General features: G+C 44.8%; 6 protein-coding genes across 6 annotated transcripts; 1 reads left to right on the top strand and 5 right to left on the bottom strand.

Moving 5' to 3' along the window:
* Positions 1–59,041: 59,041 nt before the first annotated feature.
* Positions 59,042–207,963, bottom strand: CACNA1I (calcium voltage-gated channel subunit alpha1 I; the record flags this gene model as incomplete). The annotated part of the gene is made up of 36 exons (XM_079549293.1): positions 59,042–59,737; positions 61,629–61,825; positions 62,676–62,841; positions 63,196–63,312; positions 67,445–67,591; positions 68,216–68,554; positions 69,032–69,153; positions 69,725–69,803; positions 73,254–73,324; positions 73,770–73,903; positions 74,470–74,579; positions 76,168–76,319; positions 77,390–77,582; positions 78,469–78,558; positions 79,011–79,136; positions 80,190–80,316; positions 80,641–80,825; positions 81,727–81,795; positions 82,622–82,745; positions 83,658–83,758; positions 84,609–85,025; positions 86,770–86,972; positions 88,655–88,745; positions 89,167–89,322; positions 89,794–89,911; positions 90,883–91,068; positions 91,651–91,802; positions 99,013–99,416; positions 100,793–101,099; positions 106,785–106,877; positions 107,538–107,853; positions 109,720–109,879; positions 123,969–124,066; positions 140,011–140,144; positions 140,704–140,815; positions 207,683–207,963. 36 exons carry the CDS (start codon positions 207,961–207,963, stop codon positions 59,042–59,044), a joined length of 6,573 nt encoding a protein of 2,190 aa, XP_079405419.1.
* Positions 207,964–238,834: 30,871 nt separating this feature from the next.
* Positions 238,835–240,605, top strand: RPS19BP1 (ribosomal protein S19 binding protein 1; the record flags this gene model as incomplete). The annotated part of the gene is made up of 4 exons (XM_079543394.1): positions 238,835–238,883; positions 238,961–239,101; positions 239,286–239,383; positions 240,345–240,605. 4 exons carry the CDS (start codon positions 238,835–238,837, stop codon positions 240,477–240,479), a joined length of 423 nt encoding a protein of 140 aa, XP_079399520.1. The 3' UTR covers positions 240,480–240,605.
* A 6,383-nt stretch (positions 240,606–246,988) lies between these two features.
* ATF4 (activating transcription factor 4) lies at positions 246,989–248,680 on the bottom strand (the record flags this gene model as incomplete). The annotated part of the gene is made up of 2 exons (XM_079538860.1): positions 246,989–247,923; positions 248,467–248,680. 2 exons carry the CDS (start codon positions 248,678–248,680, stop codon positions 247,073–247,075), a joined length of 1,065 nt encoding a protein of 354 aa, XP_079394986.1. The 3' UTR covers positions 246,989–247,072.
* Positions 248,681–261,997: 13,317 nt separating this feature from the next.
* Positions 261,998–266,743, bottom strand: MIEF1 (mitochondrial elongation factor 1; the record flags this gene model as incomplete). Its single annotated transcript, XM_079546118.1, has 4 exons — positions 261,998–262,804; positions 263,909–264,171; positions 266,300–266,480; positions 266,600–266,743. The coding sequence occupies 4 exons, from the start codon at positions 266,741–266,743 to the stop codon at positions 261,998–262,000; spliced, it is 1,395 nt and encodes a 464-aa protein (XP_079402244.1).
* Positions 266,744–267,691: 948 nt separating this feature from the next.
* On the bottom strand, positions 267,692–267,904 carry MIURF (mitochondrial elongation factor 1 upstream open reading frame; the record flags this gene model as incomplete). The annotated part of the gene is made up of 1 exon (XM_079546548.1): positions 267,692–267,904. The coding sequence occupies one exon, from the start codon at positions 267,902–267,904 to the stop codon at positions 267,692–267,694; it is 213 nt and encodes a 70-aa protein (XP_079402674.1).
* Positions 267,905–280,773: 12,869 nt separating this feature from the next.
* On the bottom strand, positions 280,774–284,231 carry MGAT3 (beta-1,4-mannosyl-glycoprotein 4-beta-N-acetylglucosaminyltransferase; the record flags this gene model as incomplete). The annotated part of the gene is made up of 2 exons (XM_079549461.1): positions 280,774–282,283; positions 284,167–284,231. 2 exons carry the CDS (start codon positions 284,229–284,231, stop codon positions 280,774–280,776), a joined length of 1,575 nt encoding a protein of 524 aa, XP_079405587.1.
* Between the last annotated feature and the right edge of the window lie 4,127 nt (positions 284,232–288,358).

Below are 288,358 nucleotides of genomic sequence, written 5' to 3'. Positions count from 1 at the left end.
CCACAGAGCAAATAGATAAAAAGGCTATAAAATAGTTAGCTATATTGTCCTTTCATGATCATACTGGAACACCCACAATGGAACTTACAGCAGAAATACCATATATTCCATAGAAACTGCAGAGAGGAGCTTTTATTGCGTATAAACTAAAACAATCAGAGCACTAAAATTAACTTTCTAGGCTTTTAAGCGTATTTGGGATAATTAACCACTTCAACTAATGAGGACTGTGGGTTTTGCATGTCGAAGTGAGTATCTTTTATGGTGTGTTGGCATAATACATATTCAGAGGTGTATTCTGCAGAGCAAATTGTCTTGGTCCCTGTTCCAGCAAAGCAAGAATCCAAAATGGGTGCTCACATAACCTCAGATAATTTTGGGAATGCTCTGCTCTGTTGTACAGCTTTCTGCTGAACTGGACTCTGCAGTGAGGAATTCTATGAGGGCTTGCTGCCTTCTGCAAGAAAGACCTTGTGATTCAGGACACTGATGGTGTATATGGAAAAAGATCACTTCCAAAGAGCACAGTTTGAAGTAGCCAACAAAAAAACACATACACACCAAATAACAGCAGCATCTTGTCATTTTCTTCCCTTTTTTTCTTTAATGTTTTTCTTAGGAATGTAAATTTCTCTCAGGAAATCACAATCTTAAAAATCTGTGATTAGTTTTTCGGCTATTCCCTACTCTCCTGCTTTTCTCCCTGCTTTATGGAGCAAGTGTCAGATGTAATGTAGCAATAATGCTCCCCTTAAAGTAATAAGCAGATGTGGGGGAAGGGATGCTGATCCTGGCTTGCTGGGTGTTCACTCGTCTGTATAATTTTCACATAAATGAGCAAAACAACCCAGCTTCTCATATTCACATCTCCCCTGTTAAAAATGGAAGCAAGTTTCAGACATTGGGAATATAAACACAGAAGGCAGCAGGTAAAAACAGGAGGGCTATGCTGAACTGTGAATCTGTCTGGCTTTGTCAATTATCGTGAAGAGTTATAAAATCTGTTAGCATTCAACTCCAGACATTGGCAGTTGGCATTGCAGTTAATGGACTGAATGATGCCTCAGAGGCATTTTCTACCCGATTAACTCCAGGAAATTTAACACCTGTGTAAAAAGACACCACCCCAAATAATTAAAAAAATATATTTCTCAGCAGAACATTTTTCCAAGGCAGCATCCATGCTGCACTGAAACCCGCTTTTCCCAGCATCTGGGTGAGCAGCCTTGACTCAAGACAAGTTCTTGACAGCACCGCTCTGAAATCACCAAGGGTAAATTTTATGGATAACAGTGCTGTATTTATAATGGAAGAGTTGATGGATATCTAACAGATTTATTTTCATCATCATTCAATTTCCCCACCTTCACAGTAACTAACAAATAGCGAGCAGCTGGTGCTAGCAATGAAATGCTCCAAATGTGCTCTCAGGGGCAGATTTTTGGGCCCAAATATCTGAAATAAACATAGCAATTTTGTCTGCCATCTCATTCTTCTGGTTTAAATGCTGCCAAAATTTGGACTTCACCATGACTTGCCAAATTTCTGTCATTTTTCTAAGTACAAGGGGCCATGGTAGTTTATTCCAGATGTCATCTCTAAGCAAGTGGAAGAAAAGAGAGTTATCAGGAGTAGTCAGTGTGGATTCACCAAGGGGAAATCATGGTTGGCCAGCCCGGTAGCCTTCTATGTCACCACTGATAGTCTAGATGAGGAGATAGCAGTAGATGTTGCTTACCCTGACTTCAGCAAAGTTTTTTACATTGTCTCCTTCTTTGGAGATATAACCTGCCTGGAAGTTTTCCTATGTAGTTTATTGTAGGGAACTTGCTTTAGGAGGAGGTTGGAATAGATGACTTCCAGCAGCCTCTTCCAGACCTTAAGGTTCTGTGATTCTGTTTCTTGCCTGGCATCCACTGACAAGAATCAGAATTCTATCAAAGCAAACACACAAACTGACATTTAAAAATTACTTTAGAGGTAAAACTGTGCCATCTGAACACTAAAGCTTTTTCTGGGTCCTCCACATGATCTGTAAAGCGTGACATGCAGCTCAGACTACTTCAGGACAGCTCTCACTGGGACATTTTAGTACACTGAGGTGGAGCTCATTTTATCTCATGTTGTAAGACTGCACTGATCCCAGGTCCCAGTGAGACACCCCTTTTGAATTGTGCCGTGCATTCACATTTAATACTCTTACATCATCAGTAATCCTGTTTAAATCAACCAGATGCTACCTAGCATGAATAAATATATCACAATTTGACTTAGCAACATACATAGGAGATTAGGCTACTTGGCTAAATTGGTTCTGACATCTGACTACCAGTCAGCAGAAATGAAGCCCTGAGAAAGCATCTTTTGTAAAATGCTGTGTGATATGCAGAATTACTTTTATCAGTAGTGACTAAATGCATAAAATATCATAAAACTGTGTGGCTATTCCAGTGTAAAACTCTGTACTACCCTAAAGTTATGCTGGATGCCTGGCTGTGCACAAAGGAGACTATTTTAGAACAAGTTAATTGGTATGTGAATCATCAGTGTTTTTTATCTGTCAAGTGTATTAAATATTTCACCTAGCTAGTTAAAATGTTTAATTTGGAAACTGATTTATACATAAATATAATACCATGCATATTTCTCAAGATATGCTCATATTTACTATGTGCTGAAAGATTGCAGAGTATTATGGAACCTACGGTCTTTAAGGTAAGGTGACTACACCATAGCTCTTCCATTAGGACACAGGGAAGGACGCTGATATGACCTATACTGAAACTGAGAATAAAAAAAAAAAAAAAATCCATGAAATTATCAAGCAACAACCTATTCCTTAGAGTTTACAGTAGAGAAGACAGACCATGGCTGGATCTGCATTCAGCTGTTGGGTAAATGAGATCTCCAGCAATTGAATTTCAGCGCAACAGGAGAAGAGAAAAATGAAAAGAAGAAGAAAATCTGCATCTGTCCTCAGAGGAGTACTTCTTAAACAAAATGTAACCAGTTGTGACTCCACACTGCGTGATTCCGAGGACATATTTTCCAGTCAAGGCAACTAATTCTTTGTGCACCCACGAGGGGAGCAATGTGTCCGCAGACATTTTATGATATCTTGGGGGGAAATGGAGTGCAGCCTCATCTCTTATTCCTACCTTCCTGTGATGATTATTTCAGTGGGCTCTGCGAAGAGCTGCTGTAACTGGTTTGCCTCCTTGAATCCAAATCTTCTCCTATAAATTGTGTCCCCGTTTTTCAAAGAAGTTTGGAAATTACACACGCAAATATATTGTTTTAAGAACATTTTTGTGTTATGGTAATATTCTCCCATATTCTTGCCAAATTTCTTCTCTTATTAGTATCAGCAGCATCCACAACAACCCAACTCTTCCCTCTGCTCAGCAAGCTGCATTCTCAGTGGTTGATGAAACCTGGTATGGATAAAGAGTAAACCTTATTAGCGATGTCCACATGTGCTGTGCAAGGGCTTGTACATGATCTATAGCACTGAAGGAAGACATGCAATCTGATTACAAAAGAGGATTTTGTAAAAGGTTCATCTCTATGGTTGCTCAGTCAACATAGGCAAAGCTTGCACATCTTTTTTTTTTTAATGGTTTGAGATAAAACCTGCTTTCGTCCATTCTGATTTCCATGCATACTCCACAGGAATTTAGGAAAGTAGAGCTTTCCAACTCATTGCAGTTCTCTCCTTTATCTACTTTTTCATGCTTTATAATACTAATAGCATTAAGAAGGCATTTGAACTGTTTCAACTCACTGTCTAATTAAATACCACTGCAAGATACTAACTCCTCTGAAACTGCAGTAGTTACTCAGGCACAATACTGCACAATGTTATGACATTTTGCACTGTTCTAAAAATAGGGAGCTGCTGTACATTCTCATAATATGATGGCAGCAGGAGAACAGCTGACTTCTTAGCTATAAGAGCATTAATCTGCATTCTTTCGGAAGCTAAGGGCCTGAATCTTATTGATGGTAGCATTACTTTAAGGCAACATAAGGAGGTTTTTAAGTGTTTGGACACCACTGCATTGTTTAATTCCCAGTTTTGCTTCCTGTTTTGCGTTCCCCAGTTGTCCAACCTGGGTTCCATCTGGAGCCAAAACCACAAGCTTTCCTTTTTAAGGAAGTCTGAGCACACTTCAGATGTGGCTGTGGACCATGTTTAGAGCAGCCCATTCTAACACATCACAGAATCATCATAGAAGGGGTTAGATTGAAAAGGAACTCAAAGATCGTCCAGTTCCAATCCCCTGCCATGGGCAGGGTTGCCAACCAGTAAATCAGGTACTAGATCACTTTGCCCAGGACTCTATTCAGCCTGGCCTTGAACACCTCCAGGGATGTGGCAATCCTGATGGTCCTTCATGGTATGGCCTACAGTACACATGAAGTACTTTCAGCAACAGCTATAAAAACTATAAAAATTCTGGCAAACTGAGTATTGGCCTTGATATTATATGATCACCTAGCTTTATTAAAAAAATTTAAGTGCTGCTTAATATCCAAGCTCTTTGCAGCTTGGTTCATAGGCAAATACCAATATATGAGCACCTTCTCACAAAACTGAATCTGATAGGCACAGGGATGCCAATGTGATATGCAGACATCTCCTTCCCCATCACAGAAGAGATTACCTGACCTTCCTTTAAAACAGTGCCAAACATTTTAGAGAACAAGAATTCTTAATGAAAGCAACTATAGACAAAAAAATATCAGATGCTTGCATTTCTGTAACATTCTATGATAAAGCAGTGGCTTTTGATACCTCTCTGCTCACTCATTCTTCTTTGCATCTTGTCCTGTTCAAGCCACACTTCTGCTAATGCTTGTCTTCCCCTTTGTCCTATTCTAGAAATATATGGCCTGGCCACATTCTGAAGCTCCCTAGATCAAGGAGGTTTGGACCATAGCAGGCTTACTGTGTAACCGTGCTACAGGAAGAGAAAGATGTTCAGCTATCCTTCATGTCATCAGAGTGAGAATGAATGCCGTCTGCTACCACACACTTGGCAAACTCCAGATACTGAAGCAAAAGCTGAGAAGTTTAGGTTTGATACAGAGATGAGAGCCTCTTCTAAAATGGAACCTCAGGTTTGTTTGTAATACCTGCTCCAACATTTTCCATAAGGGACTTGTGGAGAGGCACAGATCACAAGGAGAGGCACAGATTGCAATGCCAGTACCCAGTTGTCTTTCATAGTTTTAGGTTTACCCTGTAGCAAGTGGGCCATCCCTGGCCTCTACTACTTGTCTCCAGTCACATCTGCAGTTATTGCCTGCTGGAGTGTAATGTCAGTTGAAATTACTGGAGATAGCCCAGGAAGAAGTCCAGCAGATGGAGGTATGGGAGCCCTTGGGGCACCATTCTTCATTTGAGCTCACTTCCACAGAAGCATCTTTTTACTGGGAGGAGCCAGTGTAATCTCTGGCAGTAGCTTTCCAGCTCCAGATCAGCCAGAACAATCAAGACCTAATTCATCTGCCTCACCACTTGTATCACAGCAGATAAGTACCCTGAAGTCTTCCCAAGTGTGTGGCCGAAGCGGCTTTATTCTGACTGTAAGTGGTTTATCATTTCTTTCTCTCCCACAGATACTTGTGTCTAACCAACGGTTATAGTTAAAGAAGTAAAAAACTCCCAAACATCAGACCTTGATAAATTCTTGGATGCTTCTCAAGACTGCAGAAACAAATTGCCACAAAGCCCAGAAGCTCATGATGATTGTCGCAGTACTGAGGATTTTTATAGCCAATTTTTCATAGTAAGCTCCCTTAGCAATCAGCAATACAAAAAGCAAGGTGCTAACCACGGGGTTAACTGAACATTATCTTCTAACATCTTCCACATTTTCATTCTGATTCTGCCTCTGATAGATCAAATACTGTCACTGTAGGAACACGCTCCTAGTTTGCTTGAGACCAACGTGTCTGGTCCGGTGTGTCAAGGGAGATGAAATCCAAGTCTACGTGAGATAAATCATTCACTACAATTCAATATAGGAACAGGTGTCTGAGGTTACTGTCAGAATTCCATCATTCAGAGAACATGAGAATAATTGTACAGAGTTAGACAGAAGGTTCCACTAGTTCACTATCCTCTGTTCAGTAACAGAAGAACAGAAGTACCGCTTTATGAAAGGCTACAAGAAGTGAAAAAAGTTATGGGTGATCTTTTGATACAACCTTCTAGATTCATGACGTGTTACACTTACAAGAATATGACATAAAGGGTGTGCGTAGGCCACATTCAGCAGCCACACATGTATTTATTCCATGAAAACTTGGTCTGCTTTTGAATCCCTGTCTATTCCTGGCTTCATCAAAATGCTGTGGCACTAAGTTTCACAATTATATGTTGTGCAGAAAAGAATTGCTTTCAGTTTGCATTAAAACTAATTTATCATAGCTTATAAATTCAGTGGGTGCCCTTTAGCTCTTGTGCTGTGAGAAATAACAAGTAGTCATTTCCTATTCACTTTTTCTGCACTACACATCTTTTATAGATCTGCATAATAGCTCCTCCTTTTTTTCAAGCTAAAGAAACCATTTTGTACTCGTGAGTGATTCCATACCTTAAGACACACTTGCTGTCCTTCTCCATAATCTTTCTAGTTCTTTGCAGTAGTCAAGGTGAAAATGCACCATGAATTTATATAGTAGTACGACATCATTTTCTGACTTGTGTAACTCTTAGCATTCCCTTTGCCTTTTTCACCTCTGTGCAACAACGAGCTGATGTTTTCATTTGTATGAGACAATCACAAGATGTCTTTTGCAAGCACTAATGTCTAACAAAATCCATCATGGAATGCCAGAGGACACAGGAAAGATGAAGTTACTTAAGGTCTGAAAGAAGGACTGTGAGAATTCTAGCAGGTTAATTCACAACACCAATGCATTACTTTTCCAGTAAACTGAATTGATTTCCTTAAGTCATCTTTCTACAGAGCCTTTGTTGCATCACTGAAAGTTCTTGTACTGTGATATAGCAGTAATGGGGTAGGTGAGCACTGGGTCAGGATCAGATGAATCAGACACACGTGTATTCAGCTAAGTAATTTTGAATCTGTCTCTAGGAGTTCAGGATCTAAGGACAGAGTGGGAAATCATATCTTCATCAGTTTTAAAGGTAGGAACTTGCAAACCTCGTTGAAAAGAACTCTTTTACTGGTAGTCATAAAGTTTTGTATTGTAATTGTCCATCACAAACTGATGTTCCTTTATGGCTGGGTTGAAAATGATGAACAAGGGCAGAGGGGGAAGATTAGACAAGAAAAAGAAATCAGGGTGGAAAAGGTTTCAGGAAGAGACTGTTATACCAGCATATGATGATGAAGATCTTTTGGACAAATTGTTAATATGATATTCCAAATATGCATTATAACATTAAATATATGCAGGTAGGGTGCCTAATTAGCTGCTCTGTAACAAGATTTAAACATTTCTTGATATTTAATGCACAAACAGAAGTCTGAAGCATATTTTATTGGAAAAGTAATGCCCAAACAATACAGAGCATAAGTGAACAAAATCATAATGCTGCCTAAGCTGCCACGGCAAGCCATGAAACATATATTTTTAAGTATTTGGAGATGCTCATTGATTTAGCATATAATCTCCCATTTCACTCCATAAAGCAGGTCTCAGAAGACAAGCTATTTCCACTGTAATTAATACTTCATTTTACATAGTAATAGTATAGTAGGGTTGTTTTTTTTTTTTTTTAAGTGATTAAGGATGTGCATTCTGCCTAGATTTAAAACGACAGCAATAATTCAATAGCCTATAAAAAGGAAGAAGGGTAGGGGGAACAGAGCTATGTGCAGAAACATGAGGTTAGAGTTGGTTTGTCTCCTCAAGCCTGAAGAGAATGAGATCAGCCTTAGTGGGCAACTAGAAAGGCTTCAGTAAGGAGAACAGAAATAATGCAAGGAAAGTTTTGGTACAATAGAGAAATGCAAACACTGTTCAGGTAGATCTGAAAAGAGACTTCCAGCAGACATATGCAAGATTAAGCAGAACAAACTACAACATTAAGTTCTAACAGTTCAACTGCTGCCAGACGCATCAGTCTAAGTGAAGGCAATGCTACTTAATAGACCGCAGTGTACTTCACAACTCTTGACAACAGCTTCACTTCTTGACAAGATCTTGGAAAGAAGAACTGAAATTGCAGCAAGATGTGCTGAACAAGGGAGATAACATTGCTATTGATCTTCATTGTTTACTTTTGCACCTGGCTTTGCAGCTTTTTTTTTCTGCACCATTAAAAAGCTCTGAGAAACATTTTGCTGGCCCTAAGAAATTATCACTTCAAGGGAAAGAAGTTTTTGAATTAAGACCTGGAGCACCTAGCAACTATGAAGATACAGTAGAGGAAAAATGTAGACATTGGGCAAAGTATCAGTTAATAATTTCTACTGTTCATATTGTTACAACATCATTTCTTTTGATTGGCTATGTACAAAAGCTTTGCCCTAAGGCAGATCTTAAACACAATGCTGTTTCAATCCCAAACATTGTTAATTTACCTTCTTCAATCTTTCATAAAACTGCAGTCTCCTTCAGCTTTTCTTCTTCCAACTAATCCTGATACGATCACTAGGCATGGCTATTAGAATGACGCGTACTGACTAGAGCCTGATTCTCATTTAGAAACAAAACAAAAAAGCCAGCCATTGTCTCAGTCTGGAGTTGGACCTAAACAAATAATTCTAGAAACCCGAGAATTGTCTGTCAGGTTTTTTTTTTTTTTTTCCAGTCATTTTTTATGTCAAAGTTCTGTATTTTCTATGTGAAATGAAACAGAGAAATGCTGAAAGGATCTCCAAGTAATTCTGGCCTATTTTTTGGAATCTGAGAGGAAGGGGGTAAACAAACATCAATCAAATTCTTGGATGCTTACATGAATTTAATGACCAAGACTTTAAAGTCGGGCCAGCTCTGAGCAGCCCAAGAGCAATTGGACTTCTGTAATATGCTCTTTGTTGGGAGACAAAAAGGAACAGACACAGATATGAGTAATTCTTCTTTGTCTGTCTAGTTTTCTTATTGTTGTCATAATTATCTTGAAGAAAGATAAACAAAGAAGAGAGAAGCATGAATTTTGTGGCATTTCCTGAAGATCTGTGTTTAAACTTTCATCCTGTGCTTCATCAAGGAACTGCTTCCAACTTCTACATGTCTGTTGCTGTTAACCCACCCACATAGCAATCCTATAAGATCATACACATTTATGTCACTCACAGTTAGTGCTACCAGCCGTATGTCAATCACAGTTCCTCCCTATCTACCCTGGGTGGCTGTCAATCTGTTATCAGGGCAGAATCTCTTTAAGCGGTTCTGAGAATTTCATCATATCTTTCATCATGACTGCAGTACAGAAATATCCTTTGCTAATAACAGGTGTTAGCAGGAGATGCAATTAAGCTTGTCCTGACATGCTTGGATGTTATTCAGCATTGTATTTCAACTGTATTTCTTCCTATCATCCTCCTCTAAGAAAGTTACTGTTATTGTGGTATAGCAAAAAGCTTTAGTTCTCTGTTCAACGGCTTTTCTCAGTGCACTGATAAACGTAAACCATTTGAAAAACCAGCATCCTGCTGTAATTTTAAAGGTTTTCTGCAAAAGGGAGATAAGCATCTCAAACATTACATGCTTGGATACTAGCTTTGTGTGCTATCAGCAGTATGCAAGCAGAGAAGCCATCTATCAGTTTCTGGTTTCTCCCTGAGTATCTAGCCAACTTTAAGGGGAAGTTGGCTAAAATTTCACTTTACAAAAGTCAGTATAAAGAGACAGATGTCACTGGGCAATACCGACTCAGTTCATGCAAAGAACTGGCTACATTTGGAAGAGTGGAGAGATACAGAACGTATCCCACGTGTCCCCAGGTGTGGATCATTGATCTATGCCAAAGCTTCCATACCTGGAAAGGCACTGAAAGGCACATAAGTTATGAATTTCCTAGCAAAGGATGTGTACAAGAGTCTCCACTCCTCTGCTTAAGATGTTTTGTTTGTGGCTGCATACTGCTTCTTCTCAGGTCTAGATGCATTTGGCCCTTTTGTCACTTATTACACAATAGTGCCACATAGCTCATTTGATTTAATTCTGAAGTATCTTAACATGAAAGATATGATAAAATACAAAATGTTAGATGCACAGTCAAGAGAAATAAAAGTGATAACTGGATAAAAGATATCCCTTCTTAGAATAAGTTTTCAGTAACAGCGATGGAAATGCAGTGCAAGGTTTTTTTGTTGTTGTCCTGTTCTATGAGCAAAATTTGGTCTAAGAGTGACAGTTGCCCTTTAGTAGACCAGGTCCACTAAAGAGGTCCATTATGTTTCAGTAACAATCAAAGAATTATGCAAGAGCTCCTTACAGGGTTCTGTTGTCTTGCAGGAAAAGCACAGAGCAGCAGCTGCAGTAGTTGCAGTATAAGCCCTAGTGGTATTACAGCCTGCAGCAGAGGAAATATTGTAGTCTTCCCTTCGTCCTGTAGCAAATAAGGGAAAAAAGCATTCATTTGTGTTTGTTATTGAATATCTGCTTCTAATCACCTCGATTTCTCATGGTCACACAAGCAGTTACCTGTGATATTAAGCATTTTAAAAAATACTGGTGCTTGGGCCAGCAGGTCCATTATGCACCAATATCAATCAAAAAGGTTGCAATTTATAACCACCTGGCCCTTCTTCCTCCAACTTAAATCAAATGGGGAAAAAAAATCCAACATCTTAACGATCAGAGTGGCTCATAAATGAATATTCAGTCCCCCATTTATCATTTCTATGTTTCTTTTTCATCAGGACTTGAAGTGAAGATGAGCTGATCCCCACCATCACCACTTCACCATCACCCTGTTTTGCCAGAAAGTCTGCAGATGAATGGCGACCGGTGGATAAGAATGCTGCCGGCCATGTCTGGAGCTGAAGTATGATGTTTAAAGTGTGCACAGTTTGAGCACAGCATACATCCTGGTTAACACAGGACCTTTGCCTTCTTGAAGTTTATCAAAATAAATCTGATTTGAAAGTTATTGCATAATAAATATTAGTACATAAAGCAAAACAGGCCCTACTTTATATACTAAGATATGCATTTAAAAGTGAAGTCCACCAGGAAGAACTATCATAAGCAGAGATTCTAGAAGAGGTTTGGTTTGATTCAGGCAACGATTCACAAGTTCAGATATAATATCCATCTGTATATGTTAAATCCTTCCTATTGAACCCCCTTTTTCTTCTAACTCATGGTACTTAAGTCCCACAACAGCTCTGCTGCGTACAGATTATTACTCCCTTAGGTTGTTCATAAGCATCCTTCATTTTACCATCTAATTACTAACAAAAATAGAGAAAATATAGTGGATTACCGAATTCAGCCTCTACAGACATTCAGTACTATAAGGGGGAGGCACAATTTCATTAGATACTGAAAGCAGGTTAGGAAGGGTACTTAGCAGGGGAACATTTTAGGAAGCAGACGGGAGTAGGAAGAGAGGAAGACAGGGTGGAAAAATAGAAATGAGGATCAGATACAAGTGATGTGAGAGGAGAGTACAGGCCAGGAAACCTGAAAACAAAACTCTTGCTAGTATTTTTCAGATGCATTTTGCATAATGAAGGCAATCCTTGAAACTGAGTTTTCTGTATATTGATTTCTAGCAGCTGACATGAGCTTAAAATATCTTTTTATGTAGGAGAAGTTCAGCTTCCCCCCAATATGTTCTGTGCTTTCCTTCCTTCTATCTCACTGGGACTAAAATCAGCTTCTTGAGGACAGTCCACCTCTTCCTCCTGCTGCGTTGTCTCCCACACCTCCAGAGAGAGCCCTCTCTAACGTCACCTCTGATGTCACTAGCAGAGGGCTAAGGCCGTAAATAAAAGGCATGAGGTAACAGAATTAGAATGGGAACAAGTGAACTAGCAAGAAACCAAGAGACTATTTTCAAGGCAATGCCTGTCTCCTTAGAGATGAAAAATGAGGAGGAGTCAGATGAAGGAAATCTGAGTGATTAAAAAGTGAATTGGTTTTCTGATTTTTTTTTTTTTTAATGTATTCAGTGAGATTTCAGCAACTCTTTACATTCATAATGAAGACATGGAACTGAAGACGTGAAATTGAAGATTTAGTCTGACTGTAAAATTGTATTTAGGTATGCATGTAAGAAATGCATACAGAAGAATATTCCTGTTGAATTTTATTCCTTGCATTTGATTACAAAAACATTAGGGAATGTGTTACTATTAATTGTGCATATAAAACAGACTATAAATTTCTTTCTAAAAGCCTTTAAAAAGCCCTAGGTGTGGTGGCAATGCTACATTGGTGAGAAGGTTCATTTTTACTCCTGTTAATGCAATATGCCTCCACAGAATCTGCTGCAGTAAAAGTCAATTAAAGAACCAAAAGAACAGAAAGGCTTAACTATAGATACAAGACTGCAGTCCCTTTGCATTTTTCCTGATGATAGAAATAATTGTATCCTTTCCAAAAGCCTCTAATAAGCTTGAGGCTGGCACACCTACAAATGCAAGGTCTATTCCATGACCCCTGGGGTGACAACAGAAACCTTCTAACACGGCCTTAGCAAACAACTACATCAAAATGCAGTGAATTTAATGTGGTGAATTGTCTGTTTTCTAGATTGTTACCTGTCTCAGTTACTGTTAATTTGGATATATCATGTGCCTGTTTTTACTCTCAAAACATGTAAGAAAAGTATAGCATAGAATCTAGTCAGAAGAAGGAATTGAACATCAACAATCTATGAAATATGTATATATTTAATGTATACTACATAAGCAATTTTGGATGATCTGCATTAATTATACCTCCACATGTTGGTATCTTTGTATCAACTGAACCACATATCATCAGTCATGCCTTACTGGTTATACAATCAGCATCTAGACAGCAAACAACTCCTATCTAACTGCTAAGTAAGATTCACTTGGCAATAATCTGGAATCATTCAAGACATCGTCTTCTCTCAAATGCTTGTTACTGCCTTTTAGGTGAGCATTAGTGCCTGTTCATTTGAACCCTGTAAGGTAAAACATACGAATGCTCTTTACATTCTTCAGTGTGAAACCAGCTTGTTCATTTAAGCACACGATGAAGGTGCTTTGAAGCAACTTAGTTGAGTTATAATTGTCCATACTTGGAATGTAAAGTGGTATTTTTAAGTTCCTGGCAAGAGCAAGATTTCTTAACGTAAAAACTTGCATTTTAAAATGCTGTTATAACTAGGTTATTGTTCTTGATTTTATATCCCATACTTTAGAACAGGACACATGGAAAAAAGATATACATTTTTACCATCACATTAGTAAAGCAAGAGCAATAGGAAAAGGGCCAGTGACAAGGAAATGCATTTTTAAAAATAATCACTTGTAGTAGCACTTAGAGCCTCCTCTGAGGTCTTCATTTTGCTGTGAGTTATGATTTAAAAGCAGTCTTTTGAAGAGCTTAATTTTGTTTTGTGAGAAGACAACAGGTAAATCAGACGTGGTGGAAGGGAGCAAGTGATACAGCCCTGATTAGCTTAATAAGCAGCAGAATTGCCTGCAGCTGCCTCAGCTGCACTTGCTTGAATTGCAGCTTAGCAGCAAGTACTTCAGTTTTAGAAACAAGAACACTACAAACAAGACTACTTTTTCATCCAGACTTTTCCTGCTGACAAAATGGTGGAACACAAATTGTGCTCTCAGTTAAGGCCATCTCAGCTCTGCAGAAGCAGCACTCCCCACCCCAACCTTATTTGTGCAGTCTAGCAAACACCATGTGTTTTCTACTTGCAAACCCAATTTCAGCGCTTCTCAGCACCTCACCTATATCCCTTAACAACAGAGAAAAGGTATACTTCAATTTTTAATAAGCAGCAGCAACCTGAAATCGGTGCAAGCTGCTTAGCTCTAGATAAAGCAACAGCATTTAAACCACAGTTAAACCCCTAAAGAGAGAATGACAGAGAATTGGGAGTGCATCCAAAATCCTGCCACATTTGTCTCTCATGATATATACAGTAAGCAAGGTATGTCATATGCAACCAAAGAAATGTTCATCTTGATTCCTCGCTCTCTTTTTTTCTTTGAAAACAAAGATAATGCTGCTGTTCAGTTCCCCATGCTGAAGATGTGGCTGCCTGCAGTGCTTTGCAGTAAAACTGGAGGACAGCTGAAGATAGTTTTTGACTGAAGCCATCTTATTTCCACGTGGTAACACTAGAAACAGATGAAGAAACTTCACAGAATCCTTTGAGTTGGAAAGGACCGTTAAAGGCCATCAGATCCAACTCCCCTGCAGTGAAGAGGGGCACCTACAGCTCAATCAGGGCGCTCAGAGCCCCTCCAGCCTGAACTTAGATGTCTCAAGTTGGGAATCCACCACCTCTCTGCACAAACTGTGCCAGTGCATTACTAACTCTTACTGTAAAAAACTTTTCCTTATGTATATATATATACAATCAAAATCTCCCCTCTATTAGTTTGAAACCATTTCCCCTTGTCCTATCCCAACAGACCGTGCTTCCCTTTTAGACACTGAAAGGCTGCTCTCAGGTCTCACCAGAGCCTTCTCTTCCCCACGTTGAACAGCCCCAGCTTTCCCAGCCTGTCCTCACAGGGAGGTGCTCCATCTCTTGGATCATATTTGTGGCCCTCAGTGTATTCCTGGCCTTTCTCTAGCAGCAGGCACAGTCCAAAAGCGTTCCCACATGCAGGTTCCTCTGTCTTAATACCTGCAGAGCTATAACAGAGCACCTGGATGTTACTTCTTTTAAACTGCCCTGTCACTAAAAGAGGCTGCAGGCACCAGGATCAGCCCAGAGGCATGGCAGAGGGTTTGTATCTTTTCATTGTTTGTGGTTAAAGAGGAGACTTCTCTGCCTCTAAATTTTTTTTCAGCATCTTCAGACACCGCTCTGTCAAAATAGCCCTGAGTTTGCCAGTAGGCATCTCTGAATGAACAGACATAAACCACAGGCCTTGGAACAGAGACCTATGGAGATGCAGTGAGAAGTCATTCTCTCATCTACATTTATAGCTGTGATTTTTTCATACATTGGTACACTAAAGAAGCGATTCTCTGTTTAAATATAGTATTTCCATCCACTGCAGGTAAGAGTAAGTCAGGCCAGACCAGTCAGACCTGCAACAGAATCATAGAATATCCCCAGTTAGAAGAGACCCATAAGGACCATCAACTCCAACTCCTGGCTCTACACAGGACCATATTTCTGAGAGTGTTGTCCAGATGCTCCCTGAACTCCAGCAGCTTGGTCCCTCTGGTGCAGACCCTGTCCCTGACCTCCAGCCACCCCTCCCCTGACAGCTCCATGCCGTTCCCCTGAGCCCCGTCGCTGTCACACACAGCAGAGCTCAGCGCTGCCCCTCCGCTCCCTGTGAGGAGCTGCAGCCACCATCAGGCCTCCCCTCAGCTGCTCTGCTCTGCGCTGAGCAAACCAGGAGAGCTCAGCCATCGCTCATACCTCTTCCTCTCTAGGCCCTTCTCCATCCTTGTATCCTGCTCAGACAAATATGAGTGAATTATGGTAGAACACTGGTCTGGTCTTCCAAGCTTTCTGCAATAGCAGAAAATTCGATGCCTAAGTGTCGCCTGATCAAGATGCACCTGAGAGACTGCATGCTGATGTGCATGAATCAGACAGTTCAGTAGCTGTTTATGTTTGGCACAGGGCTTAGAGGTTCCTGGGATTGCTACATGTTCCCCTGGGAGTTCACCAAGCTGAATAAAAGCTTTTACAGTCCTACAAAAGACTATTTTGAACAACATGATGTTTTTCATCTCTGGGATACATATCTAGAGCAACCTGACCTCTCTGCTTCAAGCCAGTCTGCTACTTTCTCCTCTACAGATTTAGTAATCTGATAATCTAAATGTACTTACTTATTTGACCACGTTCATTTACGTGGTTATGCTCTGGTTTTCTGTTCTTCTTTTAAAAGAACGAGGCAGGGATTTAATAAAAGCTTTTGCTTTATTGCGACTATGTGTGGCATTTGAGTATGTCCCCTATCCCTATAATTTTTTAAATTACTTTTCCTAGCTTATGAGACATTAAAGTGGTGAAGTCTCTTCAGATGGTGGGTACCAAGTTCCTTGTCTATTAGTGCCAAAGCTGCTCATCACTTTGGGAGCAAGAAACAAGTTTCAGACACTCAGAACATAACTAGCACACTGTACTGCAGTAACGCAGCAATAACAGGATGGCATAAAGCAAGATTATTTTGCTTTTAGCCTTCTGTGCTCCCTCACAGGCATCCAGCTCATTTTTGAGCTATATCAGAATGATTTCTATGGTTTAGCTTTCCTTGATGTCAAAGCAGCAGATGAGCAATTAAATTTTTTTTTTACTTCATTTTGGAAATGAAGAAAGGCAAGTAAACCCTTCAGCTACATTACAGGCAGTTTTTGCAAGCAAAGTAGTCAGATCTATTTCTGTTGAGATAAAACAGAATGTATTTCTTCAGAGATGCAGCAACAAAAACAGAAAATAAGTGATTTTTAATCATTAACCGCCTGGCAGCATAACAGCCGAGCATCCCATCCTCAGAGCCAGGGCCCAAAGAGGGTTTTGGATCCCATCTGCAGCACCCTGGTGCTCTGACAAAGCCTCTCCTCAGATGCTCTTTTAGTAACCCTGTTTGTCTTAAAAAAAAAAAAAAAAAAAGCCACAGAAACGACTGACGGGGAATGCTTCACAGCACAAAAACTGAGCCAAGCCTTTGCTTAGTGCTAACAGGCTCAACTGATGTGTTGAGCACACAGATCTGGGTTGCAGTAAGCATTCATTTGTCCTACTGACTTCCTGTGAGGGTTCGGTGTCTGCAATGGGGCGCGATGCTGGGAGCACACACGGGGTGTGATGCTGCACCATCCATAAGCAGAAAGCTACAACTTGGCTCACCTGGCAATGCATAGCTATACCTCTTGAGGATCAGAGCTTGTCAAGAAAGCGATCAAAAGCAGCAAATAAACCCAAATATAAGTACCAGTGAGATTTGCCTCTGATCTTTGTCTCAGAGAACTTTGCGACACAAACAAGCCATCAGGGCAGGCCCAGCTCCTAAAATATATTTGACACCGAATGCCACGTCACCACTAGCTAAGGTTCTTACAGTTGCAGCAGCTTTAAATTATTGAATGTGACTAAATCCCATTCTCATCCCCCCTGAAATGGGCTGACATTAGGTTTGTGTGAACAGCTGTTTCAGTAAGCAGAACAAAAGCATTTTCCTTTGTCTGATCCAAACCAAGTTTGGGTTTTTTTTCCTCCAATTTTTAGAAAGTCTGTACAACCCAAAACATTTATTTTCTTGTTTCCTGCATCCTCAGCCAAAAATAAAGAAAAAGAAACAAAGGTCTATGAACCTGACCAAAACCAAAATAAAGCAGCAGATGACCAAAAAGGCAGGAGCAGCAGTTTTTAAAATCTGTTGCCTAAAGGTACCTACTTCTTAAGGGAATGTTTAGAGGAGATCGAGATGTGACTATCACTATAAATACTTCTCACTTTGAACTAAAAGTTTAACTGTTCATGACAATACAGGTATTCTATTTCCCAAATGAGCACCTAGCAATTAGTCCCCAGTCTTTGGTTTGATGAATATTTTAATTTTCCCATACCAAGAAGAAAAGGTACAACAGGAAGTCTGGAAGTAAGTTGGTGTGCCAACCTCAATCTCTCAGAGCCTTTCCCTTTGTCCACAGGGCTTTCCCTTAGCTTGGTAGTCAGGAGAAGTAGATTTAGGTCTTCTCAGTTGGCATCATAGCTTAGAATCATCAGATCACCATGATTTAGTGTTTAGAGTTTCAAAGCCTGCACAAGTGGTTGGCTTCCAGCGGTGTGAACAGTCTGACTTGTTCCAGTTCTCAGATACCATGGTAATAAGAACCTCTTTATGATGGTACCCATCCCTGTGCCCAGTAGATAGCTTTTCACAGTCGGGGTGCTGAAGCAGCGATTTACTTTGGGCAGCAGTTCCTTATTTTAGCATTGCAAGGAGCTTTTTGTTGAGGCCCAGGCGGGCAGCTCTGAAGGAGTTGTGAGGGGTCTCTGCTGAAGCTCTGCTTGATCTCTGCAGTGATTACAGGGCTGAGTGTTGTGCTAGCAGTTGGGACCGTGCCAGGAGTAAAGCTAACGGAAGAGGTGATGGCAACATAGTAGCCCGAGGGAAGGAGGCAACATTGCTGAAGTCCTCAGCCGGGGAAGTGAGGGCACCGTGTGGGTGAGATGGCGGAGTTCTTTTTGCAAGCACTTTCACACTCCCGGCTTGTGATAAACAAATGAACCTATGTTTCTTACAAGCAAGGTACATGTGAACGTACTTTAAAATAGCATCTGAGGCTTCACGTGTGGCTGGGAGCCGACAAGGTCTGCACTGCATGCAGACAGCTGCCAGCACTTGGTAGGACTCTGATAGCAACTGCTCTGCTCTCACTTCTGAGCACTGCACACATCATAGCAGTGAGTCCACTCTGCTCCTCCTCAGCCTCTGCTTTCAGAGATGGTCTTTCCTAAGCTAGCAGAAGAAGATGCCCTCTAATTTATCAAGAGCTCTTGCATCCCATCAGAACAACTTCATATTCTCATTTACTTGGTTCTTGCACACAGGGGAGGGTATTGCTTGGAGAAGTCGAACATGTTCAGATCATTAGATTATTTTTTTCCAGCAACTGCAAAACCCACCACTTACAGATTCTATATACCCCCACATTCTGTTACAAAGGATATGCTCACCACTATACTTTTTTTTTTCCTTTTACTGCCTATGGTCATTTTCAAACACTTTACGTTTCTGGCTTTGTGCACCTGCATCTAACTGAACCAAATACAATCTGATTGGATTGTCCACTAATCATCTGCTGCAGCACTGTCTAACAAGTCCCAGGGAGATAAAAGCTCTTCTCTCATTTTAATACTTACACTGAGTACACTTTGCCAAAATCAAACTCCCACAAAATGATGGAACTTGTAAGAATCATGACCATTCTTCTAAGTGCAAAGGAATATATTGGTTTATTTGTGGGCTGGTTTTTTTTTTTTTTTTTTTTTTTTTTTTTTCCCCACAGCCAAAATGCCAGATTGGTTTTTTTACATTCTTCTGATATCTTCTTGTAGAACTGAATTTTCTAGATCAGTACCAACCTTTTCTGAGCAATGAAACATTAACTTCATGACTACCCACTGCATGCATAAAGACTGTAACAGAGCAGTTACTACTCCAGTGTTCCATAGATGTATACTCAAGGTTGCTCTCTCAAACCACATAAAATGACAAGTTGAGCATATCATGCATAAGCTGTTTTATGGGCTGCAAAACATCCGCCCAACAAATAATTCTCTTTCTAACCATTTGGCTTCTCTTATGGCCATCTCTTTTTCGTGGTGAAGCTATATCACCACCTGATTCTTCACGAAGGTCATCAGGAGAGAGTATGAAATAAAAACATGGTTTTTCTCATCAAACCACTTGCAATCTATTCTAAGATCCCTCATACATTCTGTCCTTGTTGAACATAATACCTTTCAAGACTCTGTTACATGGTTGCATGACTGAGTCTTACTGTTAACTGAAAAATATTTTGCACATCTCATACTTCATACCCAGACTCTGTCTGAAAATAAAGGTCTATTCTCATTGCCTTCCATTTTCTGGCATCCACTCCTAGCAGCAGAAAGTTTCTGTTTAAATCTTTTCTAACTCTCTTCCTTAAGTCAAGAAAGAAGGAAAGAAAGAAGGAAAGAAGGAAAGAAGGAAAGAAGGAAGAAGAAAGAAGGAAAGAAGGAAAGAAGGAAGAAGGAAAGAAGGAAAGAAGGAAAGAGGAAAGAAGGAAAGAAGGAAAGAAGGAAAGAAGAAAGAAGGAAGAGAGAAAGAGAGAAAGAGAGAAAGAGAGAAGAGAGAAAGAGAGAAAGAGAGAAAGAGAGAAAGAGAGAAAGAGAGAAAGAGAGAAAGAGAGAAAGAAAGAGAGAAAGAGAGAGAGAGAGAGAGAAAGAGAGAAAGAGAGAAAGAGAGAAAGAGAGAAAGAGAGAAAGAGAGAAAGAGAGAAAGAGAGGAAAGAGAGAAAGAGAGAAAGAGAGAAAGAGAGAAAGAGAGAAAGAAAGAAAGAAAGAAAGAAAGAAAGAAGAAAGAAAGAAAGAAAGAAAGAAAGAAAGAAAGAAAGAAAGAAAGAAAGAAAGAAGAAGAAAGAAAGAAAGAAAGAAAGAAAGAAAGAAAGAAAGAAAGAAAGAAAGAAAGAAAGAAAGATATCTGAAGAGGCTTTTAACTACAATTTTTTTTTTCCATATGGGCTATTTTAAATTTTCATTTAACTCAGAACTTCAGTACTATTGTTGCTCAGCAATCATTCAGAGTCTGCTTGCCTGACAGAGGTCTGTTCCTCAATCTCTGATTAGAGCTGCATATGCTGAGCTGCTGCACAAGAAAAGCAAGCTAATTGTTTCCGGTGGTTAGGTCAGAGCTTAACTTGCAAGAAAATTGGGTCAAAAGGCATCAAGAAAAGTGATAGAGTACTTTGCCCATCCTCAAACTCTCACCACAAGTTTCAATCACTCAACTCAAACACATTGAGCGCCAATACCTCCAGCTTCATGCACATATTGAAACACAGCTTTTATTCTTTCTTCAAAGACTTAAAAGACAAAATGAGCAGTAAACTCCTCCCTCACCAATCCCCAACTCTAGCATTTTAAAACCAGTTGTATAAGTATTTTCTTTCTTTCTTCCTTTCATTTTTAAACCATTAAAAGAGGGAATAAATGGACCCTATTTTTTATTATTATTATTATTTTTTAACAACAGTCTGCAATCAGCAACTCACTCTTACAAGGTTGCATGCTACATTACTCTCTGCAGTACTGGTCTCTGGGACAGGATCAGGCTATATCCCATTGACGATGGTGCAGTCCGGACCCTCAAGATCAGGGACCACTCTGCATCCTTCCTCAAGCCTGGCCATGCAAAAAGACAAGGCACATTGGCTCTTATCCCAATACACAACTGAGAAGGGGGTAGGGACAGAAGAGACAGGATTACAAACTACAATATTTCTTAATACTTTCACATCAGACTTGCTGGCCTATGTATGGAATGCATGGCAACAGCCCCCATACCCTTCTAGGTGCCAAAGTTCAGGAGGGTGGTGGAGCTCCTGTATGGAATCTGCAGCCAGCTCCTCATGCACAATCTGTTTTACTTTCAGGAGGTTTGAAGAGCTTCTTGGAGCAACAGAAATTTGGCTGATATCATATTTGCCTGCTTAACTCTCCTGTGTCCTCTGATATTAAAGGGAATGAGTGTTCAGAGAGAGAGAAATGTGGAAGAGAGGGGAAGGAGATAAGTAAAGGATAGAAGCGATATTTCCTGGCATGATGTATATGGGAGAAGTTTAAGTGAGTAAACCAGTATGTACATTACAGCAGTAACTATTTTATCACTAGCATGAGAACAGAAGTCCAGTGAAGAATGAGTCGCCCAAAACACAAGAGAAGAAAAGGATCTGGACCTATGACATTTCTTGACAGAGATCTGCTTTATAGGAGTTAAACTCATCAGCTTCACATCAGGTTCCAATGTGTGAAAGCCAGAGGATACTACCTAAAGAATACATGTTTTTATCTAATTGGCTGACCTTTAGATGTGTTTTTTACTGAAGCTGGTAGTATGAGAATCCTGAGTGAAGATGCTTCCCCAAATGTAAGGTTTTTCAAGATCCATAGATCTACACAGACATTTCATTTTTCCATTACTGGCACAGTATTATTGCCTCATCTTTCTGTAGCTGGTGGAAGAAAAAGGAAGAGGGAAGAAATAAAGATATCTTTCTTAAATGAGGTATCTGGAAGAACAAATGCAGTCACTGTCCAAGGACACAACCTATCTGCCTTTACCTCAGTTCATTAAGCAGTTCAAATCTCCCCACTGTATCAACTGTTCAGTACTACAAGCAGTTACTACACCGGACTTTCTATTATCTCTGAGCTCTATTTCTTCGAGCAACATAGTTATGGCTAATCTTTTTTTCATTTGCACATTTTCAAATCAAGAGATAAATTTAAACTTTTTGAAATCCCTTGTCATGCTTGCTGACTCTGTTTAGTAATCTTTAATGGGATATGGCATATCAGGCTACAGAAGAAATTGCTTATACAGAAAATCTCAAAAAAAAAAAAAAAATCCCCAGCTTTCTGTAAGAAAGCTACAGTTAGCAGTGCACAAAGAGCAATGCAGTATATGCTTACAACAAGAAGCTCAAGAACATCAGTAGTCAAGAAGAAAAAGGTAGGACAGATCTGTCTAAGCCGCAGTACCTGTTAGGTAGCATCAGCTCATTCTGCTCAGAATTGTATTACGGTTATTGGAAGAAACTGCACCTCTGGATCACCTAGAGCAATTTCTCACACAGCAAATAATGCTACAGCCCCATACAGAGCCCCTTCTAGTACTACTAAGGTGCCCTTAATATGGATGAAGCCATAAGTCACATGCAATTCTGTATGTTGTTCTTCAGTAGCACAAGAATCCCATGCGCACACCCAAATTGTCCAGCAGAAGATGCCATTCGATACTGCAGTGGTGTATGCAGTGAAATGGCACATCCCAGGTGGGGAGCTGCCAATGGAAGATCCAAGAAACTCCTTGCGTTTGGATCTTCTGCACACTGGTAATGATGGAAAACTTTCATGTAGTGGGGTTGCTGCCTTGTCAGAAACCTGCCATGGAAAATTGACCAAAAGAAACTAAGAAGGAGGGGAGCCGCATTAACAGACTTTCACTATCACTTAAAGAAAGCAAGGAAAAATATTACCATATGCTATGCAGTTCCTGAATTTCTACAGATGGTACTTACCTTCTGTTGTGTAACTGAAGGAAAAATGGGTTTTACTCAATTCTTACACGGGGCCTACAGTTTTTGCACACTTTCTGTGTAATCCATACTGGCACACTTACTCTTCTCAATTTACTATACTTTCTCTGTATAGCTCCCTGCTGCACAATGTTTTACACTCATCAGAGAGAGACAGCAGGATGTTGTGGGGGCACCTTCTGGAGACAAACACAACCTTTCATTCTTTTTATTCAGGCTGTTTACAAAGACTCTTACTCCAAGATTTCCATGCATGGTGGAAACCTCTCTCTACCTTTCCATGGCTCTCAGTTTCCAAACAATCACATTTAAGACCATTTGGTGCCAGCAGCTGACTTTTAGCACTGCTCAGTGAACATGCTGAATTGATGCGGGATGAGCGGGTGGAATGTTTTCTACTGTTGTACTTTCTTATGAGAAAATAGAACTAATCTGGTGATATTAACAGTTGTGCTGTCACGGGTATGGCCGCAGCGATAAAGAATAAATTCAGTCTTGACAAGATCTTCATCAGCAACAGCAACACTGCTCGTTAGATTTCATAGCATACACACTTCAACTACATTTTGTGCATCTGTGGTACTGTCAACAGTTTAGGATTAGATATATATACACACATACACACACTGTCTTTGACTTCAAGCTTCGATGGTTGTGGTTCAGTTTATAAACAAACAGGATCCCAAATCTTGACATTTTAACTCTTTGCTAATGCATAATCGTCAATACTCTAACTGGGACCTAGTGTGCTAATGAGAGTTGCTCCATTAAGAACAACAGTATCATCATCAGAATTACTTCTTTGCAAGAGGCTATGTAAAATCAATTTTACTGGCTGATTTTAGCTCATTATTTTCAGGCTATGATGGGCATTTGTTTTCATGCCAAATGCTTCTATAAATCACCTGTATTATGATGTATTAAAGCATTTTAATTTGATAGTCAGTGGTAAAAGCAGCCAGATAAACAAGTTTCCATTCTACTCTACAGCACGCTAATTAGCAAGAAGATTGTGGTACATTTCTTTCTTCCCCTCCCTCCCCCCCCCCCCCTTTTTTTAAAAAAAAAAAACTAATGTTGGAATGATGAAGCCTATAAGAAAGATTTTGTGTTAATCCTGGATACTGTGTCTCCAGGCACCTGTTAGCCCCCATATACAGCCAATCCTCAGGGCTAGCTGTGGATGGAAGAAGAAATGTGCCACTTTACAAATACTGTCAGCAAGAACCTTGGAATTATCTTCTAAAGGGACAAAAATAAGACAAAAAGATGAAATCTTCCTATTGTGTTGTAATTCACTCAAATATTTTCCTTGCAAATGTTAAGGCTACTGTCCAAGGGGGCAGCAGAAAATATTGCCTTCCAGAAATTGTATAAAGCATATTCTCTCAGCCCATTGGCACATACAAATCTTAACACGAACTCGCTCAGGGGAAAAATTAGCTCTCAATGACTTTGACTTTCTGCTGGGATGCAGCTGGCATATTCTTCAGCTGACCTACAGTCATTCAGCCAGGTACCAACAAGTAGCATAGGTGCCAGTAAGGATTATAGCAAAGTTACACTTCTTAAAGTTCCTGGGCAGGTTCATTGCTCTTTTTCTCTGATACAAAATAGAATTGAATCGGCTGTCATCTCTGTTGTCTGATCAAGACTTGTTTGTTTCACAAGATCACAAGATGATGAATCACAATAAGATATGAGGCCTACATTTAAGAGCTGCAGATTAATTTTCAGCAATTTGGTCCCTTGAGTTGACTTCCTAGGACATCAATCAAAATACCCTAGCCAATGACATGCATGTCTCTGCTGATTAGATCTCCTACAGACATACATGAGAAAATCCTTTTTGGGCAAATCATACACTATATTAGAACACTATGAAGACAATATTGTTTTAGCAGTTAAATAAATTTTTTTTAAAAATCATAGAATAGCTTGGATTGGAAGGGATCCTAAAAATCATCCAGTTCCACCTGCCCATACTACGGGCAGGGCTGCCATCCACCAGCTCAGTTGCCCAGGGCCCCATCCAACCTGGCCTTGAATATCTCCAGGGATGGGGCACTCACAGCTTTCTGGGCAGCCTGTGCCTGTGCATTACCACACTCTGCATAAAGAATTTCTTCCTAACATCTAACTCCAAACATTAAACTTAAATCTCCTCTTGTTTAGTTTTAAACCACTCCTCCTTGTCCTATCACTATCAGACCATGTTTAAAAAAATATATTAAAAAAAAAAAAAAAAATCGGTCTACCTTCTATTTACAAGCTCCCTTTAAGTACTGAGAGGCTACAATGAGATCTTCCCAAAGCCTTCTCTTCTCCAGGATAAAAAGGGCAATGTGATTCACAAAAGACTTTTATCCCAGGATACTTAATTGTCCTACAGACAGCACCAGTCCTATTGCTGAACTCAGTTATTTTTTCTCTTTTTTTTTTTTTTTTTTTTTTTTTTGCCAGCTGGTATGGTAAATAAACTTTATCCATTGTTTTGTGGTTTAGCTACTTTTGGCATAAAAGACACATAGATTCTATCAAAAAGATCGCCTGGGAGCATCCTCATCCAGCATAAGTGGGTAAAGCGTTTTCCTCACATTGACAGCTGCATGCTGATACTGGATTTTAAAGACCGATTTCAATATTTATAAAGTATTAAAAAAACAGCAGTCAAAATTTAAAACTTGTTTTTCAGATATGTTCCACCACTCATATTTCATAGCTGTTTGATCAATTTATTGCTGTTCTTACTGAGCTACTGAGAGTTAAACAGGATTCACTTAGCTATATCTTCTAAGCTGTATTTACAGCTTGGTCATGACACAGATGCTCATTATCATCATGGATGTGAGCTTTGCACACTGCTGTCCTGTCTCAGATGGAATGGAGTAACTCAGTTACAAGATGAGAATCTCCATTCTCTATAAATACAGTCCATGTAACAATAGAATTAGACATTCTAATCAATGAGAATTTCATTATCTTAAACAGAGATGTTTTATCATATTTTTTTATTCAGTAATCAAAGAAAATCTCTGGGAGCGCTAGGTCTCGATTCCACCAGAATTCATGGAAAATGCTTTTTATTTTTTGCTGTAGCACCTCGTTTCAGAGTGAACTGCGAGGGCTGACATGATAAACTGCTCCTATTGCGCTCATGTCACCAGCACTTAATTTTATCTCATTGATTTATATTGAGGAACTGTAACAATTACCTGAGCACAATGTTTCCCATGTTGGTATGGGCAGGTTTGAAAGTGGTGTGTTCTCCGCTGCACTATTTCCTATTTTTCAGTTTATGCTTTCATCAATATCACTACTTGTAGGTAACTTTCTGGAAGCAGAGCTCTTCCTTAGCCCATATGGCATCCCATTTTGAGCCTTTCTAACCTCACTGAGTTGTCCCATAGCTGATGAGACTTGATTTATATGGCTTCATTAGGCAAGGAGATAGTCTTCATGTACTTTACCTACCCGAGCCCGAAGATGCAATGCCTTCAATTATTAACCATATGAAATTTTAATTCAATATCCTATTCTGGTGGGTACTATACCCATTTACCAGCAAATTCTCACAAAACTCTATTAATGATATTGGCATTGGATCAAGTCAGGACTAAAGGATTTTTTATCTTATCTAATTTTTTTATCTTCATCTCGTGCATTATATTTGGCTCTTCCCACATGGGACCCGTGTCTCAGGCTGGCAGTCTGTTTTGTAGCTTTGTTCCAGTCACACATTTCACACCACATAAACACCTAAGCGATCCAAGCACGTGTCAGCAGAGAACTCAGTGCCACCTGCATTCACTTAGTTTTAAGAAACGAGTGCTTAACAGATACTGTGTGCATAGCAGGGAGGGAGTGACATCACTAGAACAGTACCATATGGTTTATCAGCAGGTCAAGCTTCATGCTCTGATCATCACATTCATAATTCCACAACATTAAATTACAAAGTGGTCATATCAAATGAGGGGATGACACTCCTCCAAATTTAAGATCTGAGAATACAGAGACTATTCAAAATGCATAAAATAAGCATACAGTTAAGATCATATTCCTGATTAAAGTAGGTTAATAGTTAAAGTTTACAGAAAAGCAACCCCTTCACTCCATTTAAGTAGATCAGAATGACTGCCCTATAAATTTTGTTACCAAATAATCTTCTGTGGCTGATTCAGTACCAGAGTAAGAAGATTGTAACTTTCTGATTGTTGATGTTCTATTAATAGAAAAGAAATTTAGATTTAGCAACTTATACTTATGTGCAATTTGCTATAGTGATTGCAATTTGCTATTCATTGCAGTTTCCTTAAATTATTCTAAAGAACTACTTGATATCAGTCAGTTTTCCCCCAGTTGTGGCACAGCACAGCTGCAGCAGTCACTCTGGGAGCCTCAACTCTTCCTTCTCTATAAATGCAAAGCTGTTTAACAAGATCGCTATTTAAGATTCTTAAAGAAACTAACCTGCCATGGGACAAATGCCCTCAAGTGAGTATGTAACAGGTAAGAGATAGGAATTAAAGGTGTTGGGTTTTTTGTTTTTTTTTTTTCTTCCTTTTTTTTTTTCCTTCAGTAGGATGTCACTAATAACATCCCTTAAGAAATCTGTTTGGGGACATGCTTAACATACTCTAGAAAAAGAACATGCCATGAGATGACAAACTTTGCTGAGGATCCTACAGGAATCATATTAAAAGATGACCACACGCATTTTCTGGAAAACTGAAGAAAACGATTATAAAGGCAGTATAGGTCACCCACAGGGAAAAACAACAACTTTACCTCCAAGCCATTATTTTTGAGGTGGCAATGAACACTTGGGAATAAGGCATTGCAACAGATCTGTGAGAGTATCAGCTCAGTCATCAAAAAACACGTGGAATGGCATTCCAATTAGGAAAAGAAGTAAGCACCAATGTAGATCATTATGCAACTGTATACATTTATGGTGTGCACACATTTCAAGCACTGCATCATGTTCTGGTGGAGGGTCTGGAGCATGAGTCTTACAGGGAGCAGCTGAGGGAACCAGGATTGTTCAGTCTGGAAAACAGGGGGCTCAGGGAAGAACTCATCACTTTCTACAATGACATAAAGGAAGGTTGTGGCAAGGTTGGGGTTGGCCACTTCTCCCAGGTAACAGCAATAAGACAACAGGGAATAGCCTCAAGTTGCGCCAGGGGAGGTTCAGGTTGGATGTTATGGAAAACAACTCAGAAAAATAAGTGCTGCAGTGGCACAGGCTGCCTAGGGAGGTGGTACAGTCAGCATCCCTGCAGGTGTTCCAGAACTATGTGGATGTGGTACTGGGGATATGTTTAGTGGGCATGGTGGGGATGGGCTGATATTTGGACTAGGTGATCTTAGAGGCCTTTCCCAAGCTTAATGATTCTGTGATTCTATGTCTTCCTGACCCCATCCCCCAGAACCATACAACTGAACGAGTATAAGTGGAGAGAAGCATCAGACTGCCCCAAAAATCATAGATAAAATGTTAGGAATGCATATGACTTGAATACAAAAGCAAAGAAACAAGTGGACTGGCAGATAAAAGTAAATAAGATTAACCAAAGTGTAACTGAACTGTGGAGCCTTGTGCCAGAGGATATTACAAAGGCCAGAAGCAAAAAGTGACTGAACTGACATAGTATCTATGCAGTATCATCATACGTAAGAGCATCATTATAGCCAAAGAAAGCCCTGAGTAGGAATCATGCAGGCAAGTCTATCTGGTTTGTCACTTCTGATGTTCTGGTGGCACAATCCTACTTGGTACAGCGCACTGAAACACCCAACCATCAATTTATATGTCAATCACTACAATTATGACACATTCCCCCACCTCCATCTGAGATATATCCCCTTTCTGAGACATTATTTTCGTTTGCTGCTTTGCAGGTGCTGCTTCCTGCCTTTCAGATGCAAACCAAACTACTTCACAAAACTGGGGGCTTGAACAGGAAAGGAGATGATACTGCCTCAAACCCTGCTTCCTGCAGTACCCTGACACTTCCGTCCACAAAATTATCAGGTGCGAGCACACCAAAAGCCACAAGTCATCTCGCTTGATCCTCAGTTACTAGCAGCATTCAAACATCAAAGTCAGAGCTTCATCCACCAAGATGTGAAGCTTCTGTGAAGGCCATCTACCTCATACCTACAATCAGTGCCTTTCAGCCCTTGGAAAACACCTAAGCAATGAAATTTTGAAGCTGACCTCTTCCACTTGTGATAGCAGATCTCTCTCCTTCTCCAAAGAGAAATGAGTTTACATTCTCCATGCAATGTGTATTCAGCCCCAAGCAGGCTGCCAAATGCTTACTGAACATGAGTCTTGCGTAGCTCAGGTAGGCACATCAGTGCACATCAAACTGAAGGAATATCAGCATAACTTTGTGCTGCTGACAATTCCTACTGTCACTCCAGGTGAGAGCAATATGAATATGTTCAGCTGCTTCAGAGTTCAGATCCTCCAGTTTGTTGTAATTTAAGTCATTGTATTCAACGGTGCATTTTAACAACAAAGGCTAGAAATCTAATAATGAAAACAAGTAACCATCATCCTGAAATGGACATTTCAAGATCAGGCAACACATCTGTACATGTCCACTTACACTGGTTTCAGACACAGCCAGAGGCTTTAACTGATTACAATACCCCAAACTCTCCAGTTACCCATAAAACTGGACTAATTTAATCAGGGACACAACAAGTTTTTCCTTGATGCAGCCTCCTCTGTTTCTCCTTTCCATTCAAACTTAAACTTATTTCTAGACAATAAATGGGTCTTAGCTTACAAAACTGCCATTTGTGATTTACTCCTTCAGGTAGGACCATAGTCAGAGAGCTGCATTTATGCCGAGATGAAAACTGATTGTTTCGGTAGCTGAGCTGAAGAAGTGACTCTCACTTTCACCTTTGCTGCATCGTTGCATTGTTCACTACTGGGAAATGGGGGTGGCATTCAGAACAGCCACTCTGCTGAAAGATGTTGCTATGGGGTAAGTTTCTGCATTCTGTCCACAGGTGTTCTGCAGCGTGTAGAAAAGAGTTTCAGAGCATCCTAGAGTGAATAAATACTCTATAGTTGCTGGAAGATGCACCTCATGCCAACTGAGAGTAAAAAAGAAAATACTAAACTTTTTGAGAATAAAAGAGAAGGCACTACCATGGAACTACTAACCTGAGAAGCCACTGCCTCAAACAAAAGCAGTTAAAATAGTGTTGTTGTTGTAAGAATACTATAATTTTAAAACAATACAACAAAAATAACTGCATCTTATCTGCATTCTCATGTGAGTTGGAACTGTGCTTCTTATACACCGCTATCCCACATCACCATGTGACACACAAGCGGCAGATCACTGCTCATAAAGACTCTCTGCTGGGAAAGAGGAGCCATAAAACTTTTCTAAAGAAGACATCAGCACATTCCTCCACAGACAGGGAATATGCCAGTTCCAGACACATTCCTGCATTCCAAAGGAGGAATATATTGAACTATAATAAATGGCTGCAGGGTTATTTCAAACCAGCATAATGAATGAGCTCAGAGACTGAGAAATCCCCTCCCGGCCCTAGGAAGCAGAGGAAGAATATGAAGCTGACATTCCCATTTGTGCAGTCAGTCCTCAGTGTGATCTTATCATTGGGTTGGAGGCAGTGCTCACAGGAGTGGCATAGATGGAACTTGGAGGAAGAGGGGGAGTGAAGAGCACATGTGAATTTTGCAGCTGGTAGCTGCTCTGGCTGTATCATAGGATCATTAAGGTTGGAAAAGACCTCTAAGATCATCTAAGTCCAACCATACACCTACCACCAATATTGCTCACTGCGAATCTGTGCCTAGATATGTTGCTGTTTATCTTGCAGTGGTTGGGTATGTGCTTTCTGGTACACAGATCACACCTGGAGCAGCACGGCACTATGACAGGTAGGGTCACATTGCACTCAGGTTTTCTGAGGATGTATTTATCTGCAGGTGAGTGGCTGTTCTGGAAAACAGAACCCAAACCCTCAGTAAAGCTGTAGGCAGCTCTGCTGACAGCATCTTTTTTCTCTCTCATCTCTCCTTCCCTGCTAGGATACCCCCAGGCTTCCCTCCTTAGAGATGGATGTTGCACCACTCTCCAGTGACAGTTCCTCAGGCCCACAGCTGTCACCATTCAAGGAGCAGGTCTTCCTCTCTCAAGTAATACACTGCCACTCTACATGTGTCCTGTCAGGTTGTTAAAATCAGTTTGAATCACAAAACTTTCACAGGAGCCTGCAAAGCACAGAGCCAGGTTAGGCTTCACCTTTCCAGAAGAGGTACCCAAATGTTGCTCTTTGCTTCAGGCCAACATTTTCCCCCTTTCCTTATCCCTGGGCTCTGGCTTGACTGGCACCACAGTTTTCACTGCTGCTACCACTCTGTTACTACTTTTTGCAATATAAAATGATTTTAAGTTAAAGCTCAACATCTTAAATTTATTCTTCATGTCAAAACCTCAGCTTTAGTTTAGACAAGCTTCTAGTCCGCAATTTAAACACATTTTCCACTTATAGTCATAGAACAACACTACAGATAAGTGAGTGGTACTTGCAGGGGAAAGCTTATCATTTTTTAAAGATCTTAGTTTAAAATAAACAGTAATGTTCAGTCCCATACATACCAGAGTGCATGACAGCTTTATACTACAGCACTGCCTGGAGTCTTGAAGTTTGGTACATACCCCAGCATATACAGTTGGATATGAGTCCTTACTCATTTTAAATTAAGCTTTTACACTGACCTTTGCCAGAGCATACAAAGACTTCCCAGAAAAGCATCATGAAGCCTCATTATTTCCTTATTTTTGTTCCCACATCCCCTACCCCCACTATTACCTATGTAGATTGGTCAAACTTCTAAAATTTGCTCAATTTAGGTAGGAATCAGGTCAACAATAATTTGTATCAGATACCTATTAGCATACCCACTAGCAAATACCTGCTGTAAATAATTTTTCCTCTTATTTCAGAGCAACTATTTCTGGCCTGAATATTTACTGTTTAAAACATCCATAGTTTCAGACATTTGATTTTGGACAAAGATATTTAACTATGTTCATGCTGTTTTCCATAAACTCTTTAGTAATTCTTAAATGAAGCCAGCACAGAAAGGATTCAGCACTTTTCCATCTATCTGGCCTTCTGTGAAGTACAGGTACATTGAGTATGTCTCGAAAAGCTATTTTAATGAGGCAAATTTGCTCTGTACTCACTGCTAAAACAAGGATTCACCTTAAACTTTTGTTTTATGAAGTCTTGGTAAAAATGCTGATTTCTGTCTTTTTCATGATTCAACCACTTTTAGATTTTAGATTCAACCACTCCCATGACATCAGCTTCTCTTTACTTGTCTCCTCTCCTGATTCAGTTGTCCCAGCAGACTGATCATCCCTTCATTACTCCTGCTATACATTCTTCACATTTATGTTCAGCTCAGTTCTCCTCTTTCATTTCATTCTAAGAGCTCAAATAGAAGGTCATAATCAGATTCCAGGCAAATTCATTCAAGCGTACTTCTATCCACTTGCAGTTTTCAGGATGACTACATGAGCCTTTGTTTACAATTTTATTCTCTTCTAATCTATATCAGAGAATGCTTAGAGTTGGAAGGGACCTTTGAAGGTCATCTAGTCCAACTCCCCTGCAATGAACAGGGATATCCATAGCTAGATTAGAATGCTCAGAGGTCTAGCCTGGCCATGAAAGCCTCCGGGGATGGGGCATTCACCATCTCCCTGGGCAACCTGTTCCAGTGCCCCACCACCGTCACGGGAAAAGACTTTTTCTTTATATCTAAGGAACCTTGGAACCTTCCTTAAATCCATGTCACACAAGCCATCAGATTTCATTTATGATGTTCAAGTTACTATAATCTAACACCAAGTTTTCAGTTCCTTTCTTGAAAATACATTTTCTGCATCTTAATGTTTTCTTACTATTTAAACTCTTAGCACGACCCACTGTTCAAGAGTGTAATCCTTAAGAACTCACCACATATATAAAATAAAGCACTTATGCTGTCCTGTTGCCTGAGTATTGCTAAGGAGTCTGCATTTTCATCTGTATTTGCATCTGTGGGCTGTCCCTGCATGTCCCAATCTTCTCATTTTCTCATAAATAGGAAAATAAATATGTCTTAACAAGAAAACATTAGGGTAGTAATAGGGAAATACATAAAGGGATGGTATGAAGATAGCCCATGAGCAGCTATAGGAAATAGTAGGCAAGAAGTGGAAAATTTATGATCAAGTCCTGAAAAAGAATAAATTGAAATATCTATATATTTTTTATCACATCATATTATATTGCAGAGAGAAAACAAAAAACACTGCCGTAAACCAGGGAATGTTCTATGCAATACAAAATCTGATTTATAACAATTCTAAACAAGTGCCCACTTTTCTAAGCGATAGACTTCTTAAAACATTATTTTACAATTTGCTTCTCATACCACAGACTAAACACAGTCCAGAGCAGCCTGTTTAACAGCCTGCAGCCTCTACAATCTACCGTCCTTCTACAGCAATCAGAAATTTTCCTCTTGGCAGCTTGCCAGTACATGTTCTGCATACCTCCATAAAACAGCTAGCAGTTTCTTCCCTGGCTATCAGACCAATACAGAATAGACAGTTTTTCCATTATGCTCAGAAGGGTCCTGTTGCAAGGGCAAAGCACAGATGTGGTGATTTCCAACCACTCTTAGGAACTGTCCAGCGCCTAATGAAGCCCTGCAACAGACCCAATCCTATTTTGCTCCCCTATCACAGAGATGATGAACTAGAACTAGCTAGCAACTAAAATATATGATTCAACTTATTCATACTAGCAAAGTCCAGATGCACTCATAAATTCATCTTAACAATCCTATGAATAACAGAAAGAAATCTCCCTGAAGTTCCCAGGATGTTCTCACTTTTAGAATATCTTCTGAGCACATATTTATGACGTGGTCTGTGTAGAGTCTCAGTTGGAATTTAAGACTTCTCCTTAGATAGGTTCCTAAATACAAGCAAACTGACTTTCAGTAAAGCAGAATGCATGCACGGCATGCCAGACCACCCAAACCCATCTCCTTCTTAGCACATGGCATTTGAAAAATGGAGTCAAGCAGAGAGCAGCAAAGAAAAGAATTTGATCCCTCCAGCATAGAGGGCCAATCTGATTATGATTCAGACAGGTTGGACTGAGATGAATGGTTGACTCATATCCCTAAAAATACTAGTGCACTGAAGAAAACAGAGACTGCAGTTCACATGGCATCTTTCAATTTAAGCTAATATTTAACTGATCAGCAAGATGTAGAGGAACTAAGGGCTCATGTGCACCACCTAGCAGAGACAGCACAAGAGAAGTTCTGAAGGCTTCCTGACTTCTTCTGTGGTACATTTGTTTGTGGCAAGTCTTTACAAGTAAGAAGCCCTCCTGCACTTTAACCACAACTCTAGAATATTTTATTTAACATAGAAGTCCTCCCTGCAGTTCTGTTGAAAGTATATTTAATTCCCTGTCATAACTGTCACATAATATTGCTGAGAGCTAGATGAATTTAGCCTTAGAAACAGCAAAGTTCTAGCTACGGTTCAAATATAATTTGTATAGCTGTTTAAGTAATTTAGGATCTATTTGGAGAAGATCAGTCTGTATGTAATATTACAAAAATGTGGCACCTCCCATCCCCTCAAAAATTGGTAGCAATTTCAATCCCAAAGTGTCCTTTTCAAATAATATTTAATATCAAGAGGTGCCAGCCACACTTAAAACAGCACAACATTATTTTATATAATCTCTGGGTCTATTACACAATATTCCATACTCAATATACAACCTGCCTTGCTAAAGGATGCTCCATATACCAAGAAGGGAAAGGAGATCAACAAAAGGTTAACACAAATATGTGTCAGTGTGGAAAGAACAGGCTGATGGGTTTAATGGCACTGAAGAATACACAGTGATAACAGAAGTTTGACTGGAGAAGCTGAGAACTGGAAATATAAGGGGATATGCCAATAATAGTCTTGATGCGGCTGATTTCAAGTGGCGGTTTAAGCACTGTCTGATAATGGACTAATGGGAGAATAAGTGACTGGTGAGGGTTGTTTGGAAGGCAACACACAGAGAGAGAGGATGGATTGGCCCTGATCGTCATGCTTCAGTGAAAGAGACAACTACTGTTAATCAGAATCTGTCTGGCAGTGATGAATATATTACAGTCCACTGTGGGCACATGTCCTTCTCCCCTCTGTCCACCCAGAGGAGCAGCTGAAAGCTTCCACTGTGATTGCTGCTCACAAGTTGTCTGCAAATTTTTGCATCGACAAGATACACCCCTCCCTATGGAAGGTTTGTCTGCTGAGAATATGGCTTTGCATTCCCTAACCAGAAAGGTATCCAAAATCAATCCAAGTAACCCCCATCAAAAGGGTAGCATAAAAAGAACTGACAGTGTAACAAAGTTATAAACAAAGCTGATGAGCAAACAAGCACAAAGAAAATTAGCCCAATGCTGGCCCTTCATCCTCACTTAAGGTAATGAGCCAACGGTTGTTCTGCAAGAAGCACAGGCAGCCTTTTCTCCCACTGTGCAGTTTTCACTCTGATCTTAAACTCCTGGCAAATATTTTTGTTCAGTGTTAATCTTTCCCTGTGACCCAATTTCCACCTCCCCCACAATTTGGGGTATTTTGGCAGATACCTGTAATTTTTATGAATTAACGTAAATGTCAGGAAGGAAAGCTGTTCTTCCCATCGCTCTCAAAGAGCTGGAAATAAAATCCAACGTCTAAGGTTATAAAGCTCAACGCTTCACTTCAGAACATTGGTAAAACAAGTTCACTCAGCAGCTCCACATTACAAATGTTTCCAGAAGAATTACTGAATTCCCTGAAACCAATTCAAAAAACAGCACAAGCTATATCCCAATATCATTTTTTTTCAGATGCTTTTCCCATAGCAGCTGCATAGCAGCCTGCACGCTCATTTTAGCACCAGTCTTCATGCTTTGTACTTTTTCAGATAGATTTGTAACTGTAGAAGTCTTAAAACAGTTTTTAAAGGCAAGCTGAACCATATCACGCTGACCCCAAACCCAAGGCCTGGGAAAGGAAACAATTTAGTAGTTGGACGTGCAACTTCACACATACTCTTAGGAATCCGATAGGGCAGAGTTAACTCTTTCTCATTGCCCCGTTTTCTTTTTCAGTTTCTTCTCCCACCATGAGGAATTATCTTTGTCCACTTCTGCAAGCCATTCATTGCTTTTCCCAGTTTGACAAAGCCAACTTGACTGCTTGTACCCTTATAGGCAGCATAGTTTTCCCAGTATGAGCACACCCTGGCCTCCATAGCAGCTCTCTTCTGATGCTTGTGAAAAGTTCATGTGGCCCTTTTTTATGTGAGAAATGAGAAAAGAGAGCAACAGGGAAAAGAGAAAAAGCAAAAGGCAAACATCTCTCCACTGTGATGGGACAGAAGGGCACAGGCAAGAATTTCACTTCTGCAACTTATTTTGAGGTATCATTTCCCTTTCGCTTCTCAGCATAGCACACAGTTCACGTGCAGACCTTGAGCTGAAGCTCCCAGAGGAGCTGACTTCCTGAAGATCCCCCAGGTCACTATAAAGAGGTAAATTATTACAGCAGGGAGACAAATTCTTTATATATATCTTCTAAGAGCGGAAGAATTGGACTCAGTGATCCTTGTGAGACCGTTCCAACTCAAGATATTCTATGGTTTCATTAATTTTTTTTTAAATGCGTTTTGAAGTTCTCTTTTAATACGTTGAGCTACAAACTTCTTAAAAACTCAGCAAGTCTGCAATACTGAATGTGCATTTCTAATCTCTAGATTAATTACGTTAATGATCTAGGCAAGCTAATCTCCTCTAACTCAGACAAATTAGTATTTCCATGCGGCTCATTAATCCCCAGCTCTTCATTTTAAGACACACTGCTTCATAGGACCAATGAATGTGAAGAAAAATAATAATAAAAAAAAGCTTGCCAGGAATATCTCAGGCTGGAAGGGCTGAGAACAGCAGAAGAATGGCCTGAAATTTATCTAAACATATACAGAGGCATTTTGTAGACTCTCCACCTTCCATTTATTCCCTCCTTTTAAAATAGCCCAGGATATCATAGAATCATTAAGGTTGGAAAAGATCTTTAAGACCATCTAGTCCCACCATTCACCTACCACCAATATTGCCCACTAAACCATGTTCTTAAATACTACATCTGCCCTTTCTTGCATATATCCAGGGACTCCACCATCTCCCTGGACAGCCTGTGCCAGCGCATCACCACTCTTTATGAGGAGAAATTCTTCCTTATATCCAATCTACTAAACAATATGATTTTCTCTACTCCCTCTGAAACCAGAATTCCAAAATTAAGGAACAGCCATGTATGGAATGTTTTGCCATACATGCTATCGCCATCTGGACAAAGGAGGAAGGAATCAAAGCATCTGCAAGTCTGGTACAATTCCACTTTAGGCAGTACGAAATCTACAATCCAGATAAATTACATGTGATAATTTTCAGTGCTTATATATAATCACACACAAAGTCCCTAACAAAACAAGGAATGGTTCTGGTCATTGTACTTTGGGATCCAGCCCGGGGATCATCTCCCTTCCCTCACAGTCACTCCCAATTTGGAGTGATTTTTCTGTTCTTACCAGGTATTTGATCCCCAAGGCCCGAAACCCTCAGTGTAGGTGCCACTACTCACAAATCAATTGATACCGTCACATATTGTATTGATTCCTGTAGTGCCTTGGAGCAGCAGTCTGAAAAATGCCAATTTCAATTACTAAACAAAACAGGAGATTTATTTGTGATTATACGACACGAGGAAGATTACCACCAACGACATTCTGGGGAAAAAAGAAATCAAATGTCCTCACTTCAATAAAGATGCACAAGTCTGTAACAGGTACTCAATGCATTCAGCTACATCTTTTCTTTTTCCAAACGGAAGTACTTGCTTTTATTTATGTACATATTAATTAGCTCCACTGAGATATATAAATTATGTGCACACACAAACATGCCATTGTACCACAGGAAAATACTCCTCAATGCGATTCAGACCCATGAGAGAAATGTGACAGGGAGATTTTTGAGTGTATTTTCCTTGACTCTCCTGTGCTGCACAAATGTTATGAATTCCACCTGGATCCTTTTAAGGTCCTCCCTAGCTGTTGTGTCCAAACTTTTCATTGGTATTATTGAATTTAGTCTAACAAAACACTTGCAAGTGGGAACAATATCTCATTGTAGATATAGAGAGAGGAGCTGAAGGGATAAGTGCAAGAAGCCACAAAAATGATTGAAGAGATGCAACTCCTGCCTACGAAAACAGGCTGAGAAAGCTGGGGCTGCTGGAGAAGAGAAGGTTCTGGGGAGACCTGAGAGTGGCCTTTCAGTATCTGAAGGTGGTCTGTAAGTAAGAAGGGGACAGGCTCTTTAGTGGGGTCTGTTGGGATAGGAAAAGGAGAAGTAGTTTCAAACTAGAAGAGAAGAGATTTAGACTGGATATAAGGAAAAAGGTAGCAAGGCACTGGAACAGATTGTCCCAAGATGTGGTGGATGCTCTGTGCTTGAATCCATTCAGGGTCAGGCTAGACTGTGAGCATCTTAATCTAGCTTAGGTGTCCCTGTTCATCATTGCAGGAGAGTTTATGGAGGCAGACAGAGAAGCCCATGTGGACTCTGGATGGCTTTGACTCAGATCTTCCACAGTAGGGATGTCACAAGTGAAGGTGGTCCATCCAGTACTGCCTCAGTTGTCAAGAACTTGCTATTGCCAATGGGATCTCGTGTCATCCTAATACTTTTCCACTGCATGCATGTAACATACAGTGACATGTGACACTGTTTTTGTGACACACAGAAACACATGACAGTACACAGCACTTTGCTACAAGAAATGCCACACTGTTTTATGACATGCAAGAACATGTATGTAACACACAACAATAAGCTACGTTGTTTTTATAACCTTTTCATCTCTCCAGGTCATTACTGCCAGCGAGTTGGCACTTAATGATAATAAACTCTGTACAAACATCTGCCACAGAGAATCAGAGAGACATTAGATAGAATCACAAAGGTTGGAAAAGACCTCCACGATCCTCTAGTCCAACCATCCACCTACAACTGCTGGGTGAGAACAGGTAATAATTTGAATTGTTTGAGGTTAATTGCTAGACAATAATACATGTCATCATTACTATGGTTGTTATATGCCTTGTCAATGGTATTACAGTAAGAATCACCCAGACTAAAGAAGAAAGAGTTCTGATGGAAGCAGAACTAATTTCAGCAAGCTGTAATCCACCACCATGCATCATCCCTTTCACACTGAAGGACTGAATAACAGAATGGTGTCGAAAGTCATGGACTAAATTAACTCCATGGACAATTTACTGGGCCTCCCACTGGGAGGGGGAAGGGAAATAAGACTGCTTGGTGTTAAGCTGCTTGCTGGGTTAAACCACACCACCACGCTGGAAGAAACATACTATCACATGCAGTCAGGTGAACTTACTCAGAGCTGAAGTAAGACAAAGGGGAAAAAAAAATAATCATTAGGGTGGTGTATGAATCTGAGCCCAGTACCACCAAGCCAGACTAGGAGACCCAGCTGCACTCCCTGATGCTACCAGGCTGAGGAAGCCCTTTCTCTTGAGACTTCCAGTCACAGGAAAAGGCAGTGCCTGCTTAAATCCAGAAAGTAAAACATTTCTGTATTATGGGAAGGTTTGCCCACAGGAAAATCAATTTGAACCCCAGACGACAGAACTGCCTGTGCAGTATCAGGAGCAAGGGCAATGCTGTTATCCTTCATGTCCACATGACTCTCACATTAGGACCTCCAGTCTCAGGGCAAGATAAAGAATAAAACTGAATGCTAATACTCTAAATGAAGTGAAAAATCATTTAAAAAAAAAAAAAAAAAATCAACTTTTTTTTTTTTCCTTGCCCTGCTGGCCTTCTCCTTCCCTCAGTAATGCAGCAGGACATGCTGAAGGCTAGGTGCTTCCTGACAACCAGTGACATCATTTACAATTCCATAGCACATTTCAGACTAATGGATGTGAAAGGAGACTTTAAACTATCCTTTGCAGAGAAATTCCTATGCCTGTTTTATGATAAAACACTGCGTCACAGAAGTATCACATGGTAGCTTCATGACAAGCAAAGATGAGTATCAAAGGTAGTTGCATGGAGACTTCTGGTGGGGTTTCTCACATTGGTTCTGGCTGGAACAAAAAATCCAGCATCTTCCCCATTCTTAGGAGGGATGGCACAGAAGGCTCAATAGATAGAGGTTTTTGTATCTCAGAAGATGGTATGTCCTAGAGCCAAAATCATAACAAGAAACTGGAAAAACTGGAATTAGTTGCAAATCAAAAAGAAATGAGTTCCACTTACGGGGTCAGTCCTCACCATGACCTACCATAACCTATGTCTTTCCTCCAGCACTCTCTCATCAGGCTCATAATGACTTCGGATGAAATCCCAGCCAAGCTCAAGGCAACGTGTCTGGATGCAGAGGGCTAATCCTCTGCCGACACAAACTGACAAGATGCCATTGAGGCTGATGAAGCGCTATCAATTTACAACAGCCGAAGATATGTCACATAAGGTAATCAGACTTCAAAAGAAATGTGATGGCAAGAGTCCTAAACATTTCCAAAACACTGTGCTGTCAGAATAGATCTCAGAGTACAAAGCCCTACTTTGAGAAGTTGTCAGAGACCCAGATGGGTTGCTGATTTTATCCTGCCTGGAACATTGTGCATCCACCTTTCACCCCTTTCCTGTTATTACTAATTTATTTATTTATTTTTAATTGTACCTTAAGACCCCGAGAGAAGTCTCTGATATTTTGCCAGCCCCAAAGCTTAGCTTAGAACAGGACAAATACTTTGCTGAGCTTTTTCCTCCCTAACTCCTTGTTGCTACGTTGCTTTATCGTTATGCCTGTAAAGTGTGGAGTTTCAAAAGAGAAAAACAACCTACAAGAGGCAATTAATAATAATATATGCCAGCACTCTCCAAACTGTTCACAACACTTCCTTCAACAAAGCATTGAGACAGAACAACAGCAAAAGCTGCTAAATAGCATGCAACAAAGCTACACCCATGGAAAGGTAAAATAATCTTCATTTTTCAGGATCTTTTATCCAAAGTACTTTTCAAACATATGCACGTCATATAGGGATCATTCATCCAACACTGAAATATAGCTACTTTCACATCAGAACTAAGTTATATAACAGCACATAATAAGTATAGCAGAGTCAGAGAGAGGAAAACGAAGGGTAACTGTTCTAGTTGAATCACCCAGCAAGTGCTAAGTCAGCAGAATACTACTTTCTCTAGGTGAGATTTAGTGGAACATTCAGCACTGCTTTCAAACTCATGTGGAAGACATTACAGTATTGCTAACAATTAAGCCCCTGGGTTTATGGCTAAATGAAAATCCAGTACCTTTGGTAACAAAATACCTCTGCCACAGTGTGAGAGGGCTCAAGTATTACCTAGTGAGCCATCAGCTTTCATTCTTGAATTACGTGTACTTCCTCAAAAGTCTCCCAGCTGAGCATCAGTCAGTGACACATAGTAAAGCTGAATATTTCTCACTGATCGTAGACCAGGCACTAGCCTCATTCTCACACTTCTCTTAGGCCAGGAGCACTCAGTGTTGTTTCTGAGGTAGGTCAGTCAGGCCACAGGATGTTCTCATGTTTACACTAAGGACTGATGGAAATTAAGTCCCTCATATGTCAGTGGGATTGCACAGAGAAGGGAGAGACTGTATTTCTGTCTGTGAACCACACTAACCAGTTAGGACACAAAATCCCCCCTATCAGCTGGAGCATCAAAACTCATGCAGAAGTAGCTGGGAAGCCTGCATCCAAAAACCAGATCTAATTGTCAATTATTTGTATAGATGCCTACTGCCACATCCTACACTCAAAATGCACGTGAGGCAGGACCCTTGCTGCTAAGTGTACCCACATTGCTTGTAAGTACCTAGTTCTCATTTGTTTGCATCATAGCAAACCTCTGAAAAAAAACTTTTGAATGGCCAGAAATTTCTGGTGACGGATTATAAGGGGAAGTCAGTTTTGCTCAAAGGCTTCACCAAGGTCAGGTCCTGCCTCACCAACCTAATGGCCTATGATGGCATGACTGTGTCAGGGGATAAGGAAAGAGCTTCTGATGTCATCTATCTGGAATTCAGTAAGGTCATTGACATGATACTGTGTAACATCCTCCTCTCCAAACTGGAAAAATACAGATTTGACATGCTGCCTGTTTGACAGACAAGAAGCTGACTGTGAGATTGTATCCAGAGAACAGTGGTCAGTGGATCAATGTCTGAATGGAGATCAGGGGCAAGTAGTATCCCTCAAAGGTCAGTACTGGAACCAATGCTCTTCAATATCTTCATGTACATCAACAGTGAGATTGTGTGCACCCTCAACAAATTTGCAGATCACAGCATTTTGTGTTGCTATCAGCACACCTGAGAGGTGGGATGCCATCCAGACACAGCCAGAGATGCTTGAGCAGTAGCTTAAGAGAATCTCATGAAGTGCAAAATAAAGCCAAGTGCATGGCCTGGCACTTGGACTGTGGCAACTCGCACTACTAGTAAGGTTGGGGGATGTAAAGATGGAGCACAGCCCTCCTGAAAAGGACTTGGAGTCACTGGTGGATGACAAATGGACATGAGCCAGCAATTTGCTCTCACAGCCCAGAGAGCTAACCATGTCCTGGGCTGCATCCAAAGCATATGGTCAGCAGGGAGAGGAGTTGGACGAGATGGCCTTTAGAAGGTCACTTCCAGCTCAGTTTTATGACTCTATGAATAATCCTTCACAGCACTGGAACCACAGCTTCTCTCATAGGTAGTCCCATGCCTCTCTATACCTCCAGAAAGCTTAGAAAGTAGCAGGAGCAAAGCCACCAATTTAAACCCTTTTCCACTCAACTTCAGGTGCTCTGACTAGCTACTACCCACTGCTCCTCTTGGCAACAGCTTCATTCAGAAAGAATTACCAAGAGGTAATATAGGTCCAAGATAAGCACTGGTCTCTGTTAATCTCATACCAACTATCACTATAAAGCATGGTAACAAACAGGATTCAGCTTTCTGTACTGTGTCCGGCTACAAAACATATGGCTTTCTGGACCAGAAGGCAGCCTAGGCTCCAAAGAGAAGGTATTTGTGGCCTGGCGTGGTTCATAGGACTGCCAAGTGTGATCTGCCTTTTGCCTCTACTAGATGATGGTCAAACAGAACAGTTTGTGTCCTGCTGCCAGAGAGAACTGCACAGAAATCTGTAATGGTGAGAAGAAAAAGGGGTACCATCATTCTTTCTCTTCATTGCCCCACCCTCTGCTCCCCAGACAAATGACCAAACAACTACAGTATCACCACACCTACAGCTGATGAGAGCCAGCCTGGCTGTAGATGCACCTCCTGCTGAAGCAATATCACCTTCTGTCTCCTTCATCTGTCCTTGCCTCTTCCAAACCCACAGCAGTTAGAAGAAGGTTGCAGGCAGATGTGCCTTCTTATCTTTGCAGTCTGTTTTTCTTTCTTATTCGCACATATATCTGTTTTCTGTGGTCTAAAATATCTGGGGATATTGTTTTAACCTGTAGCCAAAGCAGATCTGACTAGTATGAATTCACCTTTGAAGAATAAATAGGAACACGGGAAGGCTTTGGAATCAAAGCTATTGCAATCAAAGACTCAACATCTCAGCTTTGTCTAGAGAGAGCTGATCTGGAGATGAGAGCCCTTGCAATTTGAGAAAAGATAGTATTAACCAACTACTGCATGCCTCTTTCAACTCCTATTCCTCTTAATTTCTCATCTCCACATGGCTTTTGTATTCCTAAAAGCCATCTCCTTCCAAGCTATTTAGTGCAACACACCAGCCTGAACACAGGCAATACTTTGCCAAACCAGAGAGATTACTGGGACGGACCCTCACCAGTCAGTCAGCACCAGCTGATAAGAAATAATTCAATACAGTCTATTCTACAGAGTCTGACCCTGAGACACTAATCCAGAGGCTAATAAAACAGTAATCCTCTGCTGATCCTCAGGCTCCATTTCCCCTGCTCAGCCCATCACTGCTCCTGGCTAGATCAGCCCTTGCCACCCTCAATCTCCCCTCTCCTCTACCTCACTCTCTCCTCACCGGTGCAAGACTGGACCTACTTTTTGGACCATCCTCATCTGTTCATATTGTTACTTGCACCTTGCCTCCTGAGTGGCTGCTATCCCTAAGCACAGGGTATGTCTCTGGATTTTTGTTTTGGAATTGAGTTTGTCTCTAAACCATTCCCAGTGCCTCCTCCTCAGTTGCTCAGACCCACCGAATGGTACAGAATGGTATATATACAAATGAGCTGGTGAGAGGCCCTGGTTACAACATGACAGACTACATTTAGACTCCCAGGAGTTTGCTCATTTGGAATGAGAAGCCGTAAGTCATATCACAATCATCAGACACTCAGGTTTACTTGATCTTCCTGTACACATCACTGAGAGCTACAGGTAAAAATGGAGCAAGGGAAGTGGACTTCTTTACTCCAATTTCTAAGACAAAGCAGCACTTGAAAAGAGCTGTTTCTTATCACATCCAGATTCATGGAGGACAGTGGAGCTGCAGTAGTGTCCCTAACTGTGGAATTGCTATTTAAAGAGGATTCCCCCAAGGGTCTGTCTTGGGACCGGTGCTCTTTAACATCTTTATTAATGACATCGATGAGGGAATTGAGTGCACCCTCAGCAAGTTTGCTGACGACACCAAGCTGAGCGGTGCGGTTGATACGGTGGAAGGAAGGGATGCCATTCAGAGGGACCTCGACAGGCTGGAAAGCTGGGCTCGGGTGAACCTAATGAGGTTCAACACGGCAAAGTGCAAGGTTTTGCATTTGGGCCGGAAGAACCCCAGGCACCCGTACATGCTGGGAGGAGTGGTCCCTGAGAGCAGCTCGGCAGAGAAGGACCTCGGGGTCCTGATGGACGAGAGACTTAACATGAGCCAGCAGTACGCTCTGGCAGCTCGAAAGGCAAATGGGATCCTGGGCTCCATCAGGAGAGGGGTGGTCAGCAGGGACAGGGAAGTGATTGTCCCTCTCTACTCGGCTCTTGTGAGGCCCCATCTGGAGTACTGTGTCCAGGTGTGGAGCCTTCAGTACAAGACAGACATAGAGATTTTGGAAAGGGTCCAGAGGAGGGCGACTAAGATGATCAGGGGGCTGGAGCACCTCCCCTATGAGGACAGGCTGAGGGAGTTGGGCTTGTTCAGCCTGGAGAAGAGAAGGCTGCAGGGTGACCTCATTGCAGCCTATCAATACCTGAAGGGAACCTACACCCAGGAGGGGAGTAAACTCTTCAAAAGGGCTGACAATAGCAGGACTAGGGGAAATGGATCCAAGTTGAAGGAGGGAAGATTTAGGTTGGACCTTAGGGGGAAGTTCTTTACAAGGAGAGTGGTTAGGCCCTGGAACGGGCTGCCCAGGGAGGTTGTGGATGCCCCGTCCTTGGACGTGTTCAAGGCCAGGTTGGACGGGGTCCTGGGCAACCTGATCTAAATGTGTATGTTTGGTGGCCCTGCTAGGCAGGGGGGTTGGAACTACATTATCCTAGAGGTCCCTTCCAACCCGGGTGATTCTGTGTGTGTAAAAGGCTGACTATGATCTTCATTTTCAGTCCAATATCTGACCAATATCTGTTCCTACTGCCTTTCATCCTCCCTAGTCTCCACATACCAAGGAAAATGGTTGCACTCTAAGTGCTTACAGTTTGGAGTGCTTCTGTTGCTTCTTCCCCTGTAAGAGGGAATAAAAAAGCAAAAGCACAGAAGTTCTTAAGCAGCAGGATTGCCTCAAAGATACATGAAATATCTAAAGCCACATCATATCTATGTATAATATAAATGCTAATAATAAAACCCCATCTAAAAGCCTCCATTGCACAGTGAGGTTTTTCATTGCCACCCATTAATGGTCACAAGCACCCGATTCTGGAGGGAGCCCAGCTGCTGGGCACAAAACTCCCTGCACCAGACCTTACCCTGACCCAAGGGGCAAAGCACAACCAAGCACACACATGCATCCTTCTTCATTCAGTTCTATGGGAGAAAAAAAAAATCTTAGGGTGAGGAAAAGAGGAAGACACAGCATTGTCCGGCCGTCTTTGCTGAGGATGCAGCACCACTCCCAACCAACTCCTGTCCTCCTCCCATCAGGGGGTTCACAGGGAATGTGTCAGCAGGATAAGGACATGACATATCCCCGATGGCCTAGCATTGGCTCCAGGAGGAATCTTAGTGATCGGAATAAACTCTGGAGTGCAGACACTTGCTAAGAAGGGACATCACCACATCTTGTGGCTCTTGCTAAATAAAATGCTAGAATGCTCCTTGCCCCAAATTGTTGTCTATTTGTTATGCAGTGACTGACAATCTGCATATAAACCCTGCAGATACAAAGGATCCTAAAGCAGGTGGGCAATTTTGCATCCTTTCTACATACCACCATTTCCTTCTGTCCTACAACCAGAAGAATTCATCACCCCCCTCTCTTTCCTGCCAAGTACACAGGAACCTTGCTGCTCTATCCGCATTGCTTCTGGCTACCTGTTGGCTCTGGACATGACGAATCTGTATCTGATGGACAGGTCACAAGAGGTCGGTCGATGAAATCACATTGCTGCATCAAGATCTGCAGATGTGAAAGCAAGGCTGCAACCTCTTCTGACCCTATTACCCTCACCTCATTGGGGAAACCTAACCTGTGACAGCCATCCTGTATCTAACTTCTCCCCTAGAGATAGCTTCTGTCCTTAAGCAGCTGGCTAATTCATTTGAGATTACAATCACAGACACAGCATATGCTTGCTGTAGCCATGCCTCTCTGTGCTCTTTACAAAGCCCAGGCAGCATGAGGATGCAGCACACGGAGGCAATGAAGGGGACAGAGAGGGGAATGATATCTGAGTGCTGACTGGGCTGTCCTCCTGGTGAAGGACAATGACAAGCCAGGATTCACTGTTTGCAGCTGCTCCCATTTAACTGCTTATGATGACTATTTACAGAAGGAGAATAATGAAATTATCTGTTCAGGTTTTTTTTTTTTTTCTTTTTTCTTTTTTTTTTTTTTCAGCACGCTCTCTTTCAGAGGAGAGGCCTGTGACAGCCACCCAGAGTGCCTCCAGCCCTCTCTTTACACCCAACTGCCAGAATCACTGAGTTTGTATGTACACACACACACTTTTCCATCTCAGTACTGATGTGAAGAAGGCTAAGAAGGCAGATGGGAGGCATGGGAACAGGTTGTCCAGAGAAGTGGATGTGCCATCCCTGGAGAGATGGAAGTCAGGCTGGAGGGGCTCTGAGCACCATGATTTACCTATAAGTGTCCCTGTTCATTGCAGGGGAGTTGGACCAGTTGGCCCTCAAGGGTTCCTTCAAACTCAAACGATTCTATGATTCCATGCTGCTATGTCAAAGACTGATGAAGATCCTGATGAATGCTGTATCAGTTTTGGTGACCTATCACTGGCAGATGCCAAATGAAGCACTGTTAGACTGCTCCCAAACCTCAACACAGTGTTTATGACTCAGTGTGCAGCTGATCTGGACTGACCTGCAGCATACTTAAGACCAAGAGGCTACCCCCTGCAGGCAGCTGCTATCTGACACTTCATCATCACCAGGCAAACCAAAATTCCCAAAGGCTGAGCAATAAGTCTGCCTTGACTTCATGCTTACACCTGGCTTTGGCTACGAGAAGGAACCACAGCTTCACCAGCCTCATCTCATTGACACTGAGATGTGGCACAGCTGAAACAGAACTTGGCCAGATGGGATGCTCAGGAGAAAAAGACATTTCCTACCTTGCTGCTTTCTTCACCTTGGGAAGAAGAGCAATAAATAAATAAATAAATAAAATTCACTTTGCTCCTCCCCTCGTAAAGCTCTTTATTCTTCCTTGCTTGCTCAGGTCACACAGAATCATGCCCCAGTCCCCAGCCTATGTTTGCCAATGCTTTAGAACAGGCCTCAAGGGGGAAGTCAAACAGCCTGTACTGTTGAGTACCATTGTTTGGAGAAAACAGGCAAGCTTGCTTTGTTGAGCAATCTCATTGGGCTGTAGCAACCTGCAGGTTTGTTCTGTTCTCAGGGGAAGGTTGGTACTGGATGATGTTTATGTCCCTTCTAACCCAAGCCATTCTGTGAGTCTATATTTGGGGTTTGGGAGGAGCAGATGAAGCAGCTGCTCTGCTATTTTAGTTTTTCACCAACTTCTGGGTTCGAAGAGCCTTACTCCCAGGGTTATCTTCTCTCCCATCAGAGGGCATCAGTAACTCTCCAGCAGGCTCAGAAGAATACAGCTGCTTTAAGCTCCCGTCCTTAAAGCTAGCAAGCGAATCCCTTTGTTCTCTAGTCAGCCCTGGATATCATGCGTCATTTTTTCCACCATCTCCTCCAGTTCTGGAGTCATCTTGTGAGTGTTGTGTGCAGCCACTGATGGATGCTGATGGCTGTGGGTGGGAGAATGTCTGAGCATGATGATGACCCCTTCTCAGAGGTCAGTAGCTTAGAAGCATTTTCCTTGACAAAGTGTACAAGAGAGTGGTACAAACACAGGATTGTACCTGTTAGCCAGTTCATTTCCCTTACCTCCATCCAAGTGAGTGGGAGAGAGCTGTCTGCTTGCATTGAAGTGGCTGCACTGTTGACGAACTGCATGCCAGCAATGAGTTCACTTTGGGAAAAGCATGAAGTGCAGCAGGGCAGCTGAGACCCTTTTAAAACACACTTGTCTTTTGGTAATCACAGTAATAAGATCTCTGGTGGGAAAATCCTACCTAATAAAAAGTTCAGTAAGTCCAAGGAGATATTGAAAGCTAGACAGGACTAATTGGTGAAAACCAGAGACTTACTCACTGCCCATCAATATGTTAGCCTGTGATATTCCTGACAGAAGAACATAACCCCAAGCTCCAGAGTCATTGCTACAGGAGGATGGGGTGAAACTGGTGGGGGGTAGCACTACACTCTCTTCAGAAGGAAAGGGAGAAAGGAAATACATCAGCTATTTCTACAAGGGCAATTGCAAGGAACTGCCTGAAGTCCTGTAATCAGTAAGACTGGTCAGCCTCTGGTTCCATAAAAAGCATTTCCACCAGGAGATCCAAGCAAATTGAAAAGATGGTTTTAACAGGCGAATGTGCAGACAAGTGTGAGCAGTAACACAGGAGTAAGGCAGGATGCCAGGAAAGCACTTGCACATGATGCAGGGCAAGCTAAGAGACAGCTTTGGCTGCAGAGTACAAGGCAGGAGAGATGCGGGGACTTCTGAGCAGTTGCTCAAATAGGACCATATGTATTCCTTGCCAATAGAGGTGCACTCAGAGCAACTATTAAAAACATGGAAACTACCCCTGCACTTCAGCTGCTCAGGTCAGGAGACGTCACTGCTGCTTGGAGGAATTTTGGGGGAATGCTACCTCTCTTTCCGCAAGGAGCGCTACCACACAAACCCCAGTAAACAGGAAGGATTCACAGCATATTTTAGGGGCATGGAGCCATTGGTGCTCAATATCTCTAGCACTAAGCCCAAGACTCAAAATAACAAATGCAGGTCATCAAATGCATGAAAATGGTCGCAAGATTTAACTCTGGGCCTATAGCCCAGGAGTACCCATCCCTAAACCCAGCTAAGACACAGAGAAATTAAGATGCAACACTGGGCAATGAGACTGCCAGTTCAACCCCCCACTCCCCCTCCTCCTGAGTGCTACACAGGAAGATGAGCAAATTTACCTTTCACTCCTTCCTCCACTAACTGTCTTATCACCATAGCAACTGTAATCCTAGGTCATGCTGCTAGGAAATAAATAAATAAATAAAACGCAGCACAAATGAAGATACACACTATCACCAAACACAGCCTTGGTGGTGGAATCTAATTTCCATTAGAGACATAACAGTGGTTTTGCATAATTATACATATATTAATGCCCAACATGCCCATCTTCAGTTAAAATTCATGAATTCAGTTCTAAATAAAAAGCATTGCTCATTGCAGATTTTTTTTTTTAATTTAAAAAAAAAAAGGGGGGGGGGGGGAAACATTTCCTAAAGCTCAAGTTGCACTCGCATCGCAGTTTCTTAATCCTGAGATTAACGAAGAGAGCAAAATGTAATGATTGAGTCAGTTTTCAAGTAGGAACATCACATAAAACACACCAGGAGAGTTTGCTGCTTTCACAAAACAAAGGCAAGAAAGGGATAGTATGGAAGTCAGTAGATGCTGGAACATACCTGGGATTGAAACCCAAAGGAGGATGTCTCTCTGCTTCTCCCGTTGGTGCTTTTGGTGAAAGCAGTGCCACAGCATCACACAGAGGAGCAACATACCTTTGCAAGTGGCTGAGCACCGGTCTGGCTGTCAGCAGCATTCACAGGAGAAGATTTGTTTATTTACTCAGACAGAAACATGCAGGTAACAGTCAATGAAATTCTGAAGAACAAAGAAACTCTTTTTTTCTCCTTTTTTTATCTACTTCTACCTCCAGCTTCCATCAGTTCTCGCTAACTGTGAACTACCTTGGCCTGACAGCCAATTCCCCCTCTTTATTACCAAGTTTTCAGGTGGGTGTTCCTTGACTAACGAGGCATCCTTGGTTCTGGATAAATCCCACCTTTCTTACTTCTTGCTGCCACCATAAGTGATAGGGATCTGAGTTCTTAGAGGCATCAGGGCTTCAGAGCAAGCGCCTCAGGTTTCAGCCATGCACACAGCTCTAAGGGTGCTCTCAAAGACCTGATATTAGAATCATAGACTATCCTGTGTTGAAAGGGACCCCCCAGGGACCATCGAGTCCCACTCCTGGCTCCACACAGGACCACCCCAAACCCAAACCTTCTCTCTGAGGGTGTTGCTTAAATGCCCCTTGAATTCCAGCAGGCGCAGTGCTGCGTCCACTGCCCTGGGCAGCCCGTTCCATGCCCACCGCCCTCTGGTGCAGACCCTGTCAGTCACCCCCAGCCGCCCCTCCCCTGACAGCTCCATGCCGTTCCCCTGAGCCCCGTCGCTGTCACACACAGCAGAGCTCAGCGCTGCCCCTCCGCTCCCTGTGAGGAGCTGCAGCCGCCATCAGGCTTCCCTTTAGCTCCTCTGCTCTGCGCTGAGCAAACCAGGGGAGCTCAGCCACTCCTCACAGTTCTCGCCCTCCAGGCCCTTCTCCATTTGTAGCCCTTTTTTGGACACTTTCTAATAGTTTTTGTCTTGTTTATGTTGTGGTGCCAAAAATGTGTCAAAAATATATGTGTATATACCTTGTAGCCCATACTTGGCAAAGCCGGCTCTTCCATAACTGTGCTGCACCTGATCTATGTACACAACGCAACTCTGACCTGCCCAGAGGTACATGGGAAGTGCATGGTCTCTTTCTCAAGACTCTAAAGTAACATATATTAGTCCCACCAGCAGCAGACGTAGCAGAAATGAAGCTGGAAGTGGATGGTGGGATTAAAGAAGAAAGGGACTCGTGACTGATCCCCTCCCAGCCCTTATGTTCACCCATAAAGCCACATTCACAAGCTCAGGAGTTAGTGGCAGAAGGAGAGAGGCATGTAGGGAAGACTTAGGATAAACTCAATGGGCAGGCTGAAGAAAAGTTCCAAGGGAGCTTGTCTCTGTTCCAGCATTGCAATCAACCCCTTTCCCTCACATCAGCTCCCACACCTTTGATAGCAGCTCTGTATCTCAGGGATGTCTTGTTACCTTGCTGTGGCTCTCACAGTGCCTATCCTCTCAGGATGGTGACAGTGGCAGGAAGCTGTAGCTTTGCTGGGGACCATACAGGATGGTCTTCATCCTTCAGACATAAGTACTGAGCTGCCCCAAGAAGAGCAGAGCAGCAAGAACTGATGTGAAATGGCCTCTCCTTCTCTTGGGGGAAGAAACCACAACAGGGGGACATTTCAGCCTGTTGTTGAAGCAAAGGCTCTCCCACCACCCGCTCTCATGCATTCATTTCTCTCTCCTGCACACACTGATTAAAACCACACTCATTGCAAGTGTCTCGGATCAAGCACCTGGTCCTTTAATTGCTGCAATGAAGGGGACGGATGGAGGAGATTCTGAGGCCAGCAAAGCAGAAAATTAGCATTTAGTGTGAAAATGATACCACTGCATCATCACCAGTGCAAAGCAAACAACACAACTGGACAGGCTGCCTCCTTCCCACCCTACGTACACATTCACAGGCTGATGGGTGCTGCACCCATGGGGGTGCTGCACCCATGGGGCTGCTGCCAGGGACTTGGTGAGCCATCAGGACTGGTGATGAATCAGATTTATATACTCACTTCTGAGATAATTCTCCCTCAAATGTCAAAAGTGCCACTTTAGCTGCCGCATTGATTCCTGCAGGGTTTACAGAGCAGGAAAATGCAGCAGCAGCCAGCAGGAGGCTGGAGGGAAGAAACCCGTACCTGCAGGGTGTCCCTCGGGGCAAATCAGCCCAGTCTCAAGCCAGGAGCCAGATCTTCACCTCCTCCAGACCCTTAACTAGCTTTCCCCATCATTAGTGCAAATTCCCCTCAGGCCTTTCCACCTTTTTTGTTATGCAGGCTGTATTTTTGCCTGGCTGGACACAAATAAACATTACGGCACTGTGTCCATCCAAGCACGAAAGGGAGGGCTGCTTTCCAGGCAGCATGGGATGGAGCCATCAGCCCCAGCCCCAGGTGGAGGCAATGGCTCTGTAACGGGCAGCAAGCAATACAGCCTTGTTGGTTACTTCTATTTTATTTTATTTTAATTTTCTAATTTATTTCCTATGTCTGAGCTTAATATAACAGCAGAAACTAATCAGTGGCCAACTGTGATTAAGAGTCTTTCACATGTTATTAACTTTGTGCTCAATGGGAGGTCATTTTTAAAGATTTGCAAGAAAGATAAGTGTACCTGTAGGTGTGCATGCGTGGGGAATATGTAAGTAGAGAAAACACACACAAAAGCAGAACTTTTATCCAGGCCACCCCTTGACATTCCTCTTGACTCTTTCTTAGAAATACCTATTATTATCCAGTATGTGTTTAGCAGATTGTATCTTGAAACAAACCCCCTCACAAGGCTCAGAGGTGGGAGAAGTGTGTAAATGGGAGCATAAATTAACTGTGACATCTTAATTGAGAGGAGAAATGGGGTCATCTGCTTTCATGGCTATCAACCCAGCAAGGATTAGAAGCTGCTAAAGGTGACAGTGGTTGTTTTAGAGGAAAGCTCACCTGGCACTTCATATCTAAAGCTTTGGTAGTTCAAGGGCAAGGCTTATCGTGAGGACTGGCAGGTGATAAAGATAAGTCCCAGTGCACATGTCATGTACTTTAGGTTCTTCCATAATGCTTCCCCTTGTATGTGGGCTGAAGTGTGTGCTGGCCTCTAGGAAAATTGGAACAGCCTGCCCAAAGAAGCTGTGGGTGCCCCATCCCTGGAGGTGCTCAAGGCCAGGTTGGAAGGGGTCCTGAGCAGCTGGAGATAATGGGTGGCAGCCCTGCCCAAGGCAGGGGGATGGAAATGGGTGGGCATTAAAGTCCTCTCCAACCCAATCCATTCTATGATTCTATTAAAATGTCCTTGGAAATGCATCGATGCAGAGCATGTACCTTGCCGTTTGTGTGATCCCACCACCTGCACAAGCTAAAGGGAAGAACCCAGATTGCTGAGACAGTTGCTTGAGCAGAAGAGGTATGCTGCAGAGTGATGGCTGGGCTGCTGGGTTTGATGCGAGTGAGAACTTTTCACCTGTACACTGAGCACATCTGCTTTGGAAGTGGCGGGGAGGCATAAATATTGAATATCACATTGCCAGCTCTTGTTCAAAGTGTGTCAGGATTCTAGTAGAAATAAACATGGGCCTTGGAAATATGCAGAAGGGAAAAGTGCTAGAGAAGAAATATATTTATCTAAATGAGAGGGAAGAAATGAATAATAATTCAAAGATACTGAGATACTGAGCTCCTACTGCAAACCAGCAAGGAACAAAAATAACATGGAAAAACTGAGAAGTAAGGCACATCTCATTAAAAAAAAAATGTATTCATGAAGACCAGAAAAAAGAATATTTGGAAATTTAAATCACATGCAGACAAACTGATCTGGATGGCATACATCCAGGGGCCTGCCTTTGCAAAACACTGAATACCTCCTACAAGGTGTGCTGCACGTTTTGTACTGCAGCCTACCAGAAAATCAGCAGGATTTAATCTGCCTCTTCTCTGTGCAGTTCTGGTGATGAGAACAAGCAAAGTGAAGCTGCTTTACCACCACCTCTTCATAATAAAATTTTCAGTTTTCTGTTGGCAATTGGAAGCACATTGGCCAAAAATAACTCTCTGCTTCAAACCATTGCAACTACACCTTTTGCTCTCATTGTGAGTGTAGAGGACACTTGCTGTGATGCCTTACAGATGTCTCACTGGAAGAGAAGTCAAAACATAGAATCACAGAATTGTTAAGGTTGGAAATGACCTCTAAGATCATCTAGTCCAACAATCAACCTATCTCCCTGACCATTCTAAGCCATGTCATTCAATGTGACATCTGCCCCTTTCTTGAACACCTCCACCTGGGTCACTTGACAGTAACTCCACCACCTCCCTGGGCAGCCTGTCCCAGTACCTCATCAAACACACAGCATTGCTGACTTTTGGCGAAAAGTAACTGTGCACACTGATCAATGCTTCTCACATTTTTAAGCTAATGGTGGCTGGGATGAGGAAGACAGATGAAGATGGAGGAGCCAGGAGTAACTCCAGCAGTACACCATGTTCGTGTAGCAGCTCTGGGAAAGAGTCTCTTAGAAAAAATATTGAATGCTGGTGCATTTTTCATGAGCAGGTTGGAGCAGATGAGGAGTTTAGGTGAAAGAAGAGGTGGGAACCACTCTGTATGGGTGCTGCTTTACAGCTGCAATGAACTACACTGGGCTGAACTGAAGGATGTGTCAAGAAGTTCATGACAGGTGTTCTCCAGGGGTAGGTAGTGGGGCCCACCCTCTTTAATACTGATGATCTGGGTGAGGGGGTTGAGTGCATCCGCAATAAGTTTGCAGATGACACCATGTTGGGAGGAAGTATTCATCTGTCTGAGGGTAGGATGGCCCTACAGAGGGACCTACATAGGCTACATCAGTGGGCTGATGACATTATATGGGCGTCAACAAGACCAAGTGCTACGTCCTGCATTTTGATCACAATTCCTTACAGCACTACAGCCTGTAGCAGAGGAAAAGGATCTGGGGGTGTTAGTTGACAGCCAGCTGTACACGAGGCAGCAGTGTTCCCACGTGGCCAAAAAACGGCATGGTGGTAATGGGCTGATGGTTGGACTAGATGATCTTAGATGTCTTTTCCAACCTTAACGATTCTATGATTCTAAGGCAAAATATACACAGAGGGCTTAGCAAAAATGATGAACTGGATGGCAAGGTAAGATAAAAACAGTGAAATGCATCTAGTTTGGCAATGCAGAAGCTGAAGAAGGACACAGCAGAAGTATGTGAGCATAAGGAAGAACATTGCATCAGAGTGAGGAAGTGCTTTTGGTAGCAAATGGAGGGAAGGGTATGAAGGTGGTGTGGCAGTAGGACAAAAAGGAGTGATCTTGGGCTGGTGACAGCAGTGAGCATCGAAACAGAAGCTGCTGCAAAGTGGTCCCTGCTGGGAAGTGGGAGTATGGGAGTCTGGGCAGATCCTAGACTGCCATCAGGTGTTGTCTGGAATGTGGGCAGGTAATGATGGAGGTTTTCGCAGGTGCTGACAGCTGGGCAGACCTGGGAAATGCAGGAGAGAAAGCTTGCAGCCCACCCCACCACAGGAAGCCCAGCAGATACATGAGGCTCTTGCTGGGTGTTATCATCCTGTGTCCTCCTCCTTAAGAAGGATGGATGTTTCCTCCTTCTTCTTCAAGCAGTTGGTAAATAATTAAAAGAGAGAGACAAAATATTCTCTAAAGATAACCCAGACTTCTGTTTCCATGGCAACCTCCTCCCAAAGCCAGAAGCCTTCTGCTCAAGTCATATGGCTCAGGTTGAAAGTCCTTGCAGGGAGGCAGTCTGTGGCACGACCCCAACAGGAGGTGAAAGGGAGGCCTCATGGGGCACAGGACTGCCATGGTCCCCAAACAATAGTGAAGCAAAGATTTCCCCTTGCAAGTCACTTCCAGAGGGCACTGAGAATAAATGGAGATAACATCCTGAGGGCTGTAAGTCACTCCACGAGGCCACCACCTCATGGGTACCCTTCCCACTGTGACACGAAGGCATGGAGCTGTTGCCCTGGAATAGTAGAAGGGTCCACATTATAGTGAGTGACAGTGGTGTAGATACTCAAGTACCTTTGCAAAACAAATGGAGGGATTCTGCAGAGAAAGCAGATTATTTGAGCTCTTCTGAGGAGGAATTGAAGCCTTCAGCCTGGCCACCCATCTGTCCTTCTTGCTGCTTGCTCACGTTGAGGTGATGAGAGCAACCAGGTGAACAAAGGCCTGCAGAGACTTGCTGAGACGTGTCTCAGCATCACCTGCATCTTCAGTGGGGCTTTATTCCCTTTAATGAGGGAAGAGAGCCATTGGGGTGACCTCTTTCTGGGGTGTGACACCTCTTCCCTCCCAACTATCTTGAGTTGGAGCTTAGTAACATTTTAGGTCACTTCCATCTAAGCCAATCTAAGCCATTCTATGATTCTGTGTGCCTCATCTCTCCTCTCTGCCTCTGGGGGAGTGGGCAGGGGTGACTCACTCAAAGAACGACGAGTGCAAAAAAGGCATTTAAAGACCCTTATTATTGCTTTAATAAATCTAGACCAGCAATCTTTCTGCAGGGAGAAGGACCTGGGCTCTCCTGTCTTCTGCCCACAGGTCTGACCTCCCCACAGTCAGTGTGCACGCTTGTAAGACAACAAATTCTCCTTTCAGATAATAAGTCAAGTCCACGTAGCAATGATCCTTTTCCTTTCTGCTGTTTGTCCCATTCGATGTGATACTATTTACGATTCCAGTTTGTAAGATGCAGCAGCAGCTTAGTAATCAGACAGGTAATGATAAAACCAGAAAGTCTGCGGTGTTGCCACCCACTCTCTGCAATGCCTCAAATGCCAGCAAGGAGAGCTTTGCGGTAGCAGCCCTCTTTATCTGGTGGAAAAAAAGGGACGGGAAGTCTTTATGCCCCCCTCCTAGGTGGCTTCTGATGCCCTTTCCTACCTACCCACAAACCTGGGCAGGGTATAAAACCAGGGGAGATGCAGGCTGGCCCCAGCAAAGGAGGAGATGTGTGCGGTCACATTGCTGGAAAGGGAGCAGTGGCCTCGGAGATCCTTCTGCAGCCACGTGGGAGAGAATCACATCTGTTGGACTGAATCCTGGGTCCTGAGGCAGGACTTGGTTTAAGGAGTCGATCTGCCTTCAAGCCACCCCGCAGCATACAGATGGCGCCCTGTGATGTAGGACAAGGCGAGCCATAGCACCCTCCTTCTTCCTCTCCCCTTCTCACCACGAAGTGAGCCAGCCAGTACACAACACACACGAGCACCCTCACATCTGCCACACCACATACACACACACATACACACAGCTGGTGTTCTCTGCTCCTCACATCTGCAGTTGTTTGCTGAGCAGGGGTCTGGTCCCAGCAACACCATTGCAAAATGCCAGACGATGGAGGTGACGCTGGAGAAAAAGCAGAGCTGACACTGAGCCAAGGATGCTCTCGTAGGGTCTTCTTGCTGGGACTCGGGGCAGGGTTGGTATCCAGCCAGAGGGCCCACTACCATTTATGTTGAAGCCCTCTTTGCTTTTATTCGTCCTTTTTAAAATTCTAGTTTTTGTCTTCTTTATATATATATATATATGTATATATATATAGCTATAGATACAAAAATAATAGGTATCTCTAGAGATGGTTTTTGCACCTTTGGGCTTCTAAAAGAAAATATCACAATTACTGCAAATGAATGGGAAAAGTACAATTTCCCCTCCTTTTTTTTTCACCCCCCCCCCCCTCCTGCTCCAGATTTCCCTGTAACCCTTGCAATTCTTTTCTTTTGGAACAAAATGAAAAGCAGAAAACCAACAAAACAGCCACAGAAATACACTACAGCCACAGAAATACACTGTGGAGCTCACATCCTCTCCACCCATGAACATGCCTGCTGTGCTCTTGCACTCCCTTCAAAGTCAGGCTTTTCACCTCTGTTTGTTTCCTGTACTCCACAGCTGTTTTTCACCTGCTGTAAATCAGTAGCAAATCCCCTTTCAGCCAGAGCACCACTGCTCTGCACCACCAGAAGAGCACAATCACTGTTTGCCCAATTTATACTAGACCTGAAGACCCGCCCCACAGTTTTTAAAATTTAAAATGGAAGCATGAATAAGAAGAAAGTTCCCAGAAACAGACGAGGCAAGCTCCAGGTAACCTTCCCTTGCTGCTTACCCCACTTCCCTCCATCCCACCCCACTCTCCCACCCTCTTTAGTTCTGCATAGCACCTCCTTCAGCTCCCATTCGCTTGGTCCTCCTTAGCACTTTCTGAAATTCATAATCTCTCTGTAAAAAAAATAAATAAATCGATCTCTCTCTATATATGTATATGTATATGTATATAACTAAATGGCTGACAGGCAGTGGTTGCCTGGCCGGAGGGTCCCATCCCTCCCAGCCCCATGGCCTTTTCTTGTTGCTGTAGTCTCTGCAGTGATGGTCCAGGTCTTGCCCTAGGGCAGGACTGTTCCCGTATTGCTTGCATTCTCCCACGCCTCTGAGGTACGGTACCAGAGTATTTATTCTATATATATATATATATTTATGTATATATATATATTTATAATTTTTTGTTTGCCTGGTTCTTTTTCCCCCAAATCCTTTGGAATCGCTGCTGGGAAGCAACTGCCAAAATGTGCTCCCCATGCCGGTGGCCAAAGACTCCGCACACCCCACACCCAGAGACCCTCATCTGTTCCTCTTGCTGACCCCATCGCCCAGCTCGGACGGCAGCAGGGAGCCGCATTCCCCTGTCCCCAGTCTGCTGGGGCCGTCGGGCTCTGCTCCTTGCACTGGCGGAGGGGTGTCCTTGCAGAAGTCCGTCACCCAGGAGGGCATGGAGAGGAAGCCCTTGGGGTCAACGGTGTAGAAGGGCTTGGTGTGGTGGGCAGCAGGACGGCGGAGCGAAGGGCTGGCGTGGAGGCTGCTGGTGCTGCTGCACTTCTTCCCCAGTGTCAGCCCTGGCGGCGGGGGCGAGAAAAGGGAGGTCAGCGAGAGGCTGCTGAGGGTCTCCGAGGGCTCGCTGTTGTTGCCTCCGCCCCGCAAACTGCTTCCTGCCCCCTCCTCATCCGAAGGGTCCATGGAGTCATGGTGGGTGCAACCAGGGCTGGTGCTCCCACCACTGCTGTGGCTGCGCTGGTGCCGACGGATGCTGCGCAGGGTGAAGAGCCCCCGGCCCCGTAGGCTGCGGCGACGGGAAGTGGGGGACAGGGGAGCTGCCAGGGGTCTTTGGTCGCCAGCAGCCGGCATGGGGCACAGGGCCACTGGGAGGTCCAGGGTACACTGGGGAGAATCACTGAGGTTGAGACTGTCCTCCAGTGTGGTCTGCAGGCTGCCCGCCGAGCTGCTGCTCCGACTGTCCAGTGATGTGTCGCTCTCAGGAGCCTGGGGGGTGAAAGCATACCATGTTCAGATGGGAAGAGTAGCAAGACAGTGTATTTTTTTAAAGTGATTTAAGGTATGAAAATAAACTCTAGTTCTTCTCTCACTCTCCTCTGGTGGGAATGGCAACTGTAATCCAACTGAAACCTGCTCCAAAGCCAAGGATGTTCCCTTCTGGGGGAGGAAACTTTCTATATTTTGAGCTTTGATTCCATAGAATCACAGAATCATGGAATATCCTGAGTTGGAAAGGACGCCTAAGGATCACCAATTCCAACTCCGGGCTCCATACAGGACCACCAGAAAAATCAGACCCTATGGCTGAGAGCATTTTTCATGCCTGTTGAACTTCTGCAAACTCAATGCCATGACCACCTGTTCCATGTCTACCACCCTCTCATTCTGCTCCAGGATGAACCTTCTCCTCTCCCCTAAAATGCTCCACCAGAGGGAAGGGATGCTGGGTCTGTGAGCTCTGGTGTCAGTCCAGGAGGCAGCGGGACCACTTTGGTGTCCATGTGAACCTGCCACATGGACAGGCTGCAGGCACATCAAAATCGTCAGCTGGCCAGAAAGCAGATAGGCTTCTGTGGAAACCTCAGGAAGCCTCCTCTCATTAAAAAGAATCAGAAATATTTTGGGAGAGAAAAGAGATTCTTCTGACTAGCACAAGCAGCAGTGGCTGTATTTAGGGGAGAAAACTCAAATCTCCTTTCAGGAGAAAGGGAAAATTACCCTAATGTCCTTGTGACAGTACTTAGTTACTTAACCCACACTTCATCATATTCTTAGGAAAGTGGTCTGCATCATGAGATTTGCATGGGCCCACCTCTCAAGCCTGTGCAGGTCCTTGTGGATGGCATTCCTTCCCCCCAGCATATTGACTGCACTGCTCACATTGGTGTCATCTGATTTCCTGAACCATAGCTATTCTATACAGTCTGTCTCACATAATAGGAAGTTTACCAGTTTCTCCTTTACAACGGCTCAGCACTTTTCCTTCAGTGCCATGCAATCTCCAGAGATCTTTTTCTTCACGTCTAAACTTATATGAGAAGTTTCAACACCACAACAAATCAATGGCCTCAGCTCAAGGCTAAATTTATCCCTGGTGAATTCATACACATTTGTATTGTGCTAAGAGTGTCTGTCACACAGAACTGGATAACACATAATTTTATTGTATAGCTCGTCTGGAATAGAGTGTCCCTGGGAACAGGAATTGTTCGTGGGGTGAGTTCCAAGAACAATAAGAGGGATCACCAATGGACTCCATTCTCTGTCTCCTCTGCAATTCAGAGACACTTCCTCATCTTCCATTCTCATTTTCCATCTTCCCTCAATGCTTTTCTTCTTCTCAATGAGAAATAGATGCCTTTTCAGAGAGAGTGTCTTTCTGAGGTGCAAGAGCTAAGTGGCAAGGGGAGAACAGAGCTCAGAGACAGTGTGGATGTGATCCAGAGCCACAGCACCAGGAGAAACCGAGGTGGTTGTGTGGCTGCCATCTCCCTGGCTCACACAGTGGCTGCTGTGCATGCAGGTGGCTGTAGTGCACTTGGTGCATGGGGCCCAGGGACGAGCTAAAACGTGATGTGATTCCATATTTACATGGTGCTAGCTGCAGCTGTCAGACTGCTTTTTGATCCAAAGCAGAAGAGCATGTAATTTCAGGGGGTAGAGCTATACAACCTTCTTTGCTGTACAAAATTATCTCCTCCCCACCCCTCCTACACACTGTGGTTCCCTGTGCTCCTCCAAGTCAGATCAGAGTCACCCAGCCCCTGTCCACAGCTGGCCTCTCTTCTTTGTCTGCCTTCCTCCCTATTCAGTCCTCTATTTTTGCATGTGATGTGGAAATCAAGGTTTCCAAGCAGAAGTAAGTAGGGTTCCTCACCTGGTGAAGAAGTGAACAGTTCACGCTCGGAGATCTCAGTGATGCCCATGAGCCTTGCAGAGAGATCTTAGGAAGGTTATGTGCACACGAGACCTTCTCAGGCCCTGTCTGGGCAGCAGAGATGGCTGGGTGGAAAAATTCTGCTGGTACAGATAACAGAGGGCACGATGTACCTGGAGAAAAGGGGCTGGGAGGGACTGAGAAAACACCAAAATAAATAGGGAAGAGAACACAAACAGAAAAAAAAAAAGTTCAGGAGTCCTCCACCTTAATTTGGTGCCTTTGCTGCTGTTACACCAAGGGTCCTGCAAGTCCAGTGTATAGAGGATATCTGACAACACACACTCCTGGCCAAGAAGCCTCAGTCTAGAGTTCACACAATGAATCAGCACTTTCTGCACAATAGCAAAAACCTGCACCAGACCCTACAGATCCAACACAGCTCAGAGCCGTAAAGCAACAGCCCAGCTTGCCTCTCTTGTTGCTGCTCTTAGAGAGAAAAGCTGAGCCATAAGGCTTTGATTCAGCCAGATATCATTGCCAGAGGGCTTTCATTCCAGATCCTGCAAAGCAGGGGATGAAGGGAGATAAATAAACTGGTGGCTTAAGAAACTCTGCTCAGGAGTGGAACAGTGGGACTTCCACAAAGGGCAGATGTCTTATATGTTCCCTTCGGCTTTATTCAAGGAGCTTGGTCTCATGGGATAGCAATAATTTACCCTGCAGAGTGAACAACGGTTACCCAGCTTGCAAGTCACTGAAACCTGTGTCCCTTCATCTCTTTGACACTCTGCTCTGACAACAAGCAGGTGCACTACTGCAAATAGGAAGCAAGTCTTTCATGATGCTTCACACTGGCAAGTCTGAAGGAGTGTATAAGATCTAGCAGCTGAAGAAGGAAATGATCTTCACTCCCGAGGACTGGTGAACTGAAAGTGAATTCTTTGTTAGTGTAACCCTGCCTCACATTACCTCCATTCCTTGCAGGAGGAAGGCAGATAAGCTGAACCAATCCACACAAACCTGGGGAATGCTAGCTGTTCTCACCTTTGGTACCTTCATGCTTTAGCCAAGACTGAACTGAGTTGAAAGGAGTCTTCTCTATTTCACACAGGTAACTGTCTGGGTTTGTGGAGCCATCTGTGCTGGATATTGGAAGCAAGCATTCCCCTAAATCTCCTGCCTCAGTGGAGTCAGGGCTGTCCTGGCCGTCCTGGAAAAATAAAATAAAATAAAATAAAGACAAAATCTGGTGAAATTTAATGGCAAATCACAGAGCAGACTTGTCAGGAAATGAATGTCTCTTAAGGTTCCTATGAATTAGCTAAAACATGCTCATATTTCACACTCAAATCCTTTAAATTTAGGGTCATTCAAAGGCAGTTATTAATAGTGATGAAGAGAACATTCAAAAACATACATCCATTTTTTCTCTTCTATGGAGAAGCTCTTGAAAAGTGACCAACATTTATATTCCTCAGCAGGGACATACGTATGAACACAGAGCACTTCCGAGGAGCAGGGACAGAAATACCGTGCAACATGCCTATGAACACCTGAGGCTAACCTTGGTCTCCTTAGGACTCAGCTGAGAAGTGCTGCGATTATCTGATTCATCTCCTAGAAGGATGGAAGAGGACTTGTCTGAATTGAGGGATAATGCTTCCATTTCAGCCAGCTGGACCTGCAGGAAGGGAAGGAGCTGTCATTGGATGTCTAGAGTCCACATTTCAAGCAGTCACGCTGTTTATGAAGGATAAGTAAAAGCCTGTAGGCCCAAGATGAATTTTATGTTATATTCCTTGGATACAACTGGTTCTGCCTAACCCAGATTTGGGCTGGACAGAAGAATCCACTTTCTAAGGAAGCAGAACACAGAATCTGCAAGCAGCCCATCTCCAGTCCATGCTCCCCTAATGCCAGTATTGTAGAAAGGAGTCCCGAATCTGTCCCAGGGCTCCCTCAGGTTGGTGACAAAGCAGTCTGCTCTATAGAGAGATGAGGAATAGACCCGTCTCTGAAGGTGCCAAGGACAGCCCTCTTCAACACAAAGATGCTTTCATTCCAGGGATAGTCATGCCTCTTGCAGTCCATGCCAATATCATGCTTTTTGTATTCTCTTACCTTCATCACTGAAATCCCACCTCCCTCCAGCTTCCCTGCATCTTCTATTTCATCTCTAACCTACTCAGCTAACACCACCCTCCCTCCTGTTCTCCATCCCTAAATTAACCCCGCCAGCCCACCCTGTACTACTGCTCTCTTGATTTCTGAAACCAAGTCTGACTACTGTATCTTTCTCATCCATGAAACTCATCTTTGCTCTAGCCCTGTGCCTGAGCTTTCTCCATCATTTGGCCTGTGTCACAGCACACACACCCTGCTCCCACCTTTCCTGCAAGCTTACAATTCCCCTCTGCCAGACCTTGTCTTACAATTCTCCTTTTTCTAGTAGCCTAAGTAGCCGCTCTATTCATCCTGTGCTCAACTTACTAGATTATTTTAGTGGTCTTTTCCAACCTTAATGATTCTCTGACTTTCTGTAGCTGGTCTCTGGAGTCCTATCAGTTCCCACCACCAGCACCTGACTGAACAGCTATATTCCAGGTTGTCTCAGTCAAGAGAGATTTCTTTCTGGGCAGTAATATTGTCCTTCCCTGTGTTTTTGTTTGCAAGAACTGGGTACAGCTTCTATGCCGTAAGAGCAGGTGGAATATTTGTAGACATGACTCTTTTGAGCTGGGAGTTTAATGGCTTGTGCCAATGCCAGAGACTGGAAGAGTCTCCATCCTTGGATAAGGCACTTGGAATAAACAGAAGGGAAAAACTGAGCTGGATTTAAATAAAGGGCACAAACAGCATCCACATTTGGGATGTTATTCTGACTCTCAAACGTGGTGTCACTCAACCATGTAGAAAGCTCAAAGTAACCAATGCTTGATGCTTGAGGTGCATACACACACCAGAGAACTCACAAGGATGTTATGTCAAGCACACTACACAGCCACCAGTCAGCAATTAATTGTGTATAGAAACACCATCTTCATCCAGTCCCATTTAAGGTGCATACTCATCCATTACTTGCACAAGTGCTTGTTACAGCAGAACAGCCTTACATCTTGTAGAAATGCGAATTTGAAATGTGACAACATGTGTGACTCCCTTCTCCATCCATAAAAAAGGGTTTCAACAAAAGCCAGAATTTGGCTATTCTTCACTGAACTGCTTGCTCACAATTTCTGTCCACCTTGGGATCTACACAAAAAGCACAATCAACAGAGTCATGAGCAGATCAACTGTGTGTGTGGGAACACTGTTCACTGCTGCTCACTGGCTAAATACACCATCAGCCACTGATACACGCATCTAACTGTCAACCAGCCCGAAAGTGAAAGGACAGAAATGACAGAAGAAGAGGTTAGTCATATTCTGTTATGTTCTTGTAGCTTCCATTCCTGGAGAATATTGAAAAATACTCTTAACTAAAGATGAAGAGAAAAAAAAAAAAAGTGAAACAAATGGCAGTGCAAGGCTAATGGGATGTTCAGTAGAAGCATGAATTGCCTGGGACACCAACCACAGGCACTGAACCACGTGCACATATCCCTTAGAAAATAACTCATTGCAGGTATAAGCTATCTTTTAAACAGAGCCATGATTAGGAAAATCCTTAACAGTCCAAATAATTGGTCTGAAAATAAGAGGCCAGCAGTTTAACTCAGAAAGACACTGAGCACTTTGTACTCCACACAGTACAAAGCTTAACACATATTAAAATCTTGAGCATATGTTTAAGTGTTGTATTCATCCACTCTGCTCAGCATCTTCTCGGATTAAACTACAAATGAAATGGAAAAAAAAAAACCTTTCTACTGATAATGCGATCACTTTCACAAAGGCGAAGCTAAGGTGATTTGGTGCACAGCCAACATCCTGTTTTGTTAAAAAACATGTACTGAAAAAGACAACATAAAAACAGTACAATTCCATGTGCACAGTGTATCTTCTGGCAGTGTACAACTGGTACTAACGCACAACTCTGCTTATGTTGATGCACCTGAGTATCCTCTGATTAATTAATGACTGTGTATTGCTGGTGTTAGTGCTGGGCTCAAGTCTAACTGTGATTTTCTGTTGGAATTTCCTCACTGGTTTTCACACTATGAAATACAAAGAGAAGATCACGATCAACCTATGACTTAAAATCCTCACCTTTCACTTTGATTCATATAATGAGAAATAAAATAACTACTCTTCACTACTGACATTATTCCTATGGATATAGATAATTTCATTTAAATTCCACATTTTAGATACAGTGAAATATCAATTTAGAAAATCAATTTATGGCTCTGTAATAACCATTAGAAAATTTGAACTAAGAATAATTATTTGGTAATGATTTTTCTGTTAAACTCTTTGCTGTGGGTTGCATTTGGAGATTTTGCCATCCAATTTCCTTGCTGGGATGGTAAGAAAATTGATGTTGCCTTAATTCCCAAGCAGGAATACTGAAGACTATCTGGAAGGTTTTCAAATGCAGCAAACTGGCTGCAAATGACTTGATTTGAGGGCAATCATTCTGGAATACCTTTAGAAGACTTATTTTTCTGAGAAGGCTGAGCATCAACTGCTGAATATAAGGACTTATATAAAGCACTGGAAAGCGGAATGATTTGAAAACAGTTATTTGACAGTATTAATGCAGTGTCCATGGGTAAAGTGTTGCAGTACTGGGAAACTACAGCTATTTTTTCATTTTGATACCTCCAAATGGAAGCTACTTGGATAAGTAGATAGCTGAAAGACTGAAAAAATGTAAAACATCAGAACTAGGGGTCCAAAGCCAAATGAAATATTACCATCTTCACATGTGGATATCTACCAGTAAGAGCTCTCCTCTCAACTCTCCTGGTTTCCTTACAAGCAAGAGCAATGTATCAAGTTAGTTATGGGGAAGGAGATGGTGTAGACAGCTGTTGATGTAGTGATATACTGACAGATGAGAACAGCTACTGATATGAGACTAATCATGACTATAGTACTTAAATATAACAAACTGATTTCAGAGAAAAAAATAATTATATTTCTCACCTAACATCTCCCAGGCTACTTTGCTCTGAAGTTTTATAACATGAAAAGACAAATTGCTTATGAAGTGGTTCTCCAAAGCATCTACAGTCCTGCTCTTAGCAGCAACCCATTTGTCAACTAACAGGTTCTACACCAGAAAAGAGGATCTAAAACTTTCTCAGTGGGCTCATTTCTGTTTAGTTTTTTTTTTTATATCAAACTCATTAACCAGTTTTAATCACAAACCAATCCTGGCTCACAGACAGTAACTCTACTCAATAAAGCATGTAAGCATGTGCTTAGCTCACTCTCCTCAACGGGGAATAAGCAAACATATGCTTCAAATGAAGATGCAACATGCTAGAATCTTCCAGAGTTGTCTCCAAGTGCTAGTACCGGAGTGTGAACCTTCCAGTTCTTTCTACACCGTGAGCTCCAACCTCTGCTCTTCTTGCAGAACTGAACACAATGTTGTCTTCACCTACATCTCAGTCAGTCCCTCCTGACCTACACCATGGCACATCTCAGATTTCTACCACCTCAAACATACCCCATGGCTAAGGAGGGCAGGCTCATACCAAAGGCAGTCTCAGCGGCACATGATAGATGACAAACACAGGCCAAGCCCTCTGCCTACACAAACTACAGCCAGGAGCACACACTGGATATCCTGCGGGCATGTGAATGTGGATGTGCAGGTCTTGGGGAAAGAGTCCCCTCACGCATCCTCGTACGCAGGTTACCTCTTGCTTGTCATGGTTACACTTCTCGCACATGGCCGGCGAGGAGTAATGATGGAAGACGGAGCCCGATAGGTTATCGATGATCATTAACTCCCCGTCGAAGGAGTCCTTAATAATTAAAGAGACACTGTCCAGCCATAAGTTCTCCTAGGGGACAAGAAGGGGGGGAGGATGGGAGAAATCATTTTAAGAATGCCGAGCTTTTGTTTCAAAGTTCCTTGTGAATTTGGGGCTGGATTCTCCACCCTGACTCATCTGGAGCAGTACCTTGTTCTGCAGGTACCTGCACAGGGTCACAGGGGGACCATTTGCTCCTTAGGGTGTGTAACGGTGCCAAAATCCAATGCAAAAAAGAAGGATAGACTGCCTTCACTCACTGTCAGCACAGCACAGCCCAGCACTGCTCACACCTCCATTCCAGCTCTGCTGATGTGCTTCACTCCATCTGCCATTTCCCCTTCTCTTTTCTCCTGAGCTTCCCTCTCAAATTTGCTCTTAATACAGCTTCAGCTAATCTGCTCCATCCCTCCTCTGCTGACCCTCAGGATCCTATGCTTATGACGCCAGTGAACTGCCGAGCAGTGCTACAGGACCTGCTGCTATTACATCCTTGCCTCTTCACAATGCTACCAACTCAAAAGTCTACTGCTAAAATCAAGCCTCTCACCCTGAAGTGGAAGAGTCTGCTAAGCCCTCAATCATCTAGGCCCCCTGGCTTCTCCCCACAGCCGCTTGTTGCAGTCTGGTTGGTAAGCTCAAAGGTGTACCCACCTGGGCAGGAGAGTAGCATCTCGTGCACATACGTCCTTCAGGTTCTGTTCTCCCACCACCGCTTCCGGTTCCTGCTCCTTTTCCCTGCCTTGATTTGGAGGAGCCTGACTTGCGGGAGCACAGTCCATGCGCAAATTCCAGCTCAATCTCAGCATCCATTTCTGCATCCTCCTGGGCTTCCTTGTTGCTGTCATCCAGATGTTTCATGAGAACAGCTACCACCACATTGATGAGGACAAACTGGGCTGTGAGCACAAAGCTGACAAAGTACAGTGGGGAGATGAACTGCAGGTTGCTGAGGCAGCTCCGGTCATCGTGGCTGCAGTCGCGTAAGGTATCCTTGAGAGGAAGTTGGTTTTGAGAGGGAATGATGAAAGGAAGGAAGGACTAAAGTAAGAATGCAAGCTTGGCTGATCTTTCTGTCAAAAAACACCAATGCCACTGGAAAGAACAGAGCAATGGTTCTATCACTCCACAGCCTCTAGAATCATGAAGTCCTCAAAGAATCAAGGACATTATCTGATCATGGGATGCAACTTGTGCTTTCTGCTTCAGAGCAAGTATGCCCAAAGGTCTACAGAATTAAATCTTCAGACCATTGCATTTTTCTGCCACTGTGGCCCCAGGTGTGTGAACTGATGCTGTGCAGTTCTGCCTGCGCACATCACACTCAAACATACCATATAGTTGCAAAGAACTTTCCTTCTGTCTGGCAACTCAGTTCCTATGCTGCTCTCCCTTTCCAACCAAAGCACCGAGCACTGCTGATCTGAGCTCTGGTCAGAATTTCTCACACGACCCCTAAGGCCCAGTTACCTTCATGATTCCGTTCCAGTTGTCTCCCGTGGACACCTGGAAGAGTGTGAGGAAGGCCATCCCAAAGTTCTCAAAGGTAGCATGACGGCTCATGCCCTCGCAGGGGTTCTCATCATTGCATACTGTAAGAACGGGGATCACAGCTATTAATGGGGGCACACCACATGCTCTGAGATCAACAGCAGGAGCTGGGGAAGGGGACTTCAGGCTCCTCAAAACCTGGAGGCCTAAGTTAATGGCCTCAGTACCATGCCAAACAGCGGGCTGTTGCCCAACAACACTTGACTGCTGTACAGCAGTGCAAAAAATCACTACTGGTGGTGTAACTCTGGGTTGCTCTGGATGACTTTCCCAACATGTCACTGTGTTGCCTTTCTCCATGATCAATATTTCACGGCAAGAGACATGAGTAAGCTTTACCTGACTTCTTTCGTAGCCTTAGAGCATTACCAAAGAATACAGTGAAGAAAAACTGAAGGTTTAAGAATGAAAGAAATACTAGAAACTACTTTTGTTCTTTTAAGCTGTTAGAACAATCATATTTTAGAAAGAAATTCTGCTTATGTCAAATTCACAAAAAGGAGAATGAAGGACAATGAATAATTCAGTCCCTTTATTGAACGAGTACTGAGCTTGAAAAAACTCCCAGCAGATCTGTAGTTCACACCAGAGCACAGGCTGCTTCAGACTTACCCAGTTTTCCAAAGAGCTCCACTCCTAGAGCAGCATAGATGAAAAAGAGGAGCATGAAAAGCAGTCCAAGGTTCCCCACCTGAAAGCAAACAGCACAGTCAGCCTACCTCATCAGGTAAGCATGAACAGGCAAGCGTGAATCGTATGCACACTAGTTTCTGTACTCCAAAGCCAGGAGAGTAGAGCAACAAATTCTCAGGGTACAAATGCAACAAAACAATTGCTCAGTAACCTTGGAAATCACCAGCGACTACCAGTGACTATGCCATCCATGGAACAACAGCTGCCAGCACATACAAAGGATGCTGTTTCTAGCCAGTACTGACGAAAGTGTACAACTGCTGGTCAGGTGAATGCAGGCATATTAGAGCAGGAGCTCAGAGAAATGAACCCATTTTGACTAAGTGAGAGTGAAACTATGGATTACAGCACACAGACGAGCTGCAGTGCTACATGCCCCATCAAGCTGCCTAAATTCCCCAAAGTTATGCTTGAAGCAGAGCTCCAGAGAGATGGGGACACAGATACAACCCTCCATATGTGGAGGGCTGAGCAGGGCTTGGGGAGGGAGATGGGAAAGAAGATGGATAAAAAGCCTCTTTTAAATTGTGTGGAGAGAAGAGAAGGAGAAGAGACTACAAAAGAGTGAAGAGCACCGCTTTTTCAGTATCCTGTGAAAAATGGGGCAAAGCCTGATTTCTGGGCTTCCAGCATTTGCATTTTATAAACTCCACAATGGGAGGATTGCTGCTCCATGGTACACAGAAGTAGCACCAACAATGTGTGCGCTGCCTCCACATCCTCACTTTCCCAAATCACTGCTCTGCCTCTGAATCTCCTGCATCCCAGCATGTGCGGCACATGAATTATATGTGGAGAGCAGTTTTAAAAGTGGCAGGCTGAAAATGCTAGTAACAATTAGCACACCGCTGGTGGGGCAAAGGGAGGTGGGGAATTAAGGACCTGATATTCAGTGTTTTTCGAAACCTGAGTAGTATCTGACCCGAATGCTTGTGAGTGCATATGGTAGCTGGGCCTTTATTAGGATTATCTACTTCAGGAACCTAATTTAGTCACTGCAACTGCTGTGAAATCCAAATTCAGGCAAGAAATGAATGATTCAGCACACCCACTCCTCTGGGCTGCCAGATTCTGGCTCCCTACACATGCGGTGGAAGGAATTATTTCTGATGACTAAATTGGACACCATAGTAAATGCTCTGAACACACACCTTTGTGTCTGTGTCTATAGGGCATTAAAAGAAAGGAGGCTAATAAAATTTAGCTAAGGACTAAATTTCCAAAGGGCTCCAAAATTAAAGCTCTATTCAGTATTAAGAATTGTTGCAGTATAACAGAGAAAGGAAGAGAATTGGAACAGGACAACTGGAGATGCCTTATATGCCATTAGCAAGCCAAAATCCCCGGTGTGAGTCTGTGCTTTAGGAACACAAAGAGAAAGGCTGAGATGAGGAAAAAGCACAAGGGAAAGAACAGCTTATTTTAAACTGCTTCTCTTGGCAAAGCCAATAAATCTTGGAGAATAATATTACAGATAATTCAATTGTCCCCTGAAGACTCAGTGTGTAAAATATGGAGACAAAATGCAATTTTTAACAGTGAAAGTGGGGGATTTTAGCCCTGCTTTGTGTGCAGATTTTGACACAGGTTTAACTATGGAGTGATTTTTGATCTATTGGTTATATAACTTTATTAAGTGAAAGCAAGCCATTACAGAAGGAAGCAAAAGCCAGTCAATAGGAACTGGATTGGTCATAGGCTTGATACTAGGTAGCACTTTTCACATTTACCTTCTAGGGAACACCTAGAGCCAGACCTTCAGACATATGTTTGTGAAGGAGGTCATGGCAGATATTAATGACCTCCAAAAGACAGATCATCTTGGTTAGCAAAGGGTCTGGAGGTGACTGTGAGGAAGAAAAGCAAGAATCTGTAAAGCGTGGAAGAATATCCTTGTGGTTTGTGGCTCAGAGCAGGGTTTGAACTGAGGTCCCAGCTTCAGTCTTTGCCATCCTGAGCAAAACCCTTCAATGTCTGATGACTCTGCTTCTCTGCTATGATTCTTCTTTGGATCTGGAGACCTGCTCTATTTCAGATCCTTGCCAGAACTAAACAGTAGTTGTGGCTCCTGGAATGGAGAAGAGGAACTGCATTGAGCCAGTCTAGGGCAGCGTAGACAGAACTAATAAACTTTAGGGGCACCAAGCTGCCTCCAACAAGAACACTTCAATTTTAACATTGTTCAATGCATCTCAGTTCCAAACTACCCTGGATGACAAAGGATGCTGTTATACAGCCTAGATGTGACTTATATCATTAACATTATACAAAAATACAAATTATTACTGTAAAATAAAAAAGATTGGAAATCAGACAGTGCTCAGGATTCAGGAAAGATCACAGAATTTCCCCTGGCTTTCATACTATGGGTTTCCTCTAATTCAGATTGACATCACTGTCTGCCACTAACATCAGAGGTAAACTCCTTGTGTAACTACTCATGCTGTTTCCAGATTGATTCTCAGCTCCTTGCCACTCATGGAGACTGGCACATTAGCTGATAAAGCAACTGACAAACCCCCGTACATTTTGATATCACACAAGATAGCTGCCTGCTCAGGGCCTGCCAGGGAAATATCTGATGTGTGATCAGTAGGGAAATTTGGTACCATTACTGCTTGCTTAACAATTCTCTCTCAAGGATCCCCAAGGAAAGGGAATAGTCTCCCAGGTCACTTCTCCGTCACAAAGGATCCTCTCACTAGGCTCGATGCCTATGTAAAGTCAGCATCTCATTCAGGAACAGCTGCTGCTCACAGCTCATGGAATCCTTCTGTCTAGCTGTCTTGTGGTAGACACTTAACCGCCGGCTGCGTGAGCCACAACAGAGCGCGTCACTGCTTCTCATACATGACAGGCTCAGAATTGTGAAGGGATCCAGGAGGAGAAAGGAAGAAAAGAAAGCAGGAACGGGGAGGCACTGGCTAAGAAAAACAGTGACGGGAATGCACGTGAGAGAGAGAAGGGAATAGGGGGAACATGCAGGGAAGGGTGAGAAGGACAGAGACCTGTGTTCCTCCTGAAATGGCTGCCAGTTGCTCTCCCTTTCTTTTGGAGAAGGGAGAGAAGAGCTGGGGACTAGCAACAAACTAGCTGGGGACAGACACTAGCTAGACATGGTGGGAAGAATCCTGCCCTTACCCTGGATCAAGATTTATTTCATTCACCCACTGGCAAACTGGGATGTGAGGTAAGCTGTATTCCCATGACTTAACACTAAAACTTGGGCATCCCTTTCAGGCAGGTACGTGTACACCACAGTAAACCCAGAATCACAGAATCACCTAGGTTGAAAAAGACCTCTAAGTTCATCTAGTCCAACTGTCCACCTATCACCAATGTTGCCCACTAAAGGGCATCGCCTTTGAGAAACCAAGAGAATTGACCGTTTGGGAAAGAAAAAAAAAGGTGCAGAAAGAGAGTCTTGGGGGAAGCTTGTGGGTTTTACCTGTGGTAAGGCTTGAACGACTGTATCCAGCAGTGCTCGCATTCCAGTGGCCATCTTCAATAGCTTCAGGACTGCCACAAGAAACACATGAGAAATGTCACTCAAACTCAGCTCAGAAGATTCATCCTTTTGCATACCTACTAATGGCAGTAGAACAAGACAGAAGCCTTGATTTCCTTCGCCCTTGAAAAATTGAAATGTACCCCTTGTCCCCACATTCCCACATCTTTGCAATTTACATTCCCAGTTCCTTCTCCTCCAGTCTATCTACTCCTTCCTAAACACGCTATTTCTGCCACCCATGCCTATCAGGCTTCTGCTTTACCCAGACACATTCTGGCCAAGATTCCTCTTTCTCCAAGCAATGTGTATCACAATTACTCCTTTCTATTCTCTGCTTCCAGGGCTGAGGACAGCAGGAGTGTGTGCCTCTACAGCCACTGCTCAGTGAGTCACTGCTCTGGGTCCCACCCCATGGCCACCTCCATCCCTGCCTCCTGCCTGTGCCTCTCTCACCACGGGCGATGCGCAGCACTCTCATGATCCTGATGATAGTGGGGTTAATTGGGAGAGCCGCATTGATTTCAATCTCTTCCAATGTAATGCCCATGACAGACAGCAGCACAATGGCCAGATCTAGCTGGTTCCACCTTAAGAAGAAAAAATCAAAGAGAATACAGGAAGACAGAGGTTTTCCACTTCCCTGACAAATAATGTGAATTGTTTTCACTTTATCCTAAACGTATAAATCCAAGGCCCCACTCTGAGTCAGTCTGTATGGGCTTTTGCAGACAAACAGATTCACTCTGCACACAGCCTGAGCAGCCAGAGGCAAACCAGCCTGATCTGAAAGCATGGAGCTGTGTTACTATGGTGCTATGCTTTGACTAATGGGCTCAGCTTTTTATGGCCTCACTACCTCATATCAGCTTCATTATATACGTTCTGCTTCAGCATGTTCCCAGTTTGCCTCAAGGGCAGGAAAAAACTGGCTGTTTCTAAGCCCACCTACTTTGCTTTCTAGCCTAACTAGCAGATGCCAACACAGAGGCAGTTCTTGGACAAACCTTATTGTTGCCCAGGCACTGCAGTTCTCCTGTGCAGAACTAGGAGATAGTTGGGACTGCTACTACATTCCAGATAGGGATTCATCCTTGAGGTCTCCTCCCAATGCCCAGCTGTCCCACAGAAATGTTTTACACAACCCTTTGCTCACCTGTCCTTGAAGAACCGACGTAGACCAAAGGCCACCAGCTTGAGAACTGCCTCCAACACAAACACAGTGGTGAACAGGTAGTTACAGTATTTAAGAGCGGTCTCCAGGGACTGTCAGCAGAAAGAAAGAGTGGAAGAATTGAGGCAAAAGCAACAATAAGTTCATAACCTGTGGGGTCTCTCTTGAGTGCCAGTGATTTGTTACAGGATGGGGAAGATGCCCCATGCTCCCTATACTTGAACATGGAGGTCTCCTACTGAAGGCAACCATCAGCAAGCCCTTCCACCCCATGTTGTTCTGGGGATCAGGTATTGCTCCTTCCTCCTACACTTCTCAGCATAATGGGAAGAAGGTGGCTATTGCAAGGAGATTCCACTGAAGTTTCATCAGCCTCCTCTTCAGCCAATAGCCCACGTCATCTGGATGCCACCACGTTAATGGCATTGGCCTAGCTACGGGCAAGGAGCGAGGCAGGAAGGTTGTTGCTTCAGTCATGTATAAATGCCATCTCTAACGGGGGGAAACTCCTGCGTGCCTTGTTCTGGGACAGACACGAGTCATCACTCAGCTGTGAGTTTCTCCGCCACCAGGGACTGGTGTGACCAATGGGCAGCACTGGTGGCACCTCGTAATGGCATGGTTCGAAGCAGTTGGACAGGATTTATAAGCAGAGCCTGACTGTGTTACAGGGGAAGGAGCTGAGGAGTTAGAAAGGTCCAGTGACTTGTTCTGACACAAGCAAAGGTCTGACACAAGGGTGGAAACAGATAAGGGCTGGAAGCTCCTGCAAAGCAAAACTGGGCACCACTAGGAGCGAGACAAAAGGTGGGCAAGAAACAGAGGAAATAGGCAACATATCTGAATGATAACAGACAGATTCAGTTCCTGACCTACCTTAGACAGCATTTGTTCAGAAGTGTCATCTAAACTACGAGTCTCCTCAAAAGAAAACTGAAATGCCATTGGGCAAATATCATAATGAATGCTTTGTCTACATATAAAGGCAAAAAGCATCTCTGATATAAGCAGAATGCTTCTATTTTATCAGAAACATCTAGAGCTTTGCCAACAACACTCAGTGGTTCCTGGTCTTCTCCAGCCAAAGTAAAAAACTCCTTTAGCTCACCATGTCCTTTGCTGGGAATCACACCCCTGAAGCTGAGAGAGGCTCTTTTCAGAGGCTTTACCCCTTCAGCTCCTCTTACAGGAAAGAGGTAGCTGGGTGACCACACAACCAGCCAATCCAGTCCTCGCATCTCAGATCATATGGCAGGAAAACTGGAATTTCATTTTGAAATCTGATGCAAAGCCTGAAGCTCCCAAGAGCACTGCTGCTTCCACCACACCTCTTGTTAGGGTCCAGGAAAACATACCAAGTGGACTAGGCAGCTAAATTTGGGTGACCCACTTATCTCATTAATAATGTAAAGCACAGAGACCTAATTATACAAAGCTTTCTAGGGACCCTTCTCTTGCTTATATACCTAATCTCTCTTCATTTCAGGTGATTACAGATCTCTAAGTGGGGCTGCCTTTCTAAGCACATACCAAATTCCTCACATATCTCTGCCTACTATATTAACTCTTGCAACACATCAACAGTATTTTTAGACACAAGCATCCTACCTCTTCTGGTAGACAGTGAGCATTAGAGAGCTGTAGCAAAAGAGCATAATTACTCTCCACGATCTCACTCACCACAGGTTGGTTGTAGTGCTCCAAGGACATGGTGACCACGTTGAGGCAGATGATGAAAGTGATGAAGATGTCCAGATAGTGGCTCGTGCAGACCGAATGGATTAGGAGGCGTATGGGGCAGTAGGTAGCATAGTACGGCAAACGCTGCGCCTCTTCAGTGGAAAGAGGGAGATGGGGAGAGTTAGGAGGAAATTGGAAGAAAGAGAGAGATGGGTAAGAAACACTGAGGAAGAAGCAGGCATAAAAGGGGTGATAAATGTTAAAGTCAAGGGAATGAAGGCGGGAGAGAGAAAGGACAGAAAAGCATAGGTAAAAGAGGGCATAAGAGAAAAATGAATCACAAAAAAAAGAGGAAAGTAGAAGGGGGGAGAAAAATAAATGGAATAAAGAAAAGAAAATCAATGCTTGAAATCTGTCAGTCTATGTTTTGTGGGAATGGTGCTAAATCAGCATTTCATGCCTCAACAAATTAAGATCATAAATGATAAAAGGGAGCAGATGGTTCCAGGAGAGGCCCCAGGGTGTCACAAGAGAGAGGTAAAACTGGAGCAGAGGAAGGGAAAGCATGCCTATGGGCAGTGAATGGAAGAAAACCATCAGTCTGGGGTAGTAGGGAAGATATCTAGGGGCAAGTATGCTTTTGCAATTTTTGTTTAAAAGTAATACAGAAGAGAACAGATAAACCAGGGAGAGGGCTTACTTCACTTTAGAGAGCCTGGGACCCCAAGAAGTGACACTGCAACACTAAAAGAAAGAGCCAGGAACAAAACACAAGTGTCTTCCTCTTTTTTTTCCTCTCTCTTTTCTTGAAATTTTGGTTTAAACACAAAGTATAACTTCAGTCTTCTCCCTAACACTAGCTGAGGTTGCATGAAGCCCAGGAGGTCTACTGAACTATGTATGTCCTGTGCTGACAGTGCATACCAACATGTACACAGATATATTTTTGGTGCACCTTATTTCCCCGGGGGCTGGATGCTAAAACCTCATGGCTTCCCCAGCACCATAGCTTCCCAACAGACTTCATCAGCCACCCCCTCTTCCCCAGACCACTGGTGTGGTGCATAGCCGGGTGGCAGTGACGCAGGGAGGAAGGCTCAGAGCACGGCCAAAAGCGATGCATTTTAGAGACCGGCCCATCAGGAAAGAAAAAGAAGAGGAGAAGGTTTTTCTCAGAAAACCTTGGCCTACGAACCAACCAAACACTTAGGCTGTGCCTTACTCCTTCGCTTCTTCTCCAGTCGCCGCAGGCGCTTCTCCTCTCGCCGGCGGGCCTCCTCAGCCTCCTGGTGCTGTCGGCACTTGTGGAAGTTCTCCACCACTACCCCCACAAACATGTTGAGCACGAAGAAGCTGACAATGAGGAGGAAGGAGATGAAGTAGAGGAGCATCCAGGGGTTGTTGTTGGTCACTGGCTGGAGGAGAACAGAAAGGCTGTGATCAGATGGGTGCTGGTACAGAAATGATAGGGATGGGTACCGCCATGATGACTGGCTGCTGAGAAGGTGGGGTGGGATTATGAAAATGAGAGGAGTGGGATGGGAAGAGCAAGATCTATGGACAGTAGTGCATTTTGTGCAGAATTTCAGAGGTAAATAGAGCATCAAATCCAAGGTTCAGGCCCACGGCTGTGCAGCCAAAGGTAGGTGCCTAAACCAGCACTATCAAGGTCATAGCCTTAGCAATGGAGGAATGGTGTTATAGCAGGCAGCAGCCCAACAGTCTCTTCTTATGGGGTATTAAAGCAACCATCTGTGGTCCAGAAGGGAGCCAGCATGTTCAGAAACGCATATGGCATTATTGCTCTGCTGTTATAAAGACTGCCATGTGATCCAGACTGGTTAGAGGGGTGAGAATTACCACAGACACTACATGGTCATAGAATCATTAAGGTTGGAAAGATCATCTAGTGTAACCATCAGTCCATGCCTGTGGCCACTATAATCCACGTCCCTCAGTGCCACATCCACATGGTTCTGGAACACCTCCAGGAATGGTGACTCCACCACCTCCCTGGGCAGCCTGTGCCACTGCAGCACTGGTCTTTATGAAAAGAAATTTTTCCTGACATCCAACTTGAGGCCATTACATTACAAGTGCAGTCACAGCTGCACTTCACTGTATGGACTTGGCACAGCCTGGACCACTTGCAATGGGAAGAGCGAGGGATTGAGAAGGGCCCTAAAAGGAGAACCTGGCTAGAGGGAGGTGTCCAAAGCAGGATATTAGAGTACACTCTCACCTTACTAGCTACTAGCTGCAGGAAGTGAAAAAGGTCTTTTTGCAAGGATGTATTCATACCTGCTGGTCAACAGCCACAGCATCTAGTCCATTATACATAATGTTGACCCAGCCATCCTTGGAAGCCAGAACAAAGAGAGACATCAGGGCCTGCAATAAAAAAGCAAAGCAGATGTGGAGCAGGTGCATCTGGCAGACTGGGAAAAATAAGCGAGTTTTTACGCTCTAACACACACAGTGTTGAAGTACTCTTTCTGCCCGTGTCTCTGCACACATCAAAACCTGTTCCTTTCAGTGAGGAAGAGGGGGGCGGGGAAGGGATAGGAAGCCAGATCAACCAGAGGGGAGAGGTCACGAAGAACATCTGCTTCACAGCATGAGCTAAACAATAAAATCAAGCTCTCTGCTGCCACCCTTTTCTTTCCCCACTACCTGTACACATCATCTTGTTATTAAACCACCAGCAACAGGCTCTACATGGATACACATACCAAATAACTGCTTTTCCTAGCCCTAAGATCAGGCTTTTCAGGCACTCAGAGAGGTACATACAGGAGGAGAGCTGAGTTCCCATCAGAGATGTGGGCTGCAGGCACACTCACCTGTCCCAGGTTGTCGAAGTTGTACTTGTGGTGCACCCACTTGTAGTTGGCAGCCATGCAGTCAGACCGGTTGGTGATGTTCCTGATGTCAACCCCTAGGCAGTGGTAGAACTTGCCCTTGAAGAGCTGTGGAAGGGGAGCAACTCCATCAGTTCCTTTCCCTCCAGGGCTCACCATGCATCTGGGATGTGCAGAAGCTCCCAAGGAAGTAGGTGGGCTGCAGGGTTCCCTCGAGGAGAGGTATGAGGGAACACCAGTGCATTATACAGCACTGGTTGATACACTGGTAAGGAGATAGGGCCGATCCTGCAAATTCACATCTGGCTTTTCATCTTACTGTACTGCTCCAGGCAGAAGTGACTGTAAGTCCTTGCTATCTGACAGCTGTTAGGGCAGTATTCTGGGGATCCAATTAAGCCATTAGCCTAATAATCTTCTATTCAGCCACTAAGAGCAATCACCCCTCCCTGTCTCCCAGTTACCAAGAAAGCTGATGGGAAAGAAAATCATCTGTGGGTAAAGAACCAGAAAATACATCCCCTGCTTCTCAGATACTATTTTTTTTCGCAAAGCTGCACTGCTCTATCTCTCTGCCCAGGGCTCCCTTCTCCATATGGAAGGTATTGGATTGTGCATTTGTACAGATGCATAAGAGCAGACTAAGTATAGCGCATTCCCTGAGATGTAAGTAACGCCCACACCCTCGCTCCTCTCACCAAAAATAAAGAGAATTAAATAAAAAAATAAAAGGAGGATGTGGGTGGACTTAGGGTTGATAGCAAGGGGGAGGAATGGAGCTGGCTGGAGGCAGAGTTCCTGCAAGTAGGAATGGAGCTGCTTGTCCTTGCTGTGTGGCATGGATGTGTCCAGTGAGCCAGCTCTGGGCTCTTCCTGTAACACTGACCCAAACCCTGACCCGATCCTGCCAGGCATGCATAAGTATTAACTCCTGTCTTGCACATTCAGCAATGTTTGCACTCATTGAAGAGCTGGAAGCACTTGCCAAAGGCCATGGGGACACTTCAGAGGGAGACATCTCATGGGGCTGAGCAGCTGCAGAAGTTTCCCAGCTTGCCTGCTCTTCCTGTTCAGTTTGCTGTGCCTGTTGTAGCTGGGGGTACAGGTGCCCATGGTAGGTATGGGAGTACCAGGGCTGTTTGAGGGCAATAGGAATCCTACCTGTACACCCAGGATGCCAAAGATGATGAAGAAAGCGCAGCAGATGAGGACAATGTTTCCTATGGGCTTGAGGGAAGAAATGAGTGTCTCCACCACCAGTTTGAGGCCAGGGGCTCGGCTGATGACTCTGGAAGGAAAGAAAAGGGAAGAGTGACAGACAGACAGAGCAGGAGTGTTTGGCCACAGATGAGCATTTTCAGCAGCAGAGGGCCCCTGCTCTCCCTGTGCAGTGGCCTGTCATGGGGAAACACTCCTACCAGGGCTCCAAATCCTCTTTTATCCCATGGGTTGGATGTCTGATGAAATATCTCCATGGTCAGAGCCATACGACTAAGGTCTGTGGATTGTCAAAGGCCACCCTTTGACCATTACAGTGGGGTCTGAATCCAGGACCCTTCCTGGGGGGACCAGTAAGAAGGAGGAATAGAACAGAACGTGGTAGGACTCTGACCGGAGTGGCCGTAAGGTGCGCAGTAGCCGAAGGACCCGCAGCACCCCTAGGATTTTGGCACCACCAGCAGAAGCCACTGAGACCACAATGTCGATGAGAGACACGAAGACCAAGAAGCCATCCAGGACATTCCAGCTGCTGCGGAGATAAGCTTGATCCCCAAAATACAGGCCTAGAGAGACCACCTGCAAGAGAAGGAAGAGGATGGGGTCTAAGTTGGTCCTCCATGTTGCTTGATAGAGGACATCCACAGAAGAGGGGAAGACTGTTGAATGCTTATCCCCTCCTTGCTCCTAATGGAGCAGCAAGGACTCATTCTGAATCCTATAATCAGTCTCATCACCTTTTCCTTTTGAATGGAAGGTTATGAAGGAAAACGTCCAAAGTGGTGGCACCAAACATTAGAAAAAACAAGGCCAAACTCTGGAGTAGCATTTCACTATGATTGCCATGGTGTCTTCTCACCTCTTCTTGCGCCCCTGAGCAACAGAACTCTGTAGAGGATGTTCCAATATCACATACCTCCCAGTACAGAGATTAATTTTGTTTTAAGAGCTAGAACCAGGAACTAAAACCCATACTCTGGCTCCTGAAACAATCTAAAAATCACATCAGTAGTTTAGGAATGAATTTTAGGGAGTTCTGTGTCAGGCTTCTAGTTTTGAGACTTACTTTCCCCAGTATTTAGTCTCTTTCCTCACCACAAGCGGATTAGCCAGATTTCTCTATTGTTGCAGTGACACCTATTGAATAATTATCTCAGCTAATGGCAATTCATTAATATCATTGTAATTACTCCCTCTCTTGCTCCAGGAGGAAGGGAATGGATTTTTGATATTATTACAGAATCCATAGCTGGAGTCTAGCTATTCCTCCCAGACACCTAGATCCCTTTGGTTTTAAAGCTCAGGTTAAGCATCTCCTCCATGCACAACCAGAGGGGACTTAACTCCCCTTTACCAAAGCAGGGAGAAGGACTGGGACATCGAAAAAATGAGAGATTTTGGAAAAGTGCCGAGCAAACATGAGCCATGGTATTCCTGACACTGGAGAGAGGCTCTGAGCCATTCATTTCCATTAACTTACCTTCAGTGTCATCTCAGCTACAAAAATTGCTGTGAAAATGTAGTTGGACACAGTGAGAAAGATTCTCTCCTAGAAAAAAAAAAAACAAAAACGAGAGAGAGAATGGCTTTAAATGTATCTTGACTTCTTGTTATTCCATGAGGCCCCTGTGGTGAACTTGATATCTTTTTCTTTCCTGTGAAGGGTCTGAAGGTTGGAAGAATAAAAGAAGCACTCCCGGCAAAGGTCAGCACTGACAGCTTTGGGCTCACAAGCCTCAGCTCTATCCTACACCACAGCTGGCACAGGATGCCATACAGCTCTTGTGAATAGGATTTGCAATGCAAAATACAAATCTGGTTCCTAGGTGCTTGCTGCCTCACTCTGCTGTGCTGCTCAGTCCTGATCTACTGCGCTGCCCTGGGACTCCTTCCCAAAGAGCTGCTGAACACTGACTGACTGCTGAAGGGTGTGTAAGTGCCACAGAGTTGAGGGGTCAACTAAGGAAGAGATACAAAAGAAGTCACTTGTCTGCTCAGTCTCCTTTTTGACACGCCAGTCTGAGCCATCTTCAAAATAGCTCAAAAGCAGCATACGTGATGACATACTGCACGTGAAAGGTACTTCCTTTATTTCCCAATCCCTGACCATTTGGCAAACCATCTCTTAACCATGGGACTCCATCACTCCCCAGAAGGGAACAAACTTGGATTACCCTATTATAAAGGAGATTGACACATTATAAGACCCTGCAGGGGAAGAATATATGATGTAAATAGCTAATGCATGGACATTTGAATAGATGGAGTTATGTTTAATGCTAAGTTATGTCCAAAGGCCATTATAGTACCAGGAGTGCCTACACACCTCTGTCAGACATTGTGTTAAAAGGTAGATGGGAGGAAACAGTGCTCACCGTGCTTCTGTGTTCAATCTGTGGTCTCTCCAGTGCAATGGTGATGCAATTCAGGAAGATGAAGGCCAACACAACGTAGTCAAAGAGTTTGTGAGCAATGATGGTTTGGCAGAGGAGGCGAAACCTGCAAAAGAGTTCCAGTAGGTACCTGTACCTCGGGCAGAGAGAGGTTAGAAGCTAGAAGCATGGAAAATTGAGTGCTTGATAATGAGTTTCTGGTGTAGCAAACCCTTCCAGATTCACACTAGGACAATGAGGCCACATCTTGAAAGCTGAGGAGGGGCAGGTAATTTGGCTGTTATGGAGAACACAACTCTGCCTGCTCTGAAAGACAGAGTGTCCAGGTGTCACATGGAGCAAAGAGTTCTCCTCCATGGGCTGTAACAAAATTCCCTATTCCTCAAGAGGTGATGGCACATTGTTAAGAATGCTATTGGCTGGGGTATGTGGGCATTTTCTCCTGCTGGGAACACCCTCTAAGTGGGAAGAATATATCTCTAAATACGTGTGGGTTTTTTTTTTGTTTTGTTTTTATATGTGTGTTTGTTTGTTGTTGCTGCTGTTATTTTTCTTTTCCAGCAAAAAGATTTCTAATGTTGCCCTAAAGGGTGTGATATTGCTGATAAGTTGGCAGTAGGACTGAAAATGGAATGGAGAGGATGTCCTGGTACCAAGGGAGAAAATATCTGTGTTATGGACTCATTAATAATATATTCCTTCTCCTTTTTGGTTTAATGTCAGTATTCCCTGCCTCACTTTGCTATAAATATTTATAATTACACAAAAGAAAAACAGGATGTTCCGAAGGGAAGGAAAAGCACAATAGGCATTTAGGATTCTCGTCCTCTCTCTCACCTGCAGAATCAAGGAAGAGAAATGTTGTTTGACTGTAGAAGGAGAGACGAGGAAGAAGAAATGCATTCCCGGATGCTGAGTTCAAAGTTACAATCTAACGTCCAGCTCAGGGAAAGCAAATGGCACAGCAACAAAATCTGTCCCATCTTCTCAACCCTTTTGCTGAAAAAACTGCACAAACCTGTTTTGTGGAGAGAAGAGATATATGGACCAGTCTTCCCGTAACTCACACCAGTCTGGCTTATAGACTTCCATCATCTTCCGGATGCGAAAACACAGGCTCTGGAGGGATGTAGGAGAAGCAAGTGTCACTGGTTGACTTCTCGTTGCCTAACAGAGGCACTCTCACTTTCTCATGTGATCCCCAAGTACCACTATCAGGTGCTCCTCCCCATGTGTGCTACCTGCCTTTCTTTAGCACCTGGATGAGGGAATGGACCCAAAGAACAACAAGACACTATAGAGGAGGTAGTACTTCTTTGCCAGGTCCTGTTCACCTCTCACCTTCACATTTCCTCCTCGCATCATTAAAAAAAAAAAACTGCTGGTCTCCTATTTACGGGTGGATGTTACCCCAAATAGGGTCACTGGCTCTATTACATGAGTATGATGTTTCCTCAATACCTCAGCTGAATAAGAGGCAAGGACAGAATGGTCTTCTGCTGCCACCTGGACTCAGAGTTGATTTAATTTCATATGCACTGTCTTCCACCCTTCGATATGCTCACAGATTGGGTATGGCAGTCTCCCAGGCTGGCACAGAACAACACACTTGCCTTTTCTTTTATGCATCTATTTCCAAAGCAAAGCCCTTCCTTTTCACAAAGCCTGACCTTTTCTAAGCTGTGACAACCACTGGCTGCAGTACTCTGAAATAACAGCCCTCAAATGCCTATGCATCATCTCTACTCTCTTCCCACCATCTATCTGCACGACTGCCTTGTGGGCAGCCTGACAATGCAGTGTGGGCTTGTCTGGACCCACCTACATTCAGTGACATCCTCCACCTGTACTTACAGCACTTCTGCAAGCTCTCCCATCCATATGGCAGGGAGACTGAAACTTGAGGACAGAATTGGGGTTTCCCACAGCACTGCATTGTAACTCCAGGTTCCCCACACCAAGTACTTACATAGTCTATCTCTTCATCATCCTCTCCCCGTTCCTTGCGGTTGTTCATTTTTGGGAAGATCTCTTTCGCAATACTGGGCATTTTGCCGTTGCAGTCTTGATGTTCACTGCCCCCTGATGTTGTCCCTGGCCTACAGGTCCCTCTGTGGCCAGATGGGATGGAGGCCAACTCTAGTAGGTCACAGGAGTCTTTGTTGTCCAGAGAGAGCGTCCGGCGGTGGTGAAACACTCTCTCTGCTCCATCCAGCTCCCTATCTCCTGCCCTGTGCCTCTCCCCAGACAGGAGGGACTCATGCTCAGCAGAGGGAGGTTTGTGCTTCAGGCTGTGTCCTCGTGCCAGGCTGTTCCAGCTGGAACGACGGCTCCCCCAGGCCCCACTGCGGCCCCAGGCACCGTAGTGGGAACTGCGAGAGCTGGACTGTAAGAGAGTGGGTTGGGACTCAGCCACACAGAATTAGGGAGGGAAGGCACTGCTTTGTGGCAGACATCAGATATCCCCCCAGGGGTCCTAAGCCATGTGCACCCTTTTTTACCCCTCAAAGAAGATGCATAGTCGGAATGTAGCTGTAATTGCTATAAATCTAACAACAAATTAACAATGAGCTAGCAGGGGTGTTGGCTGTGATCACTTTATAGCACCATCTGTGTGCAAGGCACTTAAAGGGAAGGTAAATAATAAAGCCAAAGGCCAGATGCCTGATGTTGTTACTTATATCAGCACAAAGCAAGAATAAAGATTTCCAAAAATCTGATTGGCAGCATTTTACACAGCCCTAGGGTAAAGAATAACACAAGGTACAGGGAGATGGATAATCTGACACAACACCTTTGAGCACAGTCTTCATAAAAAGAAGAAATGAGAGAAACAGGCTTGTTGGTTACAGTCTAGTTCAACAACATCAGCAAGTTACCATGTAGTACATGGCTGTCAGCTCTCCCTTTTTAGAAATAACAGGGGCATGAATGCTTCCACTATCAATGCACCTCCTTCAAAACCCATGTGTGGTAGTGTGTAGGGGTCACAGAAGCTTATGTTACAAGGTGGGCAGGTTTGAGATGTGTTGGCTGGACAGTTAGCAGTGTTTGGAGAAGCACTGGGGGACAGCAGGACCTGATATGAGTAAGTTCCAAGCCAAGATTTCTCTATTCATTGTAACAAAAGGTTCCAGAAAATGCATCCATTATGGGACTCTGAAGTTCTGGCAGCACCTGGACCTCTCTATGCTTTCAGCTCACTCAGGGTGTGACTTTTTGTACTGAGCAAGAGAACAAAACATAGAATCACAGAATCATAGAATTCTGGAATCCTTATAGTTGGAAGGGATATTTAAAGGTCATCTAGACCAAGTATCTTGCAAAGAACGGAGACATCCATAGCTAGATCACATTGCCTACAACCTGGCTAGCCTAGTCTTGACAGTCTCCAGGGGCAGGACATCCACCATGTCTCTGGGCAACCTGTTCCAGTGCCTCACCACCCTCACTGTAAAAGTCTTCTTCTTTATATCTAACCTAAATCTCCTGTATTTTAGTTTGAAACCATTTTGCCTTGTCCTATCACAACAAACCCTATGAAAGAGTCTGTTCCCTTCTTTCCTGGTGCTCTCCTTTAGACACATCCACAGCTAGATCAGCTTGCCCAGAGCCTAGTCTCCCTAAAAGAAAAGCTCTGTCCCCATAGTGTTCCCCATCTCTCACCAGAAGAATATAAAAGCTGTAACCTACACTCAATGGAATACTGATCAATAACCTGCAAATATAGGTCAATAAGGTCAATAGATCACTCAGAGGTTGGTGAAGCAGTGGCACAGGCTGCCCAGAGAACTTCTGGATGCCTCATCCCTGAAGGTGTTCAAGGCCAGATTGGATGGGGTCCTGGGCAATCTAATCAAGAGGCTGGCAACCCTGCCCATGGCAAGGGGCTTGGAACTAGATGATCTTTGAAGTCCTTTCCAACTCAAGCCATTCTATGATTGACTGATTGATCTAATCTGGAAATACAGATGAATTATGTGAACTGTCTTCCTATGGGCAGGCAATGAGGTTGTATTACAAGCTTATAGCAGCAATGCAATTCTTCATAGTAATCCAACAGATGATGAGAGAAAGGCCCTTGCACTTCAAAAGAAGGGCATGACAGATGTTCCTACTCAGTCACTCACCAAAGATCGCTGATCATAAGTCATTCTCCCCAGGGACATCACACTGCTCTTCCGGGAGCCAACAGCAACACGGATCTGGTCAGGCTGCAGGGAGTTGCGTGAGGAGTTGGAAACTCCCCCAGCAGCTACTGGGGCATTGGAAGAGGGCAGGGATGGGTCCAAGTGGCCATTTGGTGTCACAGAAATTGCACAAAGCTTGGGATCTGGATGGAAAGAGGGAAAAAGAGGGAAAAAGAAGGAGGTTGGTTCCTCACCACCCAGTGATTGTTCCAACATCCAAACTGTTGAGCATGTTAGCAGCTAACAGCGTGTTAACTGTTTAGCATCAGTCATCATTCATTCCTTTTGATTTAGAGTGCAGTGGCAAAAATAATGCAATCTAGCAAGACTCTGAAATGTTCTCTTCGGTCTCCAAAACTGGCTGTGGCTCTCCTGGAGCCTAGATGGTTGAGCAGAGTGCTGGTCAGGAAGAAAGGCAGAACAGAACAGCCTGTCCTACACTGGGCCTCTTCAAATGACTGATCATTGACCATGAAGATTCAGGGCATCTTTGAGGGCTGTGTTTGCTGCTGTGAAAAACCACTGACATTTGTCAAGATGGACGGAAAGGATGGGATGCTGGCTTTTAACACCTGAAGGGACTGGAGCAATCATTTTTGTTTGATCTATTGCATAATGGAGGTCACATACCATTGCCTGCACTCAGCGCCACTGTTGTGAGTACACCAACAGACTCTGCAACCTTTCTTCTTTCTGCCCTTTTAGGAGTTTAGCTGCCTACACTCAAGATAAGCCCTGGCACAGTGTAGCTATGCAACTCAGGATCATACTGCTATGAAAAAATCTAAATTGTGAGAATAGGCTGTGACAAGCAAGCCTGCAGTCGCTGCTCCTCACCACAGAAGATACATTCAAGCTCAGACCCATGCCTATGATCCTTGCCTATGATCCTTGCCTGGGTTATGCTGCAAATATGCTTCTGCCTGTCCTTACACCTTATGGATACTGACCTTGTCTTGCTGATTGAGCTTGTTGACTCCCTGTTGACTTCCATGGCAGACTGTGAACCACTATTAGAATCCAGATACCATCAGCAGACCTGCCATGCTCACGTGTCCAAGTCTTATGCCTTTGTTGGTGTGGTTCCTGTCCTGCCAACTTGGTTGCTTCCCCCAGCTCCTGACTCACTATTCATACTCTTGCTGCTCCCTGCCACCAAGTCCTGCCTGAAGTATAATACCTTTTGCAGAAAGACCTGCAGTATTCAAGGGGTGGAAAACTTACCCAGCAGTTTGTGGGTAGACTGTTCCAACAGTTAATTATCCTTCCTTAAAAATATGTGGCTTTTTGCAGTCTGAGTTTGTCTAGCTTCAGCTTCCAACCTTTACAATCTCATTACGCTTTTTTCTGCTCAATTAAAGAGCCATCTACCATCAAAAATCTCTCCTTATGGCCGGCATTTACAGAGTATGTGATCAAGTTACTTCTCCAGTTTCTCTAAGCTTCATTAGCCTCACACTATGAGGCAGGGCTTCCAGATTCGCCTGAATCCTTTTTAATGTGTTGGTATCCCCTTCCAAATGGGGCCTCCAGATCTGGACATGGTGTTCCTGAAATGGTGCCCCCAAAGCTGAGCAGGAGTGCCATCTTCTCACTCCTCTTTGCTGTTTTTAGGCACTCAAAAACTGCTCCCTTTAGCTGTCACTTTTCTCAGGATGCCAGTGCAGCTCCAAAATTTCCACATGTAACACCACAAACATTAAGTTCAAAATGAAAGTAAGGTCTACCTTGGAGGTGGGAGCCAATTTTCTGCCAAATCTGCTTTCAGACTTCCCACTAAGCAGCAATGGGATATGGGCAAATGAGATAGTTTGAGCTATCATACCTGAGCCTTCCTGGATCTCTTGGAACTGATCTAACTCTTCCATGTTTGACGAACTCTGATCTTCTTCTGAGTATGATCGGTTGGCATCACCCTGTAACACACAAATCAAGAAAATAGGAACTCAAACAGAAAAGGCCATTTTTTCTTGTATTTCATTGTCGCCAATCTTCCTTGGCAGTCATGCATTACCATGACCACCAGGGAGTCCAGCATGACCTGTGATGGCTGAGATACTGCATTCTTGCTTTAGGAGATGGAAAGGACCCACTGTAACTGGTGTAGCATGAGATGGAAATTGTGAATTCCCTTCCGGACAGTTTGTCTCTTTCACTGCAAGTATTAATACTGTCATCTGTATTTTTAAAGAAGCCCACCCTGAACTTAAGAAGGAGAACAGCAGAGGTGTGATACTTTGGGAGTCCTTCGCTCCACTACCCACCAAGTATCTCAGAGGTCCCTTTTAAGCACCTCTCTTCCTTCTCTCCATGGGATTATCATTGTTGATGACTTACCTCAGCCTGAAACCCCTCCACGAGGATGGCCACCAGCAGATTGAAGAGCACGTAATTGCCAAATGTCATAAGAGCCACAAAGTAAAGGGATGCCCATGGTGACGTGGAGGCCATGCCATTATAGAGCACAACATTCCAGTCCTCCTGGGTTAATATCTGCAACCAGGAGCAGAAATTATGTAAACATGAAAGAAGAATACAAAGAGGATTCCCAAAAAGGACACTGGAAGCATACACTTTAGAGCACATTAGGCCTTTTAACTTCCGCATAATCACACAGCTACTGCCCATTGCTATTGTCCAGTATATTGATACTGCCCCAGTAATGCTAGCTGAGCAAAAAGAAACAAGAACAAATATGAGGGCAGCCATATTACGGGTGACAGTTTTAAGCACAGGTTTTGTTGCTCCAACAGAAGTGACCTTTGCAAACTTCCTATTAGGAAAGAAGGAGCCTCTCTGTCTGAGAGACACCAGTCACTAAGTTACAATATACAATTGCTCTTCCTTTGATGTCGCATACTAAAGCCTTCAGTGCCATCAGAAATTAAGGAATAATCCACAATGAGAAAAAAAAAACTCATGATCCTGGTGATTGCTTTTTCCACCCATGAAAAACAAACTCACCTGAAAGACAGTGACAATGGCCCACAGCAGGGAGTCAAAATTTTTCCGATCAGGAATTGTATCACCTGTATCCGTTCTCAGGCTGAACTTGCAACCAAAGATGTGCATTCCCAAGATACTGTTGGGACAGGAATAGGAATTGGTGCCAAATTTAAATATCTCTGCCATCACAATCAACTTGTCAGAGTGACACTCCATGGCGATTAATCATAGAATTATTTGAGATGGAAGAGACTCTTAAAGGCCATCTAGTCCAAATTCCCTGCAACGAACAGGGACATCTACAGCTGATCAGATTGCTCAGAGCCCCTCCAATCTGACCTTGGATGTCTCCAGGGATGAGGCATCCACCACCTCTCTAGGCAACATGTTCCAGTGCTTCACCAACATTATAAAAAAAACTTTTTTCCTCATATTCAATCTAAATCTGCCATTTTTTAGTTTGAAAGCAATTGCCCTTGTCCTATCCCAACAGACCTTGCTAAAGAGTCTATCTCGTTCTTTCTTATAGGCCCTTCTTTCTTACATAGCACACAGGTGTTAGAACAACACAGACAGACCACTGGGACTTATCCATAAAGAAAGCTATGTGTTGCAACCCTATAGCTTATCACAAAACCTCACTTCGTATCTGCACCGCCTCAGAGCCCACTTAACGCCTTCAGACCTGCTTTCTCCATCATTCTCATTTGCCCTCATTTGTCTTCATCTCCCTACTACTGCATCCATAAAGTCCACTGACAAATTTTCTTGGGTGCTTCCTCTAACCCTTCTGCCAATCAGCTTCCAGCCTGAGGTCTTCCTGCAGATACTACTGATTGCCAAGAGACATCACCTGTCCTGCAATGGGACATTACATTCAGCACACACATTTGGTGGCAGCATTTCTCCACCTCACCATAACAAGTCTTCAGCTACTGAAACCAATTTAGGAGAGCAAGAGCCTCAACCTCTTGAGCAAATGTCTGCCAATGCTCCCCAAGCCTAGAGCCATAGACAAGATGAGCCACGTGCTCACACACTGATGCTCACAGCAAAATGAACTGTGCAGTGCCTCCTCAAAACACTGCAAGCCAACTGCCTCCTCACCTGAAAATGAAGATGAAAAGCATGAGAAGCATGCAGAAGGTGGCTACGTTGTCCATAGTCTTCATCAGCACCACGAGCTGGCGGCGCAATGCAGGCATGAAACGTACCAATTTCAGCACACGCAGGAGACGGAATGTCCTCAGCACTGAGAGGCCCCCATCCGACTGACCAATGATCTCCCAGATGCTATGGCCAAGAAAGGCCCAGGGAGCAAGAGGAACAAAATGAAGAAGAAGTGAACAAACAGCAGGGAGAGAATAACAATTCTGATCCAAGTTATCAGCTCGGCATTGGCAGCATGTGTATGCAGGTCAGAGGGAAAATTTGTTTGAACAACATACAATTAGAAATATATACTACTGGTTTGCACTTATGTGTAGAAAGCGGCATTTCTACTTTCTTGAATGAGGGAAGGATTTCAGAACTAAGACCCAGCAAGACAGGTCCTTCCACCACACATTAAACTTCTGTAATATCCTTCATTTGTGTAGTCTGAAAAATATTTTGCAACCAATATTTGTTGTGGACTTGCAAGACAATCATGATGGCTTCCATCCAACATAAGTAAAAGTGAGGGACAGAAGCACTCAGAATTGTCAAAAGTATTGGGAATACAGTCTCTCAATCCTTTGCCTTATGTATCAGCTCATGCCCTTATTTTTCTGTTAAAGCTGCTAACTTTTTTTTGAAAAGGCACATGAAAACATGCAAACTTTGTGGTGCTCTCTACTATATGTATTTCAGTTGATACCCAAGACCCCTTATCACCTGATGATGACGATGATACTGTCAAAGATATTGTAGGGGTTGCGAAGGTAATCAAAGAGACCAAAAGCAGCAAGTTTCAGGATCATCTCCAGGGCAAACATGCTTGTAAAGACAACGTTGCTGATCTCCAAGATGTTGGTCAATTCCTCTGGCTGGGGAGAAGGCAAATTCAGAGTCAGAACTGAAAGAGCCCTGAAACTGTGGTAAATAAAATGCCACCATTCCCATTCCCAGGGGACAGGCTCGGTAGTGAACTGTGAAGAACCATGAGTGAGATAGAAGTGAGGCTGGGCAGAGTCGCCTTTCTGTTCCAATTCTTTCCCACATTTACTACCCTCATCACAGATATTATGTCCCTAACAAATTAGTTTGCAGCAGTTAGGGAACTATGCAGCCATTCACATGAACCAACTTCTTCCACATCCTATTCTAAGCCCTGATTAAAGGCTGTGTCACTGTGTGAAAAGAACTTTGGTATTTTTAAAGCAGGGCAAAAGTGGCTGATCTGTAGGTGGTCTCTTCCACCAAAGCTTTCTGCATATGTGGCACAATTTTTTATTTTTTTATTTTTTTTGAAAAGAATGTCAGAACACAGTTTCCCATTCTCCTCTAAACCTCACTGTCCCTTTTCTGCTTTTTTTTTCCTTTTCCTTCCTCATCTTCTCTCCCCTAGCTCCTCATTAAATCCTTGGTATGTATTAGTTTCCTGGTCTTGTTTCAATAATTACCTAAGTGAATATCAAACTGTATGAGTAACAGCAAGGCCCACAGTGCTAACACCTACCTATAAAGGATAGGAACGGCAAGACAAAATGAGGAAAAGAGTGTAAGAGGAGAAAAACAGATGTACACGATGGAAATCTTCAGAGATGACACAAAATTACTGTGTTGAAAAAAGAGAAAGGAAAAGAGAAAAAAAACCAAAACAAAAACACATAACCTGTCCCTACCCCTACCCCAGGCATTTTCTTCTGATGGATCTCTGACACATCTTTCAGCCCTTGTGAAACATTCTTCTCCAGCAGAGAATGATGTGTTTGTGCGTAAGGGAGAAAGTGTTTTAATGACTCCATCAGTGAAACAAGTCTGAGCAAATTAAATTACTCCTTCTTTTGTTTTCTGAATTAATGACTTTTTCTTCACCGTGTGCAGCCCTGGAAACTTCCCTGACAAGTTTAGCAAAGGGTCTACAGCGTTTCCTCAGCAATGAAATACTGTTTTAGGAGACAGAGTCTGCATCGATGTCATTCATGAGGGACGCCACGTTGTTGCTGTCCTGCTGTGTGAAATAAAGGCATTCCCTATGCTGAATTTGGGATAGAAAAAGCACCTCTCAGCAAAAGTTGAGGTCTGAACTCCTCCTCAGAGCTCCTCTGGTCTGATTTTCCATGTTTACCTTGGGGCAGGTCTTTCACAGCCCATAGAAGGTTACATATTTGATGTTAACCTACAATGCCACTGAACCCAAGATCCATGCCTCTGTGGTAGCGAACAGAAGTCTCTCTCTGTTTTGTTATCATAAAATCATAGAATCATTAAGGTTGCAAAGACCATTAAGATCATCTAGTCCTACTATCAACCTGTGCCTGGGACTGCTTTAGACCATGTCACTAAGTCCAACATCTACACTTCTCCATGCCAAAATCATGGCCAAAGACTGATCTTCTCCTTCACAGTGGTCTGAGCTATGCCTGGACATCAGGACACTGTTTTAATCATCACCTTCTGGTTTTGGGTCAGAACCTCCCCCAAAATATGGAGATTGCTCAGGGAGGACCCCTCAGAACAATAAATCTCTCTGTTCTTCTCCCATACGAATAAATAGATTGGAAAGTGCTTCTCACAGTGATGTTGTGTCTACCCTGCGTCCATTGGTAATTTCATGCACTCTTCAGTGCAGATTTAATTGAAATATTCCATTTCTTTAAAAAAAAAAAAAAGAAAGAAAAAAAAAAAAGGAGATAGCTCAATTTATACCCATAATTACATTTGAATAACAAAACCATCATGAAAATGAAGAAGAGAGGAAGGGAGATAAGAATGATGAGAGAGGAAGAATGAACAAGTGCGCAAGGGAAGGGAGAGATGAAGATCACTTTACCGAGAGCCAGGCAGTAATGACACCAGCTGGGAACATGAGGCCCATATGCTAAGCAGAGATGCCAATTTCAGCCTGATTATGTCGGTGAGAATGAGGAATGCGAAAAAGCAACAGGCTACAATGGTGGATTATCCTTCTCTGCTGTCCATGCTTTCTCTCCTGTGCTGTCGTAGGGAGCAACTGATGTTTGAAAAGCCATGCTTGCATCTCACTTACGGAAAAGGTCACCTGTTCTCCCGTCTCTCCTTCCCTCCCTGACATCTGTTTCTCTAGTCAAGTCTCCACCTGTTAATCTTTCTTCTAATGGGCTATCAATCAGACCCAGAAAAGCATCCTTCCTAGATAGAGGCGCAGGAAGAACAGGGCAGGAAAAGAAAGGAAAGAGAGAGACACAGGCAGCAAAAAGAAACTACAAAATGAGAAGGAAAAAAATAGCATAATGGGCTCCAAAAAGAAGGAAAGAAGACGCTGTTAAAAACGAAGTAGGAAAGAAATACCAGCTAGGGAGGGAAGAGCAACACAAAAGAAAGACACTCAGGAAAAAGAAGGGAAAAAGTGAGAAGAGCCAGCTGGAGAGGCACAAGGCAACACACACACAGGCAACAGGCAGATCCTGCACTGCAGCCATTTCTAGAGATAGAGATAAATAGGCAGAGTGAAAAAGCCATCAGCTAGGAGCTGGGGCTGCGTTCTGCGCAGGTATGCTTTCACATCTAGGTCAGCATGGTCAAGAATGACAGTGGATGCTGCTGAAGTGGGAGACTCTGGCCAGAGAAATGTGAACTTGATGAAGAGGGCAAGTGGACAGGAAAAAAACAGGAGAAAAACGTCATTATCTGACAGCAGCCAGAAAGGTGTACATTATGGGAAAGGCTGAGAACATGCAGACCGCCCTGCAAGAGTTTATTCTACCCAGGAATAAATTGGCAACTGTCCTAAAAACAAAAGAGTAATTGATGTGATCTATGTAAACCAGCCCTACCAAACTCCACCTGCATGTCACCGCCTTTGAGAACATGAGAGAGAAAAATACATACACAGATCTCCCCATTCTGTCCATTTCTGACAATCAGAAGAGTCACATAAATCAGCTATGAAACATACCGGCTAGCTTTTACTTTCCCTATCACCACCCCACAACCAGATAGAATTTCATAATATTTTGTTATTCCCTAGTTTTACAAGACTGAAGTGATGTGGCTTCATCCAGCACCCTGGAGAGACTGTTCCGCCATTTACTAAATGTCAGCATGATGAGCTGGCTTGGACACTTGCTGAATGTTTCTGACAAGCAGCAAATAGCAAAAAGAGAAGCAATAAGTGTAAAATATGAAGTAGTGGATCCAATAAATGCTGGTATAAAGGGAAATCATGCAGGCTAAAGGATATGAAGGTGTCAGTACATGAGGCTGGTTTAACTGGAAAACAAGTGATAGTTTCCTGATCCACACCTCATAAAGTATTGCTCTGATGCACAAAGGAATACTGGAAGTTGACACAACAGGAGGGAAATCAAGTTTCTCTGTAATTGTCTTAATGGCTACTAATGGCAAAGATGTGCAAGTCCAACAGGCTTAAAGAAATATATGAGAAAGGAGCCTGAGACATACAGCTGGGAACAGCCTTTCATCCTTGTGCTGAATAAGGAGAAAAGCGAGCTGCACCAGATCCTCTGAGAATACCAACAAAAATTAAGGCTATTTAAAGGATCCTTCTGGACAGTCACAAGCAGCTAATGTCTTGATTTTCTACACCGGATTTTAAAAAGCAATTCTTCCGAGCAGAAGCAGATCTGAAGAACTGCAAAAAGCATTTCAAGCAGGACTATGCTTGGAATGATGGATTTTTGCCTGTGCCATGTCCCAGCAATATCTGACGACCTAATACTAAGGGTATTGTATGTTATAATGCACACTGATGGATTTGTATAAACTAATCTGTTTACAAGTGATAACTTGTGATAAGCTTAAGGATTAAGAATGAGTCATAGCAATGCAGTTTGTTGATTTCCCTCACAAGAAATGTATACGGAGATAGGAAGGTGCCTTGGCCACACAAGCAGAATGACAGAAAAGACTTGATGGATGAGCCCAATTTTAAGGTGATTTGGATGCTGAGGTTAAGTTTCCTGGCATAAAACAAACAGACAAAGCAAAACAAACAAAAACAACCACCAGACCAAGCCAAAACAAAACACAGTAAAAGCACTCTGTAAATATATATATATATAAAAAAACTGTAACAGAATTGCAGAATGGTGGAAGTTGCAAGACACTTCTAGAGGTCGTCTGGTTCAAACATCCCTCACTCAAAACAAACAAACAGATAATTCCAATTTATATTCTTCTTTCTGCTGATCAAGACTCAGGAATCAAAAGTTAGATGTGCACATTGGCTCAGTCCTCAAGACACCTGTGTTTCTGATCCTGACCCCTCTGCCCAGCTCCTGCAGTCTCCCCCGTTAACCTGGTGGTTTGTGGATCACAGAATCATTGGGATGGAAGGGACCTCAGTGTCCACCCAGTTCCACCCCGTGGCTGCAACCCAGCAGCTCAGGCAGCCCAGGGCCCCATTCCAACCTGGCCTTGAACCTCCAGGGATGGGGCACCCACAGCTCTCTGGGCAGCCTGTGCCACTGCCTCACCACCCTCTGAGTAGAGAATTTCTTCCTAACATCTGACCTCAATCTCCCTCTTTTAGTTTAAAGCCATTCCCCCTTGTCCTATCACTATCTGCCCATTCAAGAAGTCCAAAAAGTTGGTCCCCCTCCTTGCTTATGAGCTGCTTTCAAGTACTGGAAGGACGTTCTTCATCTCTGGGCCACCTCATCTGTATAGTCCATGAACAACCAGAGCAACACAAAGCTGATGAACCAGACCACTCAAACCTGCAATACTTTCACACATCCTCTTTCCCAGACAGGTGTGTCCCTAGCAAGAGTCTGGGACTGTGATCTCTTACGCACCAGAAAGTCTAAGCTTGAAGGGTCTTTATTTCCATTAGCTCTCATCTGGGGGAGATTCACATGATAAAGTAGCTGAAGCAACAAAAACCACTTCAGCCATAGGATGGTGACAAGCTGCAAATCACAGATCTCTATAAGCAGAGGGGTTTTGCTGAATATTTTTCTGTGAAAATATATTTTTCTATGAAAGAAAGCAACAGGAAAAAAGAGAACAGAAGGAAGGAAAAGGAGGCAGTGAAGCATCAGATTGAGATATACCAACAGCAGTGCTCGAGAAACATGGAAGAGCAAAGGGAAATGTGTACATGCTTATGTGGTTTTGAGGTAACTTCTGACAGAAAAAGACCTGGAATTCATGTCAGAAGCTAAATATTCTTTTTAAAATAATCTTGTGCTAGGTAAACAGAACTCAATGCACACATTTTAAATAAAGAGCTGCACCACATTTTTCAGTTACGATCAATACAGTCAACTATTTTTTTAATACTAGAAGCAGCCCACAGGACTGTGAGCTCTTCCTAGATACCTCTAGATAAAAAGTGATAGCATAATTTTAAGGATGTGTCATTAATAACCTGCTACCAGAAACCCTGAGGCTGCAGGCAGATCCTGCTCTGCCGAGGGCTGTACAAACACAGCAGAGATGGCCCAGAAGAGCTTAAATCTGCACACACAATAGTCAGAGTGAATTCTCTACCTCCGGTTCAAATATTCTTCAGCTGAACTCTGATATCTTGCTATCTCCAATAACACTAAATGAACAGTGCCTCTCTCTGCTTGGTGCCTGCATCTTCAAAACATCAGTGGGCAGTTTTCACATTGTGCTAGGCTTCAACCCTTAGTCATCTCTCTGCTACATGATAAATACATCGCTCTTTTTTATCTGTTTTCATGAATCAGCCTCTCTGGTCTCTTCTTCATTCCCCTTCTCTGAGCTTCCAGAAGTATTTTTCTGTACCGGGGCATCCCGAGCAGTTTTGCAATCTGTGATCAAATTAAGATTTCCCATGCTTGTATCAGAAATCAGCTGAGTTTTCTAAAATGGTCTAATGCTTGCAGTGTGGGTGGGATCCAGGCATCTGAGGCTTCAAATACTGGCTCAGCCACTGTGTTGCCTCAAACAGGGAAATTCATATACTCTGGGGCTCAGGATATTGAACTAGATGATCTTAGAGGTCTTTTCCAACCTTTATGATTCTATGATTCCATGGTATCTCCACCCTGATAGAGAACAGGGAAAGTCTATGTGCCTGCTTAAACCACTCTCACTGTCTGTTTCTTTGCTTCCTGAGATTGTATTTGTGGCTAAAATTTGCCTTGGCTGCAAAATTCCCTGATGCAGTTAGCATCTCTGCTGTGGGCAAATCTCTTATTTCTTGTGATCTTGGCAGACAAGTGGGGTCAATCATGGCCGCATTTAGACCAGCAGCACAGATTTGAAGGACAGATGTACATCTGTCCTTTAACTCAACATGCAATAGAACTGTCAGCCAGCAATGCAGATGCAAGGCCATGGGTACACTGAATGCCCTCTCAAGCTTGCTCTGTACATCACAGGATAGACATAGCTTCTGTTTCCCAGCTATAAAATGAGGGCACACCATCCTTCTCCATCTCACAAGTCTGTCGTTACAATAAAGTGCACTGCTGACTCAGAGATGCCTGCAAACTATTGGCATGAAAAGCAGAACTGTCATCACACGTGCTATCTATGCCTTGACTTATCTATCACTTCTTGCTGTCAGAGTAAAGGAAAGGCTCAAGCCATATGAGCCCCCAAAATGACTGGAGGTGGGAGGTGGTGCCTTCTTGTGCAGTTAGACAGCGCTCAGGCATCCCTTAATTAAGCTGGAAGGGCTAGCAAGCTGATGGATTTGAATTGAGATGCTGGTGAAGTGCCTGTGACATCCCGAGAGAGCACATTAAATTAACCAAATAGACTAAGGATTCAGTAAGCTAATGAAGAGAGAAATGAGAGAGAGAGATGAGGAAGATGGAAGAGGCAAGGGTGAAGGAGAGAGAAGCAGATGGAGAGAAAAGACAGAGAGAAAAAGAAAAATAGAGGGATAGAAGTAAGAAGGGAGAAGGAAAAAAAGAGAGAATGAAAGAAACTGGGAAGAAAATGCTCGGAGACAGTGAAAGTGATTAGGTGCAGGGATAGGCAGGAAAAGATCCTGCTATGTCCTGAGGTACAAATTACTCAGTCTCTATCTCTAGCAGATTTTGCTGCTTCTTGGCCAGACCTTAACCCCAAGCATGACCCTCTGTCTCCCAATGTCCATTCTGCACAACCTACCTGCTCGTGGTGCTCGATGCCCATGCTGATAGTGTTCACAAGGATCGCGATCATGATCCCACGGTTGAAGTACTTGCTGTCCACGATCCCTCGAAGCTTCACCCTAACTTCCCGCCACATGTCACTACAGAGCTTCATCCTCCCACCTTCTTCCACTTCTTCTTCCTCTTTCTCCAGCACTGAGGCACTCTGGTCACCTCTGCAGCCTTCTCCCTCTGCTTCACTGTCTCCTCCATCTTCCTGGTCTGAGTCAGCGCTGTCCAGGACAGGCAGCCTTCGGGATGTGTCATGTTCCCCCCTATGGCATCGGGGGCAGTTGGTGAGATCAGAGGTTGCTGTCACAGCAATGGGCTGGACCAAGCCTTGAGGAGGGCAGTCAAGAGGGTTGTGCTGTTGGCAAATTCCTGGGGAGATAAATGATTGCGCTTAAAGGAGAAAGCTTTGTTCCCTCCAAAAAAATGCATCCAAGCTGGGTATGTTTTTGGCTTCTAGTTATTTAGACTCTGTAACTGGGCTTTTTTAGCTGTAAAGATGACTAAACACTGGCAAATCATCTCAAGGGCAGCAATAAAAGCCACTGCCGCTGGGTGCTTTACACTGACTGGCTTTGTCACCAGAAGGCATGGTACTGCTCATCTGCCAGTGATTAGGCTCAGTGGGGGTTCACGAAGAACTGTTTTGTCTGATGCAGGAATCATAGCCAGAGATTTAGACATTTAAATTAAGTGGGAACTGAGGGAAAAATGATCAAGAGGGCTGCAATTGGCCTAAACAGTTGCAAGTGGGGTCCAAGAGTCCACATGCTGAACTCAACTCTCTAAGTGAGGGACACTACGTTAGCAAAGTATTTCAAGAAGCCAGAAAAACCAATATGAGAACGGTTCCTCCTGATAGTCAGTGCACTCTGAATGAGAACAATTTGCTGACTTCAGTGAGAAAACCAAGTTCCTCAAACCTCCAGTTGTTCCTGGAAGATCAAACAGACACTGGAGGGATTAATCAATTAATTCATTAACTGCAGAAACCTTCTTCCTAGCAGGTAAAGAAAATGAAAGACTGAGCATGCAAGACTAGTTGAAGGAAAATCCATCTTTTCGCTTGTTAACTGAGAGAATTTCTTACGATAGGTATCAGCAGGCAGTTAATACTAACTCTATAATACCATTTTTACAGTCACTTTTCAGGCCAGGAATCCAATTTAAATGGTATCTCATGTCTAATTTTACACAACAGGATGTGCTCCCATCAAGAGAAATTGTCTCCATTGCCCTAGCGCATCAAACTGACTTCAGTAATGCTCTTCTCCCTTGGCTCAGGGGACACTACTGCAATTCTACTGCCTTTACTTCTCACCTGTAAACTCACTTTTGGAGGAGAGCTCTGGGAGACATGCTGTGTCACTCAGTACAATCCTTAGTCACACTCCTTCATACTCCCCTAATACATCTCTCTCCCTGGCTGTGATCATTCTGCTGCCCTTCCAGACCTGGAGCCCTTTCCAAGCCTCAGTCAGTGCCTTTAATGTTGTCCATTATGGTTTCAGGTCTGTGTTTCCAGCATTTCTGATTGATCATCTCTGTTTCCATTCCCACTCTTGCAGGTCAATCCCATCTTACTGGTCTGGTGCACTACCCATGACCTCAAGCTCAATTATCAGCATTAATTCTAACTCTATGCTTTGTAGACCAAAGTCCTTTGAAAATACAGCAGATGAAGATGCTCCCAGTTACACACCCATTTCCACTATTGACATTTTCAGATTTACCCGTGCAATCCTTACTGTAGTGCCTTTGTTTTTTCCTGTTGGCACCTCGTTGGGCATCACTTGGCTCCACGTGGCCCTGGCGCCGGCTCTGTATGCTGTTGTACAGCCCAAGGGTGCGGCGTTTGGCTTTGCGCATGATGTGGCAGACATACTGGAAGATCTCCTCGTAGCAGTCTCCGGGCTCCATGTAGCTGGCAACAGTGCTGGAGGAGAGGTACCGGGCCCGCTGCTCCTGCATAAGCTGGTGCTCCCGCTGCTTGGTTTCTGAGAACTGTGTGGCAATGACCACCAGACACAGATTGATCATGAAAAAGGAGCCCACCTAGGAGCAATGGAGAAAGAGGGACAGGTAATGTTGGTGTGAAGAAGAACATGTAGGAGGAGGAAAGAAGGGAGAGGCGAGGAAGGAGAACAGGAACAAGAGCTAACACCAGTCTGTTATAGAGATGGGATTTCAGAGGGAGTCAGGACTGGCTGAGCTTGGTCTTGAGAGATCCCTCAGTGTCACTTCCATGCAGAATTTAGACCTCTGAACTGAAATTCAGCAAACAGAAGCCCAATTTTTGGCTCTTCTGATGGGCTTTAGGAACTTCTGCAAGTCGCTTAGAAATTACCTACAATGCATTTGATGAAAATTGGGCTTTTTCTTTCCCTCTCCTTTGTGTTAAACAGAAGGTGGGAGATAGAGGATTGTATTGGCTTGCTTTCTCCTCTGCTTACTTTTTTAGTACTGGAAAAATCATGTGTTGTCATTTATTACTTTGAGCTCTTGGAAGACATGTCAGTGTTCTCGAGAATTTTATTTCTGTTATTTATGCCTTAATTCACTATACAGGGAGATTAACTTTGCTGAAATGAATGAGCTCTTGAAACCAGAGAAGTTTGCAAAAACTAATGATTTTGAGAAGGACACCAAACAATCTGTCAAAACAATACTTCCTTCCTCGATTTCTATTCTTCTGAATCTTTTGTTACCAGGCACGTATTTTCTATTATTTTATTTGTCTTCCAGTCTTTTTCAGTTTTCCATTTAATGTACAAAAACAACCACAGCCCACTCCCCAGTTTCTCAGAAATAAAAAGCCCAAGATCTTGTTCTCCCCATGAAAGCCAAAAGTCTACTAGGCTTATTTTATACGCTGGCAAGTTCCCCTTTAACTTTCTTTGCCTCAGTTTTCCTAGCTGAAAAACTGAGACAGTTCTTGGTGCTGAGAGATCTGGAAGTGAATATCTCTCTCTCCATGCTGTGTATTATGAAATTATAGATTAATCTCCACTAGGAAATCTTTCCACTGCACTCAAATGCGATGATGCTATGATTGGTGGCTACTCCCTGCAGAGCTGTAAGTAGCAGTATGGCATTGAGAAAATGTAGGGTGTGATTTCTGAACAAAGATCACACACCTGCATTGCTCTGATATGGGCCTTGTGGGGCAGCTCCTAGGAGGAGAGGCACCTCTGCCTGGGGATTTCTGCATTCTCTGGATCAGGTGTCTCTTCCAAGGGACATCTTTGCACTGTGTTTTTCCTATATGACTTGCCCAGGACCCAGCTTCGTCTCCATGTCTCTCCTTTCCATGCAGACAGCTCAGACTTAGAGCTGGATCCAGTCCTGCCTCTATCTTTTGACATGTGCTCTCCTTCATACAACACAGTGAAGGGGAGAGGACAAGAAAGTTGGGTGCTATGAAGATCCCAACTTTCAAGCATGGAAAAAGTGGTGTGTTTTATTTTTTCCTGAAAGCACCCCAGCAAATTTTACCAACCCATGAAGCCTACCCCTCAGGGTATAGACTTTGCCACTCTACCCACAAACCTGTGCCTTTGGACATCTTTTTCTCTTGCACACAGGTGCCCAGCCACTCTAGCTGGAGGCTCAATACCTTGGCTCTTCATATTTCAAAGAGAAGACATCTCTGCTAGAATCTGAATAAACCTTTCAAATATGAAGCCCTTATAACCAGATTCAGAATAAGGACGATAAATCAGTTCAAAATAATGGTCTTTTTTTTTATTCTCCTCCTCTCAGCACCTTTCAAAGTTGTTCTAATTCTGTTCCCCTTCATCACTGAGCCTTTCTCAGTAATGAAGCTTATTTTCCCTTCAGCTTCAGAGCATAGCCTTAAAAAGGAAAACAATACCTCATTCTGATCCCTTCTCTTTCCCCCATGGATTCCTGTAGTCCATGATCTCTTGCACGTTTTCACTGATGAGGGTGTAACTGGGAATGTGAATCCTCCTCCATTGTGCTCTCCTGCCCTCTTCTCCCTCAGCACTACATGACCCTCTCACAGGCTTCTCTCTTCTGTTATCTCCTCGGGCTTACTCTGAGTAAAGCAGAGTTGGTTTGGGAGTTGGATGCTCGCTATGCATTTCTGAAATGCAAATTGTGACACTCCTGGTCACAATTTTGCATCTTCTTTGCATCTTCCAGCACCTCCAGAAAAAGAACAGCCAATTAAAGTTTGCAACACCTTCTCTCTAGGTGACATGCAGAGAAGCCAAGTGCAACAAGATGACCTCAGCAGGATCATGATGTAAGCCTGAGGCTGAATCCTGAGAGGGGTTCAGGTTTATATCGCCAAGCCCTGTCCTCTCAGGAACTGTTTACTGTGATCTCCCACTGATAACAGGAAAGGGGAGGAGTGCGAGGACTGATTATGGCAACGAGCCCCCATTCCTTGAACCTCCTAGCAAGAAACATCAGACACAAAGTAACAGAGATTGCTTGATCCTTAAGATGACAAGCAAATCTACAAACCCAATGTTCTACTGAGCTTGACTCTGCCTCCAATTTAGCAGAAGGGCAGGAAAGGTCCCAGATGGATTGTAATTGAGTGATCCATCTCAGCTGGCTGAGCAAAGAGATCACTAGTGTCTGACACGGAGTCAGACACAGTGTCTGACAGAACCAGGAGACCATTGATTCAAAGCCCCACACAGTCATCTGGTTCAGCTCTGACACCAAATCATACATTGATTGAGCTGATCTTGGCTTTGTTCAGCCCAAGGCTTGATCTCTGCCTCTGCAGTATTTAGTAAGAATTGACTGGTGTTAGAGATGCTAACTTACTTGCCCATTATTTTTATTGCTTACTGCTGAATAATCAGGTTGTCTTCTGAAGCCCACACATGTAAGCACTTCAAGGAGGCCAGAGTATCGCTATGTGGATGAGAACCTAAGAAGAGCCTGTAGTTCAGAAGCAATGCTAGTGGGCAAGTAATGGAGCAGTGACACACAGAACACTGGTCTTCAAGGATGAAGACTGAAATGGATAATTGATGCAAGAAAGAAAAGTAAGCCTTCCTTGATGTCAGCTCCCTGGAATCCAGCAAGACCAGGAAGTTATGTCCCAAATACACAAATGTATTTACCAGATTGTTCTGCAAGGCCCTTCTGAGTGCCAGGGTCAGCTGGTGCTCTTGTCTTCAGGGACTACATCAATGCAGGAGTCCTAGAAAATGATGTGAATATATCCAGGTGGTGGAGCTTTCTTTCTGCCTGATGTGCTTAACAGGTAGTGCCCTTATGCAGATGTTAGAAGGTGTATCTGTGAGGAAGGCAGAAGTCACCAATGAAAGCATAGCTCTAAGGAGGAGGCTGAGGAGATCCGGCCCCAGAAGAATGCGTTTGAGCTAAGGCTAAGCCTTACGTGGAAAAGGAAAGAGTCAAGACTTGAACTATGGCTGCCAGAGCAATCCTGTTTAGAGAGCAAGGCCTCTCAACTGTGGAGAAGGAGGGCAGGATGAAGGCCACAAGGACTGTGCTTCAGAAGACTTGAAAAGGGAATGTCATTGCTGTAAGACAGCTTGGAGGAGAAATGACACCAGGAGATAGCAAGTTCACATTGTGGTTTTGCTAAGTGCTGTAACAGCATATGGGAAACATGGCATTATATGTGAAATAAAAGTAACAGAAATGCTAAATCTTTTCTTGGTGTAACTCCACCAAAGACTAAGGAAATAATCTACCTAGCATAAAGCTCCTATGTTCTGAGTGTTTGATGGAAATAAACCTACATGGCTTCTGCAAATGAGGAGGGCGTGTCTAGAAACGTCAATGACACTCCACAGTAAAATCTCAGGTGGAGTGTTTAATTGAGGGTTTTCAGCTGCCTGCAAATTCAGAGACAAAGTTTGAGTCACTGGGAATACACATGAGCTGAGCCAACACTAAAGGATGCTCCTGTTTCCAATCCAAAAATATGCCATCAGAATTTATGTACTTTGGAGGTGGGGCCAGAGGGTGCAGTTTTTGAAACTGGCCATCAGGAGACAGACATGCCCATCTCAAAGGTCAAACACTGGCTCTGGGAGAGATGGCATGGGAGGCTGGGAGTGAATTCGGCGCTGAACTACGTGTTACAGAAATATAGGTATCCTGGCCATGCTGCTCAAAGCAAAAAAGAAATAAAGTAGGTCCTAAATCTTAGTTGTGTAGTTGGAGATCTGAAGAAACTATAAGAGAAATAATTGTTTTCTGGATTCACAAAAAGCAGTGGATGTTTGGTTTGGCTCTGGGAATAGAGCTGGGGAGAGCTCCCCACCCATCCTGCGCAATCATGTTTCTAGATTGTCCTCATTGGGACTCCACAGACTCAAAGTAAAAGCAGCATTCTTCAAGGCACATTTCACCTTTGCTGTCCTGGCTCATGCTTCAACCCAAGGGAACAGGTGACCTTTCTGTTTTTCTCGTCTTTTCCTTGTGATAGTAGAAGATCAGGAGGTGGGGAGAAACAGGGGATACCATGAAGATTCAGCTTTTTCGTAAGGCCTTCAGCCTCGGTAGACCAGATTTCTTCTTGTGTCACTCCCCATACATACAGTCTACAGAATTTCTCCCAGAAACTTCTAAAGTTTGTTTGCTCTCAAATAATGACATACCAGTCCAAATTTAAACTAGATCCTATGCCACATAAGTCTGTTAATGTTATTGGCAACCGCTTATAAATATCTGTTTCGGAGATCATGACTATGTAGGACAAATAATAGACGAAGAAAAAATCTGAGCCAGGTCCATTCAACAGTCTGTCCAAGAGCATGTAGGCTTTGAAGATACACACTGAGGTCTTTACTGGTGAAGTGACCTAGAACTGAATTGCATTTACTATGTACATTTTAAACTTTCCACAATACATCCTGAGTTCTTCCTTTCTACTTTTGACTTTGGTCCCCATATAGGAAAATTGAAAGTATCAAGTGCAAGTCTTCATAAATACGGGAAATTCTTCCTTGTTAGAAACATGGCATTCCTCCCAAGGAAATCTATTTGCACATGGGAAGAGGCCTGAGGAAGGAAAAAGGCAATGGCATCGTGTTTGTCAGCTCTCCTTCCATGCACAAACAACAAATCTCCTTACAATAAAACAGCCACCTTCACCCTTCACATGTATAAATCCACAGTGCTCACAAACTGCTTATGAAGTTCTTATCACTGATACAGCGCTCTCCTTCCGTCTCCACCAGCCACAAATGATCTCACACAGCTAGTTTGTGTTGGAATGATGTCACTTTGGGAACAGCAGCTCCTTCTTGTTCATAGTGAGGAAGTAATTCAGCACGACAGACACAAAATCTGACAAAATCTGAATTTGAGACCCTGAATCTGAAGAATCCAGGTGCTGCCAGAAGCCATAAAACAGGAATGAGGAATGAGCTCTTGAGGAATGACTCAAGAGCTTCAAATACATAAAAGAAGAAATTGGAATAAAGATGAAGAAATGGTTTTCTCTACTTTTGGGTCTACTGTTTTAAGAGATGTGTTGGATGAGCACATTATCCTACACTGGTGTTGATTTTCAATCTTGAGCATATTTCCTTGAGTGAATAGGAAGAACCTGGGTCACAAGTACATGATTCTGCCATATAATCTTGGTTAGAAACCTCAAGCTGGATTCCTGAGGTTCCAAGAAGAAATCCAGATAGCCAGTTTCTGTGTTGACCTAATACCTGACTTTTGTAGGCTCTTAGCTTTGCAATGCTGAGACACAGCAAGTATTATACTTACAATTATCAGCAAGATAAAGTAGATAAAATTGTAGAATGAATGGGCATCCATCACATAGTACATGATCTCCACCCACCCTTCCAGTGTGATCACCTGCAAAATCAAGAAACAAAAAGAGAATCAGGAGGGAAATGGGCATCCGGAGTTCATTTCTCAGTATACACAGGCAGATACTGGCAAGGCTGTTGTATTCCAAGGAAGGTGAGAAACAAAAAGTCCTTTCAAGGAGGCCAAATTTCCATTCCAGGAAATCAGCATGGTACTGCTTGGTGACACTGGCATACTGTCAAAGCCTGTGAGATCATGCTAGTCCACAGCAGGAATATTTCATTAAAATAGTTCATTTCCCTGGATCACAGCAGGGGAAAACCCACAGCAAGTTTTTGTGTCCCTTGTACTGGACACTGAGTACAGCAGGTGGAAAATAAAAAGGGCAAGGATTTTAGCTCCCATCTGCAATGAGTGCTGGTAATTAAAAAAAAAAAAAAAAGACTCCTTTGCTATAGTGATCTGTATGAAAACAGGTACACATCAACCTGAAAGGCATAGCCCATTTCAGTGCCTGAAACAACTCTACATCCCTACCTGTCTTCAGGAACACTTTGTGGTGAGCACTTGTTCTCACTTGCCAAAATAGTTGCAATGCCCCTTTCTCTCTGCAGCTGCATCACACCCTGTAGAAACCATCATGGGAACAAAGAAAGACTGGGCTGTAAAAAAAAAACAGCTTGAGCTTTGTTAGGAAGATCTTACCTGAAATATCACAATCCAGGCATACCCAATGTTGTCAAAGTTGATGGCACCCTTGTGCGGATTGGCATTGCCTGTACGGCACACGTTATAGTACTGGTTCCAGTTGACACACATGCCACTGACGTTGAACTCTTGCCGGACTGAGTTGTAGTAATAGTAATCATCTTTGTCCAAACAACACTCGTGGCCCCGTTCCTTCAGGGGCGGGATCTCATGACAGCCCATGATTCCATTGTCTCCTGACAGTGAGCAGATAAAGGGCATCTCATCATCTTCCTCAGGCTGATAATACGGGGGCAGGACAATGTCACCTTGTCTGTAAGGATTAAAAAAAAAGTCTCTAAACTTAATGTAGCAGATATTTTCTCACCAGTGATATTGATAGAGCTGGGAGCTGCCATTCTGACATAGGAACGGTAGCAAGTAAAGGATTTCCAAGTTTATTTCCTCAAGAAAAGAGAAGGACAGAGCTCCTGGAAATCAGTGTTTTCCAGGGGCGAGTCCTCCATTTTCAGAGTTCTGTCCTCCACCACACCACCCCACCTCAAATTACAAAATCTGCTTGCATGGAGATAAATACAGATCGAAATGCAGGCATTTGCATTCTGATCACTCTCCCCATTAGCATCAAACCTAAATCAGATGCAATGATATTAAGGACATTCATCGGGCTTTAACATAGTGTGCTTGTGTGTGTAACCACTGATGGACGTGTCTTATAACATTTGGCTCTGAACCTTCTGTATTTCCAGCAAAATTAAATAAAAAATCCAGTTCATGCATAATCAAGATTGCACAGCAACACCTTAAAATCAGGTATTGCAGAGATGAAGTTGACTTAACCTTAACTTTAACTCCTCCTTGACAGTTGGCATTATTGGTATAATGTTTAATGACAAGTTCACGTGTTTTTTTCCAAATAATGCAGGCACCTTCCAAATGCTTGAATAATTAAAATCATCTATGCTTGCCTAGCTGGAGATGAGATAACGATGAGGATATGAAAGATGGAGATTTAAATTTTTCCATTAAACTCTACGTGGTGCACTTGCATTCCTTGCAGAGGTATAATATGCAGCCTTCACATTGCATGAATGCAGACTTTTTCACTGCGGGTCATTGGAAGGGGACAGATGAAAAAAGAAAAAAGAAAAATGAAAATGAAAAAAGAAAAAAGAAAAGAGAAGAGGCCTCCCATTCTGAGCTAACTGGTACTAAACCACAAAGTTCTGTCATTACACATCCACGTCACTTGTGAACTGGCTGCCCGCAGTCTTTGTTTCTCTAGTAATGGTCAGCCAAAGATTATTCAGTATCTGTCACTTTGCAGCCCGTAGCTCCAGTCTACTTCTCAGTTACATCGACTCTGCTTGGATTTAATTACACTCATTAAAGTGGTACCATTCTGATTTACATAAAGGCCAATCATCCTAAACATCCTTTTCTCCCAAAGGAATATATAAACACTGTAAACACTTGCTTTAAGCAGCTCCTACTCCCCAACCCCATTGCTGTTCTGCAGATCATGTTTTTGCACTGATTTTTTTTCCCCAATTTGAGATGGTCTAAAGCTTCAGAACTATTTAATCAGTTTAAATTGATCTACAGATTTTTTTAAAGCAGTCTAACATGATCAAGAGTCTGGAATTAGTATGTGGTTTTAAGAAAACATTTTAAAGCCTGCAAGTCAACAGGAGGAGCTGTGTTCTGCTGAGGGACACTTCTCCCAGCATCTCCATCCTCTCTCGTGGCTCTTCCCAATGGGAAGTTTGCTGCTTTTTCAGTGATTTTCCCCACCTCCCTTGAGAGCATCTGGAGGTGAAGCACTATGTCCAAACAGTGATCTCAGCTCCAACCCAGAGGTGCCAAAGGTGTCCCTGGAGGCATCAGACAGCAGTACAGCTTTCAGTAAGACTGTTTGTCTTATGAAGAGAAGTGTTCCTGAATATCAGCTATTTCTGGGATAAGGAGCTGGAAGAGGCAATTTTGTTGACTTTTGCCTAGCTGAATCCCAGTGTGCCAAGGCATCTATGCACTGTGAAGATGAACTAAAACTAGATGCTTCTGGTTTGGAGCAAGCAGTTTGCAGAGAGCCAGACAGCAGAAGCAGAGAGAGAAGGGAAAAAGAAAGAGAAACGCCTTTGGGAGAAACAAAAAGGAACATCATCTCTCAGGCACTCACATGGTGAAGTTCTCCTCCATGAAGCAGCGGTTGCGGAGCAGCCCAGCCCACAGCTGCACCCCGATGATGCCGAAGATGAAGAAGACAAAGAAGCAGAGCAGGAGGACGTTCCCCAGCATGGGCAAGGTGTCCAGGAGCAAATTCACAAGGATGCGCATGCCTGCAGGTGGAAGAGAACCAGAAGGAGCAAGTGTAGGACGGAGGGAGAGGAAGAAGAGGAAGGAAAGAGGGAAGCAAGGAAAAAAAAAAAAAAAAAAAAAAAAGCTACATAAATACAAAAGCAGAGTGTTGGAAATTAATTACCGCCCAAGTTGGACTAGATTTATGATCATTGCCCTTTCTTGTCGAAACCCCTGCTGACAGGCAGCCAGCAGAGCTGCTGAGATGCCGTGATCTCTTAACCCTAGGCCTCCATCTGCAACACTGAGAAGAAAAGGGAATGAGACATTCAGCACCATCAGCCACATAAATGATATTTCCCCCTCCCCCTTTCTCTGCAGAAAGGCAATGGAGTGAAAACACCATCCCAAATGTGGACAGCAGCTCAGTGACCCAATTCTCAGATGGCTTGGCGTCAGAGCATGATGACTGCATTGTGCAACCTGTGAGAATTTTGCTGGCCCAAGGCCAGCCTGCCCAGTGAGATGGACCTCTACAGCACACACAGACTGGAATAAACTGGTCTTCTCAGTGGCAGTCTCATCAAACACTTTCCTCTCTTGGCTAACCATCCTTCCCAAGCAGGGCTGATGCATACAGGCAGTAAGCACAGCTCACAGTTTGCCAGCACACCACCTCTGGTCAGTGCAAATGTTTCTAAAATCATCCCCTTTTTCTTTTGTTAAATCACCTGATGAATTCTTCTCTGATTTTACTTCTTCCCCGGCTCTTCAGTTCATACAGCTAGAAGTAGGGGTGAGCCAGACTTGTTTCTCCATGGTGCTAATGACTTTTCTGCCGCTCTCCAGGGATGATAAAAGCCTAGAAATCTTTCCAAGCTTCACTGTACCACTTTCACCCCTGCAGTTGTCTCTGCTCTCCACCACAGAGGGTTGCCAGGGATTCCTTCACTGAAGATGTTTCATGTAGGCCAGCCAATAATTAGCTAATTAGGTATTTATAACCAGTTCATTACTTCAGATGGCAGCGAAGGGGAAAGAGGAGGGGAAGATAAGATTAGGCTTCACTGACAGCCCTTTGAGGCAAAAGTTAATCCCCTCTGTATGCCCAGCATCAAGTAATAGCCACATGATTCTGTGCATTAGGATGTCTCCATTCTCCAGCTGCTCTTGTTGCAAAGGGAAGGGAAGGGAAGGGAAGGGAAGGGAAGGGAAGGGAAGGGAAGGGAAGGAAGGGAAGGGAAGGGAAGGGAAGGGAAGGAAGGGAAGGGAAGGGAAGGAAGGGAAGGGAAGGGAAGGGAAGGGAAGGGAAGGGAAGGGGAGGGGAGGGGAGGGGAGGGGAGGGGAGGGTGAGGGGAGGGGAGGGGAGGGGAGGGGAGGGGAGGGGAGGGGAGGAAGGGGAGGGGAGGGGAGGGGAGGGGAGGGGAGGGGAGGGGAGGGGAGGGGAGGGGGAGGGGAGGGAGGGGAGGGGAGAGGGGAGGGGGAGGGGAGGGGAGGGGAGGGGAGGGGAGGGGAGGGGAGGGGAGGGGAAAGAAAAGGTGCTTTGAAAGGGATGTCAGTCTGGTTTAGGTCAGGAGGGAATGTTTTGGGATGGATAGGCAGGAGTGATATTTGCAAAGACGTAATGTGTAGGGAGGAAAAAATGTTTAAGGATGGATTATGAAGGAGAAGAAGTGACAGTATCAGTTCCTCCAGGGGACGGCTAAGGCCAGGCTATGGGGCAGCTGCTAAGTCCTGCTTGCCTGGCTGCCCAACTGTATCACCAGTCACCAGCTATGGCAGTTTCTAGACAGTACATCAGTAACATCAGCAGTCCAGCCACTCGCTGGGGATCGCAGACATGTCATGAGTCACTGATGGCTTTCTGATCTGTCACCATACAAAGCCCAACAGCACAGACACGTTGCTCTGCTGCTTGTCCCCATGACCTGCCATGCTCTGCAGCAACATGCTCTGCATCACTTCAGCTCTACAGCCACACCCTCACTGCAGTGCAGCATGTTACCAGAATTAATGCTGCTTCACAGCACAAGATCACCAGTTCCCATAAACTGCCCTGGTCAGTACATGAGGGAGAGCCAAGTAACACAGGAAGCAGTGCCAGTAATGCTGTAAGAGACAGCGATGTTTTTCAGAGCAGCTGATGCTAGCTCCATCTCATCTCAAGCAGAGGTGGTGGGAGGAATGAAATTGCCCTTCAGCTGAAATGCAGAGCAGACATCCCTCAGGGATCTTATAGATAAACACGAGTTGTATCAGGATTTGCTGATTTTGCAAAGATTGATTTTGCTTGTCAGTGACTTGCAAAACTTGCATGCTTTTTCCTCGAAAGCATCCTGCCTAACCATATATTCTTTCTGACTCTCGTAGATTCTTATGATGATACAGGACTGAGTTATCCACAGCTCCAGAATCACAGCCATTGCCCTTATGCACCCTTTCCTGGGTCTACAGCCCAATTACCAGGCAGGTGACCCCAGCATTTGGCATCTTTTCCACATCACAAAGAATTTCAGCACTAGTAGGTTTCATTTCTAAATCTAAACAAAACCCAGTTTTCGTTTGCCCATCCTTTCTTGCCCATGGACAGTGACTATGGATAGAAGAAAGAACGCTGAAGCTACACCCATCCAAGCAGAAATTGTAACTCTCCTGTGGACCACCAGCCTCTTGACAACTTACATTGCTTCACTTTGGGCAAAACGTTTTTTCCCTTCCTGCTCTAAACTGCAAAACAATTGCTCTGGGAACCCATTTTGAGTCCCTTGGCCCTGCACAGGAGTAGACCGGTCTGGCAGCCATACAGGGCCATCTGCTGTGGGTCTCCAAAGTGAGAGGCCCATTGCCAGGTGTCTCAGTGCTTCCACAGGCAGGAAGGGTCTGTACAACCTGACCTGGGTCCCTGCAAATGGTTTCTGGTCCTTCAAGCACTCACAATGTGTGGGGAAAAGAGAGATAAAGGTTGAGGAGCCTAAGAATGGAACATGGTGATTTATTGGAGAACCTGCCTGAGACGACACTGTCTCCAAAGCAACCACAGAGCCATGGAAATTGACAGAAGGCAAGGCAGGGACGGCAGCATGTTTGTCAGCACAGCTTTGGGAGCATCCTGCCCTGGAGAACCACGGTGGGCTTGTTCTGGACAGCCCTCATCTATGGTGACATCAGTGTTTTCTGTGCAACAGCTTCTAGAAGGCACTGGAAAGCCAGTTCTTCACAATTTTTCAGCCAAGTCCTGCTGCTGCCTCTCCCCCTTTATCTTTCTGTGCTGTGAATACATCCCATCTCTGCCTCTCTACCACTCCACAGCACCCATGCACAGCAATCCCCGCCTGCCTTCCCCTCTCCCACTGCTGCCCTTCCCCACATCACCATTTTTCCTTTACCATTGGCAGAGCAGAATACATGCTGACTCACAGCAAGGAGGGAATATGAAAAGGACAGTGACCTTTTCTGAAACAACCTTTACAAAAAAAAAAAAAAAAAAAAAAAAAAAGAAAGAAAGAAAAAAAGAAAAGAAACGTTCCTTGAGAAGAGAAAGGAATAGGGGGCCAGGCAGTCCAATAGAAAAGCAGGGAGGTTTCCATTGACGAAGTAACATTCAGCAACCAAGAGGGCTCCCAGGGCATCAAATATGAATAGGTTTTGCTCTTCGTGGAGAAGAAAAGCTAGAAACATGAAATATGCATGAGTACCAGGTGTGGGCTCTGAAAGGCCTTTTCTCTTCCATGCTCACCCTCACAAGGAGGCCAGTCAAAAGTAGGAAACAACACTGACATCAGCTGTAGGCATCTGAGGAAGGATCCTCACAGCCAGGTGTACATAAATGGGCCTCAGAAAAACCCATCCCTGATGTCCTGTGCCCACAAACAAGTAGGAGGGGTGGGGAAAGGAGCGTGATGTGACCCCACCCTTTGCAGCAAGGCTACAAGCACAGCAGAGATGGTCTCAGGGGTGACAAAAGATAGGAAGGGAGAGGAGTGCCGGCATCCAGAGGCCCTTCCTACCAAATTCTGCAGATGCTACAGCAACTCTCACTCTCTCCAGACACTCACTGTCAGCTCTGATTAGCTCTGCTGCCGCAGCTGAAACTTCCCTAGGCAGACTCACCCAGCGTATGGCAGGGCAGGGCTGGGGAGGAGGCAAGATCCCAGCAGGGCCACCAGCCCTGCACGTGCAGGTGTGCCCAATTGCCCACTGCCCCTGTCCCAGCTCACTCTACTTTGCCTTCTCTCCACTGGCCTCTTTGCTGGACTGAGGACCTGCAGTTTTCTTTCCATAGCACTAAATGAAGGTGCTCTGAATGATGCCAGATCAGGATAGGGTGAGAAATCCAATTCTTTCAGAATTCTTTTACTCCACCCATCTCTGAGGATTTTGATCCCTCCCTAGACAGTTTGATACAATCCTTCCTTGGATGAAGCCAGATAGAGAAGAACACAATGCTCAGCACTGATATCACTTTGATAGGACAAGGAGCAATGGCCTCAAGTTGTGCCAGGGGAGGTTCAGGTTGGATATGAGGAAAGACTCGTTCTCTGAAAGAGCGGTGCTGCAGTGGCACAGGCTGCACAGGAAGGTGGTGCAGTCACCGTCCCTGGAGGTGTTCCAGAGCCGTGTGGATGTGGCACTGAGGGACGTGGTCAGTGGCCATGGTGGGGGTGGGCTGGCGGTTGGACCAGGTGATCTTAGAGGTCTTTTCCAACCTTAATGGTTCTGTGATTCTATGATCATTTGCATCATGGGCCAAGCCACCGATTGTCATTTTATCTGGAGCAAAAGCAAATCTGTTTCCATCAGTACTTATGACCATAACTGGCAGGACATTCTGCAGAGTGCCTGAAGCATTGCTCTGTCCCTCAGCCAGGCAGCTTGCCCAAGCATGCCTCCTTTCCTTCCTCCCCACCCCAGGATGCATGGCAGTCCACCCAGATAGCATGAGGCTGGCAAGATTTCCCCGTGCATAATCTCTGTGCACACAGTGCAAGCTGGCGCTCCAGCTTGGCCCTCCTCACTGACTTCTTGCTGATCCTGCACTCAACTGCTGTTTAACACATTGCTTTCATTTACATCAGTGAAAACATGGGTCTGAATCACTGCAAAGAGAAAGTCATCAGCTATAGGCGCACTGCCAATTCCACCATCATCATAACTCATAGCTTCCCTTGCCAGCCAGGACAATGCTCCCTTTGCTGCATTGCTCCTAATCGATGCTTCTCCTGCAAAGACATGTGTGAGTGAGAGGAGCTCAGCCACAATGGTCAATGGGCAGCCCCACCAGATTTCTCACAGAACTACAGAATGGCTGAGGTTAGTAGATATGTCTTATCCATCTGGTCCAAACTCTGTTTCAACAGGGACACCCACAGTAGGGTGCCCAGTGCCATGCCCACATGGGTTTTGGAGATCTCCAAGGAGGACACCCCTCAGTCTATGCTCCATCACCTGCACAGACACAATGTGCTGTCTGATATTTTCTTCTCAAGCTGTAAAAGCTACACAAACACTGCAGACCATCACCCTCTGCTTTGTACCAGTGCTGTAGAAGACATGCCCAGATATCTGCCCTGACCCAGATAAAACAAACCCTAGATAATGCACAGTGTATTGGCATATGATGCACAATGTATTGTGTGGTTTTTTTTAGCCAGCTTTGTTACTAAGAAAGAGACAGCTGCCCCAGGCACAAATGTAAAGCATTATCTGCATTTAGAGGTGTCCAACCACCAACCCATCCCCATCATGCCCACTAACCATGTCCCTCAGTGCCACATCCTCACAGTTCTGGAACACCTCCATGGACAGTGACTCCACCACCTCAGTGGGAAGCCTGTTCCAATGCCTCACCACTCATTCTGAGAAGAAATCATTACTAATATCCGGACAGAACCTCCCGTAACACTTGCCAGCATGACCTATGCTTTAGGAGTAGCACTAGGTCCCTCACCAATGCCCCGTTCAACAAGCAAAGCTTTCTTGCACCTCTGTCTGGCTTACAGCCCTCATCCCATTCAGCCTGCTGATGGCCTAAGCTCCAGTTATCCAAATCTTTGTACCTCCTCAGCTTGACCACAGACACAGAAAATATCAAAGCATGACATTTCCAGAACTTATAAAGCTTCAGCTGATATAAAAAGCTGCTGTTCATTTTCTCAGCAGCATGGGCACATCAAGCCCTGTCTCCCCTAAGGATATTGCATCAAGTTCAAGCAATAAGTATCATTACTCCTTACCTTTAAAGTACTTCTCAGCTTAAGCCTGAAGTAGCCAAAACAGAGAGTAAAGCTGCCTAGCTACAATGCTCAGCACACTGAGGGTGCATAGGTGCCAGGGCCAGGGCTGAATCTTGATATTCCGGAACCCTTCCTACCTACCCATCAAAGGACAGAGGCACATCTGGGAAATAGGTTCCTCCTAGTGAGACTGAGTGTGCAGAAGCGTCAACAACCTTGAAAAAGCTAATTTGCTTTAGCGTGTTTATTAACACGACCCTACTGCACCTTCACACCATGATGGATGCCCTGAGCCCAGCTAAGGTTAGCAGATAGCAGTGAGCTCAGCTCAAAGCCCTTCCACCACTGATACTCACATGCAGTAAGTGTCACCATAACATTGCTGGTAGCCACACAACCAGTGACATAAGACATTCCAGTACTTGAAGGGAGCTTATAAGCAGGAGGGGGACCAACTTTTTACCATCTAATAGTGATAGGACAAGGGGGAATGGCTTTAAACTAAAAGAGAGAGAGATTTAGGTTAGATGTTAGAGAGAAACTCTTTACACAGACTCTGGTTAGGCACAGGCTGACCAGAGAGCTGTGGTGTCCCATCCTTGGAGGCTCAGGTCCAGGTTGGATGGGACCCTGGGCAACCTAAGCTGCTGGGTGGCAGCCCTGCCCATGGCACAAGGTCTCCTTCAACCTAAGCCATGAGACCATTGCATTCAGGAGACCATTTTTTGCCCCCCCTATCTCATTAACCTGTACAAGGTTTGGTCTCCTTATTTTGGAGAGCGATGCCAGCTGTGGGATTATTTCTTAGAGAGGTGGCTCTGGGGGTTTGCTGCCATTCTGTTTCTTTTTCTGTTTCTTTTTCTGCACTGCACATCTAATAATCAACACCTACTACCACCTGCCACTGCTGATCACTCACCGATCAACTCTTTTTTTGCAGTTATAAATGCAATGATGATTACATTCATTGTCAGCAAAAATTCCATTAGAAACATACGGCTCCACCTTCTCTTTCAGAATTGCAGGGGTCACACAACACTGGGGACAAAAATGAACTCTAGTGCTGTGGCTGCGAGCCTCTTTATCATTCCTATAAATACCCTTAAGTTCTTACACGTATCCAGCTTTGTATAAGTAGGACAGAATAATGCAAAAATATTATGTAAAGCAGTGGTAATGCAACTCCTCGTTAAGATTTAACGGCACTAATTTCCTCTTGCTGTCACTAAAGTGAATCATGTTCCTTTCTACTGCAGGCAGCGATGTGACATTAGGCGAAATGTGTACGAAGGGGAGAATCAGGCCCTAAGTACACAAAGATCAAGGAACTTCGGGCTGTGGTTGTAAGTTGCCCTGCCCACACACGCAGAGCGCAGTCTGCATTAGTGCATGCGACATTATCTTTTACCTGATAATACACTGTCATTACTGCTCACATTTCCATGGTATCCATCGCTTGATAGGTCCCATGGGACAGATTTTGCAAAACAGCTCAGCTCCCATTTAGGCAGCAAAATACGTGGCTGGGCTTTGGAGAGCACCGTGTCTACTGAAGGCTGAGCTTGTTTGGAAAGGCAACACAAATGGCACAAAGGGAGTTGTGCATTTTTTAAATTCTGTCTGTGCCAATTCCCTTGGAGGAGAAGGGAGAAACAAAGATTCCAGTGAAGCTCTCTTTAAGACTGGTTTGGTTTTTTTTTCGGTTGTTGTTACTGTTGTTTTGGAGCGTGTGTGGTTTTGTTTCTTTTTCTCCAAGCTTGCTTTACTTCCAGTAGACCCCAAAGTGCTGTTGCTAACTCTTGAGTTTTTTATCAAGAGCCTTGAGATGTGTGGCATTAACCTTCAGGTGTGAGATCTTGCTACAACTTCATAATCTCAGATCACATTAAAAAAGAGATTTCTATTCCTCACTTCTGTGGGGAGAAAGAGGAATGCAGGATCTGAGTCAGGGGGGTCTAAAGGTCTACAAACCACAGGAAAAATAAAAATAATCTGTGATTTTCTTATTCCTTTTATTCAGATCTCTTGATTCTAAACCCAGATGATGGCTTAAAAAGGGTACAATTTGTGTCTTTTGAATACTTGTTTATAATAACAGTGAAATTGAGCAGACTGGTTCAGAGAAGGAAAATTTACTTTCTCCCATGAACTGTGACCACAAAAAACAAACAAACAAGAGAGGCAGAACATGTGGCACAGAACAAGACATTACCAGTTGTACATTCTGTGCACTCCAGTGTTCCCCAGGTCTCTGCCATGATGCTAAATTAACACAGGTGTAATTTTCTTTTTGCTTTTACCCAAATTTACCATGATTATCCATTAAAAAACATGGCAATATTCCGAACACTGTGAAAGACACATGAAAAATGATGTTGACATCAAACCAAAAATAGATAAAATTGGAACCTGTTCTCAGGGCTAGAAGACTTCCTCCAGCAATACTACTAACCTGGTCAGTTGGTTAAGAAAGCCCCAGGCAAGCACTGATTTACCCATTTATCAGGTGTATTCATCAATAGACTTCATAATAGTGCTTGCCCTTGTTTCACTTTTGGTTGCCTGTCTTCTCCCTGTGCTTAAGTTCTCCACATTGCCCTACACACAGAGGTGCACCACACCACGCTAGGGTGAGAAAGCCTTCATGCCATGCCCCCAGAACCCTGCTGCTTGCATCTCATGCATCTCTCCCATACCCCCAGCTCCTTTTCTGTCCTCACTCTGCTCTGCTCCCTCCCATGCTGTTTTCCCTATCCTAAAAGTTTCTGTCGGATTTAGGTCTTGATTGACTTGATAAAGAGCTGTGCTGCTCAAGGAACAGCGCACATGGGGGAAAGTGTGGTTCTGACTTCTTTTCCATCACCAATCTGCCCCTTCTCTGAGGAAAGGCATTCTCTAATGGCCTTCTCCAGGCATAAATTGCATAGCGCTTTTCAGTGCTTCGCTCCACTTGGCTGTGAGATTGGGTTGGGAAGGGAAGAGATAGGCTGGGCTTGACCCGATCAGCACACCTCACACTAAGTGGCAGCTTCATCTCTGGATGCATTTGAATCACACACGTCCAACTAGGGCATGAAGAGGGCTTTGTGGCCTCTTAACTTCTGTGTAGGCATTGTCTGAGAGAAGCATAGAATGATTTAGGTTGGAAAAGACTACTAAGTTCATCTGGTCCAACTTCCAGCCCATCACCACCATGCCCACTAATCATGTCCTCAGTGCCACATCCACATGTCTCTTGAATACCTCCAGGGATGGTAACTCCACCACCTCCGACATCACTCCTGTCCCAGGGCTGATCCTAATCAGGATGATGCTTGTGTGTGGATAAACTTGCATGTGCACATTTGCACACCGTTGTAATTATGGTTTCTATGTCACTGGGATGTGATTATAAACAGAGTGTTTTATATGAATTGAGGATAGGTTAGGTTTAAATATTTGCGAAATACACTAACATCTGGGTTTCATTTACCTCTTCACAAAGGAAGTTATGAGAGGGAAAAAAAAGCCTCAAAAATAGTTAAATGAAACAATACAAGGTAATCAGTGTTGGAGGAGAACAGGTGACAGTCATCTTTCAGAATGACTGAGATATCTGAAGTAAAGAACTGGGTCTTAGAAGGGGATTCTCATAATCCGTTTGCATTTCCAACTTCTAGGGCAGGACTGTGTCCATCAAATACTCTTGCCGTTTTGTCTGATCTAGCTGTGAATGAGACTGTTTTACAGCCTAATATATCTCCATCAGAAGATAATTTCACACATGCTCATCAGTGAAATTAGTTCTTCAAAAACACATTTAGAGAAGTAAATGTCATCACTTTTCCCCTGAGCCAGGTATGGGGTTCAGAGCCAAACTGCTCCATCTCCAGCACCGTCACAGCACTGAACACAGGTAGCTCATTGTACAGTACAGATTCAAAGCACAAAATTTAAAACACCACCCTCTCCCACTCCAGAATTCAGCTGTTTCAGACTATTTTTATATTGCGGAATGAGCACAGGGCTAAGGAGGCATCAGCTGGATTCCTGATATCGCTGGTGACACTCTCTGAGCCTCACTCACCCGCTCTGAAGCATGAAGAAGATTAAACTAACAAGTCTTAGTTTATATTTCTGAGATCCGTAGAAGAAAAATAGAGAAATCTCATCTATTTGGACCCATGGAGCTACTGTAATAATAATAATAAAGAAAAATAGGGCTAGACCAAGAGTTTTGTACATAGCAGTTTTGCTGATAAAAAATGCTATTTCATTTAAATGGAAACACTTCGGGTTGTGCTTTGTGACAGCTATGGTTCCTTTATCTGACAGAAGGAGAGGGAGGAGGGTAGTAGAGGAAAGTGTTTTGATGAAGTTGAAATATTCTGTTTCTATACTTCTAGAATGGAATGGTTGATGTTGTTTGTTTTGAAACTTCTTTGTCATAACTAAACATAGGAAGCAATCAGAAATCCAAACAAACCACCTAAAAATAGGCAGAATAAAGCCATATTAAAATGAATGGTAAATGCTTATTCTTGTTCTGAGAAAAAAAATAAATAAATAAAAAGCAGATCTTCCCACAAATCTGAAATTCTATTTCCTGCACAGCTAGAAATAAGCATATAACATATTTCTAATGCCTATACTTCCCCACTTAAGCATCACTGTGCTAACACACCAAATATTAAGCACATGTATACACTTTCTATTCAATAAAGTTGCTACGCAACACTCTGCAACAGACTCCTTCCCTTCCGCACAGTGTGCTCAGCTGAAGTAATCTGCTTCCAAATGATGAATCGGTTACTAAATTGCAAGTGGGAACTGGAAGGCATCAAACACAATGCAAAGGCTATTCCTTGCATGAGATCAACGCGACAAGAACGAGCAAACCAAAGAGACATTTTCTGCTCCGACGTCGAAAAATGTAATAGCAGAAGTGAAAGAAATTCAAATGATCAGATATGACTACAGACTCCCCGCTCCAAAGAGGGCAGAAATAAAACAAAAGCAGGCAGAAAGGCCATGGCTCACCTAGCAACCTGCCGCGCTGTTGCAAAAGGACAACAACAATAAATGGAGGTAGAATTTCACCCCCAGCTCAGGACACAGGCATGCTCAGAGCAAAAAGCCTCTGACACAGACCTGAAGGGTGTTTTGTTTCTTTACACTTGTTTAGTGGCTTGTCACATCAGCTAACCGCTACGAAATTGAATCACGAGGCAGCAGGACCAGAAGCAATCCATAATTTGTTGTTTCATGCATTTTCAGGCAAAACCCCTAAAGGCAGCACTCCTGGGGCTGTAGTCAGGAAAGCAAGAGATAAGCTGGAATGCTAATAAAGGTATGAGACATATTACAAAAAACAGGGCACTCATGTTTTCTCTAGTACTCTTTAAGTATACTTTGAGTGTAGGAATGATGAGGCAGGTCAGAGTAATAAACTGCTTTACAACTCTGAAATGCTCAGTAGCACATCCTACTGAGAATCACAAGAAATGCAATTAATTGCTGATAATTGACAGCTAAACATCAGCTCTGACCTTAAAGCAAGGGCGTCTGGAATTCAGAAGAGTCACCGTGTGAACACTCATCCTTGGGCAATCCCCTTTTACTCACTGTGCCCACACTGAGTCTCAATCTGGGACTGGAAAGATTTCCCCTGGCAGCAAGCTTCACAGTCTAATTATTAACTGGGTGGAGAACGTCTTCCTTAATGGCCGTTTGCCACAGTGCTATACGATAATGGACTACATTAGCCACCTTTTTCTTTACACACTCGATATCATTTTCTTCTTAGGTAAAAAAAATAACATGAAACCCTTTGAGATAGCCACTGGGGAATGCTAGACCATGTTGTCCCATTGTGTCGCACGAACATGGCTGTGTATCTGTGTTCGGGATTTTCTCCTGCTCCTCCCCAAATATGTGGAATGCTTCCACCAAGACCTCGATCCCACTCTGCTTCCAGCTGTGTTATTTCCTCTTTCTTTGCTCACACCTGCGACTCCTCTAGTTTGGTATCATCAGCACGTCTCACTAATAAACTTAGCTCTTTCCTCAGATCAGTAATGAAGAACTTTAAAAAGACATTAAAAAAAGATTTGTGGCCAAAGGTCCTATTAATTATGTTTGCCGTACCCCGCTGGGCACCTTTTTCCAATGCAGCACATTCCCATTTATCATAAGACTTTGTTTACAGCCTCTTTGCCAGTTTTCAACCCACAAGTAAATGCTTCCTTTCCCAGGGACTGATTTTTTTTTCTTTCTTTTTTTTTTTTTTAAATTAATAGCAGGATGTCTTTCTTCCAAAAACTTCTCTCCATATAACCACAGATTTATGTAGCGAGAAAGATACATAAAGGTTTAACCACAGAGTGGAAATTAAAACAGCATCAATTTCATACAGGTGGAGCTTTATACTGATAAAAGCTTCACGGTCAGGACACTCGGGAAATTCAATGGCTTGCACTCCATGGAGGTCAGCTGAGATGATTGAAAGCCTCTCCGGGGCCTTCACATCTACAGAACAGGTCTCTGGTGGGCCGGTTCTGGTCTCACCTACACCACTCCTCCTAGGCACAACACCTGTGAACAGAGGGCTGACTCCAGCTGTTCCAGGCTATGAATAAGGATAAAACATGTCCTTGGCTTTTTGTCAGTCAAGCTTTGCTCCTGACCACTGGCGCCCAGTGACTGACATGCCTTTGGCAGACGTCTACAGGAGTCAGTTGGACTCATCATCATTCAAGATGTTTACACTCATCATAAAGGTTAAGTCTACCCTGATAATAGGGATCAGCCTTGAAGTGATCTCTGAGCATAGATTCACAGGACTCCTTAGGAAGCAGGGAGGAAAGTGAACTGCACAATAGCAGGATGGAGCTGCCTAGACACAACCAGCTGTGCGTCCCAGAGGGATGAATAAGCCGTGCTTCCACAGTATTCCCCTCACCTCACCATCAGTTTCCAGGAGAAATGGTCCCATGTTGTCACCCCCATGGTGGACATATTAAATTCCTGAGTGTGTTGTTAGTGCCCAAAACAGCTGCTTTTCCACCTGTTCCCTTTCTGCCACATCAGGTGAGCAGGACTGTGCCTCAGCTCCTCAGTCACACTTTGTAACAGTCACTGTCCCTGGCTATTGTCAAGAGATAAAAACACACCCAACAAGAGGGACAAGATGTGGAGCCACACATTCAGACATCTGTCTTCAAATAAATGTCATTGTGAAAGTGACTTTGGCATAAAAAAAAAGGTGTATAATACAAACTAGGAGGACAACTGTGCAAAATTTCCCCAGATCAGGGAAAGAAAAGGGAGAGTCTGAGCTCAAGAAAAGGATTAGGAGAGCTCTGGCAAGGTCTTAGCCACTGCAGCATGCCTGATTAAGGAGATTATGGGGAAGAGTAAAGAAACTTCCTGTCATTCTGTGAGACAGAAAAAAATGTATGGAAGAAATGCCGAAAGTCTCATGGCTGCACACGACAGCTGCTGTCTTTGAACAAAGAAGAGCCAGAACATGGAGTGAAACAGAAGGCTGAGGTCAGAGCTCCTACAGTCCCTGGACCTCAACAGCATGCAACCTGCCCACTGGCTCCCCTCCACCCACTTGGATACAACCAAAGCCTTCATCGATACCTCCTGTGGTTAAATAACAGTGACAATCCTGCTTACTCCATCCGGGATTGCAGTGAGAGCAATGCTGACTTGAGAAAAAAGAGAGAGGCAGAGGAAGGAGGAATCAAGGTTCCCCCATGATAAGGAAAAGCCTGCACACACCACGCAGCAGCCCCCATTCATTTAGCATCTAAAGCCAGCATGGAGAACACCACGTCACAGAGCCTTACTGGTCATGTATTCACCATGTACAATCCCAGCTGGCCATATATGAGAGGCAAGTATGACTTACTGGGTACACGGTTGATAGCTTTCAGGGGTCTCAGGACGCGGACAGTACGGATTGCAGACAAATTAATGTTTTGGAGATCCAGAGAGTACTCCACCATCCTGCAGAAGAAGAGAGAAAGAGTTTAAACAACCCAAAATCTTGGCTTGAAGTACAGGGTAGGGTTGTTCACACAGTCAGTGTGGTGCTGAATTTCATTGCCACTCTGTAAAGCTCTTCTGTGGATGTTCAGACGGTGCAAGATGAGGTCCCTGAAGGAGGCTCATATTAACCTGTTTTACCTCACATAGAAGTAAAACCCTCTACTTAAAGAGGTAACATTTCCAGCTAGGTGGGACGGCTTCTCCCATAGCTGTGAATCACTCCTTTTTGTCAGCAACCAAAAGAGAACAATCCTAATTTTAGTACATATACTAGACCTCAGTTTTTCTAACCCAACAGTATGCTCCCTAAATAACCTCGCATTGCAGATAACTATGACTAATTTGTTGGCTTTGCTTCGTGAGAAGCAGGTGCAGGTTACAGAAGTGACCTGGCTCAGCATCCCTTAGCCCACTGCTCCTCTCCTTGCCCAGTATGGCGGATGCCCAGGTAACTTGTCTATCTCTGGGAAAGCACTAGAAGATGCTGGATTCTAATAACCATTTACCTTGGCCAGCAGAATCCACCTGAGGATCTCAAATTATTTTGCATGAAGAGCTAAAATGATGCCAAGAGTAGAATGGGGGTAAAGTCACTCCATGAGAAATATCAGGGAGATGACTTGAGTGAAACTTTTGGATTGTGTGCATGCAGCCCTCTGTCCAGGGCAATCAGTTCTCCTTTCTCACAAGCACTGACTTCCCTGCTCTTTCAATTACAGATTGACTTTCTCACAGTCTTTCTGCGCATCTTGACTCTTACGTTTCTACAGACTGCAACAATGGACTGATCCTTCCATTGATCACCCTCTCGACTCAAAAGGACCTTGAAGAGCAAGTGTCAAGTTATCTGTCTACACTTTTCACAAAAGGGACTTGTCAGAGTGATAGATTTTCAAACACAAAAGGATAAACCTGTCGAAGTGTTGTGATTATTCTCTCTCATGCTCTTTTTCTTTCTCTCATTCCTTTCACTCTATTCTCTCATAGACTTTTAGGGTAATTGCATGAAATAATTCTTCCTCTGAAATGCAGTGGCATTCATTTACCTCCCTGGAGCTGTCAGTTCCACATACACCGAATGCAGAAGCAGAGAGGAAGGATTCCATGTAAGTAATCAAAATGTTCACACACACAAGATGCAACCAAAAAGATACCAAACCCAGAAGAAAAACACAGATAGCCTACAGAAAAATTAGTGGTAGACATAGACTAGGATATGATCAGCTGAAACTGGGAAGTGAGTAATGAAAGGAGAAAGAATATGCAGTGTTATCCATACATATACACAACTACAGGGCATCACACAAAGGAGATGTGATCCAAATGAGCACAGTGCAAAGGCTCTTGAGCGAACACTGATAGGCCTCTCTACAAAAACATAACGCAAGATTGCCTCATCAGTGAGATGTTGCTCCAAAATCAGACATATCTTCTGGAAGGATGGAACTACATTTAAAGGAGAGCAATGTACAGACGTGGTTGTATTGCTCCCAGGTGTTGCTAACACCTTGTCACAGCAACAGAGATGTGATATATTAAGGCAGCTTCATGGCTGAAGGAGTCTATGCTGTGGTCTCTTAGGTAGGCAATAGGAAGATCCATGCACAGAAACATAAAGGTCTCCAAACTTGATGAGGTCTCACAGAAGATTCTTCCCTCTCCTAGAAAGCCATGTCCCCAAGAGAACCAGATTGAGGTCAGTAGAAAACAGAACAATCTGAACATGTTCTGTCAGATACCAAATTAGCAAATCACCCCAAAATATGTCTAATTTTGAGAAGTGGTCATCTTTGAACTGCAAGTGACCAAATTAAAATTCCTGAAGAACATCATGACCCGTACAAAACTGGAGCACAAGGGAACAGCACTGAGCTAACGTTGAGAAAAGACCAGTAAACAGAAGTAGTATCTTTCCTTAGACTCAATAATGCACAGTTCAATTAAAGGTGTAACCTACATTTACAAATTGTGTGGGGTTTGCCCTCTTGTGGCTACAGCTGTGTTGCTGGTATTGTTATTGGAGAACCCTTAACCATGTGCATGTACTAACTCCACCAAATGAAATGAGCTTGCCACCTATGTGACACAATCCATGTGTTACTGGAGAAGTGATAATGACCGAAATAATAGATGCAGATCCTTTTGAAGCAAGATGAATGTTGTCCTAGCTGCAACTGTTCAGTTTAGACAACTGGAGAGCCAACCTCCCAGATCCCTCGAGGCCTGCAGATTTGCTGCAGTTGTGTTCCAGTTTAGCTAGAAAAAGCGTGGAACAGTCAATCACTCTGCAATGAAAATGGCAGGCAGTTCCCTAGGATGGGTCAGAGAAGGGCAACTCTTAAATTTTTCAGTGAGCAACTGCTAACAAAAATGAGTTCTGTCGTAGCAGGCCCCAGGACTTCTGCTCATTCAGCAGACCTTTTCTGCCTACAGTTCTTCCTATGCCTCTGGTCTTGGCTGTAAGAATAGAAAGATATCCAAGATGCTTAAATCCCTGCAAATTGGTTATGCCTATTATAGCTGTGTAAATCACATCCAGAACAACTCCAGTTCAACTCCATTGCAATTATTGCAGTAGGGTCATTCATTCTTGCCTTTTCATAGCGATACCTATGAGTCAGCTTACGCTTACCTTTGCACAAGGGTAGCATGCTTGTACAACAGTGGACTGGGATGGCTCCAGTGATCAGCAAAACAAAGAATTCTCTCTGTAGACAAAGCCTATGAATCCAGATGTTACTTCCTTCCTCTATTGAAATAGGATCTCCAACCCTGGGCAACATTTCAGGAATTGTCAGCCCAGCTGCATTTGCTCTTGCCTTTCTCCAGTCAGCTCTCTGCTGCTTGGAAACCCAGTATGTACATGCAGTCTCTGTAAGACTGGGCTGTACCTAATGTCCTCATACCACAAGTGGGAGATAGTAATGGATAGACAGCAAGTTAAAAGTGGGTGTCACAAATCAGCCAAAAGCAGACTTAGAGCAGAAGGGTCACATTTTCCCATGTTTATGTCTCAAGATCTTGTGATAACAGAATCATAGAGTTGGAAAAAGTTGGAAAAGACCTCTAAGATCAACCATCAGCCCATCCCCACCATGCCCACTGACCATGTCCTGAGTGCCACATCCACACAGATCTGGATCACCTCCAGGGACGGTGACTGCATCACCACCCTGGGAAGCCTGTTGCAGTGCTTCCCCGCTCCTTCTGAGAAGAAATTTTTCCTAATATCCAACCTGAACCTCCCATTACCATTAGTAGGCCATTACCTCTTGCCCTAAGTTGCAAGCCCATGGTGCTTATCTGGATTCTCATATGCGCCAAACTTTAGTGCTTCAATCTCTATCAGTCTAGCAACTCAGGGAACCACACATTTACTCAGTGTTCACTAACCAAGAGCACAGCAGTGTTAAAGGCCATTCAAAACAGTTGCAACCTTATTAAATCAAAGGAGATTTCCAGCCTCCTCATCCTCACACCTGTGGAGACTTGGATTAGATATTAGGAAGAATTTCTCTGCAGAAGGAGTGATGATGCATTGGAACAGGTTGCCAAGGGAGGTGATGGAGTCACTGTCCCTGTATATGTTTAAGGAAAGAGTGGGTATAGTACTTAGAGTTGTGGTTTAGTGGACAATATTAATGATAGGTAGATGGTTAGGCTAGATGATCTTAGAGCTTTTTACCAAACTTCATGATTTTATGCATTCTCGCATAGCGTGCAAGGGCAGACCCTATAATCTGACCGCTCCTCATCTCTTGTCCCCTGTTCCCTGGCTACTTTAGGTACACACTGTTTGTAAAAAGCTTCATTTCTTTTTGATTCAGAGGTAGCTGGACAAAGTCTTGGCTGCAGAATAGCTTGTGTGGGTTGCAAGCTGTCCTTTCCTCTTATGGGGCAGAAGTGTAAAGCATCTCTCAAGGGAAATGGCAGCTCATTTCTAGCACCACTAAAGTATTTTGTAGCCTCTGGCGTGGGTTGGCGAGCACAGGGGCAGGTTAGGAAGCTGGAACTATGCTAAATTAGAGAGCAGCTCTTGATCTGTGATGGAATTTGAGCAGTGAGCTGTCAAAATAATTGAATTTATACAGTAATTCTTCTTCGCTCAGTAGAGATTTGCTTCTTCAAAACTTTTTGTAAGAAACTCTTCTGGAAGGAAGGAGGATTGAGACACACACTGTCCCTGCACTGCACAGCTCAAGACTGATGCATGGTGAGAATGCTATCATAGTGGGGAATAGAACAGAGGCACCAGCTGCGTACATGGGATTCACCCCACATAACAGGAGGATGTCTGGTGGGGAACACATCTCTATTTGAACTCTGCTTCTCCTCATTCTCAAAGCATCCCATGCCCTCCCTACCCCATTTCTGACTCATTCATGCCTCCAACATTTCCACATCTTTTAATCCTTCTGGCCCTCCTTCCAGCTTCTCTGACTTTCCCTCTTTTTTTTTTTTTTTTTTTTTTTCTGCTTTATCTCATGTCCTTCAATTTCCTTGCCAATCCTTTATTTCCTTTCCAGTCTCCATCTTTGTTCCTTTTGCACCTTTTCCTACTGACCTTCTTAATGGGGCCTCCTTCTGCCTCTGTCTTGCTGATAAACATTAGCCTATACCTAATCAGCTCTGCTTAGCTGAATACACATGAGACCTTGAGTTTAACTTAGATGAGTCCAAACTACCACAAGGGGACAAGCTAGCAATTTGTTAGCACAGCGATCCTGTACAGAAAACACCTGGCCTGGAGTACCTCCATTCCATGCCAAGCAGTGGAGGAGACAGAAGGTACGTGGGGAGGAAGGGGGCATGCACACAGCACAGCATCACGCACCCACATTGCTCACAAGACCTCGACCATAGCAGAAAAGCTTCATTAGCCACAGCTTGGCATATGCCAGCAGGTTTGGATCTGCCTTGGCACTCTGCTTCTTGAGCAGCGACAAAGCCCAGGAGAGAAGAGCAATGCTTGTTGCTCAACAGCAGCAGAATTGCTCAGCCAACGCGGCCCTGGGCCAGGCCAAGAGAACAGGCTGACCAGCAGGTCCGAGGAATAAATGTATTTTAAAGTAGACACAGAAAGAATATGAAAGCCACGCATGAGTTCCAAAAAATTCAGACTTTATCTTGCTGTACAGTAACCAAAGGTAATGTACTCATGCAGTGCCTTGCTAGCAGCTTTTCCACAATCACCTTCAATGAAATCAATGATTAAAACAGTTCAAACATTACCATTTACCTCTTCATATTTACATCTCCTTACACCTTTATTATGTACTTATTAACTTTCTTAATCTTGGCTCTCGGATTTCTATTTGCTGATAATTAGCACCCAAAAATTAATATTTAAAATGAATTCTGAAAGCATTCATGAAAAATACCGAGGCAGTATTTTTCTTATGACACAAAGCCAATATGTTTTTGTTAAATTCAAAAGCTGCCTAATTCCCCTTCTCTGATAGGGGTTTTCAATTGAAATCTAATTAACTGCAGTCTAATCAATTCATATTTCTTTGTCGAATAACTTCAGGTTTGGCACTGAAGCCAAAATCTTTATGGCTGTGTCTTCTGAGCTGCAGCCTCCGGCTCACTGCGAGTCTTTGTGCAAAAGGGAAGCTCTCGTTGCCTGAGGACTTTGGCCATTTGTTCCCAGCATCTGTGAGCACTTGGGGCAACGAAGACAGAAGACAACTTGCTTGCTCCTCCCTGAATTCTTTCAGCTAAGTACACTCAATTTTCCTGATTTTTTACTACAGATATCAGCACCAAAATCTGCTCCATTTACCATGGCATTGCTCCCTTTACCCAGGTGCCCCCCAGCACAAGCCCATGGAGGTGGAGAATCCCATAGGTCAATACCTCTGTACATTCTATAAGAACTGCAGTTTGTGGGGGGATGATGGGAGGCACATATACCTCTAAACCTTCCTACTGCTGTGTTAGGCACCAGAATGAGCTCTGAGTGGTCTGAGTACCTCTGCACTGGCTATGTAACTGTGGCTGCAGTGCAGAGGTGGAGCAAAGTTGGTCTCATTCCCTTCTGATGGAAGGGAAATAAAAAGCGTGTGCAGTGCTAGAAGTCCAACCCTTCTGCTAAAGTATTTTCCCTATAATAGGTAGTACAGGAAAGAGCCCAGTTGGGTTTTGCACAGTTTGGTGCCTCTATGGCTCGGCTTGAACCTCCCCCCCCCCCCCCCCTCCTCAAATAGCTGAGTTGAAGTCCTTTCGTTACCTACTGCAGAAATTATGGGATAACATCACATGGGATGTGGCCAGACATTACACAGCAGGACCTTAAATTGCTCTGCAAATCGCAGGGCATTCAGCTAAGTAGTCCTGCTTATCTCTGTTAAAGTTAGAGCTCATCACGCTGCATAAAGACAACTCTCTGCTGACATAAAAGCTGGAAGTTAGAAGCAAAGGGAAAAAATGCCTTGCTAGTAAAATGAGGGCTGCAAAATTGTATCTTCTTTTTTTCCCCCTTAAAAAAAGTTAACGAGGCTGTAACTCTGTTAGCAAAAAGACATTTCTTCAGGGAGTAATAAATTACTAATTACACAGCTCTGGAGCTACAATGCTTAGTAATCTTTAAAAAGAAACAACAACCTGCAACCGTTCTCCTTGGTACAGAACTTTATTTTACATTAAGCGTTTCTACCAACAGAAGCTTGCTGAAAGCTTGCAGAGCCTGTGAGACTGCTCCCTAGCTGCCTAGGATGTGATTATTTCACACCCCTGAACACTCAGAATTCTCTCCAAACTGAGCACTAAGAGAAAACGTCAGAGTTTCTTAACAGTTTTGGAGACATGATATGAAAAGACATAAGCAGGTTTTCACACTGTGATAAGAAAGCCAGAGGGACCGGGCGGGCTCAGATGACTGAAGACGAGTGATGGGGCTCGCTTCTGAAAACAAGGACTCTGAGCACAGCCTCCTAGGTCTGTGTTTCATTGCTTAGCCAAAAAATAAACGAAAAAAGCAAATAAAAGCATTTCTTGCTTGGTCCTGCAAGCTTCTGGTTGTGCCCACTTAATTTACTTTAGTAAAACCAAGGATTCGTGCAGTAGGGAATCAGTTTTTTAGGGAGGCGAAGCATTAGCGGTAATAATTGAGAGCTACACATAATGCACACAGGGTACCGTTGCCTCCTTGTTTTGATTCCTCTCTGCTGTGATTCATTTCGTTTTGATGACTCTTTTCATTTCAATATGTTGCACATCTACGGATAGTTTTACTAGGGGAAAGCAAATGGAATAATTAGTATCATTAAGGAGGAAAAAGTGAGTGCGTGTTGGTGGGGAAGGGCTGCAATTCTGATATTTCTGCCTCTGGTTAAGATGTTATTTATCCTACTGCTCGCTGGTTTCCATCTTTCTCTGATCGCTGCTTGAAACACCTAATTGCTGTATTTATTACAGTTTTCCTTAACTTGCCATAATTTTATACAAACTTCCATTTGACAGCGAAGATCAGCTAACTGAGATTTTCTGACTACTCACTCTGTTTACACTGCTGCTAATAAGCATTTAATGGTCTGAGATTTTAAAGTCATAACTATGCAAATTCTGGCCAGGTCCTCAAAGGACCACTGTTAATTAAAAGCAAAGAGAAAACAGAAGATTGATAGCCCACTTCCCCATAATGCAAGATTAATGCCTATCAGCATCTCAGGCACAGCAACATCTTCCCAGATTGGACAACTTTTTTTCCTAGGCCTGGGTGGGCATTTGAAGAAGGGGACTGATACCTCCTGTCCTTCAGCCCCCTTACTTGGGCTGAAATTCTGTGGGAATTCACTGCTTGCTGTCCCAGAAGTGTAAATCAGGGGTTCTGAAGTAAGGAAAGAGTCACTGCTCAGATCTACCATAGCATGGTCAAGAAGAAGGGTGAAAATTGCTCAGGAGAGTGGATTTCAATTTGGGAAGCAGCATCACTGCAGGTCTATGAAAGAAGGATTTAGAGGATGTAGAAATCTAAGACTATAGATGACCACTAGCAAGACAAAGTTCAAATAATGATAGTCACAGATTAATCAGATAACACAGAGCAACACATTCCAGGTCCCCACCGTGGATGCTGCATAACTCATTTCTGAAGAAGCAACTGGCTAAGAGGCCAGCGAGGAGAAATGTTTTGCTCAATCTAAGGGGCTACCAGGCAAGACCAAGGTGGAATGTCAGCTGTACAGAGATGCCAGAAAACCTCCTCCAAGGGCTGTATAACTGTGCAGAATTGAATGGATGCTCTGGAAAGGAAATTCTGATACCATGAGAGCTGTGCTGCCATACTGTGACTGAAACGAGAGAGAAAAAAGCAAGCTTGGGAAGGTTTAGAAACTTCTAGGGCAATATTTCACCCATGATGTGTCTTGGAATTAACTGTCTTTCTTATTATACTATGCCACAGGTAATAGAGAATTTCTAGGGGATGGATAAAAAACTTAAGGAGCTCCAGCTGAGCTCCTTAAGCATCCTGAGTAGAAGTGAATGCAGAAGATGGAGGAATTTGGTAACCAACTACTGGCTGGGTCAGCAAGGTAGGATGACAGACTTGCCAAAGCACTGAGCGACCACTGGAGAAGCAAAAACATTAACCAGCATTTCATTAGAAATTAATACATTTTTAGGAAATTGAGAGATACACCAGTCAGTAGATTGTTAAATGAAAAACCACAGGAAAAAAGTGATGAAATTAGGAAAAAAACTTCATCCTTGCAGGGCCTCCATCCCAAGAACAAAACTAATGAAGGCACTGAAAGATGTAGAGAGGAGGGAAAAAAAATATATCATCTGTACAGCAGTGCCAGGGGCCGAGTAATAGAGAGAATAGGAATTGTTCATTTTATGAGCATAAACAGACTAAATGGCATTAGAAAGGGCTGGTGGGAAGATCTGCATGAAAGGAATATTAAAGTCAATGATTTTAACCTAGGTAGGAAGGCTGAAAAGGACAGAAGGGAAGGGGGAGTAGTGCTCATGTCAAAAAAAGGCATTTTCAAGTACAGAATCAATGACAATTTTAAAATTAATAGTTAAATTGTAAATTAATTTTCTGTCATATAAAGAAGATAATTCCTCCTGGCTAGAGGGAATGGGCTGACAGAAACTTCATGGAGTTCACCATAGGCAAAGGTCCTGTACTTGGGATAAAAAAATCCTCTACCTTAGTGCTGTGTAGTGGCTCTGCTGGTAAGGACCTGGGTAACAGCAGGTGACCCATGTCCCACAGTGCACCCCTGTAGCAAGGAAGGCTGATGCCATGCCAGGCTGCACCAGCAGGAGCAAAGCCAGTGGACGAGGAAAGGGATCATTCCCTTTTGCTCTGCTTGCAGCTAATAACATAGAATGTCTTGGGTAGGAAGGAACCTTAAAAATCATCTGATTACAAACCCCCTGTTGTGGGAAGGGTTGCCAACTGCTAGATCAGGTTACCAAGAGCCCCATCCAACCTGGCCTTGAATCTGTTCAGGGATGGGGCATCCATCTTTGGGCAACTTGAATCTGGAATAGCACATTCAACTTTGGACTCCCTTGATGAAAGTGACAAATAGGATCAAGTTCAGCAGAGGGCCACCAAGATGTCCAGGGGCTGGACACAGTGGGCATAAATCCAGCAGGGAAATGGGGCTCAGACTAGATATACAGATAAATAAGAGGTGCTGCAGGAGCCCAGAGAGGTGGTTCAGCCTCCATCTGAAGGGTTTCAAGACCGGAGGACAATTCTGAACAGCCTAACCTGTATTTACTGTTTACCCTGCTCTGAGCAAGAGATTGGACTATAGACCTCATAAGGTACTTTCCAACCTGAGTTGTGCTCTGATCCTATGAATGTCACTAGAAAACGGCTCTCCTGGTATTAGTCTGTAACTCATTTAAAAAAAAAACAAAACTCCCCTTATCCATCCTGCTAGAGTTAGGTTAGACCAAGGTGCTGAGGATTCTCAGCATTTACAGTGACGTACAGTATAACTCAAAAATCACATTTAAGGAACAAAGATACAGCAGTGGTTTTTGTTTTATTTGGTTGGTTGATTGGTTGGTTTGGGTTTGTTTGTTTTGTGATCAGTAAAATTAAATCTGGGACTACTTGATTACATGTCATATGTACACACCAAGTAAGGCCATCAGCACTACTAGATACACTTGGTGGATTAGAAAGGCCATATGCATGAAGCTGAAGACACATGGAAACAGCCATGTATCAAACAAGACAGGATAAAAAATTGTAGTCATGAACTCTGGGTGGTAATCAAGTATTATTTAAAAAAATACAGTCAAGAAAGCCAAACTGGTTAAAAAAGGTAGTAAGCAAAAGCAGCAATATAGCGAAACGAAGAGAGGGGAAGTTGGGAAAAATGAATAGTAACTAGGAGATGATATTGTAGAAAATTTGTAGGAGAACAGAATGAACCCAAAATGGTACAACAAACAAGAAAACATAATTGTCATGAACTGTTTAAAAAGGCAGAAATCTCAGTTAAAAAAAAAAGTTTTAAGGGGGAGGTCAGATGGTACATCTGTACTACAGATGATAATGAGCTGTTTTCAACTACAGCTGTGATCAAGTATTTGTGGCTGTATCCATCAAAGTAGGGATATTCTAAGATAAGCAGGTCTGGACAACTTATATCCAAGAGTTTTAAAAGAGATGGCCAGAAAAGTCCTGCACCAGTGCTGTTGATTTTCGATTAGTCTCAGAAAACTGGGAGAGCATCCAAGGGCCAGTGAAATTCTGATGTTGTGCCAGTGCTTTGAGAAACACAGTGATTTCAGTAGGCTGACTGGACTGATGCTGGTCACGGTACAGCAATGAAATCACCAATATGTGGCTTTGATAGGTTACAGATTAAAAGTGGGTAATAAAATTAGCCATAATCAACACAGGTTTAAAGAAAAATAGACATCATCAAACTAACGCGCTATAATTTCTTATGAGATTACAAGTCTGGTTCACACAAGTAATTATGCTGATATGACTGGAATGATATGAAATCATCATGACATACATTAGAGAGAAACAGGCTAAGTAATAAGCCTCACATACAACAGTAAATGAGGACTTATTCATGAGCAGTTGTACCGTAATACACAATTCTTGCCACGCTGTTCCTTATTTATTTATCACAACCTAGCAGAAATTTTTTAAAAAAACATTACTGATGGATTTTGCTGTTGAAGCTTATTTTTGAGAAAACAGAAAAGAAATGAAGAGGATAAGTCAGCAATACAGAACAGCATGAGCTGCTTTGGAAATGCAAATAACATGTATTCCAGTATGAACAAACCTAACACCACACATCTGGGAACAAAGTTTTCTGCCCCTACTAATAGGAAGGGATTTTCTTTCTTCAGAAGAGAAGATTGTGAGGGGGAAAAACCTACAATCAACATGACTTGGAGCACTGGAGAAAGGAGCTGAATGAATTAGCAGGAAGATGCTGTGATAAGAAGGGTTGCCACAATCCTTGGCTGTGGGAGAAGGAAAATTTAAGGTTGGAATAGATAGGCTGGATTACCACTGTATAATGCACTCAAGTGACTACACAGTGTAGTGTGCCTTACTCTGCTGTCCACTATGTTGTTTGGTTTTTTTTAATCTACTGAACAAGCCTGCAACTCTATTTTAAAATTACAAATTACACAAGTCATGGAATGGCCTGGGTTGAAAAGCACCTCAAATGTCATCTAGTTTCAATCCCCCTACCATGGGCAGGGTTGCCAACCACTAGACCAGTCTGCCTAGAGCCACATCCAGCCTAGCCTTGAATGCCTCCAGGGATGGAGCATATGCCGCTCCTCTCCAAAGGCATGTTTGGGATGAGATTTGATCACAGTTTGCAAGACCTACATGCAAAGCTGTGGTGTGATGGTGGAGAAGAGACAAAGATGGGACATTCTGTGAAAGATATACCAGCCTCTTCTTTGCTAGTTAAAGAAAGACTTTGGATATATTCTACACACAAACTTGTAATCACAATAATTCCCCTGGCCGTGCAGTGAAGATTTCTCCCCCTTAAACTACCTACAGTTTGTACAAATATATTCCATACTAGAATATGTCAAGGGGATGCTACAGAAGCAGTCAGAGACATTTCCTGCCTCTAATCACTAATTAAAGCATTTGGCTGCAAAATACAAGAGAGACCAAACAAGCACTCACTGGTGGAATTGACATCCCAAGGCCAGGCAGGACCCTTAGGACAGAATCATGTAAAGGGATGCCTCTTTGCCTCTTTTCCACAGGGACACTGGCATCATCTCCAACCACGTGTAAATGCAACTCTGATTCACAGAGTAGAGCAAGCAGGAGAAACTCTTCGTTGCTAGAGAAATGCCTGATTTAAAAAGCTGATGAGCACCAGCCTAGAAATAATTGACATCTCCTAAATTCACACATGTAGAGATGCTGGCCTAAGTTTTCAGTATCGATGGTGTCCAGATGATCTCAGCTTTCAAAAAAATAGTAGTCTCAGCTTTAGGAATCTGCCCTTTAAGTTCCTTCAGAGCAAGCCTTCCAAAAGCACCCATCACTGTGGGAAACAAATGATGACAGACACAACCTAAACACAAATGCAGGGGAAGAAGGTCTCCCACCAAGAGAGCTAGTGACAAACACTGCCTGCATGAAATACCAGGGAACCTGCAACCTCCCATCAGCAGTGAACAGTGGGAACTAAAGTGTCTGCAAGCCACGTGTGAGCCCCTGTTGCTTGAGTGCACAAGAGCATGGGCATTCAACCCAAATTACCTCTCTTGGTTTTAGGAGCACTGAGGGCAACAGTGGAGAATGCTGAGATAGGACTTATTTGTTTGGGGGGGGTTGTGCGTTTTTTTTTTCCTAATCCTTACTGAAAAAACGTATTGAGGGTTGTTGGGGGAGGGAGTGTGTGAGAGGGGAGAAAGTTCTGGTGATGTCAGCTCCTATTGCCATGGAAACTGAGCATTTTTAGTGACAATTGAGTCTTCCTCAAGCTGCTGGGTTGCGTGGGGGGCAGGGGCAAGCAGGGCAGGGGCACACAAGGGAATTCAGCTAACTAAAACTATAGCTTCTGGCTTTCCAAGGAAGTGAGGAGAAACTACATATGAATGCCTGAACACATGGCTTACGTAACCAAAGCATCGTCTGGGGCAAGAGCAGCAAATAATCATTATACTCTTTGATAAAACACACTGTCACACTGAAAGCCAGTGGAGGTACCTCAGCCACCCAGGACCACCCAACAGAAATGTTCCTAACCTGCACTATGCTTTTCCAAGCTACAGTTCATCCTCCCAACCTTTGATGCTTTGCTTGGGTGCTGCTAGAGTATATATTTGGAAAGGGAGAAAGGAGAATGAGTTGAGAAGTACAGTCCTTTTCCTCAAATTTGAGAGATGTTCAAACGTCATCTAGGCAGTGCATTACTTTTCATCATCTGGATATTTCTTAGGGAGTTGAATTTATGACCTCTCTTGCAGCCCACGAGAGCAGAGGACCATGGAAAGGAGGAGGCTTTCAGAAAAATGTTGATGAGATTCTTTTCGGGATCTACCTCATCGGCACAGAGAAAATATGCAAGGCCTTATGCAGGAGGCTTTGAAGGCTAAGGCGTAGTTTGGACTCAGAGCAAGCTAATCCAGTTGTGGGACCAATCAGGATGAAGCCTGGGGCTTAAATCTGAGGTTAAGTAAAAGCCTATGTTCTGTACATAAGGGCAAATTTGAGACTCTGCTTGGATTTGATTTAAGCAGTGCAGACAATTTTAATGAATTTCAAAAAATAATGAATTAATAACCACAAGCTTTTATAACTCAAAATACATTATATAGTCATTAGTTCTATATAACTAAATGGAAAAATCTTTCTTTAGCAGATGAAGTCTTTTGAGATCAGATATTCTAATGAGATTACTATCATTTCAGCCTGACACCTCATGAGAACAATTGTATAGAAATCAGGAAACAAATTTCTTTCGGTTCTGGACCTGAAATGAAAAAAATCCTCCACAGTGATTATTTTATACCTAAGGAGTTGATTCTAAGTCTCCTCGGCATTGAAAGGAGTCCAGATATGAGCTTCATTTCTAATACTGCTATTAGATGTGCAAAAGACTCTCTTCTCAAATTTCATCCAGCAATGATAGCAGAAGGAAAGGTATAAATGGGTATAAAGATATACATTTCTGATCTAGGTAGAGAGAATTTCACAGAATCACAGGTTGGCAGGGACTTCTGGGTCCACTGGCCCAACCCCTGCACCAGCAGGTGACACCTAGAGCAGGGTGCTTAAGGCAATGTCAAGGTGGTTTTTGGAGATCTCCAAGGAGGAGACCCCACAGCCCCTGGGCAACCTATGGCAGTGCTCCACCATCTGCCCAGTAAAGAAATGTCTGATGTTTAGATGGAGCCTCCTATGGTGCAGTTTGCTTCATGAAGGAGACAAGTGAAAGAGGTAAGCGCAATTCCTTATTTTCATTTAGCGCTGCCCCACCAATTTCTTCATCACTCTAGGCTGCACTGTTCACACACCATGCTAGCAGGGATGCCAGGCAGAGAAATACCCCAAGTTTCCAAGCCTTTCCTTCAGTGTGATGGCTGTCCTTCACCCACCTGGAGCAGAGCTGTCCTCTCACCCCATATGTGCAGCACATCCCAATGGAGGAGTACCATGGGTTCTCAAGTCTCCTTTCCAAACAGTTCCCATAATGCAGGCCTCTTCTAAATCACATGCTAATCACAGCACTCAGCCACAAGATAGGTTCCCATCTCATGCACATTGCTTACGTTCACAAAAAGCTGCAGCTTTCATCTGCCCATCCTCCTTTCACATACAAGCCAGCTGAGGATCAGCCTTCACACTTTCACAACTGAACGGAGTTCAGCTCCCCCCAGAAGCAAACAATTATACACCCCTCCAGAGGAACGTCTTCCAAATCTTTCTGTAGAACAACTGTGTCAGAAGCAAATGTAAAGACAGTGCTGCTCTGCACCTCAGGGAAAAGCTCTGCAAAGCGAGCTTGAACTCACAGTTGGCTCCATCAGCAGTGCACTTGCAGGTGACAGCAAATGCTGGTAATGCTTTGGGGAGAGGGAGAGGTAAGTCAGGGAGGCTTCTCTGAAAAGATTTTCACCCATTTTCTGTAAGAACATTAATATTACATAATTTTTCTGACTTCTTTTATTATACCACAAGGCGATGTGATTGAAAATGGACAAATTCCAGAAAAACGCATGCCCACTGATATCACAGAGGAAAGCTTTGCTGTGATTTAATAGCCAAATCCTGGTAGGTTTTCCACTTCACACATGCAGAGGGGAAATCAGAGCTCCTCTATAGCAACTTTGTTGTAAAAAACACTCAAATGTCAGCTTGTCCCAATAGTACCACAGTTGAGGCCAATGCAGTACAGAGACAAAAGGACAAGAGTGAAAATATATACATACATATATTTCTACACTGAAACACTGCTGTTAGAAACAGAGAAGCTGGCTTAGCTCTGATAAAGGTTGTTCCTCCTCCACTAGCAAAATCACTTCTGGGCTAGCTCTTGAGCTGGTACAACTTAACACTCTCTACTGAAGTTGGGAGATAGACAGCTGCACATCAGCTAAGCTAGCCTACTGTTTCTTCCCGAGGATGCCTCATTCAAGTTTTGCAAATTTACCATGGTAGAAGCAGACTGGAAACTTTTTTTTATCAGTTGCATCATAGCAAATCAAAAGTAGCATTCACCGGCTTTGCAAGAATTTACCTTCACCTGAAGGAAGCATCAGGATTTGAGGGGCTTAACCTGGCTTGGTACACTTGGGGAAAAACATGGACAATTGCCAAAAACTTTGATTTGCTTTCAGATGGGGAGCGCTTCTCAGTTTCAGAAGTCATTTCAACAAAGAGAACAAGCAAACACAAACTATCAACCTACCCCGCCATGACAATGAAGAAATCCAGGCGGTTCCAGGTATCTCCAAGGTAGCACTTCTTGCCAAAGATCCCCAGGGCCACCATCTTTAACACCATTTCCATTGCAAAGAAAATGAAGATGAAATCATCAAATACCTGCCAAACAGAGAGCCAACAACAAGTGTGACACACATTCCCAGATTGAGACTTTTCAGTGCAGATAGTGAAACAAACATGAATTTCAGTACTTCTGGAAACGAGTTAAAGACAAGGCTGGACAAGTTTCTTCTGTGCAGCGCTGGCATCATAGCTACCTGCTGTCAAAGCAAGGAAGCAGGGGCTCTATTTATTCCTCCTACGTGAAGTACTTGATGTAGACTCAGAGCCTCTTTGGATGGACCTGAAAGCAGGTGTTGGCTCAGCAACAGCAGGTCCTTCCTGTGTCAGGAAGACACGTTTTATTCACAGGATCAAGAGGATTAGCAACTAGTCTGTACTGCCTGGTCACAAGTAGACTTCATTTATTCTCTCTCTCTAACCCCACATTCAACTCCTCAAAGCTATTTCTCCCCTTTTTTATAGAAAGCTACTTTTCTGCCAGGGATGTTCTCACCAACCTTTTGGTAAGGTATTGACCACACACTGAAAGAAAACATGCATGAAATTCTGTGACTTGTACTAATGCACCATCATGACAGGAAGGAAGTCTGCTTACCTGCAAGATTTTACACCTGTCAGAAAGGCAGTCCATATCCTCACATGGTTGGTACATCCCCAGGGTGACACAGTTTAGCAAAATCACCATCATGCTGACACACTCAAACCAAGTGGAAAAGAGTCAAGGAAAACTGCTGCAAAAGTGTCAGGGCTGAGATAAGCTTCCTTGAGATTTGGGATGGCAAAACAGGAAGATAAAGGGAAATAGCTGCTGATAGGCTCATCTGTCATAAAAATATATAACAAATATACAAAACATTTGTTATGTTTTTCTCTTTCAGTTCCTCACTTCTTCACTCTTTGGTAAAGCCAAAACCATTTTGTAAATGGGAAAGGTAGCTGAAAGGTAGCTGAAAGCCTTAATACTTACACGAATCAGACTGTTGCCATAATTAAACACAAGCAGGCTCAGACTCCTCTCCTGTTGGCTTACAAATCTCACAAATACAGCAGGAAACAAACAAACAAACCAAAAATCTTCCATGGTGCCCTAAATTCATATGCAGCAGAAATCTCTGGGATCTGGTGAAAGTCTATATTGAACACTACGACACTGACAGCTGGATCACTGCATGAGTCCAGTGAGTAGGACCCTTCTGAGAAGGCAGTAGAGCATAAGGCTAGAAGTCTCCTTCTTACCTTCTGAGAAGAGCTTGGAGATAAAGGCGTGCCATATTGGAACAGGCCAATGGTCATCCAATCCATTATTCTGCTTCCAGCAGTGACCCATGCAGGATAGAACATCACCATGTGCCTAATTAAGTAATTCAGTAACCATGGGGGGAAATTGTGTTTCTGACCCCAGCTGCTGTTCTGTTTGTGCCCTAGAGCATGAGGATTGATAGCCCTTGTAATTGTTTTCTCAGCTATAGTGGTGTCCCTGCAGATGCTTTGCTTATTCATTTGAATCCTTTGTCGAGAATCTTTCTAAAATAACAGCCTCAATAATAGCTGGCAGCCGTAAGCTACATTAGCTAATTATACTTTACATTAAGAAGTATTTCCTCCTATTTATTTTTAATTTGTTGCCTTTTAATTTCATCAAGCACCACTTCGTTTATACATTACAGAAGAGAGTAAAAATGGTGCATTTGAGGAACCTCTCTGTGCCCTTCGCAGCCTCTATCTGCCTCTTCCTTACCATCCCGCTCTTTCAAATGAAGGAGGCTTAGGACTGATCCACACTTACCCAGGATTCAATTACAGTGTTTTAGCTCTAAAACTGGGCACATGTTTCTGTGACTTCTTCCTAGCGTTCGCATTGCAAACCAGTGATGTAGATCTAATGAGAACAGACCTTCAACCTCTGGCAGAAACGTCACTCACATAATTTCACATGCCTCCCAAACATCCCTGCCTGGTTTCCATTTTCAGACAAAGGTTTTTTCGTTTTTTGTTGTTGTTGTTGTTTTTAATTTAAACTAAGAGAGCTGAGAAAATACCTATTGAAAATACAACCGACTTTTCACTCCTCACAGAAGTGAATCCAAAATGGTGGCCACTTCTGAAAGACACTCAAAATCCATGGTTTGTTCTGAGCAATTCTTCCTTGCTCATTCTGACAGTGATTCATGACTAACTCTGCACAATCTGATCTGGAAGATTATTAATTCTTTCTCTTCTCCCCCACCTGGTTTTCAGTGAGCTCCCTTCAGTTGCAAAATCAGACAAGAACAAGACACCATTTTCTACTGTGCCAATCATGCTATAAGGTGATTTCAAGAACACATTATCACTATCCCTTACAAAGTGAATCCAAGCGCTGTACAAAGTAAGCACATGGAGCCCACTCTCACTGTGGGCTGCAAAAACAGAGGCCTTGTCAGAAAAGGATAGAGCAAAATGGCACGAATAAAAAGACTGCCCTCCAAGGTCTATTTGGCACAGCTTCAGTTTCCCACCTTTCTCTCTCTTTTATCTTTCTTTTATGAACCAATTCAAAGCCCACAAAAGCACTTAAAGAGGTTTCCATTAGCTCTCACAGGACTTTCAGGTAAGACTACAGCTCTTTTCTGGACTTTCCAAACTTTATTGTTGTTTTAATCTTTCACAGAAACACAGAAAAGCTGATTCTGGATCTCCTCAATAGATGTGAGGGTGATCTGGCTATGACATCTGTCACCCCATTGACCACCAGGGGTGATTTGGCTGATCTGGGTGGCTAGATCCGGGTGTCTCCTTCCTCTCTCACTGCTCCACATGTATCCCTTTTGAAGCTGCATGCTTGATTGAAGAAGATGACCTTCCCTGATAGAGATGTATAATTCATAGGTATACGGTAGCTGCACTCCCCTGCTAGAACCTCCAAACAAGCTTGAGGTCCACTTGTAGGAGAATGTAGAGTACACAATCTTCCAGGACTGTGGACACACTCATATGAAGCACTGCACGGGGCAGTGCCTGAAGGAATATTGTGGCAAGGTGAGTGTCAGCTTCTCCGCCCATGTAACTAGTGATAGGACTAGAAGGAATGGCTTCAGATTACCCAGAGGAGATCCAGGTTGGATGTTACAAAACCTCTGAAAAAGTGGTCAGGCTTTGGAACAGGCTGCCCAGGGAGGTGGTGGAGTCACCAATGCTGGTGGTGTCCAAGAAATGCTTACGTGTTGTACTGCGAGACGTGGTTTAGTGAAAAATATTGGTGATAAGTGAATGGTTGAACTGGATGATCTTGGAGCTCTCTTCCAACCTTGGTGATTCTATGACTCTCTGAGGTCATCTTATCAAAATAGGGTGAACCACAGCAGGTTACTCGGTGTCACATCCAGTTGATTTTTCAGTGTCTCCAGAGATGCATCTCCACTAGAACATCTCTGGGTAGCCTGCTTCAGCGCTTGACTGTTTACTCACTGTTTTCATACATTTAAGCAATATTTCCCATGTTTCAGTTTATGCCTGTTCCCGTCACCAGACACAACTGACTGTAGTGCAGCTCTGTCATCTGTAGTCCCTCAAGCATCTATTATTCCCATCAACACTCACAGCAGCCCTGGCTGAAATAAACACATGCAAAACAAAAAGCAGAAATTGCTTTAAAATGTAGAGTGTTTTCTTCAGCAGACAAATAGAAAATATGACACCAGAAACCTGATGGCACAGAATACTCTCCAACCATGACCAGATTCAGGGAGTTGAAGAAAAAGGGCTTGAAGTCACATCTTTATATTCGTACAATCACAAAGGTTGGAAAAGACCTCCAAGTCCAACTGCCAGCTCATCTCCACCTTGCCCACTAACCACATTCCTCAGTGTCACATCCACACAGTTCTGGAACACCTCAAAGGATGGTGATTGTATGAGCTCCCTGGGCAGCCTGTGACACTGCAGCACTGCTATTATTGGAAAAAAAATATTCCTGATAGTCAACTTAGACATTCATATGTTTACACAAATCCATGTTTCTGTGCATATGCTTTGGCTGCAGCAGTGCCTACGTGGCCAAGATGCTCCCATGCTCCCCTTGCAGTAGCCCACCTTGGATCACAAAGACGTGGCAGGGCACCTGCAGGCAGCTGGTGAGATCCTGAGATTCACAACCCCCCAGCCAGCCAGCCAAAGCACACCCTAAAACCTTGCAATTTTAACCAGGGGTACAAAGCCATGAATCTTCTTTCTCAGAAATCAGAGGCTGGCTGTACAGTTTTTCCTCCCCTGTTTTTCAAATACCAGCTCTGAGAGTTTGCCGGCATTGTCCAGGCATTTGAGGACACTGCTGATTAAAGAGACATTAGGAAAAGCTTTCCTTCTGCCACCACATAGTGCCCTTCTTTCTGGGCAGGTGGGGGCCCCCAAGAAGGCAGGTCCCACCTGTGATAGAGAGAAAGAAAGCATGAGGAGTAAATGAAAGCTTCTGCATCAAGCTAGGAGGGATGGCTGCCCACTTGGGTCAGTGGAGGGAGTAATTCGAAGTACCTGCTGCCTTTGATGTGTCACAGCTGTCAAATACCATCACTGCCTCTCATCACCACGGCAACAGCCTGCAGCCAGGTTTGTCATCATCCTTTTGGTGATGCCTCCCCCTCCCTGCATCCTTCCCCCCACCCCGCTTCTCCCTGTGTCTGAGCCTGTAATTAATTTCAGCTGCTGACAAAGCTGGTCTTCACAATTTGCATCATTCAGTCAGAAGTTTCATTACTAATTAACTTCTTTCGAAGTTCAAGTGATTTAATTATGCAGCTTGAGCAGGACCCATCCAGCTGCTGGCCAGAGGCAGCTGCTGTGTATCCATTGAGTTTCCTCCATGTTTTCCGGCACGGATGGGTAGATACTCAAGGGGAATATGCATAGAATCATCAAGGTTGGAAAAGACCTCCAAGATCACCCAGTCCAACTACCAGCCCATCCCCACCATGCCCACTGACCACGTCCCTCAGTGCCACATCCACACGGTTCTGGAACATCTCCAGGGATGGTGACTCCACCACCTCCCTGGGCAGCCTGTGCCGCTGCAGCACCGCTTCTTCTGAGAAGAAATTTTTTGTAATATCCAACCTGAACCTCCCCTGGCACAACTTGAGGCCATTCTCTCTCATCCTATCATTGTTACCTGGAAGAAGAGGCCAACCCCACCTCACCACAACCTCCTTTCAGGTCAAGTCACTGTAGAGAGAATTAAGGTCTCCCCTGAACCTCCTCTTCTCCAGACTGAACTGAATGCCAGTTCCCTCTTACACTCCCTGTAACACTTGTGCTCCAGACCCTTCACCCAGCTTCACTGCCTTTCTCTAGACAAACTAATGCATCACCAGCGCACACAAGGGATGAACTACCATCCACCTCAAACCATCTGAGATGGAGTCAGAGATGGAAACCACAAGTTACTGGACAATTAAGGAGATACACAGGTGTCTCTGAGACCTGGATATGTTGCCACAGTGCTTGATAACATGACTACGCATAATGCAAGATGATGCACTCCTAAAGTAAAGCCTTGCCAACTCAGGTACTGAATACCCTGGGCCCATTTAACCTGCTGTAGAAATGCATTAGCTACCAAAGGACATAACAACAGGATGGAAAGGTCAGCTCACTCTGTAGTATAGGCAGTCACAGCCCTATCCCAAAACAGAGAGCATGGCCTGATGGAGAAAAGAATCTCAGTGGCTGACACAGCAGCAGCAGGTGTCACCCTCCCAAACTGCATAAGCGTAAATGATGAAGCCGCATGTGATGCTTCCCAGACAAACACTGGCCACCCGTGTACACATCTTCTCAGGGCCTTCCACTTCTGAATTAGCTCCAGGTGGGCATATCTGCAGTCATCCTGCAGATGAGACCTCATGTTTGCATCATCATTCCTCCTTTTTCCGCCTGCCCCTTGCGATCCTCTCTACCTCCTTCTTGTCTAAGCGTGTTTTCCACCAGGTAGTTGGCCCTGCCCTGTCATTCCAGTTTGCAGTGACTGCATTTTCTTTCCCTGCTTTTGAAACAAGCTCTACGAGGGCTGCATTTCTTCCTTACTATACTGCTTTGTGACCCTCCTAGCAAGAAGCCAGTAGGATGCTGTAACTGCTGCACGACAGTTAATATTTCATTTATAATGGAAGGAGTGATTTGTGTTCTGAAGGGCAGAGACACAGCAGCTCCAGGGAAAGAAGTTCTCATTTTATTTCCCTCAGTGCTGTTGGCTTTTGCAGAAGCCCTCAGAGGCGAGTCTCATTTTTAACTCCCTCCAACTTTTTTCTTAGCACTTACTACTTTTTCCCCCTTCTATTATGTTAATGTATCTCAAAGCATCAGGATTTCATGGCCTTTTTTTCCTATAAAACAAGCTGAGAGAAGCAACAGGCTTCCTTCTCTTCGGCCCCAATCTGCTAACCTAGCCCACTAGAAAAAGCTGAGCGAACATCAGATGTTACATTCAAAGGAAAATGCATCTCAAAACGTATTTGTGTTCAAATAGATCAAAACAATCAAAACATTCCTCAGAACAAAAAGCCTTAAAATCCTTTTTTTGGAAAGGCTGAAATATTTCTTCTTCAGCTTTTTATAGTGCAGAGTAACATTTTGACATCACAGAAAGAAGACTGTGGGTTTTTGACCTGACTTAGAACTCTCCCTTTTTGAGTTCTGAGTAAACTGGAAATTAAATGCCAGCACTAAATGTTGCAGTGCTGGGATTTCACTGCAGCCAAGCCATATAGGGCAAGTTACAGAGGCTTTTTTTGCAAGCCCTCAAGGTCAACATTCTCTAGGTCTTCCTGTGTCAGGCAATCTCTTGTACACGTTTGTTTTCATCACACTGTCATATAAACACTCTTCACATGAAAGCAGGGCATCTAAACTTTAGATGACTGCCATATGCATGCTGAGGTCTTCAAATCTATCACAGCATTGATGCCAAGAAAAGGACTGCAGTACTGCCAGAACAAGACAGGGCTGTAACATTGATTTGGGAGGCACTAGGGAAGACTTACACAACCTGTGATGGTGATCCTGAGAGGAAGGGCAACAGAGCATGGAAGGAGGAGGAGAAGAGAGATTTCAAATGCTTGACAAATGCACCCATGTTGCTGTACTTTGGAAGGGGGTTTCCTCCAAAGCCGCATATATTGGAAGAGGAAAAAGTCATATCCAGAGTAAATGAGATAAAAACCAACAAAAGAAAGCACCACAGGTGAGCACCTCTGATCAATCTAACATCCCAGGTTCACTCAAAAGGAGGCCCTGTATCAGGCTACATGGGCTTCTGGCTGCATAACTCAAATTCAGAGCTGACTTAGAGACTAATGAAACCTAAGTCAGATGTATCTCATACACCATATCATATCCACTGTATATGCAATGAGCATATACAGTGAGAAGAGAGCTTTTGGAAAGGATTTTTTTTTATTCCATTACAGAAACAAACCAACAAATTTCTGATTTCATAAAACTCTTTCCATAATGATTAATTTAGACCTGATAATTGAGTCCATTAAACACTTGAGTTCTGCAGAATGAAAACTAATAGAAAGAAATTTAACCTGTCAGGAAAAACATACGACTGAGATTAAGAGGCTAAGAAGGAATCTGAAGAGCAAATATGCAGAGGTATTAACACAATGAGACAAATCTTCAGATACTCTAGGAACATGAAGACAAAGGGAGAGCTCTGACCTAGCATAAGGCTGCCACAGGCCACTGAGGGCCCCTAATCAAATGTAAGGCTGCAGAGATAAAGAAAGACTTGTTTACAATACTCTTCAACACAGCAAACACAGGAGAGCCCATCGTTCCTAGAGCCAGAGCAAGTCACACCAAAGATTCTGGCTGGCTGATCCCACCGATTGGATGAATATCTCAGTCTTCTAAAGCAACCTGTTGTTTTCTTCAGCAAATGTCTGCAGATGAGATTCATTATTACTTATTCAAATACCTCACAAATACCATGCATCTTCATCAATGCTGCTACAGCTCTACTATCAACAGTTACATTCCACCTGTAACTGCTGGACCCTAGAGCTTCTCCACTTATAACTCATTACCCACCTCCAAATTGCATCTAACTCTTAGGAGGCAACGGAGCATCTGTTCAACAGTGTACAAAATTCCTACAAAGCTCTTTACTATTGGAAGCGTGAAAAAAATACAGCATCTGGGGAAAAAAAAAACCCACAAAACACAATGATTTTTTTTTAGGTCAGAAGAAAGTAATTATCCAAATTTAAACTTGAGCAGGGTATTAGAGGTAATGACTGTTCCTGGAGAAAGAGATTTTTAATATCCTCAGATGGCTAGGACTGCCGTTGCACGTCTTTCCTGCCAGCAAAGCAATACTCCACCATGCTGTGGGATCAGTTCAGGACTGACTTGAGGAATTGCACCTCCTGCTGACCCCCAAATGGTGCCTCCCGCAGCATTCTGGCTCTGTCCTGGAGATCTCTATCCAAAACCTGACCTGGCTTCACATTCAGAGCTTCAACAAGGTCACAGCAGGAGGGGATATGACTGCAGCTTGAAACATAATTATAGCACAAGACAGCTGAAAGAACTGTGCTCTAAAAATCTCCTAACAGAAGATTCAGCAGCTGCTTCCCACTACAGCTGGATCTGCAGGGGTAACATGGCAGGGAAGGGCCACCAGAGAAAGCTCCCTCAACTCAAGCTGGCTTCCAAAGCTTAAAGCTCTTAGCGCTTTTTAGATTTCACTCTGTAGAGTCGATTCTCTACTGGAATCAGTGGTTAAGCGGACACCTTAAAAGAGTTAGTCTTTATTTCTGCACTCAGCTGGAGAGGACTTGAACTTATGAGCAGGGCAGACCAAGCCAAGGAGACTTTTGCAATCCAGGAGTAATTAGAATTGATGTCCTCCAGAGTTACACAATTTGAATTTGAACCGAGCTGTGGAATGCTCTAAAACACAAGCCCACATCGTGCTTGACTCTGGGAAGTGAGGAGACAGGTTGGACAGTTTGGTAGAGTCACCATTCTCAAACCAAAGACAGATGCATAGTGGGTTTCTTCCACTGACATTTTATCTGATTTAATCTGGATGTGGTCAGACTTATTTGACAGAAAGTTCTTTCCAAAGTGTAAAAATGTGAAATACATTGGAAACAAATCCAAATCTCTCCTGCTCTTCCCTCTTTGCTTCTGTAGTTGGTCTATCTACCTCCCAAAAACACCATCCCAAGTCACAGAAGCCTTCTTCCAGCACTTTTCAAACAGATGTCACAGTCCTGATGCATTTGGCAGTACCACAGTCCCTTCCATGGTTACAATATGTTTATAGGTTAATAGGTTTAAATGAGGTCTTTGCCTTTTGTGGGACCACCCGACACATCCACCAGATAAACATGGCACTATAACAGCAGCATCTATGCAACTAACTATCAAGAAAGGGAGAAGAAAGGAACCAGTGATAGATATAGGAGAAAACAATAGAAAAGAAGGGAAAAAAGCATCATCTTCAGATTTCACTCTGTAGATTTGATTCTCTACTGGCACCTGTGGTAAAGGTAGGCACCTTAGAAGAGTTGATGCTCCCTACCCACTCCCAATGTTTTCAGTTTTTGTTTGTTTGTTTTTCCCTTCTGCCTTGCCTGGGTGTTCTCTTTTGCTTTCCAGAGCTCTCCCTACACTTGCACTAATGGAAAGTGATGCCGAAATGAAAAAGCGTACTGGAGGAAATAATTGTTTCTTCAAGAACCATGGTGCCAGGTTCTAGATGACCCTGGCCTGTAAGGATATACCAAAACATTCTGTGGGACTTTTCCAGCATACCCATCCCTGCCTGCTGTTCATTTTTGTGATACTACGTTATGCTCCCCCAGCCTACCAGGGGATCTGATGGCTCACAAAAGCAAATGGCTAATAGGTGGGCAATATTGGTGGTAGGTGAACAGCTGGACTAGATGATCTTAGTGATATTTTCCAACCTTAATGTTTCTCTGATTCTACTCTACACTGTTTCTCTTGTTTCTGCACTCTACAACTTCCTGAAGGGAAGTTGTGATGAGGAGAGGTTTGGCTTCTTCTCCCAGGCAACGAACAGGACCTGGGGAAATGGCCACAAGTTGAACCAGTGGAGGTTTAGGTTAGATATGAGGAAGAACTTTTTCTCTCAGAGAGTGGTCAGGCACTGGAATGGCCTGCCCAGGGAGGTGGTGGAGTCGCTGTCCCTGGCAGTGTTCAAGAGGCGTCTGGATGAGAAACTACAAGATATGGTTTAGAGGCATAGTGGTAGCAGTGGTGATGGGAGGACGATTGGGCTAGATGATCTTACAGGTCATTTCCAACCTTGCGATTCTATGATAGGAGAATTCATGTCAAGGGCAGCAGGAGTTAGCTGCAAAGTGCTGAGTAAAGTCTAAGGATAAAGATGAGGGGTAGTCAACTCCTTCAATTTCTGGCACACTGTTGTCTGCCCAGCAAAGGGATTTCTTCCCTGTTTCCTTCCTAGTGTTTTACAGGCATGAGGTTTGTCCTCCCCTCCCAATTACGGGTGCTAGACACAGGGAGCCTTGGGAAGTGTTCTGTGGAGCACAAGGTGGATATTTCAATGAACCTCCTGAAATGGACACTCAGGTCTAAAAGGTCAGGGCACTTTGGTAAAAAACCCTCTCCTTTGCAGAAGCACCAATTACGGGTGCTAGACACAGGGAGCCTTGGGAAGTGTTCTGTGGAGCACAAGGTGGATATTTCAATGAACCTCCTGAAATGGACACTCAGGTCTAAAAGGTCAGGGCACTTTGGTAAAAAACCCTCTCCTTTGCAGAAGGAGCATGGAGAAGATAATAAAAGCACAAAGGATGGATTATAGACCTTCTCACAGCTTTAAAGGACAGTCTCTGGTCTCTAAAGGTTAAGTGCACTGTACTCCAGCACATCACTTGATAGATGCAGAAGTAAGCCAGTTTCCTCCTCTGGCCAGCCAGTTTCCAAGGCTAATTGATCTTAGAGGATACTCTGACTATGCTGGCATTCCTGAATTAGAGAGGAGGTAAGATGGGGTAAAGCCTCTTTGCCTTTCTCTCTTCTCCCAGCTAGGCAGTGCTTTCAGTGGATAGAGCATCATGCAATCGTGGTTGGTGCTTAGCTTAGCAGACTTTGCTGAGGAGTGCTTCAGCACAGAAAAGAAAGTGATGTGGTGACACAAAGCTCTGCAGCAAAGCAAATAAAGATTAATTCAGAAGTGCAAGGAGCGCTCAGTAAGGTCACTCCGAAGAAATTGCATGCAGCCTGAGTGAAATGCAGAGCAGTAACAGAAAGAGCTGTGGATGAGCTGTTGTTTGTCTCAATGCATTAATTATTGGTTATAATTAAAGAAAATTCATTATTTTCAGGATGTTATCCCCTCCACTTTGAATTCATTTCTTTTTTTCCTTCATGTTTTCCTTTTTTTTTTTTTTTTTTTTTTTTTTTTTTTTTTTGCAGGCTCATAGCTGGATGCATCCCAGAGCCTTTCGCAGTGGTTCCCGAGGGTATGCTGGGAGAGCTGGCACCAATAGTTTATAGGACACGTGTCTGGAAGAAGGGCTGACTGCAAACAACCAAGCCAATCTGTCTCAGCAGATAACTGGAGGCCAGGAGCACCAGCCAGCTCGCACCACGTAGGTTCACTGCAGTTGATGGCACCTCCTCTAGGAAGAAAAAGGGCTGTATATAAAGATATCTATCTACCTATATATATATAGATATTATCTATCTATCGATAGATAGATATAGATGGCCTCCTGGAAAGGTAGACCCTCACAGGTGCACGTGACAAAGGTATTTGTGAGGTAGGGACGATGCTAATTAAATTTTCTTCTCGTGTAAGAGGAAGGAACTCAACCAATAAAAATCACAGAATTATTAACGTTGTTGGAAAAGACCTCTGAGATCATCTGGTCCTATCATACACCTACTGCCAATATATCCCACTGAACCACATCCTTAAGTACAACACCTGCAATGCTCCAAGCACCAGGCTCACACTGCTTCAAATCCTGAAGTCCCTATTCGAAAAACAATACCCAGAGATCACACAGTTAAGTTACTGCTACAGACTGCATTAAAATTCAGGTGTTCCTGATACCCAGGACGTATTCACTGAATGCCTCAGCTCTTTGGCCAGCTGACAGATCGCACCATGCCAGGGAAAGGAGCCAACGTGACTCATGCTCAATCACCGCGATGCCGACGGTACTGAGTGCTGTTTTAGGGGAGGTTAAATGCTGTGAATGCACTAAGCATTATCAATGTTAAAATATTATTAGTATTATTTATGAGGTATCTCTACATGTCTTAGATGACAGTAGCTGAGATCAAATACAAATTATGCAAAACGTTACATAAACATGCGGAAAAACAAGCTGCCTGCTCCAAAGAGTTTTTAATCTAACCAAACAGGACAGGCGAATGATGATTACAATCTCTGCTTTGCACACAAGAAGCCACAGCACAGAGAAATAAGCAGATTTACCCCAGGGCACATAGGAGATGTGGGGCACAGCTGGGAACTGAGCAAGAGCCTCCCAATTTGTTCTCCACTGTCTTTGACCTAGGATCATTCTCCATCTCAACTATAACTGCATTTGATGAGGGTGGTACCCACAGGCAGAATCATTCTCCCATAAATCTTTCTTGCAAACAAAAGGGGAAAAAATCTCAAAGTTCTACTTTGCAGAGATAAGTAATGCATTGCATTTTAACTACTGTAAATGTAGGTCTTCTTTGCCCGTTCAGAGAGATCTCTTGCCGTCTGGGTGCATAGCACACAGACTGACTGGAGCCAGAAGACCTGTGCTCTCTACTTCCATCTTCTGCCAATACATTCGTTGGGATCAAGATTAAATTAACCTATAGTTACAATAACATAGCACTAAATCCAGTCTAATACTCTTTCATCTCACTTCCCTCCTGCATCCCCCATCTGCCAAAACATTTGTTATCTTCCAACCACATTCCAGGTTCCTGCAATAGGAATGCGCTGTGTAAGCACAAATAATCGACACGTTTGACTGCAAAATGAACAGCTCAAAAAGGTGGTTCCTACACAGTACGATGCCGAAAGGACTGGCTGGAGCCTCCATCATCAGCACAGTGTATTTCACCTACCTTATGCCTTTCTGCCCGTTGTATTCACCACTTCTCTTCAGATTTAGGACTCGTAGTACATTACTTTTACCACATTTATATTCCTGTGACCTATTTGCTTTCATATAGATTCATATTCACAATATTTTCTCAGAAGTTTCTGACAGCCTCTGGAAATACATGCCTCCTCCTCTTATTTACAGCCTGACTTATTTTTCCTGTCAGAAACTATGGACATGCATTAATCTCATTTCAGTTTGGACATTCTGCCTGCAGCCTAGCTCTTTACCCCATCCTTCCCAGCCGTGCCAAGTATCTCCCTTTCTCTTTTCAGAGCCCTTCCCATGAGCCTATTGTTGTTGGGTTTTTATTTTTAAACACCATTCCCACTTCTGTCACCCTGCAGGAGCTGTTCCTTTATTGAAATACTTTCCACTGTTTCAAAGTCATCCATCTTCTAGTACATTAATTACCTAGCACCAAAGGACCACTTGTGTTTCCTTTCTCCCATGCAGGTTTCAGTGCCTCCTCTACTCATCAGCTACTTTCACATTCTTCCCTCAACCACAGTACATACTGTTTAAACAGTGCCCACTTAACTATCTGATTTCCAGCAATTTATTTCCCTTTTGGTTTTAATGATTAAGGGGCATATTGTAAAGACAGCATACAAAAAAAAAAAAAAAAAGATTATTTAGCTGGCAAAAAATGCCAGTAATCAGAACACAAAACCCATCCATCTCCTGCCCCATAGGATGGGGCTGATGTGAGTCATGACCAGCCTGCAGAGGCCCACAGGCAAGGCTGCTATGTGCTGTGGTTATTTCACCTCAGAAATGGTGATAATAGCGATAGGGGAAATGGCTTTAAACTAAAAAAGAGGGAGATTTAGGTTAGATGTTAGGAAGAAATCTTTTACCCGGAGAGTGGTGAGTCACTGGCACGGCTGCCCAGATTGCTGTGGTACCCCATCCCTGGAGGTTCAAGGCCAGGTTGGATGGGGCCCTGGGCAGCCTGAGGTGCTGGGTGGCAGCCCTGCAGGGATGGGGTTCGGTGATCTTTGAAGTCTCCTCCAACCCAATCAGTCTGTGATTCTATGAAATCTACTGGATCAAAAGATTACCACTCAAAAGTGTACTGCTTCTACTTTAACAGGAGACCCCAGGTTACTGATATCCTGGCCCAATCAGCAAGCAGGAACAGTGCTGCTGGGTGGCTGCCAGCGGCCAGCTACCTGTGATAAATAGATTCTTCACACATTTGAACAGATGCTTTAGGCTCACTGCAGCCCTGCCAAGGGCCCGTCATATGCTGCTCTGTGAGATAACACACCAGCTACCACCAGGCTCAGGATACCTGCTGTTAGCACACTCATCACCTGCTGCAAATTTATTCTCCCACCTCTTACACGCAGCATATCCTTTCCCAAAAAGGTTTAGCACTGACTAACAAAGCTCAAGTCTTTTCTATACAGTCTTTTCATTCATCAGAGAGTAATTCTTCTTGTCTAGATGTGATCAAATATGAAGCCAGCAGTGTATTGGAAAAGAGGACCATAGAAATTTTAGCTTTAGGCTTTAGTGCTAGTAATCTGCTCCTAGTTCATTCCTGCAGATTCTTATATCACTGATACCAAAATGCAACAAGACCACAGGCTCCTCCACAGCTGTTTCTAATGCACTTACGTGCCTCGTGGGATATGACACCCTTGTATCTAGATGGCAAATTATCTCACAGACCTCACAGTCATCACACATCCAGCTGTCTGCACAGCAGACAACGGAATTATCTCCCTTCCCCATAGCCCATTTTACACAATACATGCTCTCAGCTTATGCAATCAGCATACAGGTATCAGACCCAAACCAGGAGCTGTCTGTGCTACTGCACAAGTTGATGCTTCTCAAACCTAGAATGCCACCTGGCTGGGAACGCACCACAGATGCAAAGCAGTACTAAGTGCATCTTCATCATCATCATCAACAAGGTGATGCTCAGCTCGATAGGCACTCTGGAGAGAAAAAAATGACCATGGAATCATTTGTGTTGGAAGGAGCCATCTAGTCCAACTCCCTTACAATGAGCAGGCACATGAACTAGGTTCCCAGAGTGGTGGCGGATGCTCCCATCTCCGGAGACGTTCAAGGCCAGGCTAGACCAGGCTCTGAGCAACCTGTTCCAGCTCTTTGCCACACTTACTTACTGTAAAGAGCTTTTTCCTTACATTCAATTTAAAAATGGGTATAGGAGATGAAAGAGTCCCTTCCTCCAACCGGACACCTAATACTTGGCTGACTGCCTACATGTGTTTCTCCAAGAGCGGTAGACCATAGCCCTTGGCTTGCTCCACTTCAGCTTATGAGTCAGCAGTGACAGGACTTGAACAAGGACATGAGAAGAATGAAGAAAATATTGGTCTTCTTGGAAAGTCTCAACTAAGAAAGAGGTTTGGAGGTTGAGAAAATCATTGCAGTGACCAGAGCCTCCAGGTCCACTCATTTTGCAATGAAAGTATGCTTTGCTTCCCATGTCTGCTCCCAAGGGAAACAGAGAAGAATAAAGAAGAGAAAAACCCTTTGCATCACCCTTTTTTGGAAAAGAGGTTTCCATGCCCATCAGCAGGAAGCTGATTGGAGGCATCTCTCCCTCCATGTGTGCACAGCCCAGCTCCTCTCAGCCGTGTTCTGAGAACCCACTTGGGTTCACTGTACTTAAAAAGCTTTCATATGATTTAAAATAGCAAGGAAGAAAAAGAGAAGCCAGAGATTAGGTCGGGATACTAAAGACAGCGCAAGCATGCCTGGAAGAGCCAGCCACTATGGACCTGCTGTAAATCTCAAAAAATGAGTGCAAATGAGCTCCCATCATTCTCCCAGAAAGAACAGCCTGTTCCTGCACCAGACCCACTCCCACCCCTCTGCTGCTGGGGAGGATGACAAATTGCCAGCCAAGGACCAGGTGGCTGAGGTCCCATATCCCCATGGGGAGAGGGATCCTGGCCAGGCAGGCAGCCAACATTGTGCCAGCACTGGTGTCAACTATGCACCCCAGCCCTGCATGCTGCGTCAAGCTGATAAGGCATCCCTTCCTGCTCCCTTGCCCTGTGCCCTTCCCACCAGCTGCCACCATGGTTGTGAGCAAGGCAAGCATTATAAAACACAAAGGAGGAAAAGACGCACATTTTCATCAGTATTTCTGCATGGTGCCCCTTATTATATATTTTTTTTCTCTTTTTTTTTTTTTTTCCTCAGCTCAGCTTCATTTCTCCAGTGTAATTAGTTCTAAATGACCCTTCAAACATACTTTCCAGCCATACAGAGCCATACATATCCAAATGACAATCACCATACTGGGCTGTGCTGTCATGTATAAAGCTCTATTTCTCTATCTCTCCATGAGCTTGAAAGCCTCCCCACATGCACATGGCTGATCCCTTCCTCCCCCGTCAGCAGTCACATCTCACACTCCTCCTTTCAGCTTCCTGGATGCTACCTTTCAGGGTTTGGTTTGAAGATGTATGAAAAAAAAAAATAACTGATAGACTTACGTTGGCCCTGTTATGGGCTGTTGCTTGACAGCTTTCCAAAGGACGCATGCCAATGTATGTGTAACTTATAGAACGATACAGAGCACATGCACAGGGCTGATACAGGGCTGTCATGGAGGAGGTGTGTACACTCAGGCATTTTGATAGTTTGTCTAGTGTTATTTCCTCACCTAGCACATCCAGGCTTTTTGATGACATATTTGGTGCAAGTGGGTTGGTTTCTTTTGAAGATGGTCGAAGTCCTCTATTTTAAGCTAGTCATATCTAATTAGACACAGTTTTCCTCTTAAGAAGACTTTCTCTTCCCCTCCTTAAGAATTCCCATAGTTTCTCTGATCAATCCTAACTTTCTAAAAACGCAATAAAAGAGCTCGTTATTCTCTATCCCTCCTTGCAATGAAGTCCTATGCCCTGCAGAAAGAACTGCTGTGAGCAATCCTTCAGCATCTTCCCTCGTGTCAGCCAACATCAAGCTCTGAAATAAACCCACTGAAGTCAATAAACCCCCTAAGGCACCACAGACAAGCTCCCGAGCAAAACAACTCCTTTTAGACCACAGCACCAAGACACTGAATGTCTCCAAGCACAGGGAAGACTTTCACAATTTGATGTGGGGCTACACGACAAAAAGCTCACCTTTCTAGGTCCTATCAAATCTTGGCAAGCATACCACTGTGGAAGACTGGAACTATCTTCCAACCTCTAGATCCACTTTGTGCCAGTATGTTGGGTTTTCATGTCTCAGTTCATGTCAGTGACCCCACAGATGGTTTCACCACCATGTTGGTGAGACATGGAGCAAGAACCCATGAGACACAAAGCATTCACAAGGAAACACAGCAAGTCTGGAATCTGATCCAAGGAATAAGCACTGCCCTCCCATGGAAAGGAGCCTCCCACTTTCTGGCAGTGCTTCTGGTTTCCCAATGGCTCTGAAATGGCTCAAAACACTGAAATAATAAAGCAGTTTAGCATTGGAGAAGTCATTATGGATCACATCATAAAAAAGATGATGGCTCTTTCCAGCCCCATTAAAGTGATTCTGATGGCAAATTACACACCTGACCCTGCCTGGCAGAGATGGAAGAAACAGCTGCAGGAAAAATCTGAATTCCCCAAACCCTTCCTCATGCAGCTGCTTTCTAATGTGCATTGGAGCATGTGTTGGTGTGATGGAAAGGTTTTATTAACGCAGAACCTGTATAACTCAATTGTAAGTTTTAATCCATTCCAAATCATGTCAGTAAAGCTCATCTGCTTAATTCCCTTTCTGCAGCCAGAATATCAGAGGACAGTGGCTCAGCCTGAAGGAATATCCACTGAGACATTTCTAGGAGGGTTAATGGAGGGTTTCTTTTTTCCAAAAAGGGCACTCTTGTTGCATCTGAGAAACAATAGCCTACAAATCCATCAGTCAATAGGGCTCTCCAGCACCTTGTGAGTCTCAATTCACAGTCTGCAGATTGCTGTAGTAGAGGGACAAGTCCTGCTCAGCCCTTCTTGATGGCAAAGAGCCCCCAGGAGAGGGCCAAGGTGGAGAACGTGCATGCCATTCTACTCTCTTAGATATGCTAAGTATAGGCAAGGCCACAGTCAAAAGAGCTCCAGTTTGTTAGTCCATATACTAAGTCACCTGGACAACAAACACAAATCACATTTCCTGTAATTCAAAAATAACTTCAAAGTTCCTCAGCCTGGTTCTGAAACCAAATACACACTGATGGCTGCACAAAAACCTGTCTTGTAGTAGGTATGGGAAAATGATCTCATACCCAAGGGAGCTCCCAGTGTTAAACGGAGAAACATCTAGCATGCGCTCTGTAGTAGGGAAGAGGAAGCCAGCTAGTAGGTTTGAAAGACCTTTCTCAACTCTAAGACAGTGAGACAGGGTGATCTGTTGTAGAGACTAAAAATTGGGTGGATTTGGTGCTTGTGACAATATGATGGAGAACATACTAAAAATCCAGGGTAGGGCTTGCAAGGCCCAATTCATTCACTCATTTCTGTCACTTCTAACTTCCGATTAAAACTTAATCTCTTTCTAACAGCACCTCCAGCTGGCTCAACCCTATGCACAGACTGGCAAAACGTTTGGTTGTGGATAGAGTTGCAATCCTAGGAAAAGCTGTCTGTGCTGCCAGGCCCCTTGTGCTGGTGTCCAGCATGCAGCATCTCTGCAGAAGGCATTTCTGCTGTCTTCACCATGAAGTTGCTGTTTCTAGATTCATAATTATATTATGAAGCATTATTTCTGAAAGCTCTCAGCTGTGGTACCATTTTATTTGTAGATAACCAAACCTAAGTAAAAAGAGAAAAAAAAAAAAATACAGATTCCTATCACATTGCTGGATGTGTAGAGAGAGAGGAATTGTTTATTTTTTTCCTGACCCTTTTAAACAAATGTTTTCCTGTCTGGATTAGGAAAACATGTCACCTCTGAGTAAAATTTAACACGAATCTCCTTTCTGTTTTCTGTTGCTCTTTAAACAAGAAGTTTCAGGGGCTGCTTCACTGGCGAGGAAAAAAATGGATTTGGTTTATTTCAGGAGCGGAGGCTGTGCCTTGGTTCTCTCTGATATATGAAACATCTCCTGATTGTGCAAATGCATCCTGATGGTGTCTTTGTGTTCCTGTCACTCCTGATTTATGGGGGCCTTTTCTGCACTCAGTAAAAGAATTTGCATTTCAATTTCCATTACTTGTACCTCTCCCCACATTGCTCCAGCCCTGAGAGGTAGCTTGTGCCTCACGTCACCCCAGCTACACCATGCAGCACTAAGACAGCTGCAGGAGCAGGGGTGGAACAGGTGGTGCTCTTTGGAAACAAGCCTTGGCCACTGAGATCTCCAGCAACACCTTTTCTTGTGCCATTGGCACATTTTATCCTGTTTCTTAACCCCTTGTAGAATGGTTTGAGTTGGAAGGGACTTTTAAGATCATCTAGTTCCATCAGGTCAGAGCGATGGGGGAAGGCAGCAGTGCCACGTCCTGTCTGGGTCATAGAATCATTAAGATTGGAAGAGACCTCCAAGATCACCCAGTCCAACCACCAGCCCGTCCACACCATGCCCACTAACCATGTCCTCTGTGCCCCATCCACACAGTTCTGGAGCACCTCCAGGGACTGTGACTCCGCCACCTGCCTGGGCAGCTTATGCTACAGAAGCACTGGTCTTACTGAGAAAAAATTATTCCAAATATCCAATCTGAACCTCCCTGGTGCATTCCCTTTAATCTCATCACTGTTATCTGGGAGAAGTGGCCAGCCCCCAAATATGGCCTTTACACAGCCTCACTAACTCACCTGCTCTCTATGAAACAGCAGTCAAAGAAAGAATTTGCGTATGTTCAGTTTTTCCTGGGTAGGTCACTCACCTGCTACCTTCCCTATTCACTCAAGAGGAGGAAGATGAGCAAGAAAACTACCGAGAGGCCTCATATGCAAGGTTGCGCTTGCTCTGACATCAAGAGCTTGCAGGCAGATCCCTACACCAAATAAACTGAGAGCAGAGGAAACATCTCAGAGAAGCAGAGGTCTGAGGCTTCATCCTCACCCTTCTTGCATCCCTGGCAGTCATGAGAAGCTGCTGTGTCTGCCCAAGCCACCCTCAGCCACACTCTGCCTCTTCTCATGTATATAGTCTAGAGTTGCTGTCACAGGCAGCCTGAGCTCAAAATAAAGCCTGTGCCTCTACGAGGTCTAGATGTGGAGCCAGCAACATGGGCAGCATGACAGACCCCACTATCCAACCTTAGAGAATTGTAGAACATCTTGAATTGAAAGGAACCCGTAATGATTATCAAGTCCAGCCTTACAGCTCAGGTCATGCATGCATTTATGGACACTGTCCATGCCCACCTAGAAAACTCCACAAGCCTTGAAAGAAAGAGAAAAATAGCTCCAGAAAAGGAAGAGAGGTTGCCAGGACATATCAAGCTTTAAGGATGCAAGTCGCACAAATGCATTAAGACTCCTTCAGAGCTGTCAGCCTTGCAGCCGTCATGAGATCTGAACTCCATTAAAAAGAAACAAACTGAACTGTATTGAGCATTTGCATTAAGGCTGTGGACTTCTAGTAGGCTCTCAGAAGTCAGACATCATGCCATATGCCATAAGCCTGTGTCTTCCTAACTTGCAATGGCTTGAAATGATATATACACAAAGATAATCCAAACAAGTGAAAGCAAAGTATGTTGTTTTGACCTAAAGGTTTTAACTATTGCCTATTACCATGTTGACTTCTACATTATCACACAAAACCGAAAGGAAACACTTTGAGCTGATTAAAACAAGCACATCGTTTCCAAGGGATAACAATTAATGTATGCTGATTTCACCAAATCTGCAGTTTCTAACTGAAGCCCTTTCCAGGGCAAACATCTCCAGAAGCACCAGTAGGAGCTCAGATGCTGTTCCTAGCATGCATCTGATGCATACATGGACAGACTCACACAACCAAACTTGGTCCTTTTCTCCACTGGCCTCCTTTTTGGCACCTAGAGTTTTTCAGAGTGCTCAAAACCATTACATTCGGCAGTATCTCCCCTATTTACTCAGCTCACAGCTGGCTGCAGAAGAGCTTTCGTCAGTGGGTCTAAGCTCATGAATGCTGACACAGGATTATCTGCCCTGTGAAGGATGGTTTAACCTGATTAATCAGCAGGAGACCCCATTGGTCTCTTCCCTGCAGAGCCCTACAGGAAGAGGACTGGTATAGTCCTGCAGCCTACAGTCCATGACAACCCCAGGACTCCAACAGAGGAAGTTATCCCAGATCCAAGGAAGGACCAGCAGGAAGGTGTGGAGGGGCATAATGGAATGGGGCAAGACAAGGCACTTTATTTCCTGCATCCTATGGCAGCCCTGCAAGGACACAGCTTGCTTTCCCCATGGATAAGCAGTGAGACTGATGTGCACTGGGATCCATGTGCAGCATGTGCTGAGACAGCAGGGCAGCCAAGTATGGGGACTGCCCTGGTAGCTAAGTTTGTGTTACAATGTGGGAAGCCACAGCAGTGGCACACAGAGCACCCCACACTTATAGGAATGCAAAGCTCTCAGCCCCTTCAACCTACCAGGCTCAAGCAGGAGAGAGGAGGAAGGGGAACTGTTATAGGTCCCACCTCACACGCCTGCTTCCAGCTCACTTGCTTTCGTTACAGCAGATAAAAATGTAAACCCGTTAGCAAGCAAATGCAAGCCTAGAAATCACATTCCCTCAGCAACTCACAGAGCTTCAGAGGAAACAGGAGCAGGAAAGAAACATCAAGCTGCATCTTACATAGATTCTTAAATCAGGGAGGAAGGTCAGGCATTAACATTTCTACAACCAGCTTTTTCTTTTCCTCCTCTCACCAAGCCTGGCTTCAAACACTTCAAAATGGGCTGATTTTAAGGTGAACTAGAAATCCTGGTGATGGATGATGACTAATACACTATGAATGACAGAAACTTGGTGGAATGCTAAAAAGCAAATGAGATATTATAATACCTGGCTGCAAGTCATAGAGAGAATTGGGATTAAGCTAAAGGGTTGGAGGAAAAATGCAGACTTTTAACTACCTCTGTGGAGTTAGCTCAGAAACCTTAGAACTCTTAAGGGGGAAATTGCAGAGGATATCATCTCCTCTGTGCAGATTCACAAACTCATGAACTGTAATATCTTTATAATCCCACGCTGCAGAGTTATCATTAGGGCTCCAGATAAAGACAACTGGGTGTGCAGTTTTGCAAGGAGCAGTGGCAAACTTTGACGAAATGAAAATGGGGGAATCCACCTGTAAGTTGGCACAAGGAGCACAACACCTTCTCAGTGCTTTAAGCAATTGCTTCTTGGAACAACTAATTCCAGCGCCCACAAGAAAAAGCAGTTATTCCTGACTTCATTTTCAGTAGCACGCAGGAACTAATTCACGAAGTGACGATAGCTGAGCCTTTAAGTAATAGGGTTCACAACGTAATTAAGTGCAGCATCTGAGGGGGAGGCAGTGAGCGAGGAGATACACAAGTGACACTGGATTTTAGGAAAGTGTTTACAGCACAGAAGACTCATTCAGAAGGACACTGGTTCAGAGCAAAGGAAGCAAGCATCGTGCAGATGGTTTGAATAATATATGTGATGTGGGAAGGGAGTTCTTTGTGGGGTCACAGGATCTGCAGAAGGTACAAGTTATTTTGGGTAGGTCAAAACAGCCTCTCAAGACGAGAGAACGCTCTTGGGTATCAGAGTGAGACTTAACTAAGCAAGGCAGATGGCAAAGACAATGGTAAGTGACACCACCTCAATAAAAACAGTGATTATCTCAGAAAGCCTGCACTGAAGCTATTCTAAGTCATCTCAGTGTGTCCAAGTGGCCAAGAAGGCCAATGGCATCCTGGCTTGTATCAGCAATAGTGCAGCCAGCAGGAGCAGGAAGGTGACCATCCTTCTGTACTCAGCTCTGGTGAGGCTGCACCTCGAGTGCTGTGCTCATTCTGGGCCCCTCACTAAAGACAGACATGGAGGCCCTCGAGTGCGTCCAGAGAAGGGCAGCAGAGCAAAGCTGGGAGCATCAGACTTGGAGCACAGGTCTGATGGGGAGCAGCTGAGGGAACTGGGGTTGTTCAGTCTGGAGAAGAGGAGCTCAGGGAAGATTTCATCACTCTTTAAGACAAACTGAAAGGAGGTTGTGGTGAGGTGGGGGTCAGCCTCTTCTCCCAGGTAACGGTGATAGAATGAGAGAGAATGGCGCCAAGGTGCATCAGGGGAGGTTCAGGTTGGATATTAGGTAAGATTTCTTTTCAGAAAGAGTGGTGCTGCACTGGCAGAGCCTACACAGGGAAGTTCCCTACAGTAGGTCACATGAGAAAGTGCCCACATAGGTCTTGAATATCTCCAGGGAAGGAAACTCCACAACCTCTCTGGGCCCTTTTACTAAGGAAGTCCTCTCCCCTGACCTCCAATTACATCAACAGTACCTTTTGATTCCTCCTAAGACTGTTGCCACAGTGTATTACCAATCAACAATTTTGATCTGCCATTATGTAGGTCCCACATCTGCTATAGAGAGCACAGAAATATTTCACAACCTCTGATGTAAGAGTACATTTCTAGTGGCCCATTCTGGTCTTAATAACACAGCAGCTGATGATTACAGGGTGCTGGTTGAGGCAAGTCCAGCCATCCCTCCCTTTCAGTCCTGAGCTTCTCTGGACAGAAAATAGGACAGAAGTGTATTAAGTGGCACAGGTTACTGGGGAACTTCTGCACTGTCAGTACAGGGCCAAGTGGATGCACAGAGGCTTTTGAAGATTACAAATCCAAAGCTGGCAGATGGAAAATACTCCCTCCTCTCTTCTTCCCCATTTCAAGGTACATTTCCACAACAGAACTCACTGCCACTGGAAAGAAGCAAGACGAGAATCCCACAACATGCAATGAGGGACCAAGAAATCCGTAGAGAAATGAAGCCATAAACCACAGTTATCATCACTATAGAGACTCAAAGCCCCAGCACTTACATCAATTTCTAATGCACACCCTTAGGATTAGCCTATGTTGCCTGCAGCAGGGTCTGGATGCCTTTCTGGGAGGTACTCCCTGCCAGTTCATCAACAGCATCTATGCACCAACCAGCCCCAGCCCAGCCATTTCTCTTTCATCCAAGCTAGATTCATGCTAGGTTAATACCCCAAAACGGTAGGACAATTTCAGACAGCTGTCACGTTCTACACCAGTCACTGTCAAAGAGGTCAGAACAGCAATTCAGACTCACTGGAGATGCCTAATATTCTTATCCTCTTCACATCCATTTCTTCAGTACAGACAGGTAGAGGAGAATTTGCTTTGCTTGGTGTCCAGGGAAGACGCAGCTACAAAACTGTATTGCTCTGGGAAGCTGCAGTGATGCAAGCCAGTTTCAGGATAAGTACATTGCTTTGCCAGCCAAATTTTTTTGCAGAGTTTTATCTAGCTCAGTTTGCTAATGTGCCAAGTATCCAGGCACTCTCTGAGCTTCAAGCTACTTTTCAGTCATGGCACTTGACCATCTTCTCTTTATGGATTGCCAGCCAATCTAAACAGCGTTCCCAATTCCTAATTAATTTGCTACTCATTTCCTTATCATTGAAAAAGCTTGTGCATGCAGGATTGCAGCTTCCACGCATGCATTATGAGCAGCACATGTCATTGCCTTTCAAAATGAGATCATTCTAAATCTCAGTGATGCTGGTCCCTGCTTGCCATTGCCTTTCATTCCTTCCAGGTTATTGTTCATTCCTTCTCACATCTCTGATAGCCTTCCTCATCTCTTGTTCCTTTTGCACTGCTTCCCATTTCCTCCACCCCACTCCCCCCCAAGCTCTCCTGCGCTTCTGTTGCAACACTGAATTTCTCCTCTTCTATCAGTCTTCCAAAGCCTTGCTAAAAGATACCACTACTCATACATCCTGCACATCCCCACCTTTGCCCTGACACATTCTCACTTAGCCACCTTCCCTCCTCTCAGGACAGCAAAGGAAAAAATCCACTTCTCGCTTTAATCTACAGCATGGACCGGGCCCCGTTATAGACCAGGCTCTGGCAGAGCCACAGCATTGAAGCTGCTTGGGATAGTTAATGATCTCATCTTCTGCAAACCATGAGCTTTTCTCTTGGCTTGTTCTCTTTGACCTTAGCACAGCCTTAAATATTGAGCTGCTGTGTCCTCCTGGAATTCAGCATTGGCACTGCTTGCTCCTGCTTGGCTTCTTCTTGTTTGTGATACATCAACTCCTTTCTCTAGCGCTATTTTCAAACGTGCTCTTGCCTGCCATGGCCTTCTGGTCACCTTTGTTTAAAAAGGAACTGTAAGTGGTCCCTCCTGGATTGCAGCAACAGCTGGAAACTGCTGCTATCACTCGTGGGAGTATTCCAGACTCTGACACTCCTGATGATTTGCACCCAGTTAAATCCAAGATACTCACAGAATGATTGGATTGGAAGGGACCTCAAGATCATTAAGCTCCAGCCCTGTGCCATCAGCAAGGCTGCTACTCACCAGCTCTGACTGCCCAGACTACCCAACCAGTTTTTGAATGTCTCCAGGGATGGGGCAACCACCATTTCTCTGGGCAGCCTGTGCCAGAGCCTCACTGCCCTCTAAGTAAGTGTTTCTCTCTAACATCTAAACTAAATCTCCTTCTTTCAGTTTAAAGCCATTCCCTCTTGCCCTATCACTATCAGGCAGTGTAAAAAGTCTATCCTCCTCCTGCTTATGAGCTCTCTTCAAGTACTAGAAGGCCACAATGTGGTGAAGTATTTCTTTGCTGTCTATAGTCAAAACCCATACTAGGACTTCCAATCTGACTGCCTGATAATTGCCACACTCCTTAATTTTGTCCTTGAGCTAATGCTTCTCTCCTTGGCAATATAAGAGTCAGCAGTGACAGAGGCACACTCAGCAATCAGGCATTTTCTCTAGGCTCCTACCAGAAGGATCCTAGCAACACTGTTCCTGGTGCATTTAGAGATGGGTTGCAAGTGTCACAAGCCATGGGGCATCCATCAGTTTAACAACTTCACAGGCACAAAGCTCTTTTGAATATTCAAAATATTCTGTCCCTTTCCTCCATAAGCCTGCAGCATTTCTTACAGTCTTAAATCAAATACTCTCACTCCCCAGGAAAAGAAGCTTCCTGTTCTTATCAGTTCCTTCCAGGTTCCCCCCTGAGTTGTTGCTAAGTCAAACAACCTACAATTGGTACTTCCAATTTTTCCTGATGAAAATTCCTCTGTCCCTCAAGACCCTTCAGCACTTTTTCCCTTTTTCACCATTTCTCTTCCCCCTCTCCAGAATCATCCCTGAGCTCAGAGTAGTGCTCAATGTAAAGATCCCAGTCCCGTAGGAATAAATGGCATTTTGTCAGGTCTACAGAGTGATGTCTTGTTCTACGTTTGAACAAGAAGCTCCACACACCATGTTGCACCACAACATTTTACTTCTTATGTTCTCCAACTTTTCACCCGCTCCAAGGTCTACATCTATTCCCCACTCCCTTTGGTATACTTCATTCATCATGCCATGCCCTACCAGCTCAGCAAGCTGAAAGTACCATGACCACCCCTGTACTGCACCAAGAAAAATGGATGAGGACTTGGTTTTGCCCATCCTTCTCCCTCCACCTAGAACAGGTTATGAGATAGAAGTTGGCCAACAAGTTCTTCCAAAGGGCAATCACCTCCACTCCTTCCCTTCGCAAAAGGAAGCAAAACATAACAATAGCATAACACTAACAATGCAGCCCAAGATTGTGCTGAACTTCCCTGATGCATCCATTTATAATTTTGTGTCTCATCTACTTTATTACCTGTAGGAATCCCTAAATGCATGCTGCATATCTGAGCTGCTTTCAGATGTACAGATGGGAAATGTTATTTAGCAGAGGAACCTTATTAATCACTGGCACAGTTTCCCTGAGTCTCCCTTCACTACAGACTGCATCCACACTTTCATTTCCTCTCATCTTGACCCATTTCCCTACTTTGCCTCAAGTCCCACTTCACTTTAGCATGACCCCAATATCACTTACTGTTCACATTGTAAAGGAAAAGCTATCATGTTTCTTGCATTTCAATAGCTCTATTAATCTTCAACTCATTTAAAAGGAATTAGTTAAACATTTCCCCACATTACAGTCTCTGTCCCAGCTTCTTTTCCATCTTTTCTACATTCAAAGTGACACAGTGCTGCTGAAGATTAAAGAGCCAAGAGAAGAGGCTCAGGAACAAACCCATATTGCTTAAAAATAAGCAAGCAAAAAAAAAAAAACAAAAACAACCAAGATGCTACTTCTACATAGAATGAGTTGGGTTGGAAGGGACCTCAATGATAATTTACTTCCAACTCCAGTACTTCATAGATGGATCTCCAGATGACTTGTGACATGAGGCAACTCCATCACTTACAAATGTAGTCTGAATAACATCCAGACTGAGAATTAACATGTAGCAAAGGCCACACGGGATATTTGGCTCAAGATACTTTCCAATCCAGAGAGCACCAGACAAGGAAGTCTTCAATTCAGGCCCAGCAAATGGGATAAAACAACCTTTAGAAGCAGAGTACCATGATACCCAAAAGAAATATTCCTTTATAAATTATAGAAATATAGTTTCTATTCACAAACTATAGAATCATAGATTTTTTTTTTTTTTAAATATATATGTAAACGCTAAAGAAAATCATGACTTACCAAACCCACAGAATATTTTCAAACGTGACAAGCTAGTGAATGAAACTGATCAATATATACACCTGGTAGAGCTAAAATCCTTACTAGGGCAGTAAATTATTTTTGTGATTGATACAGTTTCATTTCTATGTTGTCATGTTATTTAAACGCACACACTCCAGAAAACATCGCATGCAATGAGTGACAAAATCGCAGGCAACACCAAGTTGTCTGAGGTACCCAAGCCCAGAAGGAGCAGGGAGGAGCTTGAGTGAGATTGAAGTAAATAGACAATGTCATAATAAGTCATTCAGTGTGGGTGAATGCAAATAATACCTCTGAAGAGGAGAAAACTGCACATTATTCACATATCTTTCAGATTTACGAAATAACTGTGTTAGGCGAAGAAAGGAATTGAAATGGCAATAGGAACAGCTGAATGCTGAGCTCAGCTCACTGCGCAGCTGTGCTAGAAAACTCAACCACGATGTCAGAACACAGCAGGAACAGAATAAAGGGACACAACAACAGTGCTGAGCCCTTCATATTTCAGGGTCAGCATCACACCCTGAATATCACATACAGCATTTGGTCGCCATCTCAGAAAGGAAAGAAATCAGACATAGGGAAGTTGGGTAATATGCCGCAATGAGCATGAGCATACTATACAGAGGAAATGCAGTGACAGCTCTTGTTGGTACCATACCAGTCTGGCCTAAGTTCATTCACCACTTTCCTACCTTCTCCACTGCATTTCAGGAAAACCAGTCATCTGGATTCCCCATAGGCTCTTTGGCAAAGTTTTTCAGGACCAGCCTGCAGGAATCAATCTTGCATTGAATTTAGCTCACATGAATATTAAAACTCATAGCTGGAAACATCTCTTGTTTTTCCAGTGGTTGATTTCCCCCTTCCCTCCACTGCCGCTATTATTGAATTCCCTACTTCTGTTATGTAAAGTAATTTGTGCTATTGTGTTCAGAGAATACGGCTAGTGCAGCAGATAGCACACAAAATAGGTTGATATTGTATCGCTTATCTGAAAATCGGCGCTTACAGAGAGAAGAGGGGAGAAAGCATCTACAGGAACAGAAAGCAGGGGTTGGGCTGAAGGCATCAGGACCAGATTGATATGGGGGTGGGGGGGTAGCAGCACTGCATATGCTGGTTGAACAAGTGACCCAGAGAGACCCTGTGGGTAGATGGCACCCATGCCTCACAGGTCTCGTGTCACCATCATCCCAGGCACTGCTTGCCAATGAGCAGCGCAGACACATATAGCAAAAAGGGTCTCCAATCCTCCTTTCCCATGCCTTGGAAACTGCCTGCAGCAGCACAGGCTCTGTCAGCTCTCAGCATTGCCAGCTACTGGCTCCTGCTCCGTGTATCCAAGAGAAGCTGTGGCAGAAATGATAAAGCTGTCCTCCATTTGGACGAAGGAAAGGATTTTGGAGCACATGGGTTTGCTTTGGCTAATTAAAAGCACAAGGCCATGCAGGAAAAGCAGTGCTCTAATCACTATAAATAGCTGGAATTAGAACTAATCACAAGCATTTAGCAAGCCACAGATAAAGATGTTGTAAAATCTTTCTATCAGGGGCTGCATGCTTCCTTGACATAGCTACAGGATAAAAGGTACAAAGACTGGTACAGCATCACATAAGCCTGCTTGCCATCCTCCTCAGGGGTTCCAGAGCCCTATGAGAAGGCAGAGAACCAGGGCTGCACTTCTCAAGCAAAGCCCAATTTCCAACCTAAAAAAAAAAAAAAAAAAAAAAAAAAATCACCTCACTCCTGGCTCAAAAAGCACCTCCACACCATGTATCAAAAGAGTGGAAAGCAGGACACCCCCAATGACAAAGAACACCCTCACCTATCAGCCCTTCCTCCTTCCTCATCATCCCCTGCACTCCGAGCTCCGCTTCCAAGATCTTCCTCTCCTTGCACTCAACACTGGTGCTTTCTGCTCTGGAAGGCGATACCAAAGCAGCTCTGACCACAGTAGTCCTCCACTCTCTTAGCCAACCTTAAGAGACAACGTAAACTAAAATCCATTACATTCACTGAAGTATCTGATAAGTGTTTGCTTTGTAGCATGGGCACAGACAAACTCCAAGCTCTTAACTCAACCAACTACACCAGACAGCTGCCACACAGCCAAGAGAGACCACATACCTCGTGTTGCTGACAGAGTGTGAACTGTTCATCTCCAACCACTTCCTACCATGAGGTGAAGCCTGACTCACAGTAACTCCCATCAATAAAACCCTGCTCTCTGATTTCCAAAATTAGAAGCACAAGTATACTCGTACTGTTCATCAGCCCCCAGATGGTTTACCTAACTCATCAGTGGAACCATTCCTCTTGATGTGGTAGTAGATGAGGTGCCTGCCTCCATTAGAGGCTCTCCAAGGAATGAATAAAGAAAGAGCAACTTCAGCAAGTCATATCTCTGAGCTTTGAAGCATTTCAGGTTGCAACGCATTGGAAAGTACAGCAAAAACAGCAGAATAACAAGGTCCTAGGCTGTGACAAGTGAGGATTTGCTCAAATGCAACAGCCATGGGCATAGAAATAAAGGAAAGAAGCTACCTTCAGAAGGCCTCAGATAGGCAGGGATCTCCAACAAGATACCCTTGCCTCCAGCACCAACCCTTACATGAGGTCTGAGAAGCAGCAAATCCTGGCCCGTACTTCTTCCCGTCACTCAGGTACATTGCATGCAGCTGAGCTCCCCTGGGTTGACCCTGCCTTCCTACCAGGTGTTCAATCACTGCTTGAAGCCATGACTTAGCCTTTCTGCTACCTAGGTCACCAAGATAGTGCTTTTCCAGCTTCCTAGGAATTTCCTTCAGCTCCATTTTCTAGTATCCTCCCACAGATCCTAATCATGAGTGATTTATAACCAAACTCAGAAGAAAGGGTACTCAGCTTGCAATTCTAAATGGCTTCCCCTTACAATATGTCTGTAATTCCTCTTGCTGAGTTTCCACTATATTTTTCAATACTCAAACTGATTAGGAAATGCCCTGTAATTTATTAATATCATGCTTTAGCTACTTACACACAAAAATACAGAAGTGAATAATTCTAGCCCGTAATATTTTTAACTTCCATTGCTGAACAAAATCAGCACTGAAAGTAAAACAGCTTTTGAACAGCTACTGCAAATTGTATTTTCACAAGCCCATAGCCTCATCAGTCATGCCATGCCATGCAGGTTAGGAGAGCTGAATAGTTACAAGCACCCTTTGTGAATGGCAAAGGTCTGTCATGCTACACTGAAATTTAGAGTTTAAAGTCCTCTAGGGTCTGAATAAAGAGATTGTTTCAGTAGCATTTTTGCAGGCATGTTTTCTATTCTTAACTATGTTTAGAAAGACCTATGGCTACTGGAGGACGGCAATCATTTAATCTGATCTCACATGTCAGAGACAGACATAAAAGTGACCTCATGGAATCAAGTGAGATACCAGTGTTTTAGCAGTGCCTAGTGGAACACATTCAGCCATGCGTAGAAACTCAGAGTGCTGTGTTTTCAGTGTGTCAAAGTTAACAGATGCCAAAATTTCACTATTTCCAACTGGGTGACTTTGAGAAGTTATTTTTGTTGCCTTTTCCCTAAAAGAGACAAGCTAGCCTTATCGAAGTTTCCCATTGCCCCTAGTACATACAGCCCCCTCGTACATACAAGATGGAACATATCTCCTTACTGCTGTCCATAGTACAATGTGGTCATTAAAGAAAACCAGAGGAAAAACCTTTTTCCTACGAAGATAATTAAGATATGACAAGTGTTGCCAAGGGAGGTAGTGCAGTCTTCACCCTTAGAGATTTTCAAAACCCAGCCAATACCCTGAACAACCTGGGTCTGAGCTGGACTGGAGGTCGCTCCTAATTTGAAGGATTTGACAGTTTTTTTCCCCTCCAGAAATACAACACTCTCTTCATCTTCCACTCCGATCCAGGAATTCAACAACAGCAGGTGCATCAGTAACCAAATAAAACAGGAGGATTTTGAAAAATTAAACCTGTTCCTTAATCACAAAATGCAAAAGAATCAATAGAGAAATCAGTGGGAACCTTCCTTTCCCTCATCCTTCATGCAGGCAATGTCCCTCTGCAGCGTCCTCTCCTAAGGATGGATGCTCCATTTATTCTTTCAATCTTGTTTATGAGATTACGGCTCTGCCACTAACTTTGCTTAAGGTTTTTGCAGCCTTGTTAGCTTGCTGGGCAGGGAAGAAGTTTCTCTTCTATGACATGAAGAGTGTCACTTTTGTATTCCTGCCGTTCTCCCCAGATGCGCATCATTCTCGGTCTCCAAGGGAATGTGCATATTCACACAAAGTTGGAAATGAAAATGCCTGGATCAGCCCCCAGACCAGGCACGCATACACAGCCTGGTGCTAACACACCCACCCACTCAAAGATTAACTAAATTTTGACCTGATTGCATCCAATTAACCTGAATTTCTCACTTTCTTGCAAAGCAGTTTCCTTCATAAACCCGTTGGCCTTTACCTTGTGGCTATATTATTAGTATGATGCCCTAGAAAAACTCAAAGGAAGAAGAAAGTAAGAAGTATGGAAGAAAAAAAAAAAACACAGTATAAGATGCCAGCATAGGAAAAAGACAAGAGAACAGGAAATTATCAGGGGTATAATTTTCTTCCCCTATATACAGTTGCTAAAACAACTATTTGTTTCATGCCTCCTCTCCTCTCTATGTGCCTGTAATTCCAGCCATGGGACAAGTACCTTATTATGCAACAGAAAATCATCTCCTGTTCTGCAATTGCCTATTGAAGTACAGCACTTGGGCCAGCAACATGCCAGGGATACCCTGCAGCTCCATACAGGATGGGAGTAAAATAAGCAGAATATTAATTGGAAGAGAAGACATGAAAAATGAAAAGAAATAGGGAAGAAAAAAAAAAAAAAACAGAAAAAAAAAAGAGAAATCAAAGCTAAGTAAGACAGGAGAATGAAAGAAAATGTGTATATATGGCTGGTGAAAGGTGTGAGGGGAGCAGTGGTTGGGGTATGAGCAGCATTAAAATATATTTAGATCAATAGATAAAAGCTCCTGTCCCAAAGCAAAAACATCGAGCTGATTGGAAGAGAAAAAGACACAACAAAATATCGAGCAAGCTCCCACAGCCCACTGGCCTCTTCACTGCAGTGCAACTCGGGACAGACCCAGTCCCAGCTGGGGACACGATGCCCCAAAATATATCCAGTAGTCACGGCAACATCACAGAGAATGGGGGCAGGTGGAGATGAAAAGGGAGAAAAACCAAAAAAAAATGGATAGAAATGAGACGGTGGCCATTTGTCAAACTAAGCAGGAGGAAGAAATAGGGACTTATTTTTGGACAGTGCTTCTGAAGCGAGCAACCCTGCCCCCTCCTGCCTGGTCCTGTACCCCAGCACCCTCCCTCACTTCACTGCTCTATTTTGGGTTTTAATTATATGCCATGCACAGGGACTGCAAGACACAGTGATCATCCCTAGTGCAGAATTAAACTCTTCTGTTTTTATCTTTTTTCCCCTTTTCATTTTGTGCATAAACTTATTAAAACAAGAAATTTAAAAAAAAAAAAAAAAAAAAAAGTAATTCTTTTGTTTCTCAGAGGAACAGAAACACCATTTGTTTTCTCTCTCCTTCAATCACACTCATTCTCTGTGCCCTAGTGCCAAGAGAGTCCCGTCAATTACGAGCAAAGGTTTTATGGGGCAATTTTTTCTCCTTTCAAAAGGGAAGATAGCTTGAAAGGGGAAAAATGCAAACAACTGAGCAGTAGAACAAAGTAGGCAGAGACAGAAAGGAAGAGAGAAAAAAGATTCTAAAATCACCCATTTATGTAAGAAAGCAAATGACCTCACCCAGATACAGACGACCACTTCCCCACTGTGGTCCTCTTTGGGGAGGTACACCCTAAACACCTGTCTGATTCCTAGATCTGGGAGTGTTAGTTGACAGTCAGCTGAACATGAGTCAGCAGTGTGTCCAGGTGGTCAAGAAGGCCAACAGCATCCTGGCTTGTATCAGAAATGGTGCAGCCAGCAGGAGCAGGGAGGTTATCGGCTCTAGTGAGGCCATACCTTGAGTGCTGTGTTAAGTTCTGGGGTCTCTCCAGAAGGACACTGAGGCCCTAAAGCATGTCCAGAGAAGAGCAGTGAAGCTGTAAAGACATCTGGAGCACAGTTCTGATGGGGAGCAGCTGAGGGAACTGGGGTTGTTCAGTCTGGAGAAGAGGAGCTCAGGGGAGACCTCATCACTCTCTATAATGACCTGAAAGGAGGTTGTGACAAGGTGAAGGTCAACCCCTTCTTCCAGGTAGCAGTGATAGGATGAGAAGGAATATCCTCACATGCACAAGAGAAGGTTCAGGTTGAATATTAGGAAAAATTTCTCGGAAAGAGTGGTGCTGCAGTGGCACAGGCTGCCCAGGGAGATGGTGGAGTCACCATCCCTGGAGGTGTTCAGGAGCCACATGGATGTGGTGCTGAGGGACATGGTCAGTGGGCATGGTGGGAATGGGCTGGCAGTTGGACTGGGTGATCCTAGTTGTGTCTTCCAGCCTTAATGATGCATGATTCTAATGCATGATTGTACAGCAGAATACTCCAACCCTGGTGCCACTGTTTGCCACCAAGGGTGGGAGGTGATGTGGGGAAGGACCTGCAGCCAGCAATGAACCAGAAGTGAGGCTGAACAGAGGTTACAGAGATGGGGATGGAAACTGTCTGGCAGTAGGTGAGCAAGAGTCTGCCTGCAGACCTCCTGCTGCCACCCTGTTCTCAAGGGAAACCCTACAGTACAGATCTCTTGTCTGAAAGTCAGGACATTCGGTCCAGTCAGCCCACACTGAAGCATCCTCTGCTGCTTGAGAGCATGCAATTAGTGCTACTGATCATTTGCATTATGGCAGTGCGCTCATGTGCTCTGATCAGGACCCATATGTCTGTCACAAGACAGCAGGATTTCTTCCATCCACCACAGAGCATCAAAGGGACCACAGCTGCAATGGCACGCAAAGCAGCAATATGGAGTGATGGTGGAGGGGTCTCTTCCCTCCGCAGTACCCACAGGCATGTAATAATTCATTCCTGCAGTGGGCTTCCAGCAGAGCAGGCATGTGGAGTTTTCATGTGAAGGGAAGAATGACAGAAAATGAGAGCACACATGGATGCAAAGGCAGCAAGCCTCTTCCATGCAGTGAGGTATCACTGAGGGACTTTCCTCCCTTCTAGTCTAGTTCAGTGGAAAGATGAATCAGGTGATGCATGACAGACTTAAAGCTCAGATATGTCAATATGAAGAAATACAGTTATTTAATGAAAAGATTGAGTTCATACATGGAATACAAAGGAAGCAAGCCAAACATCATATGGGAAGTTGATTTAACCTTAGCCCAAGTTGGAATTCGGAAAAAAAAAAAAAAAAAAAAAAAAAGTTTATATGAAATGTAGATTTAGGAGACAGCAGAAACAGCTATTCAAAGTGATATCATTCCTCTCTCTCCAAAAAAAAAAAAAGAAAAAAAAGAGGAGGGGGAATGAAGAAATCCCCAGAGTTGAAAAAAAAAAGAAAATTAGTGCAACATTCAGAAAAATCAGGTCTCCACACAAGAACACAAAGGGCTGATTGCACACCTCACCCATAGCAGCCAACCAAGATCCTCCAGTGTGTCACAGCAGCTGTATCAGACCTTACAGAACCAGGAACCAGAGCATTCTCAGCATTTTGCCAGTTACGCCATCAGCACTTATGTGAAACAAATGTCTTTTTTCTTTTTGGAAGTTTTTCATAGCTATAGTCAATGCTTCACATACACCTGGGGAGCACCAAGGCACTGATCCATATCTCTTGGTAATTGTGGTAACCATAGCACAAACTGCTCCAGATTGGCAGCTACAACAGAACAATAGAGACAGAGCTCTATCTTTTTATGCCAGGCAGAATTAGTTCTACAAAATAAACAGCACAGCTAAAGAAAATGCACAGAAATCTAGTGCAAAGCTGACTGCTCATCCTGGACTTGAAGGACAAGAGAAAATTGTTATTACCACCCTGCTCAAAAACTACAAAAAACAAACAAACAAAAAAAAAAAAAACAAAGCAGTAGCACTTAATGACAACTCCCCATACAGTGGATGCTGATTAACACATGGCAGCTAGAAGCCTTCCTGCAGTGCCAGGCATGGGGAGATCGGCTGTCTCCAAGGCCCTGCAGAGGAGTGCAGGGCTTCTCTGCCAAGCCACCCTCCCTTCGTGAGCTGCATGAAGATGGAGGTAATCACTGCTGAGTCACCGGCTTGGGATAGGGAAGTGTCTCCGAGCAGGAGGTAGAGGAGGTGACTTCAGAGGCAGAGCACCAGGGGAAATAACATTTTAAAAGAAGTCGTTGCTTCAGATTTGATGTTCATCCCCATTGTGGCCAAATACTCATCTTCCAAGCTGTATGGACAGCCAAAGAGTGAAAATTCCCTTCTGTTAGGGGAACTTCACATTAATGCATACAGGGCTTGGGGACCTGCAGATGCGTCCAAAGAACACAGAGAAGGGCTCTGCAGAGAATGGGGTCTCTCCTGTCCCAGAACAAAGCACATGAATCCCTGATGTCAGATTTCTACAGCAGGGGCCTTTCTATGGTCTTTTAAGTCTGCATTGAGTGGTGAGGCAGTGGCACAGGCTGCCCAGAGAGCTGTGGAGGTTCAAGGCCAAGTTGCATGGGGCCCTGGGCAGTCTGAGCTGGTGGGTGGCAGCCCTACTCACAGCATGGGGTGGGACTGGGTGGTCTTTGAGGTCCCTTCCAACCCAAACTTTCTATGATACGTAGCCTCCTTGCAAGTGCTTTACATTGCTCTTCTGTCAGCATGGACAGAAGTAGGTCCAAGGGTTTCAGGAGGTAGATAGTACACACACGCACACTTCCCTTGGAGAAACAGGGAAAAACCTCAGTTTTTCCTAACATGCAATATATATGTATATATATTAAGTCTGGGAAGTTGAAAAAAGTTAAACTTTCTACAAAGTCAGAGCCTCTGATAGTTACTGAAGGCAGTCTTAAATATGGCTATCCAGCGATTCATGGGATTTACATAAAGCCATCAAGTATGAACACTGCCTGAGAAACCCCACTGCTAAAGAGTAAAATCAAGTTCCCAAGAGAGACAGGAGATTATATGTACATATATCATACATACAAACATCCTGGCAAATAAAAGAAGGGTTAAGCTTGAACTGTGAACACTACTGATTGTGCATGCACTCTGCATGCGTCGGAATGCTCTCTACTCGGTTTTAAATCTTTTCTTCAGGCCTTGAAGAGTAACTACTTAGATTGTTACAGAATTACAAAATAGTGCATTTTAATTATTTAATAACACTTTTTTAATTAGGCTAAGCCATTAAGGGAACAATTAGAGAACAGGGTCTGATTCTCCTGTGTAATTCCACTTTATTCGTGGCAGAAACTTCCAAAGGTGGAATTACAAGTGGTTAAGAACACTCTACAGACAAGCTCTGCTGAGAATATATATGTATTAACTAGTAAATGCATTAAAATTGTAATTATAGAAAAGTATCTATGCTCTGCTATCAAGAATCCTGAGATGAAGCAGCTTTCAGCAAATCACACAACACCACAACCCAGAACTGGCCAACATACACTGCCATCACATGTTTCCTAAGACAACCGTCTACTAATTTCTGCCATCTCTCAAACCCACTTTCTAAGATGCCACAGAATTTAAGGTGTCACAGAATATTTCAAGTTGGAAAGGACCTGAAAGGCTCATTGAATCCAACTCCTGGAATCCTGAACTCCTGGACCAGGCTCAGTGCACGCTGATCTAGATAAAGGCATCCCTGTTTCACTGTAGGGCAGTTGGACTGGATGACCTTAACACCTGGAAGGGACTCTTAAAGGCCATCTCATCCACCTCTCCTGCAATGAACAGGGACACCTACAGGGTGCTCTGAGCCTGGTCTAAGAGTTTAGGATTCCAGGAGCTGGATTCGATGACCCTTATGGGTTCCTTCCAGCTCAAACTATTATGATTCCATGATTCTTTGAGAAGCTATAGGCTAATGTGTTCATTCATGCAAAACCAGTGAAGAAATGTATCTTTCACATGATGAAGTTGTACACAGCGTATTCATGCATACGTGAAAGCAATCATTATATGGTTGCACGTGCACAGTAACCCAATATGGACAGGCATGAATTTATATGCAAAGCTTTACAGTATACATAGAATCATAAAGATTGGAAAAGGCCTCTCCAATCATCCAGTCCAACTGTCTCCCCAGGTCCAGCAGTACCTCAGAGCAAGAAGCTGTATGGACATTTGTTAATTAGTCTTGCTTGTGGGGCAAACTTATCTCTGCACAAATGTCATACCTCAGCTCCATTTTGAGACTCCAAGTAAGGATGACTTCAAATGCACAGAACTTCTTAATGAAATCCAGGCATATCCCTCCACCCATGTCCACTTAGGACTCAAGCAACAGCTGTGCTTTGGTCAACCACCCTTGCATTGACTGAAAGTGACTTAAGAAAAATAAAAGAGCAGAATAAAAGCTGTGGATGAAAAAGCCACATCAGAGCATAAACTGAATCAATGAGGATTTGTGAGTGTGATAAAGCGTGGACTAAAAACCACAACAAATCTACCATTAGACAGTAAAACCACTTCAGGAAGGCACTGGAACATGGCTTGCCTCCAGCAACTGCTTTGAGAGGGGTCAAAAGTACCCAGGCAATTCAACACTGACCAACTGCCCAGCTTAGTATGTGTCTTAAATAAGTCAGCTGCACTGCCAGCAATTTTCCTCCAAAAAAGTACTGAATTTTTTTGCTCCTCCATAAAGAACAGCAGTCAGTCTCCACAAAGAGCTAAAAGAAACCGTGTCCAGGTGTTTTGTTATCTTGCTTTCAAACACAGTATTATATAGGGGAGAGAGAGAGAGAGAGAGAGAAAGATTTAAGTGGTTGAAAACCTTTTGAAAGGTTGTGTGCCCTTTAGCTTGGTTTATTTTATGCCTGCCTTTTAATATAGAATAATAAATTCCCTGATATAAAATTACAAGCTCATAAATATCAAACAGATTGCTGCAGGCTCCTCTTAAGAGCGTGCTTTGGAGCAGCACCTCAACCAGAATATACGATGCCAAAGCTGAAAAGATAATGGAGCTTGTTTCACCTGCAGTTCAATAAATCCACTTTACACATCCAAAAATGACTATGTTGTGGTGCGAGGGGGGGGGGGGGGGGGGCACAAAAAATGTCCTTTATTTCCAGATGGAATAGAAACTGAGAAAAGAGCTAAGACATGGCATAGACATGCCGGCATTATTTCTGAGTGAGCTGCATGTGGCCAAGATCTTCTAAGGGCAGAGAGCCAGAACAGAGGTCATAGAATCACAGAATCAAAGTTGGAAAAGACCTCTGATATCACCTAGCCCAGCCATCAGCTGATCCCCACCATGCCCACTAACCATGTCCCTCAGTGCCACATTCACAGTTCTGGAACACCTCCAAGGACAGTGATTCCACCATCTCCCTTGGCAGCCTAACCCTCCTGTGATGCAACTTATGGCCATTACTACTTGTCCTATCACTGTTACCTGGGAGCAGAGGCTGACTCCCACCTCACCACAATCTCCTTTCAGGTTGCTGTTGAGAGTGATGAGGTCTCCTCTGAGCTCCTTATCTCCAGACGGAACAACCACAGTTCCCTCAGCCCCTCCCCATTAATCTTGTGCTTCAGATCCCTCACAACTCTGCTGCCCTTCACTAGACAAGCTCCAAGACCTCAGTGTCTCTCTTTGCTTTGGAGTGGGCAGCACCTGGGCATCTTCTCACCATTTTGGAAGGACCAAGCCTTCCATGGCCTCACTGATGCTCAGCTCTGAGAAGTTTTGCCCAAAAGCAATGTCTGCACAGTATCTGGCAAGCAATGTTCATACTACACTGGTGCTCAGATCCAGCTGGAAGCTGTAGTATCACACCAGCACAACACTCAGCCCCGTGCCCTCAACGTGACTCAATGCTCCATTTCACGCCAGGTGTAGCTGCATGGCTTTGACTTTGCTCACAGGGGGCCAGTTGAGAGTTCAGACAGGCAGAGCTGTGCCCACCTCCAAACAGCGTGCAGATACCTCAGTGCAGCTGTCTCTCCCTACACCCAAATGCGCAGCACTTCAAGTTGAATGACAAAGACACGCCTGACTTTGCATAAGCTGCAATTAGCAGTTTCCCAACGGTAGCTTGCAGCAGAAGCAAATGGGGATAGTATCAGCCATTGAGGGAAGAAATCTGAGGGGGATGTTCTGCTAAATGGAGCAAGACAGATTGCTCCAGCAACACCCAGAAAAAAAAAAAAAAGCACTCGCTCAAATGCATAGCAGTCAATCTGGACTTGGAAAAAACGCACGTAACAATTGATTCAATTCTGGAATGAGGAGAAAAGCTCCAATGGCAGACTTGATCATTTGCTGCAAATAGAAACACAGGAGTCCAATTCTCAGCTAGGAAATTTAAGATATTCCCCTACAACACAAATTTCATCCTTTTACCTCCTCATCAAGATGCACACAGAGAACCAGACATCCCATCATACAGCAAATATGTATGCCTAAAACATAGTTAAAATTGACAATAAAGAGCTGCATCTATCTCTGCTGGATCTTAGAAATGCTCCAATGTAAGGATTAGCTTTTCTTTCACAGATGCCAACAAGTAGATAAACAAGGACTTTTTCCCCACAAGACATCTGTTATCCAAATCCAAGCAAACACCAGAGTTGCAAATACAGCTGGAAGAGAGGCAAAATAAACTAAAATTTTACTATGACATATAAAGCCATCATTTAGACAATCAACCAATATGGCTGAGATCAAACAGCGACAACAAGAAGTCAAAAAGTAAAGCTGCTAGCCCTGAAACAGCAATGCAATTCTGTACTGCAAAGTGCAGCCATGTCAGAAAATGTTTCTTCACCTCCCCAGGGAGAAATCCACTATTTCTGGCTTGAAATCAAAATATTTATTGGAGCAAAATAGATGAACTTTTTAAATTCTGAAATCCTGCTCCATGGGTTTCTTAGACAGTCACTCAGCAAACTTTCTCTCTGCTTTATGATCCCTGTTGACAGCCCTTCTGTAAAGCAGGACAGTTGGCAACCAGAAGCAGCAAATCCCAACAGCCAGGTAAGCTAAGATGTCTCACTGCCACGGAAAGGGCACCTTAGGAAGACCAACTTTGACTGTAGGGCAGGATGTCTGCTCCAGAAGCCTAAAATCAAAGTATTCAGATTTCACTGCTCTACTCTAAAATTTTGATAGTAAAATAAACCCTATTAAGAAGTTTCCCATACAGTCACTCTCCTGTGCCAGCACACATGACCCAGGTCAGCCAGAAAGAACGTGCTATTCTCTCCCAAGTCCATGGTGCGCCATCTCATAACCCATTGCTATGAGGGCAACAGGGACTTCCTTCCAGATGTCACCATGTGGTCAGTAAAGTGCAGAGCATGGAAAAATGTCTGCCTCAAGGCTCCAGTCTTCAGAACAGCAGTGTAGAGAAGGACTGTTCTGTTCTGAGTGCAGAGAAGAAAACATGTAAGCAAAGGGAGGGGGAAAGAATGATCCTGAGAGTTTGATGAGGCTGAGATGAAAAGGAAACACATATGGAAGCTGAGGAAAATACTGAGACTTCTTTCCATCTGAATAAGAAGCAGTATTGCAGGGAGCAGACAGAACAAGCAAGATAGGAGTGGAATGAGAATTAAGAGTGAGCAAAGAACAGAGCAGGACAGACTGAAGGAGAAATCAATCCATGAGACCTGTGCTCCCTCCATCACGCCACTGGGTACAGCTGGCAATAACTTTCTCTGCCTTCCCAATACACTTCAAAAAAGCCCTAACAGGCAGCAAGCACATCTTTCTGCTTAGCCACGTAAAAGGTAGAAATTCAACATTTTTATTAAACAACTGAAGTCTACTGAGGGCACACACGAGTTTTAACCAAGGAACTACATTTGCATTCCAGGATGGTGCTGTGTTTTACTTCACTAGACATAGAAAACACAGAGGATTACCAGAATTATATACAGTCACATACCTTCTTATGCTGAGAGTACTGCTAGAGCTGAATGCCTTACACACAAGTAAGAAAATGCTAGAACTGAAGGTTGTCTGTGTAGCCCCATTTGGATCCATGTACTCCCAGTATTGCTAGTGGTACCAAGCTCTGCTCCTTTACTATCTTTTCCTTTGTTTAGCATGAAGGACAGGAACAGCTAGAAATGAACTAGGAGCACACAGATAAAAGACATTAAAGACAGACGTTTTTTTTGCAGAGCACTGAGAGAGACCAAACGCAGAACAGTAAACTGCAGGAAGGATCGGTGTATTGCAGCTGAAAGTGAGTATGGAGTTCAGATCTTCAGGCCTTGCCTTCCTGCACAAAATAAGTCACTTTAATCTGTGGTCACCAACTCTGTTACTTACATTATGCTCTACAGAAGTCCTGAGTGCAGTGCAAGGGAGTACAGACAACTCACTTCTGTGCCAGAATGGTTCCCACTTTGAGCATAAAAAGTGCTGAAAAAACCTGTACTCAGGTATTTCTAATTAGGATTTCAAAATAACTGGATGGTTTTAATTTTCATCTGTGCACACTGCCATCCCCTCTGTATAAACAGTGAGCTGGGAGCAGCCCTTTCCTCCCAAGAGTGTTGTAAAGATAAATTAATGTTTGTGAAGTGCTTGGGTTCTACAATGATGAGCACTCAGATACTACTATGATAAATAAAAAAAAAGACCACGAGGAAATCAATAATCCTGTCTTCAGCGCAGCACAGGGCTTAAATAGTTGTCAATAAAGCCTAGAGCCACACATCGAACAAACACAGGAAAACAAAGTATAATCTGGCTGCTTATTAAGTGAGCACATACTGAAAGGCACCAGCACTTCTGAATGCTGGAGCACTTGGTTTTGCAATGGTTCCTTGTTTTGCCATCTTCCCCTTTTTCCCAGCTACTTCAATTGCTCAAGAGCATCTTAATTAACCATCACAACAGGTGGCAGAGCATGATGAACTTTTTTTAGATGAGTGTGATATAGAAGAGTCCAGTGACGTATTTAAGGTTAACCTCAGATGAGTGTAAGAGAAGAATTTGGACAACTCTGGCCCTAACTTTTTCCAGTGGTACAGCTCATCCAGCAATGAGTGTCCAGCTGAAAGATCACCCTTGTGCATGGGACAGCTTTAAACATTGAATCACTGAGGTTGGAAAAGACCATCTACTGCAACCATCCAATTATCATCAATAATGCCCACTAACCCACATCCCATAGTACCACATCTACACATTTCTTGAACACTTCCAGGGACCAGCGTCTCCACCACATCCCTGATATAGCTAATACTGAAACATTAGCACTGACATATTAATGTAATTTTCATAGAAAAATGAGCAACTGAGGTCTGAAAATTATTTTTTTGCTGGAGAAATCCATCCTGACAGCATTTTTGAGTGACAAGCCCATAGAACCTTTCCAACCGTTGAGGTTGGAAAGACCACCAAAATCATCTAGTCCAACCTTCAGCCCATACCTGTGACCATAGGTCCACTGTTTGAATGGATGCAGAATTGAGCTCTGTCACTCTTGCCCAAGCTAAGTGTGCCTACCTGGAAAGCCTTGCTCCCAGGCAGACCTGTGCTTCCCAGTAAGAGGAGGCCAGGTCCCAGTAGGCTGCCATTTCTTCTGCTGGCAGATTTACTTTGTAGCAGGAGTAAGAGATAAGACGGGAAAAGATGCTTCCCTGACCTTAGTGTAAAGGAGAAAATGCTATTAATAGGGCTAAAGTAGGAAGTATAGAAAGTGGCTGTGTGTGACGAGATAGCTATTCACCAAGGAGAGCAGCAAATTAGGAGGAAAGTGCCAAGAACAGCCACCATGCCTTGGATTAATGACAAGAAACAACATCTTTATGTAATAAGATCCAGAGCGTCTAGCGCTGTAAACTGCAAGGAAAAATTGAAACATGTATAAAAAAGCTGAAACGTTTCCAATTTTGCTTATTTTTTTTTCAAGCCTCAAGCACACTGGAACACCTCTTCTTGCCAAGGCAAAATAACAGAGAGGATCTGGGGAATGAAGGCAGAGAAGAGGCAGCAGCAGGAAGAGCTCAAGAGATGGAAAAAGTTCCTTGCATCTCTATGCCTGAGCAAACCCATGTTCGCACATGAAGGCTGCCCCACCAACAGCTCTGTCACCTGCTGTAACCAGTAATAGGGAACAAAACACTCAACTGCTGGCAATACAAAACACCACTCTTATCCCTGATGAGAGCAGATGAGGACAGGGTGCCCACCACCGACACACGCATCACTGGTGCAGTATTGCTGTTAGCAGTCAGTAAGAGCAGAGCTGCCTGCTGTGCAACACGAGAATAACCAAGTGATACGCATTCAGCACTGATAATGGCATATACCTCCCACGCACACACCAATTCAGATTCCTCTCACATTGCTCCAGCCAGAAAGCAGACAGCCCAAGAGAAGATAGGGATGCAGGTCCAGCTAGTAAATCAGGCTGCCTTCCTCATCATGAGTGGGAAACCAGCACTTCGATGAGCCATCCAGTCTACCTGCCTTGGGCATTACCAGAGAAGACACTTGTTCTAGACAGTTTGCCTCCACATCTCTTCCATGGTGACAGGCCTGCCTGAATTTCAGAAATCCACTCTCACCCAAACGCATTGCTCCCAGGGAAGCAGGCTTACTGAAATGACTTATGTCCATCAGAACAGCACTCACCTGAGCTCAGGGGAGCCACTGTGACACCAAGGTGCTGAGGATATCCATCCTCTCAAGCCTGCAGGTTCTCTACACTGAAGTCATGGCTGAACAAAAAACTTTCTCCGTGCACCCATGTCTTGCTAGCACTGCTGGTGGGGCTGATACAAGAGGGGACCTTTGCACAGGCTGCAGGTAGACAGCCCTGTCATTTCATAGAATCATTAAGATTGGAGAAGACTTCTAAGATCATCAAATCCAACTGCCCACCTACCACCAACATTATCCATTACTTTTCGGGAAGAGGAATCTCTACCCATGCCCTGGCCAGCCTTGACCCATGATTATTCCAGACTGTCTTAACTTTGACTGTGAAGCCCTCTCTTCCTTTAACACGCTGTAATCTGCTTCTTCACTATCAGTCAAACTGTCCTTGTGCATCAGGACCTGAAGGAGAGGAGACACGTGGAGAGGGCCAGGACAGAGTGGTGGTCCTCCTACCACCACTGCAATCTCTTGAACATCACCTGAGGGCAGATGCCATCTCCCATAAATCTCCCTCTCACATGACTGTAGAGTGGAGGCCTTCAGGACTGGTTTGTCCAAGCCACCAAAAGTCAGAGATGGCCTAGGTTACAACGGGAGCTTGAAGGTATCAGTTCCCAACCCCGTGGACACCAGATCACCATGGCATTGCTTTGTATCACACTGTATCCCTTCCCCCTACCCACCACACAGCACCTCCTCACCACTGCTCCAAGGGAAAGCAGAAATGCCAATAGAGGCTAAAAGATATCAGTGAGGGGAGAAACAAATAGGAGTCACAGAGTACTGTAAGAGAAATGAGAGAGCACCCAGGGGAGGTGATGTGAAGAGATTAGAAAGAAAAACAGACGTTCTTAACAAGGTAAGAGCTATCAAAGTGATAAAACACTAGATAAGTACCAAGGTCCTAGAAAATAAAACAGATGGAGAGATTGATTTTGGGAGAGGACAAATATGTTTATACTCTACTACAAGGGAGGCTTCAAGGCAATGTTGCATATAGACTATAGCACTCTGCCTACAAGCCTCCCTCTCTGAGGAACACGATTCATCCCTACTTCTAATCAGGGCTTCTCATCTTGCCTCCTTCCCAGTTAGAAATAACACAGGGAAAGCTCAGGAAGATGCTAAAAATCAACTGTGTTCCTACCCTATTGCCCATCAAGCTGTGCAACCCACCAGCAAGCGAACCATCTCTTAAGCCATCTGAGTTCGTACCATCCTCTACCTCATTCAACAATCATTTCCATCCTCTAAAATTAATCTTAATACTAGAAAGTACTTTTTTAAACTTAGTATTTCCTTTTTAAGGAAATTAGATCCTTTTTCCCATTTGAGTGTCTCATCCCATCAATGCAGAATCGCAGAATCATTAAGGTTGGAAAAGACCTCTAAAATCATTCCGCCCAACCCCACCATGCATATTAACCATGTTCCTCAGTGCCACATCCACACGGTTCTGGAACATTTCTGGGGACGGTGACTTCACCACCTCCCTGGGCAGCCTGTGCCACTGCAGCACTGCTCTTTCTGAGAAGAAATCTGTCTTAATACCCCACCTGAAGTCTCCCCATTCTCCTCAGATTCCCTCCAAAGAACATTAACTTTGGCTTAATCCATACATTTTTTCATTTTCTTTCTCTACCTCTATAAGCTATTTCTGTTAAGAAGGTGGATTGATTCCACTCGTGACCTCCCTGAATTCTTAGTCATCTTTGTCACCTCTCCCCTTTTTATGTTATTTAATAACCACCCCTGAATGTCTCTCAGACCTTTACAGGGTTGTTTCCAGATGCCAATCAAAGCCTGTGTTTATTCACCCCCACCCTTTCAGGTCACCAATCTTCTCCCAGATCCAGGCTCGTACAGTATGCTTAGATGCAATTCTGGAAATGAAGCATGGCTCTAGAAAATTGATTAGTGAAACTACAAGTTTCTACAGTGCTCAGTTAAAGAAGAGGGCATGAGAACTGTACTAAATGCTTAAAAAAAAAAAAAAAAAAAAAAAGAAGCCTTAGGCTGGGAGGATGGGAGGAGCAGTCTGCAGGAAGTAACACCTAACTAATTCTGAGTACAACTTGACAAGGAAAGATAGAAGAACTAAGAAACATTTCTCATACAGATACTCAGCAAAAGCAGGGGAAAAAAAAAAAAAAAAAAGCAGTTTTCTGTGAAGCACATGCATCTTCTGCTGACAACTACTGATGCTATAACTGAATCAGAACTTCACAGTCTGTGGGAGCTTGAGCTGTTGTGAGAGCACAGAAAATGCTGCAGGTCTTGTGCAAAGACACAAGCAGGGCACATGAAAGTCATGCAACAGGTCTGGGTTTTTGTGCAAATAATCTTCTATCCAGGCAGCGTGTTCCTAAAGCAGCCTCAGGCTGCTGGATTGCCTGTGTGCTCACTCTCTGTGCAGCAGGTTTATCCTCAAATGAACTTCAAGACACGGCTGAGCCTTCACCCAGTTAGTAGGTTGATAGATCTTACTTTGTAACCATAGTCTGTATCACAGTCTAAACAGAAAAGGCCGTAGAATCACAGAATGATTGGGTTGGAGGAGACCTCAAAGCCCACCCAGTCCCACGCCATGCTGTGGGCAGGGCTGCCACCCACCAGCTCAGGCTGCCCAGGGCCCCATCCTACCTGGCCTTGAACCTCCAGGGATGGGGCACCCACAGCTCTCTGGGCAGCTTGTGCCAGTATCTCATTGCCCTGAGTTAAAAAATTTCCTCCTAACTTCAAGCCAATCCCCCTTGTCCTATCACCATCAGACCACATAAAATGTTGATCCCCCTCCTGATTTTGAGTACTGGAAGGCTGCAGTGTGGTCTCCCCAGAGCCTTCTTCTGTCTGTATTGAAGAAGCCCAGCTCCCTGAGCCCGCCTTTGCAGGAGAAGAGCTCCAGCCCTCTGAGCAACATCACGGTCCTCCTCTAGATCCACTTCAACAGCTCTGTATCCTTCTTGTGGTGTGGTCACTACTTGGATTTTCAGACCAAAGGTATGTAAGCACTCGTGGAGAAGCATGGAAAACAAGCCCAAAACAGGCCATAACATAGAATGCAGTGTGCCCTGATGAGCCAGAGAGGGCCAACACATCCAGCCAAGAGAAGTAATCTCCCACTTGAGGGGTCCCATCCTCCTCAAGCAAGCTGCTCATCTACTGCATCTATTTAGAAAGCAGTGGGGAGTCAGAGCCTGTATTTACCTCTCTGGGAAGGCTACTGATCAGGAGTCAGAAATTATTCCCAGCAAGAAGTATTGAGCAGACTGGAGCAGTTTCTGCTCTTTCCAGAGCTGGAGATCTGTTGTCCCCTCTACTGGGAACACTAAGAAGGGCAAGCAGCATGAAAGTGAAAGAGTGGGAAAGTGATGGGAAAAATTAAGCAGATGATGTTTACTGAAGGAAATGAGTGTTTACAGACTCCCAAAAAACCTACACAAGTCAGGGAGCAGTCAGAAGAGTGTAAGTCAAACAAATGGGCATCTCTTGCTGTTTGATGAGACACTGGGGCTGCCCAGCCCAAGCATTAACATGGCTGCCCAGGGAAGTGTGAACAAATGAGATGAGAAGGCACAGCGCTTCCCTTAGGCACTCCTCCAGCCACCAACAGCTGTCAGCTCACCAGCACCCTAAGCCAAATCAGGTGGTGTGTATTCACTCCCCCTTCCTGAGTTCCTCCTAACGAGAGGCAAATGGGAGCAGCCAAAGAGAATATGACACTAGAGGAAAGCTAAAGCAATACTGATACCAACCTTGATACAGTATAATTGAGACTGCATCAACATGAAGGCTTCCCATATGTAATCCACTCAGATATGAGCTATGTGAGCTGCCATACTGCTCTTGCAAATGCAGATGCATGTCTCATCTTTAGAAGAAATTGAAAGAGGTGCTGCTGTCTTGCACCGTGGATGTTTTATCAAATGCCTTAACCAGATATTTCAGTACTTCGGATCCTGTTACAAAATCCCCTGGGAAAAAAAAATTCTGAATGTTTTCTGGCTATGATTATCAAAGAGTGGAAAACCAGCTCAAGCTTATTGGAAGCCATTACTCCTAGGGAAGGGTGTGAGTTCATTATTAAAACCTGCTATTTTGTCATCTAAGATAGCATTTACTTTTTGCTCACTCCTTCACCTTTATTAAACTCATGCTAGTGTCATTCTGTTCTTCTGTTGAAAGGACCTATAGTACATTTTGCCTTTAATACAGTAATATTTGTCTACTCAACTGTGTCTTGTGATGTTTGTGATGCCAGGCAGAGCAATCACAAAAGCTCAAGATTGACAATCCAGACTCTTTTGCTTTGTGAACCATGCCAAGCATACTTTAGATCCTCCCTGCCACCAATAAAAGGGTGAACATGCACTTGCTGACCTGACACCTGCAGAACTTGAGTGAATCAGTAGGAAAAACAATTCCACCCTCTTAGAAAAAGTCAAGTGTGGTTCATATGAAGGTGGAAGGCAGCAAATTGGTGGGTAGGATGCAACATGCACAGGAAGATTACAGAAAGCCAGGTGCAGTAAGTCACCTCTAAATGGAATCTCCAGAGCTGAAAGATTCAGAATTAAGCCTGAATAGCTGCCTATTTTAAAAGCAGCAATGGTACTTGTAGCTAGCATGCTCATCCTCTTGTAGGGCTGAGAAGAGAAAATGGCCTCTGCCATTGCTTGGATCCCTGACTCCATGACCTCCGCTTCTTCCATAGCTTTGCCTCCACCATCCAAGTCAACAAGAAGTTCATTGTGAATACTTTCATAACCAGATTTTCCTCCTGCATCTTCACTGTTATGGTGCTGTAGTACTGACACAGGTTGCCCAGAGAGGCTGTGGAGTCTCCTCGAAGATCTTCAGAAGCCACTTGGGCGTGTTCCTGAGCACACCACTCTGGGTGTTCTTGCTTAAGTATGGGTTGGATCACATGGACCCAAAGGGTTCCTTCCAACCCAAACCTCTCTGTAGTTCTGTGATCACCACAAATGAGCTCCAGGCTTCATTGCACCGAGCATTATTCAAGTCTCCTGGCTCCCCAAGAGCAAACAGACAAAGGAATGATGCACCATGTGGGTGGAAGGAAGGGGTTGGAGGAGGTAACTCCCAGTTTTGCATCCCTTGCTGTACTACAGGGAAGTAAGGGAGAAGGGGGGGTTATTGCCCAAAGGGGATAGAGGCATATCCTACTTCAGCAGTAGGAAGGAGGGAGCAAGACTTCACATTGATGTTATTAATGATGGTCTAAGAAATGCATTCAGTTTAGGGGATGGGAAAAAGGGAAAGAAGGGGAAGAATGAAGGAGAAGCAAAATAAATCTTCAGTGTCCAAAAATTTTCCTCGTGTCTGATGTAAGGAAAATATATGTTGCCTCCAAAGAAGATTAAATAAGAGGTAAGAGGAAAGATCTAAAGCAGAGCTGCATGTTGGCAGAATATTTGCAGTCTTCCCATTATCTGCCAAACCTTTTCTTGTCTTCCTCCTGCCCAGAATCTCACCACTACCAAGAAGCTAGTTCTATGGAGCATCTTAAATATCTCATGCAGCCTCCAGACTCACAGTTTCTCTCTCCATCTGTTTCCCCTGCCAAAAATCTCAGCAGGCTAAAGGCCCTTGGAAGCCTGCCTGGGCTCTCTTTTCCCTCAGTCCACTTCCCTTCACTTGGCTCTCCTGCCCTATTAAGCCTCCTATTTTGTCTTCTTTTCCACTCTGCCTCCAGAGTAATCAACTCTCAAACTCAATTTCTTCATCCTTGCTTTCACACTTCCTCCCAGTTCCTTTCTAAACTTCAGCCTCTTCGTCTCCTTTTTGATTCATTTTATGTTTTATTTTCATTCTTAATGAGCCATTGCCTGAGGTCAGTATTAATAATCCACACTTCAGACACCCATTAAATCCCTCAGTAATCAAGTATGGGCATAAGGAGCTCAGCAGCCTGATGTGCAGGAGAGAAACCCATTGGCAAAGTTGCATAGGGAACCTACAGGTATAGGGGGCAGGTGAGGGCAGCCTGAGACAGGAGGGTGTCAGGTTCTCCAAGGAGATCGGGTTTGGCCTCTTCTCCCATGTAGGAGCAATAGGACAAGAAGTAATGCCTTTAAGCTTCACCAGGGGAGGTTCAGGTTGGATGGCAGGAGAAAATTCTCAGGAGTGGTGCTGCAGTGGCACAGGCTGCCCAGGAAGGTGGAGTCACCATCCCCAGATGTGATCCAGAACCACCTTCAGTCCTTCCTTACAGATTATTCCTCTGTTAGATGCTCAGGTAATGCTGAGTCTCAACTGCTTCCCCACTAAAACATGAGACAGAACAAAGGAAGCAATTTTCAAATGGAGAATTGGGGTGGTTGTAGGCACAGATGAGTAAGGGGCACTTTGGCTGTATTGACTCCTGTACGTGCAGCAGCCATCAGCGACAAAAAAAAGACATGCAGTAGGGACACATTGGGCCCCAGTCAGAGCAGCAGCATGAGCAAGATGCTGAGGGACTAGAGGTGAGGATGCCAGTCAAATCTCACAGGGCTCATCCCCAGCACTCTGCAATGGGACAGAGCATGGCTCACCCAGCTGAGAAGCTGAGTCAGGGCCAGAGTTAGAGCTCAAGTATAAGGGAGGTTGTTTTACTCAGAAAAGTCATAGAAACATCCAGGCAGGGGAAGGTGCAGGGGCCAGGGGTACAACTACAGCAGGAAATGGTTAGCTTCACTCTGCTTTGAATTCCCTCACAACTCTTCTTCTTCCAAATGGGATTAAAAAAGCAGCAAGGGATTTTCACTGCCAGCCACAATCCATGGATACACATCAGGTTTAGACACACATCTCCTCAGTACACTGCCCTGTCCTATTCCCCAGGTCCCCTCTCTTGTGCCTTCTCCATGCTCCAACTCTCCTGGCTTCACCACAAGGTCCTGCCCAGTAATTCTCCCCTACATGGACAGATACACAGATGACCAGCAAAATACCCGAAGCGAAACTTCTACAACTCTTGGGCTTGCTGTCACCTTTTCTGTTGTACCTTCCCCTTGTCCTCTAGCAAGTCCCATCACCAGAGCAATGTCTCACCATGTCATAGAAAACACAGTACAGGCTCAGTTGGGAACTCAGCTCCCCATTCACAATCAGAGGAGAAGGCAGGAGGAGATGTTCTGCTTTGTCTCCTCCTCCCCCTGGGCATCATAAAAGCAGAGAAATGGCAGCTCAACAGCTGCTTCCCTGGCTGGGGGACAGGGTGAGAGATAGGAGCGTTTTGAGGAAAGGAAATTGATGTGAATAAAGCACAAACCAAGCAGAGCTGAATCTCAAATCCAGCTTTCCAGCTCAGATTTCATTGTATTTCAGTAAATGCCTGGTTCAAACAAGCGCATGAAAACCGCACCAAGACTGTCCCTTACGGTATATTCAGCCTGACCAACACAGGAAAGGTGGATGAAGTCATGCAAGAAAGAGCTCATTCCCTATTGTAAGATTTATACTCCAGTTTGAGAAACTCTAGAGTCTCTGAGATGGGGTTAACAAGCAGAGCTCTCTGGAAGTTAATGGAGCTGTGTCAATTTATTATCCATGCTCTGTTTGAGCACTCACCTGCCTTGAGTTCCATATCTTGTAAGGAGGCTCAGCCCACCTTGCGCAGCCCCACTCCTACCTCTGCCAAAGCAGGGTCTCCACACAACTGGCCAACTGAGCACTCTCCGGGTATAAACCCCAATCCTTGTAGCTCAGTTTTCAAACAAGCCACATTTTGCATCTCTCACTGGCTGCCTGAATGCACCACACCACAGCATGGTGCTGAGGAAGGGCTGGGAGGGCTACACTGCAGCCATCAAAACACAGCTCCTTGCACTGTTTTTAACCATCTGCTGCATTTTGGTCACTTTCACCCCCATCGGTGTCTTTCAGGTGGCCCAAAACTCATCACACCACTGTATGTCCTCCACCAGGACATACTCCATCAAACTTCCTCCACCATGACCTATTCCCGTCGTAGCTCCACACTTTCCCCCTGCACTTAAGCAGGTTTAAATCATCAACTTCCAGACAAAAAAACTGAGATAACTCAGGAATTTAAGCAGTAGTGGAAATCTCTCCCCCTTCTTTTCTCTATATCCCCTGACATCACCAAGCCTGATACACAAGGGAAGGCACAGTGAGTCTCTCTTAGTGATAATTAGAGAGGAACTTGCCAGTAGGTTAAATATTTACCTAAGCTTCATCAATGCAAATGTCTTCTAATCCTCTTGTAACTTTCAGGGACAGCAAGAAGAGAATGGTGAGTACTCCTTCAATTTATATAGATGCCCATAAATTACAGTGATAAAGAGTTCATTTAGATTTATTGTGTAGTAGTTAGCATCATTATTCAAATACATTTATTTCTGAATGTATCACCAGTGCAAAGGGCTAATACATACAAGCAATATATACACATTACTGTGGTATTTCACACATTCTTCTGTTCAATTATCAGGGCACTCTGACCATCTGATCACTGCATCTCCCATTAGTTAACCCCCGCCCGCATCTCAGTGTGTGCATGTGTAGTATACAGGGGGAGAAGACTGAGACATAACTGTACTTGATGGTGCATATAAGGCCTCCGTATCATTGCCAAATGCAAGCCTGCAGCTAAGTGCTTCAGAAAGGAATAATCCTATGTCCAGTTGAGAGGTGCCACAGCAACTGATAAGGAAGTCCTCCAAGCACACACAAGAGTCTGTAATGCCACAGGTACAAGACAAAGCCTCAAGTGCATGACACTAACCTGCCTAATTACATTCAAGCACCCAAAGAAATCAAAGGGCCTGGGAAGGAGATAATCACTTGCTGCTCTCCTGCTAGAGCTGCCCAACTTAACACACCTCTGCTTCCCTCTGATGGGACCACAGACATCCTCTGTCCTATATGAAAGGCCCCCCGTCATTTGGCCACAACCTCTTCAGCCTTGCGTAGCAGCCCCATGGTATACACCCTAAATTCAAGTGATATACAGGCCTTGCTGACAGCATTGCATGGGGCTATGCTCTTCCGTCCCTTGGAAATGCTGCTCAGAAATGTCTCACACACACATACTGCTACAGCAGCAAAATAAGCCTTGGGACTTCTACTTTCCAGAAACTCAGCTCAAGCTGAGCACAGGGAGAGAGTCAGGACAAAGAGCTCAGTTGTCCCACAGTGAGAAAGCAGATGCATTTGCCTCCTCCAGAGACACCTGGTATTCATCTCCACTCCATTTATCTCCAAGGGAAGATGTTGACACAAGTCCTAGGTTCAGAGGGGGTTGTCCCAAGTGTGGTATTCAATCTGTATCATAGAATCACAGAATGATTTGGGTTGGAAGGGAACTTAAGGATCATGAAGCTCCAACCCCCTGCCACAAGGGGGGCCACTAACGTCCATATCTAATACTAGACCAGGGTGTCCATAGGGAACAGAAGAAAGGACACACAGGGACAGGACTTACCACAGTGCAAGGACAGGGGGACAAAAATCCACATTCAAACATGGCAGAGAGGAAGAGGTGTCAACACAAGCACCCACCAAATGTGAGCAAAGTACAGCTAGTGAACAGCGATACCTGGATCTGTCTCTAAGCCATACGCAATTGCATACAGTTATGGCCTGACATGGCCACAACAATAACAATTTATGACTCCATCCAGGAGTCAAATTCAGCAATACCTAACCCTGAAGTGTTGGCTTTGTTCTCACCTCAACAGCTTGGATCACTTAAATAAGGAGTCTCCTCCTTATATTTATATAAGGACAGAGAAACTTCAAAGCTGCCATCTTCCTACTCCTCAAGAAGGAAGGTCCCAGTACACAGCACTACTTCTGGAACTCTAGATCATGCAGAACAGTCTAATGGAGGGGATATCCCCATGCAGGCCTCCCCAGTCTGTTCTATTCCCCTTATAGTGCTTGGAGAAAGATGAGGTGAACCCAAGAGCACGTTTCTCTGGGTGAAGGAGAACTTCCCATGGAGAAGGGAACACATTTTGCCTTCTGTGGTCTACCTATGATCTCAATTCACGTCTCACACCCAGATAGAGAATCCGTGGTGTGACAGCTCAGGGAATTCAAATGAAGTGCCAATCCTATTTCATTTTTCAGTAAAATAACCCCATATGGGAGAAAACACAATTCCTCCAGACATCTGCCACACATTCCAGAAAAATGTGTTACAGGCATTCCACTAAGTGTGAAATAGATTTCTTTTTTTTTTAAGTTAAAAAGCTATTGGATATTTAAAGGATGTGTGAGATATCACAATATGCTATAAATGAATGTTAAAGAAATAACAGCATCTCAAACACACTGTAGAGTGATGCAATTAATTCTGCTTAGAAAAGTCCTGGGTCATTGTTCTCAAAGACAGAGCGTGCGTTGAGTTTTGTTGTTGTTGTTTTAAGCACCTACTTTAATAGTTAATTATTGTATTGTAAGGGAAAGACAAGGCTTCTTCAGTTAGAGCTAAGCTACATGGCAGAAGGTTGTGCGTAGCTACATTGATAACACTAATATTAATTAATCCCACTCTAAACTCTTTCTAATTCAAGCAGTCACTCTTACAGAACCATAGACTCATTAAGGTTGGAAAAGACCTCTAAGACCACCTAGTGCAACTGCCAGCCCACCCCCACCATGCCCACTGCCCACGTCCCTCAGTGCCACATCCACACAGTTCTGGAACACCTCCAGGGACGGTGACTGCACCACCTCCCTGGGCAGCCTGTGCCACTGCAGCACCACTCTTATGGAGAATAAATCTTTCCTAATATTCAACTTGAACCTCCCCAGGCACTTAAAGCTTTACCTGATTGGCAGCTTGAGCTGAAACTTTCATAGCTGGCATGGCTATTTTTTTTTTTTTTCAGTGGAAAAACCAATTTCAGCAGTTTTTAAATAGCAATATTTTTGCCCCTGCAGAAGAATTACTGAGGCTTGTTTTGTTGCAGGGTTTTTTGTTTGTTTGTTTTTGGTGTTTTATTAGGTCTTATTTATTTAACCCTCAGTCTTCTATTGCATATTGACATGGTTTTGCCACAGGATCCCTGCATCCACAGGGAGGGATGGCATTCAGTCAAGATCTAGGTAATCTCTACTCATGCCCATTGCCCCAGCCTTTATTTTCACGGACAGTTTCTTCCCACCCATATACACTCTTCCCAGTTATTCACCCCTTTATCAGCCTTGCCCAGTCCCATCACCAGTTCCTTCCCTCTGTTGCCATTTCCCCTACACACAGTCCTTCTACGTTGGCTCCCTGATTCTCTGAGCTTACTATTCTCATTAGCTTCTTGGCTCCCCATTCCAATACCCCATCTCCCATATCTCAAACTAGAATTTCTTTAAGTAACGGAGTAACTTTTCCCTCTTTAACAGAGGGAAAAGTCGAGCATCTTTAGAAAACTGTGTTGCCACCTCATGTGACAACAAAAAAACAGGAGTCTTTCATGTCTTTGGTTATGTTGGTATGGGCACACATCCCTCACATGTATCATACGACTTCAGAAATCCCACTGGACAGAAGACAAGGGGAGAAAACACTCCTGTGCACCCAGCAAGGATGAAACTATATTGTCAAGATGTCCTCCATGCAAGGGAAGACAACAGGGTCCATCTGTAAGAGAAACTAGGAAGCAGTAGTATGACAGGCTAAGGAAGTGAACTACAGTCTAGTCACTAAAGTCACTAGCCTCTAGTCACTAAAATGTTATATCCAAAGAGAGTTCCAGATAAGAAGACAACAGCTGTTGCCAGCAGAGAGGCTGCTAAGCAGTGAGCTATACTATGGGGAAAAGTGCAAACTCCAAAGCAGGGAATGATCTTGCAAAATTGCGATGAATCAAAGGAGCCACAGGGAAAGAAAAAAAGAAAGCAAAAACAAGTGCTACAAGGAAAGGAAAAAAAAAAACATCTTTCATTAAGAAGTATCAGAGTTGGCCAGCGGCACTGAGCATCAGGCAGTACCACAAAGGCAATGTGTTATTACTGCTGCACTTCTCTGAGCGTGCCTTTTTTAATATAATTCACTTGTGACACAAACACTTTCAAGGCCTGGCCTGAAACTCACGCATGCACAGAGCAGAGCCTGCCAGGTCCATCCACAAAACCAGGGGACATACTCAATGTAAAAATTACATCATAAGGCAATAAATGTGTGAATAGAAACAAAGACTGTAATACATCACAAACCATATTTGGTTTGAACATGGTTTAACTTAATTATTGATAACAACGTTTTCCAGCAATGCTTGCTAGCAGGCTGATAGAACATTTTATAGAAAGTGAAGACCTTGTATTCTTATGGGGACTTATTGCTGCACTTGAGTGCTGAGGCTTTGGCTGAGAAACAGGACGCAAGGTATAGGTAAACATGGCAAGCATTCCCTTGGAGTGTATAAATGATGGGGCATGCAGATTTGCCAAGCACATTTTCATGGCGTTTTAGTGTGCTGCCAAACAACAAGCAGAGCATGGAAGGCAAACATTTTGGATCTCTGACTTCATAGACTATCCACCTCTGCATGGAAGAAAATACTCCTCCACCCTCAAATACTGAACTGCTGCCTCTTCCATGCCATGAAACAGAACAGCTGCTGTTTGTTATGAGCTGCCTGTCACAATAGAAAGGTCAATATTTTATTGTTTTCTTCCCATTCTTTACTTCTCCTTGTCTGTTGAGACAAATCTCATAGCTAGCATTACAAGCACTGGATTCGGCAGCTTTCTTTTGGATTAATTTGTACTGATGCTAGCCCTTTTCAACCGTGACTCTTTAAGAGCTGAAATCACACAAGAGGTGCATTTGGTTCAGTCTGCCTCTCAGGACATTCAGTTAGTTCAAACTACAAGCAATCTGGAAGCCCTTGTGGTATTTCAGTATTTATGCTACTTTTGAGAGGCAGCAGTAAACAAAACTGAGTTATTAAAGTAAAGCTGAAACAGCTCCCACAATGGTTTGGGGGTCAGGAACAAGGCTGGGCTTCTTCAGCCTGGAGAAAAGAAGGCTGCGGGGTGACCTCATGGCAGCCTTTCAGTACCTAAAGGGAGCCTACAGACAGGAGGGGAATCAACTCTTTGAAAGGGTAGATAACAGCAGGACAAGGGGAAATGGTTTTAAGTTGAGGGAGATTTAGGTTTGATGTCAGGGGTTCTTTACAGAGAGTGGTGAGGTGCTGGAACAGGCTGCTCACAGAGGTTGTGGATGCCCCGTCCCTGGAGGTGTTCAAGGCCAGATTGGATGGGGCTCTGGGCAGCCTGGTCTAGTATTAAATGGGGAGATTGATGACCCTGCATGTGGCAGGGGGGTTGGAGATTCATGATCCTTGAGGTCCCTTCCAACCCTGGCCATTCTGTGCGATTCTGAGACAACAGGGTTGGCTCAACTTGCATATACAAAGCCTTGAACACCTTGCCCAGCTCCCAAGCCAGGGCACAGAGCCAGGGCACAGAGCCAGGACACCACAGCCATGTGGCTCACGGCGAGCATGCTGATCTCACATCTGTCTGCATCTGCACCATGACAGCTGGGCCCCAGGGAGCGGGGTTCAGTAGGGAGCTGGCTATTTCCCAGAAGGGACTGGGGACAGATGCTCCAGCAAGTCTCAGCCAAGCTCCATCGAGACTCCACCACCATACAACCACCAAGCTTGGGCCACCACCACTTCAGTGACCACCACCTTTCTGAGAGTGCCCTTCTTAGCCACACTGGATGGAAAGAGCCAATTCAAAGACATCAGCAGTCAATGGAGAGAGACTGCTAGCAACAAATGCCGAGAATGACAGTGAGGGAAGGGAAAAAAGGAAAGGGAAAAATGACAGACTGACACAGATGGAGAAAGGAGAGGGGAGAGACAGGGCAGCTATTGACAGGAGGGGCTGCCGGGGGAGTTGCAGGGACACAGCATCTCCGAGTCACACTCAAGAAGTGGGAGCAACAGGAACAGCAAGCTTTTATAGACTCCTGAACAGTAGGCAATGACAGGAGGAAACCAGGAGAAAGAAGACTAAAGAAAGGATAAGTAAAGAATGTGGCTTTATATCATGAGCAACGACAGATTTCTCTTTCTTCCTGAATGAGCCACAGCACGTAAGTGCAAATGGCACCACTGTCCCAGGGGACAGATGGTCACCCACATTAGAGCTCTGTGCATCCCCCACCCCAAGGTAGCCTCTTCCCACTCCTGATCAGCACAGATGAGAGAGCTGGGGGGAGAGGGAAGAGGGATGGGCATCTCTCCATCCCCATCTGCTGACCTTGCAGATAGGGCTGGGAAGGGGAAAGCAGCCAAAACGCCACACTCAGGCTCCAGCCTCCAGCACACCCCGCTTCCACACAGACCTGCCAGCTGGAGGGTTACAACCACCTCCATTCTCAGCCTCACCTATCCATGATGGCAATCAATAAAGATCACCCAATGCTCACACTGGCCCTCTCAGATCTATCGGCTGCCTTTGATAACAGATGTATGGGGATGCCTGCCAAGCTCAGCAGGGATTTGCAGCACAGTGCCAAAGTAGCTGTTCCCAACTTAGATAACTTCCATTTACCACTCCCCATCACTTTGGGTCTCACATTTTCATCATCACATTTCATCTCTTCTTTTGTAAGCCTGAGTTGATGAAATAGATATGAGCTTGAGCCTAGTCCATCCTATGTCAGGCCTCACACTTGCAGCTGGAGGCCCTACATTTCCATCTACCAAAGAGCTTTCTCTCTAGGGCTGTAAAGGTCTTCCCTCTGCCAAACAAAGGCTGAACGTTTGGCAGACTTTGCTTGTGTTCTCTCCAGACCTGAACCAGGCCAAGTTTTTCATGCAGTCTTCCCTCTTAACTATCCCAGATGCAGATGTAGGCATTTGCTGCAGAAGGGCTGATGCTCTTAACTATTCCACACCTGAAGCAATTCCAGCCAAGCATTACATTCAGGATACATAGCAAATTCAACTAATTGCAGGCCCTTTCTCATCATCCAGGGTGGGAACAGCATCAAGTCTTCAGATTGGCAGCTGGACAATTTGTTAGCTGTTAATTGTATTATTTAATTCGAATTGTTATGGCGGAACATGCAATTAGACGTCTGGTCAGAATATTTTATAGGTCTTAAACTCAAAATGAGTGTTTTTATTGCCCTTTGCATTACACCAAGAGCCACATCCAGCTCCCTCACACACCCTGCTGCAGTGTTCAGTGGTTGAAAAAGGCAAATTGACCATTTCTCAGTGAGTAAATGCTTTTTATCTCCAAGTCAGGATATTTTCCAGTGAATCCACATAATAATCTCCAGAAGGGTTTTCAGCGTTCTGTTGCAGCAGCACATTTTGAAAGGGAAGGAGAGGTCCTCAGCAGCAGGTGCTGCTACCGTCCCCATACTCAGCAGAGAGCATCATTCCTTTCTTCCACTACAACTACATTCCCTCCCAGGCTGGCACCAACCATGCCATCTGCACTGGGTATCAGCGTGCAGTGCAACAAAACCAATCCTTCTGAGGTACCCTGATGAGCAACAGCTGGTGTAAATATGTTTGTTTCTATTAGGCATAGCAGAGTAACGGGCATTAGACTCTATCTTCATGGGTCCCTTGAAATTTGGGATATTCTATGATTCTATAACACCAATTTGCACTAGACAAGAATTAGACTTCCATCCCCTCCTACCTGCTTCCCCACACTGTCCATGTACACTGACCACAAGCCCAGCAACCACCTTGTTAAAACCTACTGCAGTAAGTCCTGGCACCACTTTTCTGAAGCACCAGAGCATGCTGCATTAGTTGGCCTTTTATTGCTTTTGGCACTTGTTGGGGAAACACAGAAGTAGAATAGACACACAGCAAAAAATCACTTCTCTTCTAAAGCAATCTCTCCTCAATATTTTGCTGTCAGCGCTTCCACCAAGCACTGGGAATCTAATCTCCAGTAAAGAGGAAAAGGCACAGGAATTTGCATCAAAACAGTAGAGATGCATTCAGACTTTTTCCATCCTACCAGGACATTAAAGCTTCAGTCAGAGCTCTGGTTTAGTTTGTCCTGTTGCTCTGTTTCACTTCCAATCCATGGTCTTTGACATCTCATTGTGAGAGCCTCCAGGGAATAAGATAAAGGGACAGGAGGCAGTGAGATATCCTGTCTCAGCATTCTTGATTACATATACAGGGTCAGCTTGCAAGCCAGCCAAATTTAGACCTCATGCCTTCACATCTGCCCACTTGCCTGGAACTGCGTACATCTCACATATGTGCAACCCAGTCAATTTCTCACAGATCATAAGCATTTAAATCCCCTTCAAACATATCCATCCCTTGTGGGCCACTAATGACAATGCAGGAGTTTAAATTCAATTTACACCGTGTCTGACTGTGCAAATGATCCCTCTAAACTTCCCATTGCAAATGTGCATATCAAATGACCCACGCTAATGATGCTCCCCTGACACTAGCTTTGCAGAGGCAGATTCCTTTCCAGCTATTGTTGGGGGGTCCAAAGCCACTATCGTACCACTTGCCTTTGCCCACAAATTGCAGCTGGGCATTGGGGTTTCTATCTCAGGAGATCACCTGAAATTTATCACAGGATCGCTTTCCAATCCAGAGCCCAGGCAGATAATGCATCTCCCCACTGCCACTATAAAGTAAGCCCAGAGAGCACCCAATATTTCATTATGGAAATACTAACCCACACTATTCCCAGAAATAAGCCTGCTGCCTGCACTCTCCTTTGCCTCACCTCCATAGTATCTGGAAGGAGCTGTGCATTAGCCCCAAAGACAGCCCAGGATGCCAGCCAGCCAACTCTGCAACCTGCTATCCAGAAACTCTTTAACTAGAACAAAAAAAAAAAAAAACAAACTAAAACAAAAAAAAACAACTCCGGAGAGCAACTTCACCCTCTGAAGAGTTAAGTTAAGCTTGTATAATTTTCCACTACAAATGGCAGTCCATCTAATAACAAAAGCCTGGATGTGAGGCTTTCAGACAGGTGGAGTTAGATGAGGTGAACACCAGCTACCTTCACAAGTGGAGAATTAACAGGAAAGTTCACAAGTGTATGAAACGACTGCTTTAAAGCACATGATAGCATAAGGGGAAGAGAGTAGCTGAGGATGGATTAGAATATACAACCACTGAGGTTGGCAAAGACCTCTAAGATCACCTGGTGCAACCGTCAGCCAACCCCACCATACCCACTGACCACATCCCTCAGTGCCACATCCACACGGTTCTGGAACACCTGCAGGGACGGTGACTGCACCACCTCCCTGGGCAGCCTGTGCCACCGCAGCACCGCTCTTATGGGGAATAAATCTCTCCTGATGTCCAACCTGAGCCTTCCCTGGTGCAGCTTGAGGCCATTATCTCTCATCCTATTTCTGTTACCTGGGAGAAGAGGCCAACCCTGATAGTTCCTTAGGGGAGGATGGCTGTGTTGGTCCACCACATGCATTGCCTTCTGATGTTAATGAAGTTAATAGGCAACCTGTTTATTAAAAGTTACCCTTAGTCACTAACATTAAGCTTAATTCCCCCCAGAACTGAGCCTGACAGTGCGGCAGAAAACCCTGACACTGAGGCAGGTTTGTCCTCTCTTAAAGTTTGGAATGCATTCAGTGAACTCCCAGGAGAGCACTGATGCCACCCAAACCGCATCCTCTACAGAGTTCTGATCAGCTCAGTTTCCCAAACAACAGGAGCAGCTGTAGCATTGGTTCAGAACATTGCAATGTGTCGAGGTTACACAATCTTTTAAACAGAAAACCACCTTGTGCTTGTTGCTTCCCCAGTATACAGACAGATATCTGACTGTTGGCTGAACGAAGGTCTGAACAGAGCAGTGTAACCCACATAAATCAATCCATGCCTAAGGGCAGAGCAGCACCTTCCTGCTGACCTAAAACAAACACATATCTACCCAAGATCTCAAATAAGTGCCAGGCTCTTCACCTGCTTGGTGAGCTCAATTTGCAAGGAGAAGCAGGAAAGATCTGTCTGAAATGGAGAAGCAGGAATAACAGGTGTTTTAGTGCTTCCAGCTATGCACAGAAATGCTGACACTGCTGACCCCGAGAATGAAAAGCCACGATCCCTCCCATCCTCAAGAATGATGAATACTGCTTAAAATTCATAAGCCACTCTGTTTCTGATGTATTATAATACCTTCCGGTCACAGCTTCAAGTTTTTCTCTACCTACTAGAGAGGTAGGAACCTTTCTTTTGTGCATGTGCAGATATGAAAATAGAAGCAATTAAAGTGTATTTTTAATTGGATATAGTTATAGTTAAGTGTATATATATGATACATATCTATAAATAATAAAAGTAGATACATAAAAAGTAAACAATCAGAAGATTGCAGAAGCTCAGGCTGTAAGACAGCAAATATTTAAAACATTGCAATAAATTTATTAATTAATAAGCAGACAGCTTATTAATTAATTACATCCAGTTGTCACAAGGACCGCAGGCAGGGGTTTAACAGCATACAAAGCAAAAATAAGCCCTTGCTTCAGGCAAAAACAAGTACAACGGACTTCAGAAACTGCAGATGGAATTTCACTCACACAAAACAAATTGCCCAAACTGTAATATATAACACAACCAGACACCAAAAGCTTATTAACAAGCAAAAGATTTGTCGGCCCCTCAGCTGCATGCATCACCACATCCTCATGAACCACAGCTCAGCGTCACAGAGAGAAGTACCAACTGCTGATCCACACACACCGCACTCTCCCTCCTCCTCCAGCACTTGATTCTCCACTCTGTTCCCACTGGGCAGTGCCTGCAGGAAGCACGGCTATTGCAACCTACAACTGTTTCCACATGAGCAAACCGAGTGTGAAGCGATGCCTGCGGCACCAGGCAGGGAGGAGGTGGGGAGCAGACCTCTGGGCTTCCCTGGCTCTCCCATCAATGTGCCCAAAGCTGGTCCTGTTTCTTTGTGCACTTAACACACAGCCCAAGCTGAAAAGTGCCTTGACAGTTTATAGGGAAAGATAGCTCCAGAACCACAGAATCATTAAGGTCGGAAAAGATTTCTAAGATCATCCGGTCTAGTCATCAGCCCATCCCCACCATGGCCACTGACCACGTCTCTCAGTGCCACATCCACACAGTTCAGGAACACCTCCAGGGACGGTGACTCCACTACATCCTGGGCAGCCTGAAGCTTAGTAATGGGAAGTTTAGAGGCATAAGGCAGCAAAATCCCTATTTGGGAAATCTTTAACAAGATACAGGGTTGCCCACATAAGCATTCCTACCAGTTTTGAGTAGCTGTCCTGACTTATACCCCATAAAACAGCCCCCAGTACTAAAAATTAAGTGTGTACATCAATTTTTTTAATGGCAGACTTCATTCTCACTCTTGCTGTCACATCAATATTATAGATAGGACAGCAAAGGGAGGTCTAGACCCCTGCAAAGAGCTTTTTAAGGAAAGTCTCAGAGGATAAACCAAATCTATTGCATTTGACCCTGAGATGAGTGAAGCAAGCAGCCTTCCTGGAACCCCAAGGAGACTAGCAGAGATGCACATTGCAAATTATGAGAAGACTGAGAGATGCCTGATGTCTGCATCAGGCACTTTGTGCAAGGCACCATGTGGCATAGCCTTTATTTAGTTCCCAAGATTTTATGAATTCATAAGATGAATGCTACACAGTTGTTTTGGAAACACGTTTCATACTTTCCACCCTATTTCCACTTCAAGCTCAGCCTGAAATCTTATTTGACATGGAGTTCAGGTTTTATATGAGGAAAAAATCTTACAGTGTCTCTCATAGTCCTATCTCAAATATTGACTGTGTTCGCATTTTGGCTGCAGCAGTCCCATCATCTGCAATTCTGAGCAGCCAGCCTTGTGTCTGGTCATCAAAAGAGAAATAGAGATTAACCAAAGTAACCTGCTTTCACACAATCACCAAGGTTGGAAAACACCTCAGAGATCATCCAATCCAGCAATTCAAGCAGTCATTCACCCCATCCTTAAAACCATCCTAGTCAATATTCCATAGGGGGAAAAGCACTGCAAATTCTACCTGGAACAAAGTCTTAACACTGAGTTGCACTCACAGTTCTTGTTGGATTTTTCCAATTCATTTGCTTTGTTTTGCAAAAACAGCATCACATATCTGTGTGCTAATATGCATCTAGAAATGACTTTAAAACACAGACATAAGTTTGGGGTTTTTTTCCTCTCCTCTTACTGCACTGCAGCAAAGGACTATGGCAGTTGTTTAATAGCACATAAAATTGCAGGACTGCTCATGGAAGAAAAAATAATCTTCAGGGGAGGGGGGGGTTTAAATAGGTGGAATGCAATTACCTAAATGGAAATTTGGTGGTTAATGACCTTGTGCTTACAAAAATTACTACATAGTCCTTAATAATTAGAGCTTCCATTTTAAGTCTCATTGACAGCACATCCAAATATAATGATTGTGAAGCTCTGCCCTAGTAGAAAGTCAATGAGAAGATTAAGAGGCTTTTAATTAATACCTCCCTTTTTTGCTGAATCTTCAGGAGAGGCCAGATGTTGCCCTGTGGTGTTGACTCAGCTTTCTCCTGGCTTGGCACAAAAGCCCTAGAAGTTGATAGCCCAATATAAAAAGGTGAAAAAGCTTCAGAATGCAAAAATCAAGCAAGCAAATTCTTAGAAGACACAAGTTGACTTTCATAGAAACACCCCTTACAGATGAGCTCATTTCCTTATGGAGAAAAGACCACAGTGAGCAATTTGCAGCCAGGGCATAGAATCACACAACTTCTATGATGCTGTCAAAAACATATGTGATGCCAGAAATATGCAATGACCTGTAAGCAACCTTGAGGCTGTAGCAAAATTCTCTCATTTAAAAAAAAAAAAAAAACAAAAAAGAAAACACTTGCTACATGATTTATTCCAAAAAAGGACTAAAAGAGGAAAAAAACAGAAGAGCAGAATCCTCCCTCCTCAGTCTCTGCTTTTCAAGTAAGCAAACTACACACAGCTGAGCTGAAATCACAGCTCTGAAACAACTCTTTAAACAGGCTTCCCGCAGCCCCATCATTGCCCTTCACATGTGCCACAGATTGTCACAGAGGGCATTCTGTAGCCTCTACTTTGAAAAATTCCTCTGTAGTCCATGCCATATACGTATGCTTAAACACAAGCATGAGCATACAGCACCAAACTCCTTGAAGAACACAATTACAGGTTCTCAAACTCTGTACCGTGCAGGAATTGTTTTGACCAATTTAAGCCAGAAACATGGATGTAGTATCCTAGTAGCCTCCTTCCTCCATTTGGGAGTAAATCTGGACCCCAAATCTGGCCTATTGCTTTTCTCACATCTTCTAAATGCAGTATTTTCATAGACACAAATCTATCGTGCATTGCTCTCAGCCCACAACATGTTGGGAAGAGATTCCTAGGACATATAGCTAGAGCAGCCATGCAGTGATTGAAAAGCAATGCATAATTCAGTATGAAGTTCCAAAATTTTAAGAAGCAACCAATAGAAGGGAAAGCAGAAGCCCTGAATCGCCAACAAACTCTCAGCCATAACTAGTGCTTGAGAATGCCAAACCTTTCCAAGAGCTTCTGAACTTTAAGAGCTCAGATCTGAAACTCAAATGCTACATTTGAAATTGAAACAAAACTCCAGATTCATCTGCATCTAAGGTCACCTGCTACTGCTAACAGCACCTCCAGACTTCACTTGGGTTTTCAATTCTGAAGCTGAAAAGTCTCTTGGCGATATTTTCCAAGCCTCTGCTGTACAGCCACTGAGATTTAGTTAGAAGCCAACACATCAAAAACACAAAAATCATCCATTTAGATAACAGCCACCTAACTAGGAGCTAAAAAATTCCGAGGGAGAAAGCACCACTGCATGAGATTTGTGGCCAGAAAGATGTTTATATAAAATTTCAAACCCACCTCTTTGACGATTCATCAAACCCTCCACTTCCTCCTACCTTGAAGGATCTCACAATCCAAAAAGCAACAACTGCCCTCTGCCTGCTTTATATAGCATTACTATTAACCTTGGTGCTAATTAGCCATGCAGGTGGTAGTTGTTTGTGTGACTGCACTGTAGGATCCTCCTTGCATTAATTGTGAATGGGGACATATGTGTATGACTAGTGGCCTCCCTTGCATGGAAAGGATTTGCTTGCATCCCAGAGAATATATGAGGCTCACCAGAGCACCTGTAATGTATTTTTTGGACATAAATCACAGCAAGATACCTCCGAGAGAGCTCACCATAGAATCATTAAGGCTGGAAAAGATCTCCTAGGTCACCTAATCCAACTGTCCACATACCACCAACATTGCTCATTAAACCATGTCCCTCAGTGGCACTTCCACAAATTTTTCAAACACCTCCAGGGATGGTGACTCCACCACCTCCCTGGGCAAAATGAGTGATATTTGCTTGTAGAAAAAAAGCATTGATCACCATGGTACTTTGCAACCAAGGACTGGTGGTTTCCTAGTAGCTCTCACTAAACCTATGTGCTCAGAAGCAGGAGACATCTCGTCCGCTCATGGTAACCAAGCTCCTGGGCCAAAAGCTTCCCCTCTCTGTCCCAGGGAGTACAGAAGGAGAAGAACAAGCACTTTTACAATATTTCTCCCTATCCTTCCTTCTTTCCAATCCATTCTGCCATGATCCGTGCTGTCAGTATCTCTGAAGTTCTTTCACAGGCAGCTTCTTTTGATCACACATTGCAACAGCTGAGGTTCCCTTTAGAAGTGAGCAAGGAACAAAGCGGTTCATTAAATACGTAGGAAAGTTCATTGCTTACCTGGAAGGCACCCTGAGGGGACAGGGAGAGAGAAGGAAGGGGGCAGGAGGTGAGGATGGAGAAGAGGCAGCTCAGAAAGGATATGGGTTGCACACCATTTTGATGCACCAGCTCCGTGGGCTGGTAGTCTGCTTCAAGCAAAAGAAGACGACCGGGGCCAAGTCAGGATAGGGAACGTCAGGATCTGGTGGGGAGGTTACTTCCTCATCTTCGCCCAGCTCTGGGGAGGATGGGGGCTGCTCCAGTGGCATTTGCTGCTCTGAGACCCCCATGTTCACAGGCTCTAGTGAGCAGGCAGCAGAGGTGTTGTGGGGCTGTGGACCCATGGGCCAGGTGGAAGGAGGCTTGGGGATGCACTCTGCCATGTCCGCTGCAAGTGAGAACCCCTAGAGAGGAGGGAGAAAGAGTAAAGAAACCCAGATGAGAAACCAGCAGCCAGAGCACTGCAAGCCATGCCCTTGTTCTACCTTCTGGCTAGGCCTTTCCATAACTAAATGTTCCCCACAGTCACTGAGATGCCCTAGCACGGTGCTGCACCTTCTCAGCTGATGATGTCTGCTCACTTTGGAGAGGTGTGGACACGCTGACACGTCACAGCCAGCCTGCCCTTGCAGCCCTTCACATGGCCCTCTCAGCTGAGGAAACCAGGCTGACATCACACCACAGCTTGTGTTAAACAGACCCCTTAAGACCAAGATTGGGAAATGTCTGTCAAAACCATACAGTCTAGGCACTCATTGATGGTTCGATAGACGATCACAGTGGTCTTTTCTAACCTTAATGATTCCATGATTCCAAGAGGTGGACATAAAGCAATCTAGAAGAGGGCATTCAATGAATCTCTTTACTAGAGGTTGTGGATCTCTTCTATACTACAGCAGTGGAAGCAATGGGTAGGTGGGTTGCAAAAGTCATTTGACTAACTAGGAAGGTGGGTAGAGGAAAAGCAAAACAACAGGTCTCATTCAGTGGCACCTGTATGCTGCATAGCACCATGCCTGTGCTAAAGAATGTTGCTTTGCTGGTTGGGTGCACTTAACAGCAGCCTTGTTCTGGGAAAACACAAAGCCAAATGTTTTCTACTAAATAACATAGTAGAAGGGGCTTGTCAAAATGAGGGAAATTAAATAAACTCCAGGGCCTCCATTGAAAGAGTGTTAGTGATGACCTCAGGGACTGCTCGCCCAAGGACTGTCCAGTGGTGGCCTGATGGGTTTTTTCTACATTTGACTCTTTTTAAGGAGTACCCACGCTACAAGCACAGGTCACAAGAGCCCTTAGAGACAACATGTGACAGATGAAGTTGACCTGCAGCAGGAGAGGCTGTGTCCATCACCAACACCCACAGTACAAAGCTGATCTCACCACCCTCTGCCTTCATAAGTTTTCCTGCCAGACACTTGTCTCAGGCCCCTTCACGTCAGGATCTCAGAGCCTCCACGCATCTCTGTTGATGTTGCTCTGCCTTGCCATGCTGCATCCCTGATATTTTGGCCTGAGCTTCCTTTTGTGTCAGTGCTGTCCGTGGATCCAACCAACCTTTCCACCATGGGCTGCACTCCCCTATTAACCCTTGGTTAAGATCTTGAAAGCTCTGCCACCTTATTCCCTCGGCACCGGCTTCCCACAGGTGCTTTGATCTAAAGCTTTGCTTGTTCTTCGAAGCTTAGCATTTGTCAGAACAAAGAGTAGCAAGTGCAGAGGTTTAGCAAGCAGACATACTGTCCCTTAGGGGATAGCACTGAGACTCTTTGAATTCATTACCCCAAAGTCCTGCAGCTATTGGAAAGAAACACGCATTGTGTCTTCTGACTGGTTTGGGGACACTGTTTTTTCTCTCCCTGTGACAAAATCAGGAGCACATCTTTCCCATCACCCAACATCTCTTTTTTCACTTTCACCAGAATTTTAATCCCAAGGACTAATGCAACTCCTCATGCCACTTTTCCCACTCCTCATTCCCACCATCTCCCCATCACCTGCTCTCTGAGCTAGCTCCGTTGCAGGTCATTAACACAATGTGTTTGAACCCAGTTTTTTTTTTCCTACTAACATGGAGGAGAAAGGTTAGCAGGGACAGCCAGGAGGAATGACTTATTACAGTATTCAGAGCACCCACGCTGACGAAGGCACAACAGTTCCAAAAAGTGACATACAAAGCTTCATGATTAATAACACAATTGAACAAAGGGATGGGGGAAACATCTCCTTTATCACTTCCCTACTTTGCTTCCTAACAAACATCACTATTCTATCCCACTGTTGCCAGACGCAGCTGGGATTTTGGATGCAGATCTGTCCAAGGCACCATAGCAGTTGTACTCATATCTAAGAGGGGTGCCTGGTGGGCTGACATGGGCTGACAAACCATCATAGATCAAGCACACACACAGATCAAGCTATGGCTGCATCTCAGGCAGTTATCCACTTCAATCCATGCTACTCAGCATGACTCATACGAGGCCCTATGGATATGGGGCCAGGTGAATCCCTCTGGGAGTCCAGATGCTAAATGCAGCCTTGAAATGACAGCTGCCCCTTTCCTTCTTGAGACTACCAGCCCTGAGGCTGTGATCACAGTGTGTTTCCTACATTAAGCAGGATTCTCACACTGTGACATAGGAGGCAGAGGGAAAATCCAAGCAGTGGGGTACTCCCAGGCACTCCCTGATCACCACACGTGCCCCTTGCTTGAGGGTGCTTCTGAGTGCACAGCCATCTGTGTATCTGTGCATATGTGAAGATAAACCTGTGTGCATGCCAGTGAGGAACTGAGTGACTTACTAGCAGTTAGCCCACGTATGGCTAATGATATCCTTCCGACGTCTCTCTGATTTGGAAGAAGAGCTGCTGCATCACAATCTTCACAGCAATTCCTCATGCAAAGGAAGAATGTGGCAGAATTGAGCAGAAAACCAAGAAGAAATGGGTGCACTCCCTGAGACATATCACCTACAGCCTGTACCATGGACAGCATCCCATGGCCGTTGGAAGAGTGAGACTAGATCTCATGGCTTCTCTCACCCATTCTTATCATCACAGCACAGCAAAGTGGGCATCTGCTGATAACCACTGAGAAGCCTTGGCCAAGCCTGCAGAGATCACTCAAGGAATTGCTGGTGAAATGGAATTAAAACAAGGCACAGAATTAGCACAGTCTCAAATAAACAGACTCCCAAAAATGTCCTTTTGGAGAAGAACCTCCAGTCTAGCAGATACATGAGGAAGCTCTTCCCCTTCCAACTTGCTCACAGCAATGCCTCCCCTGGGACACTGTCTCTTTCCACGTGAGTGGATTCCCATCATATTCTTTCACTTAAGCCAAGCTGCACACCTTTAGCCCTTAATCCTCACTCATAAATTAAACTCCCAAACCCTAGAGCCATTCTGTGCAGATCCTCAATGGAAATTGCCTCTCAGCCATCCATATGCTCTTTGATAATGACATACTATGCACCAAGGGGTGAGCTCCTCAACAGCCACAGAGGTGGGCTGCCACCTGATGTCTCCATTGCTGTCCCAATCACAGAATCACAGAAACGTAAGGGTTGGAAGGGACCTCTGGAGATCATTAAATCCAGCCCGCTGCTAATGTAGATTCCCTACAGTAGGTTGCAATTATTCTGCAAGCCTACATCTGACGTGACATCTGCTGTCACACCTTGATCTAGTTGCACACATCATCCCTTTTCTGCAACTGCTAGCCCTGCAAACCACCTATTTCAAGCTGTGTTGCCATCAGATGCATTTGATTGTGTTTTTCCCAAGGCAAATCTCACTATCTTTTTCTGCATGTGTTTCTGACCTCGCTACTTCCCTTCCTGTTGTTTTTCCATGTCCTCACCAGCAGGTACAAACCCATTTCATCATCATCTGGGAAAGTCATTAGCATGTTATTTACTCCCTTATTCACATCAGCAATGAAGATGCCAGCTAAGACAGGCCTGATGAGGATGGAAATTTTTTTTTAAAAAGCACTCCTGTGGGCTCCCAGCTATGTTGTCCTTGGAGCCATCCTCACATCCTCAGCCTTTGAGCTGAAACACAAAGCACTTGCAGGAGAGGTAAAGTGTATGAATAACTAGTTGTGTTCCAAGGAGAACCTCACACAAGAGGAACAGAGTTGTGGCTGGTGCAAGCACAGATGGCAGCCAGTGCTAGAGAAGCACTCTTCCAGTCTCTCATAAAACAACCTTTTCTGACCTAGCCACTAGACAGTAGGTAGATCTGGACCTTGTAATGGCATCCTGCATCCCACATAATTTGCGTACCAGCTCTGCCACTCATTGTCATGAGCCAGAAAATCCTCTTCTCTCCCCGCCGCCACCAAGAAAAAAAAATGGATGGCTGCTTGAATAGAAATCATTGAAAACAACAAAGATATCAATGCAAGCCACTCCCATACCTCATCCCTGAAGTCTAAGTCCAACCCCTCACCACAATGGGCAACGGTGCAAGAAAAATCAGTTTAAAAAAAGGCCATAAACACACAATATTGCCCCATCCCCCATCTCCTCTCACCCTCTCTAGCAAACCTAGAATAGCTCTGGAAGTAAAATAGCGAAAAAATAAACACACTCAAGGAAAATGAGCATCACCATCATCCCAAGTCCCTGCGCTGGGAGGAGAGGTGAGATCATAGAATCATTAAGGTTGGAAAAGGCCACTAAGATCATCTAGTCCAATTGTGATGAAGCTGGAGATGATGCTGGGCAGCACACACTGCAGTAGAAGTTCCAGAAGGTCCCATCCATTCCTGCCAGTCAGGCCTGAAAGTAAATCCACTCCTAAGCTGCATGCTAGCAAGAAGTATAATTGAGCCTGTCAGCAAGGTGTGTTTGCCCAACACCTGAGAAATGCTTAACACCACTAAAGCCACCTGTGCTCCCTGTACAACATTTTTTTTCTAACCACAGTCAAACTCTGACACTTCAAAGAAACAAAATACCTCCTATCCCTCCCAATGATCTCACCATGCAAATACTCTCAACATCCACATCGCAGCTACAAAATCCCCAGCATTCTTCGCACCTTCTCCACCTTCCTGCAGCACAGCAGCTCCTCTCCGTCCCATCCCAAAGCCAAGCTCCAGTGTCTCATGTGGGAATGTCACTCACTAGCTGTCCCTGTCAAGCTTCAATGTTGGGGAATGGTGGAGTGGGATCTTGTGGAACCCACTGCTGCAGGAAAGCAGCGAGGAGTTATCTCCCACCATCAGCATGTCTGCTTGCCCACAGGCTGGCTCTGACCCACCAAGCTTGTCTGGCCAAGGGACAAACTCCCCAGCAGTAGGATCCCTCATCACAAGCAAGCACTCAGGCATTTGCTGAGATCTCCTCATCACTATTAGTCCCTGATGCACGGGGCTGATTGCTCTTCAGGGCACACTGCAGCGCTTCAAACGCGGTGGGCTGATGAGTAACGGGAAAGCAAGGAGTTTATTACCAAGTTAGTGGGTTGATTTATGGAACCTGAGTTATGATTAGAGGGCTTAAATGAATTCGGTATCAGCATAAGACATTTTTCAAATCACCACACGATTTCTAACAGCTTCAAGCTACGCATTTCGGACACAGATGAATAAACCCAATCGGTTGACTCCATTAGGTCATTATAAACAACTGCACACCTTCACATGGCTGGGGAGAAATCTCTGCTTTCCAATAATAGGTTGGGGTTGTGTGGACCTTAAATAATCTTAAAATCACCCCTGTGTCATTCCATTTTACAGATTAAAACTACACAGCTAAGAGAGGGAAATATTTACTCTCACACATCCACCTGCACCACTTGGTTTCTGAGCCCATTGGTGGATGTGGCAGTTTCAGTGCAGCTCTGTGCAAGTGAAGCCATTCACCTGCTCCATTGAATTTGCAGGATTAGGTCTTGGATTTAATAAAAGATCAAATTGACTTTAAACCAGCAGCTGGCCCTCTGCAAGGGCCCTAACACTGTGTGAGCGTTCCATGAGTTTCCAGCTGCAGATACTCGTTTCCTCTGAGGAAAATGAATAGAAATTGGTCTCGACACTTCTTTTCCCCAGAAAAGAAAAAAAGGCTGACCACACATTCTTTGCAGCAGACCTTGGGATTGCAAGATTTTACCCAGATGAAACGTGTCAGGCTGAATCGCCCTTGGCTTGGGATGTCCCCTTGGGTGGGACACAGCTGAGTCGCTTTGGGCATGGATACGTGTGTTCTTCAACCCTGCATCAGACAGCAGGAATGCAGCTATGTATGAAAGGAGTTTGTGAATGGATGGAAGGATCTGGGACCAGAGGAGAGGCCATAGCCACAGCCACAGCATGGGTGTAGTGCTTGGAGGATGCTTGGGGCTGGACCAGAGGGGAAGGCACTGCTTTGGAGGGGACAAGAATGGGAACAGAGAAAAGCTTGCCCAGCATTAGTGGTGCACATGAGCAGCCTCCAGCTGAGGCCACCCTGCCTACCCAGAAACAACCACGCAAGCAGTGAGCTCCTGGTGAATCAGCATCCCCCTCCTGCAACGCTTCTCCTCGATGGCTGCGGCAGCGCTGGCCTCGCTCCAGACATGTCCACTGCTGCCTGGTGACCTCCCACTGGGATCTGCAGGGATCTGCTCCTGTCAGCCTCCCACCGAGGTGCTCTCCCTGCCAACCCCAAAGGGAGCCTCAGTGAGGGGCTAGATCCAGCCCTGCCCACTAGTAGGGAAGTTCACATCTTGGAGGGAAAGCATCAACGGCTGGGGATCAGCAAACCCCTTCCCCCTGCCAGGATCACAAACCCTTAACCGACAGCCCGAATGTCAGACCTGTGCTCTGCCACAGCACACAGAAACAGCTGACAATTAACATAGCGGAGCAACAGAGACACAGAACCACGAGCAACCCTCAGATCAATGTTCCTTCCCTCTTAGCAGGGAGAAAATGCAGAGCAAGTTCTGCTTTTTGAGGTTTATCATTTTTCTTTGTAGCAATTTGCAGGGAAATTATGCATGTTGCTTTTCTTTTTTTCTCCTTCTGTTGTTTCCAAAGCCCCTGGTACTTTTCAGCCAGACGCTGTTACCAAGAAGCAAAAGGTCTCCATCAAGAGTGTGACAAACACCAGTACTGGCAGAAAATATGCCAGATAATGGCCAGTCACCAATGTCTGATATTATTTCTGGTTCTCTTCCCTTTTAATTCTCCGTTCCTCAGCCCCCCCACTTCCCTCGACTCCAGCCAACAGTGATGTACAGAAAATGATGCATTTGCTGTATTAAAGTACACGCTATTCCCTGTCCCTTTTCAGACACTTTGGATGTTGTACACACAATTGGAATGCAATAATAATCACAGGCAAAACAGGGAAAGGCAATTTATGAAACCCAGACCCGCGACCCAACTCTCACTTGGCAGAGAAGCAAAAATTATCCCAAACCCAAGGAGCCCCTCACCAGCGAGATGCTTTTAGGAAAAGTTATATATATATCCAAGTCTCAGACTGTTATCTCTCCAGGGAGGAGGTTTTGTAATCCTTCCCCTTCCTCACTGTCCTTCCCCATCACAGCAGCACAAACTAACCACAGCTCGGTTCTAAATCCATGGGATTATTCACACTCTGTGTACCTTTTATAGCCATGTATCAAGAGAAGTGTGATGAACACATCCCCTCCTGCAATCACCCGTGGATGTGGATTGCTGGACTGGCATTCATCGCCCTTCCACCACCCCCCCCTGCCCAAAGCACACACCGAACCGATTCTCGAGACTTGTTGGGTAAACAGAGGCAGCCTCACATACATGGGCACAGCACACATATGCACAGAGAAACAACTTTCCTCTCTGGAAAGCCGGGATTGCTAACATGACAGACATGTCTACCCCAAGCTTTACTTCTGCCAGGGAGGAAACAGGTAGGAAAGAGCAGAGGGGTGATGCAGGTACAGTGGTGGATGCAAGTTTTCCAGCAGAAGGGAAGCACAGACAAGCGGAATGAGACAGACACAGGGTCAGCCAGGTGTGCATGCGTCTCACCTACCTTTGCATGGAAAAGAAATCTCCAAGGGAGAAGTGTCCGAGGCGGAGAAGCAAAATAAATTACTAACAAAAACGGTTTGAAAAATTCCCCACCAGGGAAAAAAAAAAAAATTAAAATAAATTAAAAATAAAAAGGCACCCCCCGCATTCCCCCCCACCCCTTGCACACAGACACACTCACACACACACGCACCTCAGCACCCAGGGGGTGGGGGGAAATAAAAGGCAAAGATGAGGATCAGCTGAGTGATGGGGAGCACAGGACCTGCAGGCGAGGACCGGGGAGTTGTGTTAGATCCGTGGCTGCGAGGACTGAGCGTGTGCAGGAACGAGATGGTTTAAAAGGAGAATACATGGTAAGAAATTGTGGCTGCTCAGGCTGGAGTCTGAAGCTCCGGTGTCCAAAAAAAAGAAAAAAAAAAGAAAAAAAAAGAAAAAGAAAAAGAAAACCCCACAAATAGGACTTCTTCCTTCGCGGGAGGGCTCAGGGGGCTGTGTGTGGCTGTGTGAGTGTGTTTTCCAGGCGGGTGGTGTTAAGAAGTGACAGAAGCTTCCTTCTGAAAAGCCCGGAGGGTCAGCACGATGCTGGGGTGCTGGGAGGCGATGGAGGTGCGGGTGGGGGCAAGTTCGGAAGCTCCGCAGTGGGGAGGCGAGGAGGAAGGGCCGCTCTCTGCTGTCTGTCTGTCTGTCTGCCTCTATATGTGTCTTACGGTACGTTCACCGGCAGCTCACAGAGCGGCTGCACAGCGAGGGAGAGAATCAACGTACAGGCATAGAGGGAGAGAGAAATGCCGTCCTTACAGTGACACCAAATGTCTTTAGGGGAAACCTACAATTAGAGGCACATAAGGTAGAGATTTCAGAGGAAAGGGAGAAAGCTCCTCGTGCACACAGGTCTGGGGGTCTCAGGACACCTTCTTGCCCCGTGCCCTCAGCCCTCTTCCCTGATAGACACTGCCTTTGGCATGTGGGCTTGTCCTGGAAAGCAAGTATCCCAAAGCAAGCAGAGAGCACAAACACCTCCTGGAGATGTCTAAAAAAATAACCTCAACCCCCTGTTCAAAATCAGCCTTCATTCTATCCCCACACCTGCAATGGATGTGTTTTGCTGTGTGTAGTGGTAACACAAGGGTAACGTGGTAACAGAAGGGTAACACAGCAATGCTACCACAGAGTGCTGTAGCCCCATCGTCCCCACCTGCCCCATGGCTGAGCAGCCTAACCCCACAGCAGCACATCCTCCTCATCCTTGGAGCCATTTATTTGCGTAGTGAGTGAACCCAAGCTGTCCTGAAAAGGAGACACAAGGTGAAGTGCTGTACACAGACAGACTTTGTGGGGGTTCATCTCAAGTCATTTCAATCCTTAAAGCTGGTCATGGGTTCTTGTTACTCAGACCAACAAAACCCCAGATGTTAGAAGAGATGGAGGTATTCTTGCCAGATGGCTTATACTGTAAATAAGCAGCGAAGAGATGCCCAGCTCTCTGTTGTGGTGCAGTACAATAGGGATTCTGCGCCCCAGAAGCTCCTCTTTTCTCTCTCACTTCTGCATGGATCCTTCTCCAGACCTTCCAGACAATGACAAAGCATTTGTGTTTACAGCTAGAATAGCTGGGTCAGGGTAATTAACACTTCAGACCCAAAAATGGCCATGAAAGCAAGCATTTCCATCTCACTGTGAAAGAGGCCCTCTTACGTTAACTCTCTTTGGGATGGACACAGAGATGTTTACAATAACCTGAAAGGAGGTTGTACAGAAGTAGGCGTTGGCCTCTTCTCCCAGGAAACAGTGATCAGAGGAAAGGGAACAGCCTCAAGACGCACCAGCAGAGGTTCACTTTGGACATGAGGAAAGATTTCTTCTCAGAAGGAGCAGTGCTGCAGTGGCACAGGCTCAGAGAGGTGGTGGAGTCACCATCCCTGGAAGTGTTCAAGAAATTTGTGGATGTGGCTCTGAGGACGTGGTCAGTGGGCATGGTAGGGGTGGGCTGGTTGTTGGACTTTGTGATCTTGGAGGTCTTTTCCAACCTTAATGATTCTGTGATTCTAAGCCCACTTTCTGGTAAAGTCACAATCTATGGTGGAAAACACCCACAGCACCTCCATCCCAGCACAGCTTTGCTTTGCCATGGCACTGAGCAGAAGACGTGGAACCTAGGGCTGGCTCTGATATATAAGTCCTTCGAGCCCCAACATGTTGTTTGCACTGACACAGCCTCTCATGAGGCTCTGATACTCCTTTGAAGCAGAGGAGGCAATTGCTTCCTGCTTTCAGCAGAACTCGGTTGTGTTTACCACTGGGCCATAGAATCACAGAATCACCAAGGTCACACCACTAAGATCATCCAGTCAGCCCATCCCCACCATGCCCACTGACCATGTCCTCAGTGCCACATCCACATGGTTCTGGAACACCTCCAGGGACAGTGACCCCACCACTTCCCTGGGCAGCCTGTTCTGATGCTTGACTTATGCTTTACTTCAGGCTGCAGGGTAACGGCTCGAAGGTAGTGACTAGTGCTGAAGCAAGACCAGACTTACAGCCAGAGAGCTCAAAATTGGCATGAGTTATGCCCACTCCCATTCCCACTTACAAACACCTACGTGTGCCTTTCTCATTCCTACATATACTGGAGGGGCTGGTTCACCCCCCCCGTGTTCTCATGTCAGCAAGCCCACCCTGGCTGCCAAGGTTAATCCCCTTGGCTCTCTGTCTTCCCCCCCTCCAGTCACAGGACATTTGCCATTCCTTCGTCTCATAAAACAGCAGATGCTCTTTCTTCCCGGGAAGAAGGGCTTCAATTCTGTCCCCGAAATGATGAATCTGAGCATGATACGATTTCAGATGCCTGCAATTCACCAACAAGCCCCTTCAGGGGGAACAGGGAAAAAATGCAATTGAATTTATTCATGCATGAATATCAAATGAGAAAGAGAGAATGAGGAGGAGGGCAGGAGAAAGAGGGAGAGGGTGTGACAGGCAGAAAGAAACAGGGCAGCAAGGAGAGGCAAGAGAAATGAAATGAAGGAAGATGCAGAGAACACACAGAGGGGGACAGGGAGATAGATGCAGATGCAGAACAACCTGTGGGTCATCACTGATGCCCACAACCCAGGACCACATATATTTGTTTTCCAGCATACTTACACCATGAGGATTAGACAACATTCGAACTGTTGCTCAAATGAACACAACAGATTCATAAAACCATGCAACACCTGGAAGGAGGGGAGATGGAAAGGGACCAGGAAGGGAAATAGCCATGCCATGCAGCCCATCGCAATTTCAGTAATCACAAGAGCAAGCCTAGGGCAGCTCACGCTCCTGCAAAGATGTAAATCCAGATAAAAGCCTCTCGTCCCCATACTCCTTCCACTAGGGAGGACTTCTGTGGGCTGGGACTGTGGCAAACCCATTGCTGTCATAGAGCCTGAGGCTGAGACACCTTTGCCCTCTCTGAACAGAGCCTCCTCTCCCCAGCCCCAAGAAAAGTGCCTGCAGACAAGCAGCTCCTCATATTGCAGCTCAGGAAGTCACAGGGCTCCATCTCAAACCACCAGAGCTCCTTCAAGGAGGTCTGTCATCTGCTCTGAGGCATGGGATGGAACAGGATGGGATGAAATAGGATGAAATGGGACAGAATAGAATGGGATGGAATGGGACAGAAAAGAACAGAACGGAACAGGACAGGACAGAACAGAACAGAGCAGAATAGAATAGAACAGAACAGAACAGAACAGAACAGAATAGAATGGTTCAACTGGAAGAGTCTTGCAATGATTACCAAATCCAACAGCAAATACATATGAGGTCTTCTGGGAGCAGCCTGGAGATGGGTGACATTAGGAATAAGGATGGCACACACTGGCCCTACACAAGCACACACAGCATTTCTAAAGGTTCCTCCCTGTCTCCTCTGCAATTTTTGAGAGGAACAGCAAAGCCCAGGTCTGGCAGTGTGCCAAGGAGAAGCTGAACCTGCAACACTGGACTTAGAAGCATCCTGTGGCCATGTCCCAGTGGCACCAACCAGCCACAGCATGTGCTGAGTTCATCCCACACCCACAGGAGTGAGGAGGAGCAGCCAGGCAGACAGCAGACTCTTCCGTGGCATTCCCAGGTAGGGCAGCAGGTCCAGCATCTGTTGCCACCATGGTTTTGTGTTTGCTGCTTCCAGGAGACAGTGCTCAGCTTTTCCCACAGCCTTCAAAATAGAAAGAGAAAAATAAAATGAGGGAGAGAGAGTGTAAGCTCTGACGTGAACCTAACTTTAGATCCAAGAGCTGATGACTCACTCTGCTGGGGGAGAAGTGGCTGAGCTGGCTGTAGGTTTCTGTTTATATACCTCACAGAGCTAAATATACAGACTGAAAAGTTCTGTTCTAGCCCAACAGCTTCGATCTGCATATTATCCCTCTCAATCTTAATGTTCCCTTTCCTTCTAAATCTCTCCCTTTCCCCCCTCCCCCCCCAATGCCTTCCTAATTCCCTTACGCTTGCTTTGTTGTAGGAGATGGAAGCAACACATCTCCCCACCTTCCCCTCTCCTTGCTGCTGGGGGATCTCTGGGAGTGATTCAGTGTTGTGGCTCTGAGGCAGAGCTCCTCACGTGGAGCAGCCAGAGCCTTCCCCAGCTGGCCTGGCACTCCGTCACTGCTCTTTGATGGGTTGATGGTTAGACCAGATGATCTTATTGGTCTTTTCCAATCTAAATGATTCTATGATTCTATGCCAGCTGCAGGGCCAGCATTCGGATTTGAGCATCCTCTCCTGGTCCTGCAGCCACCATTCAGATCCAACATTTGTTCCTGGTCCTGGTGGTCCACCTGGGATGGATGATAAAGGAAGAACATCTTATGTTTTGGAGAAGAAATCCCTGTGGTAGCCCCAGGCTTCTGCTCTCCTCACCCCAAATGGGCTGAGACACGTGGAAAAGGGAATCATAATGGCTTGGAAAGAGGCCAAAGGAAAAATATCAATCCCTCCAGCAGAAGAGAGAAGCAAAGAGAATGCAAGGGAAAAGGAGTCTCTGTCCCTCAAAGGGCAGCCAGAGGTACAGTGGCAGACGGCTTTCTAGTTGGGAGACAAAGACCATGTGTGAAAAGGTGACGCGTAATGGAAAACAGCAGCAGAGAGGAAAAGCATAATGAGGGGGTGTGTGTTTGAGGGAGAGGTCTCTGAGGGATGGAATTCAATTTAGCACATCTCAGCCTAGAAAAGGAAGCTCAGCACTGCAATGTGCCAAGCAGCTGCTGCGAAGATCAGCAGTGCCTTCAAAAGCTCAGGGTGAATTTTCTCCAGATGTGGGTCTGTGGGATACATCTGGGGCACGTGCGCTTCCCCAACGCATCCTGTGGGGTCAACCCCAGCCTCTAAGGGGCTGTCTCACCCAGCAGAACATCCTCCCTTCAGCAGCTCCTCCAGGGAGCAGAGGATGAGGCTAGAGCTGAACAGAAACCCATGCTGGGCTGTACTCCCAGGCATCCTCACTTCTCCGGAGGAAAATCAAACGAGCGTCTGTAGCCATCCGAGTGGCAGAAAGCAGCAAAGGGCTCAAAAGGGAGAGGATGGCTTGGGGGTGGGATGGAAAATAAAGAGGATTTATAAAAAAAGAGCAACAAAAGCAATCCTGTGGTGCCACCTCGTGATATGTTTGCGCAGCATAGACCTGGGTCCAAGGGCAATCATCTACCAAGGCACAAGAACCAGAGCAGGACCAAGGTGAGAGCCCATAAGCGGTTAGAGCTACAAACTGAGGCTCATTCACGTTTGCCAGGCTCAGAAAGATGTGACTTTGGCTCAGATACTGTCGTTGCTGACTGCAACACAGGAAGCAGGTAACCAAATACAAACAATAGAGTTTCCACTGGGACACCTCAAATGCTGATGGATACAACTTTTTCTATTTATATCATGTCCTGCAGCAGAAAAGATGGTGCAGTAAAGGCACAAGATGATACAGAAAAAAAGAACATGCTTTTTAGGACTGCCTATGGAGCAGAAGATGGCTGTTTCTTTCTCCTCGATTAAAAGCATAATCCAGGACAAGAGGAAGGGTTTGAGACTCAGTTGACATTCAGATTGGATATTAGGAAAAAGTTATTCTCAGAAAGAGCAGTGCTGCAGTGGCACAGGCTGCTCAGGAAGGTGGTGGAGGCATTTAAGAACCGTCTGGATGTGGCACTAAGGACATGGTCAGTGGGCATGGTAGGGGTGGGTGGTGATTGGACTTTGTGATCTTGGAGGTCTTTTCCAACCTTAACAATTCTACAACTCTACGGTGAAAACTGACAATACTCAGTGACCCCGGTTCTGGATTCCAGAGCAACATGAAACCAGGATCAGATCCCCAGGACATAAACTAATAGGGTCCTTTTCCTTGTTCCCTATGCCACCCCTTTTCTATTTTCTCTGAAGCATGGCACACACTGATTTGCCTCCTCACTGAGCAGGACATGCTCTCCCACATCTTTAATGCTAACAGCGAGGAATTTTCTAGGTCTGGAGGTAGCTGATGTACTTTTATATTGTTGAGATACAAAACAAGGCATCTTCTCCAGCATTTTTCAGCTGGAGAGGCATTATATAAGCACTTGATGAAGGGAACAGATCTAATTAGCTCTCCTCTCAGAGATGAAGAACCCAAGGCCCAGCAATGAAAGCAATTGATCAAACATCACACCAGCTCAGCACCAACTCGGTGTGACCCGATGGATGATGTTACATCTCACCAAACAACAACCAAATCTCAGGCTGCAAGGAGTGCATTGCCAAGGGAAGGGCATTCCAATGCACCCTGCACAGCACAGCTGCATCCACACTGGAACAGAATCATAGAATCATAGAATGGCCTTGGTTGAAAGGGACCAAAATGATCATCTAGTTGCTATGTGCAGGGTCACCAAACACTAGACCAGGCTGCCCAGAGCATGTGAGACTGATGCAAGGCATCTGCTCCACACCCTTTTGGAGACATTGCCTTCTCCTGCTCTGCACAGAGACACACAGATGCAGCCCATCAGTGGGCAGTGTGCTCTGGGCTGGACAGCACAGTCAGAGCCAGGACTAAGCAAAAGGTATCATGCAGAGTTTTAGGTTGTCCATATCTTGCTTCCAGCTCTGGGCAGCCCTGTGTGACTCACATTGCTCCTCTGCACAGAAAGGATATTTCCATCCTTCTGCTCGAATGTGTTGGAGAACAAGGGTGAAGAGCAGCATGTAAGAGCTCAGTACTTGTTGTATATCTTAAGCACATGCTTGGTATTTCTGCATGCGTCATTGCCCACCAGCTGAACTTGCAGCAGAGGGAGGGCATGGGAGCAAGGGGAGAGAAGACGTGTGCGATTTCAGCTGTGCTCAGCAGGAGGAGAGGCAAAGCAAAGCAATGCTGATGTTCTCCCAGCTGCTGCAGTGAGATGGCAAGCAAGCAGAGCAGTAGAAGGCAAATCAAGCAGGGAAGGGAATGTCTTTAATGTGCAGAGTGATTCGAGAGTGACCCTGCACTGCAAGCCAGGCAGATGGGAAGCAGGACGAAGGATGCAATTGCATTACTGGATACCCAAAAAGATTGCAATACTGCTGCATGTGCAGGGGTCTCTTTCATTTGTGCTTTGTGTCTGTTCCAGGTGCCTGAAGAGTATGGGAATGGCAAGCTATGAGGGCCAGAAGGCTGAGAAGAAGGCTTCCTCTGGACACAGCTAAGGAAGGGATATCTCAAGACAAGCCCTCAGCTGTTTCAGAAGGCAGATAGGCAGAAAAATGATCCAACTATAAAGACAAAGAGCAGCTCATAAGTCTACATTTGCTCCAGCCTCATTTGCTGGATATGCTGGAGAAGAATGACCTTCCACCAGTCCCAATGACACGTGCCTCCTGATCTTCCACCTTCATGAAGTAAAACCTGTGGGCAGCACAGCAGAATCCCAGTAAAACATCTTTGGTTTTTGTTTGTGCTCTTCTCTGTACCTTGGCACAGAGGAAATAAACTTACAATGCTTAGGTGTGTTGGCAGAGGGGATCTGAAGGCAGCTTTCAAAGGCAGCCTCCCAGAGACTGCTCATTTGTTTGCTGACTGTAAACCTCCCCAGAAAGGCTGGGGATGGCAGGGCTAGCTTTCTAAGAGCTGGTTTCCACTGCAGAGCTATTTTTCCAGGCAGCATCGGTACCACACCGCAAAAACTGTAAGGTTCTCCACCCCTTAGAGCTATACTACGGCAACTTTGTAAAGGAGACACATAGACACACAGAAAATCAGTTTTCATTCAGACACCTTTTTGGCTCACATCTAAGCCAAGATTCAGCTAGAATTAATTGCCTGAGAGAACAACAATGCACTCCAGTCCAAGTCTTGTGGGGAAAATCTGATGAATTATTTCAGTTGTCTGGAAAAATGACATGTCGTCAAAGTTATATTTGAGGAGTGAAGGATAACGTGCGTCTCCATCAGGGCTTATGGTTGGAGGGGTGAGAGAGAGGTTTTCTGCTGTCAGACTGAGAGTGATGGGGGAGGAGAGTGAAGCACTCCTGCAAATAGTTAGGAGAATTGTGCCAGCTTGATCAGAGATGCAGAAAATAGAACCTACCAAGAAAGGATGGAGCAAAATGAAGCCGTTTAGACTGCAGAAGATTGAGAAGGGACACAATAACAATCTTCACATACATAAAAGGTTGCTACAAAAGGAGAGTCCTCAGGTCTCAGTGTCCACAGTGGGCAGAGGAGGAAGTAATGGGCTTAAACTGCACTACAGGCCTGCCCTCAAACTTGGCCAGCCAAAACCTCTTGGGAACAACACATGCATTGAGCCTCATGGGATGGACACAAACTCCTGAGGACCCTGTCTTCTCTGGGTCTTTAATCCCAAGTGCATGTGGCTACTGCCACAAGCAAATATTGCTAGTGAGGCTCTTTTTGGGGAGAAACAGCAGCTGCTTACCCCCTGGCCACTCCTTCCCCAGCAAAGCCCATTTGTCTTCTTGAAGGTCTCTTGGAGCCCAGCATGTGTTTGCAATGCTTTGTGAATAATAACACTCATATATCTCCAGCAAAACAAAAAACTGGGTCAGCTGTGGCGCATGCTGGTATACACTGGGAGCAGCCAATGCATTTGTCGATGGACCTTACAGTGCTGTGGAGTCCGACTCACCATGAACACAGGCAGTGTTCAAACATAACTAGGGGAAAAAAAAAAACAACCATTTTAGTGGCATTTCATATGTGAAACCATGAATAAAACAGGACCTGAGAGAGGTTCCTAACAAATTGCTCACACTAATTTCCTGGCCACCAGGAGAGAGGCAGTGAATGAGCAATTGCACCAGATCCACAGGCTGCCCTCAGTGCCCCCCCACCTGTGTGCATACCTATCAAAAAGGGCTGGATGCAAACAAAGCAACAGATGCATACTGACCTGCTGTAGTCTGCAGGAGGAGGGATGTTCAGAAAGAAAAAGTGAGTCGTGAGCTCTGGGGAAGTGCAGGGGCAAAAGGAAAACATGGTGCATTGCAAAACAGAGACTTTTATTGGGGATAATTTAGAAAGAAGGGAGAAGCCTGGGTCAGAAAGAGAAGAGTGGATCCCACAGCTGGTAAGAAGGTCTCAGGCACCCTAACCTAGCCAAAGCATCCATGCTGCATTTGAGAATAGCAGAACTTGGAATGCTGGCCAAGAGACCAAGCATCTGTCCATGCTGAGCAGGAATTCAGGATACCCCACACATGCACACATACACAGTACATCTGTCCTTCACAGGACAAAACCCAGAGAAATCAGCCCATCCTCTCTCAGTCATCCCCAGCCGCCTCAGCATAATGGGCCTGGGTCAGTAACCCCGTGAAGCAGCTGGGAGACAGGAGGGAGCCATCGCCGAATGCAACGCGTCCGGTGATAATCAGTCTGGCAAGGGATGCATGGAGCACAAAATCAGGCAGCAGAAGCATGCAGGCAGGGAGCCGGAAATAATTACCATGATACTGTAACCAGAAAATGCAAGGCCAAGCTATTTACCATACTAATTACTGTTTATCCCTGTTTATGGCTCCACATGGTAGTGGGACTGGCGGCCTGATTGGAGGTGTAAATGCTTAAAGGAACAAGCTCTGGGTATCACAATTAGAAGCTAGATCACTGGAAAACCTTTGTTGAGCTGAGGACACAGTCAGGAGATGCACATCCCTCTCTCCCCATTTGCTGAAGAGAAGACCCAGCTGGCCTGAGCCAGGCACAGTGATGAGGAAGTGCCCAGAGTCCACTGCTAGCTATTTATCTGCTAATGCATCACCGTGCCTTCATCTCCCTCAGGTCTTTTTCTCTTACACTATTTCTCTTGGATGCTGCTACCAGATTAAAGATTTCCCCAAAGTGTTTCCTTAATGTTCCTTCTTTTAAACTGCATCTGCTCCAACAAAATAAGATAGACTTTTCTCCTGATTACAGTGGAGTTATTTTTCCAAAGTAGTTCTCCTACTTGCTCCCTTCTTTTCTTTTCCTTTCTTTTCCTTTCCTTTTTTCTTTTCTTTTTCTTTTACTTTTCCTTTCATCTTCTCTCCTCATTTCTTCTCTCCTTCTCTTCTCTCTTCACTTCTTCTTTTTTTCCCAAACAGCTTTATAGTAGAGGCACAGAGCAATGGGAGAGATGTGCTGCAGAGTGCCTGGTGTCACCAGCATGGTGAGTATGGGGATGAAGGCTCAGAAGGGCACAGCAGCAACTTCTGCTTTCAATCCTGACCCTTCAGTACGATCTCCTGCTGAGATGTCCTGACTGGAAGCAGCCTAGACATCTTCTACTGGCCTCACCTCTACTTGCTGCAAAGCCTCCTTGACAATAGCCAGAGGCATCCTAAATACTTCCCTACTCTTTTTTCCTTCTTTTATTTAACTCTATGCTATGCCATGGGTGCCATCCCATCCTTGCCACTGGTGAGAGGACAGCAGCAATGACCACAGGCAAATGTGACATGGGGAAACACAGAAAGAAAGTTGTTCCACAGTTCTCTCCACAACACCTTGACAGATGCTACTGTGGATCTGGGCATGTCCCGTTTGCTTCCACTGAGGCTGTGATATCTGAAAACCCCTGGGAGAGAACAGATTTCCAGTATGGAGGATCTGTCTCCCTCACTGCATCAGATGTGTCAGAGCAGCATTTCATTTACCTTTTCCAGTGATTTTTATCCATCTGGTTATTAATGAAGAAGCTTAACCCACTCCTGGGCAAATCTCCAAAAGATAAACAAGCCAAGATGAGCGGAAAATGGTCTGCAAGTGGAATAAATGTAAAGAGAGATGGACTGCAAGCAGGCATCCTGCCTTGGGGGCACAGGCACGGCCAGGGCACCTACCTAGGTAAGGCATTTAATTCCATTCTGATAAAATGGTGAGGGTAATGGTGGCTGGGGGTCAGGGACAGGGTCTGCACCAGAGGGCGGTGGGCATGGAACGGTCTGCCCAGTGCAGCTGGCTTAATAGGCAATCTGGGAGGCAGCTTGGGGAGAGAGAGAGAGAGAGAGAGAGAGAGAGAGAGAGAGAGAGAGAGAGAGAGAGAGATAGATAGAAGAGAGAGAGAGAGAGAGAGAGAGAGAGAAGAGAGAGAGCGCCAGGGAGCGCGGTGCCTGAATTAGCGGTGACAGTCTGGCCCTCTCTGCATCTGGGATTCAAGCACAAGCTTATTTTCCCAGTATCTTGGCCAGACAATGAGTCCTGACTACCTGTCAGCCTGTGCCACAAGATGTCACCGGCAGGAAAAGGGCTCCAGGTGTTGGCAGCTGGTATGGCCAACAGGTGTGAAGGCTCAGGTCAAGGGTGGCCTTTCCCAGGGATTTGTAGTGAGCAGTAGAGTAAGAGAAAAAAGATAAAAGTGAGCAACAATTCATCCCCTCTGCAACAAGTGATTGCTGCCAGCTGAGCACCACTGCTTTTGCTGGTTAAAAAAGAAAAAAAAAAAAGTAATTGAAATTTAATTTACTCAATGACCGAGAAACACGGGAGGCTGTGTGAAAATGAGCCAGGGCTGGCTCAGGTGCCAGCAGGAAAGAACTTAAAGCAAAAACACAGTAAGACCAGGGGGAGATCCCTACAAGAGGTTTTGGATCAGGGATCCCAGGCCTCAGTCAGAGGAGAGAGCAAGCCAAGATATGCACTCCAGTTGGTACCCACAGCCCCACTGACCACTGTCATGGCTCTGGGAGCACTGTCATGCTGAATATTCAGTGAAGGGTACTTTTTTTAGACCCGATGAAAATGGCAAAAGAAATTCCACTGACAATTTAAAAATATATATTTTTAGAAGAAAGAAAGCTATGATGTCTCTGCTAGAGGACTCGACCTCTCTGCCACAGTTACCACCAGACAACCTCACCCGGGCAAGGTGAGCTCTGGGACAAGATGCTGCAATGCCAGTCTGTCAGGTGTGGTTGATGATGCTTGCAAGCATCACAGGAGCATGTGACTATGCTGAGGGACTGCACAGGGTCAGAGAATCTCTGTGTCTCCCCTGAATCAATGAAACAAAAGCCATCTTTTGCTGATGTTAGCAGATCTTCACCAACGGTCAGATCTCAACTCATGTCTGGGCAATCCAGACCTGTGCTTCTCTACCTATAGCTTTTCCTGATGACTCCTCTAGCAATCCTCTGGCAGTAGCAGAATGAGGACTCAGAGGATTTTGTGAACCTCTTAACAGGGCTGGGAAGACAGAAAACAGACTGCAGTCCCATCTTCCCTGCCCAGCTGCCAGCATGGTTTGGGAATTAACTCATCATGCTTTATGTATCATCAAAACTGTTACATTTTCAGTCAACAGCCAAAACAGACACACATTTTTCCCCAGCAAAATTTTCTGCATTCCGATCTCCCTCAGCATCTGCTTCCACCCAGCATCCTAAAACATCTTCACTCAACTCTGGAACAGGAGGAAGACCTGCTCCAGGAGTACCAGCTATATCTGTTGAAGGGAGGAGGAATGAACCAAGAAGGAAGGCACTAAGACACATCTGGATATGTAAAACAAGCACTGGAAAAAGAAGGGCCCCAAAGATATGCTGTGGGGAAGGCTACTCTGTGCCAAGGATGGTTGACCAGGGGAGCGCACAGACAGCTAGACCAGGTGTTTGCCTGTAGGTCAATGACTCTAAAAGTATAGACAGTTGTTAGATCTTCCAGTAAGTGGGAGAGCATCTAAGGGCTTTCAGTGGGGAGGTATGTGGGTGTCATTAAGGACCTTCTTTTCCTCCTTCCCACTTCACAGGAAGCATGATATAGGTAAAAAGGAAAAAGTTTCACCTCCTTCAAAAAGACCTGCACACTAGGTCTTCCACTTCCCTGGCACCTGGCCAGCAGCCTGTCCTTGTAATAGCTTGCCCCATTACAACAACTTAAAGAGAACCTCAGTGATGCCCCACACTCACTAGTGGGAAGGTGCCGTGGTGCATGGGGAACAGCGCTGTGATTTCCATCACCTGGAGGCAATGAAGAGGGATATGAAGAGAGATGCATGGTCCTACCTTTCCCAGTTCCCCACCCTCAAGCTCCAGTTGCCATGGCAATGGCACTGACAATTTCAATGCATAAACTCACATTTGCATTTTAATGGGACATAATTAGAATGCTGAGATAAAAGATTCTTCCTCGCTAAAAGGTAACACAAACACCACATCTCACAAATGTGCTATACCATAAAGTATTATAGTTACATAGACACATATAAGGCCCATACACATTGCTGCACTATAGGAGTTGGGAAGTTGCTTTCAGGTCCTTTGTGCCTAACTGGGAACTTTTCTATGCGCAGCACAATTTCCAGAGTGAAACAACAGATTTTCCAGATGCCCACCACAAATGGACCACACCACCTCCTGGCCTCTGTTCTGCCGTGCCATGCTTTCCTTCCCAGCTCCCAGTGGGTCAGGCTGCCTCTGAACCCAGAAATGCTCTGAGTCACAACTCCCAGCTACCCAGTGGCAGAGCTGTTTTCCCAGAGCAGATGCAAAACCTATCCCACTTTGAATGACCTAATACATACATATTTTGTGTGTTTTTGTAATTAAATGTGATCTCACTTCTTGTCTGCAACATAGCCAAGATCTTGGATCAGGAAAGGAGTACTGTGTTAGCACCTGTCCCAGCAGAGAGGCTAAGGATTTATGAGAGGGCATAAGGAGATTAAAAAAAAAAAAAAAAAAAGGAAATGTTTCCAAGCATCTCCCTTTACTCCAGAAACAGGCAGGGAAGGAGAACGGAGGGAGGAGAATCCACTCTGCACCAAACAGGAAAGCAGAAAATGAATTTCTCCTGCCCTTGATACAAACTAAATTCAAAGCAGGCAGCTGGCAGGAGTAAATTGGAGAGAGAAGAGAGAAAGAACAAAAAATAAATTAAAAAAACAAAAAAGGAAAGAAGGGGAGAAAAAGCAAACAAGTGCATCATAAAAACTGCAAACCACCTGGAAATTTCATTTGGTTTTTCAATTGGGAAGTGACATGATGTCTGCTTGGGAGGGGGCAGTCACATCTGGGAGAGGCTGACAGCAGCAGCCCAGCCCTCAGAGACAGCAGGCAGCTCTGCTAAAAAGGGAAGGGAATGGATCCATCCCAGCCTCATCCACTTGTCTGGAACGTGGAAGCAAAACCCGAAACACCAACAGGAAAGTGCTGAATAGTGTTGGTTGGAGTACAACAAAAGCATCTGCTGAACTGGCCCTGTATGGTGCAAAACCACTAGAAGGAGCCTGGGAGGGACAAAGGATCCAAGACATGTAAGCTGTGGGGACTTGGGTTCATTTGAAGAGCAAAGCCCCAACAAGCTTGTGGCACCCATGGAGCTGGGAGAAGTAGGAAGGCAGTGCTGGGATATTAAAAGTAAGTCCTTGTAGCTCATACCAAATGGATTGTATATTCTGATAGTTCGTAACCAATCTCTTCCACATTCTCTACACCACTGATGCATGTGTCTATGTAAATGTATACACCCCAGTTACACAAAAATGCACATATTTGCCTATAGCTATCCAAATCCTATGCACAGAACCATAGAATATAGAATTTTCTGAGTTGGAAGGAACTTATTAGGATCATCAAGTCCAATACCTTGCAGTGAATTGCCTGTAAACTGTCAGTGAGGACGCAAGGTTGGGAACTCATACACTGTACACTCAGAGCATGATTTCCATACATATGTATAGAGGTAGAAATTCATAGGGATGTGCAAGCAGACACATGGGGTCTGATCTTACAGTTATCAAAGTCACAGAGTCCCTAGGAGAATGTAGGTGTGCCTACAGGAGGCTGTATTCCTGTGCACGACCAAACCAAAATGCTCTGCTGGCACTGATTGTTTTCCACGTAACACTCATTCCCATGCTCCTGGCTTGTAGATGATTCACTTAAAAATAAAAAACTTATCATTTTCTTAAAGACCATTTGACAGCACAGTTCATGGGGCATTTATCAGCCAATTCCTTTCCCCTACAATAGCGAGAGAAGAGAGATATCATTGCAAAGTCCAGTTCTCAACACAGAGATTAAGGAAAGCAACAGATAGTAGAGGAACAGGGACAGGGAGGTTAAACCATGCTAGGCAGGAAAGGGCAGGGTTGGTATTTCCACTCAAACATTTTGCTGAGTCCAGGGGGAGAAGGAAAGGAGTAAGAGAAAAGTAGAGAGAAAAACAACAACAACAACAAAAGAGTTGGCTTTATAATGTAGAGGAACTCAGGTGCTGCCAGTCAAGAACAAGACATATAAGCTCAGGCTGAGCTTTCTTCCACCCAGAAATCATTGATCCCGGTTGGAGAAGCAAGAGTTCAAAGAGAGAGCAGTCAAGAAGAGAAGAAAACAGGCAACAAAAGGCAAACAAGAGAAAAGGAAGGAAAGAAAGAATTAAAAAAATGAAAAGAGGAAAAAAGAAAAAAATAAAAGAAGATATAAAAGCATGTGCCATATCCTCTCCTTGCAGTTCGGCCTGGGCACAGCCATTTGCTGCAGGGAGTTGTGCTGTAGCAAGGGCAGGGAGGAGGACTTACAAAGTGCATAGGGAGGGCTGGCAGCAGATGGGGACAGTGAACAGTGATCCAGGGCTGAGTGTGAGCTAGGGACTTGCTGCCAAACCTGCATCACGACCAGCAGGAGATGAGAAAGTCACGGTGGCTGATTCACATTGATTCACACACAGGTACAGGCTGGGGCATTCAAAGGAGTTATTATGGAGCTGCGCTTCAAAAAGCCCTCTTGCATCTTGCCAAGGTTGGGGAAAATCAACAGCAACACAGCGTTTGCCCTGTGAACTTCTTCTATGCCCTTGTCCTATTCCTGGCAGGGCCTTCCTAGAGCTCAGCACCCACCTCAGCACCTATGTCACCTGAGGCAGATAAAACCCAGCCTCACAGTGACATCTAGTGAGGAGAAACCTCGTGGCACCATGGACCAGCCTCACAAACTGCAGCCTGGCCTGTCTGCTCACCTCTCCCACTGCTTTGTCCCCCCTCCTCCCCCCAGACATAAGGCAGGACAGAGCAGATGTGGCCCTGGAGGAGAAGGCGGCCCAAGCTAAAGGATATGGAGTGGTGAGATGAAGGGTGCCCAGTAACCAGCACTTCCAGGGTTGCCCCTGCACCCCAATTGAGTAAGGGTTTTGTAGGTGCCAGGACCTCCCTGGGGATGCAGTTCCACCCATTACAAGACAGTGACACTCAGTGAAAGAGAGCTGGATGGTGAGGGAAAGAAAGGAGTGAGGGAAAGGAAGAGAGAGCCAGCAGGTTATTTAGAGGGACTCCAGAGCAAAGAGTCACAAACAAATGATAAAAGGTCAGGTTGAACTGTCACTTTCGCGCAGCCTCAGAAACTGCTGATCTGGCTGGGAAGGGTAAGAGATAGCAAGAGAAGTCAAGGAGACAGGGATTAACACCAGGAAGGACTAAATACGCTATTAGAGAGAGAGCAAAGGAAGGAAAGGAAGGAAAAATGGAGGAGGAAAAATGACAAAGGCGGGGTGAAGGCAGAAAGGGGCCTGGCACCGTGCTGATAAACACAGCCATGGGACTGATCATCTTGCTCTGTACATGCCTCACATACAGTTCTGTGTGGTTTTGAACAATTCTGATGGGAAAAACAAACAAACAAACAAAAATTCTGGGCTAAGAAGCCACAAAGTATGCATTGTGGCAACAAGCAGTCAGCTGCCCTGCTGCTCACAGCTGAATTCACAATGCTGCCTTGCTGTCCATCGCCACATCAATGACAACAGGGAGCTTTTCTTTCCTGCTGTTACCAAATGGTCCCTCCCAAGTCTGAAGGGACACTGGGGAACAGGAGGGGGCATGACAATCCTTCAGCCAGTGAACCAGTATGGGGAGATCAGATGGGCTCCAGCACAGGATGGAGCAGACAGAAACCGCAGCAGCCAGCAATGCTCTAACAGCCCCATTCTACATCAAGCATCAAGCTAACAAGGCCTGCCTAAGGCAGCAAAAGCCTGTGACAGCTCCAGCCCATCTCCTGTCTGCCTCCAAACCCTTAACGGTAGGTGACAAGCATAACTAGCTAAACTTCACTGCATCCAGAGCCAGCTCTGGGGCTTGTAAACATTTTATGGCCCTGGAGCAGAGAGTCTGGGAACAAAACACAGAGCCTTCCACCTCTTTGTCACTGCTCTGAAAGCTGCCACATTCAACAATGACTGACAGACCCCAGTTTCGTATCTGCACAGCACGAGGGTGCTTAAGAATGCTCAGATCTCACACTCTTTACATGAGAGATCATTATTTCCATTGTAATCGTGGATAAAATGCATCCTTCCCAGAGGAAACTAGACTTTGTGTTACCAAAGGCTACAATATTCACTAAATTACGAGCTACAGCCTTTTTACAAATCTCTTTAGTTAAAGAATCTGTGTTACACTCCATATTTTGATTCAAAATCCCTTTTTCAGTTTCTATCCATTTGCTCTGTCCTCCACAGTGAAGTGTTTTGGGGGCAAATTTCACAGATGCTGGCATGAAAAATCTGTGGTTCTGAATGAAACAGAAGAGAAAGATAGGAAGGGCAAATCAAACAACATAAGGGAGAAATAAAGAGTTAAGCTGAAAGCCAAAGGTGACACAGAAGTTCAGGATCCTTCTTCTACTTCTTCCCTTTGTTGAAATTGAGGATAGCAGCGGAGAGAGGGAAATTGTCCCCCTCCAGCTGCAGACCTGTTTGCCTGCTCCACTCTAGAAGGTGTGCAACAGCAGCAGGTGTCCCTCAGATGAGATTTTTACCTTTACATAGGGAGTATGAGAGTACTGGAAGTTTGTAAATTTTGTGATTCTGGATGCAGAATTCTGTTTTTTCTGACCACAAAAAAAACCTTGTGACACCAACTCTTCACTGGCATGCAAGATTTATTATTAAAATGTTTTCTTCTGGCAATCAAGGCCCTAAGGATTTATGTGTTTTTTTCCAAATTCAGCATTTTTGTTCTTAAAAATATTACTTCTGCCCACAAAGTCAGCTCTTAGAGCTTCAGCAAAGGCAGTATCTTTCCATTTGGAGTAAAAAGCAGAAGAGGGAGAAAAAAGGGTAAGGCCCCACATTGTCATTCAGAGCTAGCATGAACACGTCCTGTCTCAGATATTTTCTGAATTGCTTAATCTTTATGCCTTCTTATCCCATCTATATAGGAAGGATAACAACTCTGCCTTGTTTGGAGGCAGAGCTCATTTCATACTATGGCATCTAGTCCAGTGGGAAGCTGATTTAGTCCCAGCTTGAGCCAATATTATTTGCAGAAGCTATGTAATGCAGAGATGGTTTCTCAGTGACCTGGAAAAGTGCACTGAAGAGGCAGGTATATGCACTGTGTTAAGACAAAATAATAAAAAATCAGAAAAAAAGGCTTTCTTTCCATCTGCAATAACTACAAGCTTACCCATGCAGGGATATGAATCAAGGCATTGTCCAGCACTTGTTCAAACTCAGCAGGCCAGAAAGTCAAATCACTTTTCAAAGGCATGTCACACAGTTAAAGGACAAAGGTTCCTGTGTACTTGAAGTACAGGGCAAGCAGTGATCCGTGGGTCTTTGTAGAAACAATGACCGCAACAGAAACCGTTGAGGTTAGCAAACACAGATAAGTAGTAATGACAGCAGCTTTGATTAAGGCATCATCATGTATTGCTGTGGAGAGAAAATACAGAACACTGGATGTGGTGAAGCTGGATATCTGTCTAAAGCAAAGCACATTACGTGACCCACATGTGAAGGAGCATGCAAAGGTGAAAATCTGTTATCGATCAACTTGAAAATCAGCCTGTTTCATTTTGAAAGGAAAAAGAAATGCAGGTCTGTGTGTCAGTACAAACAATACGCAGTGTTTAAACATCAAGATCCCATTTCCCAACACTATCAGAATGTTCAAAACAGTCCTAAACTAAATAAATCCTTGTGATTGTTGCATCTTACTTGTATTGCAGCTCTCAGCTTCTGTTTTCTAACTTTCTTCAGAATATCCCTTCAAACTGAGACTCCTGTGTAACCCCCCAAATCCAGAAGCTAGAACATAAAAAAGAGCACACACAAACTGCTGTTAAGAACTGCTACAGACAGCAATATGATTTTATTATCATATTAACCAGAATAACAAGATGGCACAGACCAAACGTATGATAATCTCAAACATCTTCCAAAGCCCAGAATAACAGGGAGAAGAACAGTCTCTCCAAAACGAAGCAGAAACTTTATCAACTTATTCCAACAGGGAAAATTTCCATTTTCAATGTCATAAGAAATAAAGCAGAAAGTAAAATTGTAATGGCCACACAAGGAAGTCACTTAAAACTTCAGCTGATCTGTATGCTGAGTTATTTGTAATTGAAAAGCCAGCTAGCTCACAGGTAATCACTGAGGCATGAAATTTAGAGAAAGCTATAAAACATGAACATTAGCAGCAGAAAGCTTTCGAAGACAGCTTAACTCTCAGAAGCAAGGACATTCTCCATCTGAAAGGCAGCGCCTGTAGTTTTTGCCATCACAAGTTAGATTATTCAGGCTCCAAGACAGCGATTTATTTGGATGTTATACATTTCAATGAATACCATTTGACATTCATTCTGTCCCCAAAGTGTTCCAAAGAGCTAACTGCACTGATTTCTGAGAGATTACAAAGTGATGAAGTTTTCTTGGATGAAATTTTAATTTGAGCAGAGCCTTTAAAGAGTACAATAAAATACTGAGTTCCTTATTTATTTATTTACTTATTACTGACGTAGCCACAAAGTCTCCTGACATTACATTTTTCAAAGTATGCACCAGTCAGGAAAAAAAGTTCTTTTCTGGGGCTTCTCATCTGCTCTCAAAGGTGATTCAGGTAAAAGAAAGTGAGAGTTAAGTGTATATACCGTGATGAAAAAAGGAATGTATCCTCACTGTGAGAGTGATAAACCCAGCAAAGCTCCTGCAAAGAAAAATACAGCGTATTATATGCTGTGCTCAGCACAAAGCAGATTGCTCAAACACAGGTTAGTGGACTTAACCTAAAGTCAACAGAGGAAATTTTATGGTTTATGACATGTGGGAGATGAGATCATGTGATCCAAATGCCTAAATTCTACATCAGTGAAGGTTTAAAGGTTTTGTTAAAAACACAAGTAAAATACAAGACAATAAACTGATCTTGTTTAGCATTTCAGGAAAAAAGAATTGTAAATATAATTTTCCATTGAAGTCAAAGAATACAGGAAGAATGTGCAACTATATCTGCAGGAGTATGGCAGGTATTAGCTGTACCAAAGTCACCCAGAGACATGACAAATGCTGTTATCACCATGTCTGCCAAGACCAAGCGTAGCTGAAGCCAGAATGCAGTTAGGAGAAACACTAATGATCATCCCCTGAGAAAGGCTGCCAAATCCTGTTAAAAGAAGTGGAAGAAATATAATGTATTAATAATAGCTACGTGGTTTCACAAAGCATTAAAAAATCCATGGCTCATGTCCGATGGTGATCTTTGTGCCGTTCTGGGGCAGCAACAGATCTAAACATGGGGAATGCATTTCACCAAAAAGCATGCGCCTATTTAACTTCTTAGTGCTCTAACTAGCTCCAAGAGTCTGAGCAGACTCCAATGCAGGAGACTGTGAACGCACTTGAAGAAAATATCTTGCCTTCCCTCTTCAGCAAAATGACCCCATGCGCTCGTTAAATTTTATCCTGCAGGTAACTGCAGACTAAAATCATAGCAGGTTTGCACTCAGCCTTGCTGGTCAAAGGAGGCATTGCCTGTATTAAGGTTTCTTCATACTGAAGATATTTAATAAGAAGGGACTCAGATTTTCTCAGAGACCTACATAATTGACAGTGTTATTAATTGGTGCAACAGAAATAGAAATGCAATACTGTTTGCAGAGGCTTACTTTTGAGATAGAAAAGGGCATATGTTTTCCAATGAGACAATAAATCAGTGCAGCTTGTAACACATTAATTTGTTAAATCAAAACATGTTTAGCAGTGTAGGCAATTATGTTTTTGCATTAGGAGGCCTCATAAGACATTTATAAGGTTACACTGCTTTGACACTAAACACATGTGATGATGTGATCAGGTGAGCCTGATAAAGTTAATTGATGTAAATGCCATGTTTAACTAGTAGAAAAAGCTATCCTGTGTGATACATGTGTATGAACAGCTTACAAAGAACCTGTAGTTCTATTTTAGGGGCTAAAGGAGAATGTTTGACAGATAAGGTATAATTGGAAATGCTTTCCCCATAGTCATATCACTGGCAGCTATCCTTTATCTGACCAAAATATATGCTGAACAATGTTCAAGTAAGGACAAATATGTCAGAGGCTAGAACGCTCACTTTTATTTCAGCAACAGGCTATTAAATCACTTCTTGTTCAGCGTCTGCTTTTCAAAACACAGTATCATCCTCACAAATATGCTAACTCACACGACTGCAGGGGCAAACCCAGCACAGAACAAGGAGCTGAGCAGCCTCAGTTTTTGCTAGTTTAGCAGAAGACAAGAACATGGAGAAATATTCATAGAATCATAAAATGGCCTGGATTGTGAAGGACCACGATGATCACCTAGTTTCAACCCCCCTGCTATGTGCAGGGTCATCAACCATTATACCAGGATGCCCAGAGCCACACCAGGCTACACACCCAGCCACTGCCCACCCAAATTAGCCAAAAAAAGTGATTTGGACTTCTTTAAGAGGAAAATCACAAGTGACAAGTGACACCCTGAACAGGAAGTAAACAGTTAATATTTCCCAAGAATGAGCACTGAGACTGTCTTGTCCAGAAAGATGCATTTGCACGATCACAATGACAAATACTGACACAGGATGCTAGGAACCATCCGACAAGACTCCAAAGAGAACTAAGAATAAGAAGATTGGCACTGAGGTGACATCTGCAGGGACTGAAGAGCAACCTGCAGAGAATGAATGCCTGTTAATGAGCCACAGATTAACTGCTATCAGCCACCACTAGAGATCATTGCCATATGAAACAACGAGCGCTGCTTGTACCGCTCTCTCCCTATGGGACTCTATCTGAGGGAGAATAAACCTCTCTCCTCCTACAGCACCAGCTTGTTACTGCCAGCGTTGGCTATAATTGAATAAGCTTTATTCAGATGATAGCTAAATTTAGCAGACATTAGCAGCAAGTCTCTGGAGAGGCAAAAGCGGGGGAGGAAAGCTTTAAATAAACACGCTAAAGTAACACTGAATAATAGATGCAATTAATGGCGGAGCAAAACTCTGTGCCTCAGGAGCTGGGTACAGTTAAACCCGCTTTGGGGGGGCCTTGCAAACACAAAATGTGACAGTGCTGCTGGATGCTCCCCTTCCTCTCAGCCGGTAATTATTGCCTCCCCTGTGATCACCACCACAGCAGGGCCTCAAAAAGCCCGTTCCCAATGCATTATTTCAGTAAGGGTACACTACAGAGGGCCTGCAGACCCGGCAGCAGAGAGGAAAGCCAGGCATCAGCGTTGCATCTGTACACAAAGCCAGCTCAGGGCTGGCCCAAGCCAGCCTCCACAAAGCACGGAGCCTCAATACAGCTCCGCATTCCTTCCTTCCCGCCTAAACCCTCTCCCAGCTTCCCTCACGCATGCGCGCCCAGCCGGGGGAAAGACGGCAGTATGGCTGTTCAAAGGGCGGAAGTGGTCTCAGGAGAGGGCGGAAGTGGTCTCAGGAGAGGGCGGAAGTGCGTTGGGTAAGCCGGAAGTGGGTGAAAGGCGGGGGTGTGTGGCCATGTCTGCTTCGTTGCTACGGCGGGGCCTGGAGCTACTGGAGGCACCGGGTAAGCCCGAGGGGCCGGAGGCGGAGGGGATTGTCGCAGTGTGTGGCCCTGGTAACCTTCCTCATCTCGTCTTTCAGGCCGGGGGAAGGCCCCGCCGGGACTCCAGCAGGGGCGTGATGGCGGCAGACCGGCAGGAGCCGCCCGGCGGAGGAAGGTAATGGCGGGGCCTGGGAAGAACAAGGCTACGATCAAGGGCAGAGTCGTGAAGTCGGCGATAGGTGAGTCTTGGCTTAGCTCTAGCGAAGAGCGGCCTTATTGCTCTCTACACTCTCAGGCCAGGTCCTTTCGTGGTATCCTGCAGCCCCTGTCAGGATCACCTGTGGCTATCCCTCCCCATCCTCCTTGTAGCAGGTACTGCCTGGGCAATCAGGTGATGTGTTTTGTCTTACTGCTCTGACCTAGAGGAGTATCACAAGAAGAAAGCTGTAAATCATCTCAAAGCGAATTTGCAGTACATGACAAGCGGACGATGCGTTGCTGACAGAGCTGTAACCCAACAAGTAAGCATGACACTTCTTTCTTCCTCTGAGGAGCATAGATGAATGGGAATTATCTTTAGATCTTCCAGCTTAGCCCTTGTGCAAAAGAGTTAAGTTTCTGCCTGGTAGTGGCCTTGAAACGTTTCTTTGTGCTCAAGCAAAACACCTTACTAAGCTTTAAATTTTTGTTGATAGCTTATTTCTTACAGTGTTCTCGTTAGAATCTGGTTAGAATCTTATTTCTTACAGCTACTCGTTATAATCTGGTAACTGTTGACTTCTCTTGGTTACTAAAGGTATTTCACAGCAAAGCCCTGGTTCAGACTTCCCTTCTATTCTTTGAACTCTCCTCTTCTGTAGCTAGAGGCTGTTTTAGTAGAGAACCAGACATGCTGCTGGCCCCCACAGTAGAAATTTCATAGCATCTGAAATTATGTTTCTCATAACTTGAAAATTTAACCAACGGTCTTTCCCAAATAATAGTTCTGAGCCAGGATTTGAAGGTAGCAACACCACTAGATTCATAGGCTGTTTTTATGACAACACTTTTAACTTAAAGAAACTAAGTTATTTCAGCCACTGTTTTTCAGGTTTGAGGTTGTAAATAGCAAGGATGACATTAAAAAATGCCGGGGGAATTCTACCAATTTCTTGGGTTTTCTATTTGTCTCATGGAGAGACAGGACAAAAGAAGGCTACAGTTTCAGAAAAAGTTTGAGTTAAAATCAATATTGCAGTCTCAATAAGAGTTATCAGAAAGTAGCTTCCTTTTTTGGCTCTGAATACTACCTGGGTGCTTGCTGCTGTCCCAGTGACCTGCTTTGGGTAAGATAATGTTTGCCTCTCACACCTCTCTGGAAGCATTCCAGAATGTAGCAGGGTACTAGCAAATAATAAGGGTGTGGTAAGTGAGCTCAAAAAATGTTTTGTGATTTGGTCTAGATGACAGTGAATGTTATTTTTCTTTTTGTTTTTCCTGAAGGTTCTTACACAGAACAGAGGCAGAAAGTCAAAAGATCGGCCTGTAGAGAAGAAGGAAAAGAAGAAGCCTGAGGGCACTGTCTTTACTGAGGAAGACTTCCGTAAATTTGAGAGAGAATACTTTGGAATCCCATAAGCAGCATGAAAGGAACTCTTGCAGCTCCAGTCCATCTGCAGCTGAGTGCTCAGAAGGCAGGACTGGCCACTTCCTCAGTGTGTTTGAGAATGGACGTAGGAGATCCATCACTTTGTCAGCAAATAAACTAGCATCAGACTTGCAGAATAACTGCACCTGTCCAGAACTCACTGCTGGGGCCATGGAGGTTCTCTTTGGTCCTTGCAATACATTGTCCTTATCATTACCTCCCTTCAGCCAGCACGTCTTGCGTTCTTGACATAGAAAGGTGGACTAATCCAAAAACAAATCTTGTTCTTCAGTAAGGAAGGCATCTGCTGCCAGTCTCCAACTCAATGGAGATATGTTTTGGACAGCAGAAGTAAATCATTAAGAGGGAAGGATGCTTCAAAAGACTGAAATCCTAGTACTCCTGCAGTTTCTGTCATTATAACATCTGTCAGGTTTTTCTGACATTGTAAAAAGTTTTGTATGTATTGTACGATTAAACAATTGTTGTTACAGGTGCTGCCTGTCTTTGCCTTTGTGATAGTGATTGTTATGAGTAGCTGTGATTGAAGAAGACAGACCAGATCATTGTTCTGATCCAAGCGTTCCTGTCACTAGGATGACTCAGTTGTGTGAATGTCCCTGCTCTGATTCCTCTTGACATGTGTATTAATCTTCTCTCCTACATGCTCAGGCTTTCAGAGTGCAGGTTGGAACTGAGATGACTCCTGCTCTGCTTGCTCAGTCACCCCTCTCCAAGAAAGATGTCTGAAATGGAGAAAGCTCTTTCTCATGTTTCAGCCCAAGCTTTTCTTCTGAGGTTACAGCTGCCCTAGAAGGGCACTGCTGCTGGATGCTGCCAGCTCCTGTAGGCAAGAATGCTTGTGACCCAAAAGTCAGCTCTCTATCTAATCATCTGAACCAGAGGCTGTGGTGCTGGATTGAAGAGATGGGGTTTTCGTGTAGTTTGTTGGTGGTTTTTTTTTCTTCATACTGCTAAATTCCCTGCTGCAATGAGTAGATGGCCCAGCAGATGGGAGTGTTGTTCCAGATGATCTTCCTTGGTAAACTACTGTAAACGTGCTTTTTGAAGCTCCTTCTCTGCCCCTTCCCACCCCTTCCTTAAACAAATGGGAAGTGTTCTCCCTTTAGACAAAAAAAGAGACAAGTACTAATAATACCAACCCTTGGTTAGAACTAACTCCTGAGTCTAAGTAGCTTGGTTCAGATGTTAGCAGTGGAAGGAATTTGGTATCCACCCAGTGCATCGTTAAGTCTGCACCACCTGTGTTCTGTTCTTTCTGTTGTGTCTGCGTGGAAGGGAAGGTCACACAGATGTACTTTGTCCAAACAGGGAAATAGTGAACATACTAAAGTATGTGTTCTGGAAACTGTGTTAACAGCATATGGGAGGGGATTTCTTGTAATAAGATCAGTTCAACTGTTTGCAGCCAAAAGTGGTAAATAAAACAGTTCAAGGACCGGTTGCCCTCTTATTCAGTTTGTCTCTACTCCTAAAATGGAGAGATGTGTAGGAGGGGAGAGAATGACTGTGTAAAGAAATAGTTGAAAATGATGTGTATGCAGCATACATCTTTATAAAACTGATGCACTCCATGCTGGCTGCTGAGAGCATTAGCTGCTCTAATACATGTAGTTCTGTGTGGAGCTGTTATAGAGACTATTCAAAGTGTGGAAAAGCCTGTTCTGCTATGGCATGACTTGAAAGGGGCAAATCTTGGGGGTGCTACTTTGTGTCCTATCCTCACCTTCAGCACTCAGCAGTTCCTTTGACTTTCAAGAAGTCCTTCTCAGCCCCCTTATCTCCTCTCCGAGCTCCTCCTACGCACTCCTGTTCCTGTGGTCGTTCAGCCAACTTTCTACACCTTAAGGAAAGCAAAAACATCCTTTGTTGCTGCAGAAAGGAACGGTAGGGAAGCGCGGTTCATTCTGTTTGCACAAAACCCAGCTTGTTTGTTTGCAAACATAAGTAAATAGGGAAGTTGCTCTTTCAAAGTCAATAAGGAACTTTAAAGTGAACTCCAAAGCAGTCTTCCCCAAGGATAACAACACCCAGATACCTGGGATTTTAAAGTTGGATGGGAGCTCTAATTACTGGCAGGGAAGACTATTAGGGCCAACACAAGTAATCCCCATACTTGTGGCTATATGCCAAGAGGCGTGGCACTCGCTTGAGAAGGTAAAGCCAACTGTCAGACTGGGTTTTGCCAGCTGAAATCAAAGTTGCTTTTACAGCCAATAGTATCCCCAACTAAATTAAATTTTACCTTGCAGGAGGGAGAAAAAGCAAGAAGAAAAGTGTGGTTCTAGATAAACCATCCTTGGAAACAGCAAAGATCTGGTATGTCCTAGCCTTGATTTTTTCACCTTTCTCACAGAGCTGGAGCTCCAGGAGAGAATGGCAGTGCTTCCTGCTTGTCATGTAAGAACATGAGATGGCCTTTGAGAGGAATGTCTTCATTGCCTGGTGGTAAGATAAAACTGCGTTCTCACACTCCCAACCATCTATATATTACAGACTAGTCATGCTTAGAGCATGCCAACTCCTCACCCCAGCTGAGAAATCCAGGCAGTGGCTATCTGAACTTCGTGTGCCACCTCTCTGTTGCTTGCTCACAGCCAGGCTTCGCTGCCTCACGACAGAGAGAAGAGGGGTGAAGGAGGGAGAAGCTCCCATAGCTTCTTTTCCTACTGGGCCTCTGACCTGACTGGTTCCCACATTGGGAGCGAAGATGCTGCATCCCACAGCCCTCCAACCTGCTGGACAGCATTTCTCTCCTGCGCAGCTGCAATCCAGGGAGGCTGAGCTCATCGTGCTGCTGGCTCTCTTCCCAGCTCTGCGACATCAGCCAAGCATCCCACAGCAAAAAAAAAAAAAAAAAATAGATGTGGTCGAGCTGAGAAAGAGAGGGGTGCCATCTTCCAGAACATCTACACCCACAAGCAGCAGGGAATCAAGATGGGAAGGAGCAGCTTTAATATAAATGCAAATATAAGCTCTGGAGCATTAATAATGTGGTCAAACCTTTCCAGGGAAGTGGTTTAGAGAAGAAAGAAGAGTTCCCAGATGCTCAGTGCTGGGCTGGTTTCCTGTGAGTAAGATTCACAAAGCCATTTAATGGTCTTCCTCTGTTTGCAAATGGAAAGCAAACAGGAAAACTTGTTTGAGCAGGTATGAGTGGCTCAAAGCTTCTGCTGTATCAGCAAATGTGTTCTTCCTCAGCATGGAAAGCAATGACAGCCAGTATCAGCATAGAAGTGTATCAGGAAGGCTGCAAGTATAAACTAATAAAACATGATTGCCCAGGACACTCAACAGTTTCTTCCCTCTGAAATAACAGAGCGAAACAAGCCTGGCTGCAAACGAACCAAAGTAGCTTGGCATACAAGACTTAAAATGCTGAAATGACCACAGTAGGGAGAGAGGAAAACCATGGCTGGGAGGGGTCCTAGAAACTTTTGGAATCTCAGTCCTTGGCTAGTTTTTTAGGACTGACTTCCCTTTCAATCTTGCTGATGATCCACACAGTGTTGGATCCACACCTACAAAACTAATGGGCTCTGAACACCTTGGGTAAGGGGTTGGTCACCACAGAAAGGGGAACACAGCAGCAGTACCCTAAATAGCTCACAAATGTAATGGTGAAGCACATGGAAGTTTCTCACTTTGAAACAAGAAGAACAATCAAAGGAGGAATGTAAAAGAAGGCAAGCTGCCTAATGCTTACTTACAGCTCAAAACCTGGAACTCCAGCCAAAGCAGGCTGAACGGTTAGTAGGTTTGAGACGGATTAAAGGTTTGCATGACTATCCATAGTTACATTAAAGAGGATTAACAGCACCAGCCACTAACTGTTGGGGGCAGGGGAAATGGAAATCATGAAGGTTGCTCTGCCCGCAGGGTTACATACACCTTGTTCTGAAGGAATTAGCTGTTGGCAGGGCTGAGCAGCAACCTAGCCAAGCTGAGCAGCACCATTTGTATGCAAGAAAGCTCATTTATCTCCTCCACTAACTTGTCATTAATGGAAGGGAAAGAGTAGATGTTCTTCTCTAGTTGTCCTTGCACTCCAGTGGTGATGCAGAGGAGTCAGGCTCACAGCAGGTAGCTTGTGCTTTGGAAATCCTCTGCCCTACTTAAATAAAGTTGAAGTGGTTGCTCACTTGCGTCTTATTGCCTACCACTGGGAGTTGTAATGCTATAATGTGATGGAAAGCACAGCAATGATAGCAGGGTAGCAAAGTCCTAGACTGCAGCAAGTAACAATAAACCCAAATGCAGAAGCTGCAGACACAGAAATAAAGGAAAAAAAAAATCTGCTTACCCTTAGAAAGTTTCAGGTAGACAGGGATCTCCAGCAAAATACCCTTGCCTCCACTTCCAACCCTTACAAGAGGTCTGGGAAGGGGTGAACCCTTGCCTCACTCCTTCCAGTCATTCAATGCATTGCTTGCACCTGAGCTCCCCTGGGTTAAACCTGCCTTCCCACCAGGTGCTCAGTCGTTGTTTCAAGCCCTGACTTAGCATTTCCACTACAGGTGTGAAAGAGAAAAAGGGCAACTGAAGGAAAAATGAGAGGTGGCTAACCGTTACTTTGAGAACATGTGCCTGTATAATACAAAAATTGGATCTTGTGGGTAGAGCTAGCTTCATTTAGTGGCTTCTGATGCTGCGTGAGTGCACTGAAAGAAGTGCAAAGCTGGGATAGCTGAGTGGCTGAAATAGTACTGCCTAGGTCTGATCCCTTGTGACTGTGATGGTTCTGTCACCACGATGCATGGCCAACAATTCCCTGCCACTAGCACAGTGCTGAGGAAAACTCCTCTCCTGAAGGACACCCTGTCCTTGCTGCTGTTCTGGGCTTTCTGCCAGGGCTCTTTGGAAGCGTTTGCTATCATTCTGCTTTCATTCTCCAGCACTGCAGATGGAGGTTATTTTTGCCCCTTCGGTTATTCACACGGGCAAGTGGTGGAGCCCTCAGTGGCAGCGGTTTCCTCTTCTTGTTTACAAAGAGAACTACGAGCACCTGGGTCTCCCTAAATGCAGGATGAAGAAGAAGGTAGCTATGAATACTGAGTTTTTAGAGAGTGCAGACTGGGAAAATTCCACTGTTTCCACTGGCTTCCTCTGGGGTCTGGTAAAGCCTATATTTCATGCACCAAAGTCTATTTCTGGGAATGGTGTCACCATGCGTGTAAACAATTGAGATTGTTGAATCACGTTTTTTCTGACAGCCTGTGAGAAAACGAAGAGGTTCCTGAAGCCTGCACATGTGAGACATCAGTCAGGAGGCTGTCCGCTGCTCAGATGCTTTCTCCCATCTCTTAATGCAATGATCTTATAAATGCTAAATGAACATACAGAGGAACAGCCAGCCCTAACCTTCAGCCAGTGCAAAGTCTTAACTAAATTACTAAGTATGGAAACAGCATCATTGCAAGAGGCATCGCATAAGATCAGCTCGTTGGCTGCCTCTGAAAAGCTGTGAGCACAAAGACACCAGCTCCATGTGGATGCCTGAGCTGGGCAAGATGCTTGGACAAGTCAGTGCAAGTGAGCAGGAATTAACACCCCGGGAAGGATGCACACATCTACATGCAAAAGCTGTCCCTGGCAGGACAAGCAGGGATTAAGGAACGTGATGAATCACTAAATCTGGGTATCAGTGAGCCAAAGAAAATAATCATCACACACGTGATGATAAAGGGCACATCCCAAATCCTGAAGGTATTAGCAGGTACAGCTGTGCTGACCACAGAGCTTACTGAATTTCTGAATCTCACAAAAGAAAAAAAAAAATACTTAATATTGCTATAAATTAAAGAATGCTAATAAATCTAATGGGCTGAAATCACCCTGCTATGCAGGCTCCTACCTGCCATCTTCACATTGCTTCTTCAGTGTAACACAGAACATCACAGCACACTTTCCCAGTTGCACCTTCCCTCCCAGCACTCCAGTATAAAGATTATCTCACATAGCACAGGCTCCAATCATAACCACTACCCTCAATGCAGCCTACAAACCCCTACTCCTACTCCCAAGCACCTGATCCTCTGCATACTTATGTTCTGATGGAGGTATCTTCCAGCTCATCTCCTAATTTCGTAACTCTTGTACCCTGCACCATTCACCTCCACCAGGAATTGTGTTGAAGCCTGACAAGCACATAAAGCTCACTCAAGAACCTTTTCCAAAACCCATCCATAAGCACTCTTAAATGGCTCCTCTAGAGGCTCATAACCTTTATGATTTTGCCTTTGATATTAAAGATCTGAGAGTATCCCCATTAGATCCCCTCCATCTTACTAGATATATGAAGTATAAATTCAGTTGCACATTAGCTGTAACATGTGCTCTATCACTTGAACCACATTAACTAAATGCAATTTGCACACTCCACAGTGGAGCAGCGCACTCTAGCTGGTTGAAGCCCCAAATGATGTGGTGCAAATTAACACTTATTTTACAGATACCCAATTACCACACAAAATTCAAGTTTACTATAAAATAATTTATTAAGACACCATACACAGCTTAAGCAGCAAGCATATATACATGCACATGAACACTACTGACTACCCTACTCAGGGACTCTAGCTCTTTTGACTTTGGCCTTCCTCACCTCTTCAATCAGATCTTTCAAGTACTGGATTTCCTTACTCAAGGAATCTGCTTTCTCTTTCAGGGCCTGATTTTTCTGTTCCAAATCTCTGCACTCCCCTGACAGTGCCTCCTGTTCTGCCCTCTTTTTTTGCCGGTAACGTGTGGCAGCTGTCTTATTTTGCTCCATCTTCTTCAGTTTCTTATCTATTTTCTTTTCTCCTTTCACCTTTGCTGACACTACCTTCTCAGCAGGGTGGTCATATGGTTTGGACCGCACAGAGCCACAGGTGGCATCTGCAGGGAACTGGTTGTCATTGGGGGATCCAAGTGAATTGGTAGGACTATGCTGGGGCGTTCCCAAATAAGAGTCTGGGCTCATGCATATTCCACTATCATCAGAATGGTTCTCCTCCTCTTTCTCTGACTTGGTGATCACTACCAGAAAGGTGGGGCCCTCCTGTTTCCTTTCACCTTCCAGAACATCCACTTCACTACCTAGTTCTAAACTAAATGAATGGTCTGGAACAGAAGTCAGAGACTCTGGGGAGAGGGGAAAAGACCAGAGGGAAGCTAAAGGGGCCATGGGATCTGCTCCAATTGGAGATTCAGGGAGACTGGTGATTAGATCAGGTATGAGTGGAGGTTCTTTGTTGTGAAATTCCTGGGTGGTAGGGTTAAATAGAAGATCACACGTGTCTTCCAACGTGGCCATCAGCTCGTCTGGTGAGACGGTGGCTTCCAGATGTTCCATTCCTAACAGGGCATCAAAATCAAATTCCTTCAGATCCATCTTCTCCACCATCCACTCCATGCCAGAGAAGGCATCCTCTAAACAAGAGAGAAAAGAAATGCATATTTTTTCAGTGAGCTAATAAAGTAAGCTTCTAGAAGGTACCTAAAAAAAAAAAACCCTAACTTGTTACACCTTCCCCCATTCTTTTTAATGGTACAAAAGATTAACCAGAACTTCAGCCCACCATGAGGGGGGAGTACTGCATGATACAATGTAGCTGTCAGCAGTTATGACATTCCATCCCTCTTACTCTCAACTCTGTACGGACACAGGGCTATTTGAAACACACGACCACACTTGTTTCTTGTGACCTCTTCCAGGGAAGGCTACTTTAACAGCTGACATGTTATTAAAAGGGCAACACAAGTGTCATTTTCCCACAGGCCAGTCTAGTAACTAGCCATTTGCTATTGTGTAATCAGTGTTGTATGGATGCTTTCCAGGCCTGAGTACACACCTGATGTTACCTCTACATTTAGAGAACTTGCACAGTAGGCACACTTTGAACAGGAGGGTTACATTGTTTATTATGTGCCATCACCACAAATGTATTTTCTCCACATGAATTAGTGCCTTACCCTGGCTGCTATCTATGGTGTTGCCTAAACTGTCCACAGCGAGCCAATTGGAGGAGACTGCCTTAGCCTTGTCGCTGGAGAACCCATGCGAACCGAGGGGCACGGCCACCTCCAGGTAGTCATCGAGGAGTCCCAGACTTTCCTCAGCCACCGAACACGGCTGGCTGAAGGGGGAGGACTCCCCCAACAGCATCTCGTTGTTCAAGAGGCTCATCTTGGTCAGGTTTTAGTGCTTTGACGTCAAAGGATGTAGACAAGGAGAAGGTCTTTCTGTCGACTACAGCAGTGCTGCTGTGCGGTGCCTTGAAAAACCTGTAAGACAGACGTTTTTTCCACACACATCAGTAGTTGTTCTACTGGAATAACAGCCTTCACAGTAAGACACAGCATGCAGGGAGAGTGGTGGTACACCAGACATTTTCCAAGCTGCTTGCCTTTAACTTTTTTTTTTTTTTAATTTATTTCTTTTTTAAAGGCTCTTCTATTCCCATCCCCAGCAGAGCAGAACCAGCTCCGCGCTGCCCACGCCCCGCCCACCGCGCCCTGACTCACGCCCACGCCGCAGCCATTTCGCGATCCGACGCCTCCCGCTCCCCACCCGGCCCCGCCGCCATTTTGTGCCGTGCCACGTTTCCACCTCGTGTCGCTGGGACCGCCATCAACGCCGGGGGAGAAGGGGGAGGGTGACAGGACGGAAGGACAGGGCACCTTTCTATGCTGACTTATGGAGCAGGGGGATTCGGTTGAGAAACGCCGTGAGAGGCTCACATCCTTCTATCAGGCTGGTTTCACACCATCCCCTCCAGCGCTGCGGCATTAGGGATCCACTCGTACCTCAATGCCCGCTCGCTGGAAGCCCCGCCATCTGCTATTCCCAATGCCCCTCTACGAAGGCATTCCCCTGCACGACTACGACACCCGCATAGGGAGCTAATATTCACAAAAACCTTACAAACTGGAAAAGCTCCAAGCTTTCAGGATGTGGGTTTTTCTAAAATATAGGGTATTACGGCTCGCTTTTCCTCTTAAAGTGTCACTTCCTGCCGTTTCTGTCACCCCCAAGAAGGCTTTTAGCCCCCACCCCCAACCTATTGCCCAGACAGCTTCTCCTCTGGGGGTTCGTTTCGCACCGCAGAACCCCGCTTTAGGAACCGGGGGAAGGGAAAGGTGCCACACAGCGTGCGCTCCCCACACGCGCTACTCACGCCATGGTTGCAGATGCCGGGGATGTGCCGAGGCCGCCGCCGCTGCTGCTGCGCCCGCTGCACTGGCCGATGCCGCCGCTGGCCCTGCCGCCCTTAGAGAGCCATGGCGGCTGGGGTGGAGGAAGTGTTCCGGTCAGCGCCGCGCGAAGACGTGCTGCGCACGGCCACTACCACAACCTGTCAGCTCAGCTAAGGGCACACAATGAGGTGGCACAGCGCGCGCTCCGCCCTTATATCCGACCGCGCTAAGCAGAACGAGATCCGGCCTGATGTGTCCTTCCGCTCTTCGTCACCTGCCTCTCGTCAGCGCCCTTCGGTCTGTAACTTCTGGCCTGGGTTTCTCTCGTTCCAACCTGTTTCGGATTAACCATAAAAGCTGACAACAATAACTTTCCCCCCGTCGTGAGCTGATAGACAGAGGGACTATATAGTGTTCCTCCGCGCGGACACCTCCCAGCCGAGAAGCGCGGTCACGTGATGAAGCAGCTGAGGACGTTCCTCCCGCCCGCCGGCGAGCGCTGGGGGATTTGGGGGGGGGCTCCTGCTCCTGCCCGCCAACAAAGCCAGGGCGCTCCGGCGCTGATTGGCTGGCGGCGTGGTATTCATGTGCACTCTGAGCCGCCATTGGCTGAGGCCCGAAAGAGGCCAGATGGTGAGGCGAGATGCACGGAGGACAAGGAGAGGTAAAATGGCGGCTGGAGCGGAAGGGTTTGGTGCCTCGTGTTTCTGTGGCCTGACCTCCCTCAAGCACCGCGTCTGCTTTGTTCCTAGCAGCTTCTTACGTCCTCCACACGAAGTCCTGTCCTCCCTCCAAGCACTGTTCTTTCTGCACTCTTAACAGCCCCGCTGGACAAAGCCCAGCAGAATTGAGGGCAGAAGTTTGCTGAGGAGAGTCACTGCTCCCTCAGATAAGTGGGTGCCTCCCTGCCTGCTACCTGCTCCTCAGAGATAGGACTGTGTGGGGCATTGGCTGAGTTTTTGTGTCCCTGACACTCTGCCAGCCTTGTAACTATGGCATAACATTGGCCTGTGGTGGTTTGTGAGGAGACCCAAGGGCAGCCATTACTCAGATGGAGCAGAGCATTAGTGGGTCATCTACACAGTCTCACAGCCTTAGCAAGCAGCCTCACCTTGGGAAGATTTTCAAGCAGTTTGCATTATGTTTTATCTGAGCTAAATCAAACAAGTGAAAAGGCAGCCCTGCAACCTCACCTCTAGCCCAGCCTGTACGTTTCTAGAAGCCCCTCGGGCCCTCAGCTGGTTTTGCTAGCCCTGTATGAAACCCATGGGGAACAGATGGTTTCAGTCCCCTCATGATTCTCTGAGGACACTAAAGCACCATATACAGCTCAGAGTGAGCTAGAAAGGTTGCTACCCATGTACTTTCTCACTACCCAGCCTTTGGTTGCTTTCTCACATTGCCAGCCCTACAGCACACCATCAGCTCTGAAGGTTAATCATAGAATGGCTTAGGTTGGAAGGGACCTTAAAAATCATCAAGCTCCAACCCCCCTCCATGGATCCTTGCTTGCTCAAAACATTATCACCCTGTCGGGCAAACTCCTCTTGGCTCCACTGCAAAAGACTCCTTTGTTTTCCAGTTAGGGTTTGGTAGTATTTGTGTACAGCCATGGCCTTGGCTTAGTTTACACAGGTATAACTGCCTGGAATTCATTAAACAACTCGACTGATAATTCTGGAGGACGGCCATGGCCAGGGAGGGCAGTCATGGCCAGGTTTCTACTTTTAGCAGCAGGATGTCACCATCACCGATACAAATCAGGGTATGTCAGTCCAGCTCTGTAAACTGAACACTGGCTGCTGAGAGAAAAAATGCAATTTTTCCTCCTCACTGTGGTGTTTGTGTGTGTGTTTATTTTGTTTTTGCTTTCCTTGAATAAAGCATCGATTTTGAATGGCTCACTAAGATGGAAGAGGCAGCAGAAAAAAATGTCCTCCAGTGCCAGAAAGCACGCTAGCAACTGAGTGATCTCAGATGACTGCTCTGATACATGCACCAATGAGCAGGCAGATCTTGCTACAAAGCAAAATTCAGAGGATGGATGCAGCAGCTTACAAAGAAGCTCGGTGGGTGATTGGCTTGGGTGGATGAAAGGCAGCATCTCTGTGTTTGGCTGGCTGAAGGAGGGCTCTCACATCCCTGACACCCAAGTGCAAAGAAAAAGGTGATTGTACCACTGTAATTGTTGTAAAATAAACAGAAATGCTGTACCCACCCAATCTTTCCTCTTGAAATGGTAATTATAGATTTCTGCAGAAAGGACTCTGGGTATGTGTGAGCAAGAATCGTGCAAGCAAAAATGATGTATGTAATAAGGAACTTAACCCAGATCTGCCTGTTTTCTAGCTGCCTGCTTCCCTTTTTATTTTGCAAATGTGGAAATTTGTCTGCGATTTGAGCACCAGACAGGTTTTGTTGTGGTTTTTTTTTTTTTCATCATCCTCAATTCAGGAAGTGAAATCAGGTAACAAAAAGCCAGCCATTTAGTAATAATTAGTGTTATTTCTCCCCTTTTCCTGAAAGAGACTGCAGAATTATCGTTGTTACATAATTTAATGAGACACATCTCTAATTCCATTACGAAACACGTCTCTGCTTTTGCAGATATTACATCAGAGGTTTCTCCTTTGAGGTTTGAGTTTTGTGACTGAGCTAGAAGATAATTCTTCAAGCCTAAATAACAATTCCTTAGGATTTTTTGTGCAAATAAAACAGCAAATATTTTCTCAGCAGAGAACTACTAGCTAGCCACTAACTCAAACGTTCCTTTTTCAATACCACAGAATATATTTGTGGCTTAGATGTGTGGAGAGAAGCCTGATAGCTCTGAAGAAAATTGAATTTGCAGCACAAAAAGATGGCTTCTGAGTGAAGATTAGTGTGTGTGCACGGTCAATAAACTCCTGATGACACGTTAACAGCTTTAGCTCTGCTGATGTTATTTTTCTGCCTTAGGCATGGTATCTCAGCAGAGAGCTCCTGCGATAAGTCGGATCCATTCCTATCCAGAAGCTGGGGGCCAGCTGCAGGCAAGAGGAGATGCTCATGCAGAGCTCACAGCAGGATAGAGGCCAAAATGACCTTGCTGGGGAGTGACGAAATTCTCGGATGTATACAGCACTGCAGAAAGCACCAGGAGGTAAACTGATTCTCCTCCATTCACCCTTCTTTTTCATTAAGATGGAAAGTCAATATATGAACTTGCTTTTTTTTTTCTGTCTGTCCTTCTTTCTGTCTGTCTATCTTTCATCTTAACGTTGCGAAGGAAAAGAGTTTTTCTTTTATCAATAAATATACGGGAGATAAACATGCTGTATGCTGTGTTATTAAATACACAAAGGGAAGACGTAAATGTTTCCATAGTAACATCTCTTTGCACAGTCTGGCTGGCCTGTATATGACGCTCAGGGACTGTCAAGGGGGGGAGGCACTTGTGGTGTTGCATAGCGGGGAGTGAGGAGGGGGCTGTGAGGGATATGCATTACCAGGGCCAGGAAAATAACCACCAACAGTAATGCAGATTGAGATGCTGGCCCCTTCCTGGAATGCTGGGGCAGCCAGGAGGGTTTGCAGGCCCCATGGTGGCTCTGTCAGAGTGCTTTGGGCTCCTGCAGGGTCTCACACCCCAGGGGGGGTCCTTGTGATAATTTCTGTCCTTTGAAGCTGCCATTCATAGGCGGGACAACAGGAAACAAACCCCAGGCATTCAGCCTAACTCTGCACTTCAGTGAGCAAAGAATTTCCAGACACCAGGAGGAAATTTTCCTGCAGAGATTGTTGAGGGAAACATGAAGATGGATTGAGGCAAAGTGCTTATAAAGTCTGAGCAATTTTGAGGGAGAATTACCTACAGTCTCTGCAGCTCAGGGTAATTTGCAGTGCTTGGTTGCTTCTCCCCTCATGCGGCACAAACGGATAACCGGAGAATTGGTTCTGCCAGATCCCTGTTGTAAGCTCTTTAAGGATTGCTTTATAGACCTTCCATTTTAAAACCGGGTGGAGAGATGAATATGTGTGATTAAAGATCGAGCTGGGAGGTATTAGTGTCCATTTTTTATTATGTACAAACAAGAAATAAGTTAGCCATATGCTGTGCCTCATTTGTTTTGGACTGGTGCACCAAATAGAATCTCTAATAAATCATTCATTGCTTACCCACCCCCTCAGTTTCTTATGTTTCCATCCTGATATGTAAATATCACTGACATTTGAAAGGAGACTAATAAAAAAAAAAAGGATTAAATCTGCAATTTACATTTGCAACTTGCAGTTCAATAATTTCAGACAGATATGGAAACACTCCTGGTTGTCCACCTACATTTTTCTTGCTGAGCAAAAGCAGGCATGCCAAGCACATGCTGATAGCTCACAAAATACATCTCTCCAGAGGCTCAGTTACTCAGAGCTGGACAGGCTGTGGCCAGCTGCCATGAGGAAAAACATTGTGCAAATCCAGTCAGAGGGAGGTGAGATTTAACTTGTAACTTGCCCAAGCATGAATTTCCTGAGCAAAGCTACAACGGGTTGAAAATGATGTTTAGCAAAAAATATGTGTGAAGGGGGAGGGAGCTGACTTTTGTTTGGAGCATCCGGGGATTTGGGGGTTTTCTCATCTTCCAGCCGTATTTTATTATGATGAAAGGACTTGAGGGTCGAGTATAATCCCTTGTGTGTATTAACACACATGGGAACAGTTTAGCACACAAACGAAAGCCTTCCAGTTATACAAACAATAAAAGAACAGAACTGTATCTCATCGGAAACTGCTGTTATTCACCAGGACTCAATTATGCAGACGCAGTGCAGATGTGTGTGCACTCAATGCCCACCGAAGTGAAGGTGCATCAGTAGCAACATCAGCTGGAGACACACATGTGCCAGGTGCCTTGTGCCTTCCTGTGAAACAGGATGAGAAGGAGAGTGGCAATGCAAATTCCTTTTTCTGTTTTTTTAACTTTCCAGGAGTTGAGCTCACTGATCCTTGTGAGTCTCTTCCAACTTGGGATGTTCTGTGATTCTACGATTCTTCTTGTCACTTCAGAGCGTACTGAAAAGCAAAGAAGAAGAACTGCAAACATGTGTACTCTGTTAATGAAATCAAGCAGGATCCTGAGGATATCTTGTATGCATTGAGATCACTTGGTCTCTGCTGCTGGCAGGCAGATTCAGCAGGAACACAGGCATACCAGGCAGCTCAGGTGGAGCTCTTCAACTCACCTGGGGATAAATCAGAGTTGAGGCTGTAGCTCCCTGGATTCAGAGGGAACACTGCAGCCATTATTTTGTAACCCTTCTCTGCTCTGTAAGCAAAAGCTGTTGGCAGCTGGAATTTACCAGCAGACTTTAATCTGTTTCAATATATGTGTTTGTTTATGGGGGAGGAAGGGGAAATTCTTGGCAAATGTTGATGTGTTCAGAATACCAAGTTGATAACCTTTGCCTTTGTGACTCATTTTCCTTCCTAAGGTCTCTGCGCTGGGATATTTGGCAAAGAAAAGATTCTTCCAGAAGTCTGCCCTGCTCCCTCCACTTCCACCTGAGCTGGTGGCTGGCATGGGCAGCCTTCCTTGGCACAGATTCCTCAGGTGTGTTAAGGGGCAACTGACTATGGACAAGCTGGAGAATAGTCCCCCTAAATACTTTGTGGCCAAAGCATTGTCTTGAGTAGGTGTGGTTCCTCAGCCTACTGCCCCTCTTACTCATGCCACTGTGGTGCTTGGTGAGAGAGCTTTGTAATGCTGCCAGCAGGAAAATGTTTCTGAGCTTGACTTTTGTGAGAGTTCTGTCTGAGGAATCAGCAGCGGCAACCCACCTCTGCTCTTTCAGCATTCAGAGGGTGAGAACTTTCCTGGGATTGTGACAAAGGTGGACGTCTCCTCTGGGTCTGAGGCAATGTAGGCACTGTTCAGGAAAGTAACATCTGAATGTCTTGGTCGGGAATTCTCAGTGACACTGATCTGCAAACTCAATACTTACCAGAAAAGTGAGTCTCCCTGAGGCAGTGCAGACTCCATCTGACCATAAAAGGGCTGAGTTTGTCTGAAGCCACATGGGTTTGGGAGGACATCGTGCCCACAACACCATACATCTTCCTTTGCAGTGCATAGTGATGAAGATGGATCATTCTTCCTACTTTCTCTTTTATGCAAGAAAGCAATTAGTTTTTTGTTTTTCTTTTTTCTTTTTTTAAGAGGGTTCTTAGTACACATCACTAGTTCGTCGTTCAATAAAAGGCACTGTCCTAGGTGCTTCCTGCTGTCCCTTTGTGGTGATTTGGGAATTAAGGGAAGATTTGTGCCTTGGTCACGCGCTTGCCTCAGCAAAACCCAACCTCCACTTGAATGTCAGGAAGCTGGGAGCCCAGCCAACACTCTCTGACAAGCAACGTGGGAGTCCAGTTCTGTGAGATTACTGCATCTTCTCTTATCTTTGCTTCTGCATATCTCAGGCCTTCTGACAGCATATCACCACTGCTATAAACAACCAGGAGCCTGAACATAATTCAGCTGATATTATCTAGGTAGCTGCTGGTAGTTATGTCCGAGGCCATAACTAACCACCACGCTAAATAAATTCAAGAATTAGAAGACAAAAATGTCTCTTTGCCATATTCCTTCCAGGAATGATTGCTTCTTGCCTTTCAAAGGTGGTGAGGAGCCTGCCTACAGTGCATTGTGAATTTTGACAAAATGTCTGGCACGGGACCAGGTAAAGAGACAATTTGCTCTTTTACTCAGAACTCCATCATTTGCCATCTGTGCCCTTGTGTCTGTTGCCTACAACACTCATGTCCTTCGCACTGCTGAGCAGAATGAGACAAGAAAGCCTTAGAGGACTGGGATCATTGCAGTGGGATGTCTAACAGGATAGTATGTCACTGCTGCCTTTGCCTCTGTGGAATGGCAATGATTCTACCATGAGAGACACGGGTAGGGGTGGGCTTAAAATCTTTAAAAAAAAAAAACAAAACAGAAAACTCATGGAAGCAACTTCTGCTCGTTATTTAGATGAAGAAGCCTTTTCATGAGGAATGTGGATAGAATTTATATACATACATATATATATTTATGTAATTTCCCCTGAGAAGTTTAGCCCTGAGTTTGAAAAGACAGATCAAATTTCTACTTAGCTACTGGAGCCAGGGAAACTGAACCAGCAAAATAAAAAGTCATTTGCCTTTTAGTGTGCTTAAAGTGATTGTGTTCACAACTCATTACTGAATGAGTACATTGGAAAGCTTAAGATGGAGAAAAGTTTGAGTTCCATATGCCAGACTCCTCTCTCCTGCTATCCATAAAATGACAAGAATACTTTCTATAAATGGCATGACTTCAAGATCTCTGCTTTACCCTTTGGTCTGACCAGTCTCTTCAGTCTCACCATTTGCAAGGTTATTGCACAGGATCATATACTATAAAGATATTATTAGCCTGCTCACCACCCCATTTCTGGATCAGTGACTTGTGACTAACGCTGTCCTTCTCAGAGTATGCTAATAAAACTGCTACACCATGCTATCAATTGTGTAGAGAACATATTTGTTGCACAACAACTATTTTAAGGTTTTGTATCTTTTGAATTTTTAAATGTAAGCTTGGCTACATTCATTTCCAGGCCAGGACTGTGCTTATTTAACAAGGTATGCTCTCATAAGCTGCTTGTTCATTAGGCTAAGAACAAAAGAGAACCAGAGCATTTGCAGAAAGCCATTTGTGCTGTTCTTTGCAGCAACCTTTTGCATACATGAAATAATTACCATGACTCCACTCAATTATTTCTGCTCTCCATTAAACAAACCCTATCTTTTGATCTCACTGTGCATGCTGGGACAACTTTTATGCAAAAGTGCAAACTACTACATACATTAAATATGGATTGCAAGCCCTAAGCTTTCCAAGGGCATTAATGTGAGGGGTGTCATAGCTGGCACAGCTTCCAAAGAGCAGCTTCTATTAGCTGTTCCCATAAGAGACCATATGATGTGAAATATGCTTGATCTCACCTGATCTGTTTCTATCATGGAACAGATTAAAGGAGAAAAAAAAAAAAAAAAAGACAAGGGGTATCAGGAAGAATAATGCTAGAGATGGAGACTCCCTTTCTAATACAACATATCCTCCATGCTAGTTAAATGGTAATTGCTTAGCCCTCATTAAAACAATTCTCACAGGATGTCTTTACCCTAGCATGTCTTTTGAGAATTAAGGAGCAGGGATTCATCAGAAGTGGCATCACTTCATGTTTCTCTTTATGTCAAACACTTCCCCCACCTCCCAAAGCAGACACATAAAACTGGGGCTCGCTGCGTACCAGAGCTATAGCAGATTCCTCACTGCCCCAAGGCTGATGCTTGGATAAGAGAGGAGCACACTTGGGCATGTAGAAACAAAGGTGTCACTGAGCCAAGGGCAGGGAAAGGCTGTGCAGGAAAGGCAATATTAAAAGATGCACAGAAGCCTGTGAAGTCTGGAGAATCACATGAAGCGTGGGTGCCTGCCCAGGCGTGTGAGCTGTCAGAGAAAGGAGGAAAGGCAGAGAGCCATCATTATCTTGTGACTGGTGCAAGCACTGACAGGAGCGAACGCGCTGCAGCGCCAACCCACTTGTTTTGAAGGCAGCCACAGAGCGCCCCAAGCTGTAAAGGGAAAGCAGTGAATCAGCAAGGGGCACGACAGTCCACTGAACGGCGTGGTGCAGAAAGCTGACAGCAGAAAGGTGACGCCCCTCCACTCCTTTGTTTATAAACACATCGGAGACAATCAGGTTACTGTGGAAAGTCATTTTATTTCAGAATTTCACACACTCTGTCACATGCACTTGAGACTTTCTCCCTTACAAGTCCACAGCCTCCAGACCTAGGAGCAACGGGGCATCATCTCTTTACTGCACACTGCAAGTACCCACACACAGAGTGCGGGTCGAGAGGCAGCAAGCAGCCTCTTGGTTCAGTAATTGCTTCTGAACACTTTAAAATAAATTCATCCAAGCCGAAAGATTAGTGGTGAAGCTCAGCAGCAGTGAAAAGCCACTGCTGAGCGAGTTGGTCCTTGCCCCGCACGTACAGGGAACCAGATGACAATCTCGTGAGAAGCTTGTGGAAGCTAAGCTACAGCTGAACACACCAAGGCATTCCAGGAGCCCAGACAGCAAGCAGGCAATGCACGCTCTGAGCCCCTTACAATCAATTTGTCTCTGAGCTGCTCTGCCAGGAAGGTGGCCAAGAGCTGCCCTTTTCACATTCGTCTTTCCTGCTCTGTGCTACAGCTCCGATGAGAAAGGAGCCAACCTGTGATTCAGCCCTCCTGGCTGTATATAAACATATGCACCCAATGTAACACTGAAAGGTGCTGATTCAAAAGACTTTGCAACAACCCATTTGTCCGCAAGCTTCATACAACTTTACTGTAAATTTCCTGCATAGTTGCTCTGCTCCTTCTTCCCTGTCTTTATCACCCCTTCCACTCGACCCTGCTCCTGAAACACTCCTCATTGCAAGTGTCCCTGTGACCCATTACATCTTTGGCCTTTGCTGAGACTGCCACTGCCAGGGCAGCTGCTGCCCATGGTGGTGGTTGTCCGTAGGAGGGGAGCTTCTGCCTCCCAGGAACAGGCTTGTGGCTAGCTCAGAACAGGGTAAAACTGAAGGGAAGAAACGACAGACGTGATTCAAGTGAAGTGGAGAAAAGTCTACAGAAAAAGCAAAAAGGCAGCTTCAGTCTCCATTTGATACACAAATTGAGCTCAATAGCAGCAAGAAATGGCCATAAAATATTAATTCATTAGGTTGCCAGGAAGAAGTAAAAGCATTCATGTGAAAAATTCCATATACAGATATGTAAGTGGCAACTGTTCTTAAGCAGCTCAGACAGTGGCTTCCTCCTGCTTACGTCTCACCTTTGCAATTATAGTCTCTATCATTCCAAACCATGCTGCTGCTCAGTTCCACATGAAGACCATGGCATTGGATTCAGCACCGAGTGATGGTGAGATCACACTGAATAAATGAACAGAAGGGGAACGCCTGACAACCCCGATACGTTAATATTTTTCCTGACCTTCAAGTAATGAGAAGAAAGGGGAATTTCCCCAGACAGCCTGTGGGCTCCAAGTCTTATCCATCTGCTTTTAGGGAAGGAAGGCTGACAGAAAAGCAGTGGAGGGCAGGGAAAAGTGGGTGTAATCTGGGAACCAGAGTGAAGAGCAATCAACACCTGAGCAACAGTGACTGCTGCACAACATACGAAACACAAAATCATACAAACGGAATTTGTTTACCTTTTAGAGACTACAGACTTTATATATATATACACACACACACACTTTAAAAAGTATGCATCTGGCAGTCTAGAAAATACCTGTAACCTAAGGATTAAATAATTTAAAATGCATCGTCATGTTATCACTGTATACAGAATACTATCTGACACACTGTCTAAAATGGACGGATCGTCCGTGAAAGATGCTCCTACCCTCATCTCACCAGCACTGCCTCTAAAAAGAAAACAAGGGGTAAAGACTCTCCTCCCCGGTTCCACTCCTGAAACTCACCTTGAAACTTCCCTGTCAAAGGGAAGTCCTGTGAGGAAGGGAGGAGAAAAGGATACCTGCTCCCTCTGAACTCTGCCTCCTTGGCTAGGGAGGCTGGACAGCAACAGGAAAAAAAGGTACTAAAGATGGGTTATGTTTCTATAACACTGGCTGTGCTTATCATTTGATATGCATAACCCCAGACTCAGGAGGGCTTCCACTCTTTAAAGATAGGAGGCCAAAAGACGGACAGCAGCACAGAGTACATGCAGCTAGTGTAAGAGATACCCACAGTGCATCAGCTGCCCCTGAAAGCCACACCACAGTCCAGCAGTGGATGAGAGGACAGCCAAGGGAGAATGGCCTGATAGCAGAGGTGAACAGGAGTGGGCAGAAGCGCATGATCAATAGGTCCAACCACACAGAGTGGGAAGGTGTGCCCTCACCAGCTTTCTAATGGTAACTGTAAACTGCGAACACTGGAAAGTCAACACATGGCAATGAGGAAGGGGAAACTGCCTCACCTCTGAGGTGCCAGGGGAGAGAACTAAAGCACACAGTGAGAGCAAATGGCAATGACAGTTCCTTTCTAAATGCCAACTCTGCGTATGAATAATAACATCAGCATATGGAACAGACCCTCTCTGATGACATCAGTTTAGCCCTGTCCACCCTCGCCAACTTACAGCTGGTGAGAATCTGGCTTACATGTGCTTACTACAAAACCGTCTGAGGCATAAAGTCCTGCTTCCACCTTCTATAAACCAGAACAGCAAAAAATCCAGAAAAGATGAAAAAATAATCTCTGTTCCCATGTGCACCTCCCACCCATCTTCCATAACCAGCCTCTCCTCCTCTAGGCCAGAGAGACATCTGAGGAGCTGCCTACCTCCCAATTCCCATGGCCATTCCCACCAGCAACACGCAGCAGATCTGGCTAGGCCGGAACAGCAAGCCCTACTCCTTTGGCCTCATCACACAGACACCACAAAAGGCTTCTTCCTCCCTGCAGTAACACCTGTGAGAAGTGCCTATACTGGAAGCTGTTACAACAGACTGGACAAGCCATACTCCTGAATCCAGATGACAAAGGATAAGAAGTCTCTGTAGGAGCCAGAACCAAATATGCATTTTCCTCTTTAAAGAACTATTGCAGTAAATACTGTTAATCATGATGTACTCAGACGTACAACATACAGCCTTAACAAGAACATCTCATTCAGCCTGCTCTGCATGACTTGGTTAAAAAAAAAAAAAAAAAAAAAAGGGGAAAGTGAGAGTGTGGTACAGCAGAGAAAAAGAAATACAAGGACAAAATCTGACCCAAGGAAAAGAAAGGACTTCAGTGCAAGTCTGCTGAATTTGTCACTGGATTCACCAGCCCACTTCCACCTTCTTCAGAACAAAATGGATTCACTGCAGCAAGAAAGACTCACTACAGGGGAAAGAAGTGCATAGTTATGTTGTTGGTTGGGTTTGTTGTTGTTTTGTTTTTGTAGACACTTAAGCATCAGCAAGACTTATGCAGTGATCTTACAGCTGCAATTTAAGCCTCTTTTCCACAGCCAATGGGTACCTGCTGGGGTACAGATGGTGGAAATGGACCAGTAGCACCAAGAAATCCAGCGGGAGCAACAACTCCACAGCAGGAAATAAAAATGAACCAAATGAACCAAAAGTAGATAGTGTGAGAGAGGGGGGGGATGGTGCAGGAAGAGACACATTTCAAAGTCCACCTTGGCTAAATCCTATCAATGTTTCCCCAGTTAAGGCCCCATTACGTCTGGAGTAAAACCTCCGGCTCCGACAGAGAGCTGTAGAGGGTATAGCCCAATTCATCCACTTCTTCTGGGGTAAGCTCTGAAAACAAGTTCACCTTGGGGTTCAGAGCACTCGGGAGGACACCTGCCTCCAAGTAGCGGATCAAGCCCTTCAGCGCTTGCAAGAAGCGATCAGCCAGCATGTCCTGGGACCAGTTGGACTCCTCTTGGGACAGGTGTAGGATGACATTGGTGAGCTGGCTGGCAGTGAGGTGACCCAGGGCTGGGTTCAACTTGCATACCGCTTTGAAGATCTTCAGGCACAAGCAACGGCAGCCAGAATCGCACTGGTCCAGGGCCCTGAGGCGAGCTGTTTCTGCTGGCCGCAGACTCAGTCGCCATAGGTTGTCATTCCGGGCCAGTCGATGGGGTTTGGCCACAAGGACGATGTCACCCAGAGTGAGGGATGGTAGGAAGTCAATAAAAAGACGCCGTTCTGGATCATACTGGACTTCCAGTGTCAAATCTGCTGGGGGAGCTGCTGGACGGATCACGTAATCCAAGAGAGACCCAATTGCTGGCCAGTTGATGGATCCAGCTACAACTTTCTCAAAGGTCTCTGCTACAGCTCTGGGGGAAAGGTAACCTCCTACGACACAGCGGTCCCAGTAGCTGCTCCCACGGGGAAAGTACTCTGGGTTTTCTCGACGCACCAAGTAGAAGCCAGGAATGTTCATGATAGTTTCCTCTCCAGGGATGCACGACCACAAGTTCTGCTCCAGCATCAGAGGCACAATAAGCTGGATATGGTCAGCTGTCACTACCTTTCACAAGAGAGAAAAGTCAGTAAGAACAAGCTTTCTCTCCACACCATTTTATTCACCGCCTTTTGGAATGCCCCCTGTTCAAAGAAACTTGGAATAACGGTTCAGCTGTCTCAGTTTCCTCTCTGTGTGGGATTCACAGCCTCTTGTTGTCAAAAGACACTTTGATAGCTATTTTCTACCATCAATAAGCAACTCCAAGGTATAATACAAGATAAAACTTATGTGGTACTCACTATTTAGATATCTTCAAATACTTCAGGACCTGATGTGGATTACATACAGAAAAAGAATCATTTTATCTTCTATTGCTCTAAGGTGTGAGATGCAGCTGGCGCAAGGCACAGCAATGCCACACAGTAATTTGAAACTGGAGACATTTCTAGACAAGTTTAAGTTGCCATGTTTTAATTATTCCAAGCAAGAGCTAGGTGCTACCCTCACCTTGTCTGCCACATTGATGAGAAAAAGGTCACTAAAGATCTCTTTTCACCAGTGCGATTAAGAGCCCAGATCTAAGTTTCACTTGACACTCAGCACTTCATTTCAGAGCTCTGACTCAAACAAAAAAAAGCGTGCCTCTGAATCACTCACTTTAGCCATGGGCATTTTTCCACTGGGCAGATATGCAGCAGGAACTGCTGTTCAGTCAAGGTCTGTCATGCATTTAATAAAGAAAAAGAAAGAAAAGAAAGGAAAAAAAAAAAAAAGAGTAAGGAAGACCTACATGAATGCAAAGCAGTTCTAAGATAACTATTTTCTATCTGAAAGAAGACAGAAGGAATGGAGAGAAAACAGAGCTGTACTGAAAAAGCAAAAAGAAAAACACAGCTTAAAGGAAAAGGAAAGAACAGCCAGGACAGTCCAGAGAAATGAAAGAGCAAAAATCAAATGCTTTGCAGACAAATTCAGAGCAGCTTGCTCAAGCTTGTCCAAACAGTACTGCAGTAATCAATGCCTGGCTTCACGGTGGGAAACGTGACACCAAGAGCCTTATTACAGAAGAATGTTGTGCTGAGACAGCACTGCCAAGGGGGACGCCTGAAACGCTCCTGTCTCGTCAGCCTGCTGAATAATGACCCATCACGTGGCCCCAGGAATTACCTGCAGATCATCATACAGGCTGCCACTGAGATACATGTCACGCAGGGGCATGTCCGGCAGCTTGGCACGGAGGAAGCTGCGCAGCTCAGCACAGATGTCCACGGCTGCTTGCTTGGCCAGGGCCTGCTCCTCTTTGGGGATAGCTACCTTCCTCCTGTAATAAGCAAACAGCTTTTCTTGCAGAGACAGACGAAGGCGGGATTTTTTCAGCTCCACTTGGCTCCTCTTGGCAGATTGCTTGGGTTTTGTGGGTCGGAAGAAGTCTGCGAGACAGAAGGAAAACTGTTGATTGTCTGTAGCGTTTCACTGTGTAGCGATCTGCAGAAGCACCTCACCTAGATCTCAAAAAAGCTTACAGCAGACATTTTGCAAGCTTTACACAGGTATCAGTCAAAAGAAGAGTACTGAGAATCTTCAAGAACGTTAATGGCTATGTGGACAGTTTCTTAGCTACGTTTCATCAAAAATTCAGCACTGTTAGCTGTTCAGCTGCTTTGAACATGATGCCAGACCAATAGATCACCAAACACCCTGAACAACCATCACTACATTTTTAACATTATAATGGATTTTTACAACACATTTGCTAAAGCCATTTGTAACCGGGGTAAGAGATCTGAGATCACACCATTAGGAAAAAAGCAGTCATCAGGTTTCTGATCATCATATGTGAGAATTGTAAGGTAAACGGTAAAATGATGGATTTTGGAGCCAGTAGAGCTCAGGCAATCATGGCCTTAATTGGAAACCTCCTCAAATTTTAACTGAATGAAGAGCTCAGAGCATGCTCTTATGTGTGTAACAGCATCATAACACTTTACATTGCTGCTTAAATTATAACGCAACGTCTAATCTACACTTTTTCTCTAATGCCCTCTTTTTCAGGCTGGTTTCCTTAAGGAATGAGCTGGGCATCCCTCTATCTCTCTCAGAGTACTCTTAGCACAGACCTGGACTTTCAGAAGTCATTAATAAGAATTAAGGAAGAATTACAGATCTGGGGGATCCTAAGCCTTTGGAAGGGCTGTGGAACTTAAGAGTGCAGGAGAATCTCCCAAATCAGTGGCACTGTTAAGGCAAGCAGCTGTCACACACTTGTTCGGAAACAGGCACGTGGCCACCTCACATCCCATACAGAATGGCTGACCAAACAACACACAGATCCAGCTTGCTCAGCCTCAGCTGCTGCTGTCTTTTGTCTCACTGGAGTCTTTTGGACAGATCTCAAAATCTGTGTGACCAGGAAGTAACCCACAAAACCACAAAGTCATTTTATTGACTATTCATGAAACAACTTATTTTTTTCACCTTGCGTTTTAATTTATTTTTAAGCCAAATACGTGAGATAGTCTTAATAAGTATTTTGGGCCCCAATCTTCATCTTTGGTGGGTCCAATCAAATGGTCTTTATTCCCCTTTAACAAAGCTGTCTAGTTGTTTAATACTTCCTCAGCAGAAAATCTATTGCCATCCCATAGCTGAATTTCTTGTAGAACCTGGGAAGTTAAAGCTTGATTGTTATTTTGCTGTTTCAAAGTCAGCCTAATAACATCCCCCACTTTTTTTTTGTCTCAAATCTAAGTGTAAAACTCCCAAAATCTCCTAAAATTAAACTAGTGAGAAACAACAAACTAACACAAAAATTCACATTAATAAACACTTAAGGATTGAATTGCTTATCACTGCACTTGGAAAGACAACTGCCCAGTGCCTTTTTACAGCTCGATGAAGACTAGCTTAGTGATAAGCAGCACTAAAAAGGCCAAAAGTGTTACAGAAATTATTAGAAAGATCATAGAAATAACATGGAAAATAAATGACTAGCATAGTCAAGCTCAAAGAGCGGAGATTTAGGTTAGATATAAGGAAAAAGTCTGGTGAGGCACTGGAACAGGTTAGCTAGTGACACGGTTGATGCCCCATCCCTGGAGGCTTTCAAGGCCAGGCTGGATCAGTCCCTGGGCAACCTGAACTAGCTGTGGATGCCCCTGTTAATTGCAGGAGAGTTGGACTAGATGGTGTTCAGAAGTCCCATCCAACTCTAAGGATTCTGTGATTCTAAGATTCGCCACTAAGTATTCTTAAGAAGAGGCAAATGAATTGGAAAGGACCAAAGAAAAGCAACAAAGAGTTTCAAAGAAAAGTCTGAAGGAGAATAAATTCAAGTCCATGAAATGAAAGAAATAAGAAATGCCAATAAGAGATGACTATTACTCACTAATTCCCAATCTGATTTCTAATCCTGGAAGCTAACAATAGATCAACTTAAACAAAAGCATCCAAATACTAGGATAGAGAGAGCATTCTCTTCTTCCATATTCCTTTAAAGGATTAACAGGGTAGACAGGCCAAGATGATTCAGCAACACAGAAATGCCACACTGCTCTGTACCTGTGGCCGTGGCCGAAGTGTCAGTGGGAAGGGTCTGCAGGGAGCGGCTGAGATTAGTCTTCATGTCCTGGCTCAGTAAACGTGAGGAGGATCCCAACCAGTTTGGCTCTTCCCAGCTTCTCTTTCCTGACTGGTTCAAGCGAGTGGGGCTGCTGGGAGCACTGATTGCACGGTCATACATCTAAAGGAACATCACCAGGCACAGTTTCAGTCGATAAGGGCCCAGTGTTTTTGCGTTCTTCCCCATCTAATGCCAACATCCCGTGTCCTTTCACTTCTCTCCCCACATCACCAGCTCACCCGTTTGACAGCCAGCGTGGCAATGCCCAGCATCGCAGCTCCACCCACGCCCAGCACCAGCCGGGCGTTGGACAGCACAAAGTCGATGGCTGTGCCAATGCCATTGTCGTCCTTTTTGCCTTTGCGCGGCCCAGCGCCTGCCATCTCACCTGGAAGGGAGCATCAAACAAATGGGTCACAACAAGGTAACTCTAGCTGGTGCTTTTCAGCCGGAGCACAGCCATTTTACACCAATTTATCTTCTCGTCCTCCGTCTAAGGCCTGCAACTTTGCTCATAGATATGGCTACACAGACTGCCAACCTCTTGTCATTGATGAAATCTCAAGAGCCTCAGAGTATCCACTCTCAGACTTATTTCTGACAACAATTGGTACCAGGTATTTCAAAGACATCCAGGAGTCGGCACTGCAAACCACAGTGCACCACAAAGGGAACAACTCCTCGCTTCCACCTGATATTTACTTCTGCCCTCAAGGCTGCTGGGTTTGGTTTTTATACAAGCCCTGTATAACACAAATGTTAATGTTCTCTTATGTATGCACTTTGTTTTTGTTTTTTTTCCAAATCCCATTTAACCTCTGACCTTTATGTTTAAACTCAGAGAGATTCCATGGTCAACCACACATGCAAAATGCATTTTGCCACTGCTCTGCACATGGGTGGATTGAAACTGAAAGAAAACACCAGAAAACTCTCCAAGTTTGATTTAAGATTACATTTCTAAGGTAAAGGCACCTGACGGATCAGAGACTGAGTGAACTTATGTATTTTCTAAAGTGAAGTTACTGCTTAAAAATGAACGTGCCTACCTCATCTGATCAGGAAACCAGGCAATCTTCATCACAAGGCAAAATATAATGTGCTTGCACAAAGTTAACTGCCATGTAACCATGAAGAACAGGGCTATATCAGCATAAGGGACGTACCTGTGACCTAAAGCATTTGTTCAGAGAACAGGAGAGCCCTCCTGGTGTGGCTGTGGAGGCACCTTCTGGCCAATTTCAATGTAGCAGTGGGCAGGAAGCAGTCATCATCCCGCGGTAGGTGAGAGGATTTTAGAAAAAAAGGGCACTGGGGGAGGCAGCAAAGCTCTACACCAGGCCCCCCAGCTTGCTCTGCAGGAAAGCCTGCCCCTTCTCCAGCTGCCTCTCCTTATCCTCCAGCCGCTGCAGCCCCCGGTTCTTGCGAAACTCACGGCGGATGGAAGCCAGGTAGAAATCCCGGTCGGTGTAGCGCAGCCCGCGGCCCTCGCGCAGCAGAGCCCGGTAAAGGGTCAGGACGGCCTGCCGGGACCACGCTGCCATGGGGAACGCCGACCGACCGAAGGCGAGGGGAGGAGCAGGAGGCTGCGGCCACTTCTCCCTTCCCGGAGGGATGTTCCGGAGCTGCCGGGGCCGTCAGATGAGGGCCCCGAGCCCGGCTGCAGCGGAATCGGCGGGGCTCCGAGGCCTGGTCCGGGCAGCCCCCCGGTACCGCTCTATACCGCTGCCGGCCCGACCTCCCGCACGGGCCGGGAGAGGCACCCTGGAGCCTCACGGCAGCCGCATCCTCCAGACGCCGCTCGCGGGGTCACCCAGCAACATGGCGGATCCGCCTCCGGGTCGTGACCCCAGGGCCAGCCAATCCGAGCCGAGGCTCCTAACGGTCTACCCACGGAGGACTTCCGGCCGGAGAGGGAGGCGATGGCGGCGAAGCGCTGCTTCCCCCTGGCGGCGGGGCTCCGCCGTATGGCGAGCGAGAGGGGACACGCGGCGCCGCCAGTGCTCCCCCTGCCGGCAGGGAGGAGCACACCAATCCAGTTCTGCTCCCGGTGGAGACTGGGAACGGCTCACCGCCGGGCTGCTGGCAGGGGCTGTGTCCTTCAGTCGTCTGCCACAGCGGGCAGAGGGCGCGCAGGAAGGGGCTGAGGGGACGGTGGGGAAAGAAGTCCTCAGACCACCGTGCTGGCTCCTCACGTGGGGTCGTGTCACAAAGCAGCCCAGTGTGGCTGCAGCACGCACAGGTGTTGCCCAGGCATGTGGGCTCAAATGTGCCTGAATGCCGTCAAGTGTGGGGAAAAAAGATCACAGAATCATCGAATTGTTAACGCTGGAAAAGACCACTAAAGTCATGGAGTCCAGCCATAAACCCATGCCTTTAATCACTTTAGACTGTGTCGCTGTCAAAGAAGTGAGAAAAGAAGGCTGCGGGGTGACCTCATGGCAGCCTTTCAGTACCTAAAGGGAGCCTACAGACAGGAGGGGAATCAACTCTTCGAAAGGGTAGGTAATAGCAGGACAAGGGGAAATGGTTATAAGTAGAGGGAGGGAAGATTGAGGTTGGATGTCAGGGTGAAGTTCTTTACAGAGAGAGTGGTGAGGTGCTGGAACAGGCTGCCCAGAGAGGCTGTGGATGCCCCGTCCCTGGAGGTGTTCAAGGCCAGGTTGGATGGGGCCCTGGGCAGCCTGGTTTAGTATGAAATGGGGAGGTTGGTGGCCCTGCATGTGGCAGGGGGTTGGAGATTCATGATCCTTGAGGTCCCTTCCAACCCTGGCCATTCTGTGATTCTGTGATTCACTTGGTGCCACATCTGCCGTTTTCTTGGACATCTCCAGGGACACCACCTTCCTGGGCAGCCTGCTCCAGTGCATCAACACTTTTGGAGAAGAAAATTTTCCTCATATCCAATCTGAACCTCCCCTCATACAACTTGAGGCCATTCCCTGCTGTCCTATGGCTGTTACCTGGGAGAAGAGGCAAATCCTCACCATGCCACAACCTCCCTTCAGGCCATTATAGAGAGCAATGAGGTCTCCCCTGAGCTCCTTTTCTCCAGACTGAACAACCCCAGTTCCCTCAGCCACTCCCCACCAGACTCGTGCTCCAGACCCCTCACAGCTCTGCTGCCCTTCTCTAGACACACTCCAGGGTCTCCATGTCTTTCTGGTAGTGAGGGGCCCAGAACTGAACACAGCAACTTGAGGTGCAGCCTCACCAGAGCTGAGTACAGATGGAATGTTTCACTGCAGTGGTCTACCTGACCTGTGTGCACAAGACGAAGGGCTGACTGTGCTTTTGGAAATACTTTTTCTCTGAGGGTACCTTCAGCTGCCCTGGTACTTTTTGCAGAATAATTCATCAAATTCTGAATCTTTACTTCCGTGTCTGGAAATCCCTATGGCCACTGAGGGCATTGGGAGGCAGCTGGCAGAGCTGTGCTCTGCCTGAGGGAATGGAAGGAGCCTCCCAGCAACAAAACCCATCTCCATCCCTTTTTCACCTTTGCCTGCTCTACTACAAACCTATTATAGGGAGCACACATTGTTTCTCCTTCTCCATCTTCTCCCCAAATCCTACCAAAATATAAAATATATCTACATATGCCGTGCCTCCCCTGGGTAAGAGGGTGAGAAAGAGAACAAGCTGTGTGTGGCAGAGGAGAGCCACATCACTTCACACTATCCTTAGCGACACCAGATATGATAGTGATAGAACTGAACGGGAAGAAAACCAGGAGCTCTGGACTGGCTTGGTCTGTGCCAACCTCCTCTTGTTAATTTCCTTTCTGAGATAAACAGCCCCAATCATTTTGATCTCTCTTTGTTAGCGACTTCGCCATGCCCCTAATCAGCCCTTTCCGAGAAAGGCTTGCTTGAACTGCAGACAGTATTCCCAAAGAGGCTACGCTGCTGATTTACATAATAGCATTATCATATTTTCCATATTATTCTCCTCTTCTTCCTTCTGCATGCTAATGTTTTGTGTGTGCTCTTTTCTAACCTGCATCCACTCACAGATTCAGGATTTGTGTGATATTCATACCCTTCCCTAGGCTGCTACAGGCAATCTGGAGCTTCATAATATCTGTGTGGAATTTTTTCTTTCTTTTTTTTTTTTTCTTACTTGGCATTTGACAAGTTAAACCTTGGCAAACACATGTTGTTGCCCATTTGCCGCATTTGCATTTTACTTACAGTTCTTTCTGATCTCCTAAAGAGTCTATAGCTTTGAGTCATCTTTTAAAAATGTTTAGTATATTGCTCATCCTTTTTTTCCAGATCATCTGCTTAGACTCTGAGCTATATGGGACATCAGAGGCAGCCTTCATATTCTCTACCCTTAGCCTTCTGCCAGAATGAACATTGATTTTTGAACTCTCCACTTGAATTCCCCCTTGGGTTGCCACATAAATACTTTGCTGCTCATAACAGCTCTCTGAACAGGTGCACTGATAAGTCCAGTCCCTGAAACTCCAAAGTCTGGATCAAAACTTTCACCTCTACATGTGGCAAATCCCTGATGCAGTACAAATGGGATCAAACTGCTCCAAGATGTGCAGCAGGGTGGGCTTTGAACCAGTGGCACTGTGTTAGGTGATTCCAGCCTTGCTCCCCACGCTCTCCTTCACTCTGAGTCCCAGGCAGAAGATTTCAGACTCTGCTTCCTCTCAGGATCCACCTGCATGTACTATGAAGGCTGAGTGTGAGAGCTAAGTTGCAACCATGGCACAGGAGACTAAAGTACAGCTCCTTGTTTTGAGCCACTTAGAACGTGCCAAATGTGCTGACCTTCCTGGGCAAGGTTGCTTTTAGGGACTTTCAGGGACTTTCTGTCCCTTCTTGCTGTGGAAGCCAAGGACCATGGGCTTCCACAAGCACCCCTCCCCATCCTGGCCCCCTTTGGTTGTGCCTGTTTTAGTGTTTTGTTCTGTTTTTTTCTCCCTGGGCCGCTTGCCAGCTCCTGGGCCCTTCGCCAGCAGCTGCGTGCGTGCGTTGTGAACTCCTCCAGCCGTGCTGCTCCGCCTGCCCCCAACTGCCCCAGCACCCCAGGGCTCGCTGTGCCTGCCACCACTTCACTGCCGTGTGCTCCACGTGTCTGCGTCACATTCATTGTGCCCCTTTGGTCTTGTAGAGTGGGCAGGTGTAAAGGCAGAGTGACGTGCATCCATTGCTTTCCCACTGCTGGACTGCTGACAGCATGCTGGGGTTATGAACTTGAATTCTGCTTGCAGACATTGAAGCAACAGCCCCCTCAGTGCTTCCTAGCCCAGCCTTCTCTTCTGTTGACCCCATGACAAGCAGTACCCCTGCAGCCCTGGCGTAGGATGGACTTGTGCTGCTCTGGCAGGACGCTGACCCCTTGTCCCGCTGCCTGCAGTGCTGCTCAGTGTCTGTCCAGGATGCCCTATCTGCCTTTTGCCTCCCCATGGGCCCTCTGGGAAGGTGGGGTACTCCACAGTGGGCTGAGGGCCCCATGTCTCCAGCCTGCATCCCTGCAAAAAAGCCTTATACTGCAGGCAGAATAGACAGTACACCTTCACTGTACGCTCAGAGAACAATAATGGCTTTTGTTTCCCCCAAATGACGAATTGAGCTTGTGAAATATCAAAGGCAGCATGGGTTACAAGGCACAACAACCCAGGCTGTTACCTGGGCATAAGGCCAGGTATACCCCTTCCCTGTCTCTCCTGGGAGACTCTGGAACCACGGCTCTGTTGCTGCTGTTTAGGAGCAGGGAAGATAGGTAGTGACCTGCCAGCACCATATGAGTATGGGCGTAATATCTGTCATGTCTTATCATAAAGAGCCCTTTTGGACCAGTTCAACAGCTTTCTCTTTTGTGCTCCTAGTTCTTGAGCAATTGCGAAGAATAGTGGCATTTGTGCCCTAAGTGGCTGCTTTGCCCTTCTGCATTTTAATGACTTACAACGATCTGGCAGACTGGAATTTGGTGGAAGGAAAGAAAAAAAGAAAAATAAAGGAAAAAAAAAAAAGAAGAAGAAAAAAAAAAAAAAACTGGGTTGCTGTTGATAACATAGCAGAAATAATGATATCTTGCACTTGCTTTCCATCTATGATGTGCCAGCAATGGAGAACAACCAAGGCTGGCGCTGATGGCTCCTTTCCACTGAATCCATCAGCTTTGATGTTGAACAAACACAGCTGAGAAGGAACACAGGTGCTGAGGGAGGAGAGATCGCTGCCTTTCAAGGTACATTCCTGACGCACAGCCCAGACCCAACCTTCAGTCACAGCTTCAGAGAGCAGCTGGGGAGGAATTCTGAGGGTCTCTTTTTGCCAGGGGTAAGATAGGAAGAGCTCACAGCCCCGCTGCTTCCAAAGTAGAGCTTTCAGCCTCAAGCCCTGGAACCCAGGATCTGCATGCACCGAGCTGCCACTGCACCAAATTCACATTTTGTCCCATTAAATCATGTATCCTCAGTTAGATTAATTTCTGTCCCATTTAGGGACATCTGTCTGGTTTGGGCTTTGCAGCAGTTTGACGTCCAGTCCTGGGCAACAACATGTGCCAAATCCTTTAAAAACACCGACAATCAAACAGAAGTGGGTGGATGTTTTCAACATTCCTTTATTTTTGCATGTGTGCCTGGTTCTTAGTAAGTGTCTGGGGGAAAAAAAAAAAGATATGACTGATGATTTGTTGCTCTCTCTTTGGAAAAGGTCCAGACTGTAGAATAGGGCTAAAATGCCAGGAAAGAGCTTGCTGCATAGAGACAGGCTTACAAGGTCTGATTTTATGCATTTTCTGAGCAACACGGTTTCTTTAATTCGAGCTCCTGTAGAAGTCATTTCATATCTTTATTCGGCACAGCTTTGCCACTCTTCTTCTCAGTTTTCCTTATTTTTAGAAAGGTGAAGTGTGGCTCCCAAATTAAATCATTACTGGGATGGATTTCAGCCAAGGGAGTCATGGTCTGAGCCGTAAGGCACAGGAAAGATAAGCAGAAGTGAAACAATGTGGGATTTTTTTATTTTTTATTTCATTTGGCAGAATGAGGAGAGAGATGGCCTTGAAAGATTTGTGGCTTTACATAGACATAATGTATTTCAAACAATGGTGGGGACTATGTTATCTCTCTTTGCTAGAAAGGAAAGAAAGAAAGAATGAAAGAAAAGCACACCCAGGGACTTTTGAAACATCAAGATTGCCAAATTTTCCTTAATTCCAAGAAAGTGTCTATGTTTGGAGTTCTCAGAGATGCTTACAGTAATGGCCCAAACACAGGCTGGAAGGGGCTGATCCTTACCCTTTGCTGACGTGCTTCTGCCTGCCACAAAGGCACCACTCGTGGCAGCCCAGCCCCCAGCCAGCTCCTCTCCCCAGCACTGCCATCCCTCGGGTCAGTGCCTTGCTTCAGTGACCCGGAGCCCTTTCCCCAGATGGGACAGCTTTGCTCTGCTGTGCTCCTTGGATGTCATTTCGCAGTAATAGAGCAAAGCTGGCTCCCATGAGATTTGCTGCAGCTGGGGTACGAGCGTGCTGGTGAGCCACACAAACATGTACCAGCGCTGGAAGCAAGCACGCAGCTCCCTTCTGCCATCACTATGGCCAAATCCTCCCTGTCAGGGCACTGGCACCTGCAGCTGAGCACGGAGCTGCTCGACATGGCTGGGGTGGCTGTTCCCAGCTGCTGCCCCAGCTGAGCCACTAGGCTTAGGAAAAAGAAGCAAGCTAATAATTAAAAATTTACTGTCCATGTGAAACAGCTTATTAAGCTTTGCCCTTGTGCTGGGAACAAATGTATCTGAGCAACAAAAACAAACAGCCAGCAAGCCAGACTCTTAGTATCCCCCTTTCCAGCTCTTTAAGTGATGCTGTAAGTTTATAGTAAAGTCATTTTGTTTCTAAGCACTCTGGTGTTTGGAAGCAGCGTGTCTGTCCCCCACATCATCAAAGCCTGGGCAGCCTGACCTGGTAGGTGGCAGCTCTGCCCAGGGCAGGAGTTGGAACTGACTGAGCTTTAAGGTCCCCTTCAACCTGAGCCATTCAGTGATTCTGTGCCACATGCCCTGAACGTTCATGGTTCAATGCAATGTTTAAAGCTGCCTATCCATATCCAAGATGCAGGCTGTGTGTACCACAATCCATTCCAATGCATTTTGAGGGATGCAGGGGCTGACTCTGAAAGAGGGCACAGCCATGTGTCCCCACGCTCAATCCATCAGCTCTGCAAACGAGGGTCCCCACCACGGACCAGTTCATGGAAGAGTTAATCCCTCCTCTAGCTCACACAGCAGAAACTGGTGCTTTCTCGGGGGAGAGGTCTTGGTGTTTGTCAATGTCTTGTCTTAAAATGTGGTAAGACATCATGAAATACCATTTACATTGCTCCTTAATATAAATGTCAGGAAAAGATTTTGTACGAGAGGCAAGATGAATCCATGTGTGAATCTTTGACCGAGTCAACTCTCATTTCTTAAACTGTCTAGCTAAGTTGCCGTGGGCCCAAGCACTCAGACTTGTCTTCCCTTTTTGAAAACCTGCAAGTTCACAAACTTTTTGGTGACCACCTATTTTTAGAATGCTCCCTATTGGGGTGCAAAAAGACAGCAACCAGTAGGAATACTAAAAATTCTTCATATAAAATGTTATCTGTTAATTTTGAGTGTGTGTTCATTCCAGGCTCTTTGCTCCAGAAAGAAAGACAGAAGCAGCAGTAAGGCATCAGTGATTGATGATGAAATTCCAGTTTGATGGAAAGCCTCTCGCAAGGGGGAAAATAAAAACCTCAGAAGGCTGTAGAAGAAAGGAAGAAGAGAAAATGGATCTCGATCCCTACAACAACCTGAAAGGAAGCTGTACTGAAGTGGAGTTGGCCTCTTCTCCCATGTAACAGTGATAGGATGAGAGGGAATGGCCCCAAGGTGCACCAGGAGAGACTCAGGTTGGGTGTTAGGAAAAACAGCTTATCCAAAAGAGCGGTGCTGCAGTGGCACAGGCTGATAGGGAGGTGGTGGAGTCACCATCCCTGGAAATGTTCCAGAACCGTGCGGTTCTGGAACAGAAGTTCTGGACAGAGTTGGTAGGCATGGTGGGAATGGGCTGATGGTTGGACTTTGTGATCTTAGAGGTCTTTTCCAACCTCAATGATTCTGTGATTCAATCTAGAATCATAAGGAAACTAGCCAATAATGTCTACTTTTGTTGTCTCATTGAGACCAGGAACAAACTCAAAGCTCAAGGCACTTTAAAAACACTAAAAAATGAAATAGTTGCAGATTCCACAGGAGCTCCTGAAGGTCCCTTGCCAAAGCCAATGCTGGGACCGGATGCTCAGGAGGATTCAGGGCAGTACCAGGCTTTGATAGGGAGTAATGGGAACAGCCAGAATTACCTTAGATGGCTTTAAAAATAAGCCAAGGAGGTCATGCTCTCTCACACACTGCACAGAAAATCAGCCATGAGAGACGTTTCTGGAGTGGAAAGGTTTCAGCTGGGGCTTTCCATGGCTTCATTTGAAAGTGAGGACAGGAAGGGACAGGGCATGGTGGCATGTGACCATTTTGTGAGTGGTGACGCTGTGCTCCCAGTCACATCCCCACATGTGCTTGTACTCACCTGACACACAGAATAGGGTTGCTTTGGGCACAGGAGTCATCCCTCAAAGCACTGGGGCTGCCCCTCAACCTCCCTCCTACGAACCTCAGCCCCACTGAGGTAGGAAGCAGCAACCTCCCGTGCTCAGAAATAAAAGCTACCACACACATGCCTTGGTTTCCTTTCAGACTTTGTAATTTTTTTTTAATTATTATTATTTTTATTATTTCCTCCTTTTAAGCATCCCTTTAAGGGTGAAATGAAATCCAACCATTTACAGAGAAAATGATTTCAGAATGTACATTTGATTTATCCTTACAAAAAGTTCATTATTACTTGCTGTTTATAAATTACAGAGTGGAAAGGAGCTTTGCAGATTCTTTTTTTTTCTTTTTTTTTCTTTTTTTTTTAAATTGTTTTTGGCAAGTCCACGCATTCTTTTGCCAATACAGTGTCCTGATGCCACCAGCAGGTCCAGGTGGAACCCAGCATCAGCAGTGCTGCTGGGCCTCCTCCAGGACGATTCTGCATCACCATCCTCACAGGAAAGAAAAAAACCAACAGTGGCTTTGATTCTTAGTTTCAGAGCATTTCAGATCCCTTTTTAAGCCATTATCTCTAGTCCCCAATGCTTTAGATGTTGGTATATAGCATCAGAAACAGCTCTCCTTGGTGCTGGATTCGAGCCACTCCTGACATCTCCAGCTCCCCCTCTTTTTCAGTAAGAGCAGATTCATCCATTGTCTCAGAAATCAGAAGGAGATTTTTTGGTGGATAGGGGAAACGCAGCAATAGAGGGATTTGGGATCCATTCCACCGTACTTCTCTCCCTTCTCGCCAAGGCTTGAGGTCAGTGAGGCCAGCATGAGCCCCATCCCTTCCCTCTTCACCACCAGTGTTTGCTAACAGGACCAGGAGTGACTCCCGACACGTCTTCACAGTGCACAGGCATAGCAGCCACGGAGTGCTGGCAGGAGCAGCGGGACAAGAAGAGACACTGCCACCCCACAAGGACACACCAAGAGGCACCAGGGGAACAAATACCCGTTCTGCACTGACCCTGCCCCCACCCTGACTCATAAGTTACCTGGAGGCCACAAGGTCCCGTTCCTTTATCCAGCACAGAGGCACAAAGAACAGGCTGCACAACAGAAAACACCTCAGCAAGACACAGGGATCAGAGAAAGCAACAGTGAGAGCAGACTGTTGAGTATGTTGTCCTTCATGCAGGCACAACCCCATCCCATCCCATCCCTTGCTGGGTATACTACACCTCCTCACTGCCTTTGTTCCTCTGGAGGGACAGAGGCATTAGCCCACATCCTCTCCTTCACCTGGGAAGGAGGAGGAAGAGAAGCTTTCCACTTCAAAGCCATGCATGGGCACAAAGGAAGTCAAGCAGAGTTGGGCAGAAAGAAGGGCAAAGTATAGGGATGCACCAATTACAGATAACACCAATTAATCTGAAGGTGGAAAGGTTCTGGGGAAGAAAAAGCACACATCTGTTGGGAAAGGTTGGTGAACCACAGACAACGTTGGTCCCAGAAAGACAGTGGGCTCACGGCTTCGCTGCAACAACCAGTCCTGGGGCAGAATGGGATTTGGTTTTCAGTTCATCCCTTTCCAAACTTCATTGTCTGGCTCAGACAGGGATGGCTGAGGGCAAGCCACCACCTTGGGAAATCGCTGTGCAGAAGTCATCCTGCTTATCCCCATCCCTCAAGGGATGTGATGGAAGACTTTTAATGACAAGCACTCCAACTCCCTAAGGATAATAAACACAGGGCTTACAGAAACAACAGGAACATTAACTGGTTTGGCCTTAAATCAAAACACTGGATGATTCTTGAGAAAGAAAAAGAAAAAATGCATTTCAGCTGTGAAGTCCCTTCCTCCATCCACAACAGAAGCCTGTTTTAAATTTGATTTCCTAAGAATAAGGAAATGGAGACATCCAGGAGGTTGACAGGGCCAGAGTCGTGCAGAAGAGCCCCAGTGCTGCTCTCGCCTGTTCCAGTGGGACCTTCTCAGAAGGGAGAAGAGGGGAACAATGGAGCAAACAGTGAAAGAGAGGGGAGGGAAGGGAACAGGCTGAACTTTGGGAATAGGAGATGCTGATAATTGCAGTTACGGCTTATCTGAATCTGCTGAGATGAAAACCATACCCCAGTGATGAAAACACAACTTGCAATGCACTAAAAATCCCCACGGAAGCCCATGTATGGGAAGGGCTGGTAGGACGGGAGAGGCTGCTGCCACTGCAGATCGGGTGGTGCAGCCTCAGCATGCGTGTGCTTCTGCCTGTTTTCTGTGGTGCTCTGCTGCTCCCAAAGCACGTATGCAATGACTGACCTCTCTCGTCTTCAGGAACGCCTGACCTGAGACTTCTGTTGTCACCAAGGCAATGCCTGAATGTAGATCCTAGATTGAAAATGAGGAATAGCTTCTTCCCTTTTTACTTTTCAATTTACTGTTACCAAATCCCTTGTGTCAATACACTGGGCTCTCCTCTCATGCAGCAGTCTCAGAGCTATTGCTCTAACTTGCTAAAAGCGACTCCTCCTTTCTCATCCAAGCCCTGATTTCTCTACAGTCTCCCCCTGCCTCTGTGTCCATGTGTCCATGTCTCTGTGACCATGGCAAAATTCCCTCCTGCATCAACAAGACTGAGCTCGGCAAAGCCACAGCTTCTCTTTGAGGGGAGAGCATTCCACCCACCAAGCCTTCTCCTGCTCAGTTCTCAAAGGGTCTTTTCTCTTCTTGGGAGACACATCACAAAGGAAAACAGCAACATACACGTATATATTAAAAAGAACACAAAAACAAAACAAGAAAAGAGGGGATCCCTCAGTTCTTCCAAGCAGGCATTGTGGCACGTGAGATGGGGGGAAGGAACTAAGATGAAGTCCAACTCAGTTTGATCAGAAAAACAACATTCATCTTTCTGTTCAAATTTAATTCTTCTTAGGGAACCAAATTATCTTTCCTGATGCTTTTCACATCTCTAAAGAAGCAAATAGAAGAGAGAGAGAGAGACAGAGATAGGAATGGAGCGCAATGGAGAGATTGGGATGGATGACACGGGAATATGAAGCCCTGATGGAGTGAGTTGAGGTCAGTGGAAACCCTCTTGTTCCAGCTGGCCTGATGGCAGGGTCACTCTTCATTATGACAACATTCTCCTCCTCCACATGATCCTCACTTATTTGTTTGGAAGACGAGCCAATATTTCCACTGTAAGGCCAACAGAGCACATTCGTGTTTTTCTCCCTCTTCCCACCACAGCGTGGGCTCTGGGCACCCTGTCAAGCCATCTGCTAAGGAAGGGTGGTGAGGGTGGAGATGCCAATCTGCTTCCTCAATGAGCTGAACCAGTCTACTACAGCAACAGGCTAATCTTGGCTACCCATCAGTGGCCAGCTCTGTGTGGACACTGGCCCACCAGCTGCAAGGAATGTCATCCTACATCTCCTCTATTCTGCATGGCCTAATCTGCACAGTCCAGGCTGTGGATTGCATGATTGTCCCAGAAAAGTCTTCTGGCCCCAGAGGGAATCTACCCACAGCTCCATTCTCCACAAGCTCGCAGTGGGTCCTGTGCCTCAACATGCTTTGTGTTTCCCCACAACACCCATTGGTGACTCAGAACTTTGCCCTTCTCCTCTCATTTCCCCCATGGCAATTGAAAATAGCCAGCACATGTAAACAGAATCCTTGCAGCAGGCACAGCCCACAAGGGTGCAAAGGCAGCCAGAGAGGCATGTAAGAGCTCCACATGGCACACCCTGCTATGAAGAGCTGATGCTCTCCCCGAAATGCCATCCATGACAAGACAGATCACAGCTTATGGATGCCACCATTTCCTGAAAATATGCACACCACCCAAGACCAACTTTGACCCCTCCCCTCCCAACACCAGTGACAAACACCCACGTGCATACCAAAACCATGCATGTTAGCACTCATGCACATAGGAAACCATGCACTTGTAAACATATACTCCCACCATCTGATTTAGTCCCCTGCAGCTTATCCCAGACCCAAACAAAGCACATGCTGCAGGGAAGATGCTTCAGCTCCTGTGGAGCAAGCCAGTGCAGCATTTTGGGGGCAGGGTGAAAAGGGAGTAAACAGAAAAAAAAAAAAAAAAAAAAAAAAAAAATTGGCTTTCCTCTCTGCTTCCCACCTGCCTGCTTCAGGCCTGGTAGAGCATCAGGCTAAGAGACAGCCTCAGACAGATATATTAAATTTGTGGGAGGAGGCAGCGTGTAGGGGAGAACACCTTGGAAGCAAAGGATTTGCCTTCTCCAAAATACTTTGAACATAGAGGTATAAAAAAAATGCATACTGAGATGCTTTTGCACATTCACTCATCCAAAAAATGCCTGTGACACACATCTGCACACGTGACCCCTCGCATCGCTTTGTGCCTGCTGACTCAAACGCTCAATGAACAGCTCAGGCTCGCATCTGTGCTTGCTCCGATCCACAACAGATGAAGGTGGATGGGAACAGCTGCCCTCCTTCCTCAGGGAGCCCTCCCAGCCCCACAAGAAGGAAAATCCACCAGCTGGATGCAGCAAGTCTCTCCAGCCAGCAGAAAGGTCCAGAAGACGCAGGGAGGTCTTTATGCCCACACCTCTCCCCTCCTCCTGCCCAGGTCTCCCTTCATTTGTCTGAGGAATTTGTCCCCAGGCATCACCATGGGAAGAAGGGAAGGGAGGTAGGACAGAGACCATGGAGAAATGGCACACCCCATCTGGAATCAAAGAAAACAAAAAAGAAAGGAACAGACAAACACCCAACTCTTTCCCTTTGTCGTGAAGTTCTGATTTCCCACAGCAGTCCAGCGATCTCAACCAGCACCCTCCGCTTTTCGGTATGGGTTCTCCAGCAAGTAGTGGAACTGCTGGTAGTTCTTGAGCAGATACTTGGGAGCATACATGTGCTCCTTAGGGTCAGCAGGGGGATACTCCTGCGTCGTACCATCAAACCAGCCACCAGTCCGGATCAGCTCCCGGATATAATTGAGGTCTCGTTTATCCTCGTAGTCACCCCAACGGGGGAAGTCCCCATTCTGGGCCGATACCAGTTTGAAGTAGATCCCCTCTGGGGTGAAACACCAGGAGCAGTGCCAGCCAGCAAAGTGGAGGGGGCTGCCCAGCGACCACTGCACCAGGATGTGTCCCGTGCTGTTCTCATACTGCCGGAAACCAGGCATGGTGTAGTATTCACGGCGCCGCAGACGGATCCCATCAGTAGCATAGACAGCCTGGAGCATCCCCATAGTGCAGCCTGAAACCACCTCCAAGGTGCCCGGTTGCTTCCAGAAGAAGCCATAGAGAGACTTGCGCATGTGAAAGGCGAAGGGTTCCGTCCAGCCGTCGTAGAGCTTGAGGAAGAGCACGCCGTCACGAGCTGGGATCTCATCAGCATCATCGATGATGAAGACATCATCCGGGCGCAGGTTGCGGAGGCGAGAGACGCCATCTCGGGTGAGGAAGGTGCGCAGGTAATCGTCAGCGATCCAGCCATCCTGGCGCCCACCAGCAGGGAAGTGGTCCAGGAAGACATAGAGCACTTTGTGGCGGATGTACTCATAGGAGCCGTTGAGGAGCATCTCGCGGAACTTGAGGGGCCGTGGCTCTCCGTAGGCCGTGAAGTTCGATTCACACACCACAAAGACATCCACCACATCTCCCAGCTCGTGGAAGCGGACATCCAGCAGGTCAAACTCATGGTTGATGTTGATAGCGTTGATGACCCGCCGGGGGATCTCCCGTGGCACCAGGCGGTCCTTGGTGGGCAGGTTGGAGTACTGGACCACGGTAGGAACACCACAGCTGGGGCCGTGCCAGCCCGGCAAACACACACACTCCACCCACTTGCGCCGCTTGGTCCCACCTGCGCTCAGCGGTTTGCGAGCAGGACGCCCTGAAGCCGCACCATCTGCGCGCTCCTCCGGCCGCCCTCCCACTGGTGGCTTCTCCAACACCTTGGTACCCGGTTTAAAGCAGACACCACCGGCTTTGGTTCGGACAAAATATTCTGTCGTGTCTTCCGGCAGCACAAACTCAACTTTGTGCAGCTCTTCGCTGGCTCTGCTGGGTGGCAGGGGCTGGAGTAAGGGAGAGTGGGAGTACAGGGGTGTGCGGAGGAAATCCGCGCCCCCCGGTTCAGGGCTAACCTGTGGTGTGACGGGGGCATTGTTCCAGAAGAAGCTGGAGACGAGGTTGGGGCTAAGTGAAGCCAGGTCCCGGGGGAAGGTGACATAGGAAAGGGCCTTCAGGAAGTGCAAGAAGGAGATGAGGCAGAGACCAGCCATGCAGAGAGTCAGAAAGAGCTTATGGCGTCTCATCTTCATCCTGTGGAAAAGCCATGAAAAGGAAAGTCACATTCGGGAATTACCAGGGTGCAAAAAAGCTTGCTAGTGGTTGGAAAATAGGCTGGGGATGCTACAAAGCAGGTCCAAACTCAGCATGCATCTATCAAGAATTGAAACCAAACCAAATCCCCCACACCCTAACATTTTTAGTGGGCCTCACGCTTTGGATGGGTTGTACCAAGCTAAACCTCCTCTAAAGCAGATATAGCCTTATGGTCTCACAGAGAGAGGGAAGGTGCCGGCGATGGGGTAGAAGGATGAGAAATCCGCAACAAGAGGAGTTCACTATCCAGGGAGGCACTGCACTTAGCACATTTGTCCCCACTCACTGATGGGAACAAATAAACACAGACCTTGAGTCAGGGAAGATGAAGAGACAGCAGGTTAGCAAGAGGGATGAGAGGGAGTACAGGGTATGCAGCTGAAACCCAGTCGGCATAAGAAAAGCAGTTTTAAGGGATTGAGCTCATAGCTAGGCTGCCAGGACCAGGAAAACACCTACGCTTCTCAGATCTTTCCAGTGTTTACTCACAACACACCTTAAAAACCCCTTGTTCCTAAGAAATTCTAGCCAAGTTTGTATGGGAAATGGAGAAAAAGTGTTAAGATTTTCCCTTTTATTCACCTCCCATCCCTCTGTGCCCACTATGTTTCCAGCTGTCTCCCTTTGCTTTTCATCTTCCATGGACCAGATGCTGAGCGTTTTTTTTGCATCTGTATAAAGGTGGCTATAAAAACTGCCTAGCTGTCTCTGCTGGCAATATAGTGCTGTCACAATGGATCCATATCAGACCAGCAAAGAGCCAGCGGTGCTCAGCCCTTTCTTCAGAACAATAAAAAAAAAAAACAGTCTTCATTCTCTCCCTATAGCACCTCCCCTCTGCCAGTCCATGCTGGGAACGCAGAGCTGCTGTCAGGCAGAAAAGTGATTGAAGACTACAATCCAGAAAAGGGAAGAAGGGGGAAAAAAAAAAAAAAGGAAGAAAAAAAAACAACCTCACCCAACACTTCACCAGGCAGAACAAGGAAAGGCAGCTGCACGCTGCTGCTTAGGGAAGGTTGAAGCAAACAGGCAAGGGAACAAGGTGACCTGAACACCCTCAGCAAGGTGGAGGCTCTCCCCCAAAAGCGTAAAACCCTCCACGCCCAGGAAACCCACCAGCATGCTCCTGACATGTTCCACTGCGTTCCTCAATGGCAGCTCCCTACCATGTTATGACGCCTGCACATGTGTCTCAGTGTCTCCTCCCTCGGCCAAAGGTCCCTACGACAGGTATGCCACATCCCATGCCATTGCTTATAAACCCCACGCAGCACTCACAGGCAGCCCAAGCCCTCGGCCCCGTGCCAGGGTGCTCGCCTTTGCCAGCCGGGCACTTTCCATGGCCCACATGCATCCTGGATGGGAGCAGAGTGGAGAAGTGTCCAGCCCACCCAGGGGGAATGAGTGAAATACAACAGGGCATGTTTACTGATTAACCTGGGGAGAACTTAACTGCTGAAGGGAAAAGCCATAAATTTAGGCAGATGGCAACCACTCAAAGGAAATCATATCTGGCCACCTACCGAGGGCTCCAACATGGACTTTGATAAAAGGGTTGTCCACGTTCATATCTTACAGTTCAGCAGCAAGCATTTCTAGAAGCTTCGCTGTTGCCTTTTTAGTGACATTTTTAGGAAATCCACCAACACCATCCCCTGCATTCTGGTTGTGGCAACTTCATTATTGATGGGGTTATTTCACCGTAAAAACAGAGATTGTAAGCCTGAAGCCAATGGAAGAGTTACAGGGTTTGCTTTTGATATATTTTGACACAGCACAGTGGAGGGACCTACCACGGCCATGGCCTCACGAAAAGCTACCTCTGTGGTGATCCACTGATGGAGGGCCTGGTGCTGTTCCCTTCTCTGAAGCTGTAAAGGACCATCTTGCTCTTCCTCAGGCATTCTTCCTGGGGCTAAAGCAAGAGGCTACAGAAACCCAAGGGCATCTCATTGTGCCCAGGGAATTTTATTTATCTTAAAGTCTTTGTTATTGTCTTTTAGGAGCAGTAGGACCACTTACTCAAGAAGCAGTATCTGGCACCTCTTCCTTCTACACCACCAGTTTTGCTCCATCCTGACATACGGGGAAGAGAAGAATACAAGGAATCTGGAAAGACAGCTAGCAGAGGCTGCTGGAAGACATCCCTTGCTGGTACATTAGTGTAGCTCTCTCCAGTTGAGCGTCCTGTACTTCTGCAAGGTGTTACCTCTGGACATCAGCTCACCAAGGCTCAGGTGAGATGAAGGACTGCCTCGATCCAGTAAGGCTCCAGTTCCTACAGGACATAAATGCCAGCATCCTCTGAGCTGGCCCAGCACACAGGACAAGTGCTGGAGGAGTCACGATCAGCAGGTCTTCATCTTCTTCCCAGATGGCCTCAATGCTCCACATGCCATGAGAAACTCCCTAACAGAAGTTGTTCCTCCTGACATTTAACAAACTGCTTCACTTTCCAGGTGCTGGTGTGCCATGTCAACCTAGCAGGACACACGGTTTGAAGAAGCAGAGCTTTTTTTCCTCACTTGACATTTGCATACATCACTGTCCGTCAGGCTCAGCACAAGCTCTGCAGCTCCTCAGCCCGTGCATAGCTGCACTGCCTCCCCGTTATCGCAGCCTGCCCTGCAGCTCTGCCAAAGCAAGCTGGCCCTGCAGTACCCTCTGCTGTTCCGCTGCCGACAGTTCCCAGGAGGCAGTTTTCACTGCTCAGTTGCCTTTGTGAAGGAGTGGGAACATGAACCCACTCCTTATCCCTTCGTAAAAGGAGGGAAGCAAAGAATAAAGCTGTGTCCTCTTCAAAAACTTCTTCCCTGGGAACCACCTCCGTTCTCACATGCCAGGGATTCCTCTGCCAGGGAGTGGAGAGCTCATCCACCCCTGGGTGGGCTGAGACGCCAAGAGCTGTCTGTCACGTATCCCTTCCCATACCATCTGATCTGCACTGCAGGAAAAGATGTGCTTTGAGCAGTGGCTAATTGGAGACAAAGGCCAACAGGGGAGGAAAGCGTTATTAACCACCTTCCCCACCCAGAACATTTATGTGTAGCTGAAATGAGGAAGGAGGTGCTGGACAGGGAGACATCTCAGCTTGTCATAAGGAACCCCAGCTGCTCTGGCACAAAGCAGCCATCAGTTACTCGAACACAGAAAAGAGCAAGAGGAGAGATTTCCCTTATGACAATTTTGAATGAGGAGGGGAAAAAAAAAAGTGAAGAGAGATCAAGTTACTGTCAGGTTAAAAACAACAGCACGAAAAACAAAAGCTTTAATGTGCAAGCAGAAGAAAAAGCCAGGAAGGGCACGGACAGCTAGCTCTTTTCAAAGCTTAGGGAACATGCAGTTATAAACAGCTTCAGGAGCATTCTGTCTCAGCAATAGGAGCCGAAAGTTCCTCTTTGAAAGGGACAACCTTGGTATTTCCTTGCATGAAGATGCATGTCTCTGCCATGCAAGGGAATGGCTTTCAGAGGAGGAGAGCTAGAAGTGGTACGCATATGAGTTATCCCCAGGCACCTGTTACAGTTTTACTTTGCCATTATATCAAGTAACCGGTTGATTTATATCATCTTGAAATCATATCCTGATTTCAAGGAGCTGGAGAAAGATATGCACAGCTAAGAGCTGGCAATTCACCAGTCCTAATGTTCTCCTCTGGAGGACACTGGCAAAGGGCCATACAACAGGGCACTGTCTGCACGATACCCAGCCTCTGGGGCACTAGCACTTCAGTGCTAAGTCTACCTCTCATTCCTCTACTCCCAGAGCATCATACATCATCAGGGTCACAGTACCTCAAAACACTAAAATCTCAAACTGCTTTTGATCCACAAACAGCAACAGAAGGAAGAACTACTATTTGTTTGCAACAGAAACGTAATGAGCTCAAGAACAGCAGGGCTGTGCTTTGCCTAAGGATAAGAAGAAAAGATTATCCTACAAAGCCGGGCAGCAGGGAAAGTGAAGAGAAGCATGAATGTAGCAGAAGGTAGGTAGGGCTCAGCATTTCCCTCACGTGAAGGATGCCATGATGTTATCAGGGACTGCAAGCTACAAGGATGTTAGCAGGAAGTTTCTTGCAGGGTCACAGTACAAGGTGGTTTGAACACAGGCAAGGCCCATATCTACTTCCATCCACATTCCAAGGATGGAATACAATATTCTTTCACCACCTTCGTTACGAGCTACTGCTCACAGTGCTAACGCAAAGCAGCAATACCTCACGCTATGCATTTCCTTTGCAACTTTGAGGCAATTGACCACACGGTGCCACTGACTCACTGCCAGCACAGCCAGCTGGAGCAAGCCATCAGCGCAGTTACCTTTCCAGTAAGGTCAGGCAAAAGGAGAACCAGGCTCCGTCTTAATTATCTTCTTTTCCTTTCAACAAGGGGGCTAGCAGAAACATTTGTTCAAGGCTAGTCAGGATGGAGGCTGTGCAAACCGATCTATCGCCTGGTTGGTAGCCCTGGCCATGGCAGGGGGTTGCAACTGGATGATCTTTGAGGTCTCTTCCAACATGAGCCTTTCTATGATTCCATGATTCTATGATAAAGTATCTGCTCTCAGTCAGGTATTAACACAGCAGTTGGCTTCCAGAGTTGCTGCCCCTTCACCAATGGGAATCATCAAAGCAGGAAGAAAGATGGATGAAAAAAAGAAAACTGAAGGGTGAGTCTATACAAGGCCAAGGTGAGGCTGTTCAGAACACAACTGAAAAACTAAGGCACTGCTTCCCCTTCCCACTGAAGGGGAACACGTGCCATACATGACAACCACAAACACTGGGTTTGTGCACAAGGCTTTGCAATGCCTCAACTAATCAGTAGCATCAGCGGTGAAAAAGAAAGGTTTCTCTTCCTCCTCTGTGTACTCTCGTGAGAGACCAAAGTGCTCCAAGCCAGCAGCTATGATCTAGTACATAAATAAACTAAAATGGATGCAACGTAGAGATCCGAGCTTTTTACGTTTTACATCTGCCCAGCTCTCCACCTTTCAGAGGAGCAGTACCTTTGGACTCCATACATTCTATGGTCTTCCACTGTTTGACTGTTTTCATCTGTCTTACCCTGCTCTTTAGTGGGAAGCCTTGGCTATTTTAGATGCCACATCTTTCGCCACAGCAATATAGAATCACATAATATCCTGAGTTGGAAGGGATGCACAAGGAGCATCAAGTCCAACTTGACAGCTAAATAGTCTGCAACAACACAGCTCTCAACTCTCAGAACACAGCACATGGGACCTGGAGATAAAATGGTCTTTGTTGACAGCATTCAGTCTCAAGACTGATCTTTCAGAAGTCACCAGAATAAACCAACATCTAAACACCTTCAGAGTCCATTATAAAACCCTTCACTTGAACAGATTGTTCTTACTGTAACTACCATAATACTAATAGCAGCATAATTATATAATTCTCCAGCCCCCGGTTTAAAAGAAGATCAGCTCAGAGAAGACTAAAAAACTCTACTGAAATCCAATAACGGCCTATGAGACACCAATTTAATTTTATCCAAGAACTACTTGGCCATCACAAGGGTATAGTACTGCATGCTAAAGAAAACTTCAAGCTGGATTTCTAACTCCATGGGAATCTAACAAATATTCTTCTCAGTATCCTTCAGCTGTACTAGGCTCCCTTGTAACTAATGTTCTCTCTCTAACCAAAGCCAGTCCCACCATAGGGATTTCCATGATTCTAGAGATGCCTCAGCACGCTCTGATCCTTCAGATGCTCTCAGAAAGCACAATTTTGATTTCTCAGCACCACTAGGTTAAGCATTCTTTCCACTAAAGGGAAAATAGCACTTTTGTCCTCTTCTCTCCTTCACTTACGCCTGATATCCTGAAAGGACTCTTCCTCACAAGATCTAGTTTCCTGAAGAGTGTTGTGATGACTCTGTAGGCTGCATCACCACTTGGCCTGAAAATCAGGTCCCAGGACACGTGCTCACATACATACACACACACCCAAAGATGCAGAGCCCTTCTCCCAGCCAAACACAGTGC

This window comes from Tetrao urogallus (genome assembly GCF_951394365.1).
Source record: "Tetrao urogallus genome assembly, chromosome: 1".
In the NCBI taxonomy this organism is placed as follows: Eukaryota; Metazoa; Chordata; class Aves; order Galliformes; family Phasianidae; genus Tetrao; species Tetrao urogallus.
This window is presented reverse-complemented; position numbering and strand designations above follow the sequence as displayed.